The sequence below is a fragment of the Patiria miniata genome, unplaced genomic scaffold, assembly GCF_015706575.1.
Source record: "Patiria miniata isolate m_02_andy unplaced genomic scaffold, ASM1570657v1 HiC_scaffold_12, whole genome shotgun sequence".
Classification (NCBI taxonomy): domain Eukaryota; kingdom Metazoa; phylum Echinodermata; class Asteroidea; order Valvatida; family Asterinidae; genus Patiria; species Patiria miniata.
Genome location: NW_024037050.1, coordinates 1,111,284 through 1,399,641, shown reverse-complemented (window position 1 = coordinate 1,399,641; position 288,358 = coordinate 1,111,284). Strand labels below are relative to the sequence as shown.

General features: G+C 40.5%; 9 protein-coding genes and 1 pseudogene across 21 annotated transcripts; 7 read left to right on the top strand and 3 right to left on the bottom strand.

Annotated features, from left to right (window-relative positions):
- The first annotated feature begins 4,328 nt into the window (after nucleotides 1–4,328).
- Nucleotides 4,329–34,506, top strand: LOC119743627 (sal-like protein 1). Its single transcript, XM_038220043.1, has 2 exons — nucleotides 4,329–4,353; nucleotides 28,908–34,506. The coding sequence occupies exons 1-2, from the start codon at nucleotides 4,329–4,331 to the stop codon at nucleotides 33,767–33,769; spliced, it is 4,887 nt and encodes a 1,628-aa protein (XP_038075971.1). The 3' UTR covers nucleotides 33,770–34,506.
- Nucleotides 34,507–43,454: 8,948 nt separating this feature from the next.
- Nucleotides 43,455–47,504, bottom strand: LOC119743617 (uncharacterized protein K02A2.6-like). The gene has a single exon (XM_038220032.1). It carries the CDS (start codon nucleotides 47,502–47,504, stop codon nucleotides 43,455–43,457), a length of 4,050 nt encoding a protein of 1,349 aa, XP_038075960.1.
- A 670-nt stretch (nucleotides 47,505–48,174) lies between these two features.
- On the top strand, nucleotides 48,175–60,742 carry LOC119744741 (transcriptional repressor CTCF-like). 5 transcript variants are annotated; one of them, XM_038220838.1, is made up of 9 exons: nucleotides 48,175–48,352; nucleotides 50,103–50,403; nucleotides 51,195–51,401; nucleotides 52,146–52,230; nucleotides 52,754–52,869; nucleotides 53,438–53,576; nucleotides 54,929–55,020; nucleotides 55,809–55,949; nucleotides 56,224–58,422. In XM_038220838.1, exons 2-9 carry the CDS (start codon nucleotides 50,122–50,124, stop codon nucleotides 58,420–58,422), a joined length of 3,261 nt encoding a protein of 1,086 aa, XP_038076766.1. In that variant the 5' UTR covers nucleotides 48,175–48,352; nucleotides 50,103–50,121. The 5 variants fall into 5 exon arrangements, with proteins under 5 accessions (XP_038076766.1, XP_038076790.1, XP_038076775.1 ...); XM_038220862.1 differs by lacking the exon at nucleotides 48,175–48,352 and adding an exon at nucleotides 48,436–48,553; XM_038220847.1 differs by lacking the exon at nucleotides 48,175–48,352 and adding an exon at nucleotides 48,613–48,765.
- Nucleotides 60,743–62,062: 1,320 nt separating this feature from the next.
- Nucleotides 62,063–69,974, top strand: LOC119744726 (oocyte zinc finger protein XlCOF28-like). Of its 3 annotated transcripts, XM_038220807.1 has the most exons (3): nucleotides 62,063–62,189; nucleotides 66,290–67,854; nucleotides 68,114–68,241. In XM_038220807.1, the coding sequence occupies exon 2, from the start codon at nucleotides 66,397–66,399 to the stop codon at nucleotides 67,837–67,839; it is 1,443 nt and encodes a 480-aa protein (XP_038076735.1). In that variant the 5' UTR covers nucleotides 62,063–62,189; nucleotides 66,290–66,396; the 3' UTR covers nucleotides 67,840–67,854; nucleotides 68,114–68,241. The 3 variants fall into 3 exon arrangements, with proteins under 3 accessions (XP_038076735.1, XP_038076744.1, XP_038076751.1); XM_038220816.1 differs by lacking the exon at nucleotides 66,290–67,854 and having other exon boundaries at nucleotides 62,075–62,189; nucleotides 68,114–69,974; XM_038220823.1 differs by lacking the exons at nucleotides 62,063–62,189; nucleotides 66,290–67,854 and adding an exon at nucleotides 67,867–67,906 and having other exon boundaries at nucleotides 68,114–69,974.
- Nucleotides 69,975–74,899: 4,925 nt separating this feature from the next.
- Nucleotides 74,900–92,590, top strand: LOC119744710 (T-cell activation inhibitor, mitochondrial-like). 3 transcript variants are annotated; one of them, XR_005273587.1, is made up of 10 exons: nucleotides 74,900–75,112; nucleotides 78,698–78,827; nucleotides 79,622–79,754; nucleotides 82,823–83,063; nucleotides 83,542–83,762; nucleotides 86,233–86,324; nucleotides 87,669–87,928; nucleotides 89,286–89,417; nucleotides 91,485–92,345; nucleotides 92,379–92,590. XR_005273587.1 is itself a non-coding variant. In XM_038220795.1 (10 exons), exons 2-10 carry the CDS (start codon nucleotides 75,075–75,077, stop codon nucleotides 91,717–91,719), a joined length of 1,482 nt encoding a protein of 493 aa, XP_038076723.1. In that variant the 5' UTR covers nucleotides 74,900–75,040; nucleotides 75,072–75,074; the 3' UTR covers nucleotides 91,720–92,590. The 3 variants fall into 3 exon arrangements, 2 of the variants coding, with proteins under 2 accessions (XP_038076723.1, XP_038076716.1); XM_038220795.1 differs by having other exon boundaries at nucleotides 74,900–75,040; nucleotides 75,072–75,112; nucleotides 91,485–92,590; XM_038220788.1 differs by having other exon boundaries at nucleotides 74,900–75,043; nucleotides 75,075–75,112; nucleotides 91,485–92,590.
- Nucleotides 92,591–94,888: 2,298 nt separating this feature from the next.
- LOC119744684 lies at nucleotides 94,889–135,692 on the top strand. Of its 4 annotated transcripts, XM_038220759.1 has the most exons (4): nucleotides 94,889–95,006; nucleotides 97,613–97,724; nucleotides 120,175–122,026; nucleotides 123,682–135,692. In XM_038220759.1, the coding sequence occupies exons 3-4, from the start codon at nucleotides 120,260–120,262 to the stop codon at nucleotides 130,948–130,950; spliced, it is 9,036 nt and encodes a 3,011-aa protein (XP_038076687.1). In that variant the 5' UTR covers nucleotides 94,889–95,006; nucleotides 97,613–97,724; nucleotides 120,175–120,259; the 3' UTR covers nucleotides 130,951–135,692. The 4 variants fall into 4 exon arrangements, with proteins under 4 accessions (XP_038076687.1, XP_038076693.1, XP_038076702.1 ...); XM_038220765.1 differs by lacking the exon at nucleotides 97,613–97,724; XM_038220774.1 differs by lacking the exons at nucleotides 94,889–95,006; nucleotides 97,613–97,724 and adding an exon at nucleotides 103,866–104,117.
- Nucleotides 135,693–137,229: 1,537 nt separating this feature from the next.
- Nucleotides 137,230–144,633, top strand: LOC119744674 (annotated as a pseudogene).
- Nucleotides 144,634–154,915: 10,282 nt separating this feature from the next.
- LOC119744655 (anillin-like) lies at nucleotides 154,916–176,112 on the bottom strand. The gene is made up of 17 exons (XM_038220718.1): nucleotides 175,953–176,112; nucleotides 172,475–172,616; nucleotides 170,830–170,952; nucleotides 169,848–170,029; nucleotides 167,367–168,353; nucleotides 166,937–167,035; nucleotides 165,769–166,153; nucleotides 164,671–164,891; nucleotides 164,040–164,273; nucleotides 162,519–162,654; nucleotides 162,110–162,292; nucleotides 161,187–161,310; nucleotides 160,132–160,282; nucleotides 159,258–159,389; nucleotides 158,107–158,301; nucleotides 156,604–156,785; nucleotides 154,916–156,174 (listed from the first exon to the last, which is right to left on the bottom strand). The coding sequence occupies exons 1-17, from the start codon at nucleotides 175,968–175,970 to the stop codon at nucleotides 156,057–156,059; spliced, it is 3,612 nt and encodes a 1,203-aa protein (XP_038076646.1). The 5' UTR covers nucleotides 175,971–176,112; the 3' UTR covers nucleotides 154,916–156,056.
- A 212-nt stretch (nucleotides 176,113–176,324) lies between these two features.
- LOC119744664 (DNA replication complex GINS protein PSF2-like) lies at nucleotides 176,325–181,429 on the top strand. The gene is made up of 4 exons (XM_038220730.1): nucleotides 176,325–176,699; nucleotides 178,289–178,388; nucleotides 178,779–178,905; nucleotides 179,212–181,429. Exons 1-4 carry the CDS (start codon nucleotides 176,495–176,497, stop codon nucleotides 179,332–179,334), a joined length of 555 nt encoding a protein of 184 aa, XP_038076658.1. The 5' UTR covers nucleotides 176,325–176,494; the 3' UTR covers nucleotides 179,335–181,429.
- A 4,008-nt stretch (nucleotides 181,430–185,437) lies between these two features.
- LOC119744644 (genetic suppressor element 1-like) lies at nucleotides 185,438–275,935 on the bottom strand. Of its 2 annotated transcripts, XM_038220696.1 has the most exons (16): nucleotides 275,420–275,935; nucleotides 241,736–241,919; nucleotides 208,479–208,697; nucleotides 207,953–208,137; nucleotides 206,130–206,266; nucleotides 203,813–204,049; nucleotides 196,820–197,044; nucleotides 195,706–195,884; nucleotides 194,886–195,151; nucleotides 194,037–194,143; nucleotides 191,543–192,378; nucleotides 190,377–190,592; nucleotides 189,564–189,719; nucleotides 188,318–188,962; nucleotides 187,692–187,795; nucleotides 185,438–186,785 (listed from the first exon to the last, which is right to left on the bottom strand). In XM_038220696.1, the coding sequence occupies exons 1-16, from the start codon at nucleotides 275,480–275,482 to the stop codon at nucleotides 186,687–186,689; spliced, it is 3,858 nt and encodes a 1,285-aa protein (XP_038076624.1). In that variant the 5' UTR covers nucleotides 275,483–275,935; the 3' UTR covers nucleotides 185,438–186,686. The 2 variants fall into 2 exon arrangements, with proteins under 2 accessions (XP_038076624.1, XP_038076634.1); XM_038220706.1 differs by lacking the exons at nucleotides 241,736–241,919; nucleotides 275,420–275,935 and adding an exon at nucleotides 230,462–230,851.
- Nucleotides 275,936–288,358: the final 12,423 nt, after the last annotated feature.

The following is a 288,358-nucleotide window of genomic DNA, read 5'->3' as shown; positions in this document are numbered from 1 at the left end:
AAAAGTCCTTGTAACCCATGAAATATGCTTGAAGTAAGCATAGATTTCCCTGCTACAGTGAGCGGGTATTTTTTTTGCCAACAGTAATTAAACAGAGCCTAAATTGGGCCTGGATCTGACATCAAGTTAGACAGTGAAACACACAAAAATGACACTGAGTGTCAAAAGTAATTGAGAGAGCAGATGATGCTTTAACCCATCAGTTGTACTACCCTGAACCAACCTTCCTGTGCTAGTGTTACTAATACTCCCTATACTTCCCAAAACTGCTTTGAATTGCTTTATCAGTAAATAACTGCAATGTAGTACAGTGTAACACAATGTATATAAATTTTAATACAGTGTAACACAATGTATGTAAATTGTAATACTGTGTAATACTTTTAACAAGATTCACAAATGTAGTACAAAAATGGTGTTTCTTTCTATAAGCCAGTTAACCCATCACTACTCCATTCTGCTGTATGATAGAAAGCAGCAACAGCACCATCTCTTCAACCCAATGGCCTAAAAAATGATCCAATCCTGTCATCTTGTGCCACCATGATGCAACAGCTGGGAAATAATTAGGAAGCAGCCGAGCCATCCCAAGCGGCCCCAGGGGCAGCAATAACCACAAGCCATACCTTATTATTGACTTCCCATAGTATGACCATTACATAACCACCAAAGAAGACAATTGATTGGCAGTAATAAGAACCTCATGTCTCTTTTTTCCCCTGACCACAAAGATGTCATTTTTCCCTCTTGTCTCTCACTCTCACCGTTTCCTGTCCAGCACTTCCTATTACATTGATCCCCTGGTGATTCAGGAACTACCATCTTTTTGTCTCTCTCTTTCTGTTTCCTTTTACCGGTCGTCCGCCAAAATATTAAATTTGAACTTTTATCTTTCACTGGTGTCAAAGGGACAAAATGTTGTATTCATTTTTAGATGTCGTGAGCTGCACTTTCCAACTGGTGCTGTCCAGAAGGTTAAATCATTTCCTCTGTTGAAACATGCTTGAAAGTACAATACCCTGACTTTTTCTTTGTTGTCCACTTGCCAACCACATTTTAATGTGTACATTTGGATCATTTCCAAAATAAACACCTTGATTTCTGGCCATCAAAACTGCCAGATATTTTTCATCTGTGTATATAAATTCAAGTTTCACCCCAAAACAACCAAAGTCAACTGTTGAAAAGTGGCTGATAAGTGCTGTGTTTAAAGTCATAAAGTTAAAATGCATCCCTCAGAACTGAAACATCTCAACACTGTTCTTCACATGATCTCTGGCTTCACATAGAAGCAGAGCTGGTTACATTTCTCCAGGAATATGACCATTTCATTGATCAGTCAACAGGGATACAGTATATGAAAGCTCATATTGACACATTCAGGTGGAAAGGCCATCAGTGTTACAATAAAGATTGGACACAGAGATAACCACCTGTTGTCTGTCCATGTGTGGTCACAACATTCTCTCCATCCATATCCATCCCAGCTGGCCAAGCAAGTCTCTTTTTAGCTGGGGGGGGGGGGGGAGCAGCATCTCTTATGCTTCAAGGATAAATCTATTCTTCATGGTATGATTGAGCAAATCAAACTAACTTGTATCAGATGTTTTGAAGATGGCCCTGGCCATATTTCCTCCTCCTCCTTCAGTGTCATATTTCCAGCAGGCCCCCTCTGATGCAATGATGTAACAGGTATGGCATGCAACCCAAGAGGGGGGCTGGGAGATAAGATTCCTCAGAAATGAGCAGTGAATCATTATTGACTGTCAATGGGGTGAGGAAATAATAACAATAAATGCTGCCCCACTGAGATTCCGGTAGCATACAAATGTGAGTGGGGGACCATTATGGGATTTGAAGAAGTTGGATAAGTCTTGTCTGTGATCACAGTACAGGCATTTTCAGGCATGGGATATTTTAGACTTTTGTCTGAAGTCAGATTTTTTTTTAATCTGAGAGAAAGACATCAGTTTAGTAGAAAGAAGTGCATCTTTCAGACCTTTCATTCAATTTCAGATTTTTTTGTAAATTGACAATCTCATCCCTGCATTTTAAGAATTAATATACTAAATTTGCTTTTGCTGTAGCCGATTGCAAACAAAATATGGACTAACTACATTTTGTACACTGGGGGCAGTATTTGAAAAAAGTAAGGTTTTTTTTCCAACGATGGTTGGCCAACCATCAATTGGAAATTGATGCAAACATTCCACTTGTCTTGAAAATGACAGCACACCAGCAACCATGATTTAACAAGATGCTTGAGACTATTCTTATTTACTTACGTTCAAGTAAGGCATTTCATAACAGTTTGGTAGTTTTGTTTTTTGATGTTTGCAATTGCTGTATATTACCTTTAAGTGAGTTTGTGTCAATTTCTTGTATTCAATAAGATGCATGTCACTCTTCACCATTCCAAACCAAAGTTCCGATAACGTTTTGCAGAGTAGCAAGTTGCTTCTCACTTTCTCACTTGATAACGCACAGAATCTACCCGCCCATGCCAGGTTTTCCTTATGATTTACATGTTATAATAGGGACGATGGAAAATCTGAAATTGTATTGAAAAGGGGAGTTACCCGCTTGGGTGACGAAAGTTAAAGAACCCGCAAACATTGCAGAGCACTGCCCTCAACTCTTTCTCTTCTCTGTGGAAATGTTTTCTTCCCGTCAACAAAGGCCAAGGAATGTTTTGCTTTATTATGAAACCCTGCTTAACAAACGCCAGTGTTGTTGTCACGGGATGTGATTTGAAGAGAAAGAAGAAAAAAATCTTCTCAATTGATAAAGGTTATTGAGTGCAAAGCACTGGTAATACTCCCGGCTCAAGATGCAGTCATGCTTGTTAAGTTATAACATGTATACTCGGCTTTAGGTCCTGCCCACTTGTATAGTTGTGAAAAAAAAAAATCCCCAGAATCTTTATTGTGCACAGTGTTTTTTTCTTTGGTGGGGTAGGGGGTAGTGGGATTGATGATGGAGGTGTGGCATGCATGATTGAGATTTCCACGGTAAGGAAAGGATGGTGGGAAGATCATTACACATTAGCTGCAGTACAATCAACAACAAATTTTTTTGAGAATTTATATCCCACTAATGCACAGGTCTTTATTAACGGAATGCAGTGCCTTGCCGTGGCGCTTGTACACATTTCTTTATCATCCATGAATCTGAGTCCTAGTTTGCATTCAAGTTCCTAATGGCTTGTGTTCAATTAGTATCATCTGAATATAGGGTCACATTAGGGTTCTATTTTCTTGAGTTGAACTTTCTCCAATCAAATTTGAAAAAATAATAAGAAGAATTAAGAGTTTATACAATTAACAGTAAACACGGCTTCTCTGTTTTGAAAAAACATATTTTGATTGAGGCTAGGCTTCCAAACTGTCTCCCCAAAACAAAACTGCCATCATTTGTTCATTTCTTTTTAGTTTTGTTATCTCCATGCATTCTTCTCAATATTGGACAAACAAAGTTCCAATTGTTATGTGGACTTGTTATTGTTATAAGTGATGCGACCTTCTGAACTTCCTTGTTCATAATTACCACATTACCCTAGAGGGCGGTTGTGGTATATAATTGTATAGGATCCAGTATTGTATACATATCCCTCTATCTGCCCTTGTCCTATTTTCATAACTCTGTTCAAGCGTGCCACTCTGGTGAATACTGAATACTTTCACTTCCGAAATAACTGGGGTTCCCAGGGAGGAAATCAAGGACACTGTTGGCTCTACACGCAGGTATCTACTCCTCTGCTGTGGCTACCGGTGCCTCTGTGTTTCCCTGTTTCCCTTCCGTGTGAAAAAAAAAGTGTAAAAGGCCCGGGTTTGTTTTTTATTTTGACAACCTGTAGTAGATCATTTGGTGCTACGTACTGCATGGTATATAACGAGAGCGTCCATCAGTTTGCACTCGGACCTTGTCCTGTTTTGGCCGTCATTGGCAATGTCGCACTGAAGGCCTAAGGTCTACCTCGATACAGTCTCTGACTTTGAACTTGAGCAAGTGTCTGCGTGAGGACAGATGTGCCTCTCTAAAGACCCTGCAGTGTAACATCTCCAGTCCTTCCTGGCATCTGTGTGGTCCTAATGAGTCCCCCAGGATTCGCAGGAGCTGTTCTCCTATTCCAGTTCTGAAACCCAAGTAGGACCATAGTTTAAGGACTACTTCTCATGGCTTTGGAAAGTACCCTGTTAATAGGCAACACTGTCCCTATGTGATGACTTAAACTGTAGTCTTCTAGTGGCTGAGTTTCTATTAAGCTACATACATGTACATACTTTGACTGGAACAAGTTGGAAGCAACTCTTACCTACAGATTAAAAATGGCCAAGGAGGAATATTTATCAGGTAGGTACAAAATAAAAAAATACTGTGAAAACATGAATGTTTAAGAGGGGGGTTGAATTCAAGCTGATGATGTGAAATTAAATGCTACCTATAGAGGTATATTTTTTTCAAAATAGGATGCATATAATGTTAAAATGTTCACGCCTTAATTTTTAGTGACTTTACTCAGAGAAAATGTATTGTACATCGGTTTGGTCCAGGTACTACAAACTTTAATTATATAAGAAAAAATAGTACAGATTCCTTTTCCGTGGTCTGTATGAACCTGGCTTGAAACAAGCAAGCTATCAAGAGCCTGAGGTTGGTTGGAGTTTTTTAAATGGAGGATATTACTAAGGGAATGTGCTCAGATTTATAAGGTCTTGTCAACTCTGAGTAATCGGGGGTGGTTCAGAAGCTAATAATGTAAAACAGCATATTTAGAAGAGACTTTACTGATATATTTTTTATTTATTTCTAGAAACTAAGGATTCCTAAACAAACAAAAATACATTGCATTTGGGAACGATTGATGAGAAACCTCAAGTAACCTTAAGATAGATAGATAAAAGATAGATGAAACTTTAGTGAAATCCCAAACTGGAAATGACATGTTGTCGTCTCTCTCTCTTTATAGTTCAGGAAGAGAAGACAATAAAGAACTGTTTTACAGTTTGGAGGAAAAATGCAGGAATGACATTCTTGTGGAAAAACCCATAGAATCAGTCAGCATGGACGTGTCAACTTGGTAGGGGTTTGAACCCAGTTACAGCGACAGAAGGGGATCAAAATACAACTCTGCTAACCTGAATTCAGTCAATGTTATGTGTGCTCATTGCATTACTGCTTGTATTTTGAAAAATTTCAAACCCTGTTGCCATTAACATGGAGATGTGTGACCACCCTTGTAAGCTGTAGTTTTGGGTTGGTAATCGTATGTAATTTTTTGTCGAACAATTTTGGGGTGTCGGGTTGGCGCAGTGGCTCTTTCCTCTTTCCACCTCCATGGTCCGTGTACAATTTCTACCCTGGTCCTCATGTGAGTTTTGTTTTCAGTCCCTACCTGATTCCGTGGGTTTTACCCAGAATAATGTTCTGGGGTTTTCCTCCCACCTGAAATGAACAACTGTAATTTCTTCATTTTCTCCTCTCTAAAGGTTTCATCAGACTTCCGAGCTACAGTGCCTAGGGCACCTTTAAGGAATCCTTGCTTTCATTACCAGAAATAAATAAAAACAATAATATATGACAATGCGGCCTTAAGAGGTGGCATGGATTCATGACAGTCCCATTTAATCCTGTATCAATTAGGTTTTCAAGTTTTCATTTTATTTCGGGATGGGAATATTTGTAGGCACTATCCCACCTTTTTTTCCTGCGGTGAAATATCCTGCTGAAATTTACTATGCAAACATCTCCGTGTTATTTTTGTGCAGGTACTACATTTTGCACATTGTGTGCACAGGTGAGGGTCACTTCCTTCTATTTTTATGGTCACTTCCCCCCTTGGGAAATCACACTGTTTTGATAGGCGCATTTACAGTTGTACATTAATGTTTTTTTGAGGAGTCATTATAGATTTATACAGTGTCTGTGTTTCCATCTTGACCAAAAAATGTGATGAACTGCAAGCATGAGAATGATTCCCTATTTGTAAGTCATGTTCAAAAAGACCGTGGAAAAGTATCATTAACCCTAACTCCCTAGGCATTTTTGCTAGGATGTAACCTCAATCCTGCAAAATCTTCCAATTGCCTCCATGTAAAAAATACAATCCTGCAAAATCCTCCAGCAATCACAGTCAATGCGTTAATTGAGGCAGAGTCAGTGACATCCTGGAGCATTGCGTATGATTTCAAGTATAATCCTGCCCTAAATTTTGCACAGCTGAGCATTTAACAACACAAGGTCCGTCCCAAGACTTGACACAGTGCATCCCTCAAAATCAGCAGCACATTTTTGCCGTATTACCTCAATCCTGCAATTTTGCAAAGAGGATTTGGAAAGGTTAAAATTAAAGTATGATATAAATTAGTATGGATTTTTGCTCTGTGAAAAAAATATTCGGTGTTTTTTGTGTGTAGGTGGCAGACTGGAAATGAAGATAAAAATCGGTAGTATATGTTCCCACAGACTACATTTAAAACATATTCATCACAGAATATTTCAAATAACATAACACCCACGCCATGCAGTTTCCAGAGAAAAAAATACTCTGCCTACTTACAGAAATGCTAAGTACCCCATTTCCCTACCTCCATCTCAAATATTGTTTTAATCTGAGCTATTAAGGTCTGCTGAGTGAAGTGTTACACGGCAAGCAAGAGAGAGACAGAGAGAAAAAAAATGACAGGCTTGGGTATTACATTCCCTTGTTGAACTATCGTCTAAATACATGACTCCAGGCGCAGGCAGCGACTCCGTCAAGTGTGTATTCTAAAAACATTTTCAGAAATCGGGACAGCGTTCTTGAAGTTTGCAACTGTTATTTCTAAACTAGCCAGGAGAAGTAGGCCAGGGGGATTCGGTGGAGAGGTTCTGCGCTCCAAATACGGCTTATGCCATATTTTCTGCCCGCGGTCGGACACGGCGAATAAACTGCTCGGCTCAAAAGAAACGACCGGGGAAACAAAGCCAGAGGGCGGCTTTTCATTTTATAAGCCGGCGATATTTTTCTAAACCTTGGCAGATCCTGATTTCATGCTTAGGTGGGATCTGCGCCCGGGGCGGTCCTGGACGGTTTTTGTCCCCTGCACTGTCAATCATCTTCAAGAATAGGTCAAAGCCCCCGGGACATTTTTAAATTGTATGCCTGTTACTATTTGACTGGGCTGTAATTATTCGCCCCTTTGCCATTCAATGTCACAGTGTTATCCACCATCTCCAGCTTGCTGTATCCACCTCCAAGTTATGATCTAATTTTACTCAAAAAAATATTTGCTTTTTTGTTCCCAAAATCTGGGTTAAAGTATTCCAGAGTTACTAATACACGCATGTGTCCTGCGTTGATTAACATTTTCCACATCGCAGTGAAATGTCAGAATTCATACCGTTCACATTTCCCTCTCCAGGTTTGCGTTCCGATTAATGACTAAAAAAAACCCAGCTATTTTTTGCCCGAGAATCATTTTTCAAATCGGATCCAATCCAGTTTCCTATTCCCTAATGTTCCCTTTTTTTCCTTCTTTACGGGAGAGTTATTTTTTCCTTGCCTGCCATGAAGGTCTAAATAAGTATGGCAAAAGGTTTTGATTTTGTGGGCCAAATATTTGATGGATTTATTGCTCCTTTCTTCCTAATTGTGTAAACCCTGCTTTTCCCCTTGGCCAGTTGTTGCCTTGCCCGTTGAGCGACCCCCTCCTCTTTGCAGGGAGTAGGTCCTTCGTCAGTGAGGGGGGACTTTCCCGGGGGAAAGGTTGCCCAGTTCAACTTCACACTTAGGCACTTCCTAGGCGGAAATTGATTTACACTTTACAGTCCAGAGTTTCCCCTCCCCGTGTTGGGGCTTCTCATGCTACTCCTTTATCCTATCACGGCCTTCCATGCCCCAGCCTTTTGCTTGGCCTGCCCCACATAGCACGGGCTGTTTTGTCTGTGTCTGCCCCTGCTCGCTGGGCAGTGCTATTCTCAGTCTGTGGCATGCTCTGCTCCGTTGGATTTTTTTGTCTAATCATGCCTTGTCTTTCTGTCCTTTTCTGTCTACTTTTACTAGTATTTTTATTGCCCTATGTTTTTTTTTCTTTTTCTAGACTCCCCACAGACTCTAGTGGATCTACATGTCTGACACTTCTTCTCTGTACCATGATAATCGACAATCGGCCCAAAGTGGGCAAATTTTTCTGTCCTTGATTTTCAGTCTGCTCTAAATTCTCCACTGGTCTTCCTCAGGGCTCAGAATAGAAAGTACAAGTTGGGTTACCTTTAATGATTTAAGCACATGCCATATCAACATGTCTGTGTCAATTTACCCTCATGTATTACATCAGTTTATGTTGTACAATATTGTGTTCATCTACAACTTGAAAGTGCCATTCCATTTTGAATGTTCAAAAAGAGATTTTAAATGTTAACTTGCTTTCCATTTTCGTTCTTTCACTGCACTTCAATCTGGCTGGTCCCCATGTCACCTTAAGCCTCCAGTCCCGGCAGGAAAAAAAAAGTTACTTCAAAGAGTTGAGGGACCTCAGTTCATTTAGCATGGTGGCATTAGTTTTCTCTACCTGAGAAGTTTCTAGAAGAAGAAAACAAAATTGGTAATTATTTCCTGAGGCTGAGAGGTCCACCCTATTTACCAGTGCTTTACCTTATACTGCCCCCCCCCTCCCTCCCTCCCCTGGCCATTGCTGTCTCTAGAACTCCCATAATGCCCCCTCAATCATCGGCCGCTACCGGATCATAAATATTTTTGCTGTGGCGCTTTTTGCCTTAACTTTCAGGGATTTGGCTCGGGTTACCGGCACATTAGAAGGTGACACTCCCGTGGCCTTTTGTAAAATGGTCTCAAAGCCGAGGCGTAGGGGTTTCGCCGATTTCACTCGCACTTGTCAGAAGTTTTGCACTTGTAAAATGTGACTTTTCCGTTTGCACTTTTTGGCTGGAGGTTGGCCGAAAAAATTGGGGGGGGGGGTGAGGGAGAGGAGTTAACAGAAGTAAATGATAAAGCTTCATTCAAATTAATGGTTGGAATTACGTGTTTGAGCCAATTACCAATCTGTTTAGGTCCATGAAACAGAAAGTTCATGTAATGTAGCACAACAGATTTCTTTCCTTTTTTGGCTTGGATCTCATAAAAAGGATGTGCTGTGAAGGGTGCAATTACAGTAGGACATCAGAACTGTTATTAGAAAATTACCATTTTTCAAAATATGTGTTCTCACTAAAAACATTTTATGTAACTTGCAATTGCGGCGTGATTGCCCAAAATTGAAACTTGTGCTCGTTTCATGTTGTCTTAGCAGTTTGAGTTTTTACCATTTGGTTTTCCCATTACCCGATGTTATCATTTTACCAAGCAAATGTATGAAAACAAGTGGTTGAGAATAGAGTTGATATTTTAGGAAACCTTAGTACCTAGGTGGCATGTTCTGGACATCCCCTTTCACTCCAGCAACACCAGAAGCACGTTTTCCTGTTCAGGGAAAAGAAAACCTAGAAAAAAAAGTACTGGCAAACATTCAGTGGCTTGTATGTTTTTAACCCGAGAGAAATAACACGGAACTCGGTGTCCATTTGTACGTATGCAACACACCGCTCACCAGCACAAATCTGGCTCTGTCAGTAGTCAAGTCAGCATCCCTACAGATCCCCCCGATATATTACAGGCGGCGTGTTTGCATTGTCATACACAGCTAAGGCTTGCCACGGCTTTTCCTGTAATAAAGAGCCGTGTGTGCGAGACCTCGTTTTCACTCGGCCCGTGTTGGTTTAGCGCACTGCGCACTGCGGCCGGTGTATGGTATCCCCCACACCATAAACATACATTTGAACGTCCTTTAGCATGCAGAGCGGGGCCGTTTTTTCTTCTTCTTCGTTCTTTCCCTCCTCTGTAGGCCGGGGCAAACACATGAAATTGGCGAGCGGAATGAAATATGAGTGGAAGATTGTTTATAGCCGAGGCTTTTGTTCGCAGGGAACGGCTTTTTATCCCTACACTCAATTTGTGTGTTTAGGGGATGGCAGTCGACACGGCATGCGAGAAATACGGAACGACAGCGCAGATTTTTAATCCTGCGCTGAAGAATCAGAGCTGGGGCTTGCAAGGTCTGCCATGAACATGGTTTGTGAACATTCGTGCACAAAAGCAGGCTCTTGAATTGAACTAGCATTGATGTTTCATTTACATACATTCGTATAATTTTGAGACAGGTGGCCTATTTTTACGCATGAAAACATTTGTGATATCGTAGACCGTGATTGAATCTGAACCAGATTTGGTTTAATTATAAAAGAAGACACCCAAATGTTCATCCAGATTAAACCAGCTGAATAAAATGTTCTTGTCGAGTGTCACAATCAATATTCTGAGGTGTTCCCGTTTTTTGGTGTCGCGTGTTGACCAGGCATGATTTCTGTGTTACTGAGGTAATTGTCTTTTTCCTACAAAGGAAAACCTTCCACATTTCTGCCGGGTACGGTTATGAGTTTCATATTCTAAACTTGCTCGCAATTTTCCCTGTCGGTCCCCCTGGGTGGATGGGCATTAAGGAGAAAATGGTTACAGTTGTAGCCAACTGTTCCCTTGAAAAGAAACAAAAATTAGAAAGGAGAGCAAAAAAAAAAAATTAAAGCCCCCTGGAGAAAGCATATCTCAAGGAGCTCCCTAATCATTTTGACATAGTGCTTCTAGAAATTGTTCCCCTTGTTTTTCCCCCGAAGCATTTTGAAATAGGTTTGAAATTGGCTCGGTTGTCCCTTGTTTGAGTGTTGTCCCGATTCGGCACAATCACTAACGGCTTAGCTGTCTGACTGTTTGCCTTTGGCAATGTTCATGTATATATCGGACAGTATTTCTATTTTATCGGCGATCCAAATAAAAAAAAAAATCGGCAGAACTCATATTCTTCCCTAGTTGGACCAGCATGTCTGTGCTACATGCACACACTCAAAGCTATTTTTTCTCCTTTGAAATAGGCACAAGTCTGGGTTAATTTGTAGGTCCGCTCAACTTTTTGCCGCCTTAAATTGCAACCGAGATTGCTATTCCCCGTGGATCATTTCTTGAGAATCATAACGGCTGTGCATGACTTGCCACGGGCAAAAACAATCATTTCCTCTAATTTCCCTGTCGCGCAACAAACAAAACAACCGCAGCCTATCTCTTGATATTGAGCGACACCAGCGTGGCTAGGAATGGGGGGAAGGGGGGGGGGGTAGGGCTGGGTAATAACCTTTGACTTTTGACCTGGTATGAAAGCAGGTGGGGATGCCGCCAAAGTGGTGCGTAATTGTGTGTATACACTCAAATGTTCGTGCTTATTCTGCTTCCAGCACTCACCTGTGCGTGCTTGAGAGTTTTGCACCCAAAGGCTTTTTTCCCCTCGGATTTCCTCGGGGCTAGGCTTGTACTTGTACAGATTTTGGGGTTTGTCTGAGATGAAAGATGCTTGTGTAAATTTGACGGTTGTCATCTGGCACCCGAAGAAAAGTTCAGAGCCCTAAATCAAATTTCCCGAAACTCATGCCTGGTTTTTTTTTTCATGTTTATTAATTTGATGAAAAACAGGATGAGCCTAGTAAGATATACAAACAATGGAATGAACAGCATCCCGTGACATAAACCACCACCTCCTGAAGCAAGAAAAATATGCCCGCCGATATATTTCATCACTTTACAAATAAACGGTTATTACCCATAAATCACGATGCGTTGCCCTTTCCGATTGCGAGAGGTGACCTGAAGCAACCCACTGACACCATAGTCAACAAATTTTGACAATTTTGCTTTCAGACCATGATGCTGCAAACATTTTTGTGAAAGCTTTCTTTTGACTTTGATTTGACTTTTGTCATTCCACTTCTCATTAAAAAAAATGGAAAGTCCAAAAATTATTTGTTTTGTAGTTTCTTTTAAAGGTAGAGTATATCTTTTGCAGCCATCCAAAAAGTAATTGACAAAATTATTGTTGAAAAGCTTACTTGGTTTAAGGATAGTAATGGCAACAAACTCCCTGTGAAATTATTCTCTCTGGCATTTTAAGGAAAACAATAAAAGAAGATCATTTCCAAAGATGCGTCTAAAGTTGCATTTGTGGAAATTTCCATTAGTAGTTCGTTTTTAATTCGGTGAAGATAAGAATGGGTGTGGGAAAGCATTGACACGACGCACACGCGCGCGGTTGCTATAATTCGTCAGTTCAGTGTGTGACATCGCGTAGCTGCAATCAGCTGAATGAGAGCGTGTCCCAGATGCTGATTTCGGGCGCAATTCAAAACATGACTCGGCAACTTTTGAATTGAAATTGAGATCCTAGTACATGTATATTGTTTTCTTGGAATAAAGGGCCTATAAAGCATTCACTGAGCTAAAACTTCATCAGGTTAGTTGTTAAGCACCCTTTTTTTTATATAGATTTTGAGCGCTTTTGTTGCTCCAAAATCTAAAGCATATACTCTACCTTTTAAGTGGTGTACATGGCAGAATACAAACATTTGTTGGGCTAAGTGAGAACAAAATTAAACAGTTGCTCATCCCCACCTGCTAATTTTTTTACCCTTTTTTTGTTTTCTTTTTTATAATTCATGCATTTGCTATATTTTGTAAATGTATTGTCCAATATATTTTCTTTTTATTTGTTTCTAACAAAATGATAGCTTTGTACAAAAGGTTATGGTTCCTTTGGACACAATTTTGTATCAGCAAAAGAGTCAAAAATATGGAAGAATCAATCCATCATCTTGGATGTGCCCGCCTTTTTCATTTTTTCAAAAAGCCCAAACGAAAAACTTTAATATTTTTACCCGGCCTAATCTGTGATATCAGCAACTTTAGACAAACTGACGTACATGTATATGTAAAGGGGTTTGTAGATGTACTTAATAACTGAAGACATTTTAAACAATTAGTGTTGCAATAGCATATATTTCCAGTGTCTGCATTCCTGACAATAATGGTGGATTGATCTTTGAATCTAATCCGAAGACCACAAATTATTATACCGACAATGGTGTGTTTTTAGAAAGAAAAACACTACCCTTTTGCTTTCTTATTCCAAGCCAACATGGTACGGTCCAATTAATCGTGTTACCCATGCGCGAGAATGGAGGAGTCCAGTACCATCCTGACAAGTTGGATCCATTCTCGGCAGCAATCAATCAAACTGTAGCCATGAGAAAAACAAAGTTTGCGAAGAACATTACTGACATGATAGAAAAAAAAAAGGTTTACATGAACTCTTGTCATTTAGAGAATGTTCAGACAGAAAAATGGATGTGCATCCGAGAAAGGTCGGGGGTCAAATGGGCGGGTTACCGGTAAGTGCGAAAAATCCATCACCTCATAACTATAACATAATTCAGGTTTTACAAGTGGTTACCGGCAGTTAAAATGCAGGATATAACTGGCGACTGGAAGCATTCACATTATCACAGGAAGCGAATTGTTGATATAAATGTATTTATTTATGGGACCGGCTGAGTTTAAAAAATGTGCAGTTGGAAAGTCATTTTGGAAATTCTGCTATTGTGCTCATCTGTTTATCCTGACTGTAACCAACTCCCATCAAAATCCATCCCCTCACTTCGGGGGTTCTTGGCAGATAAGCCACGTTGTATACCAAGTACATCAAAATCCATCGGCACCAGTGGTGGATTTCAGTGGATTTGGTCCTGAAGCATTATGTGAAGCAGAGCGAGTGACGGATTTTGACGGACATGGTCCTCCACTTAGTAAAACTTAGTTTGGAGTTAGGGTTAAAGTAGAGTGGTAATTAGTGGTTTTGTTTTTCCATGTAGCATGGTTTTTATTTTAAAAATTCTCCACAAATGACATTAATACCTGTCTTTTTCATTGTCTAACAAGTTACTAAGCAGTATGCAAAGTTGGTTACGTTTACTCAATTCCATAGTCTGGAACCGGTTCCTGACATCCACGGTCAATGGGTACCCAGTTCCGATGCACAGCCCTAGAAATAAAAAGGACAAAAAATTAACAAATTCCCTGATATGTGGTACTTCTTAAGCCGAAAAAACCTTATAACAAGTCACGCCAAAACACAATAGCCAAAATAGTGGCGAGGACTTTATTCCACAAGTTGTTGTATCCTACGTACCTGTGCTTGTTCAGAAAGCTTTTAAAACCCACAAGTGCCTATCAAACACCCTGAAACAACACAGCAATCAATAAGAGCATTGATGACAGCCCCCGTCATATTTCTTCAGGCAATGTTGGTTTAACTCCCCAAGGGCTGAATTCACTTTTCCTTTGTTGCCAATAACAAGGTGCGGCACCTCCACCCAACAAAAAAAAAATTAAGCTGTAAGAGTTAGAGAATAAGCATGCAGACTCCTTGAATAGAAATATGTGAAGTGTTTAGTTAATCATGCTTTATTTGCATTTCCTGGTCATGAATGTTTGCATGCTGTGAAAAGCTCACTTTCCACCTGTTTCCTTGTTACATGTACCTTTTTTTTCTGTCGGGATTAAACTGCGTACTGATTCAACAAAAAATGAGATGGACTTTTTCTTAAAAGACCTTAAAGGTCACACTTCCCGAAAACTCACATTGCTGTTATTAACTGTTAACATTTCCACCTTTTTGAAAAGCTGGGGACGGTCTGGGGATAGGAAAAGGCGCTTACATTCAATCAAAGGCATCTAAGCCAGTCACCTGTGCTTTGCCGCTAAAATTCATGTTGTCTTCAGAGATAGAGAGAGGGCCCTGTTTGCAGGATTTGTCTGATCTGTTTCCAGTTCACGCGTAGTTCAAGCCAAACGACATCTGATATAGGTGTGATAATATTGTCACATGATGGCCCAAGATTTCCTCCATGAGTCATGCGAGCCTTAATGTCAGCGCAGCGAAATAAGGGGGGGGGGGGGTGGATGTGAGAGAGAGTGAGAGAGAGAAAGGTGTGAATTATGGGAACTGAAAAATTATGATCCATCTGTTTATAATTCCGGGGGGCCATCTTGGGTTTTAGCAGGGAGAGAAAACAAGAAGGTAGCTGATTGATTTAATGTCGGCCTGAAAATTGCCAGTCATCCGTTCATTAACGGCAAGTTTTTCCCTTTTTTTTTTTAACTGAAGGGGGTTTGTGGGGGAATTGTGAAATCTACAACTTTGTGCAAGAAAAATCAAGCACAAAACAGGTTGCACTCTTTCAGAATGTGAACAGTGATGCACTCTCATGGATTAAGTATGTTCAAAGTGTTACTGTCTAACAAAAATATCTAGGGATTTCATTTTGAACGGTTTGATTCATCAATTGCTTTCTGAATGAGAAAGAAGCAGGAGTTCACATCGGATGTTCCAAATTTATTACAAATTTCCTGAAATGGGATGTATTTTATGGCAGTATTTAAAGGCCCCGCTCGGACCACTTGTCTATGAGATAATCCGTGTAAATTTACTGAGCATTCATGTCCTGTTGACAGTCTGCCAGAGTAGAGACGCTCACAAGTGACAAAGTTCTCCGAAATATTACAATATTGTCCTCGAGATGACATTAATAGGCGTGCATAAGCACTTAAAAACATTTCTGAAGAGATTGGAAACGCACTTGCGTGGCCTCTGCCTATATAAAACTGAAATATAATTTTAGGGTTGGTCAAAGGTTTTTCTGTTTTATTCATCTGTGCTGTAATAAAATTCCAATATTCTGTCACGTTACCTGTAACACAGTATTACCATTTTTAAGAACAGTTAAAGGCAGAGTATATCATTTGCAGCCATCCAAAAAGTAATTGACAAAATTATTGTTGAAAAACATACTTGGTTTAAAGATAGTAATGGCAACACCTCATTTGAGGCACTAAACTTACTGTGAAATTTTTGCTGGCATGCTGTCATTTTAAAGAAAACAGTAAAAGGTCATTTCCAAGGATGCACCTAAAGACGCATCTTTGGAAATTTCCGTTAGTAGTTCATTTTAAAATTCGGCGAAGACGTGAATGGGTGTGCGCAAGCGTTGACACGACACAAACATGCGCGCGGTTGCTATAATTCGTCGGATCAGTGCGTGACATCGTGTAGCTGCAATTAGCTGAATGAGAATGTGTCCCGGACACTGATTTCAGGCGCAAGTCTGAATTTTTGAATTGAAATAGAGATCCTAGAATATTGTTTTCTCGAAATGTACAGCATTCACTGAGCAAAAAATTCATCAGGTTAGTTTTTTGTGAAGCATCCTTCTTTAGATTGTGAGCACTTTTGTTGCTTCAAACAAATAAAATGCATAAATGACAAATGGCATACTCTACAGTGATGACGTCCAAAATTAGTGCTTGCCATACTCGCCCCTCCGTACTGAAGTCATTCTGTCAAATTTTAACTCAGGTAGGGACTTGTCTATTGGGTCGGTTCAAACTTTGAGGGGCTCATACATGTATTATCTGTGGCCGCCAACCTCACATGGTGTAATATGTACTAGGCCCATCCTGCATCATTCCTCCATTCGGGCAAGATTTGCTGCCTTCGGGCCGTGTTATCAGAGCGCTGTGATTACTTTCACAGATGTTGCCAATCCAGAACTGCTGCGCTGTGCCGCATGGCGTGGTCACCCAACGAGACACACGTCACCCAACGCCGCACGTGTGTCTCGTTGGGTTTTTCTCCAAAGGTGAAATTTGTGTGTGGGTGTGTGTGCTGAAGGGGGAGGGGGGAGTTTGAATCAAAGGTTGAGACAGTGAAATACAACTGCATTCAGTGTGTGAGCTCATCTTCTAATAGACTTTAACAAAATTGCAATAATTAAAAATAGACATACAGTTGAACTTTGTGTTTTAAATTTGCTGTGGAAACTTGTAACCTTCCAATAAATTAATCACTTTTTGTAAAGGCTTTTGTCAAAATCCTAGTAAATCCACCATTTCTAAATAAAAATTATTACAAGTTTTCATTAAGATAGTGGCTAGGTGATATGCCCCCTATTGTACAGTACATGTACATCGTGTATTTCAAGTTCCTGAACTATAGTCTGAGATATTGTCTTTTTAAAGAGCAAGGCACGGCTATGATTTGTGACACATGATGTGCGGAAATTATCAGCCAAGGAGAACATCTCTTCCCTCAATTTTAAAGGCCCGACTTGCCTTGCTACATCGGTGACAACAACGTTCGAAGAAGAAAAAAAATACAGTTAGTGATTTTCGCACTACGGGTGGCGTAATTGATAATATGCATGAAATGATTTTGATTGGCAGGCGGCTTTTAGGTCGGCAGGGCCCGTTTGGAAACATGAAATGTCAGGGACTGCGGTACTGCCACGAGCCTGTCAGAGGATTTCATGTCACTCCGTTTGACACTGCACTTGTTCTTTGGGGTTTTACTTGAGTGAGCGGGGACGGGGTTAACTGTTACGCTTGTCATGCTGTTATTGTAGTTTTTTTTTCTCTCTTTCCCGTGTGGTCATATCTGGGTTATGTGTGTACTGTTGCAGGCAGTAATGTCATGGGGTTTTGAATCAATAGAATTTCGTGGAGGTGGCATTCACTCCGGAGAATGGCAAGGTATAATTTGTCTGTATCTGAAGTAATGGTTATTTTTAAGTTGGCTGTGTAAGGAGGTATATAATTGTGCCCCGTCTGACCTTGCAACAAAGTTAGGGATCTATTCAATTGTATTTTTTTCCCAAACCATTACGCGTTTTTTTATGAAAGATTGATAAGTTTATCCGAGTAATGAACCATTGAACAGCTGGCCTGCGTTGTAATGGTGGACAGAAGTTTGTGAGCACCCTGCAACCTGACCACTGATCAAGAAAATTGTAACAAAAGTGGTCTTGAAAGAGCCAGTGTGTTGTAATTGAGGGGGCCTGAAATGAATTTTGTCATTTCAATGCTTCATTTTTTTTCTTTTCCCTTTTTCCCTCTCTTCATTCAGTTCTTTAAGCCTCCGGTGTATCTAAACTTCACGCTTACTCGCGCAAGTGTAGACCAATAGCCTGGGCTCAATTGTGCGAAACATTTTTTAAGGAGATCCAGACAAAAAAAGGCTTCTGTGATTGAATGGCATTTATTTCTACAATAGCCAGAACAGGTGTATTTTGCCGCTTTTATGCCTCAATTTGAAAAAAAAATTGAGAGTTGGAAAGAAAGAAACTGAAAGAAGGGAAAAAATGGTTTTGTTGGTGGAACGTTTGATAGAGGGGGAAAAATGTAATGGGGTGCAGTAACTGGAAGGCATATCCAGTAACCAGACTGGGTATTCAGCGGCTGTGAAAAGCCACTTGTTGGGAGCTTTACTTCAGCAAATAGCCCCAAGCCACCAGGAATATCAGTAATACACAGATTGTATTGTCCGCTGCATAAACTACTACCTAGACCAAGTATACCAACCCAAGCTGGCTGCACGACACCCTGTGATCTCCCTCCCCCCCCCCCTTACTTTATTCACCCCCACTCACGTCTGCCACACCGGTCGGGGCCCGGGGGCTGATTTTTCTGTTTTTGCGGCTGATGGAAAAACACATTTTGCATCATCCTTGGCCGTCATCGCAAGAGGGCCTGATGAGGTCCCGTTAAAAGATGGGGTTGTCTTTTGTTAATTTTAGGAGGTGTTTGACCGACTGACTAGTGACTAATCAAAAAAGAAAAGTACAAGTGGACAAAAATAAAACTTGTTGCACTTTTTGCGCCCCGGGTACCTCCTGGCAAAGTGGAAGGGTGCAAACTGTGAGCCGGTTTTACATCTTTGCAAAGGCATCCTTTTCTTGTTCAAAAACTTATGGTTTTCAGTGAAATTATCAGTTGCAGTGACGAGTTATTTGGTGAGGTGTGGGGTCTAGACTGCAAGTGTGGTCTGAACTGAATAACACAATCACTCAAAATGCCATAAATTGTTTGATGTCAATATTTAGGGACATTAATATAGGCTACACTCGTGCTCTTGACTTAGGAAACCCATGCGTAGTGTGTACATGTAGGTAACTTTCAAAAATCAGTTGGCATGAGCCAGTATTGGGAGATTTCTCTTTCGGAAATCTGCTCGGATGAAAATATAATGGAACGGATTTGCTCTTTTTGTTATGTTTGAAGCCAGGGAGTCAACCCCCCCCCAATCTTTAAGCTGTTTACCAAGCAAGCGGTGAGCTTGCAGGGGAAGCACAGCAGCGGAGAATCAAACCTTCCCCATCCCCCCCCCCTCATCCCATAATGTCTGTCAGAGAGAGGGGGAGACACACAGGGCAGCCTGCTCCCTGGGGCCGCAGCTAGTGTAGCAAGCCAGGCAGACAGGAAGGAAATTGTTCACAGGGGAGGGATCCTGCAGGAGCAGGGAGCTAAATGCTTGTATCCTGCAGTGCGCGGCGGCCGCTGAGTTATTCAATTATCGCAAGGCGCTAAATAGTTCATGTACTGTGGTTTTATAGTCCCCCCTTGCACTAGGAGTTCGGCGGCTGGGGGTATAGTCCTTTGTTGGGTGGTTGGATGTACGTCGCTTCTGTGATCAGGGCTAGAGGGGGTGGGGGGAGGGGACTAGTTAACCGTGTGATTGGTGAAAGCCGTTGACTATTAGAAACGCAAGTTATCACTTGTGGTGCATGTTCCATGAACAAGCAACACAAGAACGGTTGCTGAATTTGATTCCGGTTCTCATTAGTTTAATTGCATTTATTGAGCAAAACATATTAATGCATTAAACACTATGATTCAGTCTTATTTTTCAACAGAAGGCACAGAACACAAACTTGTATGGTCACTATTTAGTCACCATCCAAGTCTGTACATGTGTACTGTGCATGTTGTTGATCCATACATTTGAACAGATACATGGTGTGCACTTGCAAAGTCAAACTTTTGTCATTGAGGGTGGCTGTGGTGTCATCGAATGTGTCCTGCATTGTCACTGAGTGTGACTGCATTGTCACAGAGTGACACTGTGTTGTTGCGAATAGGGGAATGGGGAAGCACACGACTAATTTATAACTGGTCTTGATTGTTCTTGATCCAAATTTTGAAGATTAAAAAATGTCAGGAAAAAAAATTGACTTTGGATATTTTCGACTTGGAGAGATCTTGGTACATTATTGATGTAATGACTGAAGTTGTTGCATTTTAAAATACTTTTTTTGCAATTTTTGGGTGGCCGCAGCCGGTATCGGGAAAGTGACTGGGAGTGGGGACAGGGCCTGCAGGGCCCGGACGCTGGACTCGGATGGGAAGGGTCTCCTCAAAAATTACTTACAGAACCTATTCCTCCTGAAAATTTCTCACACAAACAGCCATTCGTGATTGATTACAAGTTATGTTTCCTTCTCACCCCCCCCCCCCATTTCTCACACCTTCAGTAAAATGAAAGCAGCCAGTTTGGTGGCACAGCGGTCTCAAAAGTTGAAGTGTTTTACAGGGTCAGTCACAGGCTTTTCCGTGCTATTTGCACGGGGGTTGTAAACGTGATCCCATGCAATTTCATATCGTCACGTTTTGAATAACAGCCCACCTTTCTGCTTCGCCGCTTTTAATTATAAAAGCGGTATCATTTTTAGTAGGCTGTGTATATACTTTTTTCCCTACCTTAGATTTTAGGTTGGGTTTGAGGGGTATCGATGTATATAATGTATTTGTTTTTGTAGCCGCAGTCTTGTGAGAAGCTAAATTACACTGTTTGTCCTTCATAATAACAAAGAGTCATTCATTCGGTGCTTAAAACAAAAGATGTTTTCAACTTGAAAGCATTTTCAGAAATTTTAGAAACCTAATTTAAGTTTTGGTCAAGAGTGAATATTTCACAGTAATATCATTTTCCTTTTCATACTCGCTCCAAATAATTGGTTTTTTTTTTGTTTTTTGTCTAAACAACTAAAGAAAGTCGCATCTTGTTTCCTGGAATATCAGATGCTGAGGCTGTCTGTATAATCATTTCTTTCACTGTGCTGATTTAAAACAGAAATGTTTATAAACTGCAGGGCAAATGACTTGGCTGTGTTATGAGCAAGTGTTAATTATTTCACAGTTGAACTGCTACTAAATCATGTTGGGGGTTGGGGGGTGGGATGGGAGTATATGACGCAGAGAAGAATGATTTACATTCTGAAAATGTTCAATTATGGAGAGTGCGATTGAAACATACCATTGGAATTCCAAGACTGGTTCGCTGAGATAATGTGAGGCCTTCACTACAGTGCTGCATGTACACTTTTGAATGCCTCAAAACATTTCTCATCTTGAAAGGCTTTTACAATTCAAATTTCCTTTGCAGTATACACCAGCACCCTGGCTTCACAGGCACGATTCTTACACGAAATGCCCCCCAGCCAGAAGTATATAACAACAAAAAAATACTGACAAGAATATTGGCAATTTCTGGAGTTGGTGTTTTCTCCCCCCTCACTTGTCTGTCACTGAGGGCGTAAAAAGCCTCATCTTCGGAGCGAAAGATCCCTTTGATTGGGGTCAGTGACCCCCTACCCTCCGTGGTGGTGGGCAGGGCATGGTCTTTTCGCACCATGATATTGTCTGCACGTATTGTGATTTGTGCTAACTGTCTGGCTGTATTCCCAGCCACGGTTCAAGTCCTGGGGACTGTTATTTTTCTAGGGTCGGCAGGAGATACTTAGATTATTCTCTGCTGTCATCAAGTAAGCACACATCACCACTTGAGGGGGACACGATGAATTTCATCCACTCATCAGCCCTCTGTCTCCCTGTCTCTCTCTCATGTTCTCTCTCCCCGTTCATTCTCCTATCATTTTCAGGTGAATTTTTCTTTCCTCTGTTACAAGTACCCCTTAAGATTTTTGACGGCACTTTTTTTGATAGCGTCAGGGAAAGGGTGTCCAGTGCAGAGGTGCACTGACTTTTTAAAGAAGTGCAAGAAGGGCTTCTCAGATCTGATAACAGCGTGTGATTTTGGCACTGCTAAGTGATTGCTGAGCACTGTCTTTAACCTCTTGGAAAGGGCTTTGAAACCTTCCTCGACATTATAGTACATGTATTGGAAATCACTGAACATTGGTAAATATGGACTTAGTGTTCTATGATTGTGTCAAAATCACGTTAAATTTGATTCACATTCCACCGATTCTAATCTACCAATGAAATCACTTTCCTTATTTGTGAGAGACAATCACACAAAAAGTTCCAATTTCTCTACACTTGTATGTTTTAAATTCAGTTATTAAAAATGTTATTTATAATCAGATTCGTTTCAAGACGCAAATGATTACGTATCATAACCCCACTGCCAACAAAGTTTCCCAAATGAAAAGCCCCGAAATTAAAATCTAAAATGAGAGAGACCAGGTTTCAATTAACAAAGTTTCTTCACAGGGGTGTTGTCGGACATACATTCAATTCAAATTATTTATTCTCGTCATGTAGAACATGAAACTCAACTCCTCTTTCTGCATAAAACTTCACATAGAGATAAAACATTTACATATAAATAGAAATATAAAAAGGAGGTAGAGTTAGAGTATCTCCACAAAGATGACGCCCGCAGTTAAGTGAGATACATGTAAGTGTTGTGCCCCCTCCCCCTGACTAGCCAACCTGAATCTGACCTACATGTACATCATGTTCTAGAAACACTTCAAAAGTACACCCATCGTCTGTACAGCTAGGGCTGCATTTTTTGACAGATGACCCACCCCTGCAATCCCTCTTCCCTCCCCCCCCCCCCCAGTTGCCGGGAAACAACAGGTGTGAACAGGTTGAATTTTGGGGAGAGGCAGACATTTGCTTCATCCTCAGCCAGGAAACCAAAATGGGAGGGTGCCCGGGCTGACACTGCCCTGCTGACTGATCCTTGGGCCTCTGGTTTCAGTTTAGGGAAAGGAAACACAGAATCTCTCGCCATATGATCAATCCAGATCTATACCTAAAGGCTGGTTTCAAACTTGACGCAATTGCGAAAGTGGATGTGAATGCGAAGCGAATTTTTTACGTTGCTGTGAAATTCGCCGTTGCGAATCGGAGCGCAAATACTTGCCGTAACATCACAAAGTAGCGTTCACTTTCGCGCCAAGTATAAACCAGCCTTTAGATAGTTGCAAGCAACCCAACTGATGATTTCATTGATCTTGTACAATGACACCCTTTTATTTTTAATGTTTAGTCTCCAAAACCTATTTAGTATTTCAGCAGGTCTTGGCTTGGATGTGGTGTTTTGTTTTGCATTTTTGAATTTTTAATTGTAGTTTTTTAGTTTTTAATTGTAAAATGTGAAATTGGTTTTTTGACAAACGTAAGAAGTAAAGTTTGTGTCATTGATATTGCTGTGCGTGCTCTTCATCGTGCTTGTGTGGCACATTATCATTTTCATCAGAAACCCCCCCCCCCCCAATTTTTTTTTATTCTTTGCATATTTAAAACGCAATAGCTTCATTATTTTCAATACTTTACTCGTCAGATTTTAGTGGCTGTGGGTGTGCTTTATTAAATGATTTGGCACAAACTCAAAGATAATGACAATACCAAGCCCACTTGAGCAACACATGAATCACAACTGATGACAGAAATCTGCGGGCATGTTGTGGGGAAGGGAGGGGGGTGGTGGCTGTGGACACTAATTCAGAGCTTTCATGTTCCCTCTAAAAAAAGAGAAACCACCTGTGACTCTTAGAGGGAAGATACAACATTTGCAAACATCACAAAACGAAATGATCGATTTATCACAAAATACCTTACTGGATTGTTAGGGAATGACAGTCTAAAACATTCTGTAAAATCGTGGCTCCTGGTGTGCTGTCATTTTCAAGAAAAATGGGATTTTTCCAACGCTGGTCGGCCGACCAGTGTTGGAGAAAACTGGCTTTTTTCAAAAAGTGCTCCTAATTTGTCATAATTAGTTATTCCGCGTTTTCTTTGTAATTGATTACACACCTGTGAAGGGGTACAAGCCTGCTAGACCCGACTTACAATTCCGCAAAGCTTATAAATTGCTCTGTTTCATCTTAAGTGGGGGCAGGGAACCAGACTACAAGAACATGATTGGTTTTCTTGGTTTTTCCAGCATCTACATGTACAAGCCCAAATCGTGAAACAAGTCATTTTAACAATATTTGATATAACGTACTAATCCTCCAAATCCATTTATTTCTGAAAATTGCAGCAAAAGCAAATGTTGTACATTCCCTTTAAATTGAGTATATTTTGCTTTGCTGATAAATTTGTTGCTTGTGATTTCCACATAAGTTCTGTGACAGAACCATATTAATTGTATTACAGTTACAGTATAGAGGCAAGATTTTTTTGCATTCTTTTCATGTGAATTCTTAACGTAGTAAAGAGGCACCTTGGTCAAAATGCACTTCTCCTGTAAATGTTACCCCAATAGTCTCTTCCGTTGACATGTACTTGAGTCGGAGGGAGAATTATTTCAGTCACTTAGTTCCTCTTTTATTTGTTGGCAAGTTTTGGGAGCATTAACAAGTGCCTTTTCCCCCCTCCTGTTGCACTGTGTAAAATCTGGATTATTTATCATTACGAATTGATGACAGAAATATCCTGCGCTGGCATTAGTCCATAAATTGATGTTAATGCCACTGCGCGCTAGTGAGATGCGATGAAGGGGGGGGGGGGGGTGGGGGGGGTACACATTTGCATGTTGTCTTTTGAGCCTGGTTCCATGCAGGCCCCCCCCCCCCCCCTCACGACTCTAAATTAGAACCATGAATCATGACTCGTTACGTGTGGGAAGGGCCAGTAATCTCCCAAAGCAAGAAATTATCGCGGAAGTTTTGAGCATTTTTGATAAACTGTCCCCGTCGAGGTGCCAGCTATCAAGAAAGTTGAGCAAAAACAGCATGGCGAATGCTGCCACTCGCTCTGTAAAAATATGAAGATCATAGGTCAAGTAAATGTCGTTCAGTTCATATCTGCTAGCAAGATCAACTTATGTGCAATGTTTTGCAGTACGTTAATTGGAGCTTAAAGGTAGAGTACATCATTTGTCATTTTGTGCATTTTTTTCTTTTGAAACAACAAAAATGCTCAAAATCTAAAGAAGGGTGCTTAACAACTAACCTGATGAAGTTTTAGCTCAGTGAATACTGTACATTCCAAGAAAAACAATATTGTAGGATCTTGATTTTAATTCAAAAGTTGCCGAGTCATGTTTTTGAATTGCACTCGAAACCAGCGTCCGGGACGTGTTTGCGCACCAGTTTCTAGACACATCGTTGGAAATGCCCTTCTTTTATTATTTTCTTCAAAATGGCAGCATGACAAAAAGAATTATTTCACAGGGAGTCTAGTGCCACTATCTTTAAACCAAGTAAGCTTTTCAACAATAATTTGTCAGTTACTTTTTATGTAGTTTCAAATGATCTACTCTGCCTTGAAGTCTACCAAAGTGTCTGTTTTTTTGATATTTCATGAAACTTTGTGGAGCCTTTGTTTCTACCTATGGCTAGAAGTTGATAGTTCACTAGAGGCGTGTGTTGGTTTCAAAGAAAGATAACAGACACAGAGCGTGCCAATTAACTGATCTCTTGTCATGAAAATTAAAAACTTAGCTACATAATTTTGTACAGCATTTCATCACATTTGGAGGTTGCAGTTGGAATTGTATTGAAAGTGATGGCTGTGATCATTTTTGGACAATTTTATTTATACATTTAACACAATTTGTGTTACAGAAATTCTTTATGCAAACGAAGTTACCCAAGTTACAGAGAAAAATTACCCTAGTCACAAGATTACTCACAAGATTACAAACATGCTCTAAGACTTTTCTATTAAAGGCTTGAAACCCCAGAAACTTTCTAAAATGAAGAAGCTTCCATTCAGATATTGTATGCATTCGCTTTAACCCTCAAAGGTCACATAATTGTAACGCAAGCCTGGTGAAAAACCTTAACCCAATTTCCACTTTGAGCAGAAAGCATGAAGAAACACAAAATTTACAAGCTGATGATGATTATATAAAAAGTCCCAAGCTTAGAAACACGAGTGTACATGTCTTACGAAAGCACAGAGGACTCAATCTAGCCGGCAATGATCAGCTAAAGCGCACAAATTTACATATTTTCCCCTCGGAAGATCCTTACATTCACATTGCCCAGAGCCCCGGTAATGTTATCCACACAACAAACCAGTTTGTTTGCCAGTTGCTTTTGAGTGGTTCAGATGTTGGCCGCAGTCGGGGAGTGGAGAAAATTGAATGGCTGAGAGGCAACGAGGGGATCAATGTTTGTTGCAAAGTTGCGAGGCCTGCCGCATATTAATGACTGAGGGGCCTGTAAATGTGAATGTTTTCAAGTAGACAACTTCATAATTCTTATACGTGTACCTGCTGTTGTTGGTTTCAGAGCTAATAATGTGATGTTTTGTTAGGGAGTTGGGCTTGGTACAGTCTCCTTTTGTGTTGGAAAAAAATACATATAGTCAGTACGTCCATGCATGCTTTATAAAGTGTTTGGAAATTATGGTTTCATTCTAAGCGTGAAGATAGAGCATTCATGCGTTAGTGCCTGTACTACATTGTATATTACATAGTGTTTATTAACTGACGAATCAGAGTGCTTGGGCCCTTTTGGGTGCTTCAGGGAGAAACAGGTAGGGCGATTTGAGTTGGTGCATTGACCAACTTAGGGTTGATACTAGGGTTAATCATTTTCAAGATGGGAATATCCCTTCCTTCTCATTGTTGGCCAAATGTTTGATGCATTGCCTTATATGAAACTTGAAAGCTAATAACTTTTCCGATGCTGGAAAATTGGATGGTGATTCAATGCCTTGTGTTCATTGTACTAGAGATTTTGAAGATAGATTGCATGTTTGGAAGTTCGTATGTAGTCTTTGTGAGCATTCCTGCAAAAGTAATTTATTTGAAAAATGTGTTGTGGTCAGTGGGGTGAATGGCTCCTTGGCAGAAAATTAGGGGTCTTTGCCCCCTTCCCATTCAAACCCTCCAACTTTTCTGGGCGTGAAAACCCAGTTAATGCCCCCCCATCACTCAGCCTGTTTGTCACTCCAAACAACTTTCTCATAATTGACCATAAGTGCATGAATTGAAAAGAAGGGGCTTATGCCCCCTCCCTGTGTTAGTTAAGCTAGCATCTCCAAATTATAAATGAAAATTTTCACCGACTTCCCAAGCAGAAGAGAAAGACTTTTGCATCAAGGCGTGAATAGTGGATGAGGACACAAAAATAGCTGGCCAATTTGGCTTTTGTCAGCCTGGGATGAAAAGCAGAAAAGTTTCCGTGTGCGGGAGGGAGTCAAGGCTTTCTTGCTATTGTGCATCCCAGGGCCTTTGTCGATGCCCTTTTTAGGTGGAACTTGTTCACAAAAGCTGAGGAATAAAAAAAGTAGCATTTATCTTGAAGCCCTGGTGTGTTACATTGGAGCATAACATAACGGGGTCAGCTTGGCTTGGATTCAGAGAGGGGGGGGGGGGGAGGGGGAGGAGGATGGTATTTAACAACTTGCTTTTAAGTCCCTGGCAAGAAAAACCTGCATTCTTAAAGGCATTGTTCTCTGGGTATGAATAACTTGCCTGCAGCGAAGATCCGGGAATGACTTAATAAGGCTTCACTTATGTACATCTATTGAACAAACAGACTGTGTTTAGGGGAAAAATATTGATGAGGCATGTATAGTCAAAAGACTTGGGAATGCCAAGCCAGTTACATGACTGTACTAAGCACCTTCGCGAACTGGCACAGTGCAAAGTGTTGTGACCACACTGTTTGGAAATTACCTGTTTTTATGTAGAAAACCAGGTGATTGAATGGTTGAGGTAGAAGCAACATGGTACAACTGACACAAAGGCTTTCTTTGTGTTCAAAAACAAAGGCTCAAATCTACCTGCAAAGAAGTCTTTTTGTAGCATATATGTAGCATCTGTGTGCATGAAAACAAAGTCCAAGTCTTTGTAGACAGTGTGTAACAAAAAAACATTGACAATTAAAAATACTTCAGTGGATTGCCTTTTTAAAGCACAACAAATTTTCCTTCTTTGATTTGCAAGAACTGATCCGTGAGTTAACGATTAAAGATTAAGAAAACAAACCTGCCACAAATAAACGTCAAACAACAAAAGATGAAGCTTCTTTTCCTCTGTCTGTCTCTCACTCTCCTCCTAACGGCTGTATTTCCCACAAATCGTCCAAAATAATGTGATTACGGGTGAATATTGATCTTTCCTTGATTGACATCCTGTTGGACGACAGAGTGTCCCCCATGAACACGCTGCAAAGCCTGAGAGGGATCCCGAAATGAAATTAGGCAGACCGCAATCCCCGAGGAAAATAATTTAAGGCACTTTATTATTCATCTCTTGAAACGGAAATTCTCTAATTTGTTCGAGCTAATAGAATTCCGCGCTCCGAAGATTTGTAATTAAAAAAAGAAGAAGGGGAGAATATGAATTGGCACATGACGGGGGCAGCTTGTGTTGCATGACGATTGTATTTGAATAACCTTGCCAAGTCTCTCGGTGAAAGGATTATAGAATAAAAGAAACTGGAATGCTTAATAACAAGTACATCACCTGTAACTCCTGTGAGTGCATGTGCACTGCTTGATATGCGTGCACAGATTTTGGGTCCTGTGTACATTATGTGTGGAGAATCTCTCATATGAGGGCGCTGTTCAAATTTGTGGTTGAGAGAGACCATGGAGGAAAAAGAAGGAATCCTCCATGGAGATAGCTTCATTCCATGTTCTTTTTAAAGTAATTATTCTGTTGTGTAAACATGTTGGGTAGAACAAGAAAAACCTTTTCTGAAAAAAAGTAAAGCCATTAAAGAATTTTTATGCGATTGTTGATCAAGGATTGTCATTTGCTCTTCTCGTTGTATTGCATTTACCAACAGCATACTAAATACTTAAATGAAAGCTTTCCTCTTTCTATTTTAATTTAGAGTTAAATCCTTTGCAGATTTTGCAGCAGCTCAGTCTTCACTCTTCACTCAGGTCATGAAACGTTTGAAAGAATGTGCAATTTTTTTACCATATTGATGTAAATGACAAGAGATAGTGACTTATGATTTGTTTACTTCTTTTCATTCCGATGCAGGTGCTGCCAAGGAGAGCCATCTGAATGCTGCCAACACTGAAGAAACAGATGAAGATGTGATCATAGGAGGTGTTCATGTCTGTGGCAAGTGTCGAGGAGAGTTTACTGTCTCCTCAGATTTTCTGCAGCACAAACAAACCTGCTCTAAGAAACCAGTGGTGGTTGTGATAAACAATGACGGTCAGCCGCAGGCTGAGAGTACCAACAGCAGCCGTCCACCATCTGCACAGAACCAGTATGGCCAAGAGATCACCAAGACTGTGTATCATAACAATAATGATCAGGCACTGAATGGGCTTCAGCAGCTACAGGACAGCCAGTATGATGACCAGGAGGAAATTGAGGAGCCTTCCGTGACCGAAGAGTCGGAGGCCCATTTGACCCAAGAGGATGGTCCACAGGACCATCAGCAGCATCAGCCATCCCTAGACAACGGCATGCATGAGGAAGACATAAAGGCTTCCAACTCAGACAGGCTGAGAACTCAGAGTGTAGATTCCATGGAGTATGAGGAATCCCACTCCCTACTGAAACAGCACTGTGAAAACTCCAGATCCCCATCCAGCAGACCTGTTTTTCCGGGGAGTCTGGAGAATGCACCTTTCCCAATGGGGCCCTTTCCTCGACCACCGCATAACCGGCCAGAGATGGCATCCATTCAGGATCAGCTGTTCCATCTGCAGCAGCAGCACATTCACCAGCTACAGCTCATCCAAAGCATCCAGCAGCAGCTGCAGAACCTGGCTATGCAGATCAAGAACACTCCTGCTACTACCTCGGCTAATACACCAGTCACCACTACCTCAGCTCCCCTCACCCCTTCAGTGGAATCACAGCCACAGTTGATGTCGCAGCCAACTTCGTCTTCAGGACCTTCACCGCAGCTCATGCATCCTTTTGATTCACTGCCACGTCCACTTCCCCAACAGATGATGCCATCTCTGCCATTGCGGCCATCCATTATACCCCCTGTGTCCTTTCCAATGCCCTCCCCAAGACCGCCTTTCAATATGTTGCATCAGCAGGGCGTCATGCCACCAGTCTCAAGTCAGCTACTCCAGGCTCCACCCAGGCTTCCCTTTCCACCAGCTATGATGCTACAGCGAAAGGGGAAGCCCCCGAATGTTGCTGTCTTTGACCCCAAATTTCCTTCAGATGATCCATTCTTCAGGCACAAGTGCCGCTTCTGCCACAAGGTCTTTGGCAGTGACAGTGCCCTTCAAATCCACATCCGCTCTCACACAGGTGAGCGACCATTCAAGTGTAATATATGTGGCAACCGATTCTCAACTAAAGGGAATCTAAAAGTGCACTTCCAGCGGCATGTGGATCGCTATCCTCATGTCAAAATGGACACTACTCCCCACCCACCATCACCTCCTCTGCCAAATGAGCGTCTCCCAATCCAGTCACCTTCCATTCAGCAGGTACCACTTCCAACAATTCCAGGTGAAATGGGTCGCCTACCTAATGATGTTCCAACATCTTTCCACCCTGGAATACCAATGTCGCAGGCAAGCGGGTCTGACTCTGCCTCAAGCAGCATCTCGGGTGACCAGCCCCTTGAACAGCAAAGTCAAGAAGAAATGTGTCCCAAATCAGTTCCAGATATTGTCCTCCCCAAGTCTGAATCAGAGTCCAAGACTTCGGATGCAGATGCAGTTGTGTCCCCTCAACTGTCACAGGAAAGATCCCCAGCATTTTCGTCTGCCCCGATGACCTCTAGCTTTGCTCACTCCATCAGTCAAATTATGTCAGAATCTTCCTGTACATTCACCACTGCCCCCATTGCTACTTCCAAAACAGAGACACCGTCTTCCTTGGCTGCCTTGGCTGAGCAAGGATTCCGGCCTTCTGAAACCTCCAAACTACAAATGTTGGTTGAGAACATTGAGCAGAAGATAAGCGACTCCAGTCAGTGTGTCATATGCCACCGGGTTCTCAGCTGTAAGAGCGCTCTACAAATGCACTACCGGATCCACACTGGTGAGCGACCATACAAATGCCGAGTCTGCTTGCGTTCCTTCACCACCAAGGGCAACCTCAAGACACACTATAGTGTCCACCGTGCACAACCTCCTCTCAGGATGTTCCACGATTGTCCCATTTGCCAGAAACGATTCAGCAATGTCTTGGTGCTGCAGCAACATCTTCGCATGCATGCGGCTGAGGGTTTCCAGATTCCCCAAGACTTGTCTGCATTTGAGCATTATGCTGAAGACAAATTTGTGGAAGAGCTGGTCTGTGATGAAAACCAAGGCCTAGACCAGGATGACGACGACGAAGATGCCAGGCTCAATGAGATGGCTTCACAAATGGAATCCTCACCTGAAGGTTTTTCTGAGCCAGAAGGTGCAGAAGGTGAACTCCCCAATGGCTTGCCTGTTGATTCAGGAAATCTCAAACAAATCAAATCTGCCTCCGAGCAAGATAAGGGCCTCACCCAAAAGATCCACCGTGACCTAATGGACCGTGCCAGAGGAATAGAGAGGGTGATGGATGTGAGTAAGGAGATGCGCATGGACTGGATGGGGAAAGAAGTTGAAGAGTCTTCTGGGGTACCTCCCACTGGTGAGTCTACCTCACCTCCAGCCTACCTTACTGATGATAGCAGTTTAGCAGCTTCTCCGTCCTCTGAACCTCAACCTAATTACACTAAAGGTATTGATTCCATAGCCTCAGCACTGCACCTGCAAGCTAGTAACAATGCAGAGAACCACCACCGACAGCTCATTAGCCGTCTTCCCAATCCAGATCCTCAGTCCCCCTCAGAAAAAAGCCAAGAAGGGTCCTTGGTATCTGACCAAGCATCTCAAAGTCCTGATGATCACAATGATGACCAGAGACTGAGTCAGGAAGATGTGAGACGGCACGAGGATGAAATAAATCGACATGGCAGCATTCAAAGAAGTCACTCCAGTGAACCAAGAGGACATTCTGATGACCTTAATCTTCAGCCTAATTACATTAAAAACCATCATGACGAGTTAAGAAGACACCGTGATGAAATGGGAAGTCAGCACGGTGATTCAAGAAGACACCCAGGCAGTACCTATCAAAATGAGCTCCAAGGCAAACAGGATGATAAAAGTCACGCAGGCGACTCTGAGCAGATCAGTGACAATGAGTGCATCAGTAGAAATGTGGAACCCAGAGGTGCTACAGATGAGCACAGGGGTGAACACAGACATATCTTTGATGAACACAAAAGTCATCCAGACAACTTGAAGTTCCACCAGGATGATCTCCATAGAGCACCCCTCAAAATTGACACCAGCCGGATGGATAACAACGGAGCCCTGGATCTCACCCCCAAGTCGGTTTCTTCTGGGAGCAGTGAAAACAGCCTGGAAGCCCTGAAGAATCAAGTTAATAACAGCCACTACTTGTTTCCCATGGGCTTCCCCCACCCTGGAGATGGCAGGCTCAATGGAAGCAGTGCCGGCTTACTGATGCCAGATCCTTCCAATACATCTTATGGGTCTAGACGTAGCAATGGGTCCAGCACTACCTGTCACTACTGTGGCAAGTCTTTTGCATGTAGCAGTGCCCTCAATATCCATTACAGAAGCCACACAAAAGAGCGGCCATACAAGTGTGAAATATGCTCCAAGGGGTTCTCAACTAGAGGTAATCTGCGTCAACATATGCTTACCCACAAGATTCGGGACATGCCGACACAGATTCTTGACCCCTCACATCCCCATTACAAGCATCAGCAACAGCAGCAAATGATGCACCCAATGCATCATTTGCAGTCACCCCCTCATTCCATGCTGATGCCTGGAATGCCCAACTTTGCTGCAGAGATGGCCATGCACCAATACCACCAGCAGCAGCAGCAGCAGCAGCAGAGAACATCTCCCCGGCCTTTCATCCAGCGTGATCCACCGCCATCACATCCAGAGCGCCAAAGATCTCCACAGACCCATCAGCAGCAGCTGCCTTCACCACTGGGCTCCCCACAAAAAATATCCCCCCTCAACCCTCAACGGCCAGCTTCTCCCTTTGACGACACTCAGGAAATCCCCCTGAGTAGCCAGATGAAGTCACCAAGCAGCCAACAAAGCACTCCACCTAGCAGTCAGAATCACTTGACACCGAGCAGCCAGCTTCAGCAGCAGCAGCAGCAGCAGCAGCAGCATCAGCAGCAGCATCAGCAGCATCATTCTCCAAACAATAACAACAAATACCAACCGGACATACATCAGAAGCTATATCCCAGCCTGCAGAAGCCACATCCCACTGATCTACCCATCCCCCCGTCCCAACCCTCGCTGAAGCGTTCCATCTCAGAATCCAGTTGTCCTTCCCCACCCAAACGGCTGAGGCACAGCTGCCATGTCTGTGGCAAGCAATTCCAATCAGACAGCGCTCTCCAGATCCACATCCGGACCCACACCGGTGAGAAGCCGTTCAAGTGCCACATCTGCGGCCGGGCGTTCACCACCAAGGGAAATCTGAAGGTGCATCTGGGAACCCATATGTGGAACGGCGGCCCCACGCGGCGGGGAAGGCGCATCTCCATGGAAGCCCCACTCATGAGGAGCCCTAAGGAAGGCGAGATGTTCAGACCAGATATGTTTGGACTACGGCCGATGTATGAGGGTGCTTTCTTCCAGTACCCACCACCAATCATGAATGGCTTTGCAGCTGCCATGTCCAAGGCTAATGAGATCTCGGTAATTCAGAACCACCATTCCTCGATAGGACACACACGCATTCCAGAAGGCTCAAACTCCGTCATTATGAAGAGTAGAGAGCTGGGACATGACAGTAGGGACCAGATCCCTGAGTCTGTAGCCTCTCAAAATTGAGAAATTAGAAGAACAGAAGTGTGTCCACTGTAATGATAGGGATGTGATGTTAGATTTTGTTTTGGTTATGAATGGAGGTTTAAAAAGCTCAAAAGTTACGTTGTTTTTCTTATTTCCTTTTTCAAAGTTGTTTTGCTGCAGTATTTGAACACTAGAGTGTGTGAATTTTTTTCAGGAGTTAAAACTTGATGTTTAGGTAAATACATGTAATTGCTTTGTGGCCATATTCACTTATTTCCCTTATCCATTCAATACTAACAAACTAATTTCAAAGTGTACAGTAGACTTTAATACTGGGCAGTAAGACAATACGCCTAATTGGAAGGGTAGAATCTGTCTCCAAACATTTGTGACACAGGGTCGAAAAGAAAAACTGACCACATTAATACTTGGTATTTACCCTTATTAATTTTTTTAAGACACTTAACTTATTTCTCAAGTAATATTTATTGTAACATATTCAGTAAGACAAAATTTACAATACTTGAGATTGGTGAATGTTAACTTATTCTAACAGTTATGATTGCTTATTTAATCTTTACGATTGGATGTTCTGCTGTGCGGTACTTTATAAAGCACACAATTGTGAGAACACCATGAATTAGTTATTTAGACAGCGAACAGAATAACACATATTTTCCGTTTGTCTTGAGGCAAAACTTTTAAAAAATCAAATTTACATTTGATGAGGTTTGGGTTTTTTAAATACTGGATGCACATACTATCAACCCCCCCCCCCCCCTCCAAAAAAAGGGACTTTTCCTCAAAAAAATTATCAAGAAACCTACAAATGTACCATTGATTCAACATTCATAGGTTCAAAATGCAGTTTGCATTTCCTATAAAGCAAGTGATGCAATACAGGTAAAAGCCTTACCACCACCAGACTATCAGAATATTAGTCAAAACTGGCATTGTTTTTTTCCTCCTCCAGTCTAACCAAATTGTGAATTTGGGTTTCATAAACAAACTGCACACAATAATGTATTATACTCAAACTCTTTAACGTATAGTTTGCAAAGTACTTCTGCTCTTGGCCACAGAGATCTTACAAGCTTCAGACAAGTTATCTCTGGTTTCTGGTGTAGATACATCAATGACAATACCCGATCCACTTGCACTTTTCACTCAACTTTGTTGACCCCTATAGTGTGGCGTCATCTCCGGCTGAGAACACATTTGATTTTCATACACAATAAAAAGAGGGAAAAGTGTAAATTCTTCAGCTTTGAAAACAAAATCCACCTTGATGAGTGATGGATGTGAGAATTACTCTAACGGTAAGCGCGTCATCATTAATAATCCAAAGGGCCATTCCCATAGCCCGGGTTCTGTCACGCAAACCACACATTTACAATGTCATCCGTCATATTTTGCAGCCCAAACCATCAATGAGCATATGTTTGTGGGAGCCCCGCCAAAAATTTCACATCCATTTTTTGGGGGTAGAGACATGTTCAAGCCAGATTGATCTGTGATGTGGATTGGAGGTTGTTGCTCTTGAACTGCCACCAATCCGTCACTGGTCACCCAGACATCTTGAGTTCTGCTTTGTGTTCTATTACAACACCCACCAAAAAAAAAAGCTGAGTGCATGGGTTAAATTTGCTTTCCCAAAAGATCCATTAAAAGTTGGAAGTTATTCTTGGTGTTTTTCTGCATCAAAACCAAAGCACAGCATAACGCCACTTACTATCCCAATGAAGTATTAGGTTGCGCCTAGGCTCTCAAAATGTTGACATTTTCTATAATTTTTTATAACTTTTTTTTTTTTCGAAGAACAAAGATGTATCAAAATGTCACCACAATTTAAAAAAGGTTATGGTGTACCGTCGGACACAAATCTTTTTTTTTAATGCTTTGCATTTATTCCTGCCTTAGTATTTGCTCTCTGCTTTGAAATAGCGAGGGGGAAAATGGGTTTTTAGTGCATTTGCATAACTTTGCTGCCCAAAAAGTTTGATGATATGCTGTGGCAATTACTGATTATTTTTCCAGGTTAATATCTGTCATGGAAAGTTGTTCATTTGTAATTTTTTTTTTCATGCTAAGTTTCTCAGGGATTTCTACCAAAACAGCCTGTAATTTGTTAATTTTGTGTTAAGAAAAATGCACTATTTTGAATTGAGTCTTCCTTAACAGGGTAAATGAAAAATGCATTTGATTGCTTTAAGTATTATGTTTTGCCCATATTTCTACAAACGTAATTAATTTGTGTTTCCTGATGTACAGTTGAAGTGGTTGTGTGGCATACAAAGAAAATGATTTTTATAAAATACAGTATAGTAGTAAAACTTGTGACAACTACAAGTCCAAGATGTGTAGTCCAGTGGCGTAAATCCATGTCGGCAAGTGGGGGGATGACCAAAAATCGTAAAATTGTCTGATCCAAAATTGGGGGGGGGGGGGGGGGCTGTGGGCAGCGCACACTAGGGGGCTGTTCATCACACAAATGTACATTTTATGCCAACTTGCCCCCTTACATCCCCGATGTCAAAACGGTGCATTTAAAGCTTTTGTATGTTTGTTCTCCGTTTTTCAAAACAATTTCATACATTTTTTATTTCTCATAACAAAAATGGGAAGGGGGTTTGATCCAGTGGCCCATCCCCCTGGTCAAAAAGTGGGGGGAATATTATCCTCCCCATCCCCCACAGGATTTACGCCCATGGTGCAGTCTCTTCACTGTTGAACATCAGCAAACCTTTTCCAACTTGCAGTGTAAGAAAACGGAGTCATCTGATTTCTAAATTGTAATAACTTTTTGTTGAATGCATATTTAAGCAAACAAATAATCTACAACATTGATTAATGGAAAGAGAGTTGTAAATACAAATGTGTGTCCATTACATATTTGGTCTTTCATATTAAAAACATTTCCCGTCAAAAAAAAAGAAAAACCCCTCCCTGGAAACTTCCAATTAAAGATGTCAAAATTCAATCAAGTAAAAGATGTACCGATATCTCTGTATGTAATGATGTAAACATTTACTCTGTCACATTAGTAGTGATGTGTGTGTATATAAGTGTATTAAAAAGTATCATTGTGTATATTATACAAACAGTCATTAATGTACAACAAACACTTTTCTCGGTACGCCTAGCTGAAATGTAAAAGCCTACTTGCATTGTCTTGTTTTCTGCACTGTAATGTTGGCCCCACAATTTGACAAGACAAACAGCTTTTTTTCCCTACATAAAAAGGGGATGTAATGCTCCTGTCTACTATTAAGGCATTTGACTTCTTATTCTGTATTTTGGCTTGGAACCTATGCAGTGTTACAATTTGAAATCTGCTTCAGTATTGCAGCTTTATGTACAGCTCAATGAATTATCATTACTTCTTTATCAGCCTGTGACGAAAACACTTCTAAATGGTTATAATTTGTGCTTTCCAATCTTTGTTTTACCGTTAATTTATTGTTCAACAACTAAAACATTTTCATATAAATTTTTAGAGTTATTTTGCATGTATGTGTTAATGAGCTGGTAGTAAATTGTACTTTCTGTGTTATGTTGACTTTTTTTGTGGATGTAGCAGTTTAGCTTTTATGATTTGTGTCAGTGCCACAGTATGAATCTTTGAAAAAAAGTGGTATAGCAATTTTGTGCTTACCTTATACATTTTGATGTTTTCATGTGCACTGCCATGACATCTATTGCCAATATGCAGTATTAAGATATACTAGTATCATCTGATTATTTTTTACTATAACCAGTAGATATACACCCAAAAATAAATAGTTTAGATCACTACTAACAGCCACTAATGAACAATTAACACAATCTATACCATTTAAGTATTCTAAAAAAAAAAATCAGCTGGTAGCATATTCTAAAATCCCATAACTTTTTCTCACTTTTTTTTCCTTTTCTTTTCTAACAGTCTTTCAGCATTTAAGTTTTGTTCTTCCTTTTTAAAATTTTATTTTGCATATGTGTGCTCAAAAAAATAAAATATTGCATTAAATTGTGTTTTGTATTGTACAGCAGAAAAAAAAGAAATTTTTAACATTTCAGGTCAGATGACCAAAGCAAGCCAAAGGAAAAGTACAATTTTGTAAATAGGTGTAAACTTTGAAGGAAAAAAAGCAGTCGATAACGAAATACGTGTGAGATGCAAGAATCTGTGGACCAGGTGTGTGTGTGTGTATACAGTGTTCTTATTGTACAAAACTTGTACAGTGTGGATATATCACCAGAGCTATATTAACTTAACTGCCTACTAGAATAAGTAATACTGCCAGCTTTGTCAACTTGTAGAGTTGGCCATTCTGATACATTCAGACCTGCCATTTTGTTTTTTTCTGTACAACTTTTTTTTGGGAACACAAACAATCTGTATTGGACAAATTGATTTCCATAGTGATATGAACAAAAAACTTATTTAATTCCTGTTGCATTTCTGAAAGAATTTGAAGGTTTTTTTCATGGAGTTCGAGGGTATTTCTGTGAAGTTGCAGTATTGGTGTACTCCTATAGCTTTTGAATGCCATTAAATTGACTTTGCCATACCATGTTCATTGAACTGAACACTTTGATTTTCAGTCTTTCACAAATAGTTCTTTGGATTGTATTTGTGTAGCCAGGGCAACGTTTCACTGTATTTGAATCGTACCGCTTCATTTAAAATAATGGAGATGGTGATTTAAAAACTGTGATTTAGGAAAAGCATGGGTGCGTATTTTATAAACTTTATTGATAAGGGAGATTGTTACGAATTAGTCAGTCAAACATAATATTTACTTTTCTGTGGCATTCGTCAAACTCAAAATCTAATTTTGTAACTGGGATTTACTCAAAGGGAAATCCTTACACAAGAAAACATTGTTACAAATTTGCCAATCAGTTACACTGGTTTTCCACAAACCTGTTTTTCACTTAAATGTGTCCACCTTAGTGTGACTTTAGTGGCAAAGTAGAGAATTTACTGTATATCTACCTGGTTGAAATGCCAACAAACAATCAAAACAGCCACATGTGCCATCTGTCCCCACAAGCACCACTGAAATTAATGCATGCTTTAAAACCCTGGGTCCCATAAACGCCCAAGCACCTTGGGTAGGATTATGTTTGACTGACTACTGATCATCTGACAGAATTGGATGGGTTTTTTTTTTTTTACAGTTCAGCGTTGATTTTTAGACCTTCCTGTTTTCTTCTTTTGGACAGTTAAGTATCCGGAGTTCTTTTACAACAAATGGTTATTTTTGTATTATTGAGGGCTGCCGAGTTTTGGTCTCCACTCCTTAGTGTGTTATACCATCATGTTAATGTATCAAACTGGAACAGTATTATTACATGTCTGTAGGAACAATAATGTAGAACAAATTGTGCACTATAGCTTTTAAAAAGACAGAAAACTATGGCCTGTAGTACATTGCACCACCCACTATAAGTATTGTAGATGCACTGCATATGTATGATGTAGTATTTAGTGGAACATTGTATATTTTGTGATACCGAGGTTTAACTAATAAAAAAAATAGGACAACTTTATGGATATTTATATATGGATGTGCATGGTTTGTTTTTGTTTTTGAGCCTTTTGTGTGTTGCATTTCCATAGGGAAGACAGTTTGTTTCAAAACTGCAATAAGGAATTATAGGTACATGCAGTTGCATGGAAACTGTTCCAATCCACATCAAACAACAATGTGAAACTGCCTAGGTTCACGTGTTATGAAACTGTATGGGATATGAACCTGTAACAACGAGAACACATTACCAAAGGATGCTGGTTCAAAACCCACGCCAAGGTATTGTTAAGGGTCAATTTGGTTAATGCTCAGTAATAAAAGAAAAGCTGTGGCATATTGGGTCACTAAATAGGCAAAGCTAACCTTTTTTTCAAGGAAAAGGGGAATATGCAATTCTGTCCCTTTTCTGATTATCTCCACTCCCTCCTGTTAATGCCAGAAGCCCGGATACATGTATAACAAGAGTGGGCCTATAAATTCATTTTTGGATGTTGCCATTCATAAAAGTCATCACCCCCCCCCCCCCAGTTAAAAAAAAAACTTTTTTGGGGGGGGGGGTGTCAGTACATTTATGAGACTGAAGCTAAATGCGTTGTAGCCCACACTCGGCCTTATCCGGGCCGTGTGTGTGTTGCTGAAAACTATCAGGATATTTACTGACAACAGAGGGCGCTCTGTCAAAGTTCTTGTCAGTGATTTATTTGGTCCCGTCCTCGAGGAATTCAACGATAAGAGAAAGTTTGGTTAAATTCAATGGAAATACAAATGTATTTACTGAATTTTAATTGAGTATCCCTGTTGGCTTTTGGGCGCAACAACTCCCCAGCAGTTTACACCCGAGAAATATATACAAGTCCTGAAAAGAGGAAACCTGCCTAGTTCATAGATGCAGACATAAATCATATAACATTAGGTATATCTACGGACCAATCCGGACACTATCACAGAGCCCCCCCCCCTTCAATTGCGAAAGCATTGACAACTGTACCGGTATTGTCTGTTGATCTGTACAATACCTAGCAAATCGTCTTCGCCATTATAGGGGGCCTCCATGATATGTGTTTACAGTGATAACTTGCCCAGATTCGTTAATGGACGATTACTAGGCCCGTACACTTGGCCCATGATGTCTTTACCTGGCAGGGTACAACAGACCTGTGGTTTGCGTGGTTTGGGAGCAAGAAAGGCTGAAAGAAAACGTTCGGCATCTTCTTCATCAGTCAGACCTTTCATTTCGCCCTATAATTTAAGCCGTCGAGTTGCTGGCCAGTGCAACCCTCTCCCGATTGGCCTTTGACAACTTTCAAGTTGGGGCACGTTCATGAAGATCGGCTACCGTATACGCCACATCGTGGCTGATGACTGTACGCCTGCATATTGAAGAGACAGCCTCAAACTCAAAGCCAAGGTCTTTGTCTACATGTCACATTAAATAAAACTGGCCTGGAAAACCGGCTTCAAACCTGATAGAGTTCGTAGAATGCGCTGGAGCTTAGATAACGGCTATACCTGCCCATCATCATCATTCTTGACTGGAGATATGAAGCGAAAAACGCGAATTAGGTGCATGATCTATCCATAACCACGCCGTTACATCAAAGTGTCAATTGGCGGCGGACATTTTTGGCGGGAAATCAATGCCCTCAGCCAGTCCGCGCCACGGCTCAAAAAATATCGTCTGCTTTTGACACCCCGTTGCACTATCGCAATGCACTCGAGTCGATGGCAAGCTAAACCACGCACGCCGGGTGCGAAGGATCAATATTGTGGACACTTAACATTAACAGTTCGTTGGTTTTTACTTGCGGTTGGCTGGATGATGATGTGCAAAAATCTGCGCTCAGTCTGACATTATGGAGTCGGAAAATGTATATAGGAGCTTATTTCTCTGTTAAAATGTAGGTCTTACATCCCGCAGTGTATAGGGCCTACATAGCCCTACGAATATAGGCTACCCAGCTATTTTTTATCCCAACGTACCAACTTGAAGTAGGACGTGGAAAGGGAGGGTGTTTCAACTTTTTCAACTTTTCTGAGAGAAAGTATACCTCATTTGTCAGGAAAAGCAAGGACATTTTTTTAATGTTTAAAAAAGTGCACTTTTCAATCAAATTAACCAAAAAGGGATGTCAAATAGTTTTCATATACATTGAAGAGGATTAGAAAATTTGACAAAACCATGGAACTATTAAATGGCTACATGATAAAAACCAAGGCACGAGGCTGTGCAAGGATGGAAGGGGCAAATGATGATGTTGCCCGGGTGAGACCATGGGTGAGACCCCTTTATAGCTCCATGGTGAGACCAAGTAAGGGCGAAAATCTAAAGACGTGCGGGGGAGACGCCAACTGAAAACACTCAGGCAAAAGGGTTCGACCTTAACTTTTTTTGGTCACTATAGCCAGCCGGGCTACTGAACCAGACTCTAACTAGCCCGCGGGCATTTTCACTAGCCCGCATGTTTTTTTAAGCTCAAATACAAAATGGCGTACTTTCAGGCTCAATTCTGTCGTAACTTTGTCAGTGTTTATAATAACCCTTAAAACAGTTGATAAAGTTTGACAGAAATTGATACAGGTTTGCTTTCTGAATTTAATGATATATTTCTTCCTTTCCTTTCATCTTTGCCATATCCCAAAATTATTTTAACTCGCCAGCCGGGCTTCTTAAGGAATAGTTTGACTAGCCCGCTGCTGTTTTGACTAGCATTTGGCTAGCGGGCTACTACCGCTAATTTCGAACCCTGGGTAAATTCAAGGGTGTGGCTTGGCGGGTAAGTGAAGAAACTTTTCTTTCTTTTTAACTCACCAAAGCGCCCAAATTGAAGAAGTTTCTCGGGAGCTGCTTACATTGTTACATCAGTTACATTGTAATATTTGTTTTGGTCGTAACCCATGATTTATTATTTAAGTTTCACTTTTGCCTGAACTTAAAATATTCCAGGATTTCAAATACAGTAAAAAAAAATCCTATTTCTCCCAAACTTCTAAATTTACAATAAATGGTATTCCCCTTCTGACCTGATAAGTGACCTCTAACCCCAATTTCACCTTATCCCATCCCCACGAAGTTTGGTATATTTATGTTTTGGATCATGATCAATCGATCTAGCCTATTTGCGACAATAAAAGTTGTGACATAAGGGAGACATTTAAATGTCTCTATAATGTCGGGTGTCTGACAAAATGTCTCCTTAAGGGTACATACCGTACATTAACAGGTGTAAATAAATACAATGTCAATAAAACCACCTATATCACCACAGTACTCATACAAATCATAAGAAATGAATTTTCACTTTAAAAAAATTAACTCGGCAAAAAGTCGCAGAATTAACATGGAAAGAAAGAAAATATGATGATAGTAATTATATGCTATTTATTTATTTATTTATTTCTTATTTATCCAGGGTGATCCATTCAGTGAGAAAAACTCACTGATCTCCCATGGATCCCAGCTCACACAAAACTACTATATTAAAATACAATTAAAATATTAAGAGTACAATATAAGAATGTTAAAAAAATTCATTTAAAAAAACCAGGAATTACACAGATGATAAACAGACATTTACAATACAATACAAAACATCACTGCAAGATGACATCCCCCCCTTTTTTTTCTTCTTCTTTTTCCCCCACTTATTTTTTATTTATTTTTTAACTGAGCTGTTTGAGTTGTTTGACGAAGTGATTAAGACTTGTTGGAGCGGCGGAGATTTCAAATGTTGCGGTAAGGTTATTCCAAGCCTGGGCACCTGTAATGTTATTCGCTGACGAGCAGCCACAAATGTCTAGTTAACTAGAGTAACTTCACACAAGACACGATCATTTCAGAACAAGCTGGTGAACCCCGAAAGGTCAACTTTAATGTAACCAACAGAGGGCGGTGTTCAGTTTTAGAAGTACATCACATCTCCCCCATACAAATTAAGTAAACATTAAACAAGTTGAACTTTGGGAACTTACATGTACATGTAGGAAACAAACAATAAGCTTGAGCAAAGTGTTACTGAACTTTATAAGGGAATACTGCAAAATGTGATTTACAAAAGGGAGGATTAGAGAACTATGGAAGGTGTTTGAATAAAGCAAATAAAGCAAATTTGAAAAAAGCACAAGCGTTTGTACATGAATTTAGACCATCTTGAAAAAGCCACAAATCTGTTATTTACTGTCCATGCAATTTGGTGCACAACTTCAGCTTACAGGTCAAGTTTTTGAGTTGGTCTTACTACCCTGCCACTTCTAGTAGTAGTAGTCTGACCTACAGTCACGCTATCATATTTTACACTATGTTGTTTTGTCTCACTTGGTTCTTCAGGTTCTGCAGTCTGATGGATATTTTCATTCTGTGTGCTAGGAGAGACTAGGTTGGGCTGAGACAATGAATTCCCTTCAATGTCAGCATGTTCTTTGGAGTGAACAATGTGACGCCTATTTCTTCTATACACCTGTCCAGTTGGTGTCGCAACCATATAGCTTCTAGGGTTATCATGTTTTACTGTCACCTTCCCTAACACCCATTGGCTGTGCGGATTTTGGAATCTAACTTGTTCCCCAGTGTGTAGTGTGCGCTTTGGCTTACTACATTTTGCGTCATAGTAGTGTTTTTGCACAGTCTGTCTCTCTTTGAGTTTGGCTTTCATGGGTGGGACTACTTGTGGTTGAAGAAGAGTCGATGAAGTGGGAAGTCGGCTTTTGAGCAAGCGACTATTGAGTAATTGTGCTGGTGCATAACCCTCTGTGCCATCGAGGGGTGTGTTGCGATATTCCAGTAGTGCCATATAAGGGTCCCTGCCAGACACCTTAGCCTTTTTCATGAGTGTTTTCACTGTTTGAATACAGCGCTCGGCTTGCCCGTTGCTTTGTGGGTACCTGGGGCTAGACGTGACATGCCTGAACTCCCACATGTTTTGGAAAGTTCTGAAGTCTTCGCATACAAATTGGCTTGCATTATCAGTAATCAACAGATCTGGTGTACCGGAGCGGGCAAATATAATTTTCAATTCATGTATGACCGAATGGGCTGTGAGATCTTGCAAGGCCTGTACTTCTGGAAATTTGGAGTAGTAGTCAACTACAAGCAGATAGTTCACTCCTCCTAAGTGGAACACATCTGCACCTAGTTTAGACCATGGTCTGTCAGGTATGTCATGTTGTATCATTGGTTCAGCAGGTTGAGTTTTCCTACTTGACTGACAGATAGCACACTTGGCTACCGTGTCTTCAATTTGCGAATTCATGCCCGGCCAGTATAAGATGGCTCGTGCTCTCTGTTTGAGTTTCACTATCCCTAGGTGAGACTCATGGATTTTCTTAAGCATGTCCTCCTGCATGCTTCGCGGAACTACAACCCGGTTGCCAAGAAAAAGAATGCCATCACAGAACACTAATTCATTGTGGACTGCGTAGTATGGGCCAACATCACTTGTCAAGTGGTGTTTATCAACAGGCCAGCCATTCATAATGTGACCTTTGACCTTCGCAAGTGTGGGGTCCGCGGCTGTTTCTTCACGGAATTGCTGCAATCGTAACTCAGTAATTGGGAGTTGTCTTAAAATCATGTTGATTTCCCGCGAGTCATCAAACTCTGAGATGTTGTCGCCTCTGCTATTTATTATGCGGCTTAACGCATCTGGCACAAACATTGTGTTACCTGGTTGCCATTGTACACTGAGGTCATATCTCAGTAGGTGCATGCGCATACGCTGCAATCGTGGGCTCAACTTATGCAATGGCTTTTGGAACACTCCTACCAATGGCTTATGATCTGTGATCACTGTTGTCTGTTTTCCAAAGATATAGTCATGGAATTTGTGGCACGCAAAGAGAATGGCGCACATCTCCTTTTCAATAGTCGCGTAATTTTTTTCAGCAGGACTAGTACTACGCGATGCATATGCCACTGGTCTGTTATTATCTTGCATCAATACAGATCCAAACCCATGCTTGGATGCATCAGTGGCCAAGCTGACCGGCTTATTCACATCATATAACATCAGTACTGGTGCTGATGTTATAATATGCTTGAGTGTTTCCACGGCTTTTGTGTGTTTTTCATCCCAGTGCCAAGCTATTTGCTTTTCGGTAAGCTGTCGCAACGGCGCAGTGATTTCAGAAAGATTGGGAATGAACTTACTAACGTATGTGATCATGCCGAGAAAGGTTTCAAGCTCATGTTTGTTAGTGGGGATTGGCATTTCCAATACAGACTGGATACGCGCTGGACTTGGTGAGAGTCCTTCTGCAGAAATCACATGACCCACATATTCAAGTTTGTCTGTGCCAATGACAGACTTTTTCCTATTGAGTTTAAGTCCTGATTCTCTGACTTTTTCCAGGAACTTAGCTACTCGCTCATCATGCTCAGTTGTGTTTTCCCCCCAAACTAGGATATCATCGACAACAATTTCAACCCCTTCAAGTGCCCCAAATTCAGTGACCATGGCGCACTGCCAAATTTCACTTGCCGACGAAATGCCGAATGGTAGAACCATATATCGAAATCTTCCAAAGGGTGTGTTAAATGTTGTCAAGTACGAGCTTCTTTGTGTGAGAGGAAGTTGCCAATAACCACTTGTAGCGTCAAACTTTGAAAACACCTTAGCCTGTGGCATGCGCGCTGCAACATCTCGGAGGGTGGGCATAGGGTAATGGGCTCTCTTTATGGCATTATTGAGCTCTCGCGGGTCAAGACAAATGCGCACACTGCCATCCGGTTTACCAACTATTGACATGGAACTGACCCAGTCTGTGGGCTCTTCCACACGCGCAATGACCCCAAGTTTTTCCATACGCTCTAATTCAGCCTTCACTTTGTCGCGCAATGTGTAAGGAATAGTGCGTGGAGGGTTCTGAACTGGTGCGGCATCTACATTCAATTCAATCTCATATTCGTGGTTTTGCAGTTTCCCTAGCCCTTCATACAAATCATTGTGTTCTGTGAACGTGATGTTGCTATGCACTGGCACATTTTGCGCACTACCACTAACCACTTCATCTACTCTTACTCTCTTAATCAATCCTAGCCTTTGACATGTTTTCAGACCTAAGATAGGTTTTACATTTCCGCTTACCACTTGAAAAACAACTTGTTGTGTGGTGCAACCGGTACCTGTACCAACCTTCAAATTGGCTATGGTCTTTCCTAATGCCTTAATCTTGTGCCCTGAATAGGATTTGAGAGATGCATTACTGGGAAGCAATGCCAGTCCAGTGTTTTTGAAACAGTCTTCTGGTAGAATGTCCGCTTGAGATCCTGAATCAAGCTTGAAGTCCACCTTGTTTCTCCCAATTTGACAGGTTTCAGTCCAGTCGCCTGATTCTTGTCCAGCGATGTAGTCTATCATCAGGTCCTCGAGTTGTTTCCTTGGTTCCTGTAGGTTGACACCGGCGACATCATACTGGGTGTTGTCCTCATCATCATCACTGCTTTCGTTGACTTCCCTGACCATCTTTGGTCGCGACTTGTGCTGGGCTTTGCATATTCTCGATTTGCTGAAATGTCCAACTTTATGGCACGAGTTGCACTGCTCATACTTTGCAGGACAGCGGTTTGTGAAGTGTACGTAAGTACAGAAGTCACACCGTGACTTTGTCCCATTTTCTGCGTTGTTATTTGACATTTCCTTGCGACTTGCAGCTCTGGTCGGAGGTCTGGCTTTAGTGGACGTCACCCGGTTAACCTCCTGTCTTTGCTGGGTCAAATTCAGTTCAGCCTGTAGGGCTTTCACATGTGTGGCGCTCATTTCACTGACCTGGCAGATATTGATGCACTTTTCCAGAGTCAAATTATCTTCCTGAAGCAGTTTTTCTCGTGTTTTTGTGTCCTTTACACCACACACAACTCTGTCTCGAAGGAGGGAATTCTCAATGTCACCAAATTCACATTCCCTCACCAGGCATTTCACGTTTGTCAAGTATGTGTCGAACGGCTCATCCACTTTCTGGTTTCTCGAGTTGAACATGTATCGCAGTACTGACAGGTTTCTCTTGGGTTCACAGTATTGTTTGAACTTGGCTTTAAGTACTTGCAGTTTGTCCTTCTCATCGTCCGCGAACGTCAGTGTCGCATATACACGCTGTGCCGCTGGGCCCGCCACGTGCAGAAACGTTGCACACTGCACTGGCTCCGGTTTCTTCTGCAGTTCCGTTGCCATAGCGTACAGTTCAAATGAACGCACCCATTCCTTCCAGTTTTTCGCCAAGTTCCCTTCCAGCTGCAACTGTCCCGGTGGTTTCAGGCCTGACATTGCAACTTTTATGATCCGTTTTCTGACACCATGTAATGTTATTCGCTGACGAGCAGCCACAAATGTCTAGTTAACTAGAGTAACTTCACACAAGACACGATCATTTCAGAACAAGCTGGTGAACCCCGAAAGGTCAACTTTAATGTAACCAACAGAGGGCGGTGTTCAGTTTTAGAAGTACATCACAGCACCCCTGAAGTTCTTCTTCCATTTTCTGTTCTAGGGTGTGGAAGAATCATATGCTATATTTCGTTGATTTATTAATTGATTCAATATTATTTGCGTCACGAACTATACAATGAATGAACGCCTTTTTCTGAGCGTTTTCTATAGATTTTTTTTGGTCAATGGTGCATCATGTACTGTACAGTGTACACAATATGCCAGGGCATTATCGTGACACTGCGGCGCTAGCGTGCCATGCCCGACGAATCTGCATGCGATGTGTATGCGCATCCATATCCGACGACTGGTTCATGGCAAATATAAATATTCCTAAAAATTTAACAGTTCTAACGAAACGTGACCAAAAGCTTTACTTTTTTCCAATTGGACATGAAAATCTTTAGTTTAATGACCTGTCTCGCAAGCTAAATTTAAAATTGGAATATAAATAAAAGAATTTCGGTGGATTTTAGAGGGCGTTAAAGAGTCGTCGGGTTAATGCAACCTTTTGAGTCAACGGGCATGCGTACTCGAAGGGCGCCATCTTGCTTCATAAAGGCGCCATTGTCCGTGTTCGTTTTGGAGCTTTTTTCCTCTAAAATACTCAGTCATCTCGCAGAGTCTGGCCACTTTATTGTTGGAATTAGTGACATACACGACCAGAGATCGTCATAGATCTAAAGGTAAGGCTTATTTGTGATTAATTTTCATGAAAAGGAGCTGAAGCTGGTTAGCGCCCCCAGACGTCGTTGAGCCATCGTCGTCTTTGGGAAATATGCAAATGACCGCGCGAGCTTGTTCCGTAGTTGACGAGGAAGACCTCATTTTACACCAGATTTTCACCTTAATCACGCTGCAATATCTTAGCATCCTTTGTTTTATAGGTTCTTCAGATATCATTTCTTCCGATTATTGTCATTTCAGGGGAATATTTGTGAAGTTTTCGCTGTTGTTTTGTAATCTTGCGCCCCCAAGCGGCCCAAAAAAATCTTCAGGGGCTTTATGCAAATGAGAAAAGAAAATGACGCTGTCGAAATTTGGACGCTAGGCGGACGGAGAGCGCCACTTTCTTGCGGCCGTTGGGGATCTGATTTGGGTCTGTTGGTATACGAAGGCATGTCTGTGTTACACACAAGTGAACTCAGAATAACCTTCCATCGTTTTCGTGGATATTTTGGCAATAAATGTTATGTGACACAATGCAGCTTATTGCAGCTGGACAGGGTGTGGCCTTTTGTGTGTGTGCAATGCTAGCCCCATAAATTTACTGAAATTGGCCACATTTATGGGGCTAGTGCAATGCATGACACTCACTGTACTGGGTGATCATGTAGATAAAATTGGCCACATTTTAAAGCTTTAAACATGTTAAAAATGAAATGCTGGGGGGGGGGGCCTACCCTTATTTAAAAAAAGAAGAAGATTGATTAAGGCAAACATTATTGGGCCTAATACAATGTTAGGCCTACTTCTTAAAAAAGGGAAACCATAACTCCATAATTTAAAAATAAAATGCCTTTTTTTTTGTGTTCCAATTTAGCTGCCTAGTGTTATGTTATGTTTTGTTTATTTTTTAATCGATGGATGCATACCAGATTAACAACCATTCATGACCACATTGAAACCGATAATTGATGGAATTTTTGCATGACTGCCACTTCCGTGATTGTATACAAAGTCTATGGAGAGTCAAGAAAATTTTCCAAGTATTTCCTAACAAAATTGGAAATGTTTCTCAGTCCCAGATTCATGTCTTTTTTGCAATGAATGACTTTCATTGAGATGATATATGAAGAAAATAGTGGCAGCAGGTTGCAATATTTTCCCAGGCCTACACACATCTTTGCTAGAACTAGAAGCCTAGCACTATTTTTTTAATTTTAAAAGTGAATAATTCTCATTTGATTTGAAACAATTGGTTCAGAAATATTTTTTTTCAAATAGCTAATCCATTGAATCAATTCAGAATATTACAATCATGAAACCAGCGACTGCCATTTCAGAAAGACAAAAGTCATATATATTCATGGAGTAAACATTCATTCATATGATGAACATTTTCAATTTTTCTAATTTTTAAAAAAAGATTCCACCGCAAGAAATTTTGTTTTCAGTTTCATGGTTTCAGAAAGATATTATTTTTTTTAAGTTTCTTGTTAACAAGTGTCCCACTTCATGTACATTTTGACCACTTTTTAAAGAAAACTTGACAACTTACGAGATCATCGGTTTCTATGTTATGGTAATAACATTGAAGTTACACTGGGATACTGGTAATACTAATATTTACAGGCTATTTTCCTTCAAAATTATGCATGCAAAAAGAAGACATTCTGAGATGGTTGAGAAATTTTGATGGAATCTTTACTGTTGCAGAAATAAATTTGTTTCTGTACTAATTATTGATGTGCTTTCATATTATTTTGTCATCAGTTGAGGATTTGACTCCGCCATGGAAGCCAACCTGGATGAAGCCCAAGCCCAGGCTGATGAGGCAGTGAAGACACCAGGCGTTAACGGTGCGGAGAATGAAGCCGCAGTGGTTGCAGAGTCTGGCGACGGCGTGGCTGCCAGCAACAGCTCGGCTGCAGCTGATAGCATCGCTGCCGCCGCGTCTATTAACGTGCTGGAGACCTACCTCCAGAACTTCAATCAAGAGTTGTCATCAACGACAACGGCGCCGGCTGCTCCTGCTGCATCAGGAGACACCCAAAGCCAGGACCAACTAGAACAGGTACTCATCACAGCTAGGGCTTTTGTCAGCTTTTGAAAATTGAGCATTGGGTCTGTGCATTTTCAAATAATTTAGTTTTCTGTTATTCAAACATACCTTGATTCGAATATTCAAATATTCAAAACACAGCAAGTTTTGCATGTGTACGCCCTGGTTAAATTTTGCGTTCATCGATCGGAAATGTATTGGTTCACTGATTGTGAGTCGCATTAACAATCAGCTTAATAAATATTAAAAATGTAATGTATGTATCAATATTTTTTTACGTGTAGCTGTCTAGCTGATACTTGAAAGATTTGAAAGGTGCAAACTCAAACGATTAAAATGTCATCACAGCCATTTCTCTTGATCTTCTCAAGACTACTCACAGTTTTTTCGAATATTCAAATTCAGAAAATTCTGGATATTTAGTTGGAGATCAGATATTTTAATATTGATATATTCTGCACAGTCTGCATTTGCTTTGAACATGGGGCCAAACTTGCAGAAGTTGTATGCTTTTATGTATATTCGCATAACAATGTGGAATTTCCAAATTAAAGTTAGGGCTCCAAAAGACACCCAGACACCCCTCTGGCTGAAACTGTTGTTCAACCCTCATCCTCACTGATCCTTAAACTACACCTGCTGGTCTTGAAGGATTTTGAGGAAGCACAAAAACCCTTATTATTTAAAAACATTGGACTTGATGCCATATTGACAGTGTTAGGGCTTGGGTGTTTGGAAATTAGTATAATTGTGTGACACTATGGTGCTAACTTGTCCTGTGTGTTCACCAAATCATCCTGTAGGTTGCCGCAGTCGCTGTTACACTGTCGGAACTGCCGGAGCAGGTGGCACTGCAGCACCAGCAGCAGCAACAGCTGGAAATGGTGCAGCCTGTAGCCGAGGCCTCGGTGCCTAAAGAGCAGATGGTCCAGCCTGCCGCAGTAGAGGCCATCGAGGGACAACAGGAGTTTGTGGCTGCTCAGGGTATTACCATTGGACAACCCCAGCATGTAAGTGGAATTTCCTTTTTTGGTGACTTAACCCTATAACAGAACTCAACAGATCAAATCCCAATGGCATGTTTTGTTGGAATCTGTCGGAATGGGTACAGTACCCCGAAACTGACAGTCTTTTACATTGGGTTGGCAACCTCCAGAATCAAATTCAGAAATACGTGTGCAGTTTCCCATATGGTGTTCGAATTAGCCACGATGGGTATGGTTCCTGGTAAATCATGCTAGGGAGTTAGGATTAAGGGAAGAATGCAAAGTTAAACAAAACGTAAATTGGATGGCTGTGAGGGGAGGTGAAGGCTATCTGGTCGGAGATAATGCACACTGCATAGACTTAATTGCAATGTGATGACTGGCCAGTGTATTGTAAATAGGCTCTTAAGATGCCAATATAGCGTAGTAAGGCCAAGTAATAAAAAACAATACCAGTTGATCGTCCCCGCCCGCATCCTTTTTTGAGGCTGCATCAATTTTGTTTTATTTTTTTTACTTCAGGCATAACATTTTTAAAAAGATGTTTCAGAAGTTCAGATGCTTCTAAAAGCTTTACTAATGTTCAATAAGCACAACCTTATCGTCCTAGCCATTACTTTGGGATAAAGAACTGAGTACTACCGAATACAACAGAAATTATATATGTATGGAAAGCTCTCATATGGTACAAGAAAAGTCATGGAAATGTCATGGAAATAATTTTAAGATTTCTTAATTTTTTATTTTTTTTTAAATTTCTTATTATAGATTTCAGCTGAGGAGCCGACACCAGTCAGTATAACCCAGAGCCAGGAGGTGCTACCTCAACAGCTAGTAGAAGTTGTCCAACATGGTCAGTAACTATTTTTTGAGCTGAAATAAAATCCCTGATTTTGCCGCATTATTCATGTGTACAGACAACTGCATTAGGAAAAGTTTGCATAGACAACTTAGGTTTCATCTTTGATACATTTAGGAGTAAACCCATTCAAACATATGTGATGCGATCAAGCTAAATGAGTTGTCTGTCTGGAACTTTCATTTGGAGATTCAGGCCAAAATAGGGCCACTTCATCACATCACTTCATCACATCTCTTGGTGTTCCGACTTCCATAATTTTTGAACTAAATATGGTATCAGCATGCGGTTTTCACAGTAGTAATGCTGAAATCGTGCTCTTTTCAAATTTGTAGAAAAAAAAAATTGGCCAGGTTTAACAAATGACTCATTTTAACAGCTCGATCGCATCACATATTTTGATAAAAAATGCTTGTCTATATTAACTACATTATTAAGAAGCGTAGTCCCCTTGAGTTGTTATAATTTTTTTCCTTGTCGTACTGATTGTCCTATTTGGTATTTTACAATCAACCAGGTGCCGAAGAGGTTCATATGGAGTCAACAACATCAGGGGAGGATGCTGCAGCCATGGACATCACTCAGACACTACAGCTGCTGGCCAATGCATCAGCCAACATTGCAACCCAGCCGGTAAGGCCTTCCCCTTCACAGTCATTCACTCATGCTCTTTGTCATGAAATAAGGGGTGTCTTTTTAGTCAAATACAAACACATCAGGACCTATGTTACTTTGGGCCCTCAGCAGCCCCAGAACCTTGGCCGATTATGTCGGTATTGTCAGAAGTCCCAAGGGCCTCGTATTAACGAGAGTCGACTGTAGATTTCTCTCAAAAGACGTCACTGCCTGCAGATTGCCACATGCATTGGCATTTTGGGAGTCAAATTGTTGTGACGGCATCAGCTGTATTTTGTAGAAATTCCAAGCAACGTGCACGCGTGTTTGGAACATGTTTGACACTGCGCGTATATGCACCTGATAGTGTTGAATACGCAGTTGTCATTTCTCTACGAAGATGGCTGTCTATGAGAGGGGTCTATAGCATTATTCACTGTGAAAATTGTAGATATTAAAGGATTGAGAAAAACAAATCATAACATCATAGAAAGCATGCCGAAGGTATCAGTTTTGACAAAGTTGCCGTGCATGAACGGAAAGAATAAATAGATTGATATGAATCTCTTGACTGTGTTCTGACCAGGTTGTGAGCCAAGATGTCAGCGCCCAGCAGAGCAAGCCTGTGGTCACAGTGGCAGACCCGTCAGACACCATGGGGCAGGCCTTCATTCAAGGTATTGAGGGGGCAGGACTGGCTGGACAGCAGAACATCACCATACAAGGTGAGCACTAGTCTACTTTCAAAAGTAAACTACAGGAGCCGTATTAATAATAATAATAATAGTGAACATTTATACCGCACCATATCTGTCAATATGACATTCCTGGCGCAAATTATGAGACGAAAGACGAAAGACAGGTAATGAAGTATATGAACATGTGAGACCCATTATGTAGCACCTTTTTTTTGCTAGGTGCTGCGGCGCATATTGCTGCCACTGCCAGAAACACCGGGGTAAACCCCTTCTCTTAGCGACAAGTGTTACTGGGTTCTTTAACGTGCATTACACAACACACGGGACCTACGACTTTACGTCCCATCCGAAGGACGAAGCAATAATGGTAAAGTGCCTTGCTCAAGAGCACCAGCACCATGTTCCCACGGTCAGGATTCGAACCCATGTGCCACGGCACACGAGTCGAACACCGTAACCATTGGACCACAGCGCCCACAAAACTATTCACAAAACTCAAACTTCAGGCACGCAACTTTTCCTCAGATCAGCTGATTTCCACTTTTTTTTATTTCCAAGTGTGCCACTGAAAATAGAAAAACGGTGTACAAAGTCTAGGAAAGATTTGAATTTCCTCTTTTTTTTTGGTGACTTTCCAGTTGCATGCCTGAAACTTAAGACAATACTTAAGTCACTCTTAAATCTAAGCACCCTACTATCTTAAGTTGGGCGCTTAATTTGGTATTCACGAAAGATCTTGGCACCCACTTATCTTAGTGCTCAATTAAGGTCATGCGCAAATCGTTTACGTCTAAACATTCCTAGGATCACTTCATCAGCTCAATCAATTAAAAAAAATGATGGACTCGGTTGGATGTATGACAGTAACCGTATTAGCGAGTATTATTGCAATAATAGAAACGGTAACATTTTTTATTTGTTTCTGCATCCTGGTTCAATTTTGTGTAGAATAACTTAACTCATTTAAAAACATCTCCTCTTATTTATTATGTACAAATTGTGTGTGCCTTTCCCTAAAAATAATCATGCGCTTACATATTGAATTTCTGTGACGCAAATCTCCTTTACATTTAATTCCTTCCTGATGGATTCTACAGTGGTCCCAGTACAATTGACCTATCGCTGTAGAATCGCGTCAACGCAACCTGTGAAATATTGTCCAATTACATGATATACAAATGGACGCAGAACGCGCAAAATCTGAGACAAACAAAACTCAGTGTACAAAAGTTCCATAGGGTTGCCTAAGGGGGTTGGCTAACTCGCAAACAGCGATAGGTCAATTCCTGTCACAGGAGCATTTGAATTTCATTTTAATTCGTCTCTTCCAGATGTTGAGGACGGAATCATAAAGTTGTTTGTGTATTGTATTGTTGCAGGAATTGAGGGTCTTCAAAACATGGAAGGAGAGCAGATGGTCATGGTGCAACATGTGGATCAGCACGGAAACATGGTTCAGCAGCAGCAACAGGTTAGCAGTCTTTGCCAACACATTTTATGCACATGCCCAATATTTTAGTTAGATCGCCTATGGCAAGTAGTACATGAGGACCTGATGCATATTTCAATGCTACTCATTTGCGACGATAAAAATACTTTCATTTGTATTATCTGCCCAAAGAGTTGAAATTGTGCGTTGATGTTTCTTTATATTCCTTTATATGCATACTTCTTCCAAATTTACATTTGCAGTGACCAGCAGTTTGTTTATAAAAAAACATGGTTTGATATCTGGTAAAGAAGATTTATATGAAGTTTAAGATGTTGTCAAGTACAGTGGAACGCCACTATAACGAACATCGTGGGATCCACAGAAAATATTCTTAATAGTGATCGTTCGGTATAGCGATTTTAAGCTGCCGGTGCTACAGTTCTCACTTTTCAATAAATAACACTTTTCATAACTTCACCCTGCATGCCCTGGTAGTTGCTGAAAGGCGACTTTGAACACGTGCCGACTATTGAATCATTACATGTACATAGTTTTGAGCTTACTACCTACATTGATGGGTTGCTTTCCCCTTCTATTCCTTGGGGAAATAATAGCCACTTGTTGCTCTTCTGTTGACATTTGTTAACAACAATGTTCGGTTGGTTTTGTACATAAAAATCGGGAGCCCAGGATGTTGTTCGGTAAAGCGGTGTTCGGTATAGCGACGTTCCACTGTTCCCAAATAGTTATTTCCCAGATTCGAGTATGTCTTTTAAGGATGCTAGAATACCAACTTTTGATTGTGATTCACTGTGAATATTCTGCAGGTTTTGATGGTTGCTATGCAAAATGACGGAAATACTGGACAGCCAGTGAGTGTCGTTGGCAACAGCATCGTGTATGAAAACAGCCAAGGCCAACAGTTTATTCCTGTCTCTCAAGATGGAACCCAGATTGCATTCACACAGGTAGGAAAACTGTTTTGGGTACTTGGGGGGGGGGGGGTCTTTTTGTTTACCGTATATTTTGAGACACTGCAGTGATTTCATATCTATGGGTCATTCATTACATACCAAATTATTTCAGAGTCGGCATAATAATAGTATTTTATGGAAGTTAATTAGGGCCCCAAAACTTTAACATTAATTAGATACATTTTCAGAGGTTTGTTTGAGGGAAGCTTAAACTTTCATTATTTTTTGAACAACAACATAATACTGCATCCTTGTCTGTTTTTAACAGCCGGTTTCCACTGAGGTTACCAGCAACAACACCCAGGTCTACACAATTGTCCAGGGAGAAGGCGCTGACCAATCAGGAGTCGAGGTCTCACAGGCTGGCACTGTGGTTGCACAAGAAGGGCCAGTAGTCTCACAGAGCAGTACCGAGGTGGTTCAGGAGGCCGGAGAGGTCCCAGCTGCGGAGCCCACCCAGGAAGAGTTGGAGGAGCAGGCTGTAGCTAATGCAGCAGCTATCCAGGAGGGTTCAGTCCCACCCTCCTACCAAAACAAGGAGAAAGTAATTACCATCCGCAGGTCCCCCCGCAAACGGCAGCAGGTGGATGTAGAGGGAGTGGAAGGCGAATCAGTGGTGGTGGGAGAGGATCATGAGGAGGTGGTGGTCCCCATGAACACCCAGATTGTGATCGTCCGGGAGGTGGTAGAAGGCGAAGATGGCGAGCGAACCATCCAGGATCATTCCGTTTATGACTTCTACGCGGGAGACAACGATGACGAGCCTGTCACCAAACCCAGCCTTGACGATAAGGACTCCCCCAAGAAGCGCAAGAAATACATGGTCCCCAAATTTGATGATGGTCGTCTCATTGATCAGGTTCTTGGACGGGCTAAGAAGACCCCTGCCAGTCCCAGGGAGCCGAAAGTCCACGAGTGCAACAAGTGCGGCCGTATCTTCCGCACGTCAACACTTCTGCGGAATCACCTCAACACGCATAGCGGCACTAAGCCCTACAAATGCGAGTTGTGTGAGAAGGCCTTTGGAACGTCTGGGGAGCTGGGGCGACACATGAAATACATGCACACCCACGAGAAACCACACAAGTGCCCCCTGTGTGAGTATTACAGCGTGGAAGCAAGCAAGATCAAACGCCACATGAGGTCCCACACTGGAGAGAAGCCATACAGATGTACGCTGTGCGACTACGCAAGCACAGACAACTACAAGCTGAAACGTCATATGCGGGTCCACACAGGTGAGAAGCCATTCCAGTGTGGTGAGTGTGAGCACAGCTTCTCCCAGAAGAGCAGCCTGAAGGAGCACCTATGGAAACATGCTGGTTCCCGCCCAGCACACAAGTGCGAGTACTGCGACACCACCTTCGGCCGACATGCAGACATGAAGACCCACATCCGCAAGATGCATACACAGGGTCAGCCCCTCATCTGTAAAATCTGCGAGAATGGCTTTACTGACCGCTTCAGCTTCATGCAGCATCAGAAAACGCACAAGGGCGAGAAGATCTACCAGTGTCTGGAATGCGAATACTCCGCCCCTCAGAAGCGCCACCTTGTGGTCCACATGAGAGTCCACACTGGGGAACGCCCATTCCAGTGCACTGATTGTCAAGAGACTTTCAAACACAAGCAGACCCTGGTGAATCACTTGCAGAAGAAGCATGACATCCAGCCTGAGCCAGAGGAGGCATCTCAAGTTGGCTTGAAGCGCAAAAGACGAGATTCATCAGAGGTTGGTTCTCCAAGCAAGAAAGTTACCCGTCGACAGAAAATGGCTTTGCCAGAGCAGCAGCACCAAATAGTTGATGAGCATGGCAACACCTTGCAGCTTTCTCAGGAGGATGCAGAGGCCATCCAGGCGGCCATGCAGCAAGGCACAGCAGACGGCACGCTACAGATCATTCAGGGAGAGGAGGGAGGTCCAGTCACTGTCCTCACCGTCGCTCAGAATCCAGACGGCACAGTGGCCAACCTTGAGCAGAATCTCCAAATAGTCAATGGATCCTTGACCACTGTCCAACAGCAGGAGCAACCTGAGACGAGCATGGCCGGAGACATTCTACCAAGCCAGGTCTTAATGCAAGTAGGAGGTGAAGACCAGCCCACTACTTCCCAGGAAGCTGAGGGAACCAGTCAACCAGCAGAGGAGGGCACAGAGAATCAAGCAGAGACAACCCCTGTCAAGTTGAAAACAGAAAAGACGGAGCAGACTCCACAAAAGGCACCAGAAGGCAGTGCTGAGCAAGAAACAGATTCCGATGATGGCCTACCCACGATGGTCCAACCACAGCTAAAGGTCGAAGGTCAGAAGGCCCAACCTGAAGCTGAGAGCGAACCCAATGTGATCACTCAGGCGGAGTCCATTCTCGTCCCAGCCAATCAGCCCATAAGTCAGAACCAGGAGGAAGAGGATGATGAAGAAGTTGCCGATGATGGAACCATTTACCTCTTTGTTGAAGAGCAGTGAAGAGGACATAGTCTTCTGTAAATAGAAATGTCCTACAGGGATTAATCCCTTTGTCATTGCTTTACTGCATTATGTCAGTGTTAATTTCCATTTTAATGTTTTATTTCCATCAGGTTTTTGTTTGTGTCAGGCAAGTTTTTTGGTTCCCTAATAATTTTTTTTGGCATCATGGCATTTTTTTTTTAAAGATTTGGTCGAGGTTAACCCTTCAACTTAAAGAAACAACTTTGAGTAGATGCTGAAAGTTTCAGGTAACAGAAGTAGTCTTTATGTAGTAACCAAATTGAAATATATATGTCAGATTTTTGTTTTGTGTTTGCATGTTGGGAGCACAAACTTTGTCAAGATGTCTAATTAGCTGGACATGTCCAGTAGTTTATCTTTGATCAACGACAATCATGCTTTGTGGACTGCCCTTTCATCACCAGCATATTTTGGGGTCAGTTGCTTTGATGAATATCATACAATTTTTGTTTTTATCATTATTATTTAGTTTTTTTTTGGTGTTTTATTTTTTGCCTCACAGCAGACTACTGTTTACACATTTAAATCCAAAAACAGAAATTGTGTTTCTTGATGAATTTTTAATGTCACATTAGCTGTACATATGAATCAGGACAAAACAAAACTGTTCTTAACCAATTAAAGTAAATCTTTAGTTAGAATTAGTGATTTGAAGTAAATTTAGAAGTTAGTACAAAAAATAGTTATCAGTTATTCTTTGTACGTGTATAAATCCAATCACTGTTGTATGCCATTTTAATGAACTTGTTGGTGCATGCACTTTGTTTCAGGGACATCAGGAAGTGAAACTATGAAATCCATTTCCCAAAATGGAAAGGATTTTTTTTGCTGTTGAAACTAAACTCGCTATGGCAAAAAAAGAAGAAGATGAAAACATTGTCCAGGCGTGAAACTTCCTCGGACCTGCTGATTTCCTCGTTTTTTTCTTCTCATGAATGCCATTACAAATTGAAAAATACTGTACAAAAGCTTGTGTGGTTTGGAATTTCCTGTTTTTTTCCCTCAGAATTTTCAGTTGCATGCCTGCTGACTTGCTGAGTATAATTCTCCGCTCGACGCATTAGGGTTCAGTCATCATGTGTCCTTGTGCTAAGATTTTGATTGGAATCATTTGAATCCTGCTATAATTCAATGCTTGTGAACCTGTTCTTTGTCACGCTGGTTTACCTATCGCCGCCTTCCTGATGATGCTCCTGATCATGATGTCACACACCTTCCCGATAAATGTTAAATTCTAGAACAGTTTTGCTTATTTTAAAAGAATTGTAAATAGATTTTCAGTATTTGCACAAAACTGACACAGATAATATCCTCTTAGTGTTAGTGCACCGCCTGCAAATTATATCCCACATTGTACTTTTGGTTTTTGAATGAGTTTAGTGTTGTATTTGAGCGCGTTTGTTTCGGTACAGAAGCAAATCCAGATCCTTAGAACCAGTGCTGTGCTATAACAATACTGGGCCTCATCCAAAGCAAAAAGTGAACACGGACACAGTTAACGCATGTCATTTCGATTGTTAACATTTTGAAACTTCCGCTGATCCACACAGTCTCAGGAAGAATCCCTAAGATCTGTGGTCCGGTGTAAAGCAAAGGAGCGGATCGCAGATCAGGATCTGGTACAAAACAAACAGGCTCTTTGAGCTCATTACAAGTCTTTAAATATTCTCCCAAGTTCATCACCAGTCATCCCATCCCAAGTCAAAATATATTCAGATTAACTTTGCCAAAGTAATTTCTTTGTTATTGTTCATCTTCTGTTGCTTGTGGCCAAACTTGTGAATTTCTGGGACTGGACTTGTAATGGACTGGAGTTATTTTAAACGGGGATTCATTATTACTAGAAATTGTACATATATACTGCTTGTAAAATGCACAGGGGATAAATATAATTATGATGTACTCCGTGAAGGATTGTTTCCTTAATTGTGTGATTTTTCTTAAGGAAATATGTGGACGAACAAAAAAGTTTTCTGTTATTTTAGAACATTGATTGTTATTCCTTAGATTGTGGTAAAAATTGTACTTGACAATCCGAGTTCCACTTTTGGTTGTTACTTCGCCCCAACCCCCACCCCCAAGTTTTAGGTGCCAACCTTTCAAAACTGGGTATCAACTGCCATTCCATAACCTTTCAAGTACATGTGTACAGTATTTGCAGTTTCCTTGGCACTTCACAGATATTATTTTTTAGATAGTTGCCGCAGATTTCGTCTTTTTAAAATTTCAAGTAAACAAATTCAAACTGTGGTCTGCTAACTGTGGCATTTGAATAAACTGTAATAAGCTTCCATAATCGTTTTTTTCTTGTGTTTTGTCCTTTATTAATTTTTTTCAGTAAACATTTGTGTTTTAGTGCCTTTCTGTTGTCTTTTGCAGTTTTACACCCCCCCCCCCCCCCCCGAAGTCCCACTAAATTTTCACCATCAGGAACTCATTCCAAAGTGTTAAAACTTAGGTAGACTGACTTTATTATGAGGGTGCGTCAAGTGAGATACTTTAAAAAAAATTAATGCCCACCTTCAACCCCGGCCCCTGATTCTTTAGCTTTCAGAAAGTGTGTCCATTCTGTACATTGAGTTTTTAACATGTGTCACCGTGTCTTTGTGTCTTGGCAAAACTTAAGTCTATTAGAAACTCTGCAGTGTTAAATTTGACTGTGTGCCGTTATGGAAAGATTGTTACTCCTTCAAATTCAGTTAATATCTGGGCATAACACTCGATCAGAGTCTAACTTTTGAGAACTTTGCAAATTATGTGATCAAAAAAGCCAGTGCTAGACTGCAATTTCTTAACAGATATGCTAACTGTTTCAAGAGATCCCCCAAAACACTCTGCTCTGCACTGATATGTCATTTTGACTATTCTTCATCCTGGTGCTCGGCGTTGTCGGTTTAATTGAAGAAATGGCTGCAAGTTACTCAAAACAAATTAGTGTTGTTTATTTTAAACATGGATTCTAGAGCACATATTGGTCAAATAGAATTGAACAAGCTGGGCCGCGCATGACTCGGCGTCAATGATCGTGTTCAAGCTGAAGCATGTTAATAAATTGTTCATGAAATGGCACCAGACTACCTCTGTCATAAATTTAGGAAGGTTTCAGAAATGCATAATTATTCCACCACATATGGTTCAACTAATTTTGTTGTTCCCAAGAATAAAAAGGGTGAGCAGCAATTTTTTTATACCGGAATTCATGAATGGAATTTACTTCCTAATAAATAGCATTGAATGTTCCAACAATCATCATCAGAGTAAAAAGGGCAGTGAAAGAACATCTCCCAGTCTAATTTTTAAGCAGCTGAGTTTTTAATGACCATTCTTTGCTTTTTCCTGTATAATTATATTGATCTTTTTTGTAATGGGGCACTTTTTTTTTTTAAGGACCCCAATGGAAATAAGCCGTCATAAACACTATACAGCTTTTTGGGTTATCGTTGGCTTTGTAAATACATGTGAAAAAGTTCATTTTTATGAATCACTGGCTGTATACTAATTCTACCTCCATGGTTTGTTCATATAATTTGCAAAAAGAGGTTTGAAATCCCGCCCTCAATTAATTTGCACACATCACGTGATTTTCGGTCCAGTAGGCTGGTTACAGACGCAACGCGCGCTTTATAGTGTACAAAAGTATCGCGGATGGATGAGAAAGGGGCAGGAACTAGACACAGGTAACGTCGAGGCGAGCAGGATGACGAAAATATATCGATGAAAAACTTCAAAACAGTGCCGAAAAGGTTTGTTTAGCAAAAATATGAAAGCCTAGGTTTAAAACTTAACTAATTTTTGTGTAAAGGAGAGAGGTTAGGCCTTTATAACGAGGTAGGAAATGCTAAAATGATGAGTTTTAACGCCCGATACCCGATAGTGGTAGGCCTACTAGTACACAGTCATGACAGTGGTAGTAGGCCAGTGCATTCCGGCAGTGGCTATCGTTGGTTACGGCAGCCGGCCGTATTACATGCAACACGGATTTTCAACTGCTATCGTATTTGTATTGCAAAATACATATGTGGCAAAATCTAGCACCAGAAAATGTAGCTTAAAATACTGGACTTCTTCCGTATTGTAGGGACCTCGAAAGCATCAGCGCCCTTGTATCAAAAACTTGGGGGGAAAAGTACAGTCGTTTTCCTAGTTCCGGATAGCAAACTGATTCAGGCTGCTTTCGGCCCAACTACTCCACGAATTCAAGTGACACTGGTTTAAAAGTTTACCTTGAGTGATGGAGAGACTACAAAATAATGTCCCATATTTAAGCTCTTTTTATTGTGACTTTACGACGTCAAAAGTACCGATGCCGCTTTTCCTAGTTCCGGATCGGTTCAATCAGTTCTGAATCGATCTAAAACTGATTCGTGCGAAGAAAAAAAAATCACGCGAGAAAATCAATTTTTCAGCCAGACCCACCCAAAAGCAAACACATTTTCTGTTAAAGTATTATTTAATTTTCCAAAAAAGTTTATTCAAGAGAATTCTAGCAAATTTTCAAAAGAGAATTAACGTAAATAATTTTGAAACTTTTGTCGGCAGCACAACGGCACGAACTCACGCACGGACCGAAAACCTTGCACACGGCACAGAATACGTCACACAAAATCGATTAACACGCGTTTAGTTGGGTCGTAAGTGCACGCGCGATCCGGAACTAGGCAAAAGCATACGGTCATTCGTTGGCGAATTTTCAAATATTAGAGACGCTACAAATTATTTTGATTGAACACACATTCGATGGAAGAGTTTATATACGACTGTAGTGAATGAAAAAAATATTCGAAACCACACGGTACGAGAGAAATACCGAGGAGAAAATTTATCGTCGATTCGCAGCTCCCATGATTTTCTACAAACGGTCCAAACGTGTCAAAGTGCAAGTCGAAAATCTGGCCAAAATTCCTTTTCGAAAAGTTTTATCGAAAAGATCTGTGTGTATCAGGAAGCTTACATTTTCCTTTTCAAAATGCACTTCGTCAGAATTTTTTTTATTGGAGACTAGTCCAAAAGAGGTAGGTTTTTATTTGAAGCGATCCGGAACTAGGAAAAATCCGGAACTAGGAAAACGACTGTACATAGGCCTAGGCCTATCCTCGAGTCACCATAATTGACGTGGGTAACGCGCGCGCGTAGTCTGACGCAAATTGAATGCGAGTGCGTCAAAACATATCCTCGTCATGTTAGGAGTTCTGACGATATCTAAAAATGCAAGGAACCGAAAAGTAGGCAATTGTGTAATGTCAGTCTAGGCCCCTACTCAAAAGCTTTTTAGTTGTGATGTTAAATACCAATACTAAATAGGAGTGTCTTGGTTGGAATGAGGGCAAGGTTTTGATTTCTTTTTAGGGAAATTTTGTGGTAAAACGATGATGAAGACGACTTTCGACTTAACATGCTAAACGCAACATGAAAATAAAGATGATGATCACTGCGACTCTGTGTACAAATCCATCAACTATAAAATAGTGCTGGAGCCGAACCGAACTATAATTCACTGAACATAGCACTTCCGAACTGAATCAAACAGAATCGTTCCATTCTGAAGTTCGGAAATACGATTTTTTGCGCCTCATATTTTTATTTGCGCAATCAATAATGGGCAGTCTTTGTACCAAAAAAATACTATGAAGAAGCATACATGTATATCAAATTTGCATTTTGAATGGGATAGAAAAAGAGAACCTTGGCTCGTTCAATTTTATCACACACTTTGTACACACAACGGAGTGGCATCATTCTGAATTGCCTTGTAACATCGCCTTTCCAATAATGTTGATAAATCAACCATTGGCCAGTTTGTGATAAAGGACCATAGTTGTTGAAATCAACTGTTTCATTTAGACGTTGCAACGGTAAGTTTACCAAATAGAGAACGTTGATTGTGCTTGCTGACAAGAAGTTGAAACAATGTTTGTTAAAAGGTAAGCCTGTGAGTGACTGCATTTTCCCAATATGGCGTCACTCATCTCTGAAGGCAGATTTCTTTACACGGAATAACTATTGTTTTCCGATAATTTGATTATCTGCAACATTGTCCTTAGAAATATATCCAAAGATTAAACTTTTACATTGCAGGAAGCATTGTTTCTTTTCCAAGGGTTTTGGAGATGTTTGCTTTCTGGACTTCATCACTGTACAGTGTTCACAGACGGGAGTCCATACATGTATATCGGCTAGGTTTATCTAAGATAACTGCATATATGCACAGGTACCTCCTGACAACCTGGACCCAGCGGTCATGTGTCCCCCCCACTGGTGTTGCCGATTGTGGCCATTATGGTGGTATTCTAGGTCCTCATCACCATTTGCTTTCAATCTGGTGTCCTGTCCTCTTTAAAGTGACATAGACCCTTTTACAGATAGCCGCCAGGCCGGAATTGTGCAGTGAAGGTATACAGTAAACTCAGGCTAAACCGACATCATACAACTCGCCAAATCGCTCATAGACGCTCAGGTCGGCTGTCTGACTAAAGTCCTGATTGTCCGTAATGTATTTCCATTGAATTTTTTGTTTTTGTACAATGTAAGTCGCCATTTCGCTCTAGTCGTCGTGTTACTCTCGGTCCCCTTTCCATAAGAAGCATTACAAAATCCTTTGTGTAAGTCGGCATTCAACAAATCACGCATTGGCATCGACTTCCTGTACTCGTGTGTCGAAAAGAGTATCCTACTGCATACATCGCATATGCATCGTGAGCATATCAATACCAGTACCCCCTCTAGGCTGTACGCATGCGCTCTGTCCATTTTGGGGGTCGTCTTATTGAATGACTACTGCTGCAGTCTATGCGTGCGTGGTATATACCGGACCACGCACGCATTTCATTCGTTACTGTGCATGTACGCATCGTGATCTCCACTATCAATACCCCAAACGTGATGATACAATTCGAGGATTAATTTGCTGGATTCAACTCAAGCATTAAGGAGATAATCCAGGGTAAATCGAAGCCAATTAGTGCAATGAATCATGTGTGCAAAAGACCATTCATGTAAGTCGGCAAAATGACGACTTACAGCAGGTATCGGCATTCGCGTAAGTCGTCACAAATTCTTGGGTCCAGAGAGTGCTGGTTTAGCCAGAGTTTACTGTATATTATGTTGCTTGCAGGGACAGTTTGCACTGCACAAAATTCCTGTTCGTCGCACAAAGCGCATGTATCGCAGGATGTAAACTGCAGCATACCTTCACTGCAAACCTCTAATTTATCCGTAAAAGTGTCCATGGGGATTGTCATTTGCCCATGTGGTTTGACATGGGGTACAGCACAGGCATCAAGAGACACAGAGGACAGGTATCAAGTCTAGGTGATCGAAGAGTTTTTAGTCCCAAAGGTTTCAGTCGTGGAAAAATCCAGTGCTGGTTTGTCGTCGATCAAATCACATCTTTAATTTTCATTGAACTAGCGTGAAGGACAGACGAAAAATGGAGCTTCCTGTTGAACAGTTTTTCTGAAAAGATCAAGTGAAGAATTAGTTTGATTAAGTACTTTGACAAAATGACACGTGACGATGAAAAATAAAAGTGAACAAATTTTATCTTCATCTTAATGTTGCAGTCTAGGTGCATATTATTCGATAATCAAATGTTGTTCAAAATTTGCAGCATTACTCTTACAGCAAATGGTTTTATACATTACATGGTGGGGTGCTGTTGCTTGTCTTTACTCGATCTGTTCAATTCACAGAAATCATGTGAGTACATAATTTGCAAGGTTGGAACTTTTTGAAAATAATGTGGGTTTTTTTCTAATAGTGTCTTCTAAGTAAAAATGTCTCCTTTTTTTTTAAATACCAAAGAAACTTTCTGACTAGCACTTTTATTTTTTCCTGCTCTTTTCAGAAACAACTGTTCGACATTCGGTCTTTCATTTGTGGGCACCTGCCTGGCGTAACAGTCATAAACCACAGGGTGTAACTGTTTTGAAGTAGAGTGCTGAGTTTCCTACCATGGCCACGGAAATGGAGCAAACTGCCATGCAAGAACTGTTGATACAGCAAGTCATAGAGATAGCAGAATCAAACGTTGATGTAGAAATCATAGACGACCAATTTGTACCTGGCCAGGCCTCTTTGTCTCCGGTCAAATGGAAAAGATCTACAAAGCAGTATAAACGCATCTGCAAACCGAAGCTTGTGGATGCCCTGGGTTATGTGTACAACGTGAAACGTGTACGAGCACATGGCGCTACAGACTGGCAGTGTACAGCAAGAGGTAAGAGCATCTCCTGCCGCGCTACCGTCAAACAGAAAAAGGGCGGGTTCATTCCTGGACCCCAGCCACACGTTCACATGGCCGAGTCGCAAATAGATACAACGGATGTCGTGGATGGTACAAATGCCAAATCCAAGACCACAAAGAAGGCAAAGAAGGCAAAGAAGGCAGAGAAGCCAGTCAAGATGACAAAGGCAATGCTGTCTTCCATGAAAGCTGAAATTCCTGATAGCAAGTACAGGAAATCTAAGAAGTTGGCTAAGCTACAGAACATTGTGAATTATCAAAAGCCTCGACTTGTGGACAACCGCAATGGATTCACTTACAGCATCAAGCGGGTCCGGAACGAAGACACCAGCTGGAAGTGCATCTTAAGGGACTCGACCATCAAATGTCCGGCTGTCCTTAGACAGTGTAAGGAACAGTTTGCCCTCGGCTCGAAGCCACACAATCATGAAGGGGGCATCCAAGTAGAAACAGTTCCAAAAACACAGAAGGCTCCAAAAGCCAAAAGGAAGCAAAAGAAATGCATCGCCGAGCAAGCTTGGGACATTGTTAATGACGGAGGTGCTAATACAAGTGAACCCCCTGTTGCTCTGCTGGCCTCTGAGCCTCAGACATCCAGGTTGAGTGAGGAGGCTCAAGCAGCAGGCTACCGTTTTCTTCAGTCGTCCTCCCAGCGCTGTCGCCCACGACTCGTTGACAGCCAGGGCTTTATGTACAACGTCAAAAGAGTGCGAAAGAAAGCTGTGGACTGGCAGTGCACTGTCCGAAGCAAGAAGATGCGTTGCCCGGTGTTCCTCAAGGAGTGCGATGGGGTTATCACGCCAGGTCCCCACCAGCACACCCATGCCCCAGAGCCCGGGGCCCTGGTCAAATCTGTTGTGAAGGCGGCAATCAAAGCCAAAGCCATTGAAAACTTCAACCAGCCTACCAAGGAGATCGTCAGCCAGGTTCTCACGCAGCAGGTGTCAGAGGAGCCCACCGCTGCTGTTTTGAGTCCCGTCAACCTGGCTCGGATGGCCTACAGGGCGCGGGAGGGGAAAAAGAAACTGTACTTTAACAACATCCTGTGTGGCTTGGCTAGATTTCACCCAGATGGTACAGGTAGCTGGGCCGGGGGCAACGTTGATGACGGCGATAGTGATAACAGTAGTGATAGTGATGAAGATCAGTAACAGCCCCCCAAAAAGGTGAGACAAAACTGCTTTTGAGATTTTTCTGTAACGCGGTAGCAAGTACAAGGTAAGGAAAATGTGCTTTGAAAGTGAAGAGATCAAGTGATGTTTTTAGAATTCAAGAAGATTTCTATCAAAAATGCCCTGGTACAATGTAGTTAAAGTTAATAGCTTCGCCCCTGTCCCATAGAAAAACTGGAGGTCTAAGGACATGTAAGTTAAATGAGAAGAATAAATTGTTATTGTTTGGGTTTTTTTGTCTCTTCTTTTTCAGGTTTCCCACATTCCTCAGTCACAAGTCTGCAGACTGCTTGGCAACATTTGGTTTGCAATAAACTAGAAATACTCCGACAATTGTGACTACAGCTTGCAACACATATCAACTGTTTAGAAATCTGAATAAGCAAAATGAGTGAGAAGCAGCCTGCCAATGGAGAGGAGCAGCCTGGCAGTGGAGAGAAGCAGCCTGCCAATGGAGAGAAGTCCAAAAAAACCTCGGGAAAGAAGCGGCCCAGGGAGAAAGTCAAGTGTGCCTTGTGTGACTTCACCTCCTTCCCGGGTTATGCGATGAAGCGCCACATGCGCATCCACACTGGGGAGAAGCCGTTCATGTGTGCCATGTGTGACCAGAGCTTCACCCAGAAGAGCAGCCTGAAGGAGCATCTGTGGAAGCACTCGGTCCTGCACTCGAGACACAAATGTCCCCACTGCGATGCCCTCTTCAACCTGCTGGCAGACGTCCAGAGCCACACCATCTACATGCACAGCAAGGTCATTGAGAATCTGGCCTGCTCCTTCTGCGAGGCTGTCTTCGATGACCGCTACAGCCTGCTGCAGCATGAGAAGACCCACGATGACATGTACCGCTACCAGTGCCTGGAGTGCGCCTTCTCGTCTAAGTTCAAGGACAAGCTTATCATCCACATGAGTGTGCACAACAAGCACACTCCACTCAGATGCAACGCCTGCAAGAACACCTACAAAGGCAAGGCCGGCCTCCTCAGTCACCTCTTCCAGATGCATGGCATCAATATGTTCGGAGACTTATCGGACGAACGTGCGGCAGCAGCAGCTAATGCCGCCCCGAAGAAGCTGACCAATCAACAAGAGCTTGAAGAGCAGTACCAAATTGTGGACGAGCATGGCAACACCTTGGAGCTGACAGAAGCTGATGCAGAGGCCATCCGCAATGCCATGCAACGCAGCTCGGGAGATGAGACACTGCAGATTATCCAGAATGAGGAAGGTACCATGACCGTCACCGTTGTCACAGTTGCACCCAATATGGATGAAACCTTACAAGACATCTCACAGAATATTGAGCTTAGCGTGTCTGGAGAAGGCATGGATGAGGGCACAGTATCACAGGAGGCAGATATGGAGGTTGAAACGTCAACAAATCAGGCGTAGGAAAACATAAGGCCAAGCCAAAAAAACACCAGTTGATCGTCCCTGCCCACATTGTTCTTTGAAGCCACATCCTCTCTATTTTACCCTAAATATACCCTATATTTTATCCTAATATTTTACCCATTGTGTGTTAAAAAGGTGATTGAGCTTTTCGATCCACCAAACACGAAAACAAAATTGTTTACATGTATTCGATATTACATGTATCAACCACTGAGACAATAATTACCTGAGTGGTGATCATTGTTAGTTTTGTTTCAGTACAATAGAACATGTGTGGCTTATTGGTAGAATACATGATAAAAAGCTGGCAGTCATTTTGAACTGAAAAGTTGTCGGCCATTTTTAATATCAAATCTACCGGCAGTCCTCTTGTGGGAAAAAAAGGGAAGATACGAAGGCCCCCTTATTTATCCTCTGTTTTTGAAAACCCAGACCAGACGATCAACTGGTATTTTTTTGTGTTACTCGCCCTTATTATAATGTGGTTTGAGGGTGGCTAGAAAGCTCTCCTTTGAAGTATCGAAGTTCTCCTAGGTATTGAAGTTAACGAACTAGTTCTTGAGGCAAAACTAGCCCATGATGGAAACTGCTTTACTCAAGCAGGGACCATTTTGCTCAGCCAAAGAAACTATTTTTAAACAAGAGAGAAACTAGAAAGACTTGCAAGGTGTTTAGGCGCAAATGTTGTCATCTGTACAAGCTACATGTACAAGATTTGAATTAAAAAAAAAATCGGAATTTAAATGGACTTATTCAAGTTGTGTTTGGTAAAAAAAATTGCTTTTTTTTCACACATTAATGTTGATTTTAGTTGTAAGACATTTTCTTCTTGACTTGGTGAAAACTGGGTGTGAAGGTTTACTCCTTTTCCATAGTTCCAGAAAATTTCAATGTGAAGTTTTCGCACAAAATTTGTTTAAGCACCAAAACCGCCAAAACTCCAAGTGATTGTTGTGCTAAGTAAACAACGGCTAAATACCAGTCGCAAGCAATGTATATCACATGGCATTTGGGCCAGTAACCTGATTATAATAAGCATATTTTTATGCCCCGCGGCGAAGCCGAAGGGGCATACTGTTTCCGCCTTGTCCTTCCGTGGGTGGGTGGGTGGGTGTGTGTGTGTGTCCGGACAAATCTTGTCAGCGCGATAACTTGAGAAATACTTAACATATGAACTTCAAATTTGGTTTGTGTATTGTTCTTGGTAATCCTAACAACCCTTTTGCATTTGGGGCCGAAGGGTCAAGGTCACAGTGACTAAAACAAAAGAAATTTTGTCAGCGCGATAACTTGAGAAATACTTTACATATGAACTTCAAATTTGGTTTGTGTATTGTTCTTGGTAATCCCAAGAAGCCTTTTGCATTTGGGGCCGAAAGGTCAAGAGTCAAGGTCACAGTGACTAAAACAAAAGAAATTTTGTCAGCGCGATAACTTGAGAAATACTTAACATATGAACTTCAAATTTGGTTTGTGGATTGTCCTTGGTAATCCTAAGAAGCCTTTTGCATTTGGGGCCGAAAGGTCAAGGGTCAAAGTCACAGTGGCTGAAACAATAGAAATTTTGTCAGCGCGATAACTTGAGAAATACTTTACATATGAACTTCAAATTTGGTTTGTGGATTGTCCTTGGCAATTCTAAGAAGCCTTTTGCATTTGGGGCCAAAAGGTCAAGGGTCAAGGTCACAGTGACTAAAACAAAAGAAATTTTGTCAGCGCGATAACTTGAGATATACTTTACATATGAACTTCAAATTTGGTTTGTGGATTGTCCTTGGCAATCCTAAGAAGCCTTTTGCATTTGGGGCCAAAAGGTCAAGGGTCAAGGTCACAGTGGCAAAAACAAAAGAAATTTTGTCAGCATGATAACTTGAGATATACTTTACATATGAACTTCAAATTTGGTTTGTGGATTGTCCTTGGCAATCCTAAGGAGCCTATCGCATTGGGGGTCGAAAGGTCAAGGGTCAAGGTCACAGTGGCTAAAACAATAGAAATCTTGTATTTATTCTGAGATCATAGGGATTAGGGATTAATTCATATAAAACCTACAGAAGACACTAATGCTGTCAATGAACGTTCCATTTGACCAAGGTACATGTAAGTTGATGTTAGAGTGGTGTTATGTCATGGAAACAGTCACGGTTGCGGAGCATTTGTGTTTGTAAACACACCTGACTTGTTTTTTGCTTACATGTAGGCAAAATTTGTGCTGAAGCTGCTCTATGAAATTGGCCTTGAGGTGTTTAACCCTAACCTTGGGTAATTTGGCTACAAACCCTGCTAAATGCAGCAACATTCAACACTTGTCACAATGACAAGCATGCTCAGTGAAGCAAGATCCATCAGGTTAAAAATCACAGGGCTGAACTGCCTCAGAGTCTGTGGTCACCAAATGCTGCAGGATCCAACTGTGACATTTTTCAATGGGACTAGCTCTTTTGGCTTTTCATTATTGGCAGTTTATGCACTGGTGTTGATGGCTCAGTGCAGCAAGGTCCCGCAGACTGTACACCTGTTGCACTGTACTACATCTGGCAGGGTTAGGGTTATTCGTGTTGGTATGATCAGTACATGTAAGATTATTGTAAGTAGTGTATATGGTTTCAAATTAATTCACAAATGCGATGATAAAAACCCTTCGCATGGTGAAAAAAAATTCATATTTAAATTTTTATGCCACACAAAAATCAGAGATGAGCAGTTGTGATGGGCTGGTTTTTTTCTTTCAGTTTTCTAACACAACATCAAACATTGTTGATTTTTTGGGTGGAAACTGCTGCTCCAGTGAAGAAACACCAAGTTTAATAATGGTCTTTTTTTCCCCTCAAAATTTGAACGTTCACCATTTGAAGGTTTAACAGAAACATTACAAATGGTCATGTGAATAAGAGATGCTTTTAAATTTTTACAATATAGATTTCCCTGTTCTCAGTCTTGAAGAATGCTCATTGCCTTGTGTTTATCATAAAATAAGAAAGCTAGAGTAAAGACAGCTTTCAGTAAAACAAGATGAATATTTTAAAGATTAACATGTTTTTTTTAATAATTGTAAATAACCACTTTCTTGTAATTTGGGTATTTTTCATTTTGGTTGCATCAGACAATAGAAATATGCTACTGCTTAGGCCAAAAAAAAATGCTTCCGGTTACCTTACCTACCCTATTTTGACAGCCCCTACCTACCCTATTTTATTTTTTTGGGGGGGGGAATGAGGGGGGGGGGGACCCAAACCTTCAATTACTACCTTTTACCCTTGACTACACGCAGACACCGACATATGATCAACACACACAAAAAAGCCCCCCCCCCCCAAAAAAAATACCCCAACCTACCTTCATTTTTTCAAATGCCATGTAATCAGAAGCAGAACTATTTGGGTTTTTTTTGCCTAGCACTCATTGGTCCAATAGATTCTTTGCGTTGCAGCCATCTGTGAGGTGTGTACCTTTGTTCCACCTGAATACACGAGTATGCTCCTTGTGCATTTGTTGTTACGGATAAAATATTAAAAGTACCTCAAAGATTTTCTGCTGCATGCAAAGGGTCTGCAGTAGCCGAGTGAATCTGAAGCATTCCTTTAAAGGTACATATGTACCTGTAGAGTAGATCATTTGTGCATTGTTTCGTTTGAAGCAACAAAAGTGCTCATAATCTAAAAACAGGTGCTTAACAACTAACCTGATGAAGTTTTAGCTCTGTGAATGCTGTATGTTTTGAGAAAACAATATTCTAGGATCTCGATTTTCATTTGGCCGATTACGGCTACGCGATGTCACGCACTGCACCGACAAATAATAGCAACCGTGCATGCGTGTGTGTCGTGTCTATGCTTGTGCGCACCCATTCACTGATTCGCCCAATTACAAACCTACTACTAATGGATATTTTCTAAAATGTGTCACTTGACACATCTTTGGAATGACCGTTTATTTTCTTCAAAATGACAGCATACCAGAAGGAATAATTTCACAGTGAGTTAAGTGCCATTACTATCTTTAAACCAAGTAAGTTGTTTAATAATTTGGTAAGTTACTTTTTGGATAGCTGCATATGATCTACTCTACCTTTAAAGGTATATGGGAACATTGGTAATTACCCGGAGTTACATTTACCGATAATGAAAATACCTTGCTCAAAATGAAGATAGGGATGGTGCCAAATGCACTGTGAAGTTATTCCGCCTGAAATTGTATCATTCCAAAGAAAATAATCGCTGATGGTGATGACGTGCGTAATTAGCAATGATTGCTTCTAGGTTGGTTCTTCTCCTAAATACTCAGTGTGGGAGTTTTAACAGGAGGCCAGAAGCACCAGGGCAAATCCCTTCTCTAAGCGATAAGTGTCACTGGGTTCTTATACGTGCATTGCATTACACAACACACGGGACCTACGGCTTTACGTCCCATCCGAGGTCGAGGTCTTAAACATTTATCTCCATCAATTGATTGTGATTTTTCCAATGCTGGAAACAGCCCGATTTTGCCATGGGCATCACAAAATCTTTCTTGATGATTTACATGTAATGCAACCTTGAGGCGCTTATGTCTAGAAAATTCAGTGTTGGGCCAGGCATTCCTTCAGTTAATTCCCCAACATAAAGATGTTAGTTTCACTTGTACGTGAACTTTTTTTGTGTGTGGGGTGTGGAAAGGCCAAAAAGTTGGGCGAGTGGAGCTGCGCCTCTAATTAATCAAATAAAAGCGAGGGAATTTTGAAGTTCCTGTTACTTTTAAACAATGAGGTTAATGATCTATGGACCTTTTGCTCTTGTTTTCTCCACTTGATGTATTAACAATGGAAGATTCTTTTTTTTCTTTTTTTTTGCTTGACTTGTTCTATTGGCATTTGCCTTATTTCTTTTGAAACAGAAATAAATGTTACATGCAATCAATTTCTAAGGCTGGTTTGGGTTTATTTGTTTGTTTGTTTGCTGGGATGTTTGTTTTTTTGCAGTTTTTTTTTTGGGGGGGGGTTTCAATTCAGCTGATAACTACTTTGTCCATCTTTAAAAAAAAAAATAGATATTTACCGCCATCTCATCCTGTTTTTTCTAATACATCAGAAGGAAAAATAATGCATTTTAAATTTGGAGTTTTCTCCACTGCACGGAAAAGAAGATGTTGGATTGACATGTTTAGAGGGGAAAAAATGGCTTTTGATCGAAACAAAGAAAGTGTTAAGTTGCAACTTGCAATGCTCACTCACTTCCATGATAGAGGTACCATACATACAGTAAGGCGCATGCCATCTGTTCCAAAAACCATACCCGTTACATTTATATCAAAGTATTCTACAGTAAATATTTGTTTCTCTCGTTTAAGGGAGATTTGTAAGTTACAGCACAGAGTTCTTCTTCCTCCATGGTTACAGCATTAAATCTACTTGAGGTTCCTCGCCCCAACTGTTAAAACCCTCATGCCAACTATGCAATGAATCATTTTGTAAGCTCTGGCCACATACCCAGGAGAACAAACTTAAAATCTGTGTGAACTATCGACAATTTCTATTTTTAGAGTGATGTTCAGGAGTTATACCAATCATGCACTTCGCAAGCAAACAGTATATACTTTTTGGTGGGTAAAATCAACAAATTGTACCATTACAGTTTTTTAAACTAGACGCGGCCAGAACTTCAGACCGCCAATAGAGGGCTCACTCTATAAGCTGGCGTCGCGTACGGGTACGAAGTCGTAATGTAGGTCGATGTGTCAGGATTCGAAAATGAATACAAAGTGCATTATTCGTAAGTCACGAATGTCAACCATAATGTAGCATTTGAGTGAGGACATGTGGACCGTCAGACTATTTGAGTGAGGACATGTGGACCGTCAGACTATTTCGATCAACATCAAGCAGGTAAGCAATAGGTTAGCCGAGCGGCCTCCATGGGTCCGTCCACGGTCCACCCACCGAAGATTTGATGATTCATTGTGGGGGCGGGGGGGGGGGGGGGGGGGGGGATTAGGGGGGCCGGGGGGGGGGGGGGTACCGGGTGTTTTATTTGTTTATTTATTGCAATCTTTAACGAGGGTAGTCCATTTCAGTTTAAGAAAACTGCTTTCCAAAGGAGCCCTCATATTTAAATCACATGGAAATAAAATTAGACAAACTTATTATAGAAAATAGAATTACAAAAGTAGATGTCGAGCGCAATTTGAGCCCCCCGCGCAAAGTTAAACTTGCGCGGCTGCGCGCACAAGTTTAAACTTGTGTGCGGGACTCCAGAAGCACGCAAATATCACTGCGCCATTTTAATTTGCATGCGCAAGTTTAAACTTGCGCAAAGGCGATCGCAATTTGAGAACCTTGCGGGCGGGATTTTCATTGATGAAGAAAAAAATGTTCAAAACACGAGTGCGTGGAGAAATAATGGAATAACTGAATGAACAAAGAAATAAATAAAAAGGGGAATTCAATTAGCGTCAATGAAAAGAAACATTGAGATTTAACATTAGTGCTTATCAGAGAAGTTTTTTTAGGGGGCGGGGGAGAGGGGAGGGAACCGGGCAAGCAATCACTAGCAGCGATTGCTTGGAAAGTGTACTGAACGGTTGTTCAATAATGGAGACCAGCTTCAAATTTTTTGCTTTGTAAACCTAATTAGCATTTTATTTATACTCTTGAATGTAAATAAAAAATCGTAATTTCCTTGGTGTAACCCGCTGTTAACGTACAAAGAATGATTATGATCCCTTCAATTGTTCAAGTTTTGACGTTATAGTAATCATTACATTATTTTTAAAATGCTTTAAATTGCATTACATGTACTCTACAATTAGAAAAGCGCTTATTCTGAAAAAAATACTAATTAATTTAGCAATTAATAAATTGGACGGTACAGTAATTCATATTGTTTTTAGAAATACTTGCATAACATTTCGAGCGATGTGTACACTTCAAAAATGCATAATTAAAAAAAATAAATAATGAACGCATTACTAATTTAATTAATTAATTAAACAATTATTTTATTGCAGGCTCAAAAATTCATACTAATGTTTACAACTTAAAACGCTATGCATATAAAATGGTAATCCTTAACTCCCTAGGCCTTTTTGCTAGGATGTAGCCTCAATCCTGCAAAATCCTCCAATTGGCCCCATGGAAAAATAGCATATAGCCTCAATCCTGCAAATTCCTCCGTTATTTCTTGAATATGGTCCATGGAGGGGTGACCACTGCCTGAATCCTGCAAAATCCTCCGGCTATGACTGTCAGTAGGCTGAGGCAGAGGCAGTGACATCCTGGAGCAGTACGGAGGTTGTCAAGTATAATCAAGGACTAAATTTATGCACGGATGAGCATAAACAACACAAGGTCCGGCCTAAGACCTTGACACAGTACGTACTCCGAAATCAGCAACACACTTTTGCCATGTAACCTCAATCCTGCAAATTCCTTCAATTTGCAAAAAGGATTTTGGAGGATTCAGGGCGGTTAGGGTTCTTAATTATTTTAAAAAGTAAATAAATTTGCAAATGATTTAATTAATGAATTTAATTCATTAATTTAATTAATTAATTCGACTTAATGAATAAATATGTTGTTTATTAAACGAAAATCCTAATGAGCCATAAACAATATAAATAGACATCCTGATACAAAGTGCATAAACTGTTCGCATTAACAACCCCATCTCTGAACCTCTACACAGTCAACATCGTTAGCATAATACCGTTAATAAAATGTTTCAAAAAAAGGCATTAAGGCATTGTCTTCCGAGTCCCGAAGCTCAGTGATGCTATTAAATCGGAGGGAAAAAATCTGCTTTAAAAATAATGTTACATATCTGCTTGAGTATATCGGGGAAAAAAAATAGTTTAGCGGCTCTGTATGCGTGGCCGGGAAATCTATGCAGTGCGCAAGTTTAAACTCGCGTTCTTAATTTTTTTAAAAATAACTTAGCCTTGTTGGCTTTAGGAAAATATATTTCCTGAGCTTTCCAAACATATTTTCTTTCTTTTTCCTTTTTTTTTTTTTCAATGCCAATATAGGCCTACACTTTTCGTAATTTCAAGATTATTTTCAATATCCTATTTTGGACCTTTATACAAAGGCCTATATTTACATAAATAGATTTTATACATATTTACCTATTAAATGTAGATCCCAATGATGTTGTTATTGATAATCGCAATCAACAGAGACAGTTTTTAAGATATCGGATTTTAAAACTTATGACCAAAAAAAGTTCCAAAATATTATAAAAAAATATGTCTTTTCAGTGTAGAAACTCTTATCTATGACATCGTAACTATAATACTGACGATATTGGGAGACCAAAAAAAGTCACCTTTCAGGCATATTTTCGACTTCTGCAGGCCCGGAAGCATCTGCCTGCATTTGTACTTAGTAATTAGCTGTAAAATGCCGATGTTTTTAATTTTTTGCCTGAATTCTAGGTAAAGCCTTTAATTTCCTCATTTTTTTCGGCTGTTGGTTAAAGTTTGTGCATCAAAGGATATGATCCCAGTGAAAGTATGTCATTTTTTAGGATGCACGCCCTGCAAAATGTAACCCAAATGCGAGTGCGCAGAAATAGGAGCGCGTAGCTTTAGGTCTGACGATACAGTATGACTATGAGTAAAAAACTAACTAATGAGTGGAGAGAGCATTAAAACCACTTATCGCACATTCATGCAAAATAATCTGCAAAGTAAAAAAGAATATATATAGATATCTAAAATAAAATAAAAAGATATGAAAATCGTAATTTCTACCCCAAGAAATTGTTCAAAAATTACTAAAAAGGTGTCAAAACATTGAGAGAATTCTGCTTTAGGTTGACAATGTCATTTTTTTGAAATAAAAAAAAATTTGATTCTATTTTGATCCAAACAAAACAGGGGCCCCACACTACACGATCGCCAAATTTTCTGTCAGACTCATTATTTTTCAAACATTCTGTCAATTTTAACCGAAATTTGCCTAAAACGGTCACCCTGGTGTTTGGGGTGGAAGGGTGTTGAGGAGGTGGGCTCGGAACAGTTAAAGCAGCAATTGTGAATTTAAAAATTACAAAAAACCTTCAAAGTAGTATCAGGCCTACTTAAAAATAGAATAAGGTGTTTCACGGTAATAAGTCCAAAGCCACAGATTACTGCAAAAAAAAAAAAACTTTACTTCAATAAAAAGTTGAATTTGATCAAAAATATAACAGCAAAGAGAACAAAACAAATTATAATATTTTCACAGCGTGGATTTGATCCCGGGACTTTTGGCCTGGTAATCAAACGTTTAGCCAATCAAGCTACCAAAGGAAAAGCCTTGCTCGGAAGGGCAGTTAGAAATGTGAAATAGATTCTCTTTTTTGTGTTTGTGTGTGCAATGCCTTAACAATAGCAATTGAAAATTTCATTACATTTGCTGCAATGGTAGCCACTAATATTTCTGAATAATAAGTCTTCAAGTGCTTGGTACATGTTCCTCTTAACCCAATAGGAGTTCATTTCTTCATCTGCCGCTGAACTTCCAGTGCAGTTTTCTGAGCAGTTCACAGACAGCAGAGGTATTGAGACCATTCATCTTTGCAGTCCATCCTGATTTCTTTGGCCAGCATCCCAAGGAACGAGTAAGTCACTCAGTGACATTCACTGAATCTTCATGTAGGTTCAAGACTCTGTGCATCTGTTTAACCTCCAATAGAAATGCAAAGCATTAGTCTTGTTGAAGGATAGAGACAGTGCCAAGGAGTCGTTTTATGAGAGCCTTTTTCCCACGGCAGCGTGAAAATGTGCCGTGGGCCTGTGCTCGCTATGTTGGTGGTTTTGTGGGTGGGTGGGTTGGTGAACAGTTTACTCGGCCCATTTTGTCGGGGTATATTACACTGTTTCTATGCCATGTGTGTATCACAGCTTTGCAAGTGACTTTATTTGGAAAAGCTGTTCTGATGCCCACGCGTCTAATTTGCATATTAGATCACGCCCAATTACATTGCAAAAGTTGCAGTGGTACAGTTCAGTACAATGAGTGACAAGTTTTTAAAAAAGTACAAATTACTCTGTTTTATTGACTTTGGGACATCACTATGTAAATTGTCACCAGAAGTAATAGTCATGAAGGATTGTTTTTGCATAGTTTCACGACACAATTTTTGGCGTAAAGGGTGCAAATGCACATTTTAACTGTCACACTCTTCATGCAACTTTTTACTGGCGGAGTCCGACGCAGTTTCGATTAATTTAATACTAAATTATTCGAAAATGGACAGCCCTACTGCGTGAACACAAGGTGCTGTAAGCAATGCATTCAAATGTCCCTCCCAGTTGTCCTCCACAACTCTCCCTCTGTAACCGTTGAGGGAGTACTTGTGCAATGAGTCTATAGAGATCGTCAATAATTCTGATCTTGATTTTCTACTTGAAGGCTGTGAATGAGCATTCTCTGAAGCAGCTGTATGCACACCTGGAGACTATCCGAGATGAATCGGCACGGGTGACACCCAAGGATCTGACGTTCTACCTGCGCAACAGCCGAAGAGAACGGTCCTCCCAGCAAGGTAAAACACAGGCTGGTTCCTACTTGGTGTGAACACGAACACGCACTCTTGTTTTACTATACTCCAAAGGACAATGCTTTGTGTTTTCCTTTGTCCGTGTAATATAACACTCTCCCATAGACTAAGCACACAAACCTACTACACAGGACCATTTTGAACAAAAGACCCAACTCCCGAGGACTGAAAGGATCTGTTGTTCCCTTTGTGTGTCTGTCCTTGGGGGGTTATGTAGAACAAGTACCCTAGCTCACACTTCCCAGTATCAAATGGAGTTAAACAAGGCTGTGTCCTTGCACCAACGCTCTTCAGTGTCGTGTTTGCTAGCATGCTCCTTGATGCTTTCCGTGACATCAACATCGGCGTGAAGATGAGATTCAGGACTGATGGTAAACTCTTCAATCTGAGAAGACTTCAAGCAAAAACAAAGGTATTCGATGAATTAGTTCGTGAACTCCTATATGCCGATGACTGTGCTCTTGTCGCCCACACCCAGGAAGACTTACAACTCATCATGGACTGCTTCGCAACAGCTTGCTCACGCTTTGGACTTTCAATCAATCTGAAAAAGACAGAAGTGATGTTTCAACCTGCTCCAAGTAAGCCATATGTTCCACCCGTTATCACCATTGGAGATCACATCCTTCATTCTGTTGACAAGTTTACATACTTGGGCAGCACCCTGTCAAGAGAGGTCCACATAAACCAGGAAATCACAAATAGGATATCCAAAGCCAGCTCAGCTTTCGGAAGATTTCGTGAGCGTCTGTGGAATAGGAGAGGCATAAGCTTGAAAACAAAGCTGCGTGTGTATCAAGCTGCAGTCCTGACTTCCCTGCTGTATGCCTGTGAAACTTGGACAACCTACAGCCGCCACATCAGAAAGCTGAACCTCTTCCACCTTTCCTGCATGCGTAAGATCTTGCGCATCAGATGGCAAGACAAGGTCCCAGACACTGAAGTCCTCAAGCGAGCGGAATTGCCCAGTGTAGGTGCTTTGATCATGAGAGCTCAACTTCGCTGGTCAGGTCATGTAGTACGCATGCCTGATGATCGACTCCCCAAAAAGATCTTCTACGGTGAACTAACAACAGGCAAAAGATCGGCTGGTGGTCAATTCAAGAGATACAAGGATTGCCTTAAAGCAACCATGAAGCAATGCAACTTCAATGTGAGTAGCTGGGAAGAACATGCCCATGATCGAACGGCATGGAGAAGATTATCACACGAAGGTGCATCAAGCTTCGAAGCCCGTCGCATCAGGGAGGCTGAGCTGAAACGACAGCAACAAAAATCTCGTCAGCTAGATGCTTCCCTACGTGTCCACCCCCACCCCCAACCTAGTGTGTCCAGTGTAGGACTGTAGCTTCCTGGCTAGAATTGGACTTATTAGCCATCTGCGAACACACAACACCAACTAGTATGGAGATGTTGGCTGTCATATTCGAATTTCGAAGGACGAACTATATATTTATGACATCATGGCAACTTATCGTGCTGCAGATCTGCAAAAGTTGAATACATTTCAACTCTGGCGAATTTCGCAGCAAGTTTTTCCAGATGTCAAAATGTTTCGCAATTTGCATGAACCGTATGACAATGAACCGGCCTGTAATTTGGGAAACAAGTGATTGTTGTCATTTCAACATTAGACATCGCCGAAATGTATATGAATTATTGTGTATGATTATTCCAAATGGCCAATTGTTTTCAAAAAGGTATGTGGAATAATAATATGAACAGTACCTAACACTTTTTGATATAATTTTGTCTGATGTTGTGCAGTGTGCAATAAGCCAAATCGAACTTTTGTCCGCGCATGTGCCAACTTGCCCCAACAACGCATTTTTTGGTTGTAATCAAAACATGTCATGAAAATCTAGTCCAATAGATATCTAGCTCATCATCACGAGGGTTTCTTTATCTAAAATTCTGTTCTGCAATTCATTGATGACAGAAATCTTCTATGGGGGGGGGGGGACCCAAAACCCAAAAATGTCAATTGTATTTTTCCAAAAAGCCTCTGTTTATTCATCAAGGTAGCAGAAATATTACAACCATCAGTACACCGTTTTATATTCTGATATTTTGCATTTTCTTGCATTCGTAAAAGGCAACATGTTCCCATATTAAAGTTTCCACCGAAACTATGTACAGTTTATCTTCTCCAGTGAAATTTCTTCCAATCTGCTAACTTAAAAGATTGATTCGGTCAGGATGTCATAGGTATAGAAACTTTCCTGAATCTTAAAATCAACCACTTTTTAGGAAAACCATGGGAAATATCTTGTACTACAGCATTCAAAGGGCATTCTCTCTCTCTCTTGAGTCATCCAATGCCTTGAGGCGTTGGTAGAGTATTCACAAAGTCCGTTCGCCAGCATACTCTGTCCCTCATTGCCGACAGTAGCTTGTTTCCCTCGAGCTCAGTGTCAAAGGGCATTAAAGCTATAGTCCATCATTTGCAGCCATCCGAAAAGTAACTGGCGTAATTATTGTTGAAAAACATACTTGGTTGAAAGATAGTAAGGGGACTAAACGCCCTGTGAAATTATTCTTTCTGGCAAGCTGTCATTTTGAAGTAATCAACAAAAGAAGGCCTTTCCAATGGTGCATCTTAAGACGCACCGTAGGAAAATTTAAATTAGTAGTTTGTTTTGTTATTCGGCGAAGCGCGCGCAAGCATTGGCATGACGCACCCGCGCGTGCGGTTGCTATAATTCGTCGGATCAGTGCGCGACATCGCGTATAGCTACAATCGGCATAGTGAGAACGTGTCTCGGACACTGAATTCAGGCCCTAGAATGCTGTTTTTCTCGGAATATACAGTGGAAGCTGAGCTGTAACTTCATTAGGTTAGTTGTTCAGTATCCTTCATTAGATTTTGAACACTTTTGTTGCTTCAAACAAACAAAATGCACAAATTACAAATGATGGACTATATCTTAAAGCCCCCTAAATGTTGGTATCTTTCTCAATCATGTAAAATCTTTCACAATCCCAGACTTTGCCTTGCATGCTTATAACCAGGGTGTTCAACACAAGCTCGGTCTAACTTTTTGTTCACATAGGTCACTCTGTCTTCCGGTCAGTCACAGTCAGCCTGCTGAACAGAGACATCTACACCACAGTCAACAACCTCCTAGAGACATGCAGCCTGCCCACCAACAACCTGCAAGAGATCTCAGCCAGTCGACCCCTTCCCTTCCCCAGACCCATAGAGTGGCACCACTCCTACTATGCCTACACCGGCAAGACCGACCCGTATGCAGAGGTGAAAGCCAAACGCCAGCCAGCTAAAGATTCTTTAAGGTGGGATTTCATTTTTCTGATTTATACCAGACATGCCTTTATAAAACCCTCCCTCTTTGGCAGGCAGTTTTCAGCTGTGCCATCACAGCAGTCAAAACCAATCAAGTGTTTTGAACAGTTAAGAATTCCCTTGTTACTTTGATGTTGCCATGCTTTGACTGGAGGTGATTGATATGCTAGCTGTGCCTACCGGTTTTGATGGAATTTGACCAGTCACAGTGTTTACATGATTGTGATCTGACTGGCTTTTTTTACTAGCCTGTATTCAAATGCATAGCAAGGGAAGTGGAAGAAACTTGTGAGTGTTTAAGGCTTTAAAGGTTTGAATGGGGGGGGGGGGAATGTGGGCTCAGTTTTATGGGCACTTTCTGCTAAAGTCGAGTTCATTCTTTAAAGATTTTTACCAAAGTTTCTTAAACTCTGTCATATAGAATCTCCTTTTTTTCTCAACAACTTTTGAATTTTTTTCATCCTTTAGAAACTGGTTGAGGACAAATGTCCCAATAGCTAGGAGAAATCTTGAGTCCAGTCTCCCAATCCGGCAGGAGACAGAGCGTCTCAATGACAGTCTTAAGGAGCAACTGGGCCTGGAGGAGTTGAGATGGATGTCCCGATGGGATGTCAACACATTCAGGGCCTGCCTGAGGTCCATGGCTAAGCTGCGGCAGGGACACTCCCAAATAATGGACAATTTAAGAGGTGTGTATGGGTTTTTTTACCACGTTTGAGAGCCCCATGGACGGGACACGCCGCGTGTGCCTGCTGGTTCCCGTGCATATAACACGAAGTACGTATTTCTAATTCTAAATGCACACAAAGCCATAGCATCTTCACGGCGGTGCATCTCCCGATGGGCTCCATAGTCTGGTTCCCACACCAAAAGATCTATTGCTGATGAATCTAAGATCTGTCAGAAACAAAAGTCAGAATCTTTTGGTCGGGGAACCAAACTATGGTCTCCCCCAACTCTCCCTCTCCAGATTATGGGGTCGAGTACCCGTAACCAACTTTACATCTTACTGAATAACTTCTCAGATAATAAAAAAGGAAGGTTTTGAATGCCATTTGTGGGGAACTTTCACAATGAAAAACCAAAACACATTTTAGTTTATGTGCATTTTAAAATTGAAAGTCCTTGGACCGCCATCCAGTAGTGTCCCTATTTCAGGCTTTCAAATGTTGGCACACCATGTTTGCTCTTGGTGTGATCCCTAGTTACATGAAATTCTATAGGTTATACTGTCTGAAAGGCCCCACCATTCATATCCAATTAGTTGAGTATGTATATGAGGGACCCCCGTGCACCCCCTCCCCCCCCCCCCCCCAAACTAACTTTCACCAATTTGTTTGGTTGCCTTTTAGGGTCCTAAAACACTTTGTGGATGTTAACAGTAAAAAAAACCTGATGCGAAGGAGATATCCAAGATGGCGGCAAAATTGGTAAAAACGGGAAAAAAGACATATATCAGCCAAATAATGTGATAAAAGCATAAATAAAATGGTTAGTTATTGTTTTAGACCCTCAAAAACTCATTTCTGGTATCCGTTTTGTGCTATCATGCTTCAAATTTAAGATGGCGGCAAATTTGGCGGCCAATATGGCCGCCATATTGGGAAAAAAAATGGAAAAAGTCATATATATGCCTAATAGTATGATAAAATCATAAATAAAATTGTAAAATATGATTTTGACCTTCTCAAATTCATTTCAGGTATCTCTTTTTTGCTATCATGCTTCAAATTCATGATGATGGCCAAGATGGTGGCCAATATGGCCGCCAAAATGGTAAACAAAATTGGAAAAAAGTCATATATCAGCCATAAAATGTGATAAAAGCATCAATAAAATTGTTAGTTATATATTTTTTACCCTTGGAAAATCACTGATTTCTGTTATCTGTTTTTGCTATCAGGCTTAAAATCCAAAATGGAGGCCAATATGGCCGATTTGAAGAGGATTAAACTAATCGGCCGAGCTACCGGCTGGCCTGTACTTAAACCGGCCAGTGATGGAAGCCCGGCCTTACTACCGTCACTTAGACCACCATCTTCAATTTGAAACATGTTTGCAAGTAAGACAAATCCAGATATGCAATGCAGTCTCAAGTACATCATCTCAACTTTCACTGATATATCTTTTACATCTATGGCCAATATATGGCTATTCTCAAATTTGACCATTTTTGGCAGCCATATTGGCAGCCATATTGGCAGCCATCTTAAACTTGGTTCATGGTAGCAAAACTAAAGAATGCTTAAATGAATTTGTAAAGGTCAACAGCATGTTTCTTTATTTAAATGTATGCAGTTATTATATTATTTGGCGAATATATATCATTTTTCTCACATTTGACCGCTTTTGGAGGCCATGTTTGCGGCCATCCTGGCCGCCATTTTGAATTTGAAGCATAATAGCCAAAAATGGGACACCAGAAATGAATGTGCGAGGGTAAAAAACATAACTAACAATTTTATTGATGCTTTTATCACACTATTTGGCTGATAGATGATTTTTTTCCATTTGTTTTACCATTTTGGCGGCCATATTGACCGCCATCTTAGCCGCCATCATGCATTTGAAGCATGATAGCAAAAAAAGTGATACCAGAAATGAAATTGTGAGGGTCCAAAACATACAACTAACAATTTCACTTATGATTTTATGATATTATTAGGCTGATATATGATTTTGTCCATTTTTTACCAATACGGCGGCCATTTTGGCCACTAAATGCTGCCATCTTGAATTTGAAGCATGATAGCAAAACACAGATACCAGAAATGAGTTTTCGAGGGTCTAAAACATATAACTAACCATTTTATTTATGCTTTTATCACATAATTTGGCTAATAAATGCCTTTTTTCCAGTTTTTACCATTTTTGCGGCCATATTGGTGGCCATCTTGGAAATCTCCTTTGCATTGGATTTTTTTTACTGTTAACATCAAAAATGTGTTTTAGGACCCTAAAAGGCACCCAAACAAATTGGTGAAAGTTAGTTCGGGGGGGGGGGGGGGGGGGGGGTGCACGGGGGTCCCCCATACATACTCCCCTAAATGACTCGCTTACTTTCCCAGCATTTCTTTAAAAGCTTTCTTTGATTTGATTAAAGCACTGGTTCAAAAATACACAGGCTAATTTTGACGATAAATCTAAATGCTTTTTCAGGAAAGAGACTAGTGTTTGGAAGCTTGACTGGTGTATCAAGAGAGGGTCATGTGATGCTGAGCAATAAAAATGTGGAACAGCAGTGGCTTGCAGTGAGTATATCCAAACCAATTCAGTCATTAAAGGCAGATTCGATCAAGGACCAATGGTTAACTAGTGGTTGGTTCGTGAAATAGCTAGCGCTTGTGCATTGTAGTTGAAGTGCGAACGACTCTAGCCGAACTATTGTCATGTCAACGATCGTGAGAAAATGGCGCTTGCACATCTACTGAATATTTTTTCAACACCTGATGTTTCTGTGGGTTTTTTTTCACAAATAATAGTGATTGTGTAGTTTAGGACACCTTACAAAACACCATTGTTATTTGCACAGTGGTGGCAAAAGTGACACAACTGTAAAGTAATATGGATAAACTATGCAATAAAAATGAAATTTAGCACTCTCGTTTTTCCGCCATTTTTGTTGATAGTTGGTCCCCTCTGAACCATGCTATGAAAAATTGCAATAGACAAACGGCTATAAATTGTGGCGTAACTAGCTGTGTTAGGCTGGTGGTAAATAGTTGACTGGACTAGTCCAACCATTGTCCAATGATTGTCAACTAGCTTGGTTAGAGTTAGTTGAATTGTGGTTCACTAGATGGTCCTTGATCGAACTTGCCAAAACTTGAACTGTTTGGACTCTGTGCAAAAGTGCCCCCTCAAGGGTTAAAAAGAGAGAGTCGAATGTTTTGCTGCAAATAGTTTGGTTGGTAGTTTGGATTCAAACCAGCTAGCCCACCCCGGCAAGCTCGGTGTTCGAGTGGTAAGACGTCTGCACTTGTAAGTGCAAGGTTGTAGGTTCTAGGCCGACTGGAGTAAACTTGTGAACTTCTTCTCACAAGCCCTCAGGACAACACTGAGTACACAGTGTTTATAAAATATGTCGGTGAAGGACAAAAACCAGTATTGAATGTACATCTCCTCGATGCAAATTCCATCCTGTAAATAATGTAATATTTGTATTTGTAGGTAACAGGTACGTAGGATTATTTGCTTTTTGTGCATTTTTGTCAGTTGAAGCAATAAATGTGCTCAAAATCTTAAGCAGGGTGCACAGTGCAGTTTCAGTTCAGTGGCTACTGTACACTTTGACAATGTTTGAGAAAACAGAGGAAATGTATACAAAATTGTTTGGGTTGTGTATTAATTCCATTTGTTTAAAATGAAGAAGTGTGCCCGCGGGCACACTTTTTTAAAACCACCTTCAATGATTGTTTTCTTCTGAATGACACCATTTCAAGCGGAATAATGTCACAGGGTATTTGGCACCATTCTTATCTTTACTCTGAGCAAATTTTCTCATTAAATCGGTAGGTCCATTTCTGGGTAATCACCAGTGTTCCTACATGTACGTGCCTTTAAACTGGCTCATCTGTGATATTGTTTTTTGGCAGTTCCTGAGCAGCCTGCCCCAGCAGATGAAAATCCTGGACCACCTGTCCGTAGCAGAGCGACAGCTCTCGGATTTCCTAGGGGGCAGCCTGAGGCTGTCCAGGCACTGCTGTCGTAATCTCATGCCGGCCCAGACCTACCTGGCATTGCTCCACAAGATGAGCGGCGGGCTCCAGCGGTACCGTCGGACGGTGGAAGGCGAGCGTGACTGCCAAAGAATATCCAGAGGACTCCTGGCCGATGTGGAAATTAATGTTGTCGGGTAAGCGGATAATTTCCTAACCTTGGATAAGTGGCTGACTGAATTCATCGTTTTCCATCTCTAAACTCTGAGGAAGGGGAACTGGTTATGCATAATTCATCGCGTTTTACATACTGGCAAACAGGTTGCACCGCGCTCCTTCCATACGGGCGAACAGGTATTACAATTGTGCTCCCTGTTTGCCGGTAAGAAAAAACGCGATGCCACCCATTCGCCAGTATGGAAAAAAACGCGACAAATTTCCATTTATGTACAAGAAAAGTACATGGGTCATTCCAGACTAAAGAGGTACAAAAGTGTGACATGGAATTGGGAAATGAAGCAGGAAAATAATATCAAGTTGTTTGTCCTGTTTTCCCCTTGTACATTCCCACCCCATTGGCTCCCATGTACACAGAGCGAGACGTCATTAGGTCTTAGGTCTATTCAAAACTTGCAGAGTCATATTTTGGATTGCGCCCGAAATCAGCATCCGGGACATGTTCTCATTCAGCCCATTGCAGCTGTGCAATGTCAAGCATTGAACCGACGAACAACAGCAACCGCACGCACGTGTGCGTCATGTCGATTATTGTTTTCTTCAAAAATGACAGCATGCCAGAAAGAATAATTTCACATGGAGTTTATTGCAATTACTATCTTTAAACCAAGGTTTTCAACAATAATGTAGTCAGTTACTTTTTGGATAGCTGCAAATGATCTACTGTGCCTTTAAGAGTATATCTTCATGACATGAGAAGTGTTTCAAAATCAACACTGTTAGCACCTGTAGTTCATTATATTAAATTATAGTTATTACCCAATAAAGCCATGAAACCATACAGCGCTGGGATGGCTTTGGCAAGACAAGGAGTATCAAGCAGGGCAGTTTGGTATTAACCATCTGGATATTTACTTACATTTTTATGCCCCGCGGCGAAGCCGAAGGGGCATACTGTTTCCGCCTTGTCCTTCCATGGGTGGGTGGGTGTGTGGGTGTGTGTGTGTGTCCGGACAAATCTTGTCAGCGCGATAACTTGAGAAATACTTAACAAATGAACTTCAAATTTGGTTTGTAGATTGTTCTTGGTAATTCTAAGAAGCCTATCGCATTTGGGGCCGAAAGGTCAAGGGTCAAGGTCACAGTGACTCAAAACAAAAGAAATTGTGGATTGTTCATTAATTCATATAAAACCTACAGAAAACACTAATGATGTCAATGAACGTTCAATGTGACCCAAGTACATGTACATGTACATCTAAGTTGATGTTAAAAGAGTGGTGTTATGTCATGGGAACAGTCACGGTTGCGGGGCATTTGTGTTTTGGAACACACCAGACTTGTTATGTGATATATTGTCTCCTTGTTCCACTGTAGTGATTCTGGTCGGATGTACGTGTCTTCTAGAGGTGCACTCCATGTGACCGCATCCAGCCAGCCACCAGAGCTCATCAACTTCCTCCTGGACAATGGATTCCGGGTCAAAGATATCAGGAGGCACCATCAGAGGTGACTCCATAATTTATTCTGTTTTCTCATCGCCCTTATGGAACAATCCGTCTCACCGGTAATGGTGTCGACTGCTCTGTTGAATTTCAGTTGACTTAGCAAGTTTTGTGGTCGAGTAGTGACTAGTCCTACACTAGAAAGCAGGAGGTCGTCATGGTTGTAGGATCAAGAAATGCCTTTCTGAGGTACTGCCCTCAATATAAGCATATGTCCCGTCTCAACCCCTTGAGATTCCATTTTAATGTTTCACAAGCTCGAGTACACCTGAAGCCTTCTTAGGACAAAATTACCACAAAAATATTTTGCGGCCCGCGCGGGGTCAAAGGTCAAAGTTTGTTCTCCTTGACGTCATGCTGAACTTTCACATTTTTCATTTTCTTTCATTTGAGGACTAGATAAATAATTTTATTATTAGCTTTAATTTAAGATAAAAATTGGTTTTGTCCGGCATTTCTAACTGGAGATACAGTTGTCCAAAGTTATAGTGAACAATTGCAAGGTCAAAAGCTCAACGACCTGAAACTCACTAACCGCACGACCCAAAACACTCAAATTTTGGGTTTTGGAGGTTTTTTTGTACTGATTCTCCAAAAGCTTGGTGCATCTAGTCAGAATTTAAACTTTACCAAGCAGAAAAATCAGTACAACTTCCTTGGACCCACAACAACAATTCGTTACTTTTTATGACAATTCATTACTGCCTCACGTTACTTCTCCTAAAAAAAACCATATCACACCAGTTTTACAAAATGGGATGTTGTGGTTGGTGCTGCTGACTTTCTACAAACTTTTTTTTGGTTCACTTTGTATGTATAGCTCTTAAAATGACTGCTGTGATGTGGGATATGTCATTTTTCCTTTTGCTATATCATGCCAATAAGTCATAAAGATCAAGCTTGTAACTTACTATGCAAGAAGTGCATTAAATCACCGTGGTGTAATCTTTGATAATTGCAAGCTTTTCTGCCGAACATGAGATCGAGTGGTTGCGGGTCTCTTTTTTTGCAAGACGTGTGGGCAGGACGTACGTGTGCATGCAAGGCATAGGTAATATGGCAGTGTCTATGAGGTAAATTATATGCAACACAGTGTATGTGAAGTAATGTATATGCAAAGAAGCACAGATATTAATGCCCCTCTCACACCAATCCAAGACCAGTGCGAGGTCACTTCGGAAATGCAATTTTTTCAACAGTATCCGTGGTCTCCGGTTTTTTGTCCGTTTTTTGATGCAAGCAGGTTTTTATTTCGTGGTACCCGTTTTCACTTCGTGAGTGATCCGTGGCCACCTCGGAAACACCATGGGACCAACCCGTGCTCATGTCCGTTTCCTGGAATTCACGGACTGCACGCCGGCGACATCTCATGGCCATCCCGATTGCATCCCGTGATGACTTTGGCGCCAGCTCGAGACTACTACGTGGTTTCAGTGGTGACTACGGCGCCAGCTCAAGATTACTACGTGTAGTCCGTGAGCACTTCGTGGCCAACTCGTGGACACTTCGTAGTACCATCGAGTACTGCGTAATGAAAACAGCTGTAAAACAGGCCAACAATCAATCCGGAGCCATCCCGTAAAATCCGATGTAACTTCAGCCCAACCTCGAGAACACTACGAGAGTACTTCGAATAAGCCGTATTGAACCCGTTTTCAATTCGGCAATAAATTTCCGAAGTGCACACGTTTAAGTTTTTCAACATATCCACAAACTTTTTGGGTGATCCGTGGAGCATCCGTGAGAATTGGCCCATGGAAGGAATCGACACGTCTTTAATTTGTGGTTAGTTAGTGGCAACCCGTGAGATCCGATTCCATTTCGTGGTTACTTCGATTTTTAAACTTTTGCGCCCACGGACACCTCAAAGTGGCCACAAAATGGCTTCACGTATTGGTGTGAGAGGGGTCTAAGATAACCGTTATTTTTATGGACTGGATACGTGGCCATTGCAGTATCGAAAACACGATACAACAAATACCTTTTGAAATGAACATCACAGCATGACATCACAGGTTGATATTAGGTACATGTATTAGATAAACAAGGGTGTATCTGTTCTTCTCTCTAGATATCTCCTGGAAGAGATTGCTGCCATCCAGGCCTGCGTGGAAGAACTGGACCTGACCGCGTTGACTAAAGACGACTCAGTGACGGCCGAAGAAATGGTGTCCTGCTGCAAGAGACTCACAGAGAATCCCTTGGAGCTGGGCGTGTCCTTACGGGATGCCAGCATACGCGTGGGTCACGTCTACATGGTGCTATGGGGTGGGGAGCTATGCATACCCTGGAACTGGAAGGATTGACCCTGGGGAGAGGGGGGGAGTTGGAGTGTTAAAACAGACTGTCCATCCATTTTACTGACTGCCATAATTTGTAACCAAAAGCCTGCCAGTGTGGACAGTGTGATGTTACAAAATGTTGCAAAAACAATTTTGTCGTAGGGAGGGGGAGGGGTGTGTGTGTGTGCAAATATTTTATTGATATTCTCAGGTCAGCTTTTGAAACCTCTCTTGGGGGGGGGGGCATTAAACCAACCCACCCACCTCTCTCGCTACACCACCAATAGCATCTGAAAATCAGTCACCATAAGAATGCCCTCCAGTTTAAAGCAGGATAAATACAATTTGAGGTCTGCGTTGTAAAGAGTACAACTATGAAGACGTTTGTTGAAACACCGTGTCAGAAAAGGATGAAAAAGAAAACAGAACGAGAGACGTATCTTCACATTTCTCACACATCTCTCTCTCTTTTTACCTGCAAAGATGGAAAGAACTTATGTTACAGAATGTCTGGATGCTTTTGGTTTTCATCTGGCATAATATGGGGGGGGGGGAGGGAAATGGGAAAATGTATATGTATTCAAAGGCCAACAGCACCACACCTACTTGAACATGTATAAATTTTGAATAAATAATGTCTCTTTTAAATGGTTGTCAAATTATATATTAAAGACTTTACTAAGGTTTGTTTGATATACAAGTCAAAGTGTGCTAAACATTTAAGCATCTAAGGGAATAAATATGTGCTTGACTGGTTTAAAACAAGTATGTTTTGGATCGGGCCATTATCCGCAACCAGGCACCTAGCTGGTTTTAAACGTACTCGTTTAATACCGGCCAAGCATAAATTTATTCCCATTCATAAATACCTTTCGATCATATCTAGTCGAAACAAGTCAACATTTTGATTTTGTTCAACAATTTTACCTCGTGTTTTATAAAACACCCCTCTGGCCATGTCCTTTTATGGAGACTGGCGCGCACACGGCGCGTACTGTAAGATACGGCGCGTACTGTAAGACGTGGCGCAGAACACAGCAGTGCAAGAATAGAGTGTTAAAAACCAGTTGTTGTTTTATCAGCAGTTTAAAACTACCCACGTGACGGGCTCTCAACCAACAGGAATGGGTAAACTGTCTTAGGTATTTATGAATACAGGTTTGCATCTGTTCAAAATGTTAACTTGACTGCTTTGTGTTTTCTGTAAGAGGCTCAGATATGCACTTTTTATTGTTTATACACTTTATAACAAGTTTTTCTACAAAGCAGCTGCTGACAGAATTTCATCTCATATTAATATAAAGAGAATAGAGGCCAGTATAAAAAAAGACATTATACTACAATAGAAGTATTTAAAGCCAGAGTCCATCATTGCAGCTATCCAAAAAGTAACTGGCGTAATTATTGTTGAAAAACATACTTGGTTGAAAGATAGTAAGGGGACTAAACTCTCTGTGAAATTATTCTTTCTAGCAAGCTGTCATTTTGAAGAAATCACCAAAAGAAGACCTTTCCAACGGTGCTTCTAGAAGCACCGTAAAAAAATTCAAATTAGTAGTTCGTTTTGTTATTCGGCGATGAGCGTGCAAGCATTGGCACGACGCACGCGCGCGCGGTTGCTATAATTCGTCGGATCAGTGCGCAACATGGCGTAGCTGCAATCGGCTCAGTGAGAACGTGTCTCGGACGCTGAATTCAGGCCCAATTCAAAACATGATTCACCACTTTTTGATTTGAATTGAGATCCTAGAATGTTGTTTTTCTCAAAATATACAGCTAAAGGACTGAAAGGATCTATTGTTTTCCCTTTGTGTGTCTGTCCTCGGGGGTGATGTAGAACACGATCTGATACACCGTGCCCACTGGAGACATGCACACAATAGGGAACAGAAGATTGTATACATCTCCACAGGGCAATTTCTATAGATGAATACGTCTCCACAAGGTTTTCACGAAATAGATATAATTGGATTTTACTCAAAAACCAGGAATTTCCAAGGTATGTTGATCCGTCGCAAATGGTGGAGTTTTAGAAAAGGGATATTAAGTCTGAATTTCAGCCAAGGAAATTAATTCTGGTTAAAATAAGAGCAGTTTGAAACTACTTTCAAACTTGAAAACTTAAATACACAAGAACAAAGAAATGTCTCCACAAGGATACAAATTTCAGTATGAACGTACACACGCACCTGATGGTGTTGAACATACAGTTGTTATTTTCCTACAAAGATGGCCGTCTATGAATTGAAAGGGGTCTATAAACCTTGTTTGAAGTCGGTCCCACAGTAAACTTATATGCGAGATTTGACTTCAGTTAGGTCATGTTGTGCATCTCCGTCTATAGGACTGAGTCATACGTACAAGATTTATTACAAAGTACCAATGTATAACAGGAACAGGACAAATGTCACAATTGGACCCTTAATTTATAGAATGACCCATTATATAAACCCTTTTTTGGTCTGCCCATGGGGACAAAAATGAGCTATATTTGGAGCTCAAGAGTTTTTTGTAGTACAATATGTCGTAATTTCTACAGAACAGGTAATGCATAAGGCACTGTTACAGTGCAGTGCCTTTAAGCATGTCAATAAAGAAATCAATTTGTCACTTGATGTTATTTGATTAAATTCGGTTGTGTTCAATTTTGTCAAATGTGTCGTCGAGGTGTTAAAATGCACTTAAATGGGATGGGCTTTTGCTCTGATACAAACATCTTTTTGCTAGAAAACCGAATTTTATAGAAATCAGATAGGGTGTATTTGAAATCAAATTAAAAAAAAACCACCGGAATTCTCCAGCTTTTAAGCTTAACTTCTATATATTTATTACTAATTTTTGTTTCAAGGAATATGAAGGAAATAGCTCATTGAGAAATTAGTTGCAATATGGGGTAGGCCTAACAAGGAATGTATTCTGACCTTGTTTACCAAACCTCGGTTTCAAAAAAGTTTTATGCCCCTACTTTGGAGTATTATGGCTCAGTGTAGGTACATGTTCTTATTGAAAATCATAACAGTCCTATTATAATATACAACCACAGTTAAAAGCCATTTCATTTGGTTTAGACGTTAGACGCTTTTCATGCTTTTGAAGTCAGTGATAAAGCCGAAGCTGGAGACGAACTCGGGATTTCAAATTTGTAATGGTTGTTGAATTTGTGAAAGTGAAGTACCCCCTCTTGTGTCCGCGTACATTACACACGTACATGCGGTCACCACAAAAATATGGCCATTGACTGTCTAGGCGACGCGACTTCGTTTTGTGTAAATTTGTGCAGACGATATCACCAAAAGTTACAAAAAAAGACGGTAAGTTTGCTTGTGAGAGAAAGAAAAGAGAAAATCTGAAAGACTTTGCATTTTTCTCGCAGGACCTTTATCCTATCTAACCTGTATTTGCCATGTGAACCAAATGGAAGCATGGGAAAGTTGTAGTTGTTCCCCACGCCAAGCGTCCACGCGTGTAGCGTTGAAACGGGTGGAGTTGGTGCTGGTGGACGTGGGCGGGCATGCGGGGGGGGGGGGGGGGGGAATTTGGGGGAAGACGCCACATTTGGATTGCATCAAACTTTATGGGAGTGGTGGAGATTATGAATTTTTTTTTGGTAAGCTGTTGCCGTTGTTGATTTTCGGATGTTTTTTTCGGTAGGTGCCATGCGAATCAACATGGTTTGTTTTGGTGCATTGCGGTGATCGCCATCTTTAGTTTACTTTCATGTTGCATTTTGTCGTCTTCATCGTTGTTTTACCCAAAAGAATCGAAACCCGGCGATTGTTCAAGATGAAAGGCCTTTTTTACATGTTTACAAAACGCAACACGAAAATAAAGATGATGATCACCGCGACGCACAGTGAATGCGCAAAACCGCTTTGATTCGCATGGCACCAACCGTAAAACGCGTAAGAAAATCGCATTTTCCACTGCAAGAAACTGTTCAAAAGTACAAAAAATGGTGTTATTCGAATAAAAAAAAGTCTGCTTTAGGTTGAAAAAGCCATTTTGGAATGATAGAAAACATCCATGACTCTAAATCAGGTGTTTCACGGTAATATGCTCCATCTTGTTCACAGGGCAAAAAGAACATGAGTTGCTAGATTTTGGAATGACCGCTTGATGACTTGGAAGCGCCAAAGTTTTCCATTGACGATGCGTACACAGCAACGCGTGTAAAACTGCCCCGTCGGCAAGACGGCGCATTTTACCGTGAAACACCTAATTTGACCAAAACTAAACAGGGGCCCGTAACCAACTAGGTCCAATTTAACTTGAAAGTTGATTTTTGTTGTTAGGAACAAGTGGAGTTAAGCCATTGCGCAAAGTTTCATGAATTAGCCAATTCATGAAACTTTGCGCAATGGCTTAACTCCACTTGTGCAATATAAGTACACTTGTGCAACAATTTATTGTGTAATTTGCGCAGTACTTCACGCTGCGGAACATTTTTTCAGTAATGACACATTTCACTCAAGTTTAATAGTCCGTAAGTCAGTGACTTGCGCAACAACTTATGGTGTAGCTTGCGCAATCATTTTAAGTGGCGTAAGTTGTGGCGTAGCGACTGAAAATGAACTATTTTACTAGTAAAAAAAACCAAGATCGGACAAAAATGGCGAGTGGAGGTGATTCATCGACTGTTTTGCGACTGTACGAAATCATTATAAACGAATGTTTATGGGTGCAATGGTGAAAATATTTTCATGAGTTGAAAGATGGAATGTTCCATTCAACAAGGCGAAGCCAAGTTGAATGGAATATTCCATCTTTCTATGAATGAAAATGTTCTCTCCATTGCACTAATGCAAAACATTCATTATTTGTTTTATATAACTTGTCATTCGATTGGAGGATAAAACTTACAAAATGGTATTCACTTTTTTCCCCAGCTTGTTCAAAGTTCAAGTTACCGGTAGCAACGAAGTTAAAGGTCAAACCATTTTATAAAAGTTAATACCCGAAGTAATAAAACAATGCAAACAAATTCTGCAAGGCAAGTGCAGTTCGTAACTGCATTCACTTCAAAGACAAGTTTTGTACTGCTGTATAAAACGCATAATGTGGTCTAGCGCAAAGATCGTAAGCGCGACGCGCGCTATAAGATCTTGGTATAGCGTGCGCGTGCAATAGATCAAAAGGGATGGAACGAAAATGCACGGTGAATGGTACCAAAAAATGCACGGTTTATGACGTAAGCCATGCATTGGTTTGATAATGAATTCCGGGTGACCTACAATCCTCCAATCAAAGGACGAGGATCTACTTGGGTGTTATATAAACACAAATAGCCGTCGAAAATGCTGTTATTATCCTCATCTAAGATATTTAAATTATGTTAAACATTGCGCAACTACGCCAAATTTCGTGAAATCTATCGTAAGTTTATTGCGCAACTGCACAACAATTTGTTGCGTTAGTACTGTCCTACGCATCGCGCAAGTTGCGCACTGTTTCATGAAATCGGCTGCTGCAGGGCCCGTAAGTACACAATCACCCTATTCTTTAGGAAGATTGACTGTAGGCGATGCGTCAGTTGCCAACCGAATGGTTCTCGGACTTCAATTCCCTTTTCAAAAAGGCAGTGGCTATCGTGACGGCAGTTGACCTTCGGGTTGCCTGGCCTGACATTATTCAACGTAAGGATCTGTGGCACTTGGAACCAGACTATCAAACGAATGGTTATCGGACTAATTTCCCTTAAAAGAAAATTCTTCAAAGCCACTAAAAACTAGGATTTGAACAATTAAAAACATGAAAGTAAAGAAAACTATTTAAAGAACTAAAAAGGAACAAAAAAATATCACAGTGTAGATTCAATCCCAGGACCTTCAGAACATGGTAGTCTAACGTAAATTTTTCTCTTTTTTCCAGTTTTTTTAATGTCAATTTTTCTCACATGAGTTCATATTATTTTTCCCAGGGTCTACTGATATTATACCAGTTTAATTCAAAGAGAAGTACAAGTAATCCGAATGCAGATCTTGCCTGTGGATGGTTCTGGACAATGATTCTTTCATTGCAACTTGAAAGAGGTAAAGGCTTGGGTATAGTTAGTTATTTATACAGGAATTATGACACTCTTCAGGTTTCAAAATATGGTGCCTGCAGGCACATTTTTTTTTTTACGTGCGTAAGCAATGGAATCCAGTTACAAGACCAAAACAATTGTGCATGAATGTTCTCTCTTTTTATTTTTGAAAAAAATAATATTTTGAGGATTCTTGATTTTGAGCAAATTTGTTACGTCAAACAAGAAAAATACACAAAGAGCAAATGATGCTGTGTACCTTTAAAGCAGTATTGAACTGCCATCAGCAGCTAAATATTATCATGTTAGCTTAGCATACATGTACATGTAAGGTGTACATATACATGTACATGTACCACTTCTCATGTGGCTGGGCAGTTTGTGATAAAACCAGTGAGAAAAAATGTATACATGTAGGTACGGTATGAAGGATTGTTTGCCTTTATTTTTTTTTATTTTATTTTTTTTGGAGCAATAAAATTGCTCATAATCTTAAGAATGGTGCATAAAAGCTAACCTACACGTATGGAAGTTTTTAGCTCAGTAGCTATTATACATTTTGAGAAAACAGAAAATACTTTTTTTGGGCCGTACCCAGATTCCGTTGCTAACCAATATTAAGCCACATTCAAAGAATGTTTTCTTCTGAGCGATGCAATTTCCGGTGAACAATGTCGTAGTTGGGGCCAGTCCTACAGTTACATGTGTCTTCTCAGCAAGGTTTTGCTCATAAAATCAGTAGGTTCGTTTCCGGGTCAATACCAATGCTGTGATGTGCCTTTACGAATTGATTTTGATCATTTTATTTTTTGAAATGTTAATGATTGTTCAGAATCCAATATGTACGGGCTGAAAAAAGGGTGTATTTTAGTCCCCGCCAGAAAATTGTGTTCTTAGCAAGTGCACTTGCAACTCGTGCTTGAAAGTTGAATGCTTGGAATTGTATCATGTTACATGTAAGTCACATACCGGTATTGTACCCTTTCGCTACTCATGTCGTCTGCGGTTTGTATGAGAAGTTGATGAAAACTATTGACTGTTTGGAACAACCAGGTCTTTGAAAGGCATAATTGAAACATGATGAATAGTTAAGTGGTTGTGTAGTTCATTCAGCACTCCACTTTGAAATTCATGAACATATGAACATTTCTATAATATTGGATGGCTTTGAGGGGGATACAAGAATATATTGCACAAGCGACAATGTATAAGAGTATTACATGAGTCAAGTTGAGTGCAGTATTATTATATATAGTGACTGCAATACCTTGTATATTCTTGTATCCCCCGAAAAAAGCCTTCCAATATTTTTACTATTATTTATATCAGGCTGATTTGATCAGAAAGAAATAAATCTCATGATACTGTCTTGTACATGTATGTACAATGTACATTTGTAAATTGTAATATCGGCCACATAATTGTCTGCTTTTCTCACTTCCAACGTAAGTTTGACAAAATACTCACTAGTGAAAGCTTTTCCAGCATCTCAAAATCTGTCAATAGATTCTTCTCGGCCAGATATGCTCGCAGAATATTTACTGTTATCTTGGTTGCTTTCAAATTCAAGGTATTTTCAGTATCTTTACCTCTCAAGATTATTCATTCACCGACATGACCGAAGCGAATCTCGCGCCGCTCGCAGCTGCTATTTTTGTTGTTGACAAACACTGAAACAGTGCGTACATATGTTAAAATACAAATGTATTTATAAAAATAAGACAAAAACACGTAAAACATATAATTGGGGGGGGGGGGGGATTTGGGTTTTCTAGTTATTTTCTGATTTTGGTTAGTTACAACAATAACACATTATGTTTACGAAATGGTACAGACACCTCCAACGTTGCGCTTCTCTTTTTCCTGTTCCATCACAATTGGTTCAATTTTCCGTGAAAGTATCAGCTGTAGACAGCTACACATACAATGTACGTGGGTGTTTCTCCACATAAATTACCACTTCACTCCTGAGGGCTGCTTCTATGGTCTGATGCAAGATCAACTACGTAAATTGTGCACTTAGGCCTACAATGTCAAGTTTGTATTAAACAGAACATTAACTTGTATGAAATAACCCTAATTTCCAGATATTGCTCACTTCGAAATTGGTATTTAACATGCACATACCGTACTTGTGCATAACGGTGTACAAACATAAAGTTTCCTAAAATACTGGCGGTACCGGTATATTGAGACTGTTACGATGCTACTTTGTATAGTCTAAGAAATGTCTTAGAATGTAATGTCTATTACATGTACGTGTACGTCTTTCAGTGGACTTCAAAGCAATTATGCATCTAGAATATTCAATCTTCAGGATTTATTCAAGAATAAGTTGAAAGTAAAAGCTGAAGAAAAGCAATTTGTACCCATTGTAAAGTATTTTATCGCGTTATTTTATTTTAAAAATAAATGAGTCACACAAAATCAAAACAAAACTACGTTGAGAGATACCGGACTGATGCAAGTATGCAGTACATATAAAATGCATCGCGCCATATCATTGATAAACAGCGTGTCGTATCGGAGACAGAATTTCCCCTTTCGGGGGCCTCACATCCTGCATAATAGAGCTCTGAAATGCTGAGCGGACGGGAATCCTCCCACAGTGAAGTTCAAAGGTCATCTCTAATACAGAGCTTGCCATTGGCCCGTGCTGGGGATGTCTCGTGGACGTGGACACGCAAAGCCTTCGTGGCAGGAAAACGCCCGTGCGCTCTGTATGCAGTGATGTGTTGTGAAATAGAACAATTGTGTGATGGAAAAAAAAAGCAAAACCAACGACTTTTTCTAACATATTGGAACTTTCAACTTCAAGCATTGAGCTTTAGTACCGACATAAAAAATAGCGGTTTTATAATTTCTTTTTTTGTGTTGAACGAATAGAGTACATATTGAGCAAATGGCATTTTGAGGGTAAAAGCCCTTTGACTACTTGGACGTTTTCATTAATTCTACCTTAAAAATGCATTGATCTAGAAGTAGAAGGCTTGCAGATTGGCAGCGTAATTATGTAAGGCCGAAAAAAAAAATTGTTTAGAAATTAACGCCCTGAATATCCAGGTACCGGTACTGGTAGATAGGTTGTAACATAACTGTATTTTGTAATTTTTTTTTATATTTGTCTGTTGGGTTTTCATAATTAGGATACCTTTAACGGTATGTTGTTTAATTAATCTGATTATTTGTTTGATTAAGTACCAATAACACACCAAAAACATCCATACAGGAGACTTTTTTATTTTCAAAATATTATACTTTGTATTTTACATTTTTGACCAAATGTGGCAGTGAAAACAATTTGACGTCTGCAGTTTGCCTGCAAAAACATCCAGGTACCCTGTAGGTCCTAAGGTTAATGTACCTGTAGTCCAGGCATGCAACTTTTCCTCGGATCAGCTGATTTCCTCTTTTTTTACTTCCCATGTGTGCCATTGAAAATAGAAAAACACTGTACAAAGTCTGGGAAAAATTTGAATTTCCTCTTTTTTGTGATTTCCCAGTTGCATGCCTGGTAGTCACAGTCAATTTTTTTGGCCTAACCCATTAAGGATTAGATATTTTTTTTTTTTGGTAGGGGAGGGGGCTAGAAAACAGGGATCATGAATATTCCATACATCAGCTCAACAATTTCAGTATCATAATACACTAAAGTTTGAAGATCGATACATGTACATTTAGCATTATAAAGTTTGCAAAAACAAACGAACGAGTTTTAGTTGATAAGAGGTAACCATGGAAATGTCTGTTACGAACTATTGTCCAATGTTAATTAATGATGACTGCAAACCCCTGGCATCTTTTTCTGCCTAAATTGTTCATCTCATGCATTTGATCCTCCAGTCGTACACCTACCCGCTACATTATAAGGTCCTCTCATTGTGAAGCAATGCCAGTGATGTGGTCGTTGATCAGAAGAGTCTCCAAAAACTAAAGAAATTATATTAGCCCTAACGATCACCAACCAGCCAAACTCCAACTCCAGGAATTGTTGGGATCTGTTAGGATGAGTACTGCACTAGTAAACTGACTGTGCTTTGGGTGTGATTAGACATACCGCAAATAAACAGAGTCCAACTGTTTAATATGTGCACAGTTTACCATATGGTGTTGGGATTTGCAAGGATGAGGAAGGTTCCTAGTAAATCACCCTAGGGAGTTAGGGTTAAGGAAAACAGTGTTTTTGAATTTTTTGGGGTTTGGGTTTTTTTTTTTTTTGGTTGACAAAGCACATTTTGTGTTGTACTCCAATTAAAGTTAATATACAACATTTGCAAACATCGAAAAATGAAACTACCAAGTTTTTACAAAATACCTTACTAGGATGTTGGTAAATGACAGTCTAAAGCATCCTGTAAAATTATGGCACCTGGTGTGAAGTCATTTTCAAGAAAGTGGTATTTTTTTATACATTTCCAACGGTGGTTGGCCGACCTACGGTGGTCGGCCAACCACCGTTGGAAAAACCTAACTTTTTTCAACTACTGCTCTAAATTTACCTTTTTTTTTCAGTCCAAATTTTGTTAGCTATTGCTTACATGTTCATGAACGGGTGCAGATCAGCTAGACTGGTTCCCTTACCTTACAATTTTCTGGCATCTATAAATGGATCCATTTTATATTTAGTGGAGTCAGGGAACCAGACTACTTGAACTACTTGCGGCGACGCGGCTTTTTTTTTTTTTTTAACCTGATTTTTCTGCTTCAAATGTCGGCTGATGACTGCAAATGGTGCCCGACTAAACTTAGTGCAAATATATGGGAGTCCAGAGAGGCCACATAAAGCTTATTCTCGACCATAACCCAATCTAAAAACACGTTAAAATTGTGCAGCAGCAGGATTCCAGTCAAACCAGTGAGTTTGGTGGTTTTGAGACATCATCTTTCATTGAAAAAAAACCTTTTTCATTTTGCTGACGCGCATAGCTACGGCGACGCGCGCGCATACCAGAAACCGGAGACTTTTTTTTTTGGCCTAATCCCTCAAATAGTTCATTTCTGAAATTACAGCAAAAGCCAATGATGTATTGTCATCGCAAATCGGTGGCATTTCCTGCCCAGATTTAAAGGAGACTTCCAAGAAAAAGTGCCCATATGGGTGGGCTTGAAAACATGTTTACATGTACCGGTACTTTGAAATTTTGACACCGGTACTTGGAAAAGAGCACTGAAAAGTAGAATTCAAACATACAATGTATACCGGTACCTTGGAAATTGGCTGTTTTTGTCAGATTTTACATGTATGTACCAGTAATTATTGCGTAAAGCGGTAAAGGTATTACAGGATCCACCATATTTTTTTGGTCTTAAATTGAGCCTTTACAGTACAGCACTAGTCATTATTCAAATCACAAATGTTTCTTTTCAAAAACATTCTACAAATGTGTGTGCACTAGGATTGTCGCTACATTTGTATTTATAATTCTGAAGCTACCGGTAGTGTGCATTTGTACAGTAGGACCTGATATCTTTTTTTTGCCGCGCAAGTCTTTTGTTTAAATAAAGTCTGGCTCAAAGTTTGATGCTTGTACATGTAGTACGTATAGACAAGGACAAAAACCCGCTGCCACGTCAGATGTAAACATTAACTTGGTTTTCCAATGTTTTCTCCAAAGATACATTGTATGGATATCCTTTGACCCGGACCTTTGAAAAGAAACCATCATAAACATAAACATTAAATGTTTGCGAAAACTGGCCAAATATACACATTTAAAACCACTGTGGTGTAAATGTCAAATTTACATTGTTGAAAATCTAATGTTTTTAAAACCATTTTTCTAAAACTAATTGCTTTACATCAAACTTCTCAGAATGCAATATGTCAGTTAATGAATAGAGTCTATTCATGTTCATGTACGGTACACGTAAACTAGGCTCTCAAGTGTAATTTTTCAACTTTTCGACCAACGTCAAAAGTTGTTGTGTATAATAAAATTCGCCAGTGGCTGTGATCTTCTGATTCACAGAACTACTACCATGTGAAAAAGTTGCCCAACCCCAGCAAATCTGAACTGTTTATTGGTACATTGTACCAGTGATTACATAATGCTATTAGTGCACTGGCAACACTTGTCAGCGCATTCAATGCCCAACTAGAACTACGTGGTGTGGTGGAATATGTTAATTACACTGTGCAGTGTGCACTAGCCTTGCGCAAACCACAACTCCACAACTCTATGTGCACTGTTTGGTTGTTTCTCTGAAACAACCAACTTGTGTAGACGCCATTTGATATACCGGGCGCTACCCACAAACCTCAGTTATCAAGCTTGCTTGCAGTACGTGTCTGGTGCCCAACTTTGTTGGAGAACATTACAACTACGGCCGGTCATAGAAATTGACGTAATGCCTTCAATGTGCACCAATAGATCAAACAGATATTCAAAGACATTACGTAAGTGACACCAGTTGTTTGTGTTCATTGCTTTTGTTTGAGAACATGTACTTCCAAAACAAGAAAGTCAGACTAGTACATTTGTACACTGTACATTCCAGAAATTAGGCGATTCTGCATTCTGACAAAATGTATGTTTTTGTAAATTTACGGTGTATTTAATAAACATTAATATACATCCTTCATTGGTTGTTTTAAGTAAGTTTGTATTTTCACTCGTATACATATGTACATGTTTATTTTGTGGTTGAAAAAGTCATTGCATCTGATAACGATGTACATGTACCGGTAGTTGAAGCTACCGGTACGAAAGCTGATGCCAACTTTTATTTATTTTAGTCATTTTTCCTTGAGAAAGTCAGTCAGTGTGAGACTTGCATTTCACTGAAATTGCATGTCTTCCATTCTATTCATTCATCATACAATACCGTACCGGTAGGTGCTCATTCGGCCAGAGAGTTTGCACAAACTTCATGTTTTAGATTGCTTACTTCATATTTCAAAGGTCTGGGTCAAAGGAAATCCATATTTATGTCACAATGTCTTACATGTTTATGTGAGAAAACGTTAGAAAATCCTGTTTGTTTACATGTACACATATCTGAATCTACATGTACAGTATACCTGGTACCGGTATGTACATGTACATGTATGGGTCTTAGCTGTATGGTATTTCAAGCATCTAATTTTGAGCCAAACTGTCAACAAAAGCTGACGCCGCATAAAATATTTTCAATTCACTGTGAGATTGACCGTGAGACATCAGGTCACATGCTAGCTTCAGAATTACATTGTATACGTGTACATAATAGGGATATTAGCTCATATGCGTTTGAAGAATGTTTTGAAGAGAAACATGTTCGACCGGATTGACGACTAGCGCTCCAACAACTTGATTTTTGAGGACCAAATTTTGTATCCTGAGTGCAAACGTTTGAGGCAACTTTTTTTTAACAGTTTTATGAGTGTGGCTGGAATCACGACTAAAACTTTTAAGGACCGACATTTTGCACCCCAAAAATTCCTTCATTTGGTAATTACACGAAAAACAGCAAATTTTCAAGGTGTACCGGTAGTCATGCAATTGACATTTTAAATTGGTTTAATGATCTTTTTCGATCAGAACCATTTCGTGGTAAACACGTTTTCGAGCCCAAATGGGAGCATTCTCCAAAAGTGCACCTGTAAACAAACACAATTGCTGGCACATGGAGTAGGCCTATTTGTACACCATACATGTATTAGGCTTCACCTTGCCCGCTTTGCGGTAGGGCTGTTCCGAATATACCGAAAATATTCGAATAGCTTTTCATCAACCGAATATTCAAATAGCTTATTGCCAATTTCTCATGCAAACATGACCGTGATGTTATGTTAATCGTAAAGTTGCGGAGCTATATTGTCATATGCCACTTTTTTGTCAACGGTGGTTCGTTGTTCCTATCCTTTTAACAGGTTAAATCCTTGCATGTAAGTGACACTTATGAAATACGTACTGTAAAACACTCCGGATGTCCAATATATCGATCGCCGCGCACAACTTTTAACCGGCGCACTTTGCGTGGAACTTTTGACCAGCACAAACTTGCAGCTGGCGTGTGTAAAACTTGATCAAAAAGTTTTGAATAATAGAATATTCGGATAAACGCAGACTTTCCAATAATGGAATATTAAATTATTTGAAAATGGACAACCCCACTTTGCAGGTGCAGCTTCGCCACCTGTCTCCCGCTTTGCTTTGTGAATGAAATGTTCCTGATTCTCCGTAAATTACACCAGGTTGATCAGGTCAACACACGGATAACATTTGTAAATACCTTTTGGTTATTTTTCGTTTAAACGTAATACTCACATGATCGACTCAAAAGTTGACTGACTCGATCTCAAAAAGTAATTTAAATGCAGAGATATGTAGTGGCGCGTCATGAAGTTTTAACTTTTGTAAACACCTTTTGGTTATTTTTCGTTTAAACATTAAAACGTGTGATACTCACATGATCGACTCAAAACTTGATGGACTTGATCTCCAAAAGTTAATTAAGTGTGAAGTCTGTAATGGCTCGTCGTGAAGTTTTGTAACTTTTGTAATCACCTTTTGGTTATTTTTCGTTTAAACGTTAAAACGTGTAATACTCACTTGATCGACTCAAAAGTTGATGGACTCGATCTCAAAAAGTAATTTAAATGCAGAGATATGTAGTGGCTCGTCGTGAAGTTTTGTAACTTTTGTAAACACCTTTTGGTTATTTTTCGTTTAAGTGTTAAAACGTGTAATACTCACATGATTGACTCAAAAAGTGATGGAACTCGATCACAAAAAGTAATTTAGTGCACAAGTACCGGTATGTAATGGCGCGTCATGAAGTTTTGTAACTTTTGTAAACACCTTGTGGTTATTTTTCGTTTAAACATTAAAACGCGTAATACTCACATGATCAACTCAAAACTTGATCTCAAAAAGTAATTTAAATGCAGAGATATGTAGTGGCGCGTCATGAAGTTTTACCTTTTGTAAACACCTTTTGGTTGTTTTTTGTTTAAATGTTTAAATGGTAATACTCACATGATCGACTCAAAAAATCATTGACTCGATCACAAAAAGTAAATCAAGTGCATGGTTAAGTACATGTACAAGTATGTAAGGCGCGCCCTGAAGTTTTGTAACATTTGTAAACACTTTGTGGTTATTTTTCGTTTAAACGTTCAAACGTGTAATACTCACATGATCGACTCAAAAAGTGATGGAACTCGATCACAAAAAGTAATTTAGTGCAGAAGTATGTAATGGCTCGTCGTGAAGTTTTAACTTGTGTAGACACCTTTTGGTTATTTTTCGTTTAAACGTTAAAACACGTTATACTCACATGATCAACTCAAGCAGTGATTGACTCACAAAAAGTAAAAGTGCACATATACATGTACAGTATGTTGTGTATGTATATGGTGCATCATAAAGTTTTGTAATGGCAATCTATATTCTTAAGGAAATCATTTTGAAAATGAAATTTTGAAAGTGACACTTGCTACTGGGCTTTCATTATATTTGTCTTCAATTTATGTCCATGACACATTTCATACTGTTTGAATCTTTTATTTTTTGTACCCCATACAAATGTACATGGACATACATGTGTAAATGTAAGTATTTTTAAGCCCACAAGCGCGCCAGTTAAAATTTGCATGCGGCAATCGTAATGGGCTGCTGCAGTGTTTTACGATATAACTGTCGAAGGTTTTAACCTGCTAAATGGATGGGAACAATCAACTGCCGCCGACAAAATTGTTACCGTCAACAAAACAGTGGCACCTGACAATAAAGCGCCAAACTTTACAATAAAATAACAAACATAACAGTCACTGTACATGCGTACATGTATGCTTGTTTTGTTTTGGAATATATTCCAACCAGCCAAAAGCTATTCCAATATTCGGTTGATGATCGAATATTTGAATATTCTGTAGTATTTTATAGCAAATATTGTTCCACCGACCTGTTTAAAGTCTTGTGTTCATGGATACTTGAAAATAAAAAAAACAGGAAAAAACTTTCTTGTAGTCTGGTACTCTGACCCGATGCTTCAGACGAAACGGAACAATTTATAGACATTGTTGGGTCAGAAAACCAGACTCTAGCTGGCTTGAACCCATTCACGAATATGTAGTGTATTTGGGGGGAAAAAATGCCTTTTTTTTTTCTTCAGCCGAACCATCACTGGAAAATGATCCACTTGCCTTGAAAAATGACAACGCACCAGGCACATCGATTTCACAGGATGCTTGAGTATTACCGGTACATTTACTAATTACACTACAGTTGTACATTATTTCATAATAATTTGATACTACAAATGTACATGTCTGTATCATGTAGTTTTCGGTTTTAAATGTTTGCGAAACATTACCTTTGACCCCAACCTCAAATCCATCAAAATCCCTTCCCCCATTTTGGGGATTTTGATAGGCAAGCCATGAGTACCAAGTCCATCAAAATCCACCTACATGTATAGTAGTGGTGGTCTTGTGGTGGATTTCAGCGGATTTGGTCCTAAAGCATTACATCTACTGATATACCAGCAGGGTCAGTGGTGGATTTTGGCTGACTTGGTCTAGTACTCAGTAAAACACACTAGGGAGTTGGGGTTACAGATGTGTTCTTAATGTGTACGGAAACTGTTGTAACTTCCTGTCACATCTTTCATTCTTTTGTTCTACATAAAATAAAGACCTACCGGTACATGTGCATTAGAGGCATACATGTACACGTGTGCTACAAATGTACATGTACATGTACCTCCAAAAAGTCTGATTGTAACTTTTGTTCCAGTCTTTGCAAAATGTGGTACACGATAGGCCTCCATGTCTGCAACTTATTTTAATGACTGCAGTGTATACTACTTGCACTAGATTCACAGTAAATATTGTTTTGCTCAAAGGTGTTCAAGACCACACGTTGAATGCATTACGATGCGGTCTTGACTTTTTACTCTCTTTTTTTTTGCGTGTACATGTACCGTATCTGAGTACATTTCATAGTTACTGTATGTGTTTTTACGACACCTCGCGCAGTATTTGTCACATCCTTCGGACCTTCTAAGAATCGGGTCTACATGTCTGCTCGTTGCAGAGTGTTATTTTGTCGAAGCGCTTTCTGCCATGTTGCCGCCCAAGTGCTGTTCCCCTTTCAGGGGCCTCATGTGTACAGCCACTTCCTCTCCACCCCGTGCCTACATGTGGGTGGAAACGTGTGCATACACGTTATGCAGCCGCACTCGGGCAGTTATAAAGAGGGCAAGGTTCACCGATCGCAACGCTGCGATTGGCCAGCCGTAACCCATGACTGCTGTAGGGGGGATAGCATTCCATACGCCAGCAAAGTCTATGCAAATGAGCCTGTCGGGGTCTGTATATTCGTGTGTACTTGTGTGTGCATTAGAATTTTATATGGTTTGGAATCCAGTCTAGAGAGCTGTTGTTTAACTTGTCGGCCCTGAGTTTCCTACTGGCAGGTTTCCAATGGTTGGCTTGGCTGCTGGCGGTGTCTCAAATTAAGTGCCATTGAAACTCCCGGTATTTCAAGAACCCTCCGGATGAAACAACTTTTTTATTATGGCAGCCCTTACACATGTAAAACGCAAAACCACCTGAAATAACTTATTACCTGTTGAAAGCTGAGCATACCGGTACCTGTACCTGGTCTGTTGAAAGTTGAGTTCATGTTGAAGTGCATGAAAAAATATATATCAAATAGTTAATTTTTTTAGAATCCTCTGTTTGTGTGCATCATGGTTGCTTTTTTTTCCCAGTCAGAAAATTTACTGCATGAATAGAAAGTTTGAAAGGCTTTCCTGGTTTTGGATAATTTTCAAACATAAAATTAAAACTGTGTGTGAATGCCAAACAAGATTTGCTACTGATTTGAGTATTCATTTCATGTTGTAGTTTTTGTACAAATGTATATTTTTTATGCTAGTACATGTATGAATTATGCATTATATACGCACTCCTTATTTTTTGTACTTTTTCAGTTGGGAAAAACATTAATTTTGTGGTAAATGAACATGTTAATTAATTTTTGCATGTAGTGAAAATATAAAAATATTTCAATATCTCTGAAAACTGACTGCATGTTTTTTTTAAAAACAATTCTGTGGTGGCACAAAATCAGCTGAGTGTTCCCTAACGTGACGTACTTGAATTAATCTCGGAAAATCCCAAGTTAACATTTAAAAATGTCCTTAAAGTTGATAAATTCTGATAAACCATTATCTCTACATGTACATACCCAAGGACATGTAGAAGTTTGTCAGAAAATTATTTTCGTATTTTTGGGTGCATTTTCAAATGGTTCACTGTTCACTTTGAAATAAAATTGGAAAATCACGCCAAAATACACTTCTCTGCTTATGTGTTACGGGTATAAACTCACGATACATGAACGGGAATGTTAAGAGCGTGATGAAATTTGACTTTCTGTGAAATTTCAGGTAAAATTTTTGCTCTAGCAGGTCGCCAGAGGTCAAAAATCAAAGTGCACCACGTTAGGGGCAGCGCCATGCTAGGGTACATCAATATACAGTACACTGTTTGGACACGAAATATCAAATGTTTCTGAATTTTAACTTTTTGTAACTTTCTCGTTATATCGTAGAAACAGAATCAAACATGTGCGTTGTTTGACTGTTTGAATGAAAACTAAGAATTGCAGAAAAACACAAATCACTCAGCGTCTATTAAAACACAAAGTGTTTTTATTTTCAATTCAATCATGGCAAAAAGGCCAGAATCAACTCATGTTAGTCAACCCCAACCTAGGCCTTCTGTGTTCATGTACCGGTACAGTGTAATGTATTATGAACTTTTGAAGATATTTTGTACATGTACGCAACTGCATCTGTAATTAATTCATTCATGAGCGCAATCATTGCAATGTATGTACACGGACATTATAACACAAACTTTTATTTTTCATTCATTGAATCATGATTGAATGAAATCACTGCATTCAGAAAAACTTTTCTCAAAATGTCTCAGCAACTTTACAAAGGAATTTGTAGATGCCCACATAAACAACTGACATACCCACCACATGTTCGCATGTATATATGTACACACACACAGTTCACTTTGCATGCACACCGTACAGTACATTGTACATGCCTGCTAATGTACAAAAGTTAAATTCCTTGAAAGATGAGTGTTCCCCACTGTCAGCACAATACTAGGCGGAATGGTTACATAACAGAGTGCGCCAACAGCCCTCCACTTCCCCCCCCCCCAACAACCACCAATGGGCTGTGAAGCATTGAGGTATGATAATGAGATATTCATATGGTAATCAGCCCCCGCTGTGCCAGCGTGGGCATTGTGTGTGTTTGCCAGAGAGCCTGGGTTGTCATTTGATACGCAGGCGTGACCCCGGGAACTGCCAGCAAAAAAAAATTGTGCTGTGCAGTCGGCTCGGGGCTCACACTCCTCTCCGCAGACTCCAAACATACACCCACAGACCAACCAGACTGTGCACACCCCGTATTAGACTACTAGTACACCCCTCCGCTTGGTGTTGAAATGTGTTGTACCGGGTTGCCTGAATTTCAGAACGGAGCAGTGCCGTAGATTTTGCCAGTTGAAAGTGAAGCGCAGTCGTATGGTTGTCGTCATTACTGTACACCGTGGTATGTACTGAGTCCGTTGTTTAAAGTTCAGACGTTACGTTGCTGAATATCGTTTGCTTCACTCATGTACGCTGGCTTTGCAGCCGTTTCCCGTAACGTGAGCGTGATTGTATAATTGGTTTTATCTGTAGTTGATTAACGTTACTTACATGTACATGAACATTGTATTCCAACAAGACAATCTGTGAATGAGAAACGTCCAAATATACGTCATATAAAATTTGTCCGTAATATGAAATGTTTATTTCAGATAGCTACATGGATAGACATGATAGAAGATATGTTACGTGGTTGGCTGATGACTAATAAACACAAAGTTGTGCAAGTACGGTACATGTATCATGGACAAACCAACTACAGTAGTTGATTGTTAGAATCCGTTCATTTTCCAGCGGTTTTGAAAAATGAGACTTTTCCAGAATAACACAGTGTACGTGAAGTCACTTGAGATCTGCTCTTGGTTAATTTGTTTTGCATTTAACTTGAAACTGTTAGTTCAAATCCTTCTATGCGTGTACCGATTGACTGCATGTGTGTACAAAAAGTATGTACTGCACAAAATTTGTTACCCTTATCCAACTACCGGTACATGTACATTGAGATGTTGTCATTGGGGTCATTAGTTTTCTAAACTTTTAAAGTTACAATTAATGATCTCAGGATTGTGTCTCTTTGTTCGAACTTCATCACGTGGGACTTTAGTACATTACACAGTGTGTCTCATGGTATCATATATGCAAGGATCAGTTGAACCCCATCATACGTTTGTTGAACACAGCATGCAGGGCCAGTGCTTGCAGTCCCCACTATGCACAACCATTGCGTGTAGGACTAGACTAACCCACCCAAAAAACTTGCCAATCCTAATGCACTGTGCATACACACAGTGCACATTAGAATACAATCCAAGCATGAGCCAACACAGTTTCTGACCTCCACTCACTGCCTCGTCTCTCCCCGTGTCGGGCCTGTGTGGCAGTAGGTTTTTTCCCCAGTAATTGCCCCGCCGACTCCACACAACTTCACAAGGGTCACTGAGTCACAAGTGCTCGGCCCAATATGCCGAGCACAACAAGCTGCACCCTGTACGTTTTTTTCTCTCTTTTTCAGCGCAGCGTTTCCGTTGACCTTTAGCTGTTAGCTTCATCAAACACTTATGCCTGGTAGACATTCCGCACAATGTCGGTAGTCGTGGAAAAGGCACCGAGGGAACGACGGTAGTTTCACCGTTAGACGATACCGTGTTCTGAACCAGCTGTACGGGTTGGAATATTTTACGGTCCGTAACAATACCAGTTTGTTATCATTCACTTTGTTCATAAAAAAGGAGAAGCTACTTTAGCTTCTTTTTTTTACCGTTTAATTAACTAGTTACCAGATTTTTAACAAAAAGAAGTTCCTCTGCAAAATTGTGGAACCCCGAGCCCAAATAAGTTTGAGATAATATGAAAACCTGTTGCTGTCATACTGGGAAGGGGAGCGGGATTTGTTCCACTCTCTCTCAAAAAAAACCCACCAACTACATGTTTATTTAATCACATACATAAACTTTTTAACTTCTTCTTAAGTATGTAGGTACACAAGTCACTGTCTTTTACATGACTTATTTCTATAATTTATACATTTACGTGTTTATGTTTTTTCCGTTATAATTTGTTTATACATGTAAGTCTATTTATGTGCTACCGTATCTTCTCAACCTAGTGAATTCTAACATTCTGCATTATTTAGTTTCCACGGTAATCTCTTTTTCCCACGACAAAGTACAATTCCATCAAAACACAGGAATTAAAAAGAATTTGGCAATAACCAGTTATTTAAAAAATGCGACAAAAATAAATACATTGTAGTTTCACGGACATATTAATTGTTAAGACGAACCCCCCGCTCCCCCCCCCCCCCCCCCCCCCACTCAGATTAAGAATTTGTGTTCGCGTCGCGTGTGGGCATTGAGCACTCGTTGCCGGGGCTCTCGTAATCATTGAGGGCACGGCGTCGCAGACAAGTGATTGTGACTCATGTTTTTTTTTTGACTGGCGCAGCAGCGCAACGGGCCAATACGGTGTCCGCCTAGAACGATGAGTCACGCAGCTTTTTTTCCGAGCTCCGTCTGTCGGGAGGCTGCGATGGGAAACCAATCAGGCAAGGGTGGGCGGGTGTGTGTTCTTTGTGGGCACGCCAACGCAAAAAATAAAAGGCCAAAATACTGGCATATTTCTGCACACAGATTTTTCATTTTCTTAAAGTCTGTCACACAAAGAATAATGTGAATGTTCTCTTCCTAAGCGTTCACTGTACCGTATTGTTGATGACTTATTGTAGTCTCAATTTTTTTAATTCGCACAATTTCGGATATTTTGGTTTGGGGAGGGGGAGAGGAGATTGATGGCTGTGTCATTTTTCATCTTTTTTAATGCTTCTTATGAAGATCGCTGCGTAGAAAGTAAAATGGTTGCACTCCCCCGTTCAATTAATATAGGTACATGTTATGTGATATAAACGTACATTTTACACGTACGTTGCGGAGCTGTAATTTCGTGTTCTCAGCCTTTTTTTTTTTCATGCATACGTGCATTTAATTGTCACCACTACTTATAGCGTCATCCTGTTCATCCGCGCCTACTCTAAATATAGAGAAACTGGTTTGCTCTGGCTTTAGGTTCACGGGTTGAGTGAGGTTGCAGATCACGAAGAATTATACAGAACAAACTACAATAGCTTCAATTTCTGAGCGCACATGTATTTCTATGGATGTCACAGGTCGGCGAACACATACTGTATTCCCCTCCCCGCTAAGGGAAAATTATAATGAGCCGTCGCTCATCAACTGCCATGCGCGTCCCCAGATGGTTGTGCTTACGTGTATCTCTGCGAACACACACATGGCGGACGCGGAGGCCTAACGACCCGGCATTTCTTCATTCAGGGACCAGCAGAAATTGCGCATATATATTCACATGCATGCATCATAATAGTGGTGTTTCGCTTCCTTTGTTCTCAAGTAGAAGTGTGCAGAACAAAAATGTACCGATTTTCAGTAATTTAAAAAAAAACAAAATGAACAATAGACAAGCGTTTCTTTATTTTTTATAACTATATACGTGTATGTTTGTGGGATGTGACAAAAGTCACAAAACCATTGCTAAGATGAAGGTGTGAAGAGCTTTTAAACTTAAAGCTTGTAGTCGGCGACTCTAGTATGCACGTGTACACATGGTACCGTATGTACATGTCCATGTATACGTAGTGCATTCACATTCACGTAGTGCATTCATTAGTACTATTCATTTGCACTGTTCTGCGTATTTTAAACTGTACATGCAAGTAACAGTAAGAGAAAGATAACTCTGCCTGGAAGGACAGTAGCACGTACCGGTACATGTATCCGAGGAGTGCGTTTACAATTTATGCGACAGTTTCACCTAAGCTGTATTTTCCTGGTAGAGTGCTCGGGGGAAGATTGCACATGCTTATTTTGTTCAGCAGTTTCCTGAATGCCAAAATTTCTGAACATTTTTTTTGTTGGAGCGGGGGGGGGGGGGGGGGGGGGGGGGGCTCATTGTTGTAACCGCCCTCATATGACCATTAATCTTGTGAGAGACATTCGTGTAAACTAAGGATCATTTGCTTTTGGTACATTTTGCTCTTTTGTTTCAAGCAACAAAATTGTTCAACAACTAACCAGCGGAAGTTTTAGCTCAGTCAGTTTCTACTTTTTATGAAACCAGAAAAAGTTATGCACAATTGTTTCGGTCTCGGAAATAGATTCCATTGCTAACGCAGGTTAAAAAAAATTGCCCGTGAACATGCTTTTTAAAAAATCATCTTCAGTTGGTGTTTTCTGTTGTATGATAAAAAGACAGAATAATCTCATGGCCTATGTGGTGACAGAAGTCACCAGGCCTACACTTCAAGCAAGGTTTTTTCTTGTTAAATCTGTAGGTAAATCGTTAGATGTGGGGTAGTACAGGAAACCGGGTTCCTGATTGAAAAAAAAACATGGGTACCCGTTAAAGAAACCCAACGCCAAACATGCCAAAATTCAAATCTCAGAAGTTGCTGTTGAGATTGTTTATAAAGGTCCGCACAATAATACTGCCGCATCAGCACATCAATACAGCAAGATACAAGTGTGTACAGTGAGCTTTATAGCTTAATGGTGTAAACTGCAGCTTTCGCGAGCGTCATAAATGTAAAATATCTGTTTTGTTTTCCCCCGTGGCCTGGTTTTCATTCTGAGAATTCCCACAAATGACTTCAAAACCTCTTTTTTTTTTCATTGTCTGAGAAGTAACTAAGTAATTTGTAATGTTGGTTACGAGTACATGATCCCATAGTCCAGAACCGGATTCCTGACATTAATGGTCGGGTACTCAGGTAACCGGTTCCAATTCACAGCTCTAAAATCATTGGGTAATTACCAATGTTTCTACGCGCCTTTAAAGCAGCAAGAATAAAAAACAAAGTTCTAGAATAACTTCAGAGGCTGTTCTTACTCATTGAACAGTGGTGCCGTAGCTTGTCATCGCATGAAATTGATTACTCACAGAGCAATCTTGATGAAAACTCAGATGGCAGTCCAATTTTGAAAATCCACTCATGTACCAGGACATGTAGTATGCACGCATTTGATGTGTAGAGTTTTACCGTATAAATCACAAAGTGCATGTACTCTACTAATACAACATGTGTGTACAACTAATTGCAAATCCTGTACATGTACGGTACATGTACACTGTAGATAAACTTGTAAGATCTAGCGTTGTGTACGTTTTTAAGTTAAATCTTATCAACTCCAAGAATATAAATGTGTAAACACTTGATGCCTAGAATATAAGCGTGAGATTTTTCCTTTGTTGCGACCCTGCTAAACTTCACACTCACATAGGTTTCAACCTTTTTTTTACGCTTTACCAAACCCACATCAGCATTCATGGAAATGGCGTACGCTGAGTCAGTGGGGGAAAATTCGCCGGTCCCGCCTGCCTGCCTGCGCTGCGCGGACATGAAATTATAATGCGGGCCAGCCGGCTGGCTGTCCTGCGTGATAAACAGATGGCGCCTGTACGTATTAGCATACGTACACGTATGTCGGATGACCTGACACGCCTAGCTTTTTTCAGGGACCGACATCCACAGCACACAGTATCCACACGCACATTGGGTCGTCTGTAAAAACTTGGAACACAGTTACGATACAGCTGTTTCACTTTCGCTGGAAGGAAATAGTGGGCATATTACAAAGTTAATACTTCACAGAGGATGCGTTTGAAACTGTACATGTACATGTAAATTCATTTGGTGTTTGAGGAAGTTGGTTTACAACGTGATATTTTATTTTTCTCGTACATTGGTATGTAAACATACAGACTTTATTTTAACTGGTGTATTCATTTTTACAATTTATGTACATGTTATGTGTGTACAATATCAAATTTGTATTTTATTGTATACATGTATGTACATGCTGAGATAACCACAAATTACCGGTACATGTAGTCCCATATCCAGATACATGTACCTTAGCGTTATCAGACGACCACTCTTTCTGAAGTATTGTGCGCAGAACTCTTTTTCACATTTTAATTCTTACGCCTACGCATGAATTTACATGTAATGTACCGGTACATGTACGTAAGGCTCAAGATCAAATTTATTATTGAATTGGGTACTGGTACATTTATTCGTTTTAATATTCTTCAGTAACTTATACCGTGAAGTCAATCATGGTGAAGTACATGTTCAAATGTACATGTAGCTGAACTAGTTTTACCGACCACTCCTGGTAAAATTATAGCACGCAGAACTTAATACACGTTTTAACTCTCCAGTACACTCACAGACGTGCGGTCCACATTGTGTGAGTCAGTGATTCGCAATGAGGATGACATTCCAGCCTCTGCGCGCAGACATATCTAATTATAATAAGGCGTCAGCCACTGCGGCATGTGATAAGCAGTTCTAGTAGTCCGCTGCATCGTCTGCGAGCGGAGTCTGCAAAATGGCCTGGCACTTCTAATAGGCCCGTACAAAATGTTTACGCCATCCTACTGTAAATTTTTTTTTTTTTTGGCAGCTACAATGTACATCAAAAATCTTCGTAAAGCGTGACGCTTTTTGTTTTCTTTCTTCACGTGTATTAGTTGGTCATCATTTGCTTCATTAGAATTCCTTGGATTCAGGTCTTTTGATGGCAGCATAAATGCCCCGTCAAACTTCGGCATGTATGTACATGTACATCAATTGGACGTCTCACGCACTCTGTTCTTTAATGCATAATTCAGGCATGCATCTTTTCCTCGGATCAGCTGATTTCCTCATTTTTTTTAAATCAAAAATTGAAAAACACTGTACAAAGTCTAACTGAAGTCGTGGAGTTTCCTCTTGTTGTGACTTGACAGTTGCATGCCTTAAAATGTTATGATGGCACTTTCCTGTGTAGGATATATCCACTAGATCTATGCATAGTATGCAAAACCACAATTGTGATGCGGTCGTCCCAACCTTTATTACATTAAGTCATTATACAAAATTGCTGTTTTGCACCAATTTACATACAAGAAGGATATGAACCGGGACTTGGGCCCACAACGTTGTGCTTAGTGAATGTTGATTCAAATAACACTTTGCTATATACATGTATGCACTCTGTATGATAAACCACCATGTTTTTGTGCCAATGTAGACAAATTTTGTTTCAGAAAAAAAAAACCGGGCTTTGCAAGTGCATCACTATTTGCATCATCCGTTAATATTATTAATAATTCAATAGGCCCTAGCCTTATTACGCATGGCGCATAAAATCCGCGTGCCCATTTTCCCGGGAATCAAACACTCGCAGGTCTATACTTGCTGTAGAGCTGCGTGCATTTTATTGTCGGCAGAATTTTATAGGCGCGTATGCTATTTGCATAATGTGGCTGCAGTTGAAGGGGGGGGGGGGGAGAGATGGGGCAAGCGGGAGACGAACACGCCATGTCCGCATTGTCAGTACAGTTTCAGTGTTGTGTACATGTAGACTGTTGTAGTCTGTTGTGTCAACCCATCAAAGAACCCCAGTTACATATTAGCCTACATTGCTAATAATAGGTGCGGGCGGGATTAAGTCAGCCGGTGAAAACATGGCCGTGTCCGAATTACTTGGCTACGGCTGGAAGTTACACACGAGCCTATGGAAGCAGCCGCAGCCACTTCCCATAGACCCGTGTGTTGCTTCCAGCTGCAGCCAAATAATTTGGACGGGGCCTATCTAATCACTTGCACACCAGTTTTCCTTGGTTGCTATTTGTTACCATTCAGCACTCCAGACACAAGAACCATTGAGTTCCAAGAAAATGGGTCTCGGAGCTTGATAAGCCAATGTAAAATATTCCTAGATGTCTACGCCCACCTATATTTATTTATTTATTTATCATTTCGTAAAGAACATACATGTCCGGTATATGTAACAAACCGATTTGGGTTTGGCCTTTACGCGTACATGTACAGTATCATCACACTGTATTGTATTGTTTGTATCTGGAAACCCCATTTGTGGACTTGTAGAGTTGTACATGTACCGGTATGTTTAACAAAGTAGGCCATCAAATTTTGTTTTAAGAAGGATTCTTAAAACGGTTCTTTAAAAAAAAGTATCTGTCTTTAATGCAAGATTTCCATGAAGTGCCCAAATATACAATGTATACATGTACATTTTTAAAGCCTTTTTTTACAAAATTTGTTTTAAATGGTCAAATTAAATCACTATTTTCCCATCCTCATTGGAAAAAGATACAACATTTCTCTTCAAAGAGAATGACAGCATAAAGGCAATAGGATTGCTTATTTCATTCTGAATGTAAACAAAGCCATAAGCGTCTTCACGTATGCGTCAGGCATTGTTGGCAAATTGAGTTTGAATGTCCCTCCCAGTGGTCTCCCCCAACTCTGCCTTTCTTACAATCGGGGGCACTTGTGCACAGAACCATACCTTTTTTTGTTGACAAGCTACAATACCAAGTAATGGTATTTTGTTTACTGTTTGTCAGCAAGTACCGGTAGTGGTGGGATTTAAATCCAGATTTTTTAACATTCGGTTTGAATTCCACTATTTAGTTTCACTTTTGGAAACCTGATATTCAAAAACAACCTTAATCAAAAATTAAGCCTTTCATATTTTGTAACACAGGTTAAAGAAACCAATTGGCAGATCGCCCAATTTGCTCCATGGTCTCTGATTGTATCGGTCACTGCATTCACTTCCTAGTGGTCTTCTTGGAATAAATAGCCTGCTCCTTCAACTTATCAGAGAGTCCCCATCCTTTTTTGGTTTCAACATTACAGCTCTGGAGTGTTAACTGTAAAGGCCCAGTTTTCTCTGAATCCTGTAAACTATACCCAGTCATTGGGAGGGCATTTCATGTGGCACCTCACTCGTCACTTTTTGTTGGCATGACTGTGAGCTGGATGGGAACTTCTGGTGAAATCAGATAACCATTATTTGGTTTTGAACAAAAAATTAGCATAACCGGATTTTGAAATCTCCAATTTTCCCTACCTACATGTAATGGGATGATATTGTGCATGCATTGTTTGTGACATGATTCAACATGCACATTGCTTAACTTGTCACGTGCAATATTTTCTTTGCTTGGGTGTCACTCATGTATGAAAATGTTTTTACATTCCTGCTATTGGCGTGCATTGTTTATAGTCATCATTGTAATCACTCTCAGGATATCTGGTGGCAATTAATAACAACGATTGAGATGATTCAAATTAACACATCAGCATGATGTGCAGATTGGTCATTGCACATTTCACCAAAATTTCTCTTTTTTTTGCTTGATATGGTAAAAAGACGAAGGCTTATAACATTCTGTCTGGTTTTTTTTTTTACTTCTCAGGTGCCGGTGCAATGGTTAGATGACATCAGTAGGGAGTGCCCGAGTGTGATTTGAACCCAGTACAATCTTGCCCGTTTCTTCCGCCATGGATGATCCTGCAGCGCCAAGTGTTGAAGACCCACTGCCCAAGGAACTTCCTCCAGATACAGTCATAGATAAGCCTGCAGATGACCACACCAACTCTGAACCAGGTAATCATGGTGAAATCCAGGATGATGTGCTAGGCGATGAGGAGGCTGCTCAGGACAGCCATCTTACACTGATCTGCGAGCCCAGCGGAGCAGCTGTGGTAATGCAAGGTCCTTCTGTTCTGGGTCCGCCCGTGGCTGCTAAAACTCCGGAGCCCTCAGCTGATCCAAGCGAAGAGAGAGGTTGGCTCCACAGGGATCTTCTGAGCAACACTGAGACAGTCCCTCTGGGCTTGACTCCTGACCTTGGAGGATCCAGCAGGGAAACGGCAGTGGAGGGCGAAAACCATGATAGACAAAGCAGCCCTGTATGTGCCCTTGAATCAAGTTGTGCTCCTGATGTGCCTTCAGCTTCGTCAGCCCTTCAATCTCCAGCTGAGGAAACCAATTTGAGTGAGGCTAGTTCTGTTTCTATCCAGCCAGTGGCTGAGCAAGGTACCCCTAATTCAAATAACCCAGAAGCAACTGCTAAGCAGGATGTGGAGCCTCAGCACTCTCCAAAGATCAGAAACGCCTCTTTGCCGACTAAGACAAATAGCCTGGAAGCCAAGAAGAACAGGTTACTAGATATTCTAAATGCAAAAACTAAAGACCTTTCCATGAGTGCACAGAAACAGATTTCTGCCCCCAAACCACTTGAAACTCCTGGATCATCAGAAAAGGTTGAGGAAGATGGGGGATCCAGTAGTTTAGTTGAGCTGCCTCCCAACACAGAAATCTTCCGTCCATCCTTGGTGGCATCAACTTCAGAAGTTGACAGTGACAGTGAATCTAGGGCAGAGGTTGCAAATGATGAACCCAACTTGATCATTAACAAACCTGTGACACAGATCATGGCTAAAAGCAAACGTAAAGCGAAGAAACCTCTCCCCAACCGATCCTCATTGGAAAGCATGATTGATGCTGCGTCAGATCTGACCGACTTCTTCAGCATAGCAAACACTCTAGATGATGGCGAAGAGGATGATGTTGTAGTCGTGAGCGAAGAGGCAGAGCCAGCATCATCTTCGGTTGCTAAAACACCTAAAGACAGCCCATCTCCGGATGGACCAATACCCACGAGTGTTATCAAAACACCAGAGACCTCAAAGCCTGCACAACAAAATGTAACTACCATTTCAATCTCTGATGTTTGCACAAGTGAGTGGATGTCCAAACATGGGAACACCTCTACCGTTAGTCAACCTGCATCAGCTGGGACTATGAACGTCATCCACACCATTGTGACCCCTCCACCCAATTCACAGGTGCAGACTCCTCAAACCTCACTGACCCTCCAGCATCCTGTCAACACCCAACCCCAGACACAACTCGGCCAACCAACTCATTACATTCAGCAGGTGGTGCAGTCCCAACAGCCGCAGCTGTCACTGCTCCAGCAGAAGCTGATTCAGCCATTACAACCTGGGAGCTTACTCCCTCAGGGTCAGATCCTGGTTCAGGGTAATGTTGTGCAGGGTAGCATCTTGCAGACCGGGTTGACGTCGGTTGGGGGAGTGCAGCAGGCAGTCTCACCTGGTAACATCATCGTACAACAAGGTCCCCAGCAAGCACAGCAGCAGTTTGTCCCAGTGCAGCATGTTCCAGTGGGATCGCCCGTTATCCAGCAAACTGCAGTCTTACCACCTGTGTACCAGGGTCAACTTCCAATTATACAGCAGCAGGTAACAGTCAAATCCAAAATTAGGTTTTGCCCTTCACTGACATTACCCGAACGCAAATTCCATCATCTGAAAAGTAAAATCCTCTCGTCCAAATCCAGAAATGAGTTATGATGTACTGAGGTGAATCATCTCAAAGTTTGTCTTAGTGTAAAATATGCCCCAAACCAGCAACCAAATTATGGACAACAAATAAACAGGAAAACAGATGGGACAGGTGCAAACACCTGATGAAATTACTCAATCAGATGTTTTGCCATTATACAAGAAACATAAATTTGTAGCCAAAGGTGAACTGGCCAAAAATAGGGAAGTGGCAACATGACATGTAGGTCCTATTCATAGCTGGCTGTATGGTCTCACATATATAAACACCGCCAAAAAAAGAAAGCCCACACTCACTGGAGGGGTCATAATTATGAAAATGATCGTCTTATGATGACGTCATTTATATAGACCTTTGGGAAATTTTGTTAACTACATTTTGATACCCCATTTGCTCAAAAGACTGTAAATTGTTAACGATTGACAATGGTTTGTGAAAAATGATGCAGTTTGAAAAGTTTGAAATTTTTTTATAAAATTTGCGAGGAGAAAGTGCTAAGCGTAACCACAGATGCCTGTAATTGGCCCCTATCGATCGCACAGTGCTCCCTTTGTGTTACATTGACATTGTCACCCAGCAAGTTCTACTCACAACTCTTTAAATTTGCAACTTTTCAAACTGCATCATTTTCATAAACTGTTGTGAATTCGTGATGATCTACAGTCTCTGGTAGCAAACAGGGTACAAAAATATGGCTAACAACATTCCCCAAAGGTCTATATAAATGATGCTGTCATAAGACAATCAGATACAAAAATGATGACCCCCTCCAATTAGTGTGGACTTTCTTTTTTTGCGGTATTTACAAGTTGCTTATGTTTATTAAGTTGCTTGTAAATAATTTTAAGGATAAATTTGTTTGGAACTAATGATAGATCTCATAAAATGATTTTTTTTTTCTCATTTTGTGAAAGCAGGCAACATATGCTGCAACTGATTGTAAATTGGTGAAATGTGTAAATGTTGGATAGTTTAATTGATATAACCGACATACAGGTCCTTGTCAGTTGATTGGTGGAACACACATCACGTGACATTCGTTATTTCTCCCATTCACGCCGGGACTCAAAAAGTCCCATGGGGAATGGGAGATACTATTGAACAGTTAGGATCGATGCTTGTTCCATGACGTGGTATTTTTGTGCAAATGCATGCTGGTGTGCGCGTTAAGCGTAGCGCGTATTGTTCCAAAGAACCACCGCTACAGAGTTGGGTTCAAACATTTTCGTGAAGGGGAGGTTTGGAAGGGAAAAACACTTTTTCCACCAACTTTGTATTGAAATAAAAGATCAATTATATCAAATGACAAAGATCTATATGTCAGTTATATAAAACAAATATTGAGTGGCTTTAAATTGTGAAATGGGAGGAATATTATCGCTCGGTAAAATCTGGAGTTTCCCCAGAAAGTCCAGATTTTACCTTGCAAAAATATTCCTCCCATTTCACTCTGAGCCACTCAATATTTGTATATGAAAGAATCATGTTCACATGTACATATATGTCAGTTCTGAATTGTGAACTGTAATGCTTGTTTTCTTTTATTTTGCAGACTGCACAGCAACTTCCAGTAGCCAGTGGCCAGCAAACAAACAGCACATTCTTCACCTGTAGCTCACCCGCGCCAACCATCATCAAGCCACAGCAGACAGTGTTTCTACTCCAGCGAGGTGATACCCTGAAACTTGACAGCCACGGTAACCTGATTGTCATCGGCAAGGAAGGTCAGGACAACACTGGCCAGATGCCCATCATCCAACCTGGCAGCTCCATCCTTCCTGTCAACACCGTCAAGAATCTGCTGAATGCCCGACAACAGGGTGCCGCACCTGTTCCCCAGGAGTCTGTAGGGACAACGGTCGTTTCAAGTACAGCCCAAAGAAATATTGTCACGAGTACTGCTGTGACTCGGGGAACTGTGATGCAAGGGAGTCCAACCATTTTAGGCCCAACTACCATTGGCTCATTCAATTGGCCTGTTGTGATTGGCAAACAGCCAGTTGCAAGCGTTCAACCCCAAAGACAAAAAGCTGTATGCCCCAATCCTGAACTGGAGCTCATCCGATCAGCTTCTTCCAACAGTGGGTCAGAACGTACATCCACTGAGACAGGAAATGCTGGGTCTGTTGTTCTCAAATCTGAGCCCACCACGTCCAATGAACCTTCCATGGCCTCTTCTAAAGGAGGCATCAAGATATTCCAGTGTGAGAAGTGCAAGAAGCTGTTTGTCAGTAAGGCTAGTCTTTTCAACCATTTGGCAGGAGAGATGCACACCAACAATATTCCTGAGCATGTCAAACTGCCATACAAGTGCTCAGTGTGTGAGGCTTGTTTTGCGTTCAAGGCCTCACTGTGTTTCCACAAGAACAGGCCTTGTATACCCGACAAGCCAGTGTTTAACATCATCTGCTCCATCTGTAAACTCCGCTTCAAAGCCTTGATAGATCTTGAGCGACACGTGGTTAGGTGTCACCATCTACTGCCTGGACAGAATCCGGAATTTGTGGACAAGGACCCTGAAGAAAAGCGTGAAGCCATTTCGCTGCCAGGAGGTGCCAAAATATGGTCTAAATCCATACCCTCAACTCTGGCCGACAATCCAGCTGTTAAAAAGTGGAATGCAAATATGAGGATGGCCAGTGAGTTGAGGATGGCACGTAAACCACAAGTTTCATTCAAACCACTAGTTTCAACTTCCATAGTAAAGACTGCAGAGATAGGGGAGCCTGCAGACCCAGAACTACAGCCACCAATAAAACTGTACATGAGTGTGAAGAGAAAGAAGAAAAGTAAGCACCGAAGCAAGAAGCGAAGACGATCATCAGCTGAGCATAGTAAGTCGGCTAATCGATGTGCAGCCACAGTTGTGAAAGATTTAGATGCTAATACCAGATATCTGATCAATACCCATGGGCGGTTCCTCAGTAAATCTCAACGGCCCTTCTCCTGCAAGATCTGCAACAAAGGATTTACTTCCGAGCACTGTCTATTGGAACACATCAAAACCCACATCAAGCCCTTCGGTTGCAGCCTATGTGGATGGAAATCGGCACGGAAGGATAATGTCTTAAAGCACATCCAGCTTCAGCATGGCGGACCTGAGTACCGCAGGAAAAGAGCCAAGCCTTACAAGGCACATCGAAATCTCAGCAGTACTGAAGATGAGGAGGAAGATTTGGTGGATGTTGGTGGCGAGTTAAAACCTGCAGGCACAGAAGAGGATGACGTCTCAGACACTGAAGAGCCTGATATTGAATTAGATGATGACGATGCGCCAAATGACTACTTTGGTGGTGGAAGATACCACAGACATGATGACAACAGTGACGATGACAACTCTCGAGGAGGAAATCATAAGACAGACAAGAAAGATGCTGACAAACAAGGTGACCGAGATGTAACCAACGATCAGGGGAATGACGGGAATGATGATGATACCTCAACTCCTGTTCCACAGGATCACAACTACCTAACCCACATGCAGTTACCCTCAGACAGTACTGATGCAACCCAAGAAACAGAATGTGGCACTGCTGACGCTAATCTACACAAACAAGTAGGCGAGTCGGGGAATAAAGTGGATGTCAGTGCCACTTCCTCATGCATTGCAGAATCACAACCGAAAAAAGAATGCTGTATTCAGTCGGAGACTTATGACAGTAGTCACAGTCCTCAGGATGGGACAGAAATAGCAGAGCAAGAGCTTGAGATGTGCGACCCCACCGAATGTGACAAAGCAACAGAGATAAATCAGTTGAATGACAATTTGGAAGCAAAAGTAAACAGCTCCGAAATTGACACAGACAAGACAAGTCAAACCCTGGAGGTTCTCAACACTGAGCAGATAGAATCTGGTAAAAATGTGCTATCCTCTGCTGTAGAGAATCAACAAGGTTTAGAGTCTTCCTCAAAGAGCAGCTCAGAATTGGAAACTCAGGGAGAAAAGGCCCCTTCCTCTCAAGATCCAGACTCAGATGACAGTCCTGTAATCTTTCTAGCCAACGACAAAAACATTCCTGTTCCTGAATCAAATAAAGATTCTAATAGTTGTATCTTTACTGTGACGAAACAGAACACTGTGTCATTTCCAGCTGGTGTAACAGAAAACACAGAGGGCATGTCCTTGGATGGTAATATTAGATCTGTTTTTGCCTCCGATGTTGCAAAGCTAAAGGAAAGTGGAGATGATACTGCAACCCAAACACATTTGAATAATGGTAGCTTAGGCCACATTCCTCAGCAGACAAAACTCCCACTGCAAAATGAAGAAGTTCAGGCCGAGACCTCTATAAAAGTCAGTTCAGAAATCTTACCACCAGATTCACAAAATGCCTCTGTGATTTGTGATGATGATGACTTGGTTGAAGACAAATGCACTGGAGCACTCTCAGAAAGTGACCTAGACTCAGATGGAGATATACTTGAATGGACAAGCTCTGACCATGACTCTGACGAAGAATATGTGTTGCCAGAAGAAGGTGCATCCAAAGTTCAACAAAGACCAATTCTCTTGAGAGATGAAGAGGAGAGCCAAACTGGAAGCCCCTCAGCCCTGGATGAAGGTGTTGTCATTGATGACGACAATCTCGAAATACGACCCAAACTTCCGGGGGCTCCAGACCAAAGGCCCTCTAGTGGGGTAGGTGATGATACAGACCGAGCTGGTGAGGCGGATTCACCAAGTGTCTATTACACAGTTTTAAATGCAGAGGGAAGTGACAGTGAGCCACAAGAAGAGGGCAGCATGAATTTTATAGATGGCAACACAGAAGAAGAGATTCTGGGACCAAAAGGATCAGATGATGTCTTACCGGTTGGCTGTCATGCCACTGAAGCAACTGAGATGGAATACCAAGAAGGTGAGAGTGAGTCTGGTTTAGCCGATATCACCCGAGTGCAAGCCACATGTAACATTGATCCAGACGTCAGGGTGAAAACAGAATATCCAACCTCGTGTGAAGCAGATGTGAATGGCATCCCTGTCAACGAAACACTCAATTCCAATTCACCTGGAGAATCCGAGCATGTGATTGGGATGGATGAAGAACAAGGAGCTCCTGAAAATGATATTCCCAACACAATACAATCGGCCAAACCTCAGCCTCGCAGTGAGAAAGAAAAAATGTTGACAAACACTACACTTAAGGTCAAACAGGAACCTATTGACCTAGATGAGGTAGACCCACAGGTTCTGGAAGTCTCTCAAAGAAAGGGTGTATCTCCATCATGCAGTTCACATGCTACAGATGGTTTGTATGCTTCAGAGTTGGCAATTGCCAGTCGGAATGAAGTTGGTCCAGAAAGACTGAGATCTGCTGACTCTTTCAGAGATCAGCAGAAGTCTCCTCCCCTTCAAAGGCCAACAGAGGAAAGGCTGGGTACTCATCGTAGAAGTGAGCCAGCTAGTGAGCAAGTCTTGCCAGTCATTTCTGCAGTTGGTTCCCTGAGTGAAGCCGCAGACCGATTTGAGGGGGTTAACAATCATCCACGAAAGAGTGTCATCTTAGAGGCATTAAATCGTCCTGGTCAGCAGTATCCTCCACAACAGTTTGGACCTACCGGTAGCTCTCCAGGCTATGACCCTAGAGCAATGTACAACGCCATGGGAGTACCCATGGTGGATCCTTCGACAGGACAGCCATATCTTCCCAGGTATCCTCTCCCTGGTAATCCCTACATATCAATGTTTCGTTCTGGATCATTAGTTGATCCCAGAGAACCATACTATCCTGGCCCACATCCACCGACTGCAATGAATTATAGCCATCGACCTCCACATTTGGGCCCCTCACTACCAGAACCTAGGTTTCCTTCACCAAATTGTTTCCCATCGGTGATGAACAGGGGAGATGGTTATCCGGAAAACTTCGACTATCAGGGTCTTGACAAACATCGTCAAAACAGGCACAACATGCATCCAGACAAGCACCAGCAGGAACATGTGCAACACAATAAGTGGGAGAAACAGAAGCACCAACATTTGAGAAGACACTTGCAAGAAAGGCAGCATTATCGCACTCAGAATGGCTACCCGCCTCATGGGTACCCAGAATCTAATCCTGCCTTCCCCTCAGACAGTCCAGTCTCCAGCCAGAGGGAGAGATTCATATTTCCCAAGTATCCCTACGAAGACAGAGCTGGTGGCCACTTGATGATGAACCCTGTCAATCGAGAACCTTCAGATGCTCTCATAAATCCAAGCAGTCAGTATTATAAGGCAAACTCAAGGAGGCAGCTTCCAGAGGAACAACGACCTCATGATCTGCAAAGTGTTCCAGTGCCACGCGAATATGGTGAGATGTCCAAGCAGCCAGTTCACCTGGAGCAGAATAACACCCAGGGGCCACCTTCTCAAGTGATAGGGAATCCTTATGCCCATGCAGATCACATTCATGGGAGACCTCCCATCCCAGCTGAGGCTCCAGTTCCTGCCAGAGCCCCGGCTCCTCCCTTAAGGCAAGCATTACCTGGTGACACAAGTGCCCCGCAAATTACCACTGAATCAAATGCAAATCGTGGGATAAGCATACCCAGGCAGGTGAATAATGGGCTGCAAAATGATAAACCCCCACCCCTCGTCTATCAAGGGCCACAAAAACCAGAAGACCTATCCCTACAGAAGTCAACAGAGAACCAGTCAAATGATCTTGCCTCAAAAGAGCATTCCGTGGAAGATTCTAGCAGAAAAGTCACTGCTGATGTGGTTGAGGTATCCAGTGATGATGAAACGACTGTGCAGTTGTCAGAGTTGGCACATGTGCCACCGAACATTTCAGACATAGCCTCTCCAAGGGAAAGTATTCAACCATTTTCAAAGCTGGCACCTCCCCCACCTCCACCACCTCCACCACCTCCACCACTTCCATTCCATTCTCTGTACGGTGACGAGCCAAGTAGGCTTCACTATAGTCAAAGAGAGAGCATGGATAATAGAATAAGTCACCCGCCCATGGCACATCAGCATCACGCAGAATTTTTGCCGAGAACTGCTGGATCCTTGATACCGCCACCCATTCATGTTGGCCCCTCCCAAATCTCTCCTAAACAACCAAGCCCTAAATCAGTACCTCGTTCTCCCAAACGACGCCATTCTTCGTCTGGATCATCAGACCAGCACAAATCACCGAGACGTCGAAAACGATCAAGGGCAGATGAAACCCCGGAGGATAGGCCTTATGCTTGCCATATCTGTGGTAATCGGTTCAAGCGTTCAAACAACCTGACGGATCATGTACGGATCCATTCCAGACCGTACAAATGCGGCGAGTGTAGTTTTGACACCACTCGTTGGCAGTATCTTGCAGATCACCTCAAGAGGAATCACAATTTTGAGGGGGATGCCAGGGAGCTGGAATTGATGTTTAAGTCTGGTAAGCGGCTTAAGCCCACTGATCACATTCCAGAGACCTGTTACCAGCCATTGGAAACAGAGTCAAACGTGGATGGTGTATCTGCCCATCCTGTACGAAATGGCTTTTCACCAGGCTCTAGGAGTATGGTGGTACCTTCTTCCACCATTATTCTTCCTCGTGGGTCAGATATTGTTCACCGGGATAAGAGCAAAAAGAGGAGACGTCATGGAGATGATGATCAGGATGAAGACTTGGTGGATTTCTTTGGGCTTGCTGAAAACCAGGATGATGAAGACTCAACAGTTACTCCAGTTTCACTTTCTAAGGTCAGTCCAAAGGAGGAATTTGATGATGCGGCATCTGGTAGTGCCAATGGTTGTCAGATATCACCCGGAAGTACTCAAGCACAGACATCTCCAAAAGAGAGCCCCATCACCTCCCCCAAACCAGAGGCTTCATGGTCCAAGAGGAAGCAATTGATTCCATGTAAGTTGCCAGATGAAGATCTCACTCAAGAGGATCCAAACCCTGACTTCAAAAGACTTACTGAGCCATCTCAAGAAAATGGTGAAGCAAACCATGAGTATGACTTGATGGTGGGTAGAATGGAGGATAATATCAGAGAGGATATGAAGAAAGAGGAGTTTAAGCAAGAGGTTGAGGCAACTGAGGTAAATATTAAACAAGAAGATGTTGAAATAACAGAGGCACATTTAGAGGATGGAACTGTAGAGGATGAAACTGGGGAGGAGGAGATGGAAGGTAGCAGTTTGATTGGTGCCAGTGATCAAGAGTACTCAACCAGCTATCATGTGGCATCTAAGGAGGATGCTGTAGATGAATCCGATGAAGATGCCCTGTACACTCCAACAGGGAGGCCAAAGCGCAGAACCGGTAACTACACCTTCCAAGGAATACACAGACGACGCAGTGAGAATGCGGACCCAGAGTACAAACCCAACCGACAGAGATCATGGAGAAAGAAACGTGGTATCATGCTGAAGATACACATCAAGAGGGGTAAGAAGCGAGGTCGTCCCAAGAACGGGCCCGTCTCAGATCCCTCAGGCTCCCAAGTTCAAGCCCTCTCTACACATGTTGGAGGAGGTCTGGACCTCACTCCATACTATGCCATAGTGGAGGCCACTGAAATGGATCTGGACCGACGACCCTACCAGTGCAAGATCAACGAGTGCAACAAGCGCTTCAAGAGCAAACAGCACATGAGAGAGCACCTGTTCACCCACCTCAAGCCGTACAAGTGTGACGGCTGTGGGGTAGGATTTGCACGGACTGACTATCTTGCCATGCACATGAGAGACACGCATAAAATGTCCCCGACCAGGGCGGACCTGTTCAACAAACGAAAGTGCGCCAATGGTCGGGCCATGGCCTGCCGCATGAGACCGAGCAAGGACAAACGGCGACAGGAGCTCCAGCAAAGCTTTCAAAATGGGAAAGAACTCTGAGGGAGTATGCATCCACTACAGGGTTTGTTGCTTAGAAGGTGTTGGGGCCGGGAGCAGAGGAAACGTTTGAGCTTGGAAGTTGGCTTTTAGCAAAAATGGCTTAATAGGGGCTGTTGCATCTACATTGCATGACAGATGTGTTTTGGTTAAGATTGCAGCTTTCAAAGCTCACTTTTGATCCTGCCGGTACCTCGGGCTGCTAAGAGACAGAGTTCAGTGTATTACCAATGGATGAGGGGAATTTACTTTTTGTTACAGACATGAATACCAAAATGAGACTGTTTTGACTGTGGATACTTTGCACTTGTATTACAGTACAAGCTTTCCAAGGTGGGCATGTATGTGTGACATTTAACATCCAACCTGTTCAGAAGCAAAACTTGTGCTTATGGCAGGTCTGTACAAATAAAATGGTGGATTTTTCATGCTGGATCCTCCATATGATCACAACCATTCAATTATGACACATGGTATCTTTCATAATGCAGATTATAATTGTAAATCTGTTGAGCAGAAGATTGCAAAAAATGATAGATTCAAACGTCCAGCTGCTCAAAAAAAAAGTTAAAAACAAAAACTTGATGGGGGGCAACTCATGTAGTCCCTTGGCCATTGGTCTGAACAAAGTAAGCATTTGTGAAAAAAAAAAAATTGGCATGAAAAGGTTGAATCTCATATTTCCTTGTCTTATTTGGCACTTTTCACTCTTTCAGTTACGTGTACTATACATTGTTATCACAAATGCAGTTTCAAGTATTTATCAAAAAAGTTTGAGGATTGCACCAGCTTTGCTGGAAAATATTGCAAGCATATATGCGCACACAAATACCAAAGCAGCTTTATACTTGTGTTGATTCAAAGACAAATTTTCAAAACTACTTTCATTTTGAGTGAATGTTGAGAAACTTAAAACAGTCAAAATCATACATGTTTTTCGTAAGTTTAAAGACTGTTTTGTGAAAAAGCTCAAAAGCTGTGTAAGTGCCTTTTCATACTGAATGTCTATGTACAGTTTTAAGTATGTCGGTAGATAGATTTTGGTTTATTGGTAAATAACTTCATTAGTTTTTGTTTTATACACCTATTTACATTTATATTGTGTACTCTTTATTTTTCTTCTTTTTTTTCAAAATTACATGCTTGGAGCTTGTGACAACTTATTTCCACTGTATTAAAATTATCTCGATATTATTGTACAGCAGCAGAAGTTCTTAAGTCAAGCCAATGAACCAAAACTCAACTTTCAAATTTTGGTATTGAGGTATCTTTCACTAGTTTTGTAGTCTAGTCCGTCACAAGTCAGCCACAAGTCCTCCAGTCCCAAGTCAAGTCACAAACTGTTTGAATGAACTGTGACAACAAAGGTATTCCTTTGTTATTGTTCGTCCCCCCTTACTTGTTACCCGATTTGTGAATTATCACACTAAATGTAGCACCTTGTCAGTCATCCAAACTCCAAACGGTTGGAGTTATACCATCAGTACATCAATTTCAAGACACCTTAGGCCCGTTCTAGACGCCAAGCTACTGCCTTGCTGAACTCAAAAAGTTTGACTTTTTTCATTCGTCACGGCAGTTGCATGGTGATAGTATGGCATTTGGAACCATTTGGCTCGGCGAATTGAGTTTGGCATGGCGAATTGAGTTTGGCATGGCACCATCCTGTAGGGCGAAAGGGCTGCCGCTTTGTCATCATTCCGAATGGCAGTGGCACGGCACTGTTCTAAACGCTGTGCCATTGCCGTGCCGAACTCAATTCAATTCAAAATTCAGGCAAACATTTTAAGAATGCGCATGCTCGCAATACCCTCTCTCGCGTCCGCATCATGGGGAGTGAAATTGACGCGAATAGTTTGATCGCGCTGAAAGTTCATTGAACTTCTTGAACTGCTTTAACCTGGCCCATTACTCAAGATGCATTAAAGTTTGACTATTATGTTTGGCGTTTAGAGCAACTACCATGCTGTAGACGAGCTATTGCCGCACTCGTGTCAATTAAGTTCGATGTGGAAGTTGTACGGCATCTAGAATGGGCCTTAATCACCCAGTTTTTAAATCACCTTGTTAACACTTCATTGGATTATCACATACCTAAACTTGAGAGAATGTGTATGTGAATAAGCCTGTGTTGAAAAAAAGTTTCCTGCAAAATAGACTACATGTACTAAACAAAGAAAGTTCAGTAGATTTAAATTTGTCTATCGATTCAAGCCTCTCAGCACAGTTGATATTGCCTGCAGTTGTGCTGCATATCCTATGTACTCTGAAACCAATACACATTGATACTGACCAAGGCTTAGGCCGTGGCCAAATTACTTGGCTACGGCTTGCAAATTACACAGGAGAGTCTATTGGAAGTGGCTGCAGCCGCTACCATTGACGTGTGTAATTTCAAGCCATAGCCAAGTCATTCAGACACGGCCCCAGTTTCACAGATCTGCTAAGCAGAAAATACTCGCTCAGCAAATATGTGTGAGGCTGCGTCTGAATGACTTAGCCACAACTTGAAATTACACATGCGTCTATTGAAGCGGCTGCGGCCACTTCCCATAGACCCGTGTGTAATTTCCAGATGTAGCCTGATAAGCAAAAACCAGCTGGGAACCAGCCACAGGCAATATCAATTGCATGACATTTGGTTGGTAACCCGTGTTTGCTAAGCAAACATTTTCCATGTCATGGCCTTGTCCGAGTTACTTGGCTACAGCTGGAAAATTACACACGAGTCAATGAAGCCACTTCCCATAGACTCATGTGTAATTTCAAGGCGTAGCCAAGTAATTGACACAGCCTAACATTACAATGAAATTGGATCCAGGTTATCCCATGCTTGAGATCTGAAGGTGTATTGGAAAAGGTTACTAATTAGGGTTTAGAGAAAGAAAAAAAACCTAATGCTTAGAAAGTTTTCTTTACATAGTGGACAGATCGGTGTCTTTCTTTTGTGGTTTCACAGAAAGTTCTTTAAAGGCATGCTTGGTTGAAATGGGTCATTCGATAAATTTGGAGTTCGCGTTTGTTTTCCCCTGGTCTTTGTTACGTCAGACATCTGTAATTTTATACTTCTGATGCACTCCTTTAAATGCAGTCATCTTCCAAGAGTAATTATGAATAGCAAACTACCTACCAGACAAATAAAGACATTTAAAGTCAGTCTTAATGATATTTGAATGGTAAATTACAAAGTGCTAAGGTAACAGGATCAGGAAAAGGTCACGCTTTAAACCCTAAATTTGTAGAATAACCCATATGGAAACACTCCTCTAAACTTGTTATAGTCTTGGATTTGATTTCAGTCTTTATGTGAGTTGAGTATTCAACACTTACCAAGCATGCAGCACTGGAAAAATGCATTCCATTATTGCCCTTTTATGTGATTTTTTTCCCAGAATTTTTCTTTGCCTATTTGGCAGTAGGAAATAGATTGCTGCATAAGCAGAAATTGAGGTTTTCAATGAAAAGAAGGCTAAAAAAAGGTTCAACCGTAGATCATAGCTTTGAACATTTACTTACGGAGAATGTTTCTCGATTTGAAAAATCTATTTCTATTGAGAAAAAAAAAAGAATCTGAACATTTGTCAAAATGAAACAAAATGAAACTGAGACTTACCAAAGATTTTGATACTTCGAAAAAAAAGTTACAATAACATTCTGAAAATTATGAAAAATGGAACAAAATAAGCAACTTTGTTTTAACCGATGGAAGTCAGACAAAGCATCTTGAGTGCAAGATGGATAACATTTTTTTGATAAATGTAACCATCTGTACTTTTACCAGATCATAAGTATTCTTTTTTCACATTTCTCCTTTTCATTTTGTTTGTTAGGCTATTTTTTTTGGGGGGGGGGGGGAATTTTGATTTTGGGGACATATTTCTTGTGTACAGCATCCATCCGCTGTTTTCAGATCATCGGCAATAAAATAGCCATGCACACAGTAACTGAATACACAATCCTTTCATTTTTAGATGGAAAATGGGTAAAGCCTTTGAAACATAATCACTTGAGATGGTATGCAGATTTCACATTTTTGTTGAGTTGATATTTTTTCTTCTAATCATAAATGTCTTTTAAAAAATTGAGTCTTTCAAATTATTTCCTTTATACAGCATGGGATACTGTACATGTGTGGAACTATGTGTAACCATTACAGTATTATGAGAAATATCATCTGCTGTTTGAAAACATATCTTGATGCATTTTTGTATTATTTGGGAAAACAATAATCTTGATAGCACATGTAGGGATTACTATCAATTTAATCAATTATTTGCAAGAATGTGGAAGTTTGTGGAAGCTGTTTAATGCTGTTTTTCTTCTGGTTTTACAATTTTCATTAATTCTTGCTCCTCGTTCTGTTCCTGTGTTTATGACCACCCTGCCTTCATGTTTTTATCATGCATAATCCCTCTGAGTACATTTTCCCAAAGTGAGAAGGGAACTCTTCTAAATCATTTTAATAACCTTGTTAATATTTATTCCTTCCTATTATAAATACCTATACCCAGTGAGAGATATTTGAAGATGTTTCTGATTCGGGCTTTTTTTTATACTGAAGAGAGCTTCTGAATTGAAAGTCTCCTAATTTTTGTATTTAATATTTACTCAAATTTGATATGAACATGTAGTTCTGTACAGCTAACTTAGAAGATCGACTTTATATACAAATATTACTTTTAATTTAAGCATAGTGTGAGTACAACTGCTTACAATTTAAACATTAAAAGAAAACGCAAGAGAAATGTTTAATTGTCATGTGTGTCAATGGACTTTTGGTAAGCTGGGCGATTACTTTTCATTTCAGTATTGAAGAGAGGAGTATGTGTGCTTTTGAAGCACTGGCATCTTCCCTAAAGATACTGTCCGTGCTATTTTTGAATCTCACCTCGAAAAACTGATTTTTGTTTTTCAAATTGATTTGTTGTTTCTATTTGTCTAGCAATACAAGAGAAGTTCACTTTTGAATGAGACATTTGCCAAAATTTTGTGCAAAAGTACCCCCCCCCCCCCCCACCCATCCCCCTCCAAAAAAGTAAGTTTGCTTTTTTGGGGGGGGGGGGGGTGACAGATGCGATGCCCAAAGTAGGAAAACAAGTGCGAGTACACAATAAGCGCTGACCGTGTTGCAAGAAGTCTGGCATGAAATTGATCGAATGATCCCTACCAGATCTGAAAACTGCGCCGCTGAAAAAAATGCATGCCGATTGCACATATGGAGCACCATACTTTTGGTCAATTTTCCGGGGACAGACACATACACAGACGTTCCAGCCAACTAACCGATGGACCGACTACCATGTGACATGTAGAAGCTCCTGCCAGAGCTTATAAAGCAATAAATTGAAGCATGATTCGTTGAGAAGGAAAAAATAGAAGTTTAACAGGTTAAGCACTCATAAATCAATTATTTTCAAAGATTTGGGGGGAAATAGTAGATTTATGGATGAAATTTAATGTTTTGCAGATTTTCTTAAGGGTTGGGGGGGGGGGAGGCCTTGTCTTTTGAATGGGAATGTATGGGCATGCATTCGCTCTTTTCACACTTCCGCCATGGGCATGCACAGCCTCGATCTGGCAACGTTACACAGTTGATATAGTTGGTTCAGTGATTCCCGCGTCGGGGTTCAGATCACTGAACCGGCTATTTTTATTGTGTAAAGTTGCCAGATCGAGGCTCTGCATGCCCAATGGCGGAGCGTTAAAAGAGCACATTGAAAGGGACTTTCTTTGCAATTTGCAAGCAAATAAACTTTTAATCCAAATGTAAAGGATTTCAAGGAATTAATGTTATTTATTTATATATATTTTGGGGGTGGGGAGGGGGGGGGGATGGGGAGATTACTAAGAGACGGAACTTGAGAAGGTGCTCGAGGCACCCACAGTCATCCTTTGCATCTCTCTTATTTTCTCCTTCAATTTCAATATTGAGCCAATAGTAACAAACTTGAAATGAGTTATCTTTTTTTGTGTGCCTTTGAGCATGGAGGCAGCTCAATGCTTTCAGAAAGAGGCTGTACTACTGGGATCTGAACTTTAGGCCCTCTATTTATTTATTTTTGGGGGCCAAGAACTGACTGTACAATGGACTTTCATTGTGGGTTTACGTTAGAAAGTTAAACGTTTATCAAGGCATTGTTTACCTCAGAGACTTCATTTTAAAAAAAAGAGGACTTCTCGAGGAAAACAACCTATTTAAATGACCTAATCAGTATAACCAAATATAGCCCCCAATGTAGCGCCCAGCAGCGCCTCCTTTGAATAATTTCCAAATTCGACTATGGAGGGCGCTATTCACAATAGCTCATGGAGCTGGAGTTGCATGAGTTGTTTTAGCAGTCCGAGTTTTGTAGGTTTTTTGCTGTGGCGGTTTTGGTTGAAAGTTTACAATGGGGAAACGTAAACGTCGAACAAAATCCAGGTCTGACTCCGAAGCATCATCGTCCAAAAGGTCGAAAAAGAGCAAGACGAAAATAACCATAAAGAAGAAGAGGAAAAACTGGTAACGTTAATAATAATGTTGCTCATTTCATTGCTAGCTGGGGCGAATCGTCCCCAGGGCAGGCCAGGGGCGCCTCATAGTTCCAGGAGTAGGGCCATCCCGCATCACGTATATTTTCAACTTCGTTTCCAGTCAGTAGTATTTAGTAAAATAGGCCTTGTATAAAAAGTTGTAACCCCTGGATGGGAAACTGGAACAAATGTAGCCCCATAAAATGTGGCCAATTTACTGGACTACCTCCGTAAATAAAGGCCACACTTCCACCGTGTGCAAGAACATGTCAAACATGTCGAACTTAGTCAAATTTTGATTTTCACATTTAGGCTTAGTTTGTAGTTTATATTTGCTCTAGACATGCTAGAAGCATACTCACCCTCTTAATACTGTCAAGCGCAATTTGAGTCCCCCGCGCAAGTTTAAACTTGCACATGCAAGTTTAAACTTGCGCGACGGACTCCCGAAGCACGCAAATTACACCGCGCCATTTTAATTTGCGTGCGCACGTTACAACTTGCGCAAAGGCGATCGCAATTTGAGAACCTTGCGGGCGGGATTTTCATTGATGAAGAAAAATAAATGTTCGAAACACAAGTGCATGGAGAAATAAATGAATAAATAATGGAATAAATTAATGAACAAAGAAATAAATAAAAAGTGGAATTCAATTAGCGTCAATGAAAAGAAACATTGAGATTTAGCAGTGCATATATCAGAGAACTTTTTTAGGGGGCGGGGGTGGGAAGGGGACCAGGCAAGCAATAAGCACGGTGATTGCTTGGAGAGAGTACTGGAGTTGTTTGAAAATGGAGAAAACTTGCATATGTAAAACTAATTAGCATTTTATTTATATTCTTAAATGTAAATAAATCATAATTTCCTAGGGGTAACCCGTTGTTAACGTAAAAGAATGATTATCATCCATTCAATTGTTCAATATTTTTGATGTTATAGTAATCATGTACATTATTTTTTAAATGCTTTAAATTATATTACATGTACTGTACAACTAAAATAGTACTTATTCTTAAAAAAATACTAATTTTATTAATTTAGCAATTAATTAATTGGACGGTACAATAGTTCATTTTGTTTTTAAAAATACTTTGCATAACATTTCGAGCGCTGTGTACACTTCAAAAATGCATAATTTGAAAAAAAAATTAATGAACTCATTACTAATTTAATTAATTAATTTAATTTATTACTTTAAAACAATTATTTTACTTGCAGGCTCAATAATTCATATTAATTTTAACGTGCTTTAACTGAAAAATGCTATGCATATAAAATGGTAATTATTTTAAAAAGTAAATAAATGTATTAATGATTTAATTAATTAATTTAATTAATTAATTCAAATTAATTAATTCAAATTAATGAATAAATATGTTGTTTATTTATCTCTGAACCCACACAGTCAACCTCATTAGCATAATACTGTAAATAAAATGTTTCAAAAAAGGCATTAAGGCACTGTCTCATGAAGCACAGTGGTGCTATTAATTGGAGAAAAATCTGCTTTTAAAAATAATGTTACATATCTGCATGAGTTTACCAGGAAAAAAATTAGTTTGGCGGCTTTGCATGCATGGGAAAAATCTATGTAGCGCTCAAGTTCAAACTTGCGTGCGCAATTTGTAGCAAGGAAATTAATGCACGCGCAAGTTTAAACTTGCGTGCGCGCAGGTTTAAACTTGCGCGCGCAAGTTTAAACTTGCGCAGAGGACTCAAATTGCGCTCGACAATACTATTAATAGGCTAATCAGAAGGTGCTGCCTTTTTCAGATGTCTAATTTTCGTGAAATGTCATGTTGAAATTTTGATACGCAAACGTGTGCAAACGAATCTGGAAATTTTATGAAAATTAGACATCTGAAAAAGGCAGCACTTTCTGATTAGCCTGAGTATGCTTCTAGAACAAAAATAAACTACAAACCAAAATTTGACAAAGTTTGACATGTTTTTGTACATGGTGGAAGTGTGGCCTTTAGTTACGGAGGTAGTCCAGTAAATTGGCCACATTTATGGGGCTAGAACAAATGTTGCAACCTGACGACACTGTTTTCTTCATATATCATCCCAATAAAGGTCATTAAGGAAAGATTCCCATATCTGGCCATCACTTATTTTCAGAAAGTGATAATATGTCCAAAAAAGTCAAAATTAGCAATGACAAATTTTGATTTTTTACTTCAGGAGAAAACATTTAGAAATTTTCAGACCAGTCCCATAGGGTTTGTGCACAGGGTGAAAAGTGATGGCCAGATATGGGAATCTTTCCATCATGAATTGCAAAACTGATGATAACACATCATCACATGAATCTGGGACTGAGAAACAGAATGACTTACTTTTGTCCTGACTCTCCGAGTCCATAGACTTTGTACACAATCGCGGAAGTGGCGTCAGGTTGCAACATTGTTTCCGAGAAACTTGTTTCCCAGGAAAGATTCCCCATATCTTTTCATTTGCACACCATTCATAAATTGTTACTGTTCAGTGGCATGCCAGAGTCTCAATCTCAAAAACATACTGAAAGTCAGAACATAGGCATATGGAGCTAGAGAAGCCAATCTCAGATTGCTACTTGTGACAATTGTGTAGTTTGACAACTTTGGTAGTACCAAACTACACAATTACCAATCCGGGATTTATTTTTAAATTGGCCTCTCTTGAAACGGGGTACCAACATGACCAATGGTAGTTGGTACCCCGTTTCAAGAACAAAAAGACAGTTTTATGTTTTGGGACTTACCTGATGCTGAGCCTCAGTTCTATTCTAGCTCTACTGAGTGGAGTGCTGGAACTATGGTACCCTCCGTACTAGCGCTCCACCGAATAGGCATACTGTACTTAGGGGCAGTTTCACGGGAAAGGTTGCAAAAAAGTCTCACGGGGGGTCAAAAATGAAACTTGTTGTATGGATACAACATGTTTATTTGTTGAAAGTACATACATAAAGGTACTAGAAAATGTTAAAGTCAAGGCTTAAACATTTTTTCGTTTCAATTTTAAGGCACTTTACACTTTACAGACCGTAAAATTTGTCAAATAAAGGTAGGTATCATAAACTGCTAATTCCACATCTCAAACATACTTAGAGTTGCTTTAAAATGATTGATAGTCATCACAGTAGTCATGTCTTGAATATTAATGCACTCTAGGCTATGAAAAATGCCATGTTTTTTCATATACTGACGGAAAATTCAATTTTATAGCTCTCTTTTCCTTGAATCACAAACTTTCATTTCTGATTTACAGAAAACCATGCAGCCTGCTGATTATTTGCACTTTTGTCCAAAGGCTGTGTACATGGTAGAACAATTGGCAAAAAAATTGTGTATATAGTGTGCTGCGTTACAGAGTTACCATGGTCTTTATCATTGCTATGAAAAGGGTTTACTATGTTCAGGAAAGGACAACAATTTTAACAATTACTACATTCAGTCAAGTTTGATCTTATGAAGCAACTTTACAAGAAATATAACCATAAAACTAGAGTTGGGAGGCTATACATGTGTGAGGCAGATCAGTTTGTACCTTGTTATTGCTCCACCTAACTAAATTTACGTTCAGGAAAGGACAAACTATTTAACAATGCTTAGCATACCGGTACTGGTAGCACCATGCATTTCCTGAATGACAATAAAGTTAGTCTGAAGTAATGTCCATTCAAATGATTATAATTGCTGCTGGTGAAAACATAACTTTGTATTGAGACACTGATACCGGTATACATGTATACATGTACATGTACATGCCCCACAAAGAAATGCCTAGATAATTAAACTGTACTATCCGGTGAAAAAAAATTCAGTCAGCATGGTGCTTTTTACAAAATGGGATCTAAGGAATAGGCACATCAAGCCCAAAACAGTTTAAAGAATTTGTACACACGTACAGTACATGTATGCACGGAGGAAGGTTCTTGTGTATCTGTACTTGTTCCTTGTTAAATGTTTCAAACATGTTCAGGAAAGGACACACATTTTAACAAGGATCAACATACAAGTTGTGCATGATCAGTGCATAAGCTTGACTGTTCCATTTTTCATAGCAATTAAACTAATGAAATGGCTGCACACAGAAAGAATTGTTAAAACAGTGCGGTACAATGTATAACAGATGTTGTTAAACTTGTTAAAAAAAGTGTCCTATCCTGAACACTTGAATACACAGAAACTAGACTAAAACAGTAAATTTTGATTACATTTACTCAAACTAATGTGTGTATTTTGTGGAAGGGATGGTTTGAAACTGTAAATTAGCCAATTCCTGACAAATATTAGATTTAAGTGTGACTTGTAAAGATAAATGTATATGCACATGTTTACTCATTGTGTGTGTAATCATGAGTGAGTAAATGACCTGTAAGAACAAAACACTGACACTTTCTTGCGATTTAGTTGGTTTTAATTTTAGAACATAAACTTTACGGACAATATAAGCATAAACTTCATCAAATTTCTGCAACAATGGTTTTGCCAAGTCCTCTGTTAAACTATATGTTCAGGAAAGGACAATGCAGTTTAACGACAATGTCATGACAGTAAGCAAGGTTCGGGTCTGATTCTTTTTGTAGTCTGTTAAATCTAGTAAGTACACCCCTAGGTACATGTTTATGTCAAAAAAGTTTTATCTCTGAATTCCTGTAAAAAAAGGGGGGCCATGTTCAGGAAAGGACATTTTTAACAAACATTTGCATGGCATATGCGACTGCTGCTGTATCAAATTTACTTGTGATTATCCAATTCCCATCTTTTTATACTTGATTACTGGAGTGTGTAGCATCATTTTGACAGGCAATAAGTTGTGTATTCTTTCTTTTAATTCTGGGAAAAAATACCATGTTCAGGAAAGGACATTTTAAAAAAACATTTAACAAACACATCAATGTCTCACTCAAAACGGCATTACAAAAGAACGAGTTGGCCAATCCTAATGAAATTTGGTGTACATATTTTTGGGACATACTTCAATGTCCTTGCAAGTCTGGGTGGTTCCGATGGCATTTATTTTTAATTCTCATCAATTGCAGTTTCTAGAAAATGTGAATGAGACTCCAAATCTTGTGCTTTAGCACCCATGTGAGCTTATAACTTGAAAACCATAATGCGCAGAGCTGCAAAAAATTTTCTGGAGATTGCTACAACATTACAGTCCTTGTGAGACAAAAACCAGCAAATTCCAACAAAGTCTTCCTATGAAATAAAGCATCGATTTCCTATTTTTCATTTTGCAACCTTTCCCGTGAAACTGCCCTTAGACGACACATTATATTACTGACACACGGTATGCATTTTTTTGCCTATCCTAGAGGACAAAATGCCCCCCAAAACCGGTAAAGAGAATACAAATGAGAAAGACAGTTACCCCGGATAGATTTTCACATTCAATAACATTCCATAAGACCCCTTAAATTGTTCCCAACAAGTGGTAATTTTGAAAAAAAGAACAGCAAATTCAGATTCCGTCACTCACGTTACATCACTCACATTACTTCCTCTTGGTGGTTTTTAACACGGTATAAAATGTGAGTTTGATGAACTGCAACATAATGAACCTCTTTTCTCATGAACCTTTCTCTCTAAACACAAAAAAAACACTTGCATTTGGCATGTTAAAACAATGTGCCAAAAAGACTTCCAAAAATCCATGGGTGATTTTATAGTCAAAAACAGGTGTTTTTTTTTTACTAAAAATCATATTTTGTTACCCAAAATCATACTTGACTACATTCCATCTCACTGGCACACCACTCAAATGAAAGATCTTGTTGTCCCACATGTGATGTTGTGATGCTTGTAGTTTTGAAGATTTCATACAGTTTTCACTTTCCAGCCTTATCCACTTTTGCGTGGAATTGAAAGCAGGCATTGAAAACATTTGCTAGAAAATACTTAACATGATTGAAAAAAGGAGTAAGCTTAATTATTAGTATCGTTTCGGTTTGCGGTAACACCTTTTTTTAACTTGCATCATTCGGACAGATATTCTGCATATGAGTTCACTTACATGTACCCAAGCAAACACTATTTCACACAAAAATGTAACCCCCAAACATGACCAAAGTAGGGTAACGTAAACTGTAGTTGTCACACTTAATTATTATTATTTTACCTCTTGCAGGTCTGTGGACTTGGATAAGAGATTTAGAATCATGAAGGCGGCAGTCGAAGACGTGATTGAAAAGAAGATGACAATACGCAAGGCGGCAGAGAAGTGGGGAGTGAAGCGTTCAACGTTAGCCGATCGGGTAAGTGGCCGGGTTGACCTGGGACGTAGGAGCGGCCCGCCCTCCATCCTGACCAGAGCAGAGGAGCAGATGCTGGCAGAGTGGATCCTCAACATGGCCCAGCGTGGTTACGGCTTTAAGAAACACAAGCTCTTGAAGACTGTTAAGAAGATACTGGACAAGGACAAACGCACCACCATGCTAAAGAGAAACATGCCGGGCAACAAGTGGTTTCGGCAGTTTGTCATGCGGAACCCCGGGTCAGGGTCGTCACGAGTAACCAGCAGCTGCAAAAGACCGGCATATTGGACAAGACAAGCAGCAAGCAACTGGGCACTGACTACGAGAGGTTCAACACCATAGTGTCGGCATATCACGAATCGGAATCCACGAGTGAGGGGGACTCGGAGACTGATTCAGAGGTGGAGTCTGGGTCGGGTTCTGAGGCTGAGGACATTGAGGAGGTTGAGGAGTTATCACAGCCAGAGAGCCCTGTCCAAAATGACTACAATTCAGAGGTTGTTATTGAGTCAGAACCAGTTCTAAAACTTAAACTACCGGTAGAACCAAAACTGGAACTGGAACTGGAACCAATGGAGGAATCACATCCAGAGAGCTCTGTCCCAAAGACGGAAGTTGTTGTTGAGTCGGAACCAGTTCCAGAAGTAGAACCAGAACTGGGTCCAGAAGTGGAACCAGAACTAAACCAAGACTCTGAACCTCATGCTGATGTGGTGGTAGGGTCCAAGGCTGACCCGGCAAACCAGGAGGATTTCAAAGTTGACCACAGTCCAAGTCCTGACATATCTGTTGCTAATACAGTGACAATCACAACTACAGAGTAACGCATGTATGGTATGGTGTAAGTGGTTGTTTGTTTTTATCTTTCTCAGTCATTGCTGAGTAAGGATCTCATTTGAAATCCCATGCACATGAACTTTATTGTTGTTGTAAAAAGGCTTGGGTGACTCCAACACGGTGATCCCATCACGTAATGTTTTGTGTGCACATCGAGCCGCAAGGGGCGTGGTTTGATTTTGTACATTCCATGAAATCGCAATTCCCAAATGCTATTGACACGATCTTAGTCCGACTGGTGGATCGGCAAAAGATCGGGAAAAATAAAGATATTTAATTACTGTAAATTTCGTAGGTACATGTACCGGTATGTATAGGGATTCATAGCCAATGTCCCAACTTCTGAAGCTACATCCAAAAGTCTAAGAGCGGCAGAGTCGATTCGCATCGACATCAAATGTTTCCAGGATCCATACGCGAATGAGAATGTGTAGTAGAAAATCATGTTTTTATGAATGGCATGAAATGGCTGGTACTTGGCAATCGATTGCTTATGTACATGTAGTGGTAAATCGTTTACCAGTGATCTATGCCGTGATTACGTGACCATCAAAAATGAAATCACGTTGAGAAATTCTATGTATTTTGATACGATTATTACGCTGCCAAATAAAATACTGATCGTACATTAAAAAAAATACGGAACTATAACAATATGTTTAGCGTCCATTTTGATGGTAATGCCTGTTTTTTTTCAGGGTGTTTTCCACACTATTTTCAACTGTTTTGGTTGATAGCGTCCAACTGAGCCTGGATTTTGATCTGTCGTGTTTTCCGCAGGGGAAACAAATGAAATAGTTGTCGCTCACTTAGTTTTTTGTGTTCCCTGCTCATAACGTAACGTCGTTTTGTATTTAAAGGAACATCTATTAGAGAGCAATTACACCCCATAATGACCTCGTTATTAGGGGTTTTGATTTTAGTGTTTTTGTTTGTTTTGATGGGTTTTTCAGATTTTAATTTTTTTTAAATTTTTTAATTTTTTTATTTAAAGTTTTTGTTATTGTTGATATTATGGAATTATGGAATCGATTCCGAATGATATCATGATTCCCAGACGGAATTGGAATCAATTCCATAAATGCTGGATTCGCCCAAGCCTAGTTGTAAAGCTTGATTCAATACATGTATGAGACCTGCTCCCACAAAAGTGACAAATTTCACTTTAAAAATGGTGGCTTTCAAATTTCCGAGGTTCCTAGCTTTAAAATGATACGATTTTCATAGGTACATGTACCCTGACCTGTCATCCCGGGGGGAGGGGGAGAGGAAGGGGGAGGGGGTTTGACAAACCAATTACATTGTACGAGATTAACACACATTTTGAAAAGCACTTTGTAGATTTCAATACACCTTTTTTATGTTTGTCAACGCACCTGATCTGGGTTTTTTTTTCTTCAAACAAGTGTGAAACTTCTTCAGTGTATAGTAACTGGGTGGGGGGGGGGGGGGGTCATTGCAATCAAACAAAAATATAGGCCAAACAAAAAAAAAACTTTGGTTTTGGTCACCCGACCGACCCTATTGTTTTGAAAGTGATAAAATGCCACCCCACACAGGTTTAATGTTTTTTTTTAAAAAACAAATATGACGGAACCGAATTCCGATCAAAATTGGTCAAAATCGCCGACCGCCACAACAATTTATAGGCATTTATCAGTAAGTGATTTTTTTTCTTTCTGGTATTATCCAAAAGAATCATTTCAGTTTGCGTGAACCAAGACCACTTGGGTCCTTCGTCACGTAATCGTCATTGCAAACGCAGTCCAAAAAGTCTGGTCCGTGTTTCCACATGTATGTTCCTCGGTACAGACACACCATTAAAGGGCTGGATTCATTATAAATTAAAACATCTAAAAGTGACAAAATACATCATATGAACTTTTAAACAAATAATTACAATGTAATTAACTAATACCAATAAATATGAAAAACAAAGGTTGGTGTAGAGAATTGTTAATATTTAAATATGGCAAGTTATTTTACAAGATAAAATGGATTCTTGACAGTCAACACTATTAAAATATGTCATTATAGTATACAGTTAAAATCATTTTTAAAAGGTGTGCTTAATTTATGCGGGGCAGAAAAACAACATGACAAGCACTAACCACTCATTTCCACTCATTTGCATAATTTGCATATTTGTAGCAGTCTAAATTCAGGGTGGTGTTACATTATTTTTGGGACATTTTCTGCTGGTAATCTGTAACAAAGCAGTGAGTACAGAAATATAACTTGTATCGGCATTGCCTGTCATATTCAAGGCTCATTTCCTGTTATATTGCTGTTTTCCCCATTTTCAGTACAGTAGAAATGTATTACTTTTAAAACTCCAATGGACCAACCGTCATAGCAGCCAAAGAAATAGATTAATTACCGGTAGTATGAACTATATTAACCTTGCAAACGTTTAAAATCCTCTTCTGGAATACAAATGTTTAAAATAGTTTGTTACAAATTTGGAGACACTCATTTTAACGTTAGAAACTTTTTAAATAATGAAAGGTTTGCGGAAACACCATGTGCGAGTAATTTCTCAACTAAGAGAATGGTTCTGAAAACTCGACGTTCTGGTCAGTATGCTCTGACCGTCTTCAGGAGAAAATTTTTACATTTTGGCTTTATATAGCAATCTTAATAACCAATAGAACAATCTGAAAATGGGAGCACTACTGTACTATCACCGAGGCCCCCTTCATTGGTGGAAGCATTATTCTAGCTCTATTGTTCAAATAATTCGTCACGGAACAGTTTCTGTGAACAAAGCTACCACAAAGCTTTCACAGTTATATAGAATTTAGCAGTTATATATATCGAAACAAAATATTTAAAGGGAATATACAACATTTGCAAACATCAAAAAATAAAACTACCTAGTTTTTACGAAATACCTTACTAAGAAGTTGGTAAATGACAGTCTATTTAAAGCATCCTGTAAAATTATGGCACCTGGTGTCAAGTCATTTTCAAGAAAATGGTATTTTTGTAAAAATTTCCAAAGGTGGTCGGAGGACCATCATTGGAAAAACCTAACTATTTTTCAACTACTGCTCCAAATTAACCATTTTTCTTTCAGTCCAAATTTTGTTTGCTATTGGTTATATGTTCATGAACGGGTGCAGGCCGGCTAGTTTCCGGCATCTGTAAATTGATCCATTTTATATTTAGTGGAGTCAGGGAACCAGACTACTTGAACATTTTTGTTTTTCTTGGTTTTTTCCAGCATTTTCGAACACAAACCTTCAAACATGTCAGTGTAACAATGTTTGATCTATTATACCATGGAGCTATAGCTCCATGATTATACTAACCCCTCAAATAGTTCATTTCTGAAAATTACAGCAAAAGCCAATCATGTATATTCCCTTTAAAGGCAATATATTATACAACATTTGCAAACATCACAAAACAAAACTATGAAATAATCACGAAATACCTTACTGGACTGAGTCTGTTAGTGAATGACAGTCTCAAGCATCCTGTAGCATCACGGCACCGGGTGTGCTGTCACTTTCAAGAAAAGTGGTATTTTGTTTATCAATTTCCAATGCTGGTCATCCAACCAGCATTGGAACAAAATTTTGCTACAAAATACTAACCCCTCAAATCCATCCATTTCTGAAAATAACAGCAAACGCAAATGTAATTATATTCCCTTTAAACTTTTTTTTAATTTTTTAATTTTTTGGTTGAGTTTTTACCATGTCTAAGTGGTGGTATTTGTTTTTTGACTGATTAATCTTTACATAATGCACCATTATTATGTTAGTGTGTAGTCTAAGTGAAGAGTGCCCTCTCTTGTTTTGGAGAGCGAGCAGGGGGGAGAATGGTTTCGTATGGTGGTTTTGCAATACACCACTGCTGCATTGTGTTATATTGGAGACAATAAATGCACGAGTGTAAAACGTTATCGGTGGTTTGACATTTGTTTGAATTTTGTTTCATGGAGTCTGTTTTGAAATCCTTATACAAAAAAATGGTTTTAACTTTGAAAAAAAAGGTATTTGAATATGAAAATACAAACTTTTATTATGTTTACATGATGCATTGTTGAGAGTAGCTTGAAGTTTCCAGCTTACTCATACTCATGACATGGGGAGCTTCGCAAATCTCTCCATGTCATGAGCCCGAGTACGCAGGAAATGTCAAGCTATTAGTTAAGAGCATTTTTGCAAAGTTTAGAAAATTTACATTCCATTTCACTTTGAGCTAACAGTTCTAGTTTGATTTCTGACATAGACTTCCTTGGAACACCAAGATCAATGCTCGAACCAAATTTGATTGACCATGATGATTTGAGATTGTTTCAAGATATCACGCTGTCTGACAAAGATGCACGTGTGCTCACACACATATACAATATATATGCACATGGGTCATTTTATTTAAAAAAAAATTGGGTCCAAAGTGTGACATTTTCCTGTCCGTTACTTTCGTGCTTTGTTATCACTAAGATCGAATGACTTCTTTATTTGTTTGGTACATACTATTATTATTATTGTTTATTTTTATTATTATTATTAATAATTTCTGGCAATAAAACCAAGGATTCCTCAAAAGCGCCCTAGGCACTGTAGCTCGCAAGCCTGAAGAAACCCGTGGAGAGAAGACAATGAGAAGAATTTACAGTTTTAGAGGTGGGAGGAAAAGCCCAGAAGAATATTCTGGGGAAAACCCACGGAATCAGGCAGGGACTAAAAACCCAATCCACATATTGACCCAGGTGGGATTTGAACCCGGGTCACAGCAGTGGAAGGCGAGGAAAGTACCGCTACGCCAACCTGTACTTTGCTATTCATAATCACTCTTGGAGAACGACTGCATTCAAGGAGTGCCCCAGAATTATAAAGTCATTGATGGCAGATGTACATGTAACTGGGGCAGGGAAAAAAGTGGATCCCAAATTTATAGAATGACCCATATGCACAACAGTCCTTTTCACTTGGTGCTCTGAGCTGAGGTGGTTCATAGGTTTGTGGCCTATGCACGTACCAGCAATCTTTTGTGTGCGTATTGTTTTTGGCATTAGTTACTTTTAGGACACTTCTACATTTTAGGCTTGCTCATTTTCCTTTTTAACAAGTGAGAGTGCACAATAAGTTCTGGCCATGTTGCAAGAGGTCTTGCTTGAAAGTCTTGCACTAAGTTGATCAAAACAATCCTTGCCAGAGCTAAAAAAATTGGTCAATCTTCAGGGACGGACGGACAGACAGACCATCCAATCGACCAACCACCGAGTGACGTGTAGAAGCTCCTCCCAAAGTATAAAAGTTTCTTACAAGGTGCTTATTAAACAAATTATGTGGCTGTTGTTCAGTTTGTACTTTGTCTAATAGTGCACTAAAGTGTTTCTCCCGCATTGAAGGGGCACCCACAGGAGTCTTCAGTAATCACGTGTCGCGATTCGTCTACAGTGGTCAGGTGCTGTGATTTGTCTACAGTGATCAGGTGCTGTGATTGGTCTACAGTGATCAGGTGGTGCCCTGAATCATCTACCGTAAGTCTGGAATTGAAAAAAGGCAGGCTTGTAAGTATTCTTACTTTTCCTTCTTTTGCCATTTTATTTTTACCTTGCTCTTACTATTCCTACTTTTGTCCCTTGAAATTCCAACTTTTTCCACGGGGGGAATTCCCCCCCCCCCCCCCACATTCTTGGCAGATCCCAAAATAGTGTACTCTAGGCCCTATGCTCTGTGCGCAAGTACCCCTTCAACGGCCAGAAAAGGAGTTGGGGGAGACCTAGACTGGTTCCTGGTCCATCCACTGCAGATTTCGAATGATCTAAAGTTATTGGGGTCGGGAAGTAGTCAAGGAGACCATTGCAAGTTAAATTGGAGCGTATTCGCATGCAGACAATGCCTGACGCTCGTGAGGATGCTGTGGGCTGTGGCCTCGGGAATAAAAAAAAAGATTCTGGATCCATCCTTGGTGTCTGTGAGGGTGCTTCTTAATAAGCATAAAAATAAAAGTTAGAAAATTTAAAATAAAAGTTAATGTATAATGGTACGGCACTTCTTAATCTGGAGATGGTTTTCCTTTCTTCTACAACACACACACACAAAAGTCTAACTGTGACATACATTTGTGTTTTTATTGGGTTTTTTGCCCCCCTAGCTGGAGCTGTCCCCCCCCCCCCCCCCCAAAGAATGCCGAGGCTGGCAATGATGGGGCTGGATCCATGATGATGCCCAGGCAGTTCAACAGACCAGAAAGTCATCATTGTTGAAGAAAAGGTAAAAAGACAACACTTCAGAAAATCTTAAGACTCAATTAATACTCGGGATAAATGAAAGAGACTAAATAGCCAGACTGGAGAATGCCTTGAATATGATCATCATGCAGGGGCGGATCCAGGAATTTTTGTGTATGAATTGTTTTTGTTTTGCTGAAGAGCACAAACCTTTTTGCGATCCATTTACTAATACTAGGCCTAGTACTGTTTCAATTCGATTAGGAATGAAAAATGTTTAATATCATCTGGGTTTGGATAATTGGGGAAAAGGACCACATGATTTCAGTGGAGCCACAAACCCCAAATTTCACAGCATGGCTCCGCCAAGTTTTTCACGTAGCTCGTTTTCTAGCACCATGCGTACAGACGTATGTGTACATGTTTGTACATATGGTCGCTATGGTAGGCCTAGTACTAGTAGTAGTACTAGTACTAGTAGAATTATACCCTGGACGTCAGTCGTAATGCAATGAAGACGTCGTCCAACCTGGGGGCTAGCGAATACCTAGCCCAGGTTGGATGACGTCTTCATTGCATTACGACTGACGTCCAGGGTATAAATTCTACTAGTACTAGTACTACTACTGGTAATTCTACCACCAAAGCGAAAAAAATTATAACACATTTTCTTCATATTTTTACCTGACGGAGGAAGCTGAAATTTCGCTTACATATTCCTTGTGTCCAAAATTGTGCCTGCGCTGGGTTTAGAAAAGGCAAATATGTCCGCGGGTGGCATGTTTACAGAAAATAAACCACAAGTTCTACACTTTCGTTGAAAACATTTCCTTCACACAGGGAGTTCGTACTGAAAATGTTTTCAACGAAAGTGTGGAATTGCGGTTTATTTTTGGTAAACACGCCACCCGCGGACATATTTGCCTTTTCTAAACCCAGCGCAGGCACAATTCTGGACACAGCGTTTTGTAAATAATAATTAACGCGGAAATGTGTCCTTTTTAGAACATCATATGTGAACGTGACCAAAATGCGCGTCAACTGTTGATACAACGCACGCTGTATAACTACACGTAGAACGTTTGTATTATACGCAGCCTTCTTCGTAAGACCGGGGGCGAATTGGTCAATATGCAAAGTCAACTGTGTGAATGGTGTATGGATATCCGCTATCCAGTCTTTATTGGGGTCAAGATAATATTAAAGTTTTGATGTGATATTTTTGAGAATAAATTTAAATGACTTGTTTTGTCCACACACAGATCTACATCTCAATCTGCCCTGTTAGGACACACAGATCTACATCTCAATCTGCCCTGTTAGGACACACAGATCTACATCTCAATCTGCCCTGTTAGGACACACAGATCTACATCTCAATCTGCCCTGTTACGACACACAGATCTACATCTCAATCTGCCCTGTTACGACACACAGATCTACATCTCAATCTGCCCTGTTACGACACACAGATCTACATCTCAATCTGCCCTGTTACGACACACAGATCTACATCTCAATCTGCCCTGTTACGACACACAGATCTACATCTCAATCTGCCCTGTTACGACACACAGATCTACATCTCAATCTGCCCTGTTACGACACACAGATCTACATCTCAATCTGCCCTGTTACGACACACAGATCTACATCTCAATCTGCCCTGTTAGGACACCCAGATCTACATCTCAATCTGCCCTGTTAGGACACACAGATCTACATCTCAATCTGCCCTGTTAGGACACACAGATCTACATCTCAATCTGCCCTGTTAGGACACACAGATCTACATCTCAATCTGCCCTGTTACGACACACAGATCTACATCTCAATCTGCCCTGTTACGACACACAGATCTACATCTCAATCTGCCCTGTTACGACACACAGATCTACATCTCAATCTGCCCTGTTACGACACACAGATCTACATCTCAATCTGCCCTGTTACGACACACAGATCTACATCTCAATCTGCCCTGTTACGACACACAGATCTACATCTCAATCTGCCCTGTTAGGACACACAGATCTACATCTCAATCTGCCCTGTTAGGACACACAGATCTACATCTCAATCTGCCCTGTTAGGACACACAGATCTACATCTCAATCTGCCCTGTTACGACACACAGATCTACATCTCAATCTGCCCTGTTACGACACACAGATCTACATCTCAATCTGCCCTGTTACGACACACAGATCTACATCTCAATCTGCCCTGTTACGACACACAGATCTACATCTCAATCTGCCCTGTTACGACACCCAGATCTACATCTCAATCTGCCCTGTTACGCCACACAGATCTACATCTCAATCTGCCCTGTTACACCTAATGAGGTCTCACAGAGTGTGTCAAGAGTAGAGGGTTGTATCATGGATGTGCAAGACTGGATGTCATCAAACTTCCTCAAACTCAACGCCGACAAGACAGAGGTATTAGTAATTGGTTTCAGGGCTCAACTTGCCAAGTTTAACCTGTCATCTCTGAAAGTTGCTGGAATTGACGTCCCTGTCCAAGCTAATCCAGTCAGGAATCTTGGGGTCATGTTTGACTCTGGGATGACTATGTCTGCTCAGGTGTCCAGTATCATCAAAGCTGCAAATTTCCACCTAATCAACATTAGTAGGGCCTGTAAACTGCTGACTGTGGAGGCCACCAAGTTAGCAGTACACACTCTGGTGACATCACGACTGGACTACTGTAACAGCCTCTTGATTGGTATCAGTCAGAAACTGAAAAAGAGGCTTGACAATGTTCAGCGGTTGCTGCCAGAGTAATTTCAAACAAACGGAAGTTTGACTCCATCACTCCTGAACTTATCAAATGACACTGGCTTCCAATCACACAAAGAATCAACTACAAGGTCATCATTCTAATGTTTAAAGCGTACTGGAAACAAGCTCCTGCTTACATCACGGACATGCTCCAAATTAGTTCTCAACAGAGACGACTTCGATCATCGATCAAAGTTTACAACTTTCAAATTCAGTAATACCCATAAAATGTTTATTTTCTGGTTAACAAACCCCAACTGCAATTTTGCTTGAAAACAAGCCTCCTTTAGTGACTGCCTTCAACCATATTATAGTTAACGATATGAGCTGCTTTTTTAATTACTTTTTGCATGTAAAGTTATGACTTCCTCACAATTTTATGATTTTGATATTTTGCAAGGGGTTGCCCTTGCTTTTGCAGTTAAAGCTATTGAAATTGATTTTTAAATGGACAAAATTGGTCAAATTGAAGACATACTTATATGAAACGATTACCATTTATTGCATTTTCTACCCTTTTCCATAAGTCTACGTATTTCACCATTAGAAGCAAACAAAATTAAGCTTAACGCCTAAGTACGTATGACGGAAGAGTATATTTAATGATTCTGAATAATAAAAAAAGGTTAAATATGCAGACTACTTTTTGTACATGCTATATACAGTTTATGAAAGAATGGATAATTAGGAATTAAATTACAAGACAGTGTGGATGCAACAGGCTAACAAGAATGTGTCATTCAAGTAAAATTGAAATCTTCCACAAACGGCACTTTTGACACTGACAAAACCAGGTAGTTTAGCGTCAAGCTCATGCATCGACGTGAAATATATGGCCGCGCTTCAAACATGAAATGTCAAAAAAAAAAAAAAAACACCTTCAGGATGTAACCCTTTTTGCAACAACAATATGCAACCGAATTTGCTATTTTGAGTGTAATTTGCTTGGTATTTAGGTTGTTTTTTAAAGCAACAAACCTGTCATCTAAGTATTAATTTGACCTTGTTACATGCAAATGATACCACGATATATGAATAAACTAATGAGACCACCAAAGTCTTAAATGTTCTTCGTTATATATTTACTTTAAAAAAAATTAAATGATACTTGCATTTGATTTCAAAATATTATCAAACATATCACAATGACTTTAAAATTTCATACTAACATTTGCTATTGGCTAAATGAAAATTATATAAATTTATAAATTATTATTTTTTTAACGATTAAACAACTGAACAATCAAACATCACCAGTTACATGTACATGTTGTAGTTACATAAACATGACACAATTACTCAAGGGAATTTCCTGAACATTTGTCGCACAAAACAGGATTTTTCGATGTATTTTCCCCTCCATTTTTTCAGCCCATTACTACATTGTTTGTACATGTACATGTTCATGCATAAAGATGCATCAATATCATGTCTATGGATAGTACATGTAGGCACATTGAAGTTTCTAAATTTGAAGTCAGTTACTGAGTATACCATGCTAACTTAATTATGCAAATATACATATTCTGCTTATGAGAAAACAAAGTTAATGTGCAGTAAGTACATGTATGTAAATGGAACTTCTAATGAATACATAAATGCTAGTGACATTTTCGAATGTAAGAAAAGCCATAAAAGTAATTTCTGAAAGTACATGTACCTAAATGTCATTCCTTCTTGATGAATTTCTTCCATGAATTTGATCGTTATAAACAACCGATGCTCCAAACTAAGAGTATAATATACAATGAAACAACTGAGTACATGTAAATGTAGATCAAATTTGGAATACAAATCTTCTCAATATTGACGCTCAATTAAAAATATCTTTAATATTTAAATGTAAATGTATTAGTAAGAGCAACCTAAAATATTACCAAGTGTAATTAGGCAAACACTGAATATTACACGGAAGCAGAATTTTCATGCACATATATACAAAAAAATATAACATTTGTTCGGAGTACTACAAATGTAGCTCATGCGTCGTATGCATTGCCTACCAACCTCAACACTAGGTAGTATTTCTAATAGAAACATGTTTAGTACAGTGTCATATTTGTATGTATTTTCATTAGTTTTCAGGATTAACAGCCTTTTAAGCTTTTGTTTTAAATTTGCTGGATATTTTCTCAGCTTTCCATGCACATTTTTTTTTCATTTTACTTGACCACTATTGCTCTGACAACACAGTTTCCTAATATTTCTTGTTGATACCTCTAAACTTTGCTATAAACATAGGTTGTTAATATTACAAATAAGCTTAAACAAATTCTGGTTATATTTGACCTAATTCAGTGTTTATAATCAGCAATTTAGTCCAGCCACTATATATCCCAAACAGGGTCGTATTTGGACAAATAATTAGGGTTTCTACATGTAGAATGAGGCCAATTAGTTTAAAATAGTCCGGATTGGACCCCAATAATAAAGTTCAACCTAGTTGTTTTTAATACACCAAACAGGGTCATATTGTAGCATGTAATTACCTGGATTGAGGTCAATTATACTGTAAGGCTCACTTGGGGTATTTTACTAAGATGAGCTGGGCCTGGCAGCGTCTCGGTTCCATGTTCTCAGATCCAGGAGTGTCTTGTTCAAAGCGTTGATCCATCGGATGCGATCTTCTTTGACGTCTGCAGACAGCATATGCCTGAGGGGATGGGGGAGGTAGGGAGGGAGAAACAAAATCATGATTAGAAATAAATCAGATGCTGTTGTGAGACAACCTCATGACATCATTGTCAGGTACCCTGAAGACCATGCATAGATTGATAGGGGGTTAGTTCAAATGTGTATCGGTACCTGCCTAGTTCTTTGGCATTCGCGGATAAAATATTGATGGCTTTTTAGGGCTGAAAAAAATGAAGTGATGGTAAGATAAATTATGAGCTTGATTTGTTAAACTGTAGTCAAGATTATTGAAAGCAACGTTCAAACTTTGGCTATGTGTTTAAATAAGATGGCTACATGAATTGCATATTACACATGCGTTTATGGAAGCGGCTGCGGCCAGGCTCCCATAGACATGTGTGTTACTGCTAGCCCTATCCAAGTAATTAGGAAACTGCCTAAGACTGACTTTGTGGTGACGGCGGAGTGTTCGTGTTTGGTGACCAGCGTGTCCCTGCTTTGGTGGACAGCTTTGGAGGCCGCTTGGCGGGTTACCAGCTCAAAAGTGTTGGGTCGGGCGCACAGGATGCGTGAGATGGGAGCCACTTCAGTGGTGATGCACTTTCTCAGGTCTACGGTGCCGTTTGGAGCCTGGGTGAGAGACAAGACAAAAAATAAAACTAAATGTTTGGAATTTCATGAGCACTATTACCACACTACGGGTCTATAGTAAGCTTACACATTTTAATTAACTTAAAGAGCAATTACGAACATTAAACATGGTTCCTGCACCTTTAGGACAATAACATTCCATGAAAATCAAATTAGGTTTTGCCTTTCACCGACGTATAAACACTGTATAATCAGTGTGTTACCTCCAGAGTGAAAGTTGGAAAAAATCACTCGGGTGGGACTCGAACCCGCGACCTCCTGCTTTCAAGTGCAGATGTCTAATACCACTCGACCACCGAGCTAACCCTAAAATTCCATGACTTTTCCATGACCTAATTATGAAAATCCATGGCCTAGTTCATCAAAATACAGATGAAAACTTTAACACTTGTTACCTGAAAAGTAAAGTGCTTAAAAACAGAAGAAAAAAAAGAAGAAAAGAAATAACACCTTTCGAAATCAAAATGCTTGTATCAAGGAAAGTTGTCATTTTGTTGGGTATCAAAATCAGATTTCGGATAGGGTACTAAATTGTCAATTATGTACAAAGTACAATATATTGGTCCTCACAAAATGGTTCTTCCAGTCATTTTAACAAGGGAACACCATTCCCTCGTGAGTTTCTTCATCTTTAGCGGTGTGTTCACATTGGACCTTTGTGGGTTAAACTTACAGAGACTGTTGTAAATTGAATCAAATCAAGTCCAGCCGGTAAACTTTCGGTAAAGTTGCCAATCACTGATGGTAAGTTTTGTGCTTTGCAGCAGCGAGCTTTTCAGGGCCAATTTAGTCACGGAAGAATAATTACATTGTTATTTTCAACGTTCACTAAATAGTCCCGTGTGGACGGCCACTGCTATGTAAACCTTTGAAAAAGTTTCGATCGCTTTTGTGTCAGCCTGCTCAGCCACTAAAATTGACCTCTGCAATTCACATAAGTGCCATTTTATTCTAGGCCTACACACTGTGCATGAAATTCTACCATATTTCTGCTGTGGTCCGTGATTTTGTGACAATGATAAGGAGTTTTGATTGTGCACGGAGAATGATGCACCCATGTCACGTAGCAGAGTATGGTAAAGTTTACACAACGAATGAGTTGCTGCTGGCCAAATTGAACTAAGTGCCGAAGCATGGAAGACTAACCAGAATAGATTGTCGACAAACACTTATGTTAACTTTTTACAGACTTCAGTCCAATGCAAACAAGGCATTTGCTGGAATGTGAGTCCTTATAGCTGAACCAGTGCCTAATTACATAAGTTTGACAGCAAAATCTTGCAATAGATACTAAACTCACTTTGCGATTCTCGTCATCGGGATACTTCCAATAGGAGATGTAGCCCCCGCTCAGAACGCACCAGCGCCGGTGCCAGGCCCCAAAGCCGCTGATGTCATCAAACATGGTCAGCCAGCCACTCTCCGTCACGTTGGCGTTGGTGTGGCAGGTCATCTTCAGGTGGAGAGTGCCCTCTAGAGGCGAGTTGAATGGAACCTAAAATGAAACCAAATAATGGTCGATTAGTTTTATAAATCAGAGTTCAGTAGAACCGGTAGTTGTATTTCACATAATAAATGTTGTTAACCCTTAATATGAACCGTAACAACAAATTACACCGACAAAACTCTTTCTTCAAGCTGAATGCACTGATCTTAAAGTAGTCAATTTCCAAATGAATGTGTGCAAAATATATGTGCATAAACCGTTTCCCAATGTGGGTGCATGAAACTCCACGTTTTCCAGAGTTGTAATTCGGTACATTACAAGCCAAATCACAAGTCACGTAACAAGTAACAGGGGGCGAGGATTTGACAACATCTCGGATACAAACACGAAAATACTCAAGAGTTAAAGGGAAAATACAACATTTGCAAACACTGAAAAATAAAACTACCAAGTTTTTACGAAATACCTAACTAGGATGTTGGTAAATGACACTCTAAAGCATCCTGTAAAATTATGGCACCTGGTGTGAAGTCATTTTCAAGAAAATGGTGTTTTTGTATTCATTTCCAACGGTGGTCGGCCGACCTCCGTTGGAAAAACCTAACTATTTTTTCAACTGCTCCAAATTTACCATTTGTTTCAGTTCAAATTGTGTTTGCTATTGGTTACATGTTCATGAACGAGTGCAGGCCAGCTAGACTGGTTCCCTTACCTCGCAATTTTTCGGCATCTATAAATTGATCCATTTCAATTTTAATTGAGTCAGGGAACCAGACTACTTGAACATTTCTGTTTTTCTTGTTTTTTTCCCAGCATTTTCGAACACAAAACTTCAAACATGTCAGTGTAACAATATTTAATAGCAAAAGCCAATGATGTACATTCCCTTTAATTACAGTTTTTTTCGCCCAAGTTGTGAATACAAGCAATGCACAACATATTGTATTCATGGTCACGTTCAAGATTATGCGCCTAGAGTTTGAATAGAGATGTCCATTCCTTACCTTGCTGAGCGTGAACCTGTTGACTCTGCAGCTTTGGAGGGTCAGTCTGGCAGCACCAACCAAGGTGAAGCTACTGGCACGGACATAGCCTGGCCCACCGGGGCTGGGGGCAATGGGGGTCTTCATCCCTTGCTGAAAAAAAAGAAAGAAAGAAAAACAACCAAATAAATAAAACAAAGAAATGCAATGATAAAATAATTTACCGCAGTGCAATCATGATGTAATCCTACTCTGTTTATGTACGAGGAAAACTTGTCGAATGTTCCAAAAAGCACCCCTGAGGATTTTTTTTGTACTTTATGAAACGGCCCTAATGCAGTCATCATGCAGTCGTACTTTCATTTACAGCTCACTCGAAAAACTCCTTTCTGTCTTAAAGGTTTGCAAACTTCAAAAATGAATATGTCAAAATATCATTGGAAGTATCCTACTTGATTGTAAGTAAATAATACTATCATGCACCCCGTGAGATTGTTGTGCCTAGTATGCTGTCTTTTTCGAGAAGAGGAATTACCATCAGTTCCTTGCGATGGTTAGGACCAAACTATCGCACTTTCAATGGAAACCTATACTTTACATCAAGCAAAAATGAAGATTCTTTTTTCACAGCTTTTTCAAAAGAATATCTATGAGCCGAAATAGGTTAGTTTTTTTTAAATAAACTGCTTCAGATTGATTGTACCATTGTTCCTTCAATTCCCCCCCCCCTTGTTTTGGCAAATGGTGTCATAACCTTTAAACCAACATGTTCTACGATCACGAACATCAACTCAAAATGTTTGAGCTCACTAAAGGCACGCAAGCATTCCGTGTGAGGGAATGAGGCGTTATCTCACTAGTAAATGAATAAAGCTCTATGGTTATGAACACCCACCCTGGAATCCTTGGACATATTGGCCAGTATCTTCTTGGGAGTCAGACCCGAGAAGAACGTCTGTTTGCTCTTCTCCTCGGCTGCCTTGGGCCTCTTGTTCTGCATCTCAAAGACAAAGGCCTCAATCACAAAGTCGCTGTCCAGGTTGTTGCTGAAAACGGATAAAAATGGGAGAATTTGTGAAACCATGTAAAAAACATGGGTTTTTCACACTTTTTTTTTGAATGAGTAAAGTCACACCAGGAAATGTACTTGTAACTTATTTGATGCATTGTCCAAGAAAAAAACAACCAGACACATTTTTTAATTGATTGTAATCATTTTGTAATATTCTGAGGAGTTTCCATAAACTGTTGGAAAGATGCACTGCTTTTGGCTTGTGGTGAATATGGTTCCTGCCAAGATGCTGAGGTAAATTTCCACAGGCATGCAACCAAGAAGTAAAAAAAACCCGTAAAACTACAAGCTTTAAAAGATTTGTTATACAGTGTTTTCTATGTAAAAACAAGGAAATCAACTGATCTGAGGAAAAGTTGCTTGTCTGCTCTCTCATGTGACTTGGCCCTTACAAGCAATTGACTTATCACCGTTTGAGAGTTGGCCACGCCCCTTAGACAACCCTATGGAGTTTTTGTACACTAAGTTTTGTTTGTCTCAGATGTTACACGTTCTGAGTCCATTTGTGTATCATGTAATTGGACAATATTTCACAAGCTGCGTTGACGCGATTCTAATGCAATAGGTCAATTGCCTGATTTAAGTGGAGCAACTCAACCTCTCCGTGTATGGAAAAACTTTATATGCATATTTGGTTACTTGTAACACACCCCCACACAAAAAAGGGAAAGACACCACACCAATTATCAGGGTAACATAGGACCGGAAACCAGAAATATTGGGCCCTCAGAAACACTTTTAGACCAAATGTTGAGAATGTTAAAAACTAAAATTAAGCAATAGGGAACGGACTAGAAGGGAAGAACTGGAAAATTCTAAATAAGAAAGTAAACTATGGACAAGAAAGACTTTACTATGAAAGAGCTTCTTTGCCTTACAATTTGGCGATGTTGGTGAATGGCAAGCAATCACCAGCGACTCCATCGACTGTAGTCTGGATGCGAGTGGCAAGGACGTGCTCTCTGCAGCGCAGTAGAAGGAAGAAGGAGTGACACATGCGATCTGTAGGGAGGAGGAAACAATATACAGGGCAGAACATGTGTTAGTGTAAATAACAGCTGAAGTACAATAGGCAGAGATGGAAATTGTGAAACAGGAAAAATATACAAAACAATTTATTGAAGTTAGACCACTTCAAAATTACTTGGCTATTTCACAGCCACTTCTAATAGGCACATGTGCTTAATGCTGGTGTAGTGTGAAATGTTGACTGTGAAATACAAACTCATTGGTTGTATTGCACAGTGACAGGCCATGTGTGAGGGTTAGAGTCCACATAAGGTATAAGAGGCAAGTTTTTTTAGGAGTCCAAATTTTATATGACAGCCAAGCAATTTGGACGTAGCATAAGACTGAGGAATGAGAATTTAATACCAAACAAATGCTAGAAATTCATGTAGTTTACGTGTTCATCTGCTGTCAACATGACAAACTGGGACAGGGGGGGTATTTAGACCAACTGGTTAAAATTGAAAATTTTTCAGCCAGTATACAAGGAAAATGATTTATAGCACACTCAGATGGCAACCATGTCACTAAATTAAACTTCACCTTATTTGGTACCCGAATTACTTAAAATACTGTTGTGCATGAATTAAATGAATAAATAGTACATCTACAACAGATTTTTAAAGAGCCATTCAGAAAGTTATATTGAATGTCAATGTCTGGAGTTCGACTGTAATCTCTCCCCCTTACAATTTATGCATCTAGCGCAAATTGTTCAACTGATGGAAATTTAGAAAGTAACGTTATTTCAATCCAAACTTCACTTGAGTTGTATCAGAAGTAATATCTGTACCTTGCTTGGAGGACAGGATATATTCCGTCTTGAGTGGTAGCCGTATGTCTTGTATAGAGACAAAACCTTTGCAAGGCCTCATGGCTTCACCCTCTGCGGTCTGCATCACGGCGCTGGGCTCCCGCACACTGGCTGGCGTCTTCAGACGTTGGATCTCAGCTAAGCAGGCTTGGCGCCTCTGAGCTGCAGTTAGCAAAAACAAACATAAATAACTAAATAATTAAAAAAACAAACAAAAGAAACGAAGGATCCATATACAGTGTTCCCACGGAGAGATTAGGAGAGGCATTTTTTTCCCGGTATATCATGGAGAAAAAGTTGATATCTTTCATATATCTCTGCATTTAAGCAGAAAGCAATATTATGTATTTTCTACCTCAGCCCATGGTTGTTAGTTTCTTTGACCCACCTGCAATAAGCAGCAATCTCTCAGCCTCTACCTCCTGCCTGGTCCCTTTATACTCCACACTGGATGCTATCAGGTTGAGGGCTTGACTGGTCTGATAGATGATACTCTGCTGGGTGGACACTTCCTCAATCAGGGTCTGCATAATAGATACACAAAGGCACAATTGTTATTATTACTATTACTGGTTTATTTTCCAACTCATTTAGTAGCCCAAAAGCTAAACTGCACGGTGGATTACAATTTTACCATAAAAACACATTAATTTTAAAGTACATTGTTTACTTCAATTAAGATTAATTGAATAATTTTTGAAATGCTTATTTAAAACCCACATTGAAAATTCACCCCCACAAAACACAGTCGCGTAATCACTCACACCAGGATAAAAGGTTTCAAGTACATAAAATAGTCACAATCCACAATTTAGACTAACAGTTGGTTCAGAGTTCTATTGAGATATGGCACTGTACTGTTCCTAAATCTGTTTGATGAGCTAGTTTGTTCATCTACTGTGCGGCAAGATCTAAGACCCATATTGTGGCTCCTTTTCGACACTGGAAACCACTAACTGAAATTACGTGACTTGTACATTTTCAGAGCAAACTCTTGACAAAAAGTTGTCAGTCTATCGCGTAGAGACTGAATTCCCAATGAAGCCACAGCTTTATCATTACTTGCATAATTGTTAACAAGAAGTATTTGGCAAATTTTCCTTTGAATAGCCTCAATTTGATCAGTTTGATGGGATGTGATACTTGAAATAACCCACTGGTCACGAAACCGCTTGAGCCCTGGGCGGTTTTCCTCAGTGAATAAACACAATGTAATACATTGTAGTACAGTTGCTAATGGGTTAATATCCTCTACCACTCTAACATAAAGATTGACACCCGAGACAATTCACAGGTACAGTGACCATAGACGTTAACAAGATCCATGGTCAATTACAAGGAGCTGCTAGGCACAAACATTTGATTAGCAAAATGTCACGTGATATATCATGTGTGTCTCGCAGTTCTTCCCAGGAAATTCTAAGCAAAACTCCCGCACACGTAATAGCTTGAATACAGTGCACACATGAGGTATGCTTGGAATGTTCTGGGCAGGGCTGCCAAACTACCCCAGACTGGATTTGATTCATGTTGTTAATAGTGACCTCTACCATCGCGGCGGCTTTACTGCGCTTGTCAGGGAGCAGCTGCATTGGGGTAATGGGCTCCATGCACAAGTACGCCCTCAACGGTAAGAAAGAGACAGTTGGGTCGGGGAGACCATTGGGAGATGCATTTGAATGCACTGCCGACAACACCAGATGCTCACGCGAAGATGCTATGGTTTTGTGCACATTCAGAATAAATAAATCATACGTGCTTCGCGCTTTACGCAAGTGAACCAGTATGGGAACGCAGTGTGTCCCATCCACTGCTCTCGAAGGTCAAAAAGCGCCCTCTCTTGTTTGCGCATAGCCCATCAGATCCAAATCCAATCTTGAACCAAGATTAATGACTACCACATACTGACCTGTATTTGTGCCTTGATTGGTATGGGCTTCAGCGCCACGGGTTTGACCCCCTGGCCGGCCTCCACAGTACCACTGTCGCTCCTTATGATGGTCCTGGCAGCCGCCGGGGACTTGGGACCCTGCTTGCGGAAGGACTCAATGCTGTACAGGTTGGGTGACTGGGTGGTGCTGGGCTGGGGACGGGCTTCATGACCAGAGGGTGGCTTCTGGGCTACTGCTCGTGGTGCGGCAGGCTGCATGGCAAGAAGGACTATGTTAACGGATTTAATAGGTGATAAGCTCGTACATGTTTTTATACTGGAACCTTTCTAAATCCTCTAAGATCTAACAAGTGCGGTCAAGCCACTGCAGTGGTAGAAGGCACAATCATCAAGTTGAATCAAATTGAATTTCGGGAACTTTGGCACTCGAACCCAATGACATTCATAGCATACCTCATGCGCATGCATTAGCTTGAATGACCAATGCTCAGAGGCCAAGCACCACAGTTCTCAAGACTTGATTGGATTCATGTTGTTGGAAGTGTTCTCTACCACTACAGCAGATTGACTGAGCTTGTCAGGGACTGGAACTGGCTGCATCGGGGGACCAAAGTCCAAATTCCGTCTGGGAGCAAGACTAAGTCCTCACCTGTTCCTGTCTCTTGGTTGGGGCAGGGGCTTCAGTCTGTTTTTCTGCCTCCATGGCTTGTTCAGCCTCGTCCAGCAGATCGTCAATGTCCCCCAGCACGTCGGTGATGTCCAACTCCTGAACATCATCATCACTCTCATCATATTCGTCATCTGCGTCATCATCATCATCAACGCTATCCTCGCGATGTGGATGTTTGGAAAGGGCTTCCTGTTGTGCTTCTAAAATTTAAAAAAAAAATGGGAAGACTGTTTTTAAAGTTGCTTTCACAATGCCATTTTAAAAATTTTCATCCTGAAAAATATTTTCCTTTTCTAAATTGCTACAAGTTATTCAGTTTTGAATGAGATATCAACCAAAAATATCGGCCCGTGTTGCATTAACCCTAACCCCTGGGGCTCTTTTACTAGAAAGTATCCTGAATCCGCCAAAATCCATCAATTTTGCCATTCAAAAAAATGTTGATGGCCAGTGAGTCCATCAGAATCCACCAGTTAGGAGGGAGTAAATCTGGTGAGATCCTGAATCCGCGAAAGTCCCCCAACAGCTCAATTTAGATGTATCCTGAATCCATCAAAATCCTGCAGTTCCGCTAGGCTAACAATCCTGAATCCATCAAAATCCCCCAGTTTGTGCAATATGGAGGTATCCTGAATCCACCGAAATCCCCCGAAATAGGGGTGTGGATTTTGATGGATTCAGGTACGTTAGGGTTAATGAGTTATTACTTTACTAGTTCTAATTACTGGCTGCCAGATGATGATTCTGTTCTCGCAGGATAGGCTGGTTCCCATCCCACAAATCAGTCTTGATAATGTACGGACCGGGAGCCAGTCTGCTCGCAAAGTGGAGATCTGTTTGTGCCCAAAAAAGGCCACATTTTTTTCAGAGCGTTGCAGACGTCCAAAAAAGGAAAAAGGTATTTTTTTGGTTGGAAAAAAAAACAGGCAAGTTGAAAATGTATTAAAATATTTTTTTTTTATCATTTGTTGAATAGCATGGAGAAGGCAACTAAGTATAGTTCTTTTCTTAGCAGTTGTATTGCTAGAAAAAGAATTTTAAAAACACGGGGGGAAAAGAAGGACTTTTTTAACTCACTGGCTTCCTCCTCGGCGAGGAGCTTGCTGTTTGTTCGACGAGGTCTGGGAGGAGCCAGGGGGGTAGCAGGTCCCGTCTCCTGGGGCTGTTGGGTAGTCTTGGCGACGGCTTTCTCTCTTGGAGGTGCCAGAGGGGTTGCTGAACCATTTCCCTGACCTGAGCCCCCAGCCATCACCACTTTTTGCTGAGGAACAACTACTGCAGATTCCTTTTCGGACATCATCTCTTCTTCTTCTTCTTCATCTGAGGATGACTTGCCCTCAATGGATGATTCCATCATTCCGATGTTGATGGTGTCTTCCGTGACCTCCATCGGGTCATCCAGCTCATCCTGCTTCACTTCAGGCTCAGGGACGGAGCGAGCGATGGTCACCCTGGGCATGGGCTGTGCATTCAGCAAAATTTAGTATCAACTTGTTTATTGGCGTAAGACAAATATTACAAGATAACTGGCTGTACACAAAAAAATGGTGATAAAGCCACATAAGATAGGCGACATTATTAACCAAAATCCTGTTATCATCGTTTTCCTTCCATAAGATCGTATCTCCTAATATGGGCCATACGTGAAACACAAGTTTCAGTGTCAAAAGGTCGTATCTCACTTAAAATAACCCGGATGTACACACAAAGTCAATGGACGTCGAGATACGACCTTGTTGCACGGAGCGCATTTCGTGCGGGATACGACTTTGGTGAAGAGGAAGTTACGACCTTGTTGCACTGGCGCGATGTTGTATTCTACAAAGTACAAATGATTTGTTTCTTATAAAATATTTGTATTTTAGTTTTCTATTCAGAAAGTAGAGTGCATACTCTATGGCCTTCATGCATAGACAGTAGATGGCAGTGCATTATGATGGTAGTGCATTAAAGTCCCTTCTAAACGCCTGTTTATACTTCTCACGAATGTGAAGTGAATTTCGACATCAGGAAACATTTCCTGCAAAGTTGAAATGTGTTAAAGTTTTGCAAATTGGCAGCACGAATACTTGTCGTGAAGTCACAAATTTAAGTTCCTGTTGGTGCTGAGTATGAAGCGGCCTTAATTAACTCACTCTCTTTAACTGAGTGAGGGGTTACTTGTGCAAAGAGTTCCTAAAGCAACATTCACAGTGCTCAGCCCCTGGTCACATCCTCCCCTCCCCTGACCATGATAGATTCTTACCGTAGGCTGTTCCTTTTCAGTCTCCTCCTTGGCAGGCTCAGTCTTGCCGGAGTGGTTCCACCTCTGCCGGATGATATCCAACTCTTTTTTTCTTTGCTCCTGAAACAGAATTTTGTGGTTTCGTAAATAGGGCATTTGTATCTCACTGTTTGAATTCTGTGATTTTGTAGCTTCGTAAGAACTGACCATTGCATAAAGTTTTTTGCAAGGAACCATCGTTAATCCTCCAAAATCAACCTCTCTCCTTGAACTTTAGTGGCCCGCATTAATTGTACACTAAATTCCAATGGGTACCAAGTCCATGTAAGATGATTGTGGCTTTGCTATCCTTCCTAATTTTTAACTTTCCTGATAGATTTTGAAGATCTGGGAGGGTTAGGGCTATTTATTTTCATTCACTCTTTCACCACTATTGAAACGAAGTATTTACCTGGATCTTTGTATTGATATCATTGCTGTGCCAGTTCTCCTGATGTTGGCGAAGCCTGTCCTGGATGGACTTGGCCATAGCACCCACCCTTGGCTCCACTTTGCTGGAGGTCGGCGATGCTGGAGCAGCGCCCGTCTTGTGCCTCCCAAAGTAGGCCTTGACGCTTGCGGCTCCCTCCTTGGGGGTTGGGTCTGCGTCGGCTTCAGTTGCAAGGGCTTGTTTCTTGACGGCTTGCTCAGGCTGTGGTGCGAGCCGCTTGATGGAAGACTTCGGCTGCTGAGTTGCTGTGGAGGTGGCGGCGACAGTACTTGCTGGTGCTGCTCTGGGTTTGGGAGTTGGTTGCTGCTGCTGCTGCTCTTGGGCAAAATGCTTCTGAACCTCCATTCTAGAAGGCTCTCTCTCACGGGACAGGGACACCTGAATGCGTTTCCTCCCAGGCGTGCCTCCAGAAGCTGACTTGGACAGTGACTTTGCCCCGTCTTGTTTCTGCTCCACCAGCCTGGAATAAGCACTGCTCTTGGCCGGGCTACTGCCAGTTGGCAAAGATCTCAGCTCGGCCCTTCCATCAGGTTTCCCGTTCTTCGGATCCCCAGAGATATTCCTTTCCCTTGCTGGGCTGCTGCCGAACTGGAGAGAACTCTTTTCCACCAGTCTGGAATAAGCAATGCCCTTGACCGGGCTATTGCCAGTTGGCAAGGATCTCAGCTCGGCTCTTCCATCAGGCTTCCCATTATTCGGATCCCCCGAGGTATTCCTTTCCCTCGCTGGGCTGCCGCTGGATGGGAGTGATCTCATCTGCGCCTTACCCTGCCCATTCCCAAGGGATGGCTTATTACTCTCTTCCTCCTCATCTTCAAACCTCACGTTGCGGGCTGGCTTTTTGGGAGTGATGGACAGGATGCCGTTGTCTTTCTTTGGCGGTGGAGGGTCGTTGGCAATTTCTTCAACCGGTTTAGGGCGCTCCCATTTTTTGGTCTGTGGCTTCTCCTTTGAATGAAATTAAAAAGGAATAATAATAATTACGTACAGAACAAAATCATGGGTACTCCTTTTTTGGCGTCCTCACTTATATTTGTCAGGCCGCAAATAATTAGCACTCTGTAACGAAAAATATTTGGTGGTGGTTTTTGTTTGTTTGATGTCTCATTCAAAAGTGACTAACTTTTATATTGCTAGGAAAATGGCAATTGACCTATCGTGGTAGAATCGTTTCAATGCAGCTTGTGAAATATTGTCCAATTACATGATATACAAATGGACGCGAAACGCACAGAATCCGAGACAAACAAAACTGAACGTACAAAATTCCATAGGGTTGTCTAAGGGGCGTGGATAACTCGCAAACGACGATAGGTCAATTGAAAACGGCAATTGAAAAAACAAATCTTTTTTCGGGGTGAAACTTGAAAATGGCACAGGGAAAGCGTATTTAAACTTCTTGGACAAACCAAACTATAATCAATTTTGAGCTTCCCCCACTAACTTACAACTGTTTCAGACTAAATAATACAGTCGCACCAGACCAAATAGGAGTGAAGGTTGACCAACATATTTTAGTTTGGCCGACTGTGTATCAATTTTCCATTGACTAGATCTTGAGTTGACCGAAATAATTAACTGCAACAGTCAATAATTTGCTCCTGTTTCAAGTGTCAATTTTGTTTTGGTGTGGAATAATTTGGTACAGCATGACCCTGGAACATCTATCAACCCCTTTGTCACATTTCATTTAAATAGTTTGGGACTTGGCTTGAGTCTGGAGGACTTAAGGGGAGCTTTCCTCGCCTTCCATCGCTGTGACCCAGGTTCGAATCCCGCCTGGGCCAACATGTGGATTGGGTTTTCAGTCCCTGCCTGATTCTGTGGGTTTTTCCCAGAATATTCTTCTGGGCTTTTCCTCCCACCTCTAAAACTGTAATTTCTTCTCATTGTCTTCTCTCTACAGGTTTCTTCAGGAAAAGAGCTACAGTGCCTAGGGCACTTTTGAGGAATCCTTGGTTTCATTACCACAGAAATGATTAATAATAATAAAAATAACTTGTGCTTGATTCGTGATGAACTTGAGACTTTTTATGGACTCGGCTACAACACATGTTAGTCACCCTCTGATAAAAGATATAAAGGACCATTTGCATTTTGTGCCATTTTTTTTTTTTTGAGGCAACAACATTTCTCAAAATCTTAAGAACGGTTTCTCCTTATAGTATTAGTGGATATTATACATTTTGAGAAAACAGAGAAAATGTATGCACAATTCTTGAGGTCTCGTAACTGGCTTTCATTGCTAACGCACAACTGTGTTCGTGGGCACAGTTGTTCAATGATTGTTTTCTTCCGAATGATACCATTTCAGGTGGAAAAATTTCACAGGTTTTTGGCACGAGTCCTATGTTCACTTTGAGCATGGATTTTCTCATTAAATCGGTAGGTACGTTTCCAGGTAATTGAAATGTTCCTACATGTCTTTTCTAACAATCTCACCTCATGTTGGAAGTGATGCTTGGGATGGTCCAGGTCGTCCTCCCAGTTATTGATGCTGGCTGCCAGGGCAGCAAACCTGCTCTTCCTACTGCTGGGTGCAGAGGGAGTCGTGCTTGGTGGAGCTTCCTGCTGACGTGGCCGAGGGGCTGATACATTCTGGGGCGAGTCCAGCTCTAACCCGTCTGTATATACATGAAAATCAAATTTGTTTTCTTCATTTTTCCTGCCATCTTGAAAGAACTTTATCATGGTATTTCTCAGTGGTTATCAATCAGGGTTTCCACAGAAATGTTACGATGAAATTGCATGACTTTTCCCAAACAAAAACTTAGGGCTTTCCGTGACCAATTCCTATGCTGTTTAGGTGTCTTAGGAGCCTTTTTACTATACACTAGTCTGTCATCACACTGAGGCAAACGAGCCACTCCTTTTCATCAGCCTTCTCATTTGACACAAGACCACTGAGCCCAACAGAAGCATCACAATGGTGCATTGAAAATGCAGCAAATGTAGAGCAGGATACTGTATGCGTAAAGAGGAAGTATAGCAAACTGGAAGACTGGCATAGCCAATCCAGCACAGACTTTGAAGTTCTGCTGACATCGCCTGTTTGCAGTTTCCCTATCACCTTTTGTCTTATTTTACTGACGGTACATTACGGTGCATTGTGGGACAGTTTGCACTGTACAAAATCCCCATTTGTCGCGCAAAATGTCCCAGGATGCAACACCGGCGTACATGCACCTTCACTACACACTTCCGAACTATCCGTTAAGGAAGACAGAGGTTATGTATTATAAGGTGTCAACAAAATGTACTCTCATTAAAAAGGCAGGATGAACTTGCTGTGCACATTACAAGACGCTAGCCACGACTGCAAAAGAGGACTGCCTGTGTATCGACAGGACAATGCCAATGGGTTTGGATGTTGAAATGGAGTGATTTCCTTTGTGAGTCTGGACTTTGTCCAGGTTTGACCCACCTGCAGTAGACCATTCTCTTCTCATATCAGCCAGTTTACTCATGCGTGACCTGACTGAGGGTATAGCCGGTGTGTCTGGCTTCATATCACTGCCTCGCGTCACTGCTGACTTCACTGGAGAGGCTGTAGGGTTAATAAACAAATTTAAAAAAAATTAAAACAAATACAAGTTTTCTATTTTAATATAATGAATTATTATTTATATCAGGCTTCCAGCGGTAAAAATAAATCAGCGTATTGTATGCTTTAATAAAAATTTCCCGGATGACTCCAATAATAAAGTACCCGGTTGACTGCAATAACATTATTATTGCAGTCATCCGGGCATTTTCGCTGGTTCCCGCTTGATCAAGAGCATAGAAAGTCACAGTTGTCAACCACTCAACAGAGCGTAGCGCGCGCGTACCGTCGAACACGGAACACGCCGCGCGCATGCAGCGCGCAGAAGGCCAGGTATACGCGCACTGTTGTTAACAATTACAGTGGCAGCTTCAAAACGTTTGATGTAAGCGAAAAGGATGTAATGAAGACAGTGTCTTGAGTTGTGCTTCTTGTGGATCAAATCAGCCGGATATAAATAATAATTATAATATTGGATGGCTTGTTTTCGGTGAATACAAGAATATATTGCACTCACTATGACAATATTACACTCGTCTTCGACTCGTGCAATATTGTCATACCTCGTGCAATATATTCTTGTATCCACCTCAAAGCCATCCAATATTATTTAAATATTTAGCAGGCCTGTAAAATACATTGCGATTCATGCATGTTACAATGTGGGCAGAATTTAACACAGCTGCTTCACATAGCTATAAACAGGTTACTAGCCACATATCGTCACTGTTTTCACGAACTGACACACGCACTGTGTGTGCATACTTCATGACGTTGCGCATATGATTATTTTTGTTTTCATGAACTGACACGCAATTACTGTGGTGGAAGTACAATTAGAAGAAAACCCTTTGAAAGGTTTGACACAATTTTACTCCATCCATGTACTTGTGGGGTTATAGAATCATTTAACGTAAAAACCTGGTTACTGGTAAAAAGCAATCTCGAGTTTAACAGATGCTTAGTCCATTAGAAATTCAATAATTCAGACAGGTTTCAGACTTGCGTATCAGTTTGTGAAAACCAAAATTACGCATTACTAACAGTGCGCGTAACCAAGAAAACTCAGGGACCGTTCGTGGTGTTACTAAAGATATATTCTCAACTCGTCTTTGCTCTATTTACAAAGATTTGCTGAGCCACAAGGACTTTCACTGTTAGAAGCACATTTTCTTGTTTATGGACAAATTTCTTTAATTTTCAATAAAAATGATGACCTGGTGCGAGTACACATTGGTATTAACCTTTGATGAATTTGTTCAAACATGTGCAACACAGAAATACAAGAAAGAGGTATGCCGCCCCTCAAACAAGGTTGTTCTTGTTCTGAGGGTGCTTGCATATCATCCATTTGGCAGCTCCCGTCATGCTGATAGACTGACCAAACCATGAAGCCCTACCCCATGAACATGCAGTAAGGCACTAGAGTAGAGAGCCACATGTGTTGTTACCCATGTGTCCACTGGATTGGGTCTTATTCATCAGTCTAGGGTCTACTCAACCAGGGATGGCTATCGGTACTGACCATCCAATCGGACTTTCTTCTCCTCGCTGTCCGAGGAGTTCACATCCGTCAGCGGAGTCCGTCTCTTGCGAGGCGACACCTCGGACTGGCTCATCTTCTTGGCAAGGTTCTCGCTCCTCGCCCGTGTCCTCTCCAAAAGTCTCTGGAAATAGAAACCAAAAAAACAAGCCCTCAGAAAATGGATCTTTTTTTTTAAAAGCTCGGAGTTGGAGGGCTCCAATAATTTGGCACGCAAGTGACCCTAGGGTACTTGCCCAGTTATATTACTTATTAGAGTAAACGTTAAAATCTAATTTCTACACGTTCGAATGGGTCTTCATTTTCGAATGGGTCTTCAGTTAAAGCATGTAAGCTAAATTAAGTAGAATTTTTTTTAAGAATAAGTACTTTATTAATTGCACAGTACATGTAATGTAATTTAAAGCATTTTAAAAATAATGTAAACGATTACTATTACGTCAAAACTTGAATTGTGGATCATAATCATTCTCTTTACGTTAACATTACAACAGGTACACATAGGACATTGTGATTTATTTATATTTAAGAATATAAATAAAATGCTAATTTGTTTTACTACAAGGCCAAAAAGTTGAAGCTGGTCTCCATTAATTATTGAACAACTTAAGTACACTTTCCACATGTTCCAAGCAATCTTTGTGTTTATTGAACTGCCCGGTCCCCTCCCCGCCTACTCCTAGAACTGTAGTGGAGCCTCATAGGTTCAGAACCCCGCAAAATTGTTGTCAGCACAAAACACTAATTAAGTACAAAAACGTCCATCCCAACCAAGCTTTTTCCCACAGAACCGCTGCACAGTTTGCCCCTAAACTCCGTACAATACCTCATGACATACTCACGTTATGTGCACCCAACAAACATCAGTGGATTCTGTCTGTTTTCGGCAAAAATGATGAAAAATATGCCCTTTCCGCACTGAGCCAACCTAACACTTGAAACGAGCACGCGCGCAGAATGATCGCAGTCATTTTCGGTTCGATCGCTCGGAGCGCGCCGCGGGGGGTTATGGTGTAGGAGCGGAACGATAGTATGCGCATGCGTACAAGTGCAAGTACGTACCCCCCGCGGCGACTGCGATCATTCTGCGCGCGTGCACGTTTCAAGTGTCAGGTTGGCTCAGTGCAGAAAGGACATATTTTTCATCATTTTTGCCGAAAAACAGACAGAATCCACCGATGTTTGTTGGGTGCACATAACGTGAGTATGTCATGAGGTATTGTACGGAGTTTAGGGGCAAACTGTGCAGCGGTTCTGTGGGAAAAAGCTTGGTTGGGATGGACGTTTTTGTACTTAATTAGTGTTTTGTGCTGACAACAATTTTGTGGGGTTCTGAACCTATGAGGCTCCACTACGTGGAGCCTCATAGTTCTAGGAGTACTGAGTACTCCCCGCCCCCGCCTTCTCTGATATTTTGATAAGCACTGCCACTGCTAAATCTCAACATGCTCAATGTTTCTTTTCATCGACGCTAATTGAATTCTCCTTTTTATTTATTTCTTTGTTATTTAAAAATGTTATTAATTTATTCCATTAGGGCCGGAGGCTACTCCTAGAACTATGAGGCTCCGCGTGAGCGGAGCCTCATAGATCTAGAAGCCCGCAAAATTGTCTGCAGCACAAAACACTAATAAAGTACAAAAACGTCCATCAAAATGCAGCCATTTCACACAGAACCGCTGCACAGTTTGCCCCTATACTCCGTACTTTACCTCTTGACCTACTCACGTATCATGGGCAGAACTAACATAGGTGAATTATGTCGGTTTTTAGGCCCAAATGATGAAAAATATGCCCTTTCCGCACTGAGCCAACCGAACACTTGAAACGTGCACGCATATGATCGAGCGATGATTTTCGGTTCGCTCGGAGCGCGCCGCGGGGGGTACGGTACATGCACTTGTACGCATGCACATACTATCATTTCGCCTGTACCGTACCCCCCGCGGCGCGCTCCGAGCGAACCGAAAATCATCTCTCGATCATATGCGTGCACGTTTCAAGTGTTCGGTTGGCTCAGTGCGGAAAGTACTCCTAGAACTATGAGGCTCCACGTAGTGGAGCCTCATAGGTTCAGAAGCCCGCAAAATTGTTGTCAGCACAAAACACTAATTAAGTACAAAAACGTCCATCCCAAGCAGGCCGTTTTTCACAGAACCGCTGCACAGTTTGCCCCTAAACTCCATACAATACCTCATGACATACTCACGTTATGTGCACCCAACAATCATCGGTGGATTCTGTCTGTTTTTCGGCAAAAATGATGAAAAATATGCCCTTTCCGCACTGAGCCAACCTAACACTTGAAACGAGCACGCGTGCAGAATGATCGCAGTCATTTTCGGTTCGATCGCTCGGAGCGCGCCGCGGGGGGTACGTACTTGCACTTGTACGCATGCGCATACTATCGTTCCGCTCCTACACCATACCCCCCGCGGCGCGCTCCGAGCGATCGAACCGAAAATGACTGCGATCATTCTGCACGCGTGCTCGTTTCAAGTGTTAGGTTGGCTCAGTGCAGAAAGGGCATATTTTTCATCATTTTTGCCGAAAAACAGACAGAATCCACCGATGTTTGTTGGGTGCACATAACGTGAGTATGTCATGAGGTATTGTATGGAGTTTAGGGGCAAACTGTGCAGCGGTTCTGTGAAAAACGGCCTGCTTGGGATGGACGTTTTTGTACTTAATTAGTGTTTTGTGCTGACAACAATTTTGCGGGCTTCTGAACCTATGAGGCTCCACTACGTGGAGCCTCATAGTTCTAGGAGTATGCGGAAAGGGCATATTTTTCATCATTTTGGCCTAAAAACCGACAGAATCCACCTATGTTAGTTCTGCCCATGATACGTGAGTATGTCAAGAGGTAAAGTACGGAGTATAGGGGCAAACTGTGCAGCGGTTCTGTGTGAAATGTCTGCATTTTGATGGACGTTTTTGTACTTTATTAGTGTTTTGTGCTGCAGACAATTTTGAGGGCTTCTAGAAGTATGAGGCTCCGCTCACGCGGAGCCTCATAGTTCTAGGACTAGGAGTAGCCGGAGGCCTATTTAATAATTTCATTTCTCCATGTAGGCCCTCGTGTTTTGAACGTTTTTTTTCTTCATCAATAAAAATCCCGCCCGCAAGGTTCTCAAACATCATGAACATGTCAAATTGCAATCGCCTTTGCCATGTTTGCGCAAGTTGTAACGTGCGCACGCAAATTAAAATGCCGCAGTGTAATTTGCGTGCTTCGGGAGTTCCTCGCGCAAGCTTAAACTTGCGCGGGGGACTCCAATTGCGCTCGACAGTTCCAACGGCAACGCCACGTCCACGGGTCTACATCCTACTCCATAGACTTTGTACACAACCAGTGAACCACTGGCACTGCACTGCTGCTGAAGTGAAGGTGGCGTCAGGTTGCAACATTTTTTTCCCAATTCAGATTTGAGTGAATATCTTACTTCTTAGTTCTTACCTCCGTGTACTCGTCCATAAATCGACAATTTCTTTTATAACACAATTAAAAAAAAATAAACAAATTAGCCACTCGATTCTTGAACAAGCGTCGGTTTTCTGTCGGTCACGTCTACGTCTGCGCCGCACCTTCAGATTTTTGAATTTGATGCGCATTCGATGCTGTTGCATCATGGGAAATATCCCGTCTCTTTCATTTATGGGTATTTCTTAATATAAATTTTAATCAAAACTTATTTTTTTCTTAAGTAGTTTTATTCAATTTTATATTCATTAAAAGCAAATTAAATTACTTTTAAGCCTTAATTGGCCTTAATTTTTGTTTTCTTCTGTTGTATTATACTTTTATAAAAAGCAATTTATAAAATGTCAAAGTTCATTAGTGTCACGTGTACAAACAAATTTCAACACTTCCGCGCCAAATACATTGAAATGCACGTAGGAACGTGATTAAATTCGAGTCCAAGAATGTACTTTATTTATGTAGTTGCTGGTTTTTTTTTCGTATACTGAGGCCCGTATGTGAGTAAAACTCCATCCACAATGGATCCGTCGGAAGTCGAATTTTTAGCCGAAAAACAAATAGTGACTGTTGTTCCGAACTTCTCGCACGACGAAGTGTTTCTGATCGGGGGCAACATCGGGCCGTTCAACGCCGGGCTGCCGGTGGAGGTCCCGTTGTGGATGGCGGTGAATTTGAAGCAGCGACAGAAGTGTAGGATACAGCCACCCGAATGGATGGACGTTGGTTGGTATTCAAGAGACCTTCCTCCATTGTTTAGTAGTTATGAATGTATTATCTTATTCTTATCAATTAGGCCTACAATTACAAATAGGAAGTGGATATTTTGCCGGCGGCAATCCCTATCAACAGAGGGCGCTGTACTCTCTAAGATAGGGCTGAATTATAAGATATATTAAATTACCACCAACAATTTTGTAGCAACTGTGGTCTAGTGGATAAGCAACGGATCTAATGAGCCGGAAGACCTCGGTTCGAATCGATCCCGATCCCCGCTGGTGACATTTCGAATCTAAGGTTTTTTTCCCCATCCCAAAAAATTTAAATATTCTTCTTTTATTATTTTAACATGTCTCAAACATTTTATTGCAGAGTAGGTCTATTACATTTTCTTTTTCAGATTTGTGGCTCTGGAGGATTTTTTGTAAAGGGAAATAAAGTCTGAAATTGTAAAATGGTCCGATTCCCATCTTGTGAATACAAAGTTACAACGATAATGTTGCATACCTTGTGTCAGTGATTTAAATGTGTAGTCAAAGTATGCCGATTCGCTGGAGCGCTTGTACGGAGGGCGCCAAAGTTCCAGCGCTCCACTCAGTAGAGCTAGTATTTCCTAACAAAATTGGAAATGTTTCTCAGTGCCAGATTCATGTCTTAGCATCATTTTTACAATGAATGACCTTCATTGAGATGATATAAGAAGAAAAAAATGGCATCAGGTTGCAACATTCTTTCCAATTATGGATTAATATAAATGATGGTAAATCCTTGCAAAAATATTTGGGAAAAAACAAATTTCCCCCCCCCCCCCCCACCAAAAAAAACCCGGACATCTTTTTTATTGCAAGTTAGTCATCGGAAAGAATGCTGTTTTCTTCTTATCATAAATCTTCTTAATGACTAAATGAAGAAAACACAAACTTGAGACTGATAAACATTTTATTTTTGTTAGAAAATATTTAGAAACGTTTTGCAAAGTTCTCCCCATGGATTTTGCCTCTGAGTAAGCCTATATGTTGCAAATGTATGAATTAAAAAAAAAAAAAACGGAGGCAAGTGGGCAAAACAGGAAGCGGGCAAAACAGGAAGCGGGCGGGGATGAGAAACTGTTTTATTTTTTTACTTAGCCTTAAGTTTACCTTCCAGCAAAAAAAAATTGTCTTTTAATCACAGGACAATGACACAGCCTTTTTGAATTTGATAAAACATAAAAGTGTGGGAGGCCATTGGCTGCTTGCCCTCCCAGGATGGCCTTTAAAAATATACACTGTTCGCATCCAAGTTGGCCAATATGCCCTTTATATTTTAACACTATGACAATGAACGTCCCAATAGCAATGGCCTGCCCATTTTTTTGTCATAATATTAATGTCAAGGCCTGTAATCATACTAATAATTATCACTATCACGACTATTAAAGTTTAAATGCAAATAAAAAGGTGATAAAGTGTCCATTCGTCCAACATGCCAAGTTTGTTAGACTTCCCAAATGAATCCCCTTAATAATAATAATAAAAAGTCCCCCTCCTTCCAAAAAAGACACACACAAACAGCATTCTGATAGTGAAAACAAATTTTGTTTCGTTCTTACCAAGAAAAACTCCAGGCCAAAAAGCAAGAGGAGATAGATTCGCCCATCTTCCAGCCGACACTGAATGAGAACTACATGGAGGTCACTAAACTGTTATTAAGCCAGTAAGTTTGGTGACCGGCCGGAAAGAATATAGTGTCCTGATGCCTTTCTGGTTATGTACAAATTGGAATTGTGTCTGTTCAATATATATACTTTTTCCAACATGTTTGCAATGACTGACCTTCATTGAGAATTTGGTGGGGGAAAAGTGGCATCGACAAGTGGTCCTCCATTGAAGGGGGTGTCGTGCGTGTGACTGTGATCACATGCCCAGAATCGTCTATAGTTGGGACAGTTCCAACTATAATTGGGACATTCCAAAGCTGTCCAAACTACCGTTGGACAGTCCTAACTAAAGTTGGGAAGACGCCATAGTTTGGGCATAACAGCATCATTCAAGTAAGGACTGGGCAAACCTTTGACTTCTTTTTTTGTGTATGTGTGTTGTATAGTGCAACTGATGACATCCCCCACGCTGACGAAGTGTACACACTAATCAAGGACATCTGGGATTTGAGAATGGCCAAACTTCGCCAGAGCGTGGACAAGTTTGTCAAAGACCAAGAAACCCATGCCCGGGTAAGGAAACACTAGAAAATGAGGCTCAGTTTATTTAGCAGGATTTGTTCATTATCAAGGGAAATGCTGGGCTGGCTGGACTGATGTCATCACTTCTTCAGGCTTGGGGCTTTCAATTTGTTTCACGCTGTATTTATTTCTCCACAATTAACAGGCAGAAAATAATCCAAGTGCAGATGGAATGTTTAGAACAATGCAAAGGCGGTTTTTGATTTTAAATACCTGAAATCCTCAAGTTGGAACCAAACCTAAAGTTTTAATATTTGGACTGTCTTCAGATTCACATTAATTATTTGTTTCATACAGCTTGACAACCTGTCACTGATGGAGATCAACACAGTCCGTCCGTTCCTGACCCAGGCCTTAGATCACATGCACACGCTAAGGATGAACACGGTAACTGGTGGACAGCCATATACACAGGAGTGACTCTCCTAAAGGCTGCATTGGATTAGCTTCCGCCTGGTCAACCCAGGTTTTAATAGCTCTGTGGCGTTGGAGTAACCCTGAAATCATTCCTACTGCTTATCTGGGATAGCCAGGACAGACCCTGAACACAGAGAAGGGTAGTGGTGGAATATCGACACACACACATGCATTGTTCATCTCAAGAAACTTACAGTCACGGCGGTGGAACAGCAGAAAATATCTGGAAAATGGCAAAATATAGCGGACTAAAATACAATCAACTCTAGTTTAGATCTCAAAGATTGTCTCGATCCTATTTTGAATACAGAGGCAGTTGGTGTAGTCCGATGTCGTTGAACTTTTGCCAGGATGGAAACGAATTCAAAGTTAGTATCTGTCAGATATGGGCATATCTGTGAATGGACTCCGTGCACAAGTACCCCCTCAACTGTTATAAACAGAGAGGTGGGGGAGACCACTGGGACGGACATCCAATCACATTACTGACAGCACCTGATGCTCACGCTCCAGAATTGTGCACATTTGAAATAAAATTAGTCATGCGTACTTGTGCGAACTGGTTCGCGCACAGTATTGAAGGTAGTCAAAAAGGGCAGTCTACCGTTCATGCACGTACTAGTCATACCTGTGGTTTTTCAATGGTCAACTAGCTATGCTTCTTGCAGAGTACATGTATTTAAACAGTCTGCCTTTACCCAAGACAACACGGAGAAGTTGCTCGAACCCAACACCCCCAAAAGAGAACTTGTCAATTTGTTGACGTGGTTTCTGCTTGTTCAGTGTTTGTGGTAAAACCACGTTACACTCCACAAGGGAACCAGTAGCCTACGTCTTGAATATTTCAACCTGGTTTTAAATTAACGAGGATTATAGGCCTTTTCACACTACGAAAAATCTCCGTGTTGTACACGGGTCAGACACATGCAAAATGGAATAACCTTTTCACACTACAACATTTGAACACGGCACTGACCCGTGTAGAGCACTCGACCCGTGTCGAAACTAACCCTACTCGGGAGGTGGGTTGAGAATTCTCGATCCGTGTCGAGAAGTCCGACACGTGTTGAAAGCCATAGTGTGAACACTTCTGAGTTACGTTCGACCCGTGTACAACCGCATATCGACTCATCGGACGCGGACCGGCCGGAGTACGAGAGTGCATTGCGTGCATGCAGCATCATGCTGTAGTTGTTACTTTTTAGCATGCAACGAACATACAAATAACCTTTTACCTGCTGCCCTGTCGCGCCACCACCAGTGAGATATGAAAATCGGACTCGTGTGAAAATCTGATCTTTTCCCTTTTATTGGTTAAACCCTTTCACGTGACCGGTCCCTCTCCTAATTATCTATGCATGAGCATGCGCAGTACCTTAATGAGTCCGTATTTCATAACACCTGATATTCACACTACACCTGCCGACGGCGCTTGCTTTTTCGTAAGCACTAGAAAGTAGAAGCGGCCGACCACGCTTGGTTTTTTATGCGTTCTTCGCATATACATGTACTTTCGATGGTGCTAGAAGTTCAAGTCACAGAATATTTTATCCTCCGACGTAAAATGGGCCTGAAATCGGAAGAAAGACTGACATGAAGTGCGGGTCCGTGGTTGGGCTGACCGTCCATGGAGCTATAAAATATGTGTAGGGCGGACGGCCTTGTGTGTCGTGTGAAACGATCGCACAATACACAGGTCGAAACATTACACGTGTGGCAAAAACGGTGGGTTTGCAATGAGTAGTGTGAAAACGTAGCGAAATTGAACCATATTGAAATTTTTTGAAGTCGACATGGGTTGGAACCCTGTAGATTTAGACACGGATCAGACGTTCATAGAGTGAAAAGGCCTTATCTGTACTATTGTTTTGGTGTAAATCAGATTTAAACTGAAGATCAAGCCGGAAGCTTGTAAAACCAGTCCGGGTGTATTGTAAAGTGGAACACTTGTAGAAGAGTAAAGTCTTCCAGTAAAATTAATGGATGTCTGATTTGGCATCGGTCAAAAAATTCTACTAACGATACTGTTTTGTTTAAAGCAAATCTGGACGTCATGCCCCATTTCAGTGTTGTGGTTACTGGGTCCTAAACGCCTTAATTCATCCGAACGATTACAAAGGGAGAGTTGGGGGAAACCACTAGGAAGGCAACAATGCTGACTGCGTGACACTCATGCAAAGATGCTACAGTTTTGTGTACATTTGAAGAAAAACAATTGTCATGCGTACTTTGCGCCATTACCCATGTGAAGCAGTGCAAGCATGCGGTGTCGCCTTCCAAAGCATGTCCTTCTGGTCACAAAGTGCTGTCTCCTGTTTGTTCACGTGTTCATGTATACCATAGACTTCTTTAAAAAAAAAACACAGCTCTGACATTTCTATGCTTTCACGTTGTGTGTTCCTGATATCAAAACGCTGTGTCCTATCATGGGCATGTTACGTGAATGCTCATTCTAAATGCCTGCGCGTCGTACGACTGTTCCCTTGCACGTTCGTATCGCTTCATGGAGAATTCGCATAACAGGATCAAGTGTTTCGATATCAGAAATTTCAGGCAAATGTCAGGTCTAGGTTATAGGTCTCTCTCAAAGAAGGCCATCTCGTAGGAGAACTGCAACTACATATTTTACAGAATCAAGCACGCATTGCGCAATATTGATTCCAAACACGCACGCTTGTTGCTCAAAATGTGTTCTAAATACGATGCAGCCAATGCGCGTTAAAGTCGACGCTCAAAATGCCGATGCACATGGCTGGTCTGTAGGAAACGTCGTTTGAGAGATACCTATTGGTTGCTATGTACCTTGATAAAGCCACCTTACCTGTAGTGTGATTGGACTTTTCTAGCATACGTCACAAAAACGTCGCAAAAACTACATGTAGTTTTGCGATGTATAGTGCCATATTTGAATGCGCAAATTAAGTTGACCCCTTTACGTTGGCCAAGTCAGCTTGTAAGTTCATTAGGGTTAAACTGTACAGTTGTGCCTTCAGACTATTTCAAAATTTATTTTTCTTCTATCTTTAAAAGACTCGACACAAAAGACAATTCACATGAGAAAAGATTTCCAGTGACCACTGTACAAAACACAATATTTATTCTCTTTCATTTTGTTTTTAAATTACTTCACAAATAGATCATAATCTCTTAAAAGTCTTCACAGTTTTTTAGACTGTCTCTTCTCTGTAGAACAGCTATTTTATTAACACTCGTGTCAACACAGTTTTTAAAATCTATTTAACTCAATTGAAAACCCATTTTTGGTCACCACAATGATTCTTATTATATAATAATGATAGAATTTGTCCAAATACCTACCTTGGTTTTGTATATCAATGTACACGGCTGATACAAAAAAAAAGTTCCCCTTGCAGTAGGGAAATGTTTGACCATAATTCAACCATTGTAACACTGTACAAGAATGAGAACCACCTAGTTAAAAACACGTCTGGATTTATTAATCGCAGAGAAATCGGAACATCTTTTATTTTTAGAAAATATTTTCAAGCAAACATTGTATTTAAAAAGCACGTTTTGAGTTTGACCCAAAACTCCACATTTTTCTGTTTGCACACACTGCATATTAGCCATTTTTAAAAATGACCCCAAAAAGGGTTTTGTTTTTTCTTCCTTTCTCAGAAGAGACGATTTGGGGCAACTTTTTCCACATTTAAGAAGCATCAACGGTGCTTTAACAATCATATACATAGCAGCTAGTGTCGATAAATAATCTTGTTTATAATGTGGTCAGCTGCTATTTTTCACACTTGATGAGTATACAAACTGGTGCTGTATCCCAACATTTTTCCATTACAATAATTTCAAATATTCTGTTCATTTTTTCCTTCTGCAAAAGGTAGCCCGTGGAAATAAAAACGTGTGTTACAAAGTAAAGAAAGTGTATAAAACCTTTTTTTGTGTCTTCTGTGCAAAATATCATTGGCATACCTGTGTTTTAAAACTTTCCATTTTTGTCCATCATCATTTTTGTACAGATGAATCTTGTGGGATATAAATCACTGCTATTTTGAAGAGTTTGATTTTCCTCAGGGGAACAACCCTTTAATTCGTTCATTCAATGATGGAAACGTTTGGAATATTTTTTTACAAAGTTGATCCGTTATTCTGAAGTAGAATGTAAGGTGTTTTTTTTTAAAGGGTGTGGAAAGTCTACAACACTTTCTGATGATCTCGAGAATGGAAGAGATAAATACACAAAAGAAGACTGTGCGGACACAAAGTGATTTTGTTTTTCCAAAAAAAAAAAAGCCTTTCATAATTCTTAGGAATTTGCTGCTATTAAATTGTGGCTACCAATACTGGTATTATTACATAATACAGTGGCACTACAAGTGCAGCATAAAGAGTGCAGTGTTGACACACACACAGGACACAATGATGCTTTACAAAGTATGTGATCTGACAGCTTAGCAAATCAAAAAAAAAATGGAGAGTTCAAGATTTCCTGCTAGTTTCTCTAGTAAATCCCGTAGCAAGGCCTATCAGCACCATGCGGTAATCACTTGCTACACTATGCATATATCTCAATAGAAATGTACCTCAAAAATGAGATATTCCGGACAAACTATACGTGGTTGGAAAGCTTGATAGTAGGGCTACAAGATGCAAACATTCCAAAGTCCTGACAGGCTGAGACCCAAAAGTTTTGGTGAAAAATTGAGATGTAGTACATATTTCCCGGTAGTTTCTGTTCTGTGCAGTAAATCTCGTAAGGAAGGCCTGTCTTAAGACCCAACTGACTTGCCAGGGTCTGTGGTCAACAACTAATATTTCTTTGGCAAGCCGCTACATTGACTGCAAGCCTTTAACCCAGACTCCCTACTTAGTTTTACTGAAGCAGAAGACCATGTCCATCAAAATCCATCACTCACTCTGCTTCACATAATGCTTCAGGACCAAACCCAATGGGGGGGGGGGGGGGAGATGGATTTTGATGGAGTTGGTAGGGTTAGGGTTAATGGGAGCACTGGGCAACACACACTCAGTGACTTTTGTGCAGTGGATGCATACTGACCATATTACATTTGGTGTACCGAGTTGAGAAATAGCATCAACAACTTGTCGGTTTTAGTGTACAATTCAAGTAAGCAAAACGCAACAGTGAAAATCAGATGACTGCGAATGTAATTTTTTTCACCATTTAAATTCAACCTCTTCCAATTCTAACACATTCAGACCTTGGCTTGGTGTCTCGGATGTGAATGAATACGACTTCAGATGTTATATTCAATGCACTTTGATAACAACGAATCCTTACTATTGAAAGATTGTACCACACAAATGAAACAGCTCATGCCAATAGATTGTTTGCACTGCAGCCATGTTGGAGGTGTGTGCTTTTGTTCAACAGGGATACGCATGAGTAGACTTCTTGTGCATTCATTGTTAGTGAATTAACATAACAAAGCACACCTCCAAGATGGCTGCTGAATGCAATTCATCTATTACAAAGTCGACTTAAAGGGAATATACAACATTTGCAAACATCAAAAAGCAAAACTACCAAATTATTATGAAATACCTTACTGGACTGTTAGTGAATGACAGTCTAAAGCATCCTGTAAAATCATCACAACTGGTGTGCGGTCATTTTGAAGAAAAGTGGTATTTTCATATCATTTTCCAACGCTGGTCTTTTTTCAAATACTGCCCCAAATTTACCATATTTAGTTAGTCCACATTGTCTTTGCAATCGATTACACACCTAGGAACCAGACTACAGGAACATGATTGCTTTTTTTGGGTTTTCCAGCATCTACGAAAGCAAAACTTTAGTCTGAAAATTACAGTAAAAGCCAATGTTGTATATTCCCTTATAGTGTGTATGAAAATTTGTCTTTGTGATGTTAGAGGAACACTTCCAACTGATAAACTGGAAAAAAAATGCTTCAGTACTGTGCAAAGACGAATCATGATCGGACCATTTAAAAAAAAAATTAAACACAGCTACGGAAATTCTTTAAATTTTTTTGTGTAAATCTCACTTTGACCTTTACTGTATACAAACACACATCAAGGGCTTTTATAAATTAGAGCAAAATCTTTCCAAAAGAAAGAAAAAAGGAATAATCCCGTTCTAAAAGTGTTTAATATTTCAGAGCAATAAATAATTTTATTGTCTAACTTCACAAGTGAATAACAACAATATGACTCCTTTAGGATGAATAAATAAACAAGACCAGACTCCACGAAAAGTGCTGTGAATTTCAATGATAAAAATGAAAACAGAAGTAAATATTCACATGCCCTTTTTTAAAACAATAACTTTAATCAATACTGGTGCTGAAGTGGAATAAACTTCTGTTGGAGTGTCTTTGCTTAAAAAAAAAAAAAAAATTCCTTTTCCTTTTCGAATGTTTAAAAGTTAAAAACAGCAATTTTGTCTCTTTGCTCGCATTTTCCAAAGGAAGAAATATCTGAGCTTTTCATTTTGAGAATTCACTGTCGGTGAGAGATTATCAGGTCATGTGATACTGAGCTGAGACAGTGATTGGTCAGGGTTTTTTTTTAGTTTCTTAATTTGCTTAAGGCTGCCGTCACAACATTCGTGAAACAAGACCACAGATACGTTATTTCAAAGCAGTTCCTGAAATGAGTAGCCAAAGTCTTTCATTGTCCCTTTTTCCTTTCTATTTCCAAGATAATTTATTAATTTCTATACCCAAATCTAAGACCTTGACGTACTGAAACTTAGTAATGACTAAAACACAAAAAACAAAAATCAATTTTGGCCGTGAAGCATTAAAGACACTGCACATACTTTCCGAGTTATATCTTAAAACATGATGTCTGATACTAATGCATTCAATTTGCATTGTAATAAATTACTGGGGTTTCTTTCATTAAACATCTCCCCAATTGCACTTCTTCCCCGAATAATATACCAAAGTCTCCTGCTTTTAATAACTAAAACAAAATGTACATAACCTTTTCATGATTAAGTCTAAAATACATTATAAACCAGTAAGTGGCCCTGTATAATGTACAGACAAGTACTGGTAGTCACTTGATGCATGGACACAAAAACAAAAAGAAAAACTTTCAGGAAGTGTTCTAGAAAGAGTAAAATCTTCTCTATCATTTCTTAAATTATTAACTTAAAGCCACATTTTTTTCCTCAAATAAACAAAAAAGAAGAAGAAAAAAAACCCAACAACAACATGGACAGATAACTCTTAAAAGACATACCGAATATTTACACTCTTATTTTTTTTTTCTTCAAAAAATGGCCCCTTTGAATTAAATAAATTTTTTTGCATTACATTTTTTTTTAGTGGTTGCTATGGTGGTGGCCCTGTACAATGGATAGTGGCCCCGGACTATGGTTGATGGCGTTACTTCCTCATGTCGTACACATATTTCTGTAGATGGTGTAGATCCCTGAGGTAGGCTTCTTGCTCCCGATGCAATAACTGTTTTCTCTCCATCAGGTCCTATGGGGGGTAAGGAAGGGGTGGAGGAGTTAAGACAAGTTCCACTCAGTTTTATTCTCAGTGGGCAATGTGAGGACTAGGGTGCCTTCCACTATCATGGGCTCTGTGCACAAGTACTCCTTCAACGACCAGAAAAGGAGAGTTGGGGGAGACCTAGACTGATCCAAAGTTATTGGGGGCAGGGATTAGTCTGGGAGACCATCGGAAGTTAAATTTGAACGTATTAGCACACCGAAGACGCCTGACGCTCACGCGAAGATGCTGTGGCTCATAGCTTTGGCACAATCAGGAAGTCGTGTGTACCTTGCGCGCGAACCAGTACAGTACAGTGTCCCCCGTCCATGGGGCTCTCAAAAGTGATAAAAACACGACCCTCTTCTGTTGGCGCGAGGAGCCCATACAAACAATTCTTACATTTGGCAATACTGGCAGGAGTGGGACCAACTGTTTGCCAGCTGTTTCGGCAAACATCTACAACAAAGGCAAATGTCTTCCCAAGTCGCCCGCTATATGTGTTTGTTTTTCCAAAATGGCCGACACACAATAAACGCAACAAAATGTTCCGTTTTCCACATCTGCATAAAGTTCATATATTACTGGCAACATTTGGCTTCCAGTTACAATTAACTTTAAAAAAAAATAATTTAGGATCGTAAAAACTGTTATCCAAACAGCGACACTTTTTGGATTTGCATACAGGGCGCCGCCATTTTGACAACAGTTTTTTCCATTAACATTATCGTTCCATTTTGGGTCGGCACGTATGCAGGGCCTAGCAAGACAATCAAACTCAATGTCAGTTTTAACACATCTGCCTTTTTCACAGATCACCGTTTGCCAAACTCGAAAAGTAAAAACTCTTAACATTGAAGTTAGAAAGAATGCTGTGATGACGAAAATACTTACAGCCATTTTAAGTCGGAGCTGTTCGGCTGCACTGTTCAGCTCACCGTTGCATACTCTCAGTCTGCTCTGCTGGTCTAGCAACACACTCCGTTCCAACTCTTGCTCTGTCAACCACAGGGGGAGAAAAAAGCAAAAGCCTTGAATTTCCATGACAAAAACTTGTCCCATGTTCTTCTTTTCATTGCCTGTGATACGAGACCCTTCATTGCTGTACAGTAGGCGAGTTCTCGGCGCAAAAGCGAAGACAAATGCAAAATCCGTGAAGACAAGGCAAGTCGTACTTCAAATTCCCAAGCTGTGCAACTCTGGCAAACTCTGCATCAAATGTTTCGCGACCCATCGCATTCTTGTGCACTACAAACAAGCCTTTATACCGTCTGTGAAAAATCTTTGCTAACATTCCAAGAAAGTTTCTGTGCTAACAGTTAGTGTATTTCATGGGTTGGCAAGGATTTTGAGTCCTTCCCACAACAGCTTACAGGGTTGGCGCAGAACTCCTATGCTAGCGCTGTACGCACAGAGTATTGATCATAATACCCTAAATACCCTACAATGCATATGAGGTGGCCCTTTCTTGATAAAATTCCTGACAGATTCAAGACAAAACACCATAAATCAAACCTTACCTTTTGCATGTCTCTGATATGAATCCATGACAGCCTCCACACCAGGCCACTGTAGCTGCCCCTTGGGCCATGCCGGGGCGTTATTCCTACTCGGGCCAGTGCCCTCAGTGTTTGAGTTCGTCAGGCCGGCATGGGCAAGCTTGTCCCGTCTCTGGGGGTCTACCTGGAGTAGGTTGGGGCCGGTGGTACCCACCCTCTGATGAGCCATGGCCTCTTGAGTGGTCCTCAGTACAGATTGATGGAACTCTTGGGCAAAGCCTTCAAACTGGGACGATTTGCCCGCCGCCGTTGCTGTCGCTGGCCCTCCCCGTGACAGCAAGGCGGCCGTTGAGAAGGGCAATGCTTCCTTCTGGTCAGCGAGTGCCGCGGCACTGCCCTTGCTGCTGCATCGGGGCAAGTCTGCTCTCTCGCTGCTCACTGATGGTTCTTTCTTTATGTCCTTTTCGGACAGCGTCGCCTGCCGGCCGTGCAGCATATTGTCCGGGGTCCGAGTCTGGGGAGTGCTACTACCCCCGCTCAGCAATGTCCTCTCATTTTTCAGGTGGGCTTGCGCCCCGGGTGACGACACCAAATGGTTGGGGAAAGTCTCGCCGACAGCCGTCTTGCATTGGGCATTTTCTGAGTTCTCTGCTTTGCTATCAGTACCTGGTTAGATGGCAAGAAAAATAATGACCCCCTTAATTTTTCGTCAAACATTGGGGTAACTGACTTTGATCACTTAAATTCAACACTTGGTCGAACAATTAAATTGAATGGACTGAGATTTGAACCTGAGACCTCTGGATTAGCGTACCGGAGCTCTATCAACTGAGCTATCCAACCCTATGTTGGAGGTCTCACTACGTGTCAAAGTCAGTGTTGAGGGGTGCTAGTCAGGAGGCATAAACCTGTATGTGCCAAATGGCAAGGGATCATGTCCAAAGTCCCGATACTAGCAACATTAGAAATGTCGCAGACCTACCGGTATGAAATAGCATCAGCGATCACTCAAAGATACAGCCTTTTATTATAAATCATCAAATACACCACAAAGGGAAACTGACTGGGTTCACATCCAAACCAAACAGGAAAGAAATGGACTGGAGCAGGATTTGGAACCGGTGACCTCCTGGAACACTGTGCCAGCACTCTACCAACCAAGCCAAACCTAGACCAAACCAAATAGCACCTAGACCACAAACCGTGTCAGCCTAAAGGCAAACAAAGCTGTTGTCCTAAATAAATCAAATACGTCCCCCATCCGTACCGGAGTTGGTTGGGCCGGCCGGTGTCTGCGCCGTTTCAGAGCCGCCGGCTGCAGACTCCGATTTCCCCTTAGCCTCTTCTCCAGTCGCTGCTGCTTCTTTCTTCTTGGCTTGCCTTATCCGGTACACCTCAACAGCTGCTCGTGCCTTCTCCATTTCTAAAAAAATAAGAGTGGTGGGGGGGGGGGGGGGAAAGAAAGATTGAAAAATTGGCATCCAATGTTCAAGGTACAATGTTTACTTTTTGCGGCAATTGAGTCCCTGTAGATGACATGGTTGATGGAATCGTTCATGAAGCTCCGTGGAATAAAATGTGTGTTTTTTAAATTTAAAGTACATGAACAGTGAAGTTTATGGCAGCATGAAGGTATCAATTTTTCGTGTTTATCCTGTAAAACTCATGTTGCAAATATTTTCAATTGTGTCAAATCGTGTGCTAAATTTCAAAACAAATATTCTGAGATGGATGAAACCTTTGATTAGTTTCCGGCATTGTCCCAAAGCCAGTGTTGAAGGAATGAAACATAAGGTTTTCAAAAACCCCTTTGATTCCTATAGAGGAATCCGGCGACCAGAATTAGAAGCTTTTACTGCGGTGGTGTCGCGCTCACGTGCATGCTGCATGCTTTCTTAAAGACGAGGCGCACACGCATTTTGGCATTCGTAGTGGTCGGAGGAGCCTGGAGTGCATGTGTGCGTACTATCTGAGCGTGACTTGCGCGAGCCTGGTAGCACCGCAGAAAATAGCTGCTGCAAGATCTGTCTATAGCTACTTTGACAGCAATAATGACAACAATAATGCCCCGACCACGCACCTTTCCGTTTGTCCCGTCCCACGACGTCCAGCCCCAGGCCGCGCAGGAACCGGCACTTGTGGGGGTAGTCCAGCTCTCGTTGGAAGTCCTCCTGGCTCAGCTTGGCTGGCGAGGGCAGCAGACTGGCCGGTTCTGACGACGGCCGTCTGACTTTGGCTGTGGGCTGGTCCTCCTTCAGCCAAATCCGCCTTTTTCTCCGTTTTTCCTCGTTTATCTCTGAAAAAGAAATGGTTGGAATTTGGACAATAGGAAATTTTGAATTTGGAAAAACAGACAGTTGAATATTGGACCGTTAGTAATTGGGAAGTAACAATTCGGAAAGTTGGAAACTTTGAAGTTGGGATGATAAAAGCTGAACCTTTTTGAGTTGGAAGGATAAAAAGTTGGAAATTGGTCCATTTGGAAATCTGAACAGTTAAAATTTAAATATTGATAAGTTAGAAACTCGAAAGTAGGAAATTTGGAAAAGTAGGAAACTGAAAAGTTGGCAATTATGAGGTATGACTGCATTATATCAATGACATAAGGCGAAGTAAAAAAAAAAACATGTTTAGCGTCCCCGCCCGCTTCCTTTTTAGAGGCCGCCTCCTTTTTTTTTTTTTTTTTTTTTTTAAAAGACAAAAATTGATAAATTTTAACTATCTCTGACGAAAGAAATCATATTTTTAGACTTTTATACCGTGTATAAAGCTGTGGAAATAGTCAATGAGTCCAAGTGGCGGCCATTTTGAAAAAAGCTGGTAACCATCTTGAAAAATAGCCCGGCCGCGTTGTCTTGAAAAATGTGTCGGGCGGCCATTTTGAAAAAAAAAAAAAAAAAAAGGGCCTCCTCCTTCCTTTTTGTCAAAGAGGCAGGACGCTAAACATGTTTTTTTTTTTATTTTGCCTAATTCTTAAAAGAATACACAAGACACAATCAGATTATCTCCATTGACTTTGTACTGTCTCTAGCCAACACCTTAGGTTAGAAAAATTGCCACGAATCTCCGCATAAGCAATTTGCACTTGGGATACTTTTTTATATCCATTAACACATGTAATCAAACTGCAATTGAACAGCATTGGATATGATCAAATGAGCAGATACCGAGTGTGTACATGGAAGGGTACGGCAATAAACACTTTTTGAAAGACTTTGTAAAACAGTTTGTTACGGGTGATATTACCTTCTTTCTTCCCATGTGTGACCAGACCCATGACTTGGAAGAAGTTGGTCTTCTTCTCCGAATCATCCAGAGTCATGCAGGACTTTCTGACGATTCTGTGCATCCTCTTACGGTATCGTTCCCTCTTAACTTCAGTCTCTTCCTCACTGTCCGACTCGCTCTCGCTAGAAATGTAGATGCCGTTGGCTCGAGTCTCCAACCGCTGGCGGCCCTCGAGGTCCAGCTTGGACACCACCGGTTCCCCGTTTTCGTTCAATTGCACCGTGGGTGGCGGCGGCAGCTGGTCCCCACTGTGGGAGTTCTGCAGCTCCCGAGCCTGCTGGTTGATCCGATAGAACTCCTGCAGGTGGTAGTTGAACTCCGCATGGGGCCGGTCGTAGTCATACTGACTAAGATGAGACGACTTGCTGTGCGCAGTTGCCGGTTGCGGCGGCGGCGGGCCGTGACTGTTGGCGACAACGCGTGCCTCGTGGTCAAACTCCCTAGCCGCGTTTCCGTGAGGACTCTGCACCCGGTTGGCCATCAAGCTGCGCTGCTGTTCGTACCACGCTTTCTCAGCCGCCGCTGACGTTGTCGCTGCATTTGCCGATGTTGCAACCGACGACTTATCGTTCAAGAGAATCCGGTCGACGCTGTTGAGCCTCTCGTAGTCGTACTGCGGCGGAATGACAGTGTCCTGGCTCGCGGGCCGGTGGTTGTTGAAGAGTTTATGGCGGTATATTTCCTCGCGAGATGGACGCACTGGCGACACCAGAGGGGGCGGTCTACTGCTGTGGTGATGGTCCCCTCTTGATTGGTTCCGCTGCTCTCGCAATAAAGTCCGCTCTTTCTCATGTCTGTAGGTACATCAAATGAGACATTATTACATAAAAGTAATCAGTACAAGTAGAATAAACCAAGTACACCAATAAAGTCCTACTCAGAAGACAGCCAATAAAGCATTGTGTGTATACTGACCCGTACATGCACATGGACAGAGCCAACAGGATCACATCTTTACCAAATGTGTGCAAACCTATAGTGTCTCCTGATAATAGGCAAGTGGTAAAAATGACATCCTGAATGTATTCAGTAACAGTCCTGTATGGACTCAGTATACAAGTACCCCCTAGATGCTTACAAAGAGAGAGTTGGGCGAGACCACTAGGAGGGACATGCTGTGGACAGGCGCCTAATGCTCACACCAAGAAGTTATGGGTTTGTGCCCATTAGTGGTGTGCATTTAAGGGTAGTACAGGAACCAGGTACCCTATCGAAGTAAAACACGGGTACTCGACTACTGGTAAAGGAAACCAAAACCCCCAAATTCAAATCCTGGAATGTGCTGATGAGATTGTTCATAAAGGTGCACATGACAACACAACAACATCGGTGTACAATGCAGGCTAAAGGATTTGCAACTTTAAAATGCACATAAACGTGAACTCTGTTTTGGTTTTTCATGTAGCCTGGTTTCATTTTGAAAATTCCCCTAAGTGGCGTTCAAAACCTTTCCTTTTTCATTGTCTGAGAAGTTACCAAGTACTTTGTTAAGTTGGTTAGGGGTACCCGATCCCATAATCTGGAACCAGTTCGGGCATCCGGTTCCTATGCACAGCCCTAGTGCCCATTCAGAATAGAATAAGTCATGCGTCCTTTGCACCATACGTACAAAGCCAGTATGTGCAAGCAGTGTGTCCCTCCCACTGGGGTTCTCAAAAAAGGTCAAAAAGTGCCATCTACTGTTTGCACAAAGGTGTCCGAGGAGGAACTTTGGCAATGTTCAAAATGGGCTTCAAAAGCTGCAAGTATGTCTGGCATCAGTATGTTCCCACCATAGAGCTACATTAAATTCATTAACGAAGCTTATACGCCCAAAACCCAAACGCACAATCACTAGAGCGTTCATTTGATGTACAAAGTGATGCCTGCTGGGCACATCCATGTTTGTGCACAAACCTATGGAAAGCTCAAAATTTTGTACGGCTTTCGTACGGCTCTTTGCATGTCTGCGTTTGTATTCTATACAGATGAGTTATCGAAGCCGATACGTCCAAAACCAAAACGCACAATCAGTAAAGGAGCGTGTCATTTTGCTCTGCACAAAGAACACAAATTCATGCTTGCATCCTCTGCAGATGGTATTTGCTGTGACGTTTTTTAACCATCATGACTCACATTTAAGTTGTTTGTGTATGTTGTTCTTGCGTGTTACATGAACATTTAGAGTACACTTTCAAATTTCACTCCATGTACATGTACTTTCATTATTCCACAAACACGCACATGAATTCAAAATGTCTGCGCCCAGGCCGGCTTCAAAGTCTCTCCACGCGTCAGAATGAATAGTTAGCACTCTAGTAAATGTAATTAATATAGTTCTACGTTTTTCACATACAAATAGTTGTGTAAAAAGACCTATTTGACAGTCTTTGCCTACAAATTCAAACAAGGCCTTTCTCAAGGACTGGAGACAGGAGTGGAGGTCATGTTCAAAGTTCAAAGGTCAACGTACCTCTCTGCAATGCGCCTGTCCTGCTGGAGCAGCAACTCTCGTTCGTGGTGTGACGACTTCCTTTCTTTCTCCGAGGTGTGCGCAATGTGGTTTTCGTGTGATGTTGCCTGCCCCCCAAAAAAGAACCAAGGAATTGTATTGAATTGAAACTTCAAGCTCTGATGGCAGACCGAGTGAGTAGTTTAAATAAGTAGGAAACATATGCATGTCGGAATTTTGACGAAAATTAATCATGGCTGCAATTGCTTAATTAAACCATCATAAGACAAGGCTTAAAGGATATGGACGCCACTTGCAAAAAAAAAAAAATTGCCAATTCCTGCAACAACAATGCAATGAATTTGAAGCAGGTAATTAAAAAAATTAACCTGTCGAACTTTCATCTTGGTAGATATCATGCTGTCTAAGAAAACTATGAAAATGCGTCTTCATTTCTCTTTACGCAACGTTAGTTTTGGGTTGAAAAACCCTCCCTTCCAAATGTTCCCTAATGCGTTTTGACTTTGACCCTCTTGCGGTATGATCCCAGTTTATCATTAGGCAAAATAATTCTCATTCAAGGATATGAAACCAATTACAAACAAAACTAAATTTGTTCAATTTGGGGCAGTACTATTTTTGTTTTTCTCGCAATTGTTTGGTCCTAACCATCGTGAGGAAATGATGGTAATTTGTCTTTGCTCCAAAACGACCGCATACTAGACGCAACCATTTCACAAGATGCTTGATACTATTATTCAATCAAGTCATATTTTGGCAGTTTCATTTTTGAATGTTTCCAAATGATGTCCACTACCTTTAATGGTTCAATCTAATCTCGGAGGAAAGACAAACAATCGTGGAGTTTACCTGTGAATTCCTGACGTGGCGGTACTGCACATCGTTGCTGGAGCCATCCTTGAGATGTTTACTGTGCCACCGGTCTTCCCCATCAGCCTTCTTGAGTAGTGGTAGAGGAGCCAGTTCTTCCCCGCGGTGACCCAAAGCGGAGGAAGAGGAGGAGGGCACCCGTGGTGAGCCCGGGTGATGCTGCGAGTGAGCCAGCTGCTGGTGGTGATGATGGTGATGGTGGTGATTGTGGTGGTGAGCGTTGGAGGGCCGCAGGTGAGAGCCGTCTGCATTTGGGGGCGAAATTTAAAAGTAGATTACTTTGCATTCATGCTCCAGTCTGTTTGTCAGTCAGTCTGTCTGTCTGTCAATCAGTCAGTCACCTACCCACTCATCCACATACTCACTCAGCCAGTCACTCAGTTAGCATGAGAGAGGACAATTCAGGCAATCCACAATGCAGTGCGCCACCACGAGTTTGCCACAGAGAGTTCATTTTCCCAGTGCACTGTGGGAGATGGTCGACAAATCTGCAGCGCGGGCTATATGAAATTGTTACTTTTTTCAGTCAGTGGTTTCGTAAGTCTATGATTAGAGTACCTGTTTGCCCTTTTTTTAAAATCAATATGGTGTTTTTTGTAAGGTGGCAGAATGCTACGCCCCAATCTATAACAAATTAGCCCAAGTTGTCTGCTGGCACTCGTTCAAATGGGCCGTGTTTTGTCGACCGTAAACTTGACCAATGGACTCTCCATGGCAAACTTTACGGTAGCGCATTGCATTGTGAATCGCCTGAATTAGCTGGCTCTTCAGATCCTGGGGGGAAAGAAAGTGAAAGTACCTCTCGGTGAGTTGCGTTTGTCCTCTTGGCTCCTGGACAGCCCTGTCCTGTCGTGATTCTCCCGTTCCGTCTCTCGTTGCTGCTGCTGTTGCTGCTGCTTCTCTTTCTGAGCTGCTTCCTGCTTGGCTTCCTCGGCCCGCCGCTCACGATCCCGCTGCTGATCCAACAGCAACTTCTCTCTGTAAGAACATAATAATAGATTTTGCAGGATTGAGGAAGGTAGAGCCAGTTTCGAGTAATCGAATACTAAATTATTCTAAAATGTACAGCCCATTTGACAATCCCACCTACATGTATCAAGAAAAAAAGAGAGGTTTTGAGCCAATTTCAGGCAGCTGCTTAAGCACAGAATTTTGCTGAGCACAAGAAATACTTGCTAAGCAGAAACAGGTTACCAGCTAAAAGGTCATGCAATGTGTATTGCACGTGGCTGGTACTCACCAGGTTTTTGCTAATTGCATAAATGTGAGGCGTTCTGGCAAAATGAGATGGAACTGGGCACAGGCAATAGTGGAGAAAAGTGCACAAAAAAAACTGTATACAATTGAGTCTCGTTATAACAAACTTGTTTGGACCTAGCCAAATTGTTTGTTATATCAGATTTTCGTATTAAGAGGAATATAAGTCCCATTCATTGTGCACATAAATGCACAGTCGGGACCAAGGCTTTATATTTGTTATAACCAGAATTTTGTATTAACAGAGTTTGTACTAACGAGAGTCGACTGATTTTCAGATTTATTGATATTTGTAAGCTTTGATATGTCTACTACACATATTTTAAAGGAACAGTATAAAAATCGTAAAATAAAAGTGTATTTAAGGAGAAACAAATTACCATCTTTCATTTTTACAACTACAAAACTCGAACGATAAAAGCCTTTTTCTCAGTATTTTTCCTTTTTTGACATGTTGATAAATGCGAACTTTCAACAGCCATAACTTGTCAATGGAATGTCCGATTGAAGTGCAACAAACACTATTGTAAGGAGAATGTTATTCTCTTTCCCAATACCAACAAACCCCTATTTCGACCTCTGCCCAGTTCTGTCTCATTTTGCCAGACTGCCTCACAAATTTGCCATGCAACATTTTCTACCGATCAACAGCTTACCTTTCATGCTGCGCCGACGGCGACACGAGACCTCCGAATGACACCCCGGGGGAGAGATGGGAAAGTTGCATGGCCGCCAAGTCGCTGGGGTAACGCAACCCGGAGAACGCCAGAGGGTTCATGGCGGGGTGGGGGAAGAGGTGGCTAGGGGGCGAGGAGAAGGGGATGAAGGGGGGCGGCCGCAGGCCCGGGTAGCTACTGTACCTCTCGTAAGAATCTTCCGGTCTGTTAAAAAAATGGACAATAGAGATTGGATCATCAACTTATTATCTTTTTTATAATATGGCAATTAGATTTTGGATTTATTATCTTTTTTATAATATGGCAATTAGATTTTGGATTTACTATCTTTTTTATAATATGGCAATTAAATTTTGGATTTTTAAACAACTGTCGTGTTTGGTTTGCTTGCTTAATTCAATTAAATGTATTTTTACACAATGTTTGTATCTTTCAACTGTAAACTGTAGAATGTTATTATATTAAACAAATTACATACAATAATAAATTGGGAGGGGGGCGGGGCTAATCATCCTTACTCGCAGCATAAGCTGAATTGCGAAGGATGCAGCTACAACATGGTTGAGCCAAAAGCATGTAAAAGGGCCTTAGGCAGCTGATATACGACCCATGTCTAACCATGGAGCACAGCCAGATCAAAAAATGTTGTTTTTTTGCACAGGGAGGAAAACCAGACAATCCAGAAAGAAAACCTTGTGGCACAGGAGAGAATCAATGAAAAACGCTTCCCACATATGACCCCAACTGGGAATCGAACCCAGGCCACAGCAATCAGGACAAATTCTACCATCCTTCTGTGCTTGCAGCCCAAAACTTAACGTATGTTTGCTTGCTCACAAAATTTCTCGCTTACTTTTCATACATTTATGTATCTCTCTAAATATTCTGCTGAACTTGTAGTTATAAAAAAAATTCAATGCTTATGGAATCTTCCGACTATGTACAGTTCTTCAAAAGCCTAGGAAACAACATACCGGTAGGTATTGTCCCAAATAAAAATAAAAAAATGTAATAAGAGACATCTATTTGTTGTTTGCCTGTTTTGGGGGTTCCCGACCCCTTTCCCAACTGTTTGAGAACATGTTCTATTAAAACAAAATATAACAAATATTTTTTTTAATTTGTACAGTTTCAATACCCAAAAAATGTCTCAAGTACATTTTTTTAAAGACATGACAAAATCAACATTTCTATAGAAATGACAATGTAAAGAAAACAAATCAAGACTAGTCCGCATAGTGCACTTGTGTTTGTGAAACAAAATAACATGCATTGCAAATGTTGGCCTATTACATTGTTATTAACATCAGCGGGTGACTGAAATGGAACAGTGATCATACATGTCCCTAGAAAAATTACAACTAATTACAGGCAGACCAATCACGCGGCAATGTCATCAACAACCTGACAAAGGCCCCCGGTAACCATGGATACGTGTAACATACATGATCAAAATTGACTTCATCCGGAGTGGTGCGGTCTAGGTTGCACATGCACATGTACATGAGACAGGATTGTCTCTGTTTATTTTTTCCTGAATATGTTTAAAAACAAACAAACAACAAACCCGACCGACCAACTGCCACACCAGAGAAGTGTGTTTGAATTTTTTTTACCTTAAATGATAATCAATATTTTTCAAATTGTGAAGTAAACAACAACAAAAAAGTACACATGAGGTCTGATATATAAATTCTGTGAAATCTGCATCCAAAAAAATAACATTCTGAAATATGATAGCATTTTGCCTATTAGGGGATACACTGCGTGACAGGAAATGCACTTTTGAATTATTTGGGTAAATTGACTGTACGAAAACAATTTATTGGAAAATGTCTTTGATCGTGAAACTTAATACTCTGACAGACAGTATCCAACAGTCATCACTACAAATATTCTCACTGGCATAAAGAGATTCTAACCCCTTCTTTTCCTCTTTTCTTTGACTCAAAATCTGTTGTCATTCTTTATGATGTATCTCTCCAAACATCAGCATTTTGCCGTGAAAAGAGCCGGGTTAAAAATAAACAAACACGCAATTACACACTACGCCACTGGCACGCTGTGTATTATTACTGAAAGCTAATGCCGATCTGAGCAATAATTTCTCTGTCAGGCAGACAGGCAAGCGGGGCGCTTTAGCTTCCCATTGCCTGAACAACCGCTGCACTGCATGTCACACGGGGGCGACAGCTGTCTAAATCGCAACGTAACTGTACCTCACGATTGAGAGAGCAAAAGGAAATAGATAAACATAGAAACCATTAAAAAAAAAAAGGGTCACACCTTCCCCCGGGATTCAGAACAGCCGCCTGTCCGCCGCACATCTGCCTGCGAGCGACGGCACCATGCATCATCTAGGCCTACTGGATGCGCTCAGGCGTGATGCAGTTATTACAGTGAGCGGCTCGGGTGTGTTTATGCGTGATGGCTTTACTGAACATCAGCCGCGCGGATCAATTATACACGCGCAACCTCACCCCTTCATAATCTCCTGATGAAATGCTGTTTTATCTCCCATCGGAGGCCGGATTTCCCCTCCCTCCGGAATGGACACAGCCAAACAAGATCAATATTTAAATAGGGAGTTTTATACATCTTGTCGGTGTTACAATAATCACATCACTGTATCCTTTCTGGTGTCGTCATGGTCTGGCGTTAATACATTTTCTGACTGTTTTATGCATGTTAATTGTAACTAACAAATTTTTATCAATTAGGAAGGCTATTTCCCCCTTACATACTAAAAAAGTGCCAACTCAAAATTTAACAATAAATTCATAATCCTACTGGAATATAATAATTCATGTGCACTGTCAAGCAATTTCAAACACAGCACCACTATTTTTAGCATAGATGACTGGTTTCATTACAGACTGCATTACACAAGTACCGCGATACCACAAGCAGAATTTTTTTTCAAAATGGAAGGTAAAAAAAAAAGTAGCTGTACTTTCCTATTCTATCTCTCTGCTGTACACACATCTCATTTCACAAGCTTATTAATGACTCCCCTCATCCGAAAAATAACAGCGCGCGTGCTTGTGTGTCGTAGACAGTCAGCTCAGGTAGGGGGGGAGGGGGGGGGGGGAAGGGGATGCAGATATGCAGGCGGTGATCTGTTTATTAAGGGGCCTCAAATTGTTATGCTTGTGCCGTGCGGCCCAGCCGCGGCGCGTGAACTGGCTGATGGAATCTTATTGATTACGCAGGTGGCTGCAATGGAAATGGAAAGCGCTGTTTCTTCAACGGAACACTGAAAATTCATGCACTGGGGAATAACTGAAATGTTGTTAGTTTGTCAGATTTTCTTTCTATTATACAGATGCTATCTGACAACATCATAATCTTTTTTCTTTTGGACTGAAAAAAAAAAAAAATTACAAATTTTAAGACATCCACCCACATACATGTACACATCTTATAGGTACAGATATTTCTTCATTTAAAAACAAACAATTCAGTTGCCAAATTGGAAGTAAGATTTAAAAATATATATATATATTTAACGCTATACTGACGACTGAACAAATTGAAACCATTCTCACAAGTTTGAACTAGATATTTCTATAAATTTTGGCGCCACTTTTTTCCAGACCCTGTTACATTACAACGTTTACATTTGTTATTCATGAATTTAGGATGTACTCCTTAATGCAATCAGTTTTCAAGAGTGATCATAAATAGTAAACTATCTACCCAACAAATAAAAAATAGCGGGAGGTCATTTTTAATTTTACTTGAATGGCAAATTAGAAATTTCACAGATAATATGGACAGACTTTGGACCCTAAATGTATAAATTACTACTGGATGAACTGATATATGTTTTTGAATAAATTTGCTTCTTTAGAAGAAAAAAAGGCATTTTATTAATTACAAAAGAAAACTAAAAATAAGGCTAACAAATTATTTGGATCAGCCCTAAGTATCAGTCAGTTTCAATTACCAAAAGTTCATTTTCATGTAATTCACCTAGGAGAGGAGAAATAAAGAAATTGAAGGGAAAAAAATATCAAAAACTGAAAACACACACACATGCCGTCCTGCTACTCAGGTAACAGCTTTTTCACGTTTCAACCAATTTCGTTTTCAACCTTGGGCATCGTTTTGGCGAGATGATGTGAATAATCCCATTACGGACTCCATTACACGTGGCTGCCATGGCGCTACCATGCCCCCAGCACATCCCGGCATATATATATATATCTGGGCTGCACTATTTAATGCCGGGATGGTTAAAAAGAGAAGAGAGATGGTCTGATTTCTGCGTTATTATTCTTGCTGAAATTTCAGCTGCGGAGACGCGAGGAAACACGCTCTAATGTGCCAGACGCCCCGGAGGTTTTAAAGAGGAATGGCTACAAGGCAGCAAAGGTGCGATCTTCAAGTTGGGCTCCTGGATACGTACTGTCATTTTCTGCTAGCCGTCTACTTAAATCAAATTCTTTGATCTCTGATATGTTGAAAACTGCTAAAAATAAAAGTAGATGTATTCTACTGAGTATTATACCTCATTATGTATTACAAAACTAGTATTAGTCTGAATGGGGCAAAAACGTTTTGGGTTTTTTTAAGAACATTTTCATTTCTAGATTCTGAAGAACAAGAGCTTTCAACTTGTATACAACTTTGGGGAACTGAGTTCAGTAACGAAAATATAGACTTCCAACTAAATTGAAGTTGTAAAAATAATTTTGGAGAAAATGGCATTTAAAAATCCCGATGTTGTACAGTGGATGAACAATCGAGTAACAAATTCGGAAGAAAAAAAGTTTTAGAGCTGTTTTGATGGAACAAAAGAATTGGAGAACATGATTTACAGGTTATTAAAAAAAAAATCATCAAATTTTTGCTTTTCCCACTGTACTGTAAAATGGCTATTTGCGACTGTATGCTCATTTTTGTGGTGACACGTTACAACTTACAAATACAAATATTTTGGACGGGAAAATAAAACTTTCTAAGAATTTTGAAGGTGAATTGTTGAATCTGTGATAAATTACCTAACAATGAAGTTTTGAGTTCACAGTATACATGTAATTATCTAGTGACCAAGAACCAAAAAATAAATTTTTTGTACAAGTCACCACACAGTTCATACAGCTGTGATTTTCTACAAAGAGGAAGCAATTTTGTTTTATTCAACACTGGAAGGGAATAAATTTCAAGGGGAAAAAAACAACAATTAAAAACACAATAAAATCTTCTGGCCCGAGCCCTATTAAAGCATTAGTCATATCTCTGGGATCTCAGCACCTGCATGTATTAAACAAAACAACCCCAAAAGGATCGAACAAATATACTTCAGATTCCAATTTGCATAGACCAAACACAATCAAACTAAACCCCCCCCCCCTTGATTATTTGACTTTTTTTTTGTCAGTGACAGAAAGCCTGCAACAACGTACGGTACCCTTGTGAGAATAACACAGAGCGGAAGCGACGTAATAAGAATAAAGGGAGTGCACTTAGGTCTAAGAGAAATACCAAGGAACAATTGAATTACCAGGGGGGAACACAATGCCGTCTGAGTGGATTTCCAAGGTAGAACAATTACAATCTTAAGAATTTGCGCAACGTGCCACTGCGGCTCTCGAGATGACCCAGGCAGGGCATGGACCAATGGGAGGAGGGCATTCAGTCATGTGATTTTTTTTAGCAAGTGAGTAGACAAATGTCGCATTCTGTTTAATGACAATCTTACATGTACATGTAATGCATAGGGCAATTTTATGCTTTGTCTCTGTTCTTTTTGGAGGAGGAGATGGGAAGCTTCATTTATAGGCATCCTTGTCGTCTAAAGCCAACAGGGGTACACTGCTAGAGGATTTGTGACAATTTGTGGGTTTGGCAGGACCTCAAGACGAGTATATTTGTCATTCATATTGTATAATTCACCAAACAAAATTAGAAGCAATTTTTGAAGTGATGCCACGCTCGAGCACACGCTGCACACGTTTTTAAAGACAAGACACGCATCTTGGTAGCCCTATTGGTTGAATGAGCCCAGAGTGCGTCCGTTATTATCTGAGCGCGAGCCTGGTGCCACCGCAGAAAATGGTTGTCGCTAAAATAAATCAAGGGTTTGCCTTTCCAATGTAGGGGATCCTTTGCATCTGAGTCATTGGGTGAAATCAAACCAGCCTTTGAATTTCTTCTCACAGACTCTTGAAATGTCTTAAATCTACTACATCGATGTTGCAAGTTCAACACGATTAAATCTTTGTTTACAGATGAGTACGGGGATAATATTACAAATAATGAATGTTTGTGAGTGCAACGGTAAGAATAAGTTCATTCGGTGACAGATGGACAGATGGAATGTTCCATTCCATGAGGCTAAGCCGAGTAGAATGGAACATTCGTCTGTCACCGAATGAAATTATTCTTTCCATTGCACGAATGTGAAATCTTCATTATTTGTTTTATACAACACCTGAACAAATCCTCGTCATCTGCTTGGTCAGAGCCGCCAAAAGTGTGACCGTGCAATGGAACTTCTTTTTTTTTTGCCGTGTGGCCGCGCAATGCGGCCACGCTGTGCGTTGGGACGAATAATTAAATGAGACGTGATCAACAACCCACCGATCAGATAAATCAGATGATACATTCAGGTGCTGTAGAAATTATATGTTTACAACACAACTCATATTTTTCTTTACACTGCGAGAAGTGAATTAGTATGTACAAATTCTTCATAATAATTATATTTAACAAGATTGTCTGCGTCCGAATTACTTGACTATGGCTAGCAGCTGCACATGCGTCTATGGAAGTGGCTAAGCCACTTCCCATAGACATGTGTACTACTGCTGGGTGTAGCCAAGTGAGTCGGACATAGCCATATCCTGAATCCAAAAGGGCAGGGGTGAAAGGCCCTAGGGTCCATAGCAGGGTTGGTCGATCTAATTAAATAAGGAAAGAGTGGATAAAAAGAGATCAGCAGTGTTTATATCTGCATACACCTACCTGAAACCATGGTAGGGTATATGCGGTGGCCCCATGAAGGCCTGGTGGAATGGATACGGTGAAAGAGCGGCGGCCATCATGGCTGGGTCGTAGGTCAAGTGGGATGGAGGAGGAGGCGGAGGAGGGGGCGGAGCTGGCGCTGGTGGCCGGGGTGTCATCTCCGTCTCCCCCGAGCGGTACGGCTGGAACCCTCGGACAGGGTTGCTCTCTTCTGGCTTAAGGTGTTGGGGCACGGGCCTGTTGATAGGTGACAAGGAAAACAGAAGTCAGTTACATGGACCGTTCTGAATTTGGGCATAAGCCTGGCCTACCTCTGGTTGGTGTACATTCCTCGCAGTTAGACCGAGCTACCTGGTCAAAAGTCCTGATCTAATTGGCCAATGTGCAATGTTTGATTGACAGACAGGGTCGGGTTTACTGAGCAGGATTCATCGTGCCATGTGGGGGTTGAGGAGAATTAAGACTCCTGACTTGGGGGGGGGGGAGGAAGGCGTCTCATTATGGGTCCACGGTCTAATTCAGAAAAATCAAACGTATAAGATATGGGGGCAAAGTTAAAAGTATTTCTCTTTGGTTTGGACGTTGAATGACTCTAAAGCTAGATAATAGGCTAAAGCTGGAAGAAAGCCACGCTTTTGAAAAAAAGTCTTTCGTCAAATGCCAATCTCAGGTTGTCGCCGTTCGCTGGGGTTCAACAGCAACCTGTTATTAAAATGTACAGCTGGGAGCCTAGGGTGCGTTCCAATTACGTGAACGATGCTAACGTAGTTTGGCCAAGTGTAACTGAATGCTTGCCACCAACGATCAGCACACACAATGAACGTAATGATCCCGTCACTATATTGAAATTCCCTGTTTTGCTACATCTGCAGTAAAGTTCATATAGTGACACTGGCAACATTTCACTTCGAGTTACAAATAATTTTTTGAGGATTTTACAAACTGCTTACCAAAAAGTAACACTTGTAGCATTGGCGTACAAGAATCCACCGTTTGACACCAGTTTTTCCAAGGACAATATAGTTCCATTTGGTGTGGTACGTTTGCAGGGCCAAGCTAACGAACTTTTGCATTTTTTTTGCGCAAACTAAATACGTTTGCGTACACTGGAAGGCACCACAGGACTGAGAAAGTTTCACAATGATATATATTCAACTGTAGTTTGATCCATGATTAATCCCGCTTTAATGTAAGTGCCCAGATGCAGGGTATATCTTTAATCAACCCCGAGTTAGCTAATGAGTCTTGTTCGAGCATGGCTTTCAGAAAGGCATTATCACCCGACGTATGACATAAAAGTCAGCTGTCTGGTTGCCATGGTTTTTGCTCTCTCGGTAGCGGGCCACACTGTTAAAATGGAATGTTTCCTGTTGTCATAGTTGAGCCAATGTTTGCTTTTTTGTTTTTCCTCGCCAAATCTAGACAGGCTTAAGGCTGTTTCATACTACAAGAGAATGCGAGTGCAAAGCAACTTTGACGTCATAAAATATTCATGGCAAAATTCACCACAGACGAAATGTGGTCAAATTCTGCAAATCTGCAACGTTTGTTATAATGGCACAAATTCGTGTTTGCTTTCGGGCGGTGTATGAATTGACCTTTTACACTGTTATCACTGGTTGACAGAACAGCGCACCCCAATTTGTACTGGTTGGACACAGGGTCATCTTAAATGAAAGGCAAAATCAATTTTATGTTGACTGGAGCTCTGACATCATTAAGGAATATAAAGACAGGCGACGCCCTTACAGCTTCTGATATGGTTCGGTTGTTATGTGTCTAAATATTCTACCTTAGGAGCTAAGCTGCCTTTCCATAAGCGTGATTTTTTGTCTCCGTCACCTATACGTTGCGTATGCATTTCATTATTATGGATACAAAAAATCGATCTCATAATGTAGCACACGTCTCTTTTCATATGTGGGCATACGTTGCGTGTCCATTTTGATCAACCGTCAGAATTGCTCCATGGAACAATTTTGACGGATACGCAAAGCATATGCAACGTATGCCTAACAAATTTTTTTAAAACGCGCATATGGAAAGGGGACTTTAGACTGGTTCAGTTCTCAAGGATGCATATACATGGAATGTGGTGCCTACTGGTGTGCATGCAAATATTGAAATTCAGTTGCCCTCAGAGGTCATGAGGACGATGACAACTCATCGTTCTCTGACTCTACAGCTGAGTAAGATATTGAGACCGTGAGGCCGCGTCCAAATTACAGACGGCTTCCCACAGATGTGTGTAATGGCAATCCGTAGCCAAGTAATTCAGATGTGGCTTAACGGATAAAAAAAAAACACCTTCTAGTACCTTCTAGGTCCGGCACCTGGACTCCCCTTTGATCTCCATATAGAGTTTTGCACGTTGCCCGACTCTGTGGAGTGTCTGCTGCTGTTGTGCTGTTCCGAGGAGTTGTGATGGCCATGCCGGTCCAACTCTTGGGATAACTGACGATACAAACCAAACAAGAACAAGAAATGGTCATGAACAATCTATTTCCTGGCTCCACTCTTTCATTCCTTAATTGTTGACTGCTGTGACGAGGGATATATTTTGAACAACTGCGGGGTGCATAGCACCTGGTACAATCAGTTAGGCTTTCCTGCCAGATATGTGATTGAGAGGTTGCAGTTCTGTGTTTTGAGACACACAGGCTGCTGGCCCTAAACACGCACATTTGTACAACCTTAGTGTGTGCCGTGTTTCTGTGCTGTCTTAATCTCTCACCAAGTTTTAAACAAGTTAGAACAAGTGGCAACCTGCACCAACCGACGGCCTCTAAACCGACCCAAAAAAATCCCCTCAAAGTTGGCATTGCCAACGGCATTTAGGCATAAAATCTAAGCCCGATTTCACGACTCTGCTTACCATAAGCAGAAAAATCCACGCTGGGTTAGCATGGAATGTTGGCTGGAGCGCATGCGTATACATCCTGTAACTAAGGATTCTGTGTTTGCCGGGGTTAGCAGTCACAGAATTTTCTCTGCTAGTGCTTTAGGCACAGGATGGTGATCGCAAGCGCAGCATTCTGTAGCTAGCAGACAAACTCATTGAGCTACTAAACAGAAACAAAGCTTAGCAAATTTAGGGCCAAGCAAAAAAAAAACAAGATGGGAACCAGTTTAGCAATGTGCATCATGTGACATTGTGGCCGGTAACCTTGTTTCTGCTAAGCGTAATACGTTCACGCTTACCAGATCTAAGCCAGGTGAAATCTGGCATGGGATTACACTGGCGCCACATCACTGGCATCCAGCGAACCGTGATGGCCACAGCTGCACGCATACACGTACATTATACAACCCCCTGCGCTTGTTCCTTAAATTATTTTTAGTGCACAGACAGTCGTCAAATTAATATTATTCCGAGTGGAATCCAAATACAGGCTTAGGCTGGGATCATAAAAACAATCGACATCTGCAGCATTTAAAGAAATGCTAATCTTCGCCAATAAAGCAGCTGCATGCGCCGACTCAGTATGTAAAATTATACCAGTCTTATAAACAGCAGTTAAGTGCATTAGTAAATAGATATTTAATTTCTGGATGTGTTGAAAAGACCTTTTTTATCATAAGCGACTAGGGGGCACATATGCAGGCCCAAAACTAATTAAAATTCATCAGTTTTGTCCCTCCTTGATTTTAGATCCCCATGAGAAAAAAATAACGACAGAACTTGATGGAACTGATACATACCGGTAGTGTATGCATAGTACCCACCCAAAATTTAAGGTCATTTTGGCTTGGAAAAAAATGTTTGTGCTCTGCACTCTCACTTTTGAAAATCGTTTCAGTTAATTCCAATTTTGAAATAAAAACCTTGTACATGTTACACCGGTTTTGGTTCAATTAATCAGGTATTTCTAAACGGTGCAGAATCTTCGAGGGAAGCTTTACATCGGGAAGATACGTTGCGTCAGCACGCTCACCGGTTCATGCCCGTATGGTGCAAAGTATGCATCATTATTTTATTTTTTTCTGAAAGTGCACAACCACGTATCATCTTTGCGTAGGTGCCAGGTATATGGCAGCAATGCATTTAAGACCTCCCAACTCTCTCTTTGAAATTAGGCGAGGGGGGGGGGGGGGGTCCTTGCGCAGGGAGTCCATTCTAGTCTCTCCATGTCTGCTTACCCTTCTCTGCTCCGATATGATACTGGAGTTGTTGGTGTGGGTGGGGGCTATGGTGACCACGGGAGGGGTGCTAGTGGGCACCACCAGTGGCGAGGGCCCAAAGTGAAAGTTCTTGGTGGACGGCGTGGAGGCCGTGCTGCGGTTCATGCTGACGGGGGAGACCCGCGGGGAGTGCTCCTCGGGACCTGTGGGTCAAAGGTCAAATTTCAATAGGTCAAGTTTAACCACAAACCGTACATAATCAGGTTGTGCTTGGCCAACTGATATTGATCACAAAATAAAAAGAGCTTAAAATATCAAAGCAAAGTAGACATCTGTGAGCAAACAATGATTTTTTTGAAATTACCACTGCCATGGTACGTTTGTGTGTGGCAACAAACTGTTTATCCTGCGAATGGGTCATGCCTAAATTATCCTATCAATTTGCTACCTTTTTTCTGAAAAGAGTAAACAGAAGAGTCACTTTATGTTCCCAAAATGGCGTCATCGTCACTGAATAGATTTTGGGCTGAGACATGCAACCTACCGTTGTCGTTGGCGTGCTTGGCCAGCTTCCGCAGTGCAGCGGCGAAGCTGGAGGTCCGCGTGGCCGCCATGGCATGGTTGGTACTATTGGCACTGGTAACCGTCACCGTGCTGGCCGACTGGTTGAGTGGGTTGACTGTGGCGGTGGTGCGCGTGGCCTTACTGCCGCTGCTGGTGACTACGGTGAGGGGAGGCGGCTTGGCACCATGGGAGGGAGCACCTGCAATATTTGGAGAAAAAAAAATCAAAAACTTGTTGATAGCTTTTGTGATTTTTACAATGAAACAAATTCATCACTGCCATGTTAAAAAAATTAAAGGATAATAGGTTTCTGACTAGCGCCCTTGAATTAAGATATTGACAAATTGGGGAACCCCAACGTAGGGCTGGATAGCTCAGTTGGTAGAGCACACACTGCGTGATAACCCCGAGGACCAACACACAAAGGGAGAACAACAGATCCTTTCAGTCCTCGGGAGTTGGGTCTTTTGTTGGAAACGGTCCTCTGTAGTAAGTTCGTGTGCTTAGTCTATGGGAGAGGTTTATATTACAGGGAGAAAGGGAAACACAAGGCATTGTCCTTGAGAGTATAGTAAAACAAGAGTGTCTGTTTGTGGATGTGTGGAAAAAATACGCACAACTAATTATATTTGGAGTCTGCACAAACCCGTATCAGTCTTTGCGTGAGCGTCAGGCGCCGTTGGCAATGTGTTACAATGTCCCTCCCAGTGGTCTCCCCCAACTCTCCCTTTTTAACCGTTGAGGGAGTACTTGTTCACGAAGTCTATACAGAAACGCACTTGTGTCCATGACATCACCATGTACTTTGTTGTAGAAGTACATGCACAGTACATTTCCATTGAAAATAGGGGAACTACATACTGAGAAAAATAACTGTTGCTGCCAAAATTCGAGCAACCCTCACAAAGTATGTAGCATTCTCATTTTTATTAGAATCCATGGGTGATATAAACTGTTGACAAACAAGATGAAACTGACATGTAAACATTTTTATCCATGCACAGAACTTGTGATGTTAAACTTCTGCAGAAATGCAACAGCTTTTGTTTATACCCAAAACAAGACAAAAATGTTCTGTTTTCATACTCTCCCAAGTGAATCACATTTGCTTGAAAAAAAATATCAAATTCATCTGGAAATAAATACAAAAATCTGCATTGCCTATAAACAGGAAAAAACTACAATCCTTCTGCAAAACTTCCCAAGAAAGATATTGCCATGATCTACGATTCTTCTAGGTCTTGGACAATTGTGACACTATGGGGAAAATGCTGATATCACGCACAATGGGTAATTTAAGTGGGAATTCCAACGATGCGCAGCAAAGTGGGAATGTTGTCCTTATCAACTATTAACATCAATAACTCTTCATAAAATCACCTGTGAACCTTTCACTGCTAGAGAGAGGTATTTAAATATTCATCAGCTTTATTCCTTTTTTTTTTGTTCCCACCTAACCCACAAAATTATTTTGGGAATCATTCGGGAATTACTACTTTTTAAACTCTGGAGGAATATCATGTAGAGCAACAGACAACATCCCCTTGCACCATGGAGCCTCCATGCTTGCACCAATTCTGAATTTACCCAGGTTCCCACATTGCGCGTGACACATGTACATACATGCATAACTCTGAAGGCCTGTATCAGACACTGCCATATTTCCCCCGATCCACCCCTGTCATCCACAATCAACCCTGCCAGCTACTACACATCTTGTAACTTGTATAGTAACTGAACTTCAAAGCACGTACAGCCCTTGTAGCTATCATCTTATGGTGGGGTATTCTTGTCAACCGCACACGCTGTGTGTCATAAATAACTGTCCAGATATTGATAAACACAGGGAGCTAGACGGGTGCCCCTGTTAGCTGGTGCCCCTGAGTTGGCTCCTGAGCGCAGTGCACTGTTGATGAATAGCACAGCACGGTGACCTTGGGAGACCTCCTCTGCTCAAGGCACACTCCTAGCACCTGGCTGGCACGTGCCATGGAGCTCAAGAAAGGGGGGGGGGGGACAGGGACTTAAAGGGGCACATCAGGATCAGGTACATGTACATTAGTCCTGGTAAAAATGGCTTTGATTAAGTATGGTCTCCAAAGATGATATGGTTTAATGACTTACTGTAATACATACTGTACAAAGGCAACTTTTAGGGGAAAGAATGTTGCAACCTGACGCCACTTCAGTGGTTGTGTACAAAGTCTATGGAGAGTCAAAAAATTTCCTGAGTATTTCCTTACAAAATTGGAAATGTTTCTCAGTCCCACATTCATGTCTTATCATCATTTATGCAATGACTGGCCTTCATTGAGATGATATATGCAGAAAAAAAGCAGCGTCGGGTTGCAACATTTTTCCCTTTTAGGAAAGCTTTTAAGTTTTATATGAATTTTAGCATTCAACACAAAGGGGAATTTCTTGTAAGAGGTCTTGTAATGTATGTGGTTCATAAAGTCTGAAATTATTCTGACCAGGCCTCCTACATGTGCCAAATTTTTTTAGCAAGTAAATCTTTTGATCTTCAGATGCCTGTAATTCTTTCTGTGAATCTTTGCATATGTACCATATGTGTACATAAATTTACATGTAAATGTGCCTGCCGTACGTTCTCACATATGAAAGCTTTCCTATTATTCTGACGGGCGTATTCATGGATACAGACATTACTTCATTCACTGTTCCCTCTTTGTTCCCCTCTTCTTTTTGCTTGCATTATTTTGGCCATTTGATACTGAACTTACAAGCATTCATGCAACCACAAAGCTAAACATATGCCATGCATCAAATGTACAGTAATACATTGAGTCTGTTATCGCCGGATCTTACCAACTGCCTGAAATATATTTCCAAAAACATTAAAAAAATTCAGCCAAATTCTTAAAATGAGATCCCCCTCCCCCAAATCAACAACTCTAGAACAATGCCTGTCTTACCCCTTTAAGGAATTCACAAGAACCAGGTCATATTACAATGACAGCAGTTGTGGTTTTGGATCAAATGCCTACACCCCAGACAAAGAGAATGGGTGGGGGGGGGGAGGAATGAGACAAAAAGAACCAGACTGTCATGTGCATGTACCTGTCAGAGTACGGAAAATCTTTGTGAATTTACGCACCCTCCCACTAGATTATTTGTGATTATTTGTGATTTTTTTGGTGTTCTTGGACCATTCAATTATACAGAAAACACGCAGCAACCACCCCCTCCCTTTTCAAAAGAAAAATTAATCAATGAATAAGAAATAAATACTTATAACAGCCAAAACATTAAAAAAAAGAAGTGTTATCAGCTATTAGTCTTATAAACCCTGCTAATGAATCAAACTGTGAGCAACATCTATGCCATAACAATTAGTAAAATGGTAAACACCCCGCCCTAAAAACAATTATATGTACCGGAACACTTGTGCGATGGATTATCTTTACAAATCAAACAGCATGCATGTTTTTAGTCATTTTTTTGTGGACAAATACAGACTGTGTTCATACATTCATGTGCATTAGTAGAGAAAGCATACCTACTTTTCAACAGCTTGCAAGTTAACGGGCAATCAGCAGACATGAACATTAGAGGACCGATTCACAGTACCTGCGCTTCTGTAATAATCGTATTATCTTGGCTCCAAGGGTGCAGCCTGCAAGTCTGCCAGCATTTTGAAAAAACATATTCTTGTTTTACGACCACGATTTCATGGGCTCCGCTGCACAATATCATTTGTTCCCAAGTTGTGGTACTAAGCATATGCTTGCTAGGCTTGTGGGCTATGGGATTTGAGCGTCCATGTGAAATAATCACACACAAAAATACCGCCATATTTTGGTATTACCAGCTCTTTTTTTTGGGCGGGCTATTATGTCCTCAAAATAAAACAATACACATGAAAACCGCAAGCATGGGACAACAAAGAATTTAAATAAATAATCATTCATACAGTTCAGATCTTTTCTGCTTTCATTAAAGGGATTTTGTGCACATCTGGCCACAAATTAAAGGGAGTACAGCGGTTATGAACTTCCATACTGAGTTTTTCAATTATTTCGGTATTTAAGCAACATCATTCGATATCGTTCAATATAAAAAAATATTATCACTGTATGGTATTATAGGAATATCATCCAAGCATAGTACATGTTCATTAAACTGACCCTTACATGTACCGTACATGTGCATTTATAAGCCATGTACAACCAATACAAATACAGTGTATTTTAAATCCAAAATTGGACAATATCCCACATTTTGTAATCAGCATTTTATAACCAGATCTCCAATGCTCTCTGCAAACCACAATCAATAATTTGCATGGTTCTGATACAAGGGCATGCAAAGACACGATCCAAGCCAGTACACTTTATAGCCCGAGTTGAATATAAATTGCCAATGTGTTCTTAAACAACACACTCTCTACAGGTTTTTTCATACCAGCAAAAAAAATTGATAGAGGAACAAACAAACCAAAAAATGAAGAAAAAAAAAATTAAAAATTGAAGGAGTGCTTATTCCCGAGCAGATTTTATGAGCATGCTAAGGCACCCTGCATATTTCAATTGCCATTAATAATCCAATGTTTAAATAAAGAAGAAATATGCGGGTTAAAGTCAAGAGCAACAGACGTTTGTCACATTTACATGTAATATTTGCATCTGGATGGACCTGCTTTAAAGGTGCACATTCAGAATGACTTCGCCAAAAATTTGATTGTCTTAGATGAATTTCTTGTTCCAAAGGTCTTGCTCACAAGACATCCATACATTTGCATGTAATATTTAAATGTCGAAAAACCCTGTTTGTTTACATGTACATCTGATGCGGCAGCAGTTTTTTTGGCCTTGTCTATACATATTACAAGCAGGAAATGTTGAGCCAAGCAACCCCCACCCTCCAGTGTCAAAGTGCATAAAAAAGAAAATAACCACATAATGTGATCATGTCCGGATGTCCCATGTTTTCTTCATAAAATTTTACACGCATGGTGATACTAGTGCACACGCATTTGAAATACCGTATGTTTTGAAAACAAATTTGTTTGATGGAATGATCACTAACAGTAACACTCCAACAACTCAATTATTTTTGAGGACCATAATTTTGCACTGTTAAAATTCCTTTACAAGTAAACATCAAATTTCCAAGGTTATAACTGTACGAACCTTCATATGCTACATTTCAAGGATCTTTCGGACAACTATCGTTTTGTGGTGAATGCGTTTTCGAGCCCGAATCGGTACATTCTCTTGAAAGTAGTCCTTTGAGGGAGAGGTGTTGCTGTTGGAATGTCTCCAGAATACAGATATAGAGAATGTTTAGACTGGCAAGAGCTGTGAAGAGGAAGTTCCTTCAATGAATACAGATTCTAATGAATACAGAATTCTAATGACCAGCCTCACTAAAACTCACTGCTAGGTAAATGTATTCACTCAATAGCATGCATAAATGCCTGAGACAGTTTACCCATTCCTATTGGTCGAGAACCCATCAGGTGGGTGGTTTTAACCGCCGGTAAAACACCGCTTAACCGCCGGTAAAAACACCGCTGTGTTCTGTGCCACATCGTCAAAACCAGGCCCCTAGTCGGTTTCAAATGTACTTGTTTAAAAACCGGCCAAGCACATATTTATTCCCTTAATAAAGGATATACTGCCAACCAATTTCATTCACTAAGGAATACAAAATATATTGCTTGGCAAATTTACTCACTTAGCAGAAAGCACATGCACTTACTTACCCAAAATAAGCCAGACGCTTTCAACAAGCAGTTTTCACTACACAAAAAAAATTGACTGATACATTTGTATGTTTGTACATGGGCGGAGACACTTTTTGGGCAGTGTGAGATAGTGTATGCAATCATGTCTCCCCCCCCCCCCCCGAATTTTCAACACCCTTTAATAAATAGCGCCCTCAATTTGCGAATATTCATACCTACCCCCCCCCCCCCCTGCTTTTCAAATATTTAGTAGGCGGACATTTTTTCAGGGTCATTTTACCAAATTTTAAAATAAAAAAAATATATTTTAAGGAGAATGCTCGATCTGCGATACACTGTAATAGTAAAATGTATGTATTCCTCTCAGAATCTGTTACAACGAAAACGATAGGGGACAAATATTTGTAAATCCTTTTCTTACAAGATTTGCCTACATACATATTAATGTATGCATTTGGTGTGCATCACTGAATGGCTCAAATGAAAAGCTTTACAGCGTCAGCTGTAATGTGACCCTTTCTATTCATTCGAGTGTAACCTTATCGCCCTCTTAATCTCAAGCCAAAAAAAAAAAAAAAACAGTTTTGGATTTTTCTGTTGATCAACATAAAAATATTTCACATTGATCAAGGTTATATATTCTGAAAGCACACTGCCTACTTAATTTAGTGAAATACTGGAAAAAATAATTTTTGTGTAACATGCATCGAACAGTTCATTAGAAAGTGAGATCAAATGGCACGTACATATACCGGTATACATGTACATGTATCATGAGTATTAAAATAAAAATGGATCAGTTAGAATCTTTGGGGGCAGTATCCGGTACGTACACAGCAAACAATATTTTGTTCTCCTCTGGCCCCGACTGATAAAAAAAAACTATGTCTATATACACCTTGTGGGTGTTTGTGTGTGTATCTCATCCATATATCACGAATTATGTGCAGATATATCTTAAAATATGATGAGCGGGTGAAGTATAATGGTATGGCATTAGGCAGGGATGGCTCCCCGGTCGAGTGTTTATTTAAGCAGATATGGCATAGCCTGGTTGCATGTCAGAGAGTTGTCAGGCCGATCATGATAAACTGAATCAACTCAACACTGTTACTTTGTTGTTTGCTTTAAAAAAAAAAAATTCAAAATGGCAGGGTCACATAAAAAAACTCAACGCCTAGAGCAAAAGGGTAGGGTAGGAAGGGAACGATAAAAATAACAATAAAATAAGGGCATTTTGGAAAAGTGGCGAATATTTGTTGGGAAAGGAAGCGTTTGCTCTGCGAGCGACAAAACGGAAAATGAAAGCGCAAGGTCTGTGACAATAAATATTGACATGGTGGTATTCATGACGGTTATTAATACAGTCTTGTTTACACAGGATTCGCTGGTGAATTTTCACTTTGAAAAAAACATGTGCAGCTATTATCCAGTTGAATCATAATTCTGCATCAATAAGCCAGTTTCGTATTTCAACTGCGCATGCGCCATTAATGATATGGGTCACGGGTCATTCGGATAATAGAACGCTCATCGAAGATGCATGAAACGCGCAGGGGGATGGGCGCACGCTGCTCGCGTGTTAATTACAAGCAGAACGGGCGTTCGCGTAATATCACATCAGCAATTTTATCCCGAATGACCTTTGACCTGGACTACTTCTTCAAGATACTGTACCCAACTGGCTTATTAAAAGTACCTAATGCACATTTATGTGATATATTTATCAAAATATCCAGACTTAGGAAAAGCAATTTCTACACCTCTTTCGATTCCAAGGCCTCCTCTACTAAACAATTTATTTGCATAACACCTGGAAAACTAACAGTCTAAAATTTCAAAACAAGACCCCCCCCCAAAAAAAAGGTCTGTGACAAGACTCACAAGAAGAGTACAACATATGCCACTATTAAATTACACAAAAATAGCGTTCACATAATCTTAGCTTATACTACAAATATTTAGAATACTTACATGTACATGTACATCCGACACTCAAAAACCAAACAAAATAAAAGTGTACGAGTGATATGGCTTATATAGGAGATCATTTTGATTGCTTGTACGTTTGCCTTTATTCCACCCACAAAATATTGAACATTTCCCCCAATCCTAACCTCCTTCAACCTTTTTTTTCCTTTTTCAAACCAGCAAAGATCTATCTCTGGCAAGCTGGTCGGTGCAGACAGATGGAGGGGTTTTTAATATTCCACCATGGCCGCATCCCCCACTTGGCAAATTGTCAGCACCCATTGATCGGGGACGTGTAACGCGACACTGCAGACGCTGAGTGACACGGATAAAGACTGTGGAACATATTGCTAGTTCCATTTTGTCCCCCCCTTCTCCCACTGCGATAGCGCGCACAAGCAAAGCAGTAGAGTCCCTGTAAGCGGACACTCATTAACCAGTAGCGGGGGTTAGATTAAAGGAGCAACGTTCCAACTGGTTCGTCTTTCCGCTCTCAGCCCCCCCCCCCCCACAACATCTAGTGGGCAATCTAGGGAATCGGGATCATTGATTGGCGCAGACAATGCACTGGGTTTATTACCGGAGCGCTGGGCAATATCGCGACGCTTGTATGACCCCTGATCCGAGCTTGAGAACGTCAATGCCACAACTGCCATACAATATGCAAATCATAACATTGAAGACCAGCATGTTGGAGTATACATGTATTATTAGATGCGGACTCATTTATAAAAAAATACCTTCACTTACATGTGGAATTTCTTAATTAATCAACCTTGAAAAATATTCTTTGGGACAATGATGCCTCACAACCAGTCAGTGACTGTCGGCCCATTTTATAGTTTTTCATTTGGTGCAACAATTTACTGACAGTGTACATGTACATGAACAAGATTAATTTTTCAAACTAAAATATAATGTCATCAAAACATGAAATACATTTTATATTGTGTACAAACCCTTTTCCCATCAAATATGAACATTTGTGATAAAAAAATTAAAAAATCAGCTCACAAATACAATAAATATTAATAAGTACTAGCAATAATTTTCTCTCATTTGACAAAAATGCTTGACCGTTTCTAACCCCAGCCTGCCCCTTTAAGCCCACAGGTCCTCAGGTTCCTAGGTAACAACAGTCCGCTCCATTCATCAACCAGGGGCCAACACATTATCGAGAATTAAGTGAAGAAAATCAGAAAAACTCCCGGCAGAATATTCCAGAGGCACATTTTGGATTTTCTTGAACATTTTTTACAATTGCGTCTTTTGCAATGTTTTAGAGCGAGACCTGGTTTTATTTTAAGGCATTTTGCAATACTCTACTGCAGGAATATAAAACACTGCGAAACAGATTTCTGTTTTATGTGTTCAATTACCTGACAAACTCATAAAATTTCAATCTATGAATGCCATCAGAATGCTTGACGACAGTTAAGAAAAAAAAAAAAAAGGAAAATTTGAACATAAACATTCATGGTATTTTAAGAAAATAAAATCTAGAATTTTTTAATTAATCACATCGAAAGAAAAATGCAGTTCCGTTCACAAACTGTTGACAAGCAAAAAGACCAAATTGATAGTCTTTCTTATTCAGTCTGCAGTACAACAGATACAGTTGAAATTATTATTGTTGCAGCGACACAAAAGGTTCCAACCTATTGTACATGATGTACTTGTAACTGTCTACCAACGAGCAGAAATGCAAAATCGGAGGATAAAACTCAAAACAAAACTGTAGATTTTCAAAACACTTCTGGCAGTGAATCGAGTGCAATGCAAACTGTCTCCAAAAAAAAATATATATATCTGTACCATAAAAACAGGAAATTCCTTTTGCATTCCTCTTAAACATCGTGGACACTCAATCCTTCCCAAAATTTCCCAAATCAAACCTTTCCTCCCCGCTTCCTAACAGTGGACGTATTGACACAGAAAACAGTTTGGCAGGTTCTGTATTGTCAGCGCTGACATCTTGAATACTGCATTGTCAACAGTCAGCTTTCCATAGCAGATTTCCAAACCAATTGAAAACGAGAGAGCGAGATCGAGAGAGAGAAAAGAAGAAGAAGAAGACAAAAAATTGGCACTGTCCAACCCTTGCACGGAACAATATTTTCGTAGGGACACCCGATATTTGGGCGTGTTTGATGTCAAGATCTTGGAGGGAGCGGACGCGAGGTTCTGAAGTGTCGTTGGCAGCGCTGTTACTGTTTGCTGAAGACTAGATTGACTCCTTAAAACCCTGCCAGCGCGCGACTTGTCACTGGATTCAGAGGTTAAACAGTATCTTGGCCCCGCCTCGTGGAGCTGCTTAGTGGAAGATACGGCTAAGCACAAATCGGGTGGGTACCAGTCAAAGGTAGTGTGCACAACATTACAGTTTGGCTGGTGACCCATGTTTGCTCAGCGGTTTTTGTTGTGCTTACCAAATTTCTGTCTCGCCGGCTCATGTGGCTCAGACATTAATACCTCAAGTAAAAATTTAGTTGTGACACGGCAGTGAAAAATAATACTATAGGGATCATAGGAAATCGAGCAAAAAAGAGGATACAATGTAAGTAGGCCTAGACGGCTTGAAAATGGTAATATCACAATTTTGCAGATTATTTATCATAACCTTTTAATTCAAAATGCACATTGCCAGATGAAATAACCACGCAAAAGAGTGACTGTACCGGTATAGTATATCACTTGCAGCTACCGGTATCTAACAAGTAACTGACAAAATTATCGTTGAAAAGCATACTAGGTTTTGCACTAAACTCCCTGTGTAACATTTTTTTCTGGCATGTTTCATTTTGAAGAAAACAATAAAAGAAGGTCATTTCCAAAGATGCATCTAATTTTGGAAACGTCCCTTAATAGTTCATTTTTAAATCGGCGAAGCCGTGAATGGGTGCGCGCAAGCGTTGACACGACGCACATACACGCGCGGTTGTTCGTGAGTTCAGTGCGTGGCATCTCATACCTGAAATCGGCTGAATGAGAACGTGTCCCGGACGCTGAATTCGAGCGCAATTCAAAACATGGCTTGGCAACTTTTGAATTGAAATTGAGATCCTAGAAAACTGTCTTCTCGGAATGTACAACATTCACTGAACTAAAACTTCATCAGGTTAATTGTTAAGCACCCTTCTTTAGATTTTGAGCACTTTTGTTGCTTAAAAACAAAACAAATGCACAACTCACAAATGATGTATACTCTATACCTTTAACAAACAACTGTTTCTGAGACACACACAGTATCCCTTAAACATACTACCAGTATTTCTTATGATCCCTATTCATGACCACAAAGAAACCTAAAACCCAAATACATCTTCATATGCACATGATACCCAAATGTGATATCTATATGTAGAATCTATACATGCGTGTGCAGTAAAACACGGCACGGATGTGCATACAAGTACATGTACTTCAGCATTTATGTGTACATGTACTGAGATTTTGGTATACATGTACATGTAAATATCGAGCAAGCAAGCACAAAACGTGGTTTGGAGCGTCCCCTAACAATAATCATTCCGGTGTCTAATATCACGTTGGCCTCGACGCTGTTAATAAATTTCCAAACTGTGCCCAGTCTGACGAGGGCAAATTGGGTAGGAGGATAATGCGTGACGTTGTATCGGGAATTATCCACGTGCCAAATATTTCCGTGCGGTTATCTCTCGGATCGAGATGGAATGCACAGGCACGTTTCGCCTATGACAGGCCTTTCCTCGTCTGTAAATTGTGCCGACAGAGGTAATGTATGATGCGGACACCATCGGTCCATTAATGTATCAACTGTGCACACACTTCCAGTGCGCCCAACACGTAAATTCTGAACACATACAAAATTATAATTTGAAAAAGAAAAAAAAAGTTATAGCTGTCTTTTGAAATTAAAGGCTTGATTAATTGCTTTTTGCTTCGGGTAGTTGAATTTGTCAGTGTACACAAACACTGAATGTCAAAACAACAATTACTGAAATGCTTTGCACTAGGTTTTTTATTTCTTAGCAAAATTATTTTGCGAGCATGTCATTTGCACTGAGCTACGGCAGTGCTTCTAAAGGGATGGCGATGCATTCTATTAATTAAATGAATACACAACCGAGCAATCTGACAATAAAAACAACAAAATGTTTGGTCAACAAAAACATGTAGTCTAAAATTGCCATGAGCACCAACATGCAAACTAAATACAATGTGAATTGACTTCACATTACATGTCACATTGTGCTTCCCAAATGCTTCAGAATAATTTCTTCAACCCCACCACCCCCCCCCCCTAAAAAAAAAACCAACAAAAAACACCAATTATACCATGCACAGAAGTAACTTAACAGTGTAAGTAACTTAAAATACCTCCCGAGTTGGGATTTTTTTGTTTAATACTAAATCCTTAATCTTTATATGTATACATGTAGTTTGTAAAAGGAATATATTAGTCGGCATACTTCTTGGTATAAAAAAGAAAAAAGGGGGACTTTAAAACAAAGGTAACAAATTATTTGGTGTATTACTGTTTTACAAAACTCAGAGTACTGCTTCTTAAATACTTTTTTTTTTTCCAAACATGTAACTGAATAATGAATGTTGCAGCAAAATGATCGAAAGGAAACAGCTGCAATGTTGTTTTTCGGGCCAGCCAAATCATTTCACAGTCAATAAAATAACGATTTAGCCTCATTGGCTCAGCTCTGTATACAAGATGAAACCGGTCTATGCCTCCTTGGCGTTTGAGACGAAATGCGTCAGAGCCCTCATCGTTTTGTTTATGAATATGAAAACCCTCCCTCAAGACAAGACGAGAGTTCGGCTAGTGGGCTGGCATGAGAATGATTACAACACAAATTATCCAGCGGGTCCTTGAATGTAAATAATATTAAACAATGTTCCTGGCGCAGGCTGAGTGGCAAGCCGATCCGTTAGCCGCTAAGCACGCCTCCAGGCGTCGATATGGAGACCGCTACTTTGCATAATATTTCGTTTAAGGGGACAAGGAGGACGACAGGCTCTTACGCTTTGGTCGGCGATGCGCTGTGTACGTCTAACAAGGCCTGCCATTGGTTGGTGAGCCTCCTAGTGCACTGCGGCTAGCCAATCGCGCTGAAGCTTACATAAATGCCCGGTGAGTTACGGCTATCAATAGGCGGACGCCACCCGTGCAATTGGCCGGAAGTGGTCATGTGACTCACACAGGGTTTAACGATTGGCTGAGCCTTTAATAAGGAGTTTGGCCAAGGTGTCTGGGCTTGTATGTGGGTCTCAACGTGTCACAACTGTACAAGAGCCCTCAGGCAAGACACTCAATATATTCTGGAAAATTTTACAGCACGATCGAACGGCAATCGGTAAAAAAAAAAAATAAATAAATAAACTAATCTCTGATCAGTATAGCACATGTGTAGGGAGTGGCATTCAATTCCTTAATTGTAAGTACTAATTTAGTAAAAATTTATGAACAAGACTGATACAGATTTTCATCAGGAGTTGATAATAATTAAACATGCAGCCATGTTCACTCATTACAATATTTAGAAACTGTGATGATCTAATTCATTTTACTGTGCGGTACATGTACATTTACACATTATACATGTACATGTGTCAAGGTCAGAATATTAATTACGTCAGATTTTATGACTAACACAACTACAGAGAAAACCTCCCGGATACGAATTTTCATGTTACATTTCCTTGTTTCTCCTCAACTGTCAACACCCACTTCCTTTCAAATATTTGAGGGGATATAAAAAAAAGAAAAAAGGTCATTCCCTCCAAAGCCATAAGAGCAGAACTTTTTTTCTTCTCATTTTTAATGACATCATCACAGCAATTCCTGAAATGAAAGATTGTATTCTTCATCATGCTTATAATAAGCCAGTTTGGTATCTCGATGAAAAAGTCAGTGTCAAAGGTCAATCGGGATAAAATCGCTGATGTGATGATACGCGATGTTACGCGGACGCCCATTCTGCTTGTAATTAACACGCGAGCGTCGTGCACCCGTCTCCGTGCTCGTTCATGCGCCTTCGATGAGCGTTCGATTATCCCGAATGACCTGTTACCAATATCATTGTGCGCATGCGCAGTTGAAATACTGCACTGGCTTATTACCATTTGGTGCTTTAGCTTTAGCAAAGACATTTTACGTTCACCATGTAACTTAAGCACAATTAACTTAAAAGCCACAGTTGCATATGTGTGAGGGGCGCACACAAGCCAAAACTCCATGCTTACACATAAAATATGTTTACAGTTTGTACATCTTTTTTTGCTAGGATAAGCTGAAATTCTTTGCTTAGTGTAGTCACAGAGCTGTACATGTACATGTACATTGTACACGTCCACAAGTGTGAACAAAATTAACCAATTATTTGTACAGAACCCCCCCCCCCCTTCCTAATCCAAGTGTGAGACATCACCGTCCATTCCCCAACCATAACGATTGCTCACATTTGCACACCTGGAGTCGTCCAGAAAATAAATGAACAAAATTTGACTGTCGTTACACAGCCGAGAAACAGAAGAAAGAAAAAATAAATCAGTAAACACTAAAGCAGATGGATCGATCGTCCCAACAGCATGTGGCGTGTGTGCCAACTCATGCACAACTCTCATGATTCGCAATCATTTTGGTTTTCCTTTTTTTAATTCAATGTTGCATTGGGCTACATACTTATAAGTGTACACCCCTTTTCTACCTACCATAATTAATTAAGCAAGGCAGTTTAGAATTGCTTGAATAAAATTAACGAAAATTGAATTTTGTTTTTTGGGGCAGATACCATAAAATTAATACGTTCTAATGCGCATTACAAGTTCAGAACAACTGTTGAGATTATTATTATTGAACAACCAATGTCGTGGATACATATTTTTATTAGAATGATAAAGAAACATGTTATGATGCTGGATATCACTGTCAGTCGTTGCACAGTGGAAAACATTAATTGAACAGAAACATGCTCAATGAGCCTTTTTGAGAAATGGCAGCAGGGGTGTGGCTAGAGGGGGCAGCATTGGGAGTGTGACACATCCCCCCCCCCACATTTTTGTCAGAAAAAAATGTCACGTCGGCAAAGTTGTGTTTGTTGGCATATACATGTATGCCGCGAGAAATAGCGCCACCTACAGTGTATTGTCCAACAATGTCCAATCTCGTCACTTTTGAACAGCTTTCCTATTAGTCTGATTGTGTCCAGCTCCCCCCCCCCCTTCCATAGCCATCATATTGTGTCTGCCAGATTTCAAAAAGGCTAATCACAAGAACAACTTTGGCTATTCCAGATATTTACCAACCATACTGTTAATTATTAACTACATAAATGTGAACTTCTGTCAATATACCTTCAGAACCAGAACGCTCATCTTGCGTGCCAAAAAAAAAATGAGGTGGTGATCGACACTGCTCACAACACAGCCCAAAGCGCGACTCCTGATGTTACACTGTTCACTGTCGGCAATATGATCAAATGAACTGTAACCTACAATCTTACCCATTTCCAAACCGAACAAGAGGATCATTGAAAAAAAGTTGCGGGGTGTCAGGGATGATTACACATACAGGTCGGGCTATAAAATACACAAGGGGTCATGTGTACTAAAACTTACACAGCAAAGAAAGGGGAGAAAATGCAGTGTACTTAGACCCTGTTGTTAAAAAAAAATCAACAAAAAACCGACACACAATCGTCTTTGTGAATGCGTGAAAGTAAGTTAGCGGGTTAGATTGCACTTTGGATGTACACAACTGCAGTCTGCAGATGAGTACAAAATCACAACTACATGTACGTGTACCGGTACTTTCTTCATACGGGGATGTGTGCTTCTACGGGTGGTGCAGGGAACCAGTTACCACGTGGGAACTGGTTTTATTTCAAGGCTGGTTCTCACTGTGGCCAAGGTGTTCCTGACACATAAATTGGATCCTACATGCACATGTACATGTACGTGTAGTCAAGGAACCAGACCACATAAATATTTTATAAAACCATCTGTGCACAATGCATGTGCACATGCTTGACAGAGTGGCTTTCCAAGCGAGTCAAACAAACAAGTATAATATATATTTCACAATCAGCACAATCATTGCTTTCACTCAGAAAGGTTGCATCACAATTACTTGGCTACGGCTAATACAATTACACATGCACTAAAATGGGACCAACCAAAAGCCACTTCCCATAGATGAGTGTGTGTGTGTGCTGTCGCCAGCCGTAGCCAACTATTAAATCTGGATGCTACTAATTTGAACTCTCACGGTGGAAATGGCAGCCGTAACTGTGCCATCCTTCCGCTGGCAACGATGATAGCAAATTAAATTGATGAGCGGGGGAACATGTGCTAGAGACATCAGAGAGGAAGTGGACTGAAGAACACCAATTGTACTGTACATGAAACTTGACCCTTCATCTGACCTTTTGGAGTCTGGTTCAAATATACTAGACAAGTGTTTAGCATTCAACCAGATGATTCCCCCCCCCCCCCAAGAAATTAAGATAGATTTTTTGCTGTCAACGTTTTCAAGGGGAGATGTGGGGGAGACCACTGGGAGGGACATTAGAACACATTGCGCACAGCGTCTGACGCTCACGCTTTGGGTTTGTGTGCGCATTCAGAATAAAATAAGTCGTGCGCACACGTACTTCGGGTCATTTGCCCGCGAACCAGTACGCACATGTGACTCCCCCACTGGAGCACTCAACAATGGTCACAAGGCGCCGCGCCACCAACTGTTCGTGCACAGAGCCGATCGACTGTACAATTCTCAAACTTGTATAAAGTCTGGAAAAAGAAAAAGGCTACCACAATGTATCTTTTGAACAATCTGTGAGGGCCCAGTTTTTTTAATATTAAAATGGTCAAGACCAATCAATAACTGACAGTTTGGAATGGGACATCGAGAAAACATCAAAAGCACGTTTGTCCTGCATAACACTGCTGACTAGATTCCTGTCATTTCGATGGCACTGTAACTGAAATGAATAACGAGAATGCCTTTGGTGGTTCATGGAATAAGCTTCATCAAATCGATTTCTCTCTCACACACACAAACACTCACACAGCGTGAACAGTGAAAGGAACTTGTTAACCGAGTGCGGCCAGAATGGGACATTGATACAATTTGTGATCAATGCTTTAAAAAAAGGTTCTTCAACTAACATGTAGTCAGACATGTACTAAAAGGTACATAGGATCATTTGCTTTTTGTGAATTTTTTTTTTTTGGGGGTAGCAACAAAATTGATCAAAATGTTGTTAAGGGTGCATAAACTTGTTTAAGTTTCAGCTTAGTGGATACTGTAAATGTATACATTTTTAGTAAACAGAGAAAATGTATGCACAATGTACCTGGATTCTGTTGCTAATGCATGTAAAAAAAAAACTGTGCACATTCTCAACCCTAACACCGCGTTCCCACTTGAATTGAAAAAAGGTGGATCAAGATCCGGCATTTTGGTGTGATCGTTATCTTACCGCAACGAAACCGCAAGTCGCGTTCCCACTTATGCTTGATCCACCTTTTCGTACGGAAATGTTGGGTCCGAAAGGTCACTGAGTTCGGAATTACGCGCGCTCTGTGGGAGTGCCATTGTTGCATGGTTGCATGCTAGGCCAGCATGCGTCAGTTTTCAAACAGCACTATCAGAATTCACAGACAAAAATTACGCGAATTCACCAACATAAATCACGGATCCGTGCGTGCATAAATTAACAGGTGAAATCCAGAGCCGCTCATTGTGTGACATCACGGCAGAAACCAATGCATCGATAAGGGATTCCCTGGTTCTGAAGCTTCTCATTGGTTAGAAACGGTCACATGATGTATACGACATCATTTTCCAATTTTCTATAATCAATACTTCAGATTTGTCACCTCCGTACGTACCGCGTTATCGGCACTATCCTCATCGCATACTCGTAAGCTTTTCCATGATTCTGTGCCAAAGTGAAGTCTTTTGGTGAGTGCGGACTCAGAGTCATTTATGGATGGAAAAATAAGTAAAATTTCAGGAATGAAAAAGGTTTAGTAATGGACGAACACGCAACAAAAATAAGGCCTATAGTGTAGTTTTAGGATACCACGTGCGCTTTTGCATGCGCGGTGCTAGCCCGTAGTTCAGCGGTTGTTTATTGTGCATGTTGTATACGCTGGAAATGTTCACATGAGCTACACGCCTGAAAGCGTGTTTCTTCGTTCATGAGACCGCAACATTTTCGCGCCACTCGTGCACCGGGCGGATGTTAACAGGTCAAATTGCCGGATCAGATCCACCTTTTGCGTTCCCATCTGATCGTGATCCGGCAATTGCCGGATCTGATCCACCAATTGGGGGATCTGTATCCTGGTCCAGAGGTGGATCAGAAAAGGTGGATCTGATCCTGATCCACCTTATAACGGTTAGCGTTCCCACTACACACAATTGCCGGATCTGATCCACCAATTGGGGGATCTGATCCGGCAATTTGGCAAAAGGTGGATCAGATCCCCCAATTGGTGGATCAAGTGGGAACGGGGTCTTACTCCCTAGGGTGATTTACTAGGAACCTCCCTCATCCTTGCAAATCCCAACACCATATGGTAAACTGTGCACATATTAAACAGTTGGACTCTGTTTATTTGCGGTATGCCTTATCCCACCCAAAGCACAGTCAGTTTACTAGTGCAGTACTCATCCTAACAGATTCCAACAAAACCTGGTGTTGGAGTTTGGCTGGTTGGGGATTGTTAGGGTTAAACCACCTTCAATGACTGTTTTCTAACGAATGATATCCTTGTGGGCGGATCTTCTGAATGATATCCTTTCGGGCAGATTCATTTCACGGGGTATTTGATCTCCACTTTGAGCACGGATTTTCTTATTAAATCTGTCGGTCCGTTTCCAGGTAATTGCAAATGTTCCTACACTTATACATGCCTTTAACCACATTGTCCAGAATGAGTTTTACATTGGTAGGCAGCAAAAGTGTGGAAAAAAGAGGCGTACACAAGTGATTATTTGCAGCATTTGAAGCAAGTACACGTATAAACAAGCCAGTTACTTAACACTTTTTTTCCCTCAAAGAATCCCTTCAATATGCTATACAAATACTTGTCTCACAGAGGGTCCCTTAACAATGCGTAACCATTGTATCAATTGACAAAGCATTCTATTAGAAAAACCTTACGTCATTCCGTGCAGTCATTTTTTTATGGGTTTTCACACGCTGTGCAATTAGCGATTTGGGCGTCGAGTCATTTTTCTGCACTTGCGCAATTTCTGTCGTCCTGCCATCTACCAATTGTCTATTCCTCGGACGGCCATTATGACCCTCTCGGGGCTTCGCAGTCAACAGCTCTCGCCAGCCAATTGGCAAACCGTGCTACTTTGCACCGACAACAAGCCATCCCCGCGATGAATGACCACAAAATCCCCAGTAACTAGAAAGTGAGAGGGAATGAGAGAGTGAGAAGAGGGGCAGAATGATGATCCTTTACATAAATAATGCGTCGGTAATGAGCGACGGTTTACCGCAAGTGGCCTCAACTCTGCACTGAAGGGCTTTATTTTGCTGCTCAAGTGGCGGCGAAGAATCAAGAGACCATACAGCGATGGCATCGTTAACAAGCAAAGTACAGACTACCTTTTCATTTTAGACAAAACAACAAAATCAACTCTTCAGTTTACGGTCACTAGCCAGTAGCCACCGGAAACACTGTTTGACAAAGCCTTACGAAGCCCAAAAAATCTTGAGTGGCTCATGATAACTGTAGGACATAAATCATCGTTTAATTCTAGTAAAAGATTTTGATTTTCCCATGGAAAAATTGGTAAGTGCTGCAGCCAGCGTGTAAATAAACGACACTAAATGAAGTTATTTTTTTAAACTGCTATACTGCTCTCCTGGTCAGGATTAAATAAATTAAAGAACAAATTATGAAATATCGGCACTTCAGGGAAATGTTCACAAGGAAAGAACCGATGCCTGGAAAACTTAGGCTCATAAATTAAAAATCCCCCATCCAATTATGATTTTGAAAAGTGCATTGCACCACTACCACTCTCCAACCTGGAACAATCAGGACCCAACTTCACAGCACTGCATTACAGTAAACAGAAAGGTTGTGCTAAGCTTGATTTAAGCACTATTTCATGGCGTGGGTGTGCTTACGGTTGCGCGTGCATGGAGATTTCTATTGTTATGTCACTTACATGTATTTAAGCACCTTTTTGATCTGAGGTAAGCGTGTCTTTTGTGTGCTTACTGCTTTCGGTCTCCATGAAATAGACGGAGGCTGTGTTAGCAAAAAAAATTGCGTATTTAGCAGCCCTGTGAAATTTGGGCCATCAACCAACTGACCATTTGTCAACGCAAAACTGTATCTTCTGACAGAATTCCCAAAGTGTCCTCAAAACTGCCCCTTTAACAGCAGTGTGTTGCACCTTTAAAGGCAGCATCACCCACCCACTCAGCAAAAAGGAACCCATTATGTCAAGCGTGCTCTTCCAAAGCAATAAAACCGTGACCCAAATCAGCACACGTCAAACAACATACATGTACAGGGACTGGGAGCGTGACGCACCATAGGTTAGCCGGTATAACCATTTATACCCAACAACAATAAACTATTATTTTTTAAATAAAATGATATATATAACAAAATCTCAAGGACTGTCCAAACCAAAATTGGAAGACTTTCCATTTTGATAGCTTTAAATAAAAAAAAATTAGTAGGTGGGGAGGAAGGGGATCTTAGCTCACATGCTCAGATCCATGTCAAGGCTATGTTCACTTTCCGGTATATCCATTTGTGAATTTAAAATTTGCTCTGTGGTCTTGGGAAAGAATTAAAATGGAAACCTAACAAATATGCCATGCAAAGGCAAAAAAACAGCTGGTGTAGCCATTTCAGTCATTTACGATGTTGATTAGCAAAGACAAATGTCTTATGATTATGTTCACTTTACGGTTTTACCATTTGTGAATTTAACATTTGCTCTGTGGTCTGGGGAAAGAATTAAAATGGAAGCCTAAAAAATATGTCATGCAACGGCAAAAAACCAACAACATGTGTAGGCATTTCAGTCATTTATGATGTTGATTAGCAAAGACAAATGTCTGTATTCACAAGCTGCCAATGTGAAGTGGCAAAATATGTGATAACACACAAATTACATATGTACACTGGATTTATACTTACAGAAGCTAATCAAATTTAATAAAAAATCAAGAATATCTCCATATTTTAATTGATATATTAAAAATCTGTTGTTCATTGACATTAAGGCATTTGTATCAACATAGGAAACGCAACAACTGCAGTTCTCATCAAAATGCAATTTTCATTATGCAATGTTCAGCATCAGAATTAAAATTAGCTAGGGGTAAGTCTGGAGAGAACAAAGGTCACCTGACCCAAATTCAGTCCCCTCTCTGTATGGGTTTGCCTTGACCTTATTCAGTGTTATAATTAGTAATACGATTATAAGGAAACTGTGTAGGATTTGCAGACACAAAATGTATGCATGAAGATGCTTTAAATGCAATTATGCATGGAAACAATGAACATTAATTAATTTAATATCGGTTATAACCCTTTAAATATTTGTAAACAATGTAGGTCAATATGGTATCATTCATCCTGGACAAATTACTGAATTAGTGAGTTGTTTATATCAGAACACTGTTCTCACATCGATGTTAATTAACCAGGAAATGACTGCAGATATCTCTCTCGACTGACGTGACTGAGCCCGATACGATCACATCATAAATTCACAGAGATACGTTTTCCCCGGACGCAACCCCGCAACGGTGCCAACGGAATTAGCTCGAAACGGCATCGTCATTATCATCACCATCATCAAACCAGCCCCCATGATGTATGCACACACGCACTCGCTAATGGTGATGCTACCATGTAGGACTAATACCCCCGACCCAAAACCACACAACCAATGAATAAGCGGTTGCATATCTCTACACAAGCAGCTTTGCCAACACAGGCTTCATACATGTATACACACACGCACAGCACACACGCCGGCCCGGCACAGTCATTACAGCACAGTCAGACAAAGGGATGTCTACACCACATTGATTCACACGACTACTACGTAAGGTCCCTAATAAAGCACACACAAGGTCGACCGGTCAGGCTTCCCATAGGCAAATGTGTATTTGGCCCTCCCCCTTAACCCCCCTTCTCCCCCCACAACAATGAGAGTACGGACAGACACGAGTGAAGTAAAAAAAAACTACAACAAATTCCCCATCCACTAAAAATGGTTACAAGTTTACCTGGGAAATGCATGGGCGGTGGGAAGTAAGGAAACGGCAGTTCCAGCCCCGCTGACGGGTAGATGCTTCCATTATTCACGGCCATGTTTATATGTCCAATAATATAGAGAGAGTCAGCTTCACAGCTATGCGGGATTTTCGCCCCGGTTGCCGATGTGAAGCCAGCTTGCTTCTAGTTGTATGTGTGCGGGATTCGATTGACGGGCCGACACGACACTGTTGTGTGTGGCTCATGTCACACAGCCTGCCTAGTGCACAGCAGATTACCCTTCAAGTGCGCTATTGAGTCCCCATTCAATAGGCACATTTACATGGCAAAGGTTGGGCCGCCTCCATTCGGCCTGTGGGGGGAAACTAACAAATGCCCTTATGGGATCTGCACACTTCACACTCAAACGCACACTACACACACAGAATAATAATACACGATGTCAACGATGATACATGTACTGGATACAAGAACTCAGGGTTTAACCACACAAAGGGAACTCGTTGCCAATATAAGCAGCTCCTAGCTTGGGATTACAGCTAATCCTTTAAGAAGATAATCTCTTCCTTGTTGACTCACTGATCTTCTTTCTGTCTTCTTTTCACACGCCCAAACCATGATTTACCTCAAAAATTCTTCAACTAAAGCCACAGCACTCTGACACAGATATACTGCAATGAGGAAGACACAAAATACTTAAACTGCTACAAAGCTAATCACATGTCAGCCTAACAAAGTAACAGACATGTACAACTGCACAATTGGGAATCATTAATTCAATATAATTCATCGACACAAACCTGCACCTTGCCAAAAAACAAACAAACAGACAACATTTGTCTTTATCTGGGGAGAAGTATGCAATTGTCCCGTTTAACCATGTGGTTTAACATGTAACAGAAATTAAATGTTTTTCTTTTGACTGGAGAAAAACAAAATTATTTTTACAACCAGAAATTAGTTTTGCTTACATCAGCAATGTTGCCAAACATTAGGAAAAAAAACCAAAAAACTTAACGATTGATTTTTCATATTTCAAATAACACAATTATCTTTCTTCCAAATAAGTCTGGGTTTACGATGCAAATTTATTTTGCTTGGGTTTGCAAAACTGTATGCACTTGTACAAATATGTGCACAACTTACATGTTCGTATGCTGAGTATCATGTTTTGTTTACACATCATGTTTTGTTTACACATCATGTTTTGTTTACTTATCAATCCGATGAAGTTGAAAGGCTTGACGATTTGCTGAGTTTGTTTGTTTTCCCAGCCCATCCAGCCCCACCCAAAAGGTAAGGCGGCCACACCAGCTGTTTGTTCTATTGTGTGAACAATTTGTGTTTGATTCTTGCCCCAGGCAGATGTCTCATTTCTACCAATGTGATGTTTATACGTTTCAACGTTTTAACGTTTTAACGAATTGTTCCAATGTTTCAACGAAAACAATTCTAAATTCGTTTCCAAATTTCCAAAAACATTTGAAACGAAACCAAATTATTAAAAAGGGACCTACGTTCACACAGCCTTCCTTTGAGTTAAACCTACATAACACAAATAATTCCTTCGAAGCACTTCAATACTTTACTTGATTTCATTCAGGGCACATGTAGTTTTTACTTTGTCAATGACTGCCATTGTTGATTGATCATGTCAATCACACCGGTCTGCAGACATAAAGAGCATGCATCAGCCCTTGTGAATGGCTAAACATTTAAACGGAGTAAAGGATCTTAAAGTATTTGCTAAACGTTAAACACGAAGTCACATCTTTACTCATTTCTAAACTGATAAGGGGGGGGGGGGGGGGGGGGGGGAGGGAGGAGGGAGGAGGGTGGAGGGGGGTTGGTTTCGAGGTTACAGCATGCAATCCCAGCCTAACAGCAGATGTTTTCCTGTCACGATACCCACATCACCCCACCACGACCTCTCTACAGCCGTTCTCATCTAATCTGACTCCCCTGTCTCCCCCCTCTACCTGCATCCCACGCGAGCCCTGACATCGCCCCGCGCACACTGACAACGTTATTATCATAATGAAATCCTCAAGAGGTTGGAGGAGCAATCGCCCGAGTTGTGTAAGGTGAGCGCTTAGAATTACAAAATGCGCTGTTAAATTGGTTCGTCGAGTGCGGCCTCATGGATTGACTCTCAGTATAACAAAAAAAATGACTGCATATCATGTGCACTGTCGAATCTGATTTATGCATCTCCTCTGACACAGTGTTTCATTGAGAGTTTTGTATGGAGCCATATCAAACATTAGTCAGTACAGAATTAAGGATACAAACTCTTAATTTTTTTCGCATGTTTTCAGTCTCTTTCCATTTGAAAAAACAACATGCATACATTACTCCCATATTATCCATTTCATTAAAGAGGTCAAATTTAAAATTTAAAACAATCCAGCAAAACAATGATCTTGAAATTTCATTTAAATTTGATGATCTTATTTGTTTCAATACGTGTGAATATATTCAAGAATTTGAGGATTCTTGCTCTAGTTGCATTGAGAAGTGAAACAAAGTTCTTCACTACAAATCTATAAGAGTTTCCCCCCAAATATTATTCTGCTTTATCTGTCATTAAATACCTACCAGTATATCTATCTATTATCACTATTATTATTATTATTATTTATTCGGCATAAAAAACAAACAAACACAAATCACAAAATACAAAAAAAAAAATAATAAAAGAGGCATATGCCTGGAATTAAACAAGTTAACCTAAAAACTGTGGCCCGAAGGCCTTCAATTCTGGCAATTAAGAATTAAAAAATGTCATCTGCATATTAGAAATGTAGTATAGTTTTTTAAACAAACATTCTTTTGTTAAAGTAATTAGTGATAAAGAAATGTATGTCTTTTTCAGGGTACATTATCAAAGCTCCATTCCAATTTAAATGTAGGGTGTTGTTTTTTTCGTGCAATGTTTGCCCAGCGGCAGAAATGCGAACAAGGGGGTAGGGACGGTTGCTATATGATGTCAAGAAAATTAATTGTGTCGGGCTGAGAAAATAGCTTCTTCACGCCCGGCTCGGATCGCCTTCCGTCTCGCGCCTCCGGCAATCCTCCAGGCCCGATTCCAAGCGGTGCTATTTCCAGGAGGGTGTTATAAATGCTCTCCACTGAAGGGCGTAAAACACTTCACTGGGCCACCAGGGGCAACGGGACTAGCGAAGGTGACAAATCACCAGGGGGGTTAGAATTATCTACTACACCAAAGCCTACTCCTCTTCCACAAAAAAAATCTATAACCCCCCCTCAAAAAAAAAAAAAAACCAAGTATGGAATAAAAATGCAAGGCAAATGTAAAGTCACACCGTATGATATGATGCATTTTATTGTCTCTCACTTTGGGGAATTACTGAAAAGAAAATTCAGGAGTCACAGAGGGTGAGAAGATTTCCATCAGGTTGAAAGTAAGATGGCGGCAAAGGATATCAAGTTCCAAATGGCATTTCTCGTTTATGGATAACTTGCAGAGGCTTTCTGTATCACTTAGATCAATTTGGGTTTTTTTAAATGGAATGGAATTTGGGTCGTTCAACTACATATTTATATTCATTATTGTAATTTAAAATAAACAGTTATTTTTTTTAAGTATGGATGATATGTATTTCCCAGTACAAAAGTTAGTAATAATTGTTTGTACCTTTTACTTCTTTCAGGCATGCAACTGGGAATTTAGGAGGGAAAAAACGAGGAAATTCCAATTCACGCAAGATTTTGTACAGTTTTTTCTTAAACATTTGTAATGGCATTCACGAGAAGTAAAACATCGAGGAAATGAGCGGATCCGGGGAAAATTTACATGCCTGGTTTTTTAATGATTTTCTTTACTTACATGTACATGTAATTTACAGCGGTTTTCTAACATCGTTTGTGTGTATAATCACAGAGCTACGGTATAATCTCAGGTTTCTCCAAACTTCCTCAATGCTTTCGTATTTGTATTATTTGTATAAATCGCATCAGCAATTTAGCTTTGTAAGGTGACTTTTTTTCTTCCTTCTTTATTTACTTACTCAGAAACTAATGTGTTTAAGTGATTTGATTTCAATTTTTAAAAACACAGTTTCCAGTGAGAACAGACACCCATTTTTTTGGTATTTAAACAGAGTTTCGGTATTAAATCAGCTCACAAGCTCTACTGGTACAATGGCACTACAACTCCTCAACTAAAGGCCACAGATAACACTTGAAAAATAAAAAAAATAAAACAATTGTCAACTTATAGTTAACACGCTTACTTAGTTACATGTAGGCAAAATGCAGAATGAAGCATCATGTGAAATTGTAACACTTGGTACGCTGTCATTTTTAAGAAAAGAGGAATTTGTATCACTTTCCAACGATTGCCCAGCTGAACGATCGTTGGAATAATGGCCTTTTTCCAATACTACATCCATTAACGGGTGCGTGCTAGCTATTGACTTCATATGCTCGGTTACGCTAGGTGCGTATACAAGTACCGGGTATTTTATTCACACTACACAGCCCGCATTCGGGCATGCCCTGTGACCTATGGGTTCTATGCACATCATATTCAGTCAGCTGCACTTTGACTATTGAAAACAAACAGCATTCTTTTTTTTGGGGGGGGGGGTGGTTTCTCAAGCACCAATGCACACAAGCATCAAACAGGACAATGGAACGATAACTTACTGTCCTCCAATCAGTCCATTTCGTAAAGTAACGACAAATGCAAATGTTACTTACATGTACATGTACATGAGTTTGTTTCTGCATTCAATAGGGGACGTTGAACAATGGAGGACAATAGGATCCCCAATTCCCGAGAGGTCCCCAATTTAGGTCTTCCTAAAAAGTTAAAGTACAAACAAAAGAGGTACCCCCTTCACGCCCCCTGGATCAGCCACTGTGTACTACCCTTAAAACACCAGCTCAGTGAGGCAAAAAATAAGTGTTAAAAAAAAATTATCTGGCCAAAACTGTGTAAACAAAGACCACACTTGAGATGAAAGAGGGGGGAAGAAAGAGGTCAACATATATGTTGGCGCCCCATTAATCAGCGTCATCTGCTCTCGCCATTGTTTGTATTCCTAGTCTGTTCAGCTACCTGCACATCTGTGAAATTAGCTGCGCAATGTTTGCCTTCCCCCACCCACGGAATAAATTAAATATAAAAAAAAAGCCAATTGCCAATAATCAAGTTGATTAATTATTAATGAGTGAAGCAACGGCAATGTGGAAATGGAAAGCAGTCATGACAATGCAGTGGTTTTTTTTTTTTTACTGTTTAAACTAACACACACAAAATAATCTGTATTATACACACGTTTGTATATAAATTTAGGAATAATAATAAAAAATAAACTGAAGTGCATACTCAAAGTGGATTTCAATAAAGCAAAGTGGCAAAACAACAAACCTAAAACTAAAACAAAGAGATAATCTGATTCAAATTATATCTAGTCATACGATCAATTGTTTTCATTATGTTTTCAAAAGTGAAAAGCTTGTTAAAAGTATGTATTTTGGGTGTGATATGTTATTGAACCGTAGCTTGCTCACACAAAATCAGAATTCAGTTCAAATTGAATCACTTGAAACCCTGTTTAATAACAGAGACACAAATTTCTGTACTACCACTTCAAAAATGCTCCATTTCCCAAAAGTCGGTTGACAACATCAAAACTAATTTTGTCAACACGCTTACTTCAGGGAGCAGGTCACATAGATCGATGCCAATAAGAATGCCCAGGTCCACGCCACAAAACAACTGAATAAACAAGACGTGTAGTACTATCTCCCTCTTCCCGAAACTCAACAAAGCCCTTTTGACTGGACCTTGCAAGTACCCTACAAACAAAATATCTGAGGTACATGCGTTACGACATCGCTTTACAAGAGACAATCAATAGAGAATTTCCGCCGTCCGGTCTTGGAGCAACGGTCAAGCCGTCCCCTGTCCATCCGCCTAGCCACGGCCAGACAAAGGATGGCCGACTGCTGGACTACCGCAGGACAATGGGTGACACAAGGGTGGACCCAAGGGAGTCGAGGGAGGGGGGTGGAGAGATGCGGACAGACGCATAAAGAATAAGCATCATGCTTCATCTGCCATATGCTTACTGATTAATTTGTGGCGCCATCATAATTATTTCAAAAAGTACAAACTGAGTGACGGGGGGTCGCATATCAAAATAGTTTTAAATTTCAAAGACCTCATCTCATAAAAATTAATCTGATACAATTTTTTGACAAAAATAATTAATATAACTCTTGATCATCCTGCAGAATAGCATTGACTATCAGAAAGAGTTTCATGAGCCCAACAATACGATGCATGCAAATTGTACTAAAATTACTCAAAAAAGAATTTGTAGCTGAAATAGGCACTCAAACACACACAAACAGCTCACATATGACTCTGTTTACCAGCTCACACATGACCCTGTTTACCAGCTCACACATGACTCTGTTTATCTGTTTATCTCCAGCAAGACACGTGCTGAATGACTGCACTATCATAACCCGTTCAGTAATAGTATAATTTAGATACGGCCCCTATCAGATACAGCCCCCTCTGCACCGTGCAAATGTCAATGGAGTGATAATGCAGGACACCAGACAACAAAAAAAAAATATTGTCAGGAATCAAAACTGGGAAATTTATGTTTCGATAACGGAAATTTATGTTTCGATAAGAGAGAGGATTAAAACAAGTAAACGTCTGCATTTCAATTTGTGGTGGAAACTGTGACTGTATGAAAAGAACTTTCCTTTGTCCACAAAAAAAATAGTGTAATCAGATCAAAGTCAAGGTAATAAATTCTTTTCCCAACTCTTTATCACACAGCTTGACATAGGGCTTTTGTAAAATTGAAAATCAGGTGACAAAATGTACATTGAATAAAAAAATGGGCTTTATGACTTTATGTACATTTAGGCCTATTTGCATAACAGATGGAGTGTCTAAAATACATACATTTAATAATAATAATAATAATAATAATACCGGAGTCTTATAGAGTGCACGTATCTACCAACAATTAGGTACTCAAGGCGCTGGTAATTATGTCTATATTTAAAAACAGGTAAATGAAGTTGATGAGAAATATGAGATCTATTATGTGTAGCACCTTTATAAGGTGCTCATAGTAATACCCTACGTTATACTTATACCCTAGGCTTACAGCCTACCCTTCTGGTTGAAACATTTTATCAAGTTAATTGTGATCTTCAAACATGATATTTGATCCTCAGAAAAAAAGTAGGAGGAAGTGTTCTGCAGACCCCCCCCCCCCTCAAGTGCAACGTCTACAGTACAGAATGCTGAAAATGTAGGAAAACAATGGAAAATAATCAATTTAGGAAATCCAATTAAGATACAAAAACTGTCATGCCCCAATATTCTTTAAGTTCAATTAAATAAGGAGACAAAGAAAAACCCTCAAACATTCAGCGAAAAGATTGTCATCAACACACTAAATGCCTTACTGAAAATGTCACCCTGACTGCATCTTTGGCAAAGTTTGCCATGTTTAACAAACAAAGCTGGTTTAATCTGGAGCAACCTATGGTACCCCACAAATTAACACCATTTTCCATCAATTTCCTTGAAAAAATTTCTAGACTAATTCACTCCATCAGCTGCTTGTACTCCGAAGTCCTCTTTGCCTGACAACAACCACATCCCTAATTTGATGCAATCTTGCCACACACGCTCACACAGGCTGCCTCCCTCTTGTTGATGATAGCATAGCTTGGGACCCCAGCAATGGTAATTGATTGGTCATTATCAGGTGTCTCCCTCATTTGCATAACAACAGATGGACAGGTGCAGATTCCATTGCATGCACAGTCTAGGGCTGGTGCATTAATGAGGCGGGGGTGGCCAGTGGAAGGAAGGGGGGAGGGCTCACTGTTAAATAATCAATAATGAATGGTATGGTTGTGGATTATTTATTGCCGAGCTGTTGGCCGCTGTTCAATTATTCAGGAATTGATGTCATACACAGACAATGGCTTTGGTTTTATTTAGGCATGTATAATAAGTTGAATAAAATTGGGACTTGGAAAAGCAAATGATAGCTTTCGTTCACCATTTATTTATGAATTTATTTATTCTTGTATGAGCTCTGTAGGGAGCCAATCTTATTAACACACTAATGCAAATACACTGGTAGCTGCACAGATATACATGTACATGAATGCTTAAAATATTTAAAAAAATTTGTTTAATTTAGAGACACAATTTAAGTACATATTCATACAGGCTCGTTTTTTAAAACAAAGTTACACATGCAACTGGTTAAAAAAAAAATATATATAAGTGAAACATAAATCGGCGCCTTGTCCAAGCCTACATATACTTCCTTTTTCTGCCTGTCTCCTTTTTATTTTACTCGTACACTTGCAATACATTTTTATTATTTTTGTTTGTTTCCAACAATATTGTAGTTATGTAGAAGGGGTGTCAGCAATTTTGTATGCAGCAAAAGAGTCGAGAAAATGGAAGAACCCATCGGCCGTCTTGGAAAAAACACCATCTTGGAGGGAAGGGGGGGGGGGCCTTCATTTTTTCAAAAAGCCCAGAAGAGAATATTTATTTTTTGTTATTCAGCCTAAATTGTGGTGATTCATGTCATGGGAAAAGGCAGTTGTAGAGGAAAAAAAATATCCTCCTTTTCTTTTAATCTTTCCTTGTGGTTTATTAGAAAAATCTTCTCAATGACTGGAAAAAAATATCACTGAATTTTGGTAAACTGCTTGCAATTTTCAACACCACCAACAATCTCCTGCATACATGTAGCTTAAGAATGATTTATCCCCAAATGATTGCGAATTGTACATGTAAAAAGAGACGCCATCTTTTAAAAGTCAGAATTGTAAACTTAAGTTTTTTAATTTATGGACCACTAAAAAATAAGTCAATTATGTGGCTGATTACCTTTTATATGCACATGTACACGTAAAGGTTTTTTTTAAAATGTGCCTGTACCAAAACATGTACAATGCATTACATCTAATTACAGTTATATGTATTCATACCAGTCCATCCAAAGATGTACTGTACTCAATGGCTCAAAACATGGACACCTCAATATCAACTGCACTAATTAAGTTAACAGCTTTAGGTGTTCATATGCTAATAGTAATACTAAGAGCCTCAATAAAATCCATCTACATTGTGCAGTAATGACAATGATGTGGCAATCATAAGAGAAGCCCTGTGCACTACACACACACATTTTTATGGCAAATTACCAACCTGGCCAAAAGATACCACACGAGGGCAGCATATAATAACACAGGGCAGGATTACAGAAATGCAGGGAGGCACTTTGTGATATCTTTTCTTGTGAAAATGAGCACAGAGGACGTAGGGATATCATATTTAACACAAAACCCGGTGAAGTGTAGTTTAGGACACAGGTCTCTTTTCTTTTACGAGTTCCGTTCAAAAATGACTTTTGCAAAAGATTGTGAATTCTAAAATGACTTTTGCAGCCTCAAGCAGTCTTTAGTTATCGAGAGTAACTCTTTTTTATAGTTTTGATCAGTACAGCAATTCACAGCAGTTTAGACTATTCTCTGCATGTGAAGTTTTACCCCATAATTTCCCTCATAAAACACAATCCTGTCCTCTTTCTACAAAATAACCCTGTTGATATTCAACATGGTATTCTTGCGAGCTACCGGTTTGTGAGTCCAAAAACATAAAGTGACATTTTCTGCTGGTATTTAGTTCCATCCTGAAACATAGAAGTGTGTTTTCGTTCTCTTATGGAACGGGGTCCTAAACTACACTGTACCCTAAACCTATCACTTTTTGAACAAAATTGATAAAACACCCAATTTTTGCCATGCTGAACAGAAAAAGTGCACACAAAAAACCGGATATGTAGCATCAGAAAACGGACGACTTAACTGACAAATTAGACCGTGCTGCTCAGATGATTTTTGAAATCTTCAGTCAGTTTTCCTCTTTCAACAATAAAATGTCTCCTTTTTTTATTTAACAGCTTACTGCATGGTTTTGAAGGTACAATGGACCGAGGACCATTTGCTTTTTGTGCATTTTTTGTTATCTGAAGCAACAAAATTGGGGTTGGGGTTGGGGTTGGGGTTGGACACCATCTTCCCATGGGGGGGGGGGGGCGCTGTTCAATCCTATATCATGGTTAATGTTGACAATAACTACCGCTATTTCCTTTCCATGGACGTTAAAATAAACAGCCAATCGCGAAAAGAAAGGGTTTTGGTGAAAAATATGCACAAAATCGCAGAAAAGGGAAATGTTCTTCCAGCTAATCATGGAAACCCATACGGCTGTGCTTTTCTCCGAATGCCAAATTTCCAGTGGGGGGCGAATGAGGGGGCACAAACTTTTTATGGAAGTGCTGTATTCAAGCTGGTGCTAGTGCCTGAGGTATGCTCGGAATCCAAAACCAATCTTGGGAACTTTGGCAGAGCTCCCCAGAAAATTCTGAGCATACCTTAGTAACTTCACAAGCGCTGTATTCAAGCTGGTGCTAGTGCCTGAGGTATGCTCGGAATCAAAACCAGTCTTGGGAACTTTGGCAGAGCTCCCCAGAAAATTCCGAGCATACCTTAGTAACTTCACAAGCGCTGTATTCAAGCTGGTGCTAGTGCCTGAGGTATGCTCGGAATCAAAACCAATCTTGGGAACTTTGGCAGAGCTCCCCAGACAATTCCAAGCATACCTTAGTAACTTCACAAGCGCTGTATTCAAGCTGGTGCTAGTGCCTGAGGTATGCTCGGAATCAAAACCAATCTTGGGAACTTTGGCAGAGCTCTCTGAACATTCCGAGCATGCCTCAGTAACCTCATGCATGCTGTATTCAAGCTAATGCACGCACCTGAGGTATGCTCGGAATTTCCTGGGTAGCGCTGCCAAAGTTCCCGAGACTACACGGCAACAGTTTCTAAAGCAGCGGCGGCTTTATCATGGTTATGAGGAGCGAGCTGCGTCAGTGGGAACAAATGCCAATCAAGTCTTGGACTAAGGCTACTCAGCACCATCTTCTTGCCAATGATGTCTCTTGTTACGGTGACAGCAACCTTCCACAATTTTTGAAAATATCGGCAGATACAGAAAGTGAAGTGGCTATAGCCATCCTGTCTGAATCATTTGGCTATGGCTTGCGGTAACACAAATGCTTATGAGAAGTAGCCTCAGTCGCTTCCATAAACCACAAGTGTGATTGCAAACTGTAGCTCACATGAGTGGTGACAAAGCGCCAGCCACACCATTCATACCACAGAGTCTATCTAGGTTTTGAACCTACCTTCGGACGCCGGCCGACTGTTGCTGCTTCCCGACTTGGGGGACAGAGACGATTGCACAGAGTCTGGGTTGCCGTGGTGATGCAAGGATGCATGCTCCCGCTCACCGTCGCTGTCGCTGTCGATGACGATGACCGACTCGTTGCGCACGTCCCCCGGTTTCCTCTCACCGTTGCTGCCTATGGGCTGAAAATGGGCAAAAGAAATAGAGACACACATTACATATCATTAAAATGTACATATGTATGACCACCTTCCATAAATTTTGGAGTCTAAAGATATCCTTATATAAAAATACGGAATATTTCTACCATTCAATTACAGTTAAATGTAAAGTCAGGAACTGACTGGTACCATGCAGCAATTATTCTTCCTGCAACCAAGTATAGTCAATGACCATGATGCGCATGCGTCAGTTGGAAACGGAATGGTTCTCTGATTTAACTTGCATTTCTATTAAAAAAAAATAAATAGAATCCAGAGCCATGATTCTGGGGGAGGGGGAACGTAAAATTTATTTCATCGATCAGTATATAGGACTTGCTTAAACACAAATGTAGGAAAGAAAATTCACTTCTGTGGGGAAAAAAAAGGAAAAATATATAAATTTCTGGGACTAGAACCCGCAACCTGCAGTGGACTAAAGAAATATATGAAATGTAATAGCACTATTTGATGGTACATACATGTATACTTAGAATTTAAAAAAAAATAAGACTCATTTATTTGAAAATAGACAGGAAATTTAGGAAAACCTTCTAGCATTTGGCGATACACCAAGGATTACAAGTTCCGCGTCATTCAAAGTTTTGATGCCTTGCCAAGTGGCCGACTGCAGATCATATGGTTGGCATAAACAGCCCCCTCTGTTGTTCAACTAATGCCAGGTCTTATAAGTACTCCAAATATAGCAATTACATTTCTACACGTAAATGTACATCATGTGAAGATAATGCAAGCACAATGGCCAATTATAGGGGAGTTGCATGGTTACAGGGTCGCTTATTGCCCTGGGGGGGGGAGGTATGTCCCTCTATCATTTTTTTTCACAATATCTAATGCAAATTCTACTTGACGCTGTTCAATTTTTTGGACTTATTACTAGTGAGTGGTAATGAAACATAAAAATAAACCACAGAGAAACTGACAACTGAGGTGCATAAAATTATAAGGTTAAGAAAAGAATTTGAATGGTAGAGGATTTGAACAGGTCTGTACATGTTAGCAGTTTCCAAATGAAGTGCACAAACAATGACAGAATTACCAGTTTCTCTGAATTATATGAAACCTACAATAGATTTAAATGTGAATCTAGCAAGAATGGCATCATTCAAGCGTTGTTCCACTGTTCTATCTCTATACTATGTACATCCCCAAAATTGCAATAGCACGTACAATAATTGGCCAAATACATGAGTACATAACATGTCCATGTATGTGAGTGTCTTCTCAATGGAGTCATTTCGGGGGAAAACGTACATTGGGCTTGAAAACGCATAAATTATTTTTGTTTTAAATGATAACATCTCGATGATAATAGTTAGAAAGACGGTTAAAAAGTATAATACAAACTTTCACACAACTCTACCTGAGAAATTTGTTGTTTAATGAATGCGCGAGGGAATTTAGGGGGGGGGGACAAAATTTTGGTCCTCAAAACTCAAGTTGCTGGAGCGTTATAGTTTTCGTTCCAGTTACAAGGTCTTTTCAAAATGTTCTTCAAACGCATGCTCGCTATGTGTGTAATTCAGAAGCTAACACAGGAACTAATACATGTATCGCACAGTGGATTGAATACATTTTTTGTGGCGCCAATCCTTAGTTAATGCTTGAAATACATCTAGGTCTAAAACCATAAATGCAAGAAATTATGTTATGAAATTATTATGATTTTTGGAGGGCGAAATCTAGCCAAATGTACACAAATAGTATACAACTTCCCTTTTGTATCAGAACAGACAACATTGTCATTGAATATGTTGCATTTTTTTCATGGTCACAGGAATAACAGAATTAATGGTAGATTGGCTTGGGAATATACCGGTACACTCGCATCACAAACAAGTCCATGAACATGTTGGGCCTTAACATGCATGTGCCTATACATGTACATGCAGTATTCAGTTCTCACAATGCGATTCACATGTGCATTATGTATGACCAGCAGGGCTTGTAATTTGTTGTGCTTCAGTGAAAAACTGAACAGAAGTACATGTACCAACTCCTTTTTGAAATGGAAAATTTGAACTAAATCGTTATGTTTTACATCAAACTTTATAGTGCATGTGTAGGAAATGAATATAATCAAAATTAATTATCCATGCAAATACATGTGTATGGTACCGGTAGTGTATAAATGTTAGTGTTTTTATTCAAATTTGGAAGCAAATAAAAAATTGCTTGTTTTTGTTAGCTACACGTTCATATTTTCAATGTTATTAAATGTGATATTATCACTGTTCTAGTGCACTTTTTTTTAGACGAAACCTACATGTATCAGCTTTAAAATAGCGTTTGCAATAACACGATTGCTTGCTTGTTATCAAGAAAATTCAATTTTTGTTTCATTTGACTTTCTTCATCGGTACTCTGTAGCTTTTACTTGAGATCGGAACACTAACAAGACAATTTGCGCATTCTGGTTCTTGCGCGTACTGGTTCTTGCACATACTACTTCTTGCGCGTACTGGTTCTTGCACATACTGTTTGCTTGCACAAACTGGTTCTTGCACATACTGGTTCTTGCACATACTGTTTGCTTGCACATACTGTTTCTTGCACGTACTGGTTCTTGCGCGTACTGGTTCTTGCATGTATTGGTTCTTGCGCATACTGGTTCTTGCACATACTGTTTCTTGCACATACTGTTTCTTGCACGTACTGGTTCTTGCGCATACTGGTTATTGCGCGTACTGGTTCTTGCGCGTACTGGTTCTTGCGCGTACTGGTTCTTGCGCGTACTGGTTCTTGCACATACTGTTTCTTGTGCGTACTGGTTCTTGCGCGTACTGGTTCTTGTGCATACTGGTTCTTGCCCATACTGGTTCTTGCACGTACTGGTTCTAGTGCGTACTGCGTGAAGTACTCATGATTAATTCTATTCTGACTGCACAAGCTGATAACATCTTTGCGTGTCAGGTGCCTTCAGCAATACGATTTTCCCGAGTGTTCTCTCCCAAACGTACTCTCTCTTTACAACCGTTGAGGGGGTACTTGTGCACGGAGTCCATACGTAGATCATTCACGGTCCAACGGAGGTTGATAAAGATTGGGAATTTGGAGTGGTGGGGGCAAGTACCTATCAGTACTTTCCAATGAGCTTAATCCCTCGGAAAGTTTAAAATTAAAAAAATAATGTGCGTTTCGGTTTTTGCAAATTGGAGGATGCTGGAAAGTTCCTTGAAATTAATTCTTGGTGTTAGGATTCAAGTTGCCAACTACCCAAGTCTGAGTCAGAGCTGAGGCCTTGAGCTGAAAGCCATTGTCAAGCCCCACTCATTTCATTAATTCTGCTCCTACAAAGTTTACAAATGTCTACGATTATTCAGTCTTGATTAAATTATCCTGTCCGTGTAGCACTCATTATGTAACTAGATTACAACACGGATACCCTCTATCGAGTTCAGCCAGCACTCTGGCTCCTATTCCAGGCCAATCCTTGGGCACCTATCTTGAAACATCTCTCTCAGATCTCTCTCAGATCGCCGAGTCGGGTATGTCGTTAACAAAAAAAATTTGCCTTGAGTACTAATAGAATTAAAGTATTCAGCTTATTGTGTGTACGCGTGGGCATCCATGTTTAGAATTGTGGCAAATTACTCAATTTTCCCATCTAAGCTCAACACAAAGACATGTCTAGCTGAAGAGCTTTCCACCTCATGCGTCATGTTGGCAAGACAAGTCTGTCTCTTCTTTGTCTCCTTTCTTTTGATTCTTCAAGGACACATGTTCAAGATTTGCTACTCATGAGAACATGTGTAGTTACTACATCACATGGGACCCTTGTAAAAGCTGGTGGGTCTGGTGCATAAGAATTTTTTTAGTTATTTGTAATAAAAAAAATGTGATTTGCCTGTGCAAAACAAATCTTTCTATAAATACCTACAGATTTATTGTATCACTAATTATTGATTAAATGTAACATGGTTCTCACTAAATCTTGACTGGTGTGTTTAATTAACAAGTTGCTTTGCTTTTTTGCAGGAACTAAAACAGTATCTTAATCTGTAATCTGTAACCTGTATTCTCGTCCCTAATTTTTTACTTAGACATAACTTGATACATCCATTTTAGACTCTGAGCACTGTTGTTTTTTAGCACAATTTTTACGCTATTCTTGGTTGATCGTGTTTGTTTTGCTCTGCTGGATAAATTCCTCCACCATACTCCTTTCCCCAGCCCTCTCCTCCACAGTTGGTGTGTTGCTTCTCTTCCCATTTCCTGTCTTACCCTTCCCCTTCCCATTGGCCCTGTTTAACCCTCCCCTTCCTGGTTTTGTTTGTTTGTTGGGGTGTTTGTTTGTTCCCCCCCCCCCCCCTTCTCCTTCCCTGTCTCTCTCCCTCCCTCTGTTGTACTGCCCGGTTCTCCTATCCACTTCCTTTACTTAGCCTCATCTGCCCTGCCCATTTTTTGAATCCCATATTATACTCCCTTGGACATTTCCTCCCTTGTGCAATTTTGGTATTTTAATTGTTTTGTGCTTGTGTGTCTGTCATTGTGCAGGGCTGCATAGACACGCCCTTTTGGCGACAGTGTTTTGTTTCACTCTTGTTCTTCTCCTTGGCAGCCCTGCACTGTCCACGTTCTGTCTTTCGTGTGTAGTGTTTACTTGGTTTCTTATTGTTTGTATATCCTTTTGTTTTAATATCAAATTTTATGTATTTATTGTAACTGTGTGTATATATGTCAATTTGCCGAATAAAATATTTTTAAAATTATTATTAAGTGAAAATGTAACTGTACTGCAGATTTGACCAGAAAAGTTCTCCACTGTCAATTTTTTCTTAAAAATGTAAATAAGGGAATTAATATAGATGTGCTTGACTGCGTGGTTTTCAATAAGCACCGGCATGTTTAAAACTGGCCAGGGGCCTCGACAAAGATATAAATGGCCCAATTTGCATCCAGGCACCTAGCCGGTTTTAAACGTACTAGTTTAATACCAGCCAAGCACATATAAATTTATTCCCATTCATAAATTATACCTTTCGTTCAAAAAGTCAAAACAAAAAATTCACAAATTTCCAACAATTTTGTGCAACAATTTCACTTCACGTTTTGTGAAACACCCCTCTGGCCATGTCTATGGTATGGTATGTGCCTCGCGCGCGTAGTGCTAAAAATCTCCTTATATGGAAATTGGCAAAAGCGCACAGCACGTACTGCGCGAAGTGGTGCAGAACGCAGTCTCAGTGTATTACCAGTGGTGTAAAACCACCCACGTGACGGGCTCTCAACCAATAACAATCGGTAAACTTTATTTGTGAATAATTACAAATAACATTGGCAATTACTGTAATTTTGATCCGAGTTGATTGGACTTATTTTCCCACTTTAACTACTTTTTTTTTAAATTTAATACACTACATTTGCAAAGTAGAAATAAAAAAAATTAAAATTTAAGGAGATTTTATTGAAGAAACGTATTGAAACGCACTACAGTACGAAAAAGAAGACATAAAGGCAAGAGAGCAAAGTAATTATAAGAAGACCCTTAGGCACTACAGCACATGTACACCATGTGTATGTCTTGACAAGTACAATGTATAATGCAATGACTTGAATACGCACAAGTACACACCATAAACATTTACATGTTATCACTAATTTACAACTTACAACCAGTACTTCATCTTTTAGAGATGCCTCTCACCATGCTATTTTTTTTTGTTTAAACCCCCCCCCCTGAAAAAAAAATTATACAAGAGGTATTCACTTTTGAATGAGACATCAAACACAAAATTGTGCCCACGCTTCTTTATGCATTAATTATTAAACAAATTTGTAATTATTTGCAGCCCGACAGTAGCCCAGGCCTATCTTTTGTAAGGTATGGGCACAAAAGAAATATCATATTTTCAGAGGCAGCTGGTACCATCTTCCACAATAGAGGGCGCTCTTCAAAACCGGCAATTATGCAAACTAAGCATTATGTGCCCATTTTCAGGGCGCAATGTAAGGGGTTTGGGTCTTGGTTTTCATATTCCTCGTTAACTCTCTATGCCATTTTGGGGAAATTGTTACGGGAAACAAATTACCCGAAATTTTAGGGCCAGTTTTGTTTTCATCTCGAGGGGGCACATTTATGCTCGAGGGGGCACTTTATGTCCGCAAAAGGGGCACTTGGATAAGTCTGCCCCCCCCCCCCCACAAAATAAACAAAACAGTTCTATTACGCACAGTCTATAACGTGTAGGCCAACAGGAAGGTCACGTAAGGTGTGTTCATAGTCATACCATATACCAGTACGTTATGATTCGTTACTGATTATTCATATTCTGGGGCTGTGCATTTTTGAATAATTTATTCCGACATGGACTTGATTGCATACTCAAATATTTGGGCAGCCCAAACTGGCCTCCGATTGGGATTTGCAAGCACCTGCCCTTGTCAAAAAAATTGACGAAAAGTTTGTTAAAATAATATTAAGAACAAGCAGCAGAATGGCTGATATTTGACGGGAAGGTAGCGGAACGGCTGATAGTTGACTGATTTTAAAAGAAATTCATGTTAATATTCCTCATGGAAGCTCTCAGATCATGCGCGAAAGTGGCATTCATCTATGGCATTTGACAAACAATAAAAACCACGCAACTTGCTAATATGTTTTTCATCATCTCCTTGAAACCACTCGCATTCTTCAAATATTTAAATAAGAGACAAATGCTAGTCAGATATGCACTTGAGATGTAACTACTGCTGGTTCTACTGTCAAACCATTACATAGTCCACTTGTTCCACTATGTAAATTGTAAAACCCCTCGCAAAAAAAAAAATGCCACCAAACAGCATCATAATAGCCAATAGACAAAAAACAAAAATCAAATCTCAGCAGTTTCACCTCATCATCAGGTCAAGTCCAGCTGTTTATCGCTGGAGGTGACTTAACAATCCAGCTGTCCAGCCAGCAAGGACACTGACCGGCTTGACCTAACGGTCAGTGGATAAGGCTGAACTTGGTCGGTCATTGTGGCCAAACAGCGTCATGCCAGAGAGACTTGTTATGGGAATATGAAGGGCACACATGTTTACTTTCCACTGTGCAGTACTGGTGGATGTACAATGTACGTACATGTACATGTACATGTACATGTACATGTACATTGCACAGTCAGTAAAGATACTTGTTACGTGCATTCACATACATTTACTTGCATACGTGTACCGGTACATGTTTTCATATAAAACTTGTACACAAATATTCAGCACATGTACTTAAAATACATTCAGATGAAACTTCAAGTTTGTTTAGCTGTGTTATCCACAGAATTTGGTGCTTACATGTACATACATTTTTTTGTACGTGTACCGTAGTTCGGGATGAGCCTGTAAGCATGTGATTAGACCATTCCAAGCACTCACGGAGAACCCCCTTCAATGGCGAAAGTATTGTTCCAGCTATTGTTCAAATAGTTCCTCATGGGACAGCTCCTTTGTACCACAGCTGGCACAACACTTATAATACGCCATTGAAGGGGGCCTCTGTGAATATACATCCATACATGTGCATAATTATGTACAGTAATCGCATGCTCAGAATGGTCTACATGTATATCATAAAGCTTGGATACTGTAATTTCATTGGTCTAGGATGGCCACGTGTCTGGACAATACAATGCATGTTACACACTGAGGGTGATATCGCATTGTGTTCATTGTGCGCGTTGCGCGCGCGTGTGGAACCAGCCGGCGCGCTAGCTTTGCCCAATGAGAACAGCACCGTCAAACGCTCAGTCTCATGTCGGACAGGACATCAAAACCTTCAGTTATCAAAGGTTACACCGCAGTGATGTAATTGATTTCTCACATAGTAAGTTACAACCGTTCATCTTTTTGAGTTACATGTGTCATCATCGAAGAGTTCGGGAGTACAGTTAATCAGTTGCGCCGTTGTTGCCTTTCTTGACGTCGGCGTCTGGCTTCGGCATTTCGCCGCTCAGTATCCGCAGTTGCAGTTTTGACCCCATCTTTTGTCACAGCTCGCCACCTAGGACGGTCCATGGCCAGATGTATTGGCATGATATAACAAAACAATTGTTGACTGCTGTGATGTGGGATATGCCGTTTTTGACCACCTCAGGTGCTATGCGCCCCTCGGGAGTTAAAAACATCATATCCCACATCACAGCAGCCAACAATTAGGTTAATTCTACCCAAACCACTAACACAGAACTTGTTTCCTGCAGTATGTTGCAATAATTATCTGCCAACCTGACTAGTTAAAACTAAATGTCAATTGTGCCATATAAAATGAATACCTTTTTTTGCCAATGAAAATGACTCGTTTTATGTGTGCTCTGATTTTTAAGACAATTTTGTTTGCACCATTAATTTAACCCTCCTTCCCTGGCTGGCAGTAGTTTCAACAAGGCCAGCTCAGCTTTAAAAATAAATAAATCAAGTGACTGTTTTAACAGTCGAGTGCTCCCTGCCTTCATAAAGTAGGATTCTACTGGCTGTGATTGTTATGAAACCTGACATTCATGTAGCTCTATGCTTTGACTGCAGGTGATTGATAAGCCAGCTGTGCCTGCCAGTTACCCACTTTTGTCTGTTGATGGAATTTGACTGTCACAGTGCCTACATGAAATGTGATCTGACTGTTGGTGACTAGTCTAAGTCCAAGGCATGGCAGGGGAACAGGATGAATTTTTGACTGTATGTGACTGATCCAACAAAATGAGGGTTAAAACTATAACTATAACTATAACTTACAACAGTTACATGTATAACGCGCTTTCCACCATGTTTCAAAGCGCACTTACATGGAATGTGGATTGTTTGATTGGCCCAATGAACGGGGTGATAATGATGCAGGGCCTTGAGCACCAATAATGGTGGATACGTGCGCTTTATAAATACCCATTATCATTATTAATATGTGTATACTGTGCATGCACCATGCCCTTTTTGTTACTTTTTTTCCTGTGGCGAGGCATGTATATAGCTATGAAGCCGAGCCTTACTTTCTTTTGTGATTATTTTTCATCAATTTCTAATTTATGGAAGAGAAAAAAATTAGTAATGCATGAATTGCTGACAACTCATCCCAGGATAGTTTATGCAAATGGCCAGGGTTCACTGAAGCAAGAAGTACACAACATGTGTACACAGTATCACAGATACGTAATGGAGGGCGTGCAGAAGATCAATCTGACGATCGATGTCATGAAACTTTAGGGAATGGGAACCTCCACATTTTACTGCATTCAAGTTGAGCAACATTCCACGTGGGTGCAATGTTTCCACCACATGTATGACACATTTCACATAAGTTTCACTGTGTGCAAGTCCGCGGCTTGCGCAACAAATAATGAATGGCGTAATTTATGCAGTCATTTGAGGTGGCGCAAGTTATATATTGAGAAAGAAAAGGTACTGTTGTATTTACTTGTCGTTTTTACTTGTCAAGTTGTCAAGGTTGCCAGGTTTCGTGAAAACGATTGTCTCTTTACTGGACAGCTGCGCAACAAATTTGTAACTTACATTGTACGCATGGCATTACGCAATGTTGACATTGGCTGCTGGAGTACCAATGGGGGAGATTGGTTTCCGTGAAAAACCTGACTAAAACTTTTTTTAAACCCACCTCATTATCAAAGGGTACATCCTTTTGCCAAATTATTGTGGATGACATGCAATGCATTGTGGGTAACTTTCCACCATGATCTATGCATCTACATTCTGTGTAAGCACATGTTTTGCGTTTGCCAAGCTTGCTCCTAGTTCAACTCAAAATCTATCCAATAGGCGCTCAAAGAAATGAACCACAAATTGAAAAATATCTCAATCAATAATTCGGTCAAAAGTCATAATAATCAAGGTTACAGGATCCATTGCTACTGTGAACCTGTATGTAGATTATGGGTTCCCTCCAGTGGGGGCGCTTAAGGGGGGGGGGGGGCATGGGGGCAATTGCCCCCCCCCCAAAGTTTTGTCCTTGCCCCCCCCCCCCCCATGCATTTATACAGCCGTAGGTAGTGTGCAGCCAAAGTCTTTGTACATTTGTTATACATTTGTTATACACCATTCTGCGGTTTGATACATTTCTCATTCCTAAAAACGACTTCACCTCTAAGTTGTTCTAGTGGCTTATTTCCGGACCATTGACAATGGTATGCTCGCAAGTACACAGGCTTGAGATTTTTTTGACTGCCCCCCAAAATTATTTTCTTTCCCCCAATTGCCCCCCCCCCCCTCCCTCAAATTTTTTTTTAGAGTCTGGCGCCGCCACTGGTTCCCTCACTAACCACGTAAAGGGGTTTGAACTCAATCAATGTCTGGGTTCCATCAGATCACAGCTCCTAAACATATCCTTGGTTCTGGAGTTCAAGTCCTTCAGCAACAATGTATACATTCCTTCCCTTTCATTGTCAGCTGCCAAGAAACATTCAAATTCCTGCAAATTTAAAGTACCCAGTCAACACAACCTTGGTATTACTACAAATTGATTCCTATTAACGCCACATATTTCAGTATTACTCAGGGAATGGGGGGGGGGACTCAAACTATAGCACAGCCATCTTACTCTAAGGTCCCCCCCCCCAAAAAAAAAAAAAAAATTGAAAAATTTGTGGAGCCTCATAAAACCGGCGGCGAGCGGCTACACTTGAATGCAATCAACGCAAAGTAATACCTCCTGGGAATTCGATGCCCTTAGTCGATGCGACAAGATATGGAGTAATGGCCAAATTTGACCCAGTTTCTTTTGCGCATCGCACATAATTTTTTCTGGCTCGCGGAGCGGTAACTGTAGATTCCGTGCAATGTACATTGTAAACGCATGCACATGAGGGCTAGCAGACGCTGGCCAAGAAACCCATGCACAATGATATTTCCTCGCCAGTGGCTCTGCGAAGCACATGATATGGCGGTGGCCTACTTTACTGCAAACCTTATTTCGAACATTGGTTTACCATTAAAGACGCAGTAACAGTGCTTTTGCTCAAACCAGGGGCGAGATTGGGGGAAAATGAAAATCCACAAATAATCGTCGGAGGGGTTGAGGGGGTCCTAGAGCAATGTAGGGTCTAGGGTATGTTTGTACATGTACTTGCCTACAGGCACTCCTTTGACCTTACAATACCCATTTCGTTTGTTCTACGGCAAACGAAACAAACTCCACATTTCAAAGGTATTTCATTTAAATCCACAAATCAGGAAAAATCCTGACAAATCTCGCGCCTGCGGCCTGCCTTGCTATTTAGGCAAATGAGTCATTTTTTTGCTCACTTATCACTTTTAGCAAAAATAAATTGCTGAACGGTTTCTACTTTGCAATGAATAACCTGCTACTGGTAGACCTACCCATTCAACACACAAATTTGTGCTTACACGCATGGCTCTATGAAATTGGGCCTTGGTATCAAGCACACAAAGCGTGATCCCAAAATAGCCAAGATTTCAGCTTCCAAAGCCTGCCACACTGGATCCAAAAATAAATTTGAATAGACACGGCAATAAATTGAATTTGCACAGCAGACAGGTGTTTCTCTAAACCACCTGGTCAAAAACTCATTTGTTATCGGAGAAACTTCATTAATTTAGAACAGAGAGTAAATTGGATTCCTAAAAAAGAGCTGTTTATCACACTGTACACTCAATTGAGTTGGTTCCACAAAACAATACAAAATCCTACTATGGGCTCCGTGCGCCAAGGAAAGAGGGCGCCCTTCTACCTAGCAACGACGTCCCATGGGCGGGACATTTAGCTGGTTGACGCGCACCGTTCCTTGTGTGTGACGCACGTACACCAAGGGATTTTGTACTATGTACACACAGTGGTACGGCCACGTGTCGCGGCAAAATTGCAGTCAGGCAAGATGGCTTCAGTCGGTTACCCCCAACTGTACTTTCTTTGCCGGTGAGGGGGTACCTGTGAACAAGCGGATAGCTCATTCTCTTTTCTTTCTTTCACAGTTCTATGCATGGTCTTGTGTTTAAAAAAAATGTGTGATGCATGAATGTAAACATTAGGAATATACAGGTGTACATGTAATTCCATCCTTAGGAAATTTTCTTGGACGAAACAAGCGAAACCACTAACCAACTCATGTGGAAATTGACCCATCACCCTTTGCGAGTAAGCCACGCCCCTAAGACAACCCTGTGGAGTTTTTGTTAAGTTTTGTTGTCTCAGATTTTGCGCGTTCCGCGTCCATTTGTATATCATGTAATTGGACAATATTTTACAAGCTGCGTTGACGCGATTCTAACGCAATTCTACCGCGATAGGTCAATTAAACAGCAATTCAGCAATCTTTCTGCATTCTAACGACGCTGCGACCTTTTTCAGTTTTTTTTTTCCGCATCTATTTTCAAGGCTACCTGAGCACATCACTTCAGTAATATAGCCTACACAACACCACTTAATCTTCCGGCGATCTGTGCAACTGTCAATGTCGATGTAAAACGTATTCTTTTGGCCTTGTAAAAATTGGCACGCAAATATGCCAACTCCGCCGCGTCGGGTTGCACTCTCGCATGTTCAACACTTGAAAGGGGAGACTCTGAAACGAGTAAAATGTCAGGTTCAGTGAGTTTCCCTCTATTATCGGGAAATTATGCCTTTTGATGCCTTTGTCTGAAGCACACCTGTGGGAACAGATGGTCAGCATATAATGATAACAAAAATGTTAGCGCGCAGAACGGTTATACAATCCTATTGACTTGTCTTGTGAAGGAGGTCAGGGCAGCCGGACGGTTCAATTACTCTGGATTTCTAATGTCGAAATCCTTTAGAACAAATATGATAACTGCAACTACAGTGCTATTGTGATCAACCTTAAAAGGTCCATGCGATGAATTATTCTTAGGAACACATTTTGTGCAACTTTTGTAATCCTCTTAAATGTACGAAACTCCCTTTTTGGTTAATTTTTACTGAAAAGTGCACTGTTTCAAGCATTTAATAATGTTCCATGCATGCTTTTCTGGACAACTGAGGGTGCTGCGGCTGTGATGTCATTTCAGGAAGACACTGTTCAGTTAAGAGTTTTCTGTTCAAATTGTGAACCCCAAATTTGCTATGTGTGAAAGGGCTGCTCACTGGCTTACTGCCATACACATTGCACAACAATACAGCTTGCAAATGATCCCATACAACTTTAAATGACGATGTATTGCTTTTGTTTAGAAAATAAATGTATGATTCTTGTATCTGCATGTTAAATGCATACACAGACCTTTACACATGTATATATTTTTTATGGTAACATTTCACAGAGACAGAGCCTTTTATGCTGAAATCTCACAAATTCCAGATTTCGGACGGGATATTTATTAAATTCCTGAAACCAGAAAAAAACTTACAAAATCCTCATGTAAGTTCGAAAGAAATTCATCAATTTCCAATTTGATATTCATGTAAACACTAACAGAAACCAATCCCTACCACCGCTCCAACCCCCAAACTTTTCCTCTTTTGGTACGAATGTGCAAAAAACACAAACGCAAAACTTCACAGATTATTTCCCAAACAAATGGTGATCAATTCCTCTTCAAATGTCCACCAAAGCGTAGAGTTCCGTACTTTTTTCTCCTCGATTACACGTTAAAAAAAAAAAAAAAAATACAACCAAGTGCCAACAGGTCAGATAATGATTAGCCAAGTGAACTCTTCCCGTGGACAAATCACCGGTAAAATTGAGTATGCCCTGACGCAACCGCGTATGGTCAAACTGCAATCACGCGTGGGTACCTGTGCCTTTACCGAGCCACCGACCAAAAGGCGCTTTAATAAATTCCATTCCAAGGTTGAACTTTTCGCGTAAATCTGGCACACAAAATGCACAGGTAAACAACCAGATGAAACAGGCGATGGGAAACAGTGGAGCAGAAATGTTTGTTTCGGAGATTGAAGCTGAAAGTACAAGACAATGTCGAGCTGTACTTATTCTTGACCAGGCGAGTTCAAGTAAAATAGGGAGCGAGTTTGTGATCGTGGGGATTATTCAAATGAAGCAAACTTGACGGTGAGAAATCAGAGCTCAGATGCGCAAACATTTCAGAATGTCCTCATGCTGTACATTTTTCAGGCTACCCATGCTTGTCCCCAAAAGCTCTTAACCCTAAACTCCCTAGGCATTTTTGCTGGGATGCAACCTCAATCCTGCAAAATCTTCCAACTGCCTCCATGTAAAAGTTGCATGTAGCCTCAATCCTCCAAAATCATCCACTATTTCTTGAATGTGGTCCTTGGAGGGGTGACCACTGCCTCAATCCTACAAAATCCTCCAGCAATCACTGTCAATATGTTGAGGCAGAGCCAGTGACATCCTGGAGCAGTGCGGAGGATTTCACGTATAATGTAGGCCTAAATTTATGTACGGCTGAGCATAAACAACACAATGTCCGGCCTAAGACCTTGACAAAGTGCATCCTCCAAAATCAGCCACACACTTTTGCTATATATCCTCAATCCTGCATAATCCTCCATTTTGTAAAGAGGCTTTTGGAAGGTTAGGGTAATATATGGCTAGTGCTGTGCATTTTCGAACAATTAAGTACATATGTATTTGATTCTCTGAACTTGGATTCAATTGAATACTCAATTTTTTTATGAGTGCCAGACTAAACTGCATCACCAATCAGGAATCAAATGGACCATCTATCGAACTTTGCATGTGCCTCAGTGCCTGTTCTGGGAGTGTGGCCCAGTGGTTAGGGTTCTTGACTCACAATCAGAGGGTCAGGGGTTCGAATCCAGCTGCTGGTCATATGTTGTGTCCTTGGGCAAGCCACTTCACCCCCACTTGCCTCTGTCCACCCAGGAGTATAAAGGGGTACCAGCATTAGCTGGGGAGTAACCTGCGATGGACTAGCATCCCATCCAGGGGGAGTAGAAATATTCTCAGTCGTTTCATGGTACTGAAACCAGAGATAAATGGCGGCCTGATGGGCCACATTGGCTCGTGACAGACTTTACTCTCTTAACAAAATGTTAAGGATGTTGTTTGTGATAAGTATGGATTATTTTTCGATGTAGCCGACTAGCTAATAATTCACAGAATTTGCAGATCCAAATCAGAGCTAATATTCTTCACAGAAACTCTCAAATCATGCTTGAGAGTGACCGTCAAAACATTCAAAACAACCCAACTTATGGGATTAAAAGAACACGTTTCGAATATTCAACTCAGAGAAATGCTATACGGATCTTTGGTGGCTGATCCAATATTCGATTATCTAAATATTCGGCACAGCCCTACACTTAGCCCTTTAACTTCCACAAAGGTCAAATTTAAAACTACACATTTCCTGATCAATTTTCCAATTTAGCAAAATGTTCTGAATGTACAGACGCAACAAAGAAAATCAGAACTGCATTAGGCCAAAAACATTCCATGGTATTATTCTCAACTTGAAATTAAGCCTTCCTCAAAACAACTAAAGGTACAGACAGTCGCAATTATGACAAGAAATAAAAAGAAACAGATCCTAAATTTAGAAAATACCGGTATGTAGGGCAGACCTGTTGTATGTCACTTTGTTTTGTAATTTTTATTTTTTATCAAGCAGAAAAAAAAGAGAACGGCTAATCTGATTTGATTGACGTAAGGAGTGGAAAAAAGAAAATTGCTGAGGGCAACGAAGGAAATTAGATGCATCTGACTGCAAGGTTAGATGGGGAGAAGCTTGGGGAATATTAGATGAAAGTGATTAGGGATCTCACAACAGAGCTCCTGGCCTTAAAACGTGCAAGTATGATGTTGCAAGGCCTCCCTTATATATATTTTTTTTGGCGTGGGGGGATTAATCAAGTTGCTTTTCCCATGCTCTATAAAAAACAAAACAAATTTCTTCTCTCCCAATAAATTGTCCATGTTTGTTTTGTTCCAACAACAAAAAAATCTTCTTTTTTGGGGGGGGGGGGGGTGGCAACTGCAACGCTCTCAAAAAAGGTTTATATTTTGGGTACAAACAGATCTGCATTGTGAACAGACTGGTTACCGGTCTGTACGTTATCAATACAACTGTACTGATTGTGGATTGGGACAATGCAATGTTACAATGGAATTATTGTCAGGCCCCAAGTAAATCGAAATGTGTAAAGTAATAATTCAATAACAAAAAGTGGGCCAATTTTTTTCCGGTCAACGTCTCATTCGAAAGTGAATAACTTTTGTATTGCTAGAAAAATAGCAATTTAAAAAGGACTTTTCGGGGCGGAACTAAAAACACAGCACGTGGAACGCAACTTTTTAATTTTTTTTCCCTTGATAGTTTTTTCAGCCTTTAGTTTAGTCCAAGTAATGGGCATAAATGTACAATTTTCCAAAATCCGATGATTTTACTCAAAATAAAAAAAACTTGGAAGTTGAGGGGTGGGTAACATGTATGTAACTTGTGCCTCGTTTCAACCACCATCATGAACATGTTTAGGTAATCTTGCCTTTTATTTTATTTTTCTTTCTTTTTTTTGCAGGGGGGGGGGGGACGTTGCTGGACTTGAAGGGATAGCATACACGTACTGTTCTCTGACCAAGTCGCCACTGACTGACTGACTGCCTGATTCTCTGAGTATAAACAATGTCCTAAACTGAAGCTTTCTGGTAGGGCTGGAACAGGGTCCCAAAGTACCCAACCGCTGATGTCACGAACCGGTTCCAGATTTTACGGATCGGGTATCCGTACTTTACAAATTACTTTAGTAACTTCTCAGACAATGAAAAAGAAAGGTTTTGGATGTCTGTCATTTGTGGGAATTTTTTCAAAGTAAAAACCACGCTACATGAAAAACAAAACAGACGTCACATTTGTGATGCTTGCGAATGTTGCAGTTTTCACCAAAAAGCTGTAAAGCTCACAATACACACAGGAATTGCTGCATTGACACACCGATGTGGTAGTATTATCGCACGGATCTTTATGAACAATCTGAACATTGTGAAAAGAAACTTCCAAGATTTGAATGTTGGGGTCACATTTCTTGAACGGGTGCCGGTACACCCGTTATGGTTTTTTTTCAATCGGGTACCCGGTTCCAGTCCTATACCCAGAAATGCACACCACTACTTCGGGTCTAGCTCAACCAAGGCAAGCTAGGGTCTAAAAATGGGTACCCAAGAATGAAGCCAAGTTAACACAGTGTGTGGCTGCATTGTTGACATCTGAGACAAAAATCTGCCAACAAGCATCGATTTCATAAATCATAACAAAAACAAGCCAGCTGCAGATACAGCACAAGAAACCCCATCCACTCGGCCTGACCTCGCACCTGACCTGATTTGGTAGCATAAGATGACCCCTTGACCCCAAGGTCAAGTGGCTTCAGAAGGCCATAGGTCCAAAGACTATTTATAGCCGTAGACTGTTACTACCCTCTTTCTGTCTCTGGTGTGAAACACATGATGTACTGTACACAGGACCCATTCCTCAGCTGGCTGAGAAAATCGCAAGGGGGATCTACTGTACCCTCGCAGTTTATCCTTAGAAAAACACAAACACCCGCGCTGGCTTTTGCCGTTCAGGTTAAGCTTGTGAAGAAAAAAATGCTCAACGGCCGATTAAATCTGATGGTGACCTGGCTATACAGTCTATGGCAGGAGCCAAACTGCCAAAAAATAAAGAAGAAAAAAATGCTTGTTGGTGCCCTGTGGCTACTACTACGTTCCACTGGCTGGTTACCTAGTTACCGAGCCCCCGTTGTACCCAGATACATTGCCTGCGGGACTGAAAAAACAAGGCTAGCCCCATCGTTGATTGTGAAGCAACTGGAGGGAAAAGTACTAGTGGTTGTACCGGTAGCAGTAGAAGCTAGTAGAAAAATGCGCAGGCAATCGGAGCCGGCTCCTAAAACACTAACTGAGCTCATGAGTCAGGCAATGCTAGGAAGAGCCTCGGGCTAGAACGTTTGGACGTGTCTCGTTGCCTACTCCAGCTGTCTAGGACGATCACTCACCCACTCTTTAAAACCAAAAAAAAATGAGCATAAATGTGGGTTTGGCTGAATCTCCACAGTTATGTTAGGAGGCAGCAACTGTGGTTTGAAGACAGAACTATCAGCATCATTCAAGGGGACATGGTGTCATTTCATATGATTTCATTTGGGTAAACAAGTTTTGTTTTTTAAAAATCCACCAGAAGTAAGATTTTTTTCAGTAGGGCAAAAAAAAAAGCAAGACAGTTGTTTTTGTTCTAACTCCCCCCCCCAAAAAAAAATCTTGCCAAAGATGTGACAAAAGACATGCGAATCATGAATACATAATGTATACCATGCATACGTGTATGCAATTATGCATTGTAAAGCATATATGTGTACGGAACATTAAAACATGAGGGATAAAAAGAGCTTGATCTCTGCACATACTACATAAATCAGGGGCCTTTCTTTGTTCCGTCGGAGCACAGGGAAGCATTTGTGCATTTTTCACACTTCATGCATGGTGAACTCCTCACAATGGCAATTACAACGCAGAGCCCAGGCCCCACGACTCGCAATTGGCATCATGCTTTCTTGAGCACTAGTCAAGCGAGGGGTTGCCAGTTGGGGGTCACAGAGAGGTCAACCGGAAGAATCCTAGGGGAGTCGAACATCCCGTGTACACAGCGTGCGGTGACAATGATGGCTCGCTTCTACAGCCTATCTATCGCCAGCGTATATGCCGAGACAAGCGGGAGTGGTGATGCGCTAGGGTGCAATAGAGAGAAGGGGGGGGGTGATGAGAACAAAAATCATACGCCTGACGTGATGATGAGACAGCCGCTAGATTAACACTGGTCACAGGAAAAATGACGGCATCTCAGAGCATTGTGGGCATGACTGAACCCGCACAAAAACTGACAAGACAAAGATATCAGCAAATGCACCGTTGCCCTTCACGATTTCTTTTCGAAATGACTAAAGCCAAGACCTTGAATTCTATCAAAATTATTAACATGAGAATGAAGCGACGGGCAAACTGAAGGGTGTTCAACAACAACGAAAAACGTCCTGACAATACGGCGACGCGGACTGAGAGCTTGGCTGTTGCAAAGCTTACGGGCATGATTTTTGTTTGGAAATAGCTGTGTGCTTACCCTAATTACACGCGCCGTTCTGCACACTCTCAACCGGCAAAATAATGCCAAGTTTATTCTAGCATTTCAATGAATAAATTGGTACCGCGGTCATGTGTGCATTGGAATCACAAAGGGGCTAGAAACGTCCGCGTTTGGCACAACAAAAACAAAATGGAATGTCAACACAATCCTGATCAGTCCACCTAACACTGGGACACCCACAAACATATCACAGTAACTCATAAGGTGTTCTAAAAAAACATAAATACAAAAAAACAAGAGACCAAGTTTGTTTTGGATTTTTTAAAAAGAGAGAACATGTGATCAGCAATGCATGAGTTTGTGATAATTTGGATTCACTATTCATATAGTACTGTGATGTATGTCATCAAAACAATAGACAGCATACATTTCTCTTGCCATCTTATTTGAGGTTTATCACTTCTATCCCTTGTTATGTACACGTATAACATACATGCACACTCAATTCAGTTTACATTCCCGCAACAACTTTTGCCAACCTGAATTTACTACATGCATGATTTCCTCTTCGCACAGACTTCCCAAATGTACTAGAATTAGAGTGAAGTTGTACATCAGCATCACGTCACTAGAGCGGTTTTGTATTGAACCAGATATGTGTACGCATACGTTTATCTTTCCGTAACCATTATTGACCGTTCCATTGTATTTTGTACGCGCTTGCCTTAGTTATAATCGGAACTGTTACGGTAGCAATAAAAACAGTATTCCAAAATGGCAGTCTTTGATGAAAGCCTTGTATCTGCGGCTAATCCTGCTTTGAAACATGGACATGTGGCACATACATGTATCTACAAATCCAGACACGATATCACTTCTCACAGAGGCACCCATTGCGCGAAAGCATTGTGCTGGCTGTTGTTCAGACAATCCATCACGGGGCAGTAAAATTAGAGCACACAATGGTTTCTCCATTGAAGGGGGCCTCGTGAGTGTGCACAGTGATCGAGTGCCCGGATTCATCTGTTTGTTCAGCCATTCATTCTCCTTCATGATTATAAAATAACTTATCACAAAAGAGGGTGAAAATTGACAGTTTACTATGCGTCTCACACTGACGCATAGCGTGGGATCTATCTGTGCTGCCTACTGGGACATACATAACTGATCACAGGACCCACCAACCTACGGTATGAGCTGAGCTAGCTATAGCCGTGCGAAACCTCTCTAACAATTTGCTGTTTGTGTAGGTATGGCTGCATCCAAAATGGGTCTCCAGAGATACCGGTACGACTACGTCTATCATGAGCATTTCCACACAAAGTTGTCAATAGAAGTCTATAATCTGGACAATAGCTCTAGGCAAGAGATTTGGTCTTTCGTACTAATGGTAACCAAAATGACAGAGATTTTTGGAACCACTTCACACCAGCAAGAATTCACCACGGCTTCTACATGAATCCCGCACTCTTACACGGGTAAAATCCAAGGTTCTGGTCCGGACCAGGGTTGAGAGGTTCTACCTGGGTAGAAAATCCAACATCTACATATGTACACACACGTTTGTTCATGGTGTAAATCGAGAATTTTCTGTTGTTCCTCTTCCCTTTCTTTGTTTATACTCATTGGTTTTGTACACGTTTTCCAACTGAGGAGTCCTCGATTTGGTTTATGTCCTCGATTCATCGACGATGTTGCAGGCGTGTGTCCTCAATTCGCACCATAAACAAACGCATACAGCAGACCCTTGTGTGTACACATCGATGGTGTAAGTGTCAACAGTTCGCCTTGCCTACCAGTGGTCGATGGGACACAGTGTTTCTGCTTACAGTGTACATTGATTTTAACTCTAGCAGGTGAGGTGAGAGTGCAGCGTTTGTTCCAAGCCGACGAATCGATGCAAAGGACCCATACCAGCCGGCAAACAATTTTAACCCTTCGGGTGTCTGGACAGTCACAGACAGTCAAAAAATCAATCCTCTTCCCCTGCCATGCCTTTTACACAGGCTAGTCACCAACAGTCAGAGCATATCTCAAGCAAGCACTGTGACTAATCAAAATTCAGTCAACAGACAAAAACAGGCGATGGTACATGTATGTACAGCTGGCTTATCAATCACAAAGCATAGCTGTGTCAAGTTACATAAACAGTCACAGCCAGTCAATCCTGCTTTATGTTGACTAGGAGCTCTCAACTGTTGAAAACAGTTTTTGTTTGATTTTGATTTTGACTGAGAGGACAACTTTGCACAGAATTTGTGTTTGCATAGGAGGGTTAAGCAATGTTCCTACTTTAGCAAACATAATACAGCATAAATCGACTTGAAGTCTTAATTCAACTTTCGAACAATCAAAATGCACAAGGTGGATTTCCATTTTATCTACATGATATGGACTACTGTGCACGAACAGTACAGGGTGTCCCCAAAAAAGTTGTGCAAGCATCCCTTAATTTCTCAAAACTACTCTAAAACATGAGTATTTCATCTTGATGGATCATATTAATATGTACTCTTGTGTATATTCAGTAAAAATGCCATGGAAATCCGTTCGTGCAAACCAGAGATCTAGAACAAGGCTATGGGGTTTTCACCCATTCCAATGGGATGGGATTTACACAGTTAACTTAATGTACATCAGAATGAAAAGGCCCATGACAATCTGATGCACTGATATTACTAACTGTGTAAATCCCAATTATGGAATGGGTGAAAAACCCATAGCCTTTTTTATAATCTGTTATGAGATCTCTGGTTTGCATGAACAGATTTCCATGGCATTTTCACTGAATATACACATAAGTATAATTTATAGGCTCCATCAAGATAAAATTCTTACGTTACATGTAAGTAGTTTTTGAGAAATTAAAGGATATCTGCTTGCCCAATTTTGTTTGGACACCCTGTAGATGACGCCTTTAAGAGCCATGGTGGAGGCGTGGTTACCTCGTTTTTCATGAACAGTGTATTTGTGACCATTTTCGACAACCCCACTGGGAGGGACACAATGCGTGCGCGTACTGGTTTGCAGGCGTATGAGACAAAATATGCGCAACTTCTGAATCGGCACAAACCCGAGTGTCAGGCGCCATCAGCAATGCGCTCAATTGTCTCTCCCAGTGGTCCCCCCAACTCTCCCCTTTTTTCATACCATCGAAGTCCATAGGAATATATGTGGCTTACGAAATCCTCAAATTTCCTATTTTCTGGAAAATCTACCATACAGTGACCTTCAAAATCCAATTCCATCAGACATCAGTGACCTCGTATGTATGGTATGAAAGTCTACAGGCAAGCCTGTTAATGCACGTACCGGTAGGCTTATACCTGCCACACAAATGAATGTCAAGAACACGCTTGTTGTTACCGCTGAAAAAGAGAATGCACGTTTTGTTCCATGAGGACCCAAACGAGCCATTAACAAAGAAACAGGACCTTGAATTGCACAGGCACTGCAGTTTAGCCGACAATCGGTGATCCATTACCAGCCGAAGAAAATTGATATGGCAACCCTGAGTGGACTGGTGCCTGCACTCTGTAAATGAGGGCATGCAGTTTGCGGAGCTGAACAGGATACGGTCTGATCCACTTGACTGGGCACCAGTCTACAAGGCCACGGGATCACCTGTACTTTCATTGAGGTTTATGTATAGATTTGGTAGACCTTTTTTCTTTTCTTTTTTTAAAGATTGTCTGGGTAAAAAAACTGATGAAAACGTTCTCTGTTTTCAGTTAGGCAAAGACAATCACATGAAACGTGATCCAAACCTGTGACCTCCAGATTATTAAACACAAAAATTGACTCCGTGCATGAACAGAAGGTGGCATTTTTTTACCACTTTCGAGAGCTCCAGCGGCAGGAACGCATTGCATGCTCGTAATGTAATGGTTCACATGCATACAGCACAGAATATTCATGTTATTTCGTTCTGGTAATGAAACCAAGGATTCCTCTAAAAGTGCCCTAGGCACTGTGGCTCGCAAGCCTGAAGAAACCTTTAGAGAGGAGACAATGATAAGAAATGACAGTTGTAGAGATGGGAGGAAAGCCCCAGATGAATATTCTGGGGGGAACCCACGGAATCGGGCAGGGACTGAAAACCCAATCCACAATGTGGGCCGGGCAGGATTCGAACCCGGGCCATAGCGAAGGAAGGCGAGGAAAGTTACACTGCGCCAACCTGACTCTCCTGAGTATGCACGATTAAGTTAATTTTGAGCATGCGCAAACCAGTTACATCTTCGCGTGAGCATCTGGCGCCAATGGTGATGTTTTCAAATGTTCATTCCAGTGGTCTCACCCAACCCTGCTCCTAATTTTTCAAATTTAGTTATTCCACATTTTCTTTGCAATTGATTACACACCTGTGAAGAGGTACAAGCCTGCTAGACTGATTCTCTGACCTTACAATTCCCCAGAGTCTATACATGTAAATTGTTCCGTTTCATCTTAAGTTGGTCAGGGAACCAGACTATAAGAACATGGTTGATTTTCTTGGATTTTCCAGCAACTCCGAACCGAAAACGTGAAGCAAGTCAGTTTAACAATATTTGCTACAAAATACTAATCCTCCGAATCCATTTATTTATGAAAAATGCAGCAAAAGCAAATGTTGTACATTCCCTTTAAAATAACATCACAGTCGTGCATGTACGTAAGTGGGTATTTTTCTTTTTTTACCGAATATTCGCACCCGTAAAAAGCTATTCAAATATTGGGTTGATGATCAAATATTTGAATATGCAGTTCATTTGGGACAGCCCTACTCTTGATTGACTTGTGATGACTTGTCATCCTTCACAAGTAGGCCTATTACTCCAATATTTTTTGTGCCGTTCAGGGCTAGATAATTGAAGTGAAGTTAGTAGAAAAATTAAATCAAACGTCTAATAGCCAAGTAATCCGGATGCAGCCTTACAGACAACCACTAGTCTGAATGAGGTTCCTCAATTTCCATGCACCAATGCCGTTTTCCTTTTTATGTTTTTCCTTCCACATGTAACAAACATCCACAGATTCCCTAGGGAATACACAGTTGATGGGAAACACGTACACGACAGCACCTCACAACACATACCCAACGGTTTTACCCAAACCGCAAAGGTCGTTTCCATAATCAATCTAAGACCCAATATATCCAGAGCTGGGGTTAAGTTCAACTGGAGGTCAGCTGGAGTGCGTCTTTTGTGGAAGTTGTACATGTACATCATCGTGTCCCCTAAATATACATCTTGAAAATACAAAACATGTACATAAAATCTGAACCGCACAATCTATGCATAGGCGGCAATGAGTAACCACATCTCTCATGCTCACATAAATGCAAGCCCACAACAATAGGGGCACTTAGGCTATTATTTGAGAATGATCCGCAGGAAGTCGGCACCGTTATGTCTGATGCACCAGGCAGGGGAAATTTCAAGTATTAAACTGAAAATAAGGATACAAAACTGCACAGATGAAAAATACCCCATGTTGTGTACATGCAAGAATGTGTATACACGTATATCATATGAGCATACATGTACATGTACATGTACATGTACATGTACATGTACATGTACATGTACATAAGTGTACATGTGTGTGAAAATCTTGCTTATTGTTCCACACATGTGTACATCTGTATTTCTCGTCATTTTTAAATATATTTTGGCTGCCATTGGTGAAATCATTTGGGGTTTTTTGGTGTTTTTTTTTTCTTCTCAAAAACAGATCACATGTTCTGTACATACATGTATACACAATTACATGTATGTAAAACCACAATGACCTAATTGGGAATATAATTTTGTTTACCTGTTTTTAGTAACTTTAAAATCACTGCCCTTGGCAGAAAGCCACGGGATTTTTTGCTAAGGGGGTTAATTATTCAAACAGAAATTATCCGAAAAGAACACTAACCCAATTACCATAAGAATAAATTGATCTAAAGTTTGTGTAACAGGGTCGTACATACTGTAATTAAAGATGAAGAATGTAGAAAAGTGATGAGGTGCATGTTGGAAAAATGTTTTTTATTTTTTTGTTGAAAGTTCTGCCACATCTCAAATGATTTATTATTAGTAAAAATATACATATAATGGGTGTTTCTGTAAATTTAAGGTCCAAAGTCTGACATTTTCCTGTCCCTGTTACATGTTCATGTACAGGTCTCTGAACTCAGAAATTTGCAATTCAAATATCATTTAAAAGACGTTAACACTATTTCCATTTGTTGGGTTGGTACGTTGTTTGTTTTACATAATTGCACTTTATCAAATCATTGATGTCATTGTAACAGGAACGGGGAAAAAGTGGATCCCGCTATTATAGTATGACAAATGTACACATGAATCTAAATGCATAACATTTCCCTGGGGTTCTCTTGCAAACAATTTTTTTTTAATGATTTCAATCATGCATGAAAAAACGTTCATAATGTAGATGAGCTATGGATACAAGTCATGACTAAGCCTGTTTGAAAGGGGACAAAACCAACCGACAAGATTTTCTTGTAATTTTTTCCTAATGAAAGACAATGGAGTCTATCTCCATAACTTCAAAAACCCTGTTAGACTAATCGTCCCCAAATTATTCATTAACTCTATGAAATACACACAGCACTTGAAGGAGCGGTCAAGATAGCGCGAGCCAAGAAGCCTGCATTTATTACCCGATCTGACAGCTCGAATCGGGTAAGCCGGTCGGAAACATTCTCATTTATAACCGGGTGCTTCATTAATTACGCCAACAGCAAACAGTGCCATACTGTGCCGTCGAAAAAGAAAAAGGGCTGGAGATGGCATCGAAGCACACTTTTTAATGTTCACTGAATTCTGTTCCAGAAATTTAGTCAAACAATTCTTAAATTTTAGGAAAATCTTTGGGAACCCTTATGAATCCTAAAGAATTTGCATCTACTTTTGCTATGCATACATTGTATTATACATGTAGGCTGGTAAACATGTATGACACGTTGGTGTTTTAAGGTGACTTTAACTGATAAGTGTGCGTCTAGCTGAAGTCATAGGGCAATTATTTTCTAAGTGAAGGCATAAATTCAACTGTATTCCAGGTCAGCATTGAATAGAATCGGTTCCAAAGTTGCAGTCAGAATTGTGATTCCACCTTTCTTTCAGGAATCGATTCCTAGTAGTGAATTCCCCAAGAATAGATTTGCAGACACTGTTATCCAAATGAGAATGTGTGTCTGGTTCCTAAAGCTTGCCGCACACCTTTCCAATAGGCCTATTACTCATTCACCAGATCACCAGATAACTGGTAATTTTTTTTCTCACTGTTGCGAAAGACCGCAACGCTACCTGCATACATGCCTGATTCCATTCTATAATCGGTCACATGATGGTCAGTCACATGATGACCAGTCGCATGGTGACAAAATGGCAGCCGCCAATTTAGAATCATGTGACTTTCTTCATGAATCTGATTGGTTAACATACATGTAATATTGCATCCGGTGAAATCATAGTGCTGCCTGCACACCTTTCTGCTGAAATCGGATGCGAAAAAATCAAATACATATGGTTGTTTTTTTTATCCGGGTCACCCGGTGTGCTGTCAGATCGGTGCGATTTGTTCGCGCACACCTTTCCGATCTGTACGTCCGATGGCCCGATGATTTGTTGAACCAGTAAAACGGAAAGGTGTGCAGCTGGCTTCAAATATTGATCTTCTCGTGTTTCTAAAAGATGAGATACATTGTACATGAAGAGGTTTGAGCATCTTAAAATTCCCTCCCCTTTAGTACCACATACTTAACGTATCAAAAACTCTACATCTTCCATTGCCAAAATAAAGCACACATTTTGGGAATACACATTTTGCCAATACCCTACAGTATGTAAGTTTAAGAAAATCAATGTTTGAAACCCCACAACTAACCTACCGGTACTACAGTATTGTGTACACTTGTATACAATTGTAGCGCAATCATTTCATTATAATGTAACAGTAGCCACAGTGTACATACATGTACAATGTACATGTACATGTACATGTACGTGTATACAGTACTGCTATAGTATGTATGTGTGTAGACCATACATACACATTCTTATTCCTCCATGGCTATATGGATACATGTGGATCAAATAAATTTGGGGTCCATTTTTTTCACTGTCCCCGTTACATCTGACATCTATGATTCTATACTGGTGCACTCCTTATAATAATGCAGTAATCCTCCAAGAGTGAATAGCGAACTATAATTGTACCAAGCCAACAAATAAAAAAAATAATAATTTGAAGTCATTCATACTTGAATGGCAAATTACAAAGTACAATGTACCAAGGTAACAGGGAAAAAAGTCACACCTTGGACCCCAAATTTATAGAATGACCCAGCTTTAAATGTAGTATGGATGCGTACATGTATGTAATCTCATGTACAGTATGCATGCACATCTATGCAGTACACACATTATCTGCATGTACGTAAATCAGGGTATTTGGTTCATTCTTCATGCGCAAGAAGAAGCAAGCAAGCCAAAGACCAGCAATGTCGTAGTCAGGGGCCCAGCCCCTTGCAGACAATGTGTAATGCAGAGTGCAATGCCCCCTGGGATCACGGCCTTAATCCGCCAACCCACTGTAATTACTTCCTGCCAGGCCCGCTCCAGCCTGGGGGTCATGGGTCAACCGCAGAGGAATTCCACACCGCTCTGAGAGACTGAGAACGGGAGGAGAATCATCGCCTCCAACCCACAATATCAAATTGCCAATTTTTTTTTTCTCTCCGGCAGGCAAACACATAAAAAATTGCATTGTGCAAGAACTACTGGTACACATAGGAGAACATGCCTCATTTAGTTTTACATGCACATATGTACATGTATATGGACATGAATAAAATCTATGAAAATCTCTGAAACTAGTCAAGCAACTTTTGTCCATTTTTACCATATTAAAGGGCACAACACACATTGAGAATCGAATATACATGTACCTGTGCACATAAGAAGCATGCGTGCGCATAAATTTATCGTATGTGTACACATTATGTACTGCAAATTGAAAGAGTTTGAATTTGCTCAATAATAAAACAAGTTTTCTTGACTTTTCGACCTAGATAATATCTGAAAACTAAAACAACAAATATGAATGCTGAAAGCGTGTCTGCAGCTTTCCGCTTGCAGCTCTTGGCTAGCTGATACGGCAGAATGAAGCCGTCTAACTTATTTAAAACATGACTTCCGAGATGCTTTTTCAATTTTGCTTGGTCATATTATTTTCTTTTTAAATGAACATGTGGTGAATGATGCTCTCAGTTGAGGGTAAAAAAAAAAAGGCTAGTGCCGTTGTCATATGAAAATCGGACTCGTATGAAAATCGGACTCTTTTTCCCTTTTATTGGTTAAACCCTCTCATGTGACCGGCCCCTCTCCTAATTATCTATGCATGAGCATGCGCAATACCACCAATGAGTCCGTATTTCATAAAACCTAAATTCACCGTATCCAACAGGGACTGAAATCAGTCAAATCGGCCAAAGCGAGTATGCCGTTAACATAATTGACTGCATACATGCTTTTCACTAATGGTGCTCGAGAAGATGCAGCCCTTAACCTTAACCCTACACGGAGCATCCGTGACGTGAGAGTGTATTCTGGGAACTACAGGTAGGGACATAAGAGTGTGCACAAACCTGCAAGATTTCACTGGAACACAGTGCTTCCAGGCACCATGTATAGGATCTACAACATGTGTAATGCCCTATGATTTGGGGAGTCAGGTTGGCGTAGCGGTACTTTCCTTGCCTTCCACCGCTGTGATCCGGGTTCGAATCCCGGCCGGGCCAATATGTGGATTGGGTTTTCAGTCCCTGCCTGATTCCGTGGGTTTTCCCCAGAATATTCTTCTGGGCTTTCCCTCCCACCTGTAAAACTGTAATGTCTTCTCATTCACTTCTCTCTACAGGTTTCTTCAGGCTTTCAAGCTTACAGAGTCTATTTGGGGAATCCTTGGTTTCAGTACCAGAAGTAATAAATAAATAAAAATATTTTGTGTCCTGACTAGGCTCATCCAGTCAATGGCAATGAATGAGTTCTATGAAATCAAAGAAAGCATCCTACCTTACAATGTATTGAAAATATTACGAATTGATGACTACAATCAAATGAAAGAAGAAAAAAAACTTGACCTCAACTTCCATTAATTAATTGATCACGCAGCAGACAACAATTCCAAGGTAAATTCTAACAGTAACAGGGAGTATGTGACTAGACTAGTCAGTGTTGTGTACCAAGATGTTCACATGAAAAGTGAAAGTGAACTGGCGTGGCTTGCATGCTCTATTGTAGGGCCAACTTATTCCCATGCTGTGCTCCATCAAAACAAAAATTAAAACTGCATGAGATTTGAAGATTTTGCTGGACAAAATTCCTAAAAGAAACTTCTTATTTCATGTGCTTAACACTAACCAGGTACTGAATTCATTAAGGTGAGCAGAACAACTTGTTGGATTGTGAAAAGATTTTTTTTTAGCTGTTGGAATGGTATCACTAGGCTATATACACTTCAATAGCTGTTAGAAATTGCTAGATTCAGCAGAGTCACTTGAAGAAAAAAAAATGGGGTGAGTGATTTCAGGAAATTATAGAGCCTGGCATTTCTGTATGTTATTTGGGACGCGAGGACAAGATCTTTAGCTGTTGGAGTTGGACAATGTTAGGTTCAGCAGACTTCAAGGCCAATAACATTTCACTTGAATTTCAGAGCAAAGCAAATGAGGCATACTTTACATACATGTACACACAGAATCATTCACTTAATTCAAACACAAACCAGCAACATCCACGCCAATAAAAATCTGGGGACAAAATTGAAAAGGGCTCATGCTTGTTTAATTATGCATACATTGTCCATTATGGCTTCGTTGTCGCCTGCAGGGATCAATGGATAGGACGTTACTAACATATGGGGATTACCATTGCAATTGTTTTAGTACCTTCACCCCATTTAATTAAAGGGGTTGTACATCATTGGCTTTTGCTGTAATTTTCAGAAATGAACTATTTGTGGGGTTAGTATAAAAGATCAAATATTGTTACACTGACATGTTTGAAGTTTTGTGTTCGAAAATGCTGAAAAAAACATGAAAAACAAAAATGTTCAAGCAGTCTGGTTCCCTGACTCCACTTAAGATGAAATGGATAAAAAAAATGCCGGAAAAGTGTAAGGTAAGGGAAGCAGTCTGGCCTGCACCCGTTCATGAACATGGAACCAGTAGCAAACAAAATTTGGACTGAAAAAAAAAATGGTAAATTTGGAGCAGTATTTGAAAACTAGTTAGGTTTTTCCAACGGTGGTCGGCCGACCACCATTGGAAATGTAGACAAAAGTACCATTTTTCCTGAAAATGACTTCCTACTTCATACCAGGTTCCCTAATTTTACATGATGCTTTAGACTGTCATTTACCAACATCCTAGTAAGGTATTTCGTAACAACTTGGTAGTTTTATTTTTCGATGTTTGCAAATGTTGTATTTTCCCTTTAAGCATTACAGACCGCTATGAGCATGCCAGACGCAGACAGTGCGAGAATGGTAATGGGTATTTTAAATCAAGAAAGGTAAAGGGCCAGACATTTTGACAATTAGCAGTATATTTCTCAAAGGCAAAATGAGAAATATTATTTTAGTTAATAATATTTTGGTTTGGATAATAGTTTTAGTTTTGATGGCCCTGCGAAGTGCCGCACTTGCTTGGGAGATTTGTTTGTCAATTTGTTTTTAGGAAAAGATCAGCTACTGAATACATGTTCTGTTTGAAATACACGGTCCCTAAAATATACATAAATGAAAAAAATTAATAATAAATACCAAATTCAGGCTCTGTGCTATTTGAAAAGCTTTGGAAAACAATCCGATTTTATTCGGAACACGGCGTAAATAGCAACCAATGCAATCCTAGGTTGTTGCTTCTCATCGTATCTATAGTTTTATCTTTACTGTTACTGTACATGTATGTCATGGCTCCCACTAACGTTAGTAATGGGGCAGATATATCAACTACACATGTACATCTTGTCAAACATGACTGTATTATTTTATTCACTAATCAGTGATATCAACTCATGATCATCTCATTGCAATAAACCAAACAAGAGACAATAAGCACTTGTCATCATTTAATTTAGCCATCTACAGATGGGTGCAACTGCAATATTTGTCTTTTCTTCAGATTTTTAATTTTTAGCCAACTGACCGACCCTACTTCAGATGCAAAAAATACATATTTGTAGCAATAAAAAGGTGTGCCCTAAAGAACATACAGGTGATTTTTTTTTTTGAGGTAGTGGAATGGTTGATATTTAACAGATCCTTAAGAAGGAATTTGAGCCAATGTTCTTCACAGAGTCTCTCAAATCATGCATGTAAAGTCGCTTTCTACAAAAGTGTGGCAATCGACAGACAATAAAACCTACAACTTATGATTCAAATAACATCAGGGACACTTTGCATCATCTCCTCATGAAGAGACCGCTCACATTTTATTTTCCTCGAATATTTGAATCGAAAACAAAAATACTATTCACTATTAGGTGGATGATCGGATATTTGCATATGCTGTTCATTTAATATTAGGCACCGCCTTACAAGTCCTCATAAGTGAAAATGCAATGGCTAGTTCCAATACTGCCTCAATGGCTCCCTAAAGATACAGAGTCAGAGAACAGCGATTATGTTGTAGTCCTGATGACCTCTGATGCATTGCAACTAACACAACTTCACTAGCTTGGAGGATTAGGACAGGTCTCAAGACTTACATGGAGAGGGGGAAAGTCACCCGCCATTTTCAGCATGTACCAACGTAGACAGATGTACGTGTGTATTCCTGTTCTTTAACTGCTTATGGAGACTATAATTTCCATGGTCTAGAATGGTCACAGTTCAAGGTTTCCAAAAGCAGCACTAGGTACAGTACAAGGCACAGGACATGGCATAACGTGTCAAATGCATAGGGCGTAAGCCATAACAGAAACATTTCACATTTTATAAGAAAGCTCACTTCTTGGAGTGAAAGTCAAAACTTCTATCACGTTTGACACCCTCATAAAGGTTTTTTTTAAAACACCCAAGAATGCCATACCGGTACATCCTCAGCTTCGCTTCAAGTGCCGCCAGTCTCTCTGATGAAAATAAATGCTATGTCGCACATTTCACAACTTTTCACTCATTATGAAAAAGGCAATATATATGTACATGTACCTGCTATTGGGTTTGCGAATGCACTATTTTAATTACTAGATCTCAAGATCTAATCCAAGATTTTAAGATCTAATGCAAATTGCAATGACTGTACATTTGCTGATTACAAATGTGCGTACATGTATCAGCTGTACTTGTACGTATGTACAATGTACGTAATTCCCTTTTTCACATGTACTTTTTTGCACATCCCCCTAGCTACTCTAGATGTTTCTAACATTAGAAGTCAGGCGTCAAGAAATGGGTGATGTGAATACCATGACACTGTCTATTGCAGGTGAAGGCACAACTTAAGAATTGTTAGGCCACTCCAAATCTATTGTGGGGATTATCGCCTTTGATAAGTCCCTGTTTGGAGCACCCCAAGCAATGCAAAGCTCAGTACAGTGCACTCGTGGCCAGTGTAACATCATTGGCAACTGGAAATGAGACTGCCTAGAGGAATCTTTTTGTCCTGCTGCTTCTGAATCCACGTAAATCCAGGCAGGAACATAAAAGCCATCAAGTTAATAGACAGGGAAAACTGTGTCACATAAAAAAGGCATGGGTGCCAGTATTTCTCTAGAATCTTGCAGCTAAAAATAGTAACCAGGTGGAAATTAAAGGCAGCAATCTTTTGACAAGCTTTTCCAGTGTACAAAGAGTCCCCACGTTTGTCCTTGTTTTTATACCAAGCATAAATACTTTGCGTTTAATGTTTACTTAGTATCACAAGATACAGTACAATCCAAACTGTCAAACTGCATGTAGATGTACATGTACACATAATACAATATTCTTTATGAGACCCCCTACAATAATTCTATTTGATTAGGTACTTGTACTTTGTAACCAAACTTGAAAGTAACATGCAATTGTATTATAAATATCCAAATTAATTCAATTTGAATATGGGACAAACTCCACTCAAAACCAGGTCATGCCTCGGGAAAAAAAGATACGGACCCTGTGAACGAGACAGCCATAGTGCACAAACAAGTTTACAGTCGCAGCAAAAACATGTGCTCTGCTTTGGACTTGGTCATGTGTGGTCACATGGCCAAGTAAGACTGTATTCACGTAGCATGCATGCTCTTATCTTTGGCCCCCGCGCATTCATGTACACAACAACATGACTTGAAAACACTGGGCCAAATCTGACGCACGTACTCCTCACAGTCACACACTCAGCACAATACACCCCCCTATGCCGAGGCATGCCGTCTGCATGCAAGATGCCCTGGACAGTAGCCGTGGTACGTACTACTGTGCACAATCACGCTCTCGTTTACCTTCAGCTGTAGGTCACGGTTGTAGTTTTCCTGAATAACTGAGTGTATCTGGGCATTCCCCATGTCTCTCTACTCCATCCGACCCCGGCGGACTCTCCACAACTGCCTGACGGTCCTGGCGCTGTCTCCCCGACAATTAGCCCCATCCAAAATCCACAAGAAAGGGAGTGATCAGCCCCTCATTGTGTCCGGGGATAAACCCATGGCGGTCCCAGTGTTGTGAGAAACGTGCTGGTTATCTTTACACTTCAGTCATATAATGCATGCATGCGACGAGACATACCCCTTGCACTCACTCACTACATACACACTTCCAGACTTGGCAAGCCGGAGCCGCCAGACCTGATGTCTATGTCATGGTCTTGTAGTAATATCCCACAGTCAATGCGCCACAGCGCACCACTAGTGTCTTCAAATACCACATTCAGTGCACACAAAGAACGGGGCTGACCCCTCATGTAAATGCAGCTGACCTTTAAGGGCAAGGCCAGCGCACAGAAATACTAGGGCCTCAGATTGCTCGGGTGATTCCACGTGGTGGGAACAGGGGTGGCAACAAGCAGGTGTGGGAGGGAACAGGAGGGGGAGACTTAATTGCCACTGGCTTATTCAACTTGGTTCAGTTTTGTGCAGGCACTCGCATAGTACTTGACATGACATTTTTTTGTATACAAACTTGCATGCAGTACACCAAAAGAACAAAAACAGACGGTTAAAAAGTTATCACGATTTAAGTGCAATAAAAAAATTCTAGTGGATGATGAAGTGAATAAATACGGAAAGTAAACAATGTTAAAATGACTCCATTCAGATACTATGAACACGTTTTTATTTCAAATGAATACTTTAAAATTGTTCATCAGCAAACCGAAAACAAAACTGAGTACCAAGCTATTCTAAAATCGATTTTTTTTTTTAAGGGTTTGGTGGGAATAATTTTCCAAGAAAGAAGGCATTGAATATTTCAACTTCACTGCATTCTTTTGATGTGAAGGTGGAAAAAAGTTTCCAACTTCAAATGCTTTCTCCCAATCAGTTCATACCAAGGAAAGTCTAACAAAAAGGATTGACTGGTACAATATCTGCCCTTTCAAATTTTTTCACCGATTAAAATACCAAACAACCCAAATTATAAATGGGACTCATTCTTTGCTTCTAGCCAAAGGTAGATTTGTTTGTTGCAATACTCATATTCGTACTCAAACTGGAGTACATTTATTTCATATTCTTACTCCTATTCACGAGAAAGTACTCGTACTCCTACTCGTAATAATACTTGCAAGGAAGTACCTTCATACTCGTAGTCGTAAAGTACTATACTCGTACTCGTATGCATAATGTCCAATATGCACAGTCAAATATGAGGGTACATGTACTTTTAAGTCGACCAGACAAATATGTTACAATTATTCGTCATAATGGGTAATTAAAAAGTATTGCTGGTACAGACCCCGGTATGTATACCACTTCAATATGAAGAATTTTATGAACAGGACGGGAAAAAAAGTAGAAATTGGCTGTTTCACGACAAAACACTGAAAAGAAGCAAATACTTTGACATCGCGTACAAAGGCAAGAGTCATATATCGCCACCATTCCGTTTTCTGAAACACAATACAAAGTGCACGATGAATTAGGTCGAACTAGATTTTTAATGGCACCATAATAAATGTAATTGGGAAGGATGATACCGGTATATAGAATAAATTGTTGCTGAGGCTTAAAAGTAGATCAATGACTGGCGTTCTGTAATTGTTTTACCTGTTTCAAGGCCGCTCGTTACCAAGAGGATGCAATTATTGAGAGATTACAAAAGGGAGTCATTACTGGGAAAATCTAACAATTACTTTTAAATGTCTTTGTACTTTTTTTTTTACATTTTAATACATTGAAATGTACAAATTTACATGTTCCATACTAGCTATTGTTGAATGCACGTGTTTTCAAATGATTTTATTTTTTTATTTAACAAAGGATAGTTGGCCAACAATTTGGAATTACATGAAACCGAGGGAACGTTATCAAATAAAACCCGCATGGCTTATTTCATTTTTTCGATTGAAATGAAAGTTGTTGACACTTTTTTTTTTTTTTAATAAATTGCATAGAGGATGCAAAGTTATCTAATCACCCTACTAACATACATGTAGATGCCTTTGTACTTGCGATAACAACCCCAAAAACCCAATTCCGAAATCTAATTAAGGCAAAATATGGAAAAAGAAAGTGTCCTTTTCTCAACATTTCTGACTGTATCATCTGATACTCTCACGTGTTCACACCAGTCAAGGTAATGTTTTATCAGTCAAACAAAGTCGATTTTAAACAAATTTTGACTTCAATTTTGATGAATTTCCGCAGGGTTTTGCTGAGACAGGTTAATTGTTTTTAAAAGCTTTATTGTATTGTTGTTGACTTGTTCCTTTAATTGGCAAAAAATGGTGTCCAGCACTTTTAACCTTTAACTTTCTATGTTCACAAGTTTCCTGAAGCAATTTTTGAGCCAATGTTTCAAAGAACATTGAAGTTACCTTGTATTTAAAAAAGAAATTGCATCACATGTAAGGTGTGACATTTTGAGTCATCTGCGACTTCCTTCGCGTTCATCAGGATAATTTGGTTTGTCAACAGGACTGAGATGACATGAAGAGTGTTTCCGAGCTCATTTCAGTGGGGAAAGAAATTTAATTCACAAGTTTTGGGCACTGAGTACTCAATCTGTATACATGTATGTTTTTGTTTTTTTAATATTCGGTATCTTCAAATATAGTTGATTCAATGATGAATTTTCACATCACTGAAAACAACACCTCAATCAATTTTTAATAAAAAGTATTGAAACTGCTGTCGTGTACATCAAATTCGCTTTTTTTTCTTTTTTTTTGACTAAGAGATTCACAACGTGACCGCGATTGAAATAATTGTACCGTGGCGTATTTGTTCCCCCCCCCCCTTTTTTTCCATGTGTGTAAAGCCCCTAGACAAACAAACGATAACTCAATAAACGACCCCGGGCCCCTGGGCTACGAGAAACCTTGACATTCTCTTCAGCTCCAACGGCAAAGCCATGAAATATTGCGCATTTTTATTTTCACCGAGGGATGCTGATTCTACTCGGTGCTAATTCCTGCAATTGATAAAAAAAAATTGCTCATTACTAAAATCACTGTGATGATCTTCATTCAGTTCCCAGGTCTACATTTAAGGGGCACATTCCTGAAGGGGTTATTCTTCAAATTTGGGCTCCACTTTTTTTCCATGATATTCCCTGTTATATCTGACATTTATAATTTAATAATTCTGATGCACTCCTTAACCCTAACTCCATTGCTAAAGGATGCAACCTCACTCCTACAAAATCTTCCAACTGCCTCAATGTAAATATAGCATACAACCTCAATCCTGCAAAATCCTCCTTTATTTCTTGATTGTGGCCCTTGGAGGGTGACCACTGCCTCAATCAGACTGCAAAATCCTCCAGCAATCACTGTCAATATGTTGAGGCAGCGCCAGTGACATCCTGGAGCAGTGCGGAGGATTTCAAGTATAACGTAGGCCTGAATTTATGCACGGCTGAGTAAAACAACACAAAGTCCGGCCTAACACCTTGACACAGACACAGTGCATCCTCCGAAATCAGCCACACACTTTTGCCATATATAGCCTCTATCCTGCAAAATCCTCCATTTTGCAAAGAGGATTTGGGAGGATTTGGGAAGGTTAGGGACAATGTTGTGGTCTAAAGATTTACAGGATTAAAAGCAGAACAGTTAAATGGACCATGACATGAAGTTTTACTTGGGAAAATATTTTGTGCAACTTTCTACTCCTTTTAAATGTACAAAAACTATTTGGCATCCCAATTTGGTTTTACTGGAAAATGCACTTCTTTAAACATTTTTGCTTTTCCTGACAAATGAGTGCGCTGTTGCTGTGATGTAATTTCAGGAAGACACTGTTCAGTTAGGGTTAGGCCCTATCTGTTCAAATTGTGAACCCAAAATTTGCTCATTTGAAACCATTTATAAGAAATTTTGTACTGAAACAACAACGAATCACCAAAGAAAAGAACATTTACGACAGCAAAATATCAAAAATTCTGGCAAATTTTGGTGCTGTAGCTGTAACATTGAGATTTCTGCCTGAAGTGTCATCACACTGTTACTCATGAATATTTATGCACATTTGCATCAGCATAAAAACAAAACAAAAAACACCAAAACTGCCCATAAAAATGGCAAAATGAAAATTGAAAATAAGGTTAAATGGGACACAAAGGTGCATTTACATGGACTGCAATAAACAAAAATTACATAAGGCCAAAAAAAAAATACTCGGTCTCTGGTCAGCACGCGCGTCGATTTAAATCATGTGCTTCAACCTTTTTTTTTCTCTTCAAATTAACACGGAAGCTACAACAGCTATTGCCGCGCCTCCTCAAATTTTTGTACCAAGGAGCACCAAGGAATGGGGAAATTGCACCAAGGCAAATGATAAAGGGCACCAAGGCAAATTATGGAGGACACCAATGTATAATGAGGACACAAAAAAGCAAAATAGTACCCACCTTGTCTGTACAATACAAGCTTTGAAAAGAAAAGAAAGCCGCCCCCCCCCAAAAAAAAACCTGCGTCACCGCATCAATTCCAGAACTTCGGTCTGACCAGAGACCGACTATTTTTTTTTTTGGCCTAACATGGGCCCTTTAAGGAAAAAGATGAAAACAAACTATTTTACAGTTTACAATGTTCTGGTGAATTACCGGTACATGTAGATTGAAAAATTAGTGAGTTCTCAAGTGTCAAATTAGGGATTGTTATTTGTGGAGTGATTTAAATTTCATTTCTTAGCTTTCAAATGTATGATTGTGTACTGTTGAAGAGACTTGACCAATTCTAAAACCTAAATCTCCAATTTCATGAGTTTCATCAGAGACATCTGCAAAGCACTGGAACTAAACGCAAAAACAGATTGCACCCGGAAAAGCTTCTGAACTGTTTGTTGCTTCGCACAAAGAATTGCAGAGTTTTTGTACTTAAAGCTCATGCAACTGACCTATCGCCGTTCGCGAGTTAGCCTCCCCCCTTGGACAATCCTATGGAGTTTTTGTACACTAAGTTTTGTTTGTCTCAGATTTTGCGCGTTCCACGTCCATTTGTATATCATGTAATTGGACAATATTTCACAAGCTGCGTTGACGCAATTTTAACACGATTCTACCACGATAGGTCAATTATGCCGTTGGATTGAGCAGGATTAGGGTTTTAATTAAATTAAGGGGTTTTGAATCATCACTACTACTCAACAAATTTTGGCAACAGTATTTTCACCAATAATGATCCTACTTTTTGTCCTTTAAACAGAACAGAAAAAGTACTGAAAAGGTACGTTTTTGAAAAAAAAAGGATATTTTTGAAACTTTATAAAAACAGGGTTTATTCCAGGTCATAAATTTTTAGCTGATTCACATCTGGTGTTAATACCCTTTCACGTGCACTTAGCCTAATTTGTGTATCCTTCACCCTCGCCCCCAATATTCGAAAGTACAAGTACATTTGCATGTTCATCGTTTGTAACAAAATTGCAGACCAGCCATTTTTGGTCTCTGCGCTTGAGGCAATAGGAAGTCAATGGCACGGTAAAGTGATGAGGCACTTTGGCAGATAGATCGTGACGGGCGAGATGAGGCAAATTTCACACTTCCAGGGTCACACAAAAAAAAGGTCACACACAAAAAAAAATTGGAAAAGGGGGCCGCAGTGTCATTAACTCTTCAAGAATTGAAGTTAAAACTATAGGGTGAGTCATAAAGAAAGTGACCAAATTAGAAAAAAATATCTTAAAAAACATGTGGCTTGCATTATTTCATTTAAAAAATAACAAACCTGGATAACGTACATGTTATTGACTACAGTAAAGTTCTGTGATGAAACTTTCACGTAATTTGCATGTATGCTCTATTGCCAAGTTATGTGTATTTTAATACAAAGATCACAAAATTCAGCTGTCCACCACTGATCATTTGCCGTCCTGCGAACTGGTGATTACCCATTAAATACAATGAAATATGGATGTTTTCCCACCTCCACGAATGAACGAAAATGTGCAAAGGAAAACACACAAAAGTTGCTATCAATATTTTAGGGGAAAAAAAGAGTTGACTAGTTCCTAATATTCAATTTACACAAAATCTGACAGTAAAAATAATGTTTCAGTCTTGACTCAACTTAATTAAATCTCATTTATTTTTGAATGCATGTGTGTAATCTGTAAATAGTTCTTACTCATCAATGTTTTGTTACATGTATGTTGGACAATAATATCCAATGGCATTCCATGGACAGCTATAAAAATAGGTTGTATTAGGCCCCCAAAAAAGACTTCTGACTGCAAGGATAATTTTCAGTCGTTTTTTCTTTTTCCAGGTGGGTGGAAGAACATGCTTTTCATTGGTGTATCATTTTTTGTATTGCTTTTTAAGAACAAAATAATCATTAAACCAGGGCACTTTCTTTTTGACTCACCTTGTACAGATAGTTCCATATCCAGACTCCCTAGTTTGGGTGGTTTCACGTAAATTGAGATTGAGTATTAAAATAAAAAGCAGGATGCATTTAGGGCCAATTCATGCTCAGGGCGATAGCAGATGTGAATGCAAATCTGACACATTTCAACTCCAGCGAATTACACCTCGAATGTTTTGTGGCGTCAAATTCCCTTCACATTCGCTTTCCGTAGGAATCACCCTCAACTCAGTGTAATAACAAGTGTAAAGCTTTTTTTATGTCAGAAACAAAATTGACTAAAGATAGAAATGTACCACCCTGAATCCTTCAAAATCCTCTCTGCCAAAGTAGAGAAATTTGGAGGATTGACGTTACATGGCAAAAGTGCGTTACTGATTTCGTAGATGCACTTTGTCAAGGTCTTGGGCCAGACCTTATGTTGTTTTTGCTCAGCCATGCATTAATATAAGGCCTTTTCACACTATCTCCGTTTCGAACCGTGTTGAAACCAACCCGGATCCAACCCGGGTCAGCCTAAGTTGTTTTCGACACGGATTGGAGAAACGCAACGTTCACACTGTTCTTCAAGCCTGCCTCAGGTCGACCTTGCGACGACACAAATCAGTCAGCAACTGACTTTTCAGGATCAAGCTATGCCTGAGCTACGACCGTCGGGAACAGTTTTTGCAACCCGAGTATAACTGCGGCGATATTAAGACGATCAGAATTAGTCGGCGCTCAAAAAAATCAACAATTGCAAGAGTAGAAACATTTCAACTTCTACGACCATGACGACGACGTCGCAATCGTGTGCGCATCAAGATAATCCTTTTAATTGTTTAGCCAATCAGCACACTACCCTGGCGCTCTGCGCGTTCTGCGCAACATCACGCAGTACGTACCACGGGCGCATCAATCACCATATAAGGAGATTGTTTACCTACTCGCGAGAGGATATTCCATACTACATCTAGAGGGGTGTTTAAACAACTGAAATAAAACTGTTGAACAAAATCATTGGAAATGTATAATTTATGACTTGTGTCGACTTTTTGACTCAAAGGTATTTGTGAATGGGAATACCGCAAGTACATTTAATGGCAAGTACATTTAAAGGGCGCTGATAATGGCTCGAGCCGAACTGGCCAAACACATATTTCCTTCCTTATTCCTTATTATTAACCCCTACTCCGATCCCTACCGGTATATACTGCCCCCCTTACCCAACCCCTACACCCACCTACCCATCCCCACCCACCACTACACATCCCCAACCCAACACCTACTCAAATCCCTATATCCTGCCCCCTCCCCGACCCCCTCCTAACCCAACCCCTACACCCATGCCCATCCTCCCCCTACCTGTCTCCCCCTACCTGTCCCCACCCCACCCCTACAAAGCCCCACCTCCAACCAAACACAGTATTCCAACCCCTATCCCCCCACCCCACCCCAACCCAACCCACCCCACCCTAGCTCCCCTAATCATCCCACCAACCCAAACCCTAACTACAACCCCTATCCCCCACCCCACCCCACCTCCACCCTCCCCTACCCCATCCCTACTCCAACCCCATAAACTAAAAGATAGTTTTAAAAACCTGCATAGTGTACATGTTATACCGGTATACATACATGTACATGTTATACCAGTATCCATGTACATGTAACAATTAAAACTTTAACATTTCCTTGAATTAAAATTCCTCAATAAAATCATCAAATTTACTGCAATGAAATGAACCTAATTGAAGTTATAGAGATGATACATGTAAACTGCATTTAATTTTTTTCCCCAAGTTAGCTAGAACCAAAAACTTCAACATTTTTATCTGAACGCGGACGGCCAGACAGACGGACGACCCCCCCCCGGACAGACAGACGGAAATTGGTATTACATTGTACATAGGCCCGCATCTGCTTCGCAGCTCGCCAAAAATGACTTTCGTTGGAAAAAGCTATCTGTTCCCCTGAAAATTTAATGTTTTTTCTTTTAAAGTAAACTTTTATGCCAATAATCAGCGAACACTTTACTTAGTCATTCAAAACATAAAACTGGAAACACCAGGCTCATTAATGGTGTGACAGACGGGACGTGACAGACGGGACATTTTTATATGCTGAATTAATGTAGGCACAAGTATTTATTATTTTTAAGGACATGTAGTATATTAAAAACCAGAAGAGTCTACAAAAATGTATGTTCAACTTTTTTTTACCAAGAGGTGATTGAAAAATGTGACAGACGGGACAAAACCACTTAACAAATGGGTACAAATAAAATGTGACATTTTTAGCACTGAATAAATGTAGGTACAAGCATATATTATTTATATGTTCAACTTTTTTAATCAAGAGGTGATTGAAAAATGTGACAGACAGGACAAAAATACTTAACAAATGGGTAAAATGTGACAGACAGGACTGAGTTTGAGATGAAATATCAGATCAACTATACATCAAAGGATATTTTCATTTTACTTTCTGGGTGAGGTCACCTTGATAGAAGATAGGAATTCAAGTCTGAACCAAAAAGATCTTTTCATGTAAAAAAAAATACACAACTTTTTCATGTTTTTTTTGTGATAGACGGGACATTGCAGCGCCGTTTTTTTTTCTTTTCAAAATGGTGCAAGACTGTGATGTATCATCTTTTGTTAGAAATTTTATAGTGGTGGATAGGGATGGCATGAGACTCAATGGTCAACCAAAAACAAAATGTTTGAAGCATTAGGACTGTAACAGAGGGGAACTCAAATTTCCATCACAAAAATGACAAAATAGAGGAAAATGCAACTTCTGTTTCTCAAAACTTCAATCCTTGATAAAAATAAATCCAAGTGCAGTAGAAGAAAAACAAAAACTGTTTCCAAAAGCTTGGTTTGTCTACTTTCCAAGGAAAAATGATTTACTTGTTGAAAATGTACTTTGAAAATTCATGAGTTCGCAACTCTTATCCGGAACCGAAAGTTGAAAGGGAAAAAGTATAACTGACCTTCAATTGTAAAAGGGTCAGATTAAATGCACCTGTAAAATTATACTTTAATAGAAAATAGACCTGTAGGCCTAAAGCTCAAATTTATGCGTAAATTTACTAGAGCTGCCAGTAATTTATACTCTGTAGACAAAATTAAATATTATACCTTGCAGCAATGCAGACCATATGGTATCTTATGCTGATATATTAATAACAATAAAAAATTAAAATTTTAAAAAGAAAAACAAAACAATTCGGTCGAGGTTCCTCATGCATTGCAAAGTAGTTTGGCTGATCAATAATCTGACATTGGATTTGAATTAGGCAAAATCCTCCGACGGCGTCAAACTGTCTGCTCTCAACATGTGTCTAGCCAACTTTGAATATTACCAGCAAAAAAAGGGAAAATTTATGCGACTGAGCCATTTGGCTACAATGGTCATGACCAACCAATTTTGGGGGCTATGTATATTAAGCACGTTTTCAATCTTCCAAGGGCAAACAATTTCAAAAACAAACTTAATACATTTTTTTTTTTTTTTAAATGTTCTCAATTTGGAACTTGACCACCCAACATTAACCCTAACCCACCTCACTCCTCCAAAATCCTCCTGGCGGTTTTGGAGGATTCTAGAGGATTGAGGATGAATGGTGATTGAATCAAATGAGGATTCTGGAGGATTGAGGATGAATGGTGATTGAAGCACATGAGGATTTTGGAGGATTGAGGATGAATGGTGAATGAAGCACAAGAGGATTTTGGAGGATTGAGGATGAATGCATTTTGAGGCAGGACTGTCTGATGATTTTGAAGGATTTGGCGTTGGTTATCCTTCATTTAAACACGAGTGCAAAGTTTTGGGATGAGGAGGATTTTGGAGGATTGAGGATGAATGCATTTTGAGGCAGAACTGTCTGACAATTTTGAAAAATTTAGGCGGAGTTGAAAAATTTTGGAGGATTTTGGAGGATTGAGGATGGTTGTAAGCAACAAGGGCCTAGGGGGTTAGGGTTAAATCTGCAGCTGAACACCCCTGCAGTTTGACACGTATTCAAATACATGGCTATTAAAAAAAAAAAGTACATTGTACATATGTAAATATGAGAAAAAAATATATTTTCTGACTCAATTTCACAAACAATGTCAAAAAATGATCATAACACACTTTAAAGATAATTTGGGTTGAGTCTTTTTGGCAGAGGAGGCTTTCACATGTACACCTGTATTACACAAGCAACCTTTTTCTGATGGTTATGTAAACTGTAATACTGCCCTCTGTTGACTTCAACTAGTGAAGTGATCAGCTAGACCAATTTCATTAGCATGATTAGCCTAGAGCAAGATAACTGATAGCTGAGCGGAAAGTCGTGCCAAGTAAAACAAGTGCGAGTGCACAATGCGCTCTGGGTATGAGCACGATAAAAGGGGATCAGGCTTCAGGAAGATGGTGGCCAAGGTGGAGGCATCAGTTTTATTTTAATGCCAAAAAAATTGCCAACATAAAACATGTCCTTACACGTTTGTACATGTACATATATGTAAATGTACCACATCACAACTCTTCCCCCCCCCCCCCCCCCCCCCCCCCCCCCCCCCCCCGGACGGACGAACGGACGGAAATCGTTATCACATAGATTCGCATCTGCTTTGCAACTCGCCAAAAATGCATTACAACTAAAGGGAATATACATCATTTGCTTTTGCTGTAATTTTCAGAAATGGATGGAATTGGGGTTTGGAAATATAGCAAATATAGTTACACTGACTTTTTTGAGGTTTTGGGTTCGAAAATGCTATAAAAACCAAGAAAACAATCATTTTCCTGTAGTCTGGTTCACTGACTCCATTTAAGAAGAAACAGAGCAGTTTACAAATATTGGGGAATTGTAAGGTCAGGGAACCAGTCTAGCTGGCTTGTACCCGTTCATACATGTAGGTGTGTAATCGATTGCAAACAAGTGCGATGGTCAACTGGGGCCAGTATTTGAAAAAAAGCCAGAAATCGTTATCACATAGATTCGCATCTGCTTTGCAACTCGCCAAAAATGCATTACAACTAACTTCAACAGGACAATAGGAAAGTCTGGCACTTGCAATTTCTCAACAAATGAGGGCGCTCATTCTCCAGTGCAGTGCTACACTCCAAAACTCATTTTTATTAAAATTAGAACAGAAAACTGTATTTTATGTCACAGAAGTAAATGTACCTTGAATAATTAAGCCATTGAAAAAATCCACCTTCTCTGGCACTGGCAATGTTTCCTAAACAGGAAATTCCACGTCAAAGTGGACACGGCTAAAAAGTGGCAAATATATTTAATCTTCAGAACCACCAAAAAAACACATCACAACCTCAAATGTGCAACCTCATCCCCAGGGTGTCGAGCAGTACGCGCCCACTACTACCTGCTCTCTCATCCTGGTATTGGATCATTTGCATGTGCACGATTTTTTAACACGTATGCAAATGAGGAATAGTCTGGTGCCTGCCTGTGCGTTACATTTGCGTTTGTTTTTGTATGCGGTGTCTGGGGTAAAAACAGAATCAATTCGTCGCAAAGCAAGCATGGTGTGAGTTACAAAAACACTATTTTATTTTAATTAAACTGTGCAGTATCACATAAGGAAATAAATATTTTCGACAAGGTGTGGCCGTGGACGAATGATCACGAAACACGTACTGCATGTTGAGAATAACAACACCAAGTACACAATATAAATCCATTTCTAGCCAATTGCGGTATCGAATCAGGATACAGGAAGAAAGTTTCCTATACAGGAAGAAAGTTTCCTATCCAGGGCTTACTATTGGAAACGAGGTTGGAAATAAAGTAAGCACTGGGGACGAGGTTGTCAAATGTGGTTATCAAATTAAGCAGGATATTATCCTGCTTAATTTGATAACCACATTCAATTGAGTGGTGTGCCAGTCAGATGGAATATGGTCAAATGTATTTTTGTTTGTCCAAAATGTTTTTTTGGGGGCTACAATTATGGATTTTGAGGTAGTCATTTCGGCATCTTGTTTTCTTATACAAAATGCAAGTGTTATTGTGAGTTTTTGTTTTTAAGGCGGAGAGAAAGGATGTAACAACTGATAATGTAGTAACCAACGGATAATGTATCACCAACCGATATGTCACACGCATTGACCAATACCTTATCACTAACCGATAACGTATCACAAAATTGACTGATAGTGTAGTAAAATGTACTACACTATCAGTCAATTGTTTTTACATTATCAGCCCTAACCGATAATGTAACAAAAATTGACTGATAGTGTATTAACATTTACTACAGTATCCATCGTTTTTGGTTACATTATCGGTTAGTGATACAATATTGGTCAATGTCTGTGACATTATCGGTTGGTGATAACGTTGACAGAAGACCCCCTTTGAATGTTAAAATTCCATAGTAACACAAGTAACCATGAAATTGCCCAAGTGATG

Coding starts and splice junctions, on each gene's coding strand:
- LOC119744684 (XM_038220765.1), top strand. CDS start 120,260: ATGGATGATCCTGCAGCGCCAAGTGTTGAAGACCCACTGCCCAAGGAA. Junction 122,027..123,681: donor TTCCAATTATACAGCAGCAG/GTAACAGTCAAA, acceptor TTTATTTTGCAG/ACTGCACAGCAACTTCCAGT.
- LOC119744726 (XM_038220807.1), top strand. CDS start 66,397: ATGGCCACGGAAATGGAGCAAACTGCCATGCAAGAACTGTTGATACAG.
- LOC119744664 (XM_038220730.1), top strand. CDS start 176,495: ATGGATCCGTCGGAAGTCGAATTTTTAGCCGAAAAACAAATAGTGACT. Junction 176,700..178,288: donor ACCCGAATGGATGGACGTTG/GTTGGTATTCAA, acceptor GTTCTTACCAAG/AAAAACTCCAGGCCAAAAAG. Junction 178,906..179,211: donor ACCAAGAAACCCATGCCCGG/GTAAGGAAACAC, acceptor TGTTTCATACAG/CTTGACAACCTGTCACTGAT.
- LOC119743617 (XM_038220032.1), bottom strand. CDS start 47,504: ATGTCAGGCCTGAAACCACCGGGACAGTTGCAGCTGGAAGGGAACTTG.
- LOC119743627 (XM_038220043.1), top strand. CDS start 4,329: ATGGCCAAGGAGGAATATTTATCAG. Junction 4,354..28,907: donor CAAGGAGGAATATTTATCAG/GTAGGTACAAAA, acceptor GTAAATGACAAG/AGATAGTGACTTATGATTTG.
- LOC119744710 (XM_038220795.1), top strand. CDS start 75,075: ATGTGGACCGTCAGACTATTTCGATCAACATCAAGCAG. Junction 83,763..86,232: donor AATAATGGACAATTTAAGAG/GTGTGTATGGGT, acceptor ATGCTTTTTCAG/GAAAGAGACTAGTGTTTGGA. Junction 89,418..91,484: donor ATCAGGAGGCACCATCAGAG/GTGACTCCATAA, acceptor TCTTCTCTCTAG/ATATCTCCTGGAAGAGATTG.
- LOC119744644 (XM_038220696.1), bottom strand. CDS start 275,482: ATGGGGAATGCCCAGATACACTCAGTTATTCAGGAAAACTACAACCGT. Junction 187,796..188,317: donor ATATCAGAGACATGCAAAAG/GTAAGGTTTGAT, acceptor TGTGGTTGACAG/AGCAAGAGTTGGAACGGAGT. Junction 186,786..187,691: donor AGCTCCGACTTAAAATGGCT/GTAAGTATTTTC, acceptor TACCCCCCATAG/GACCTGATGGAGAGAAAACA.
- LOC119744741 (XM_038220872.1), top strand. CDS start 50,122: ATGGAAGCCAACCTGGATGAAGCCCAAGCCCAGGCTGATGAGGCAGTG. Junction 51,402..52,145: donor CCATTGGACAACCCCAGCAT/GTAAGTGGAATT, acceptor TTCTTATTATAG/ATTTCAGCTGAGGAGCCGAC. Junction 53,577..54,928: donor GCAGAACATCACCATACAAG/GTGAGCACTAGT, acceptor GTATTGTTGCAG/GAATTGAGGGTCTTCAAAAC.
- LOC119744655 (XM_038220718.1), bottom strand. Junction 168,354..169,847: donor AGCATCACTTCCAACATGAG/GTGAGATTGTTA, acceptor TTTCATTCAAAG/GAGAAGCCACAGACCAAAAA. Junction 156,786..158,106: donor CCGATGACGAGAATCGCAAA/GTGAGTTTAGTA, acceptor TCTCTCACCCAG/GCTCCAAACGGCACCGTAGA.